The 287,253-nt window shown below is 43.8% G+C and overlaps 5 protein-coding genes, 1 non-coding gene and 1 pseudogene across 12 annotated transcripts in view; 4 read left to right on the plus strand and 3 right to left on the minus strand.

The window, feature by feature from the left end:
- The first annotated feature begins 6,843 nt into the window (after nt 1-6,843).
- SMARCC1 (SWI/SNF related, matrix associated, actin dependent regulator of chromatin subfamily c member 1) lies at nt 6,844-151,602 on the plus strand. Of its 2 annotated transcripts, none has more exons than XM_033131869.1 (28): nt 6,844-7,142; nt 14,182-14,301; nt 22,608-22,693; nt 33,599-33,680; nt 34,773-34,865; nt 38,137-38,206; nt 44,310-44,379; nt 48,052-48,127; nt 59,048-59,173; nt 61,210-61,331; nt 62,917-63,041; nt 65,675-65,734; nt 70,873-70,910; nt 71,871-71,992; nt 75,686-75,757; nt 77,931-78,044; nt 78,649-78,802; nt 79,499-79,612; nt 84,790-84,849; nt 91,049-91,307; nt 92,041-92,202; nt 107,630-107,685; nt 109,143-109,257; nt 109,921-110,075; nt 125,333-125,467; nt 134,969-135,227; nt 146,742-146,918; nt 149,230-151,602. In XM_033131869.1, the coding sequence occupies exons 1-28, from the start codon at nt 6,948-6,950 to the stop codon at nt 149,316-149,318; spliced, it is 3,306 nt and encodes a 1,101-aa protein (XP_032987760.1). In that variant the 5' UTR covers nt 6,844-6,947; the 3' UTR covers nt 149,319-151,602. The 2 variants fall into 2 exon arrangements, with proteins under 2 accessions (XP_032987760.1, XP_032987761.1); XM_033131870.1 differs by lacking the exon at nt 149,230-151,602 and adding an exon at nt 148,646-149,013.
- LOC117037347 (U6 spliceosomal RNA) lies at nt 27,608-27,714 on the minus strand. Its single transcript, XR_004425497.1, has one exon. It is a non-coding gene; the product is annotated as a U6 spliceosomal RNA (small nuclear RNA).
- LOC117037337 (uncharacterized) lies at nt 81,275-81,424 on the minus strand (annotated as a pseudogene).
- A 4,739-nt stretch (nt 151,603-156,341) lies between the features above and the next one.
- Nucleotides 156,342-169,450, plus strand: CSPG5 (chondroitin sulfate proteoglycan 5). Of its 3 annotated transcripts, XM_033131872.1 has the most exons (6): nt 156,342-156,599; nt 157,279-158,392; nt 161,164-161,352; nt 163,155-163,311; nt 168,946-169,077; nt 169,249-169,450. In XM_033131872.1, exons 1-6 carry the CDS (start codon nt 156,509-156,511, stop codon nt 169,267-169,269), a joined length of 1,704 nt encoding a protein of 567 aa, XP_032987763.1. In that variant the 5' UTR covers nt 156,342-156,508; the 3' UTR covers nt 169,270-169,450. The 3 variants fall into 3 exon arrangements, with proteins under 3 accessions (XP_032987763.1, XP_032987762.1, XP_032987765.1); XM_033131871.1 differs by having other exon boundaries at nt 168,946-169,450; XM_033131874.1 differs by having other exon boundaries at nt 163,155-163,230; nt 168,946-169,450.
- Nucleotides 169,451-198,333: 28,883 nt separating this feature from the next.
- On the plus strand, nt 198,334-212,548 carry ELP6 (elongator acetyltransferase complex subunit 6). 2 transcript variants are annotated; one of them, XM_033133138.1, is made up of 8 exons: nt 198,366-198,496; nt 199,711-199,817; nt 200,197-200,275; nt 201,254-201,324; nt 203,123-203,241; nt 204,660-204,861; nt 206,669-206,815; nt 208,444-212,548. In XM_033133138.1, the coding sequence occupies exons 2-8, from the start codon at nt 199,815-199,817 to the stop codon at nt 208,570-208,572; spliced, it is 750 nt and encodes a 249-aa protein (XP_032989029.1). In that variant the 5' UTR covers nt 198,366-198,496; nt 199,711-199,814; the 3' UTR covers nt 208,573-212,548. The 2 variants fall into 2 exon arrangements, with proteins under 2 accessions (XP_032989028.1, XP_032989029.1); XM_033133137.1 differs by lacking the exon at nt 199,711-199,817 and having other exon boundaries at nt 198,334-198,496; nt 208,444-212,547.
- Nucleotides 212,549-213,545: 997 nt separating this feature from the next.
- Nucleotides 213,546-263,459, plus strand: SCAP (SREBF chaperone). 3 transcript variants are annotated; one of them, XM_033132547.1, is made up of 23 exons: nt 213,546-213,668; nt 231,430-231,648; nt 242,842-242,971; nt 252,205-252,362; nt 253,154-253,374; nt 253,482-253,587; nt 254,111-254,283; nt 254,654-254,780; nt 256,109-256,221; nt 257,143-257,237; nt 258,403-258,501; nt 258,663-258,881; nt 259,672-260,048; nt 260,402-260,590; nt 260,663-260,864; nt 260,946-261,061; nt 261,146-261,665; nt 261,740-261,825; nt 262,043-262,125; nt 262,220-262,377; nt 262,555-262,635; nt 262,823-263,029; nt 263,112-263,459. In XM_033132547.1, exons 2-23 carry the CDS (start codon nt 231,527-231,529, stop codon nt 263,355-263,357), a joined length of 3,828 nt encoding a protein of 1,275 aa, XP_032988438.1. In that variant the 5' UTR covers nt 213,546-213,668; nt 231,430-231,526; the 3' UTR covers nt 263,358-263,459. The 3 variants fall into 3 exon arrangements, with proteins under 3 accessions (XP_032988438.1, XP_032988439.1, XP_032988441.1); XM_033132548.1 differs by lacking the exon at nt 213,546-213,668 and adding an exon at nt 231,080-231,099; XM_033132550.1 differs by lacking the exon at nt 213,546-213,668 and having other exon boundaries at nt 231,428-231,648.
- A 318-nt stretch (nt 263,460-263,777) lies between these two features.
- PTPN23 (protein tyrosine phosphatase non-receptor type 23) overlaps nt 263,778-287,253 on the minus strand; it is a 29,611-nt gene continuing 6,135 nt past the window's right edge. Inside the window, exons 2-25 of the mRNA XM_033132694.1 lie at nt 283,593-283,667; nt 272,361-272,488; nt 272,049-272,125; nt 271,428-271,477; nt 271,162-271,293; nt 270,810-270,890; nt 270,593-270,724; nt 270,458-270,505; nt 270,030-270,086; nt 269,843-269,901; nt 269,591-269,670; nt 269,374-269,488; nt 269,215-269,280; nt 268,698-268,843; nt 268,115-268,426; nt 267,881-268,035; nt 267,642-267,793; nt 267,372-267,551; nt 265,532-267,278; nt 265,271-265,455; nt 264,968-265,072; nt 264,755-264,893; nt 264,567-264,680; nt 263,778-264,488 (exon numbers count right to left, since the gene is read on the minus strand). Coding sequence (XP_032988585.1) covers nt 264,009-264,488; nt 264,567-264,680; nt 264,755-264,893; nt 264,968-265,072; nt 265,271-265,455; nt 265,532-267,278; nt 267,372-267,551; nt 267,642-267,793; nt 267,881-268,035; nt 268,115-268,426; nt 268,698-268,843; nt 269,215-269,280; nt 269,374-269,488; nt 269,591-269,670; nt 269,843-269,901; nt 270,030-270,086; nt 270,458-270,505; nt 270,593-270,724; nt 270,810-270,890; nt 271,162-271,293; nt 271,428-271,477; nt 272,049-272,125; nt 272,361-272,488; nt 283,593-283,667 — 4,815 coding nt within the window. The 3' untranslated portion in view covers nt 263,778-264,008. The remainder of the gene's footprint in view (nt 264,489-264,566; nt 264,681-264,754; nt 264,894-264,967; nt 265,073-265,270; nt 265,456-265,531; nt 267,279-267,371; nt 267,552-267,641; nt 267,794-267,880; nt 268,036-268,114; nt 268,427-268,697; nt 268,844-269,214; nt 269,281-269,373; nt 269,489-269,590; nt 269,671-269,842; nt 269,902-270,029; nt 270,087-270,457; nt 270,506-270,592; nt 270,725-270,809; nt 270,891-271,161; nt 271,294-271,427; nt 271,478-272,048; nt 272,126-272,360; nt 272,489-283,592; nt 283,668-287,253) is intronic.

Genomic DNA, 287,253 nt, shown 5'->3' on the forward strand with positions numbered 1-287,253 from the left:
TTTTATACAGTTAATATTGAGAGTTACTACCACTTTCTTTGCTCTTTATTCCTTCTTACAAATCCGGTTATTTTTCCTCTAATAATACATCTTTTAGAATTTCTACAGTTTTACTAAAATGAGTCTAAATGAGAATTTCTTTTTATTTGTCATGCTTAGGGTTTGTTAGGCTTCTTGCATTTATGAATATCTGTCATCATTTTTGGGTAATTCTAAATCATTTCTTCATTTATTGCCTCTACTCTCTCATCCTTTGAGATTCCAATCACATGTATATTAGAACTTTTCACTGTATCTTATTGTTTACCCTGTCTCCCCCTTGGTTTCCCCTCGTTCTTTGGTCTTTTTAAACTTACTTATTTTTTCTGACTTATCTTCCTAGTTCACTGATTCTTTTGCTGTGTCCAATCTACTGCCCAATATGTCCACAGAGCTTTTAATTACAGTTATTATATTTTCTATTTGGCTCTTTTTCAAATCTGCTGTCACTTCTAATAGTTTTCCAATTTCTCAGTGAAACTTTCAAACTTGTATTTAATGTCTAAAAATAAGCATAGTATACCTTAAACTAATAAATATTATGTCAATTACATCTCAACAAAACTGGGGAAAAAATAAGCATAATAGTTTTATGGCTTATAGCTAGTAAGTTCAATAATCGAAGCCCCTTTGGTTATCTCTTTCTTCCCCCATTTTTTTATTGTGATGAAATGCACATAACATAAAATTTACCAACTTAACCATTGTTTTTAATTTTTTTTGAGGTATAATTGAAATATTAATTTCAGGTATACAACATAATGATTCAATATTTGTATATATTGTGAAATGATCACCACAATAAGTCTAGTTAACATTTGTCACCTTACATAGTTACAAAAAATTTTTCTTGTGAGAACTTTTGAGATCTACTTTCTTAGCAACTTTCAAATATGCAATATAGTGTCATTAACTATAGTCACCATGCAGTACATTAATTTCCCATGACTTATTTGTTTTATAACTGGGCATTTATACCTTTTGACCCTCTTCATCCATTTCTCCAACTCCCAAACCCCTTTGGCAACTACCAATCTGTTTTCTGTATCTGTGAGCTTGGCTTTTTTCTGTTTCGTTTTTTTGACTCCACCTATAAATGAGATCATATGGTATTTGTGTTTCTCTGAATTTTTGCACTTAGTCATCTTAACCATTTTTAAATATACAGTTCAATGGTATTAAGTACATTCATAATGTTGTACAACCATCACCACCATCCATCTCCATATCTCTTTTCATCTTATAAAACTGAAACTCTGTATCTATTAAGCAATGACTCCTAATTTGCCCTTGCCCTTGGCCCTGACAACCAACATTCTACTGTCTGTCTTTAGGATTTTGACTACTCAAAGTACCTTGTATAGTGGAATCATATAGTATTCGTCCTTTTGTGACTGGATTATTTCACTTAGCATAATGGCCTCAAGATTTAAATCCATGTTGTAGCGTATGTCAGAATCACCTTCTTTATAAAAGTGGAATAATATTCCATTGTATGTGTCACATTTTGTTTATCTAAACCATGAAGGTTTGCCCTCGTTTTCTTCTGAATTTTGTAGTTTTAGCTCGTACATTCTGGCCTTTGAGCATTGTGGGTTAACTTTTGTATTTAATGTGAGGTAAAGGTTCAACTTCATTGTTTTGCATGTAGCTATCCAGTTTTCTCCTCACCATTTGTTGAAGACTATTCTTTCTTCATTGAATGATTTTGGCAGCCTTGTCAAAAATTAGTTGGCCTTAGATATACGGGTTTATTTCTGGACTCTCAGTTCTAGTCCACTGACCTGTATGTCTACCCGGTGTCAGCAGCACAACTGTCTTTATTACCATTGCTGTGTAGTGACTTTCAAAATCAGGCAATATGAGTTCTCCCATTTTGTGCTTTTCAGGATTTGAAAAGTTAAGTTGGTTATTCTGGGTCTTTTGCAATTCCATATACACTTCAGAATCTGCTTATCAATTTATACAAAGAAGTAAGTTGGGATTTTGATGGCAGTTGCATTGAATCTGTAGATCGGTTTGGGCAGTTTTGTCACTTTAAAGATGTTAAATCTTCTGATCCATAAACAATATTTTTTCCATTTATTTATATCTAGTTTCTTTCAATAATATGGTGTATTTTTCAGAGTATTAGTTACATTTTTTTTGTTAAATTTATTCCTAATATTTTGTTCTTTTTGATGCTATTGAGAATGCAATGTTTTCTTAATTTCATTTTCAGATTGTTTATTCCAAGTATGTAGAAATTCAATTGATACAGGCATACCTGATTTTATTGTACTTCACTTTGTTGTTCCCACAGATGTTGTGTTTTTTTACAAATTGAAGGCAAGACCCTCCACCAGCAAAAAGATTAAGTCTTGCTTTATTGTGATACTCACTTTATTGCAGCGTTCTAGAACTGAACCTGCAATATCTCTGAAGTGTGCCTGTATTTGTATACTGATCTTTTATCTTCCAACCTTGTTGAACTCATTTATTAGTTTTAATGGGATTTTTTAGTGGCTTGCTTAGGATTTTACATATAAAGGTCATGTCATCTGCAAATAGAGGTCATTTTACGTCTTACATTCCACTTTGAATGCCTTTTATTTTTTTATTTATTTTTTCCTACTTGCCCTGCCTAGAACCTCCAGTACACTGCTGGATAGAAGTGGTAAGAGCAGATACCTTTGTTCCTAATGTTAGGGGAAAAGCATTCAGTCTTTCACCATTAAGCATGATATTAGTGATGGAGTTTTCATTGATGCCCAGGAGTTCTCAATGTCAGGTTGAGGAAGTTCCTTTCTATTTCAAATTTGTTGTGTTTTTATCATGAAAAGTATTGGATTTTGTCAAACTTTTTTTTGTGTTTTTTTCCCTGCAGCTATTGAGATGGTCGTGATTTCTGTGTTTTATTCTATTGCTATGAAGTGAAATTCAAATCAAATGGAAATAGTATTAGAGAAGAAACAGCTGACCATAGGAATGTTGACACTGATTATTCTTTGAGAGACTCAAGATACACAGCCAGAGGAACTTAGTGAAGCCAAACATCCACATAAATGAGGAAACTGTGAAAAAAAGTGATGAAGACATCTCAGAGGAGATGATACCTGTAAAAAGATTCACATTACAAGTGCAAAGTACAAAATGTTGGAAGCTGATCCAAATTTAGAAAGGGGTATGAGAATTTGACAAGCCCAAACCAAAAAAGCCTTGCTCGTAAGTTATATAATGAGACATTCAAACTATTGTTAATTTTTTCACCAAAATATACCCACATTAATTCTCAATTTTCTAATGCTTTAAATTATAATGTACTAAATAAATTTAATTTTACTGTGTCCATTTCCTTATATAATGATAACCGATTGGGTTTTTAATGTTTTGATTAAAAAAATTTAAAGGCCATGGAATAATTGTAATTTTCCCCATTGATTATTAAGTTTACTTTGTACAGTTTGTACTTGGACAGTAATTTTGATGGTATTGCACTCCTATGCTAAGAGATAGAATGTATTTTATTGTGGCTAAGAGATAAGGTGTATTTTATCATGGCCAACAAATTATTACATATTTAGACTTCAGTAGGTTTTAGAGGGACGTCTTCTTGCTTTTGCTATTCCCCGACTATCTCTTCTCAAATAACTCAGTCTTAAAGCCACTAGGTAGAGTAGAGCAAGGTAGATGTAAGCATATTAGGATGGGTTAGCATTCCCGTGTAGGAGCCAGTCCCTACCTGGGAGGGTAGCCCAGCATGTAGATCCGTTACAATAGGTGAACTGTTAATAATAAGTAAATATAGTAAGGATAATAGCAGCCAGATTTTTCATTGTTAGAGAAGGAAGTTACATTTAGTTAAGTTTGCATTTAGTCAAATTTGGAGCCATTTGGGTTTGTCTGATAAAAATAAATGGAAATTTAAAGGAGGAATGGGATATTTACATACTTTCAAAATACCTCCCCAGAAAATACCAATTAATTACAGAGGCATAAATGATAACTTCACAGTAGAGAAGCCTGGCAATTACTCTCTTAACCAAGTCATCAGAGTAATGGAAGAAATGAAATCATACAAATATATGGGGATGGAAGGAGAACTGACTCTGATTGGTGAACACACAATGGGATTTATAGATGATGTAATTCAGAATTGTACACCTGAAATCTATGTAACTTTACTAACAATTGTCACCCCAATAAACTTTAATTAAAAAATTAAAAAAAAAAATCATGAGCCACTTGATTGTATGAAATGAAAAGAACACAGTATGAAGAATATCAGCCAAACTCAAACTGAGGAACATTCTACAAAATAACTGGCTTGTAATCTTCAAAGTTGTCAATGCTGTGAAAGTTAAAGCCTAGGGACCAGTCCAGATGGAAAGAGACTTGAAACTTGACCTAATGCAATGCATGATTCTGATCTGGAATCTTTGCTGCAAAGGAGGTTCTAGGAGCAACAAGAAAAACTTGAATGGGGTCTGAGGACAGTTTTAATGTTACTGTGATTATTTTGTAAAAGAATATACTTGTCTGTAGGAAACTTGAGTGATGGGCATGATATTAGCAATATACTGTCATAGTTCAAGAACAGAAAAAGTTCTTTGTACTATACTTGCAACTTTTTGTAAGTTTGAGATTTAAAAATAAAAACTTTTAAAAAATGATGTAACCATTTTATTTAAAATGTCCATTTTTATAATGTGCTCTTCAATGATTTAATTTTTGATGAAAATTTTTAGATATTTTTCTAATATAAAAGGTGTATGGTTTTCCAAATTATTTTAGAAGTTATTTGAGCATGAAGTTGGAAGAACCACTGCCCTGGAAGAACCAACTTCCCTATGACTCCAGCAAATGAAAGAGCTTTCAGAACTACTCCAATGCGTTTTCTCTGCTGTACTCACATGCTATTACTAGAAAACACATTGTGCTTGAAAAGAGAGGGAAGTAGTACTCCAGGGTGTAATTCCTGGGTTCAAAAACCTGACTCTAATATGTACTTGTTAGCCAGGTACTTAACCTCTCTCTGCCTCAATATCCTAATCTGTGGGAATGCAGGTGTACTTAGCACAAAGCACCACACAGAAATGCACCGTAAACCCCAGCTATGATCATTTCTAAAGTCTGAGCCCTTAGAGGGCATGATCCATGTCTTACTCATATGTTAATCTCATTGCTTCTCATTCCTAGACTATTTATCAGGTCATCTTTTCTCCAGTGTTTTTTCCTCTGATCTATCATTCACTGTTGCAATTGTTATCTTCCTAATCTGTAAATCTGATCATGTCATTCTCTGTTCAAGTTGGTTTCCCAATTTTTACAGGATAAAGTCAAAATTCACTGCAACAAGCGAAATCTCTGTTTCCATCCCATGTTTAAGGAGAGTTCCACCAAGCATGCTTTCACACTTTAATGGCTTTGTTCTAGTTGTTTCCATGCATCTGAAATGTTCCCATCACATTCTATTCATTCTTAAAAGTTGGTCTCGGGCAGCCAGATGGCTCAGTTGGTTAGAGCACGACCTCTGAATAATGGTGCCCGGTTCGATTCCCACATGGACCAGTGAGCTGTGCCGTCAACAACTAGATTGAAGACAACAGCTGCTGCTGAGTTTCTGGAGGGGCCGCCAGATGGCTCAGTTGGCTCAGCTGGTTAGAGCGCAGGCTCTCAATGATGAGGTGGCGGGTTCAATTCCCACATGGGACAGTGGGCTGTGCCTTCTGCAACTAAAGATTGAAAATGGCAACTGGACTTAAGAGCTGAGATGTGTCCTCCACAACTAGATTGCCCTCCACAACTAGATTGAAGGACGACGACTTCGAGCTGATGGGACCTGGAGAAACTGTTCTCCAATATTCCCCCCCCCCAAAAAAAAGTTGGTCTCAAAAACTCACCAGGCTTTCTCAGTCACCTTCTGTTGTAGGGTTTGTAGGGTCATATAGTGTTACGTTCATAAATCCATAATGGCCAATCATACTTTGTTAATAATGTAAAACCTTTCCACCTCTCTCTGTAGATCATTAATGCATTCATCAAATATTCATTGAACAATATTTATTAGATAACAGGCTCTGTTCCCAAGTCAAGACTAGATTTTCCTATAATTTATGTAGACGATTATTAAGAAAAATACCAAGTGGCGGTGACTGCTACGCAGAGAATGTCAATTGAGTATGATGAGTTGTTCAAGTGTATGGTCAGGGATCGCTTTTCTGAAGTATCTTTACGCTATGAATTTGAAAGCGCCTAAGTGACAATGAGAGGGGAAATGTCGCAGGTCGCAGGAAGAGCTGCTGGTCGTGGGAACAGCTGGTGCAAGAGGCAGGAATAAACTGGTGTGGCAGGCACCCAAAGAGCCCCTGGTGGTCGTCCCCTGGGCTGGTTGTGTGCAAAGGCTGACGCGGCAACTTAAGTGTGTAGAGGGTCTGAGAGCCACAGCTGGTGCAGGTACGTATTCCTGCGAGTGGGTTCCTCCGCCAGCATGCGATACCCTGAATGGGCTTTCCCTTCGAAACTTCTCACACCAGCCCTTTCCTCTCCGGCGGTGGCAAACGATGACACAGAACCTTCACGCAGTTGCTGACCGAATAAGGATCCGACAAAGGAATCACGAAAGATCTAGTCGCGCAGGGGCCGAGACTGGGGAGCAGACGAGAGCAGCCAGCATAGACTGGCGGAAGAAGTCGGAGGAGGTCCGAACCCGAAGGCCCCTGGCGCGAATGCTGCGCATGCGTATGCGCGTGCAGACGTCAGTTAGGGCGCCGGTCCGAAAAAGGGCGGGGCGAGCCATCCGCACCGGAAGGGGGTTGGCTGGGCGGGGCCGGGAGGCGGCGGTGGCGGCTACGCGCGCGCGCGGGTGCGAACGGGGAACGCCGCGAGGGCCGGGGCGGGCCGGGCTGTGGGCACGACGGACGGCGACGATGGCCGCGGCAGCGGGCGGCGGCGGGCCGGGGGCAGCGGCAGGAGCCGCTGGTGCGGGAGGCGCGGCGGCGGCTGCGGGCCTGGCGGTTTATCGGCGGAAGGACGGGGGCCCGGCCAGCAAGTTTTGGGAAAGCCCGGAGACGGTGTCCCAGCTGGATTCGGTGCGGGTCTGGCTGGGCAAGCACTACAAGAAGGTGGGTTCGCGCGCCCGTGGGAGCCGGGAGGCCACGCGACGGAGGCCGGGGGCGGCTACTGGCCTCGCGGACCTCGGGCTGCCCCTCCCCCCCGCGCGCCACGAGGGACAACAAAGGCAGGCGCCGGGCTCGCCACGCCCCCGCGGTCAGCTCTCGGGGCCCGCGGGCGCGGGGGTCTCCCCCGAACCCTCAGGGCCCTGCTCTTTGGCGCTCAAGCATCCCGGGCGAAGCCCCTGTTCCCCGAACACGAACAGTCGAGCTCAGCAGCCCGGAGGGTGTGAATCTCTTTTGTTAGCTGCCCTATTAGGTGTGTGAACAATGATTGTTAAAAACAGCTTGAACCAGTGTGTAAAAGCAGCTTCGTTTTGTTTAGAGACTAGTCTTCCAAGTCAAGTGAGGTAACTAAGGTCTTACTACCTGTTGTTGATTTGCTAGAGAAGGAACATGGACGATTGTACTCGGAAGGTAATAGGTTAATGTAAGGAATTACAGTATTGATGGGAACTCGCGTTAAAAATTGACTGGTTTTACGATATAGTAGTTTTAGTTATGTATAGTAGGAGTAAAAGAGTTAACGTTCACTTGTACTTGAGGGTTTCTCAGTGAGGCCTTCCCTGAGAGCCCCATGTGTATTAGATCACCCCACTTCATGTCATCTTTATTTTCTTCGTACCACTTTTTATTTTTTTCATTTCATTCTGTTTCTCCTTCCTTTGGGATTTAAGTTCCACCGAGTCGATGGTATTGAAAGTTGTGACTTAACCCCTTGATTATAACAAATGTTTTTTAACTTCCCCTTTATGTAAATACTTAGGACTGACTCCTTTACACGGTGAAATGAAGCACACAGCTAGAAATACTCCTTCTGCCCCCAAGTTTCCGTAACACCCTTTTCAGTTCTGTATTTCCCTATTGAAGACCATAGCACTGGGGCAAGGAGCTTATCAGGCCTGTCCAATATACAATGTGTCCTTGAACATGGTTGGTACTCATTGCCTCGCCCTTAGTAGTTGCTTAGTAAATACTAGTTGAATGAATGAAAAGATAGTACTCTAGGAAGCTGTTCATTTGGGGTCTACAGCAGAGTGAAGCCTGTTGGCTTTGAGAAGTCCTTATGCACGAACAAGGGATCTTGGGTTCGGTTGACATTACACTGTGGTACTTCCAGAAATGACGATTTCTTATCTGAAGTTTTAGGAAATGAGAGAGAATATATATTATTATTCACAGTATATTTTTAGATGTTTTGATTATTATTTCCCCCTGAAGTTTTGGAGTCACATTTGGGATTGTAGATTGATTTTTCTCTTCTGTATGTAAGTATGTAAGTAAGAGTATTGTTCTCTCTTGTACAGTTAAATTGGTCACTTTTTTGTGTAGGCAATAGAGCTTCTGGAAGTGGCTAAGGTAATTGAACATATATGTAGTCGATATCTGTACCTATACATATAAAATGAGAGTATTATATTTTATCCTGTTTCCTTTAGCTAATGCTTTGGATCTTAATTTCAGTGTCCCTTAACGTAGTTATTTTTTCCCACAGTCTGGATTTTTTTCCTCCAGTTTTACTGAGTTACAATTGACATATAATATTGTATTACTTTATCAAAGGAGCTTTAACAAAGAAAGGTACTCAGGAGTAATATTTTTTTGGATTATCCCTTTGTGACTCCCATAGGACTGTTTTACTAAATCAAATATCAAGGAAGGGAGAAGAAAAAGGGAAATAATTTCTGCTTCTCCAAAGTCCGTGTCCATCTGTTGGATCCCAATCTTAAGAGAGCAGCTTGAGGCTTAGATAACCAGCAGGTTAATGTTGGTTCAGTGTCCCTGAGGCCTTAAGACAAAGTCAAAGTTAGGTTTGATTTCTCAGGGTTTCATAAAGCCAGACTGTATTTCTTGGGTCTACTCAGATTCAGAATTCAATCTGACAGCCGGAATCCTATCAGTTTCTGAGAGTGTTGTTGGAGTGGTGAAAGTATTAACAAGACTGTTCTTTGCTGCTTTTGTACACACTGTATCTCTACTTGTACACGTTGATGGGTTTTAACTAAACTTTTCTATTGCATTTAATACTGAAGTTTCAGATTGATCAATCTCAGCAAATAGATGAAATAAGCATGACATCGGTAGTCCCCTTTTATTGATGGGTCTGTCCGTGCAGTCAAGTGAACTGAGCATCTACCATATCCAGGCACTTAAAACGTAACTCACTGAAATCCTCACAACAGTCCTGAATGATAGACATTATTTACTTTATATTACACATGAAAGGAACCTGAGGCTCCCGATTTAAGTAACTTCTCTAAGATTGCTGGTAGAGGTGGCAGATTTGGGATTCAGTGAATCCTGCCTGGCTCCAAACCCGTTTTCTTTTTTGCTACACATCATTTCTCTTTGAGGAACTCACAATGTGGAAAAGATAGACATAGACACCTACCCAGGTGATTGCAAATTAGAAGAGAACTTCGTTGTATTTTCATTTTCTAAGTGCCCTTAGTAGATGTTCAGTAAATATTTGTTTAATGAATGAAAAGGTGAACTAGTTTAGGAACCTCTTCATTTAGGTTTTGTAAATACGTTTGGCTTAGCAACACGGAAGGGAGGTGAGTACTTTTTGGTTGGAATGAATTTCTGGTCTGCCAAAGAAGTCCAGAGGAGGGGACCACTTTAGATAAGAGGAATCCGAAGCACAGGGAGGTTAACTGTTTGCCTGAGGTAGCATTTTAAGTCAAGTAGCAGAGCTTGTTATCTACCTAAGCTGCCTTCTTCGTATTTGTGTACATGTATTTTGTCCTGTCTTTGATAGAGAGCTGTACTTCTGTTCATAGTTTCTGAGTGGTTTTCAGAACCTTCCTGATCTCAAATTGATGCAACTCAGATTCGAGTACCTTGGCGGTGAAGTAGATCTGTAAGTCATTAAGTTCCCAGTCATTAAGTCTCTTCACAAGGTTTGTCTAGTTCCTGAAATAAGATTTAAGATACCAGAATGGTTTAAGGATGATCACTAAAATAGACTACGTTGCTTAAGGAAGGCATTTCAATGTCCTTTACATAAATTAACAGTTAAAGAAAGTTACATTTTTTAATGGGACATTTGCTGCAATAGGATTATTTAGGGACAAGTAAAACTTCTTTTATTAATGTCGTAGGTAATATAAAGCAGATTTATTGATGAAACTTTATCTAAACATATCTTCTTAACTTTTGTAATCAAAATACTTTGAAACTAAAGAATTGTCTTAAGTTAAACGTGGTTTTGAACCTTTTTTGATCAAAACAAAATATTTATGATTGAAATAGTCTATGTAATCCATTTTTTTCATAATCAGGATTCAGTATTTTCAAAGCTGTTAAGCACTTATGTTTTGGGTGATATTTTTGGAAGCACTTGAAATAAACTCTGTTATATCAACATGAGATAGTGGGATGAACATTACATTTGGTTGGAAGATGTGAGTTCAGTACTCTTGGCTGCTAATTGGTGGTGTCCTTGAACAGATCACTTGATTTCTGTGTTTTAATTTTTCATTTGTAAGTAGGGAGTAAGACTGACTCCCATAGGACTGTTTAAATCTAATGAGATAATCCTTAAAGGTGGGGTTATAGAAGTTTGAGGTGGTAGTGATACTTTTGCCATATATCCCATGGTCAGCCTGTTTCATTCTTATTGATTAAATAGAATGTAACTATTAAAAAATGTTTTAAAAGTTGATTTAAAAACCATTTAAAAAGTCATACAGTGGCTGGCTGCCTTTTAAGTGGGTACAAGGTATAATACGTTCACACTAATACATTAATTTCAAATTTCATACATGAGTTAAAAATGTCATCTCTTCCATACATTTTCATGTTTTATAATTTTTGTGGGTGATTGGAAAAGAATAGCCAGAGTCAAATATTTTATAATTTACAAATGAGATTTAAAAATATCTAAGGTAATAATTTTGATCGGGCTTTGAACCTGGCCATACTTTCTCGTGAAACTATAGGGTTGTCCACATAAAACCTTTCTCATTCTAAATGACAGAATACATTGAAGGAAATATGTATAGTAGTGAAGTTTAGAACATATACAAAGCTGTATATATAACAATTATTAAAAATGATGTTTTTGCCCGGAGGGTTGATTTGACTTTAGTTGAACAGCCTTCCTTCAAGATAGTATCTTTTTCAGTTTTAGGATTCGGCATTGTTCAGTTATCTACCAGTATCTGAAAAATAAAAAGTTATGGTTATTAATTTTTATGTTGCTTTACCATATGCAGAAAAACTGCAGTTTTGTTTTTTGTTGGTTTTTTGGGGTTTTTTTTTGACCCCTTTGGGAAGCCTGTACTTATTAAAGGTGATAAAGTTACCTGGTGGATACGGACAGTGGATTTTGCCAGCTCTGTGGGGTAAACTTGAAGAGTTTATTCTTTTTTAAAGGTTATACTATTACTAATTACTTACTAGTTGAATATTACTTAGTGAATATATATTATGTTGAGTAAATTGGAAAAAACTGATGCTGAATTTTCACTTGAAAAGTAGTCCTTAAAAAAGTCAACTTGATAGTTTTGTGGGAATTGGCAATATATTGTAGGAAATATGGGGACTTGTAAGTAGTTTTTAACATTTTGAAATTGCTTAACTGGTTTTTAACTTTTATTATAATAAAATGTATTCTTTAACTGAGCTATATGTAATAATATTTGAAATGAATTTTTTAAAAAAGATCGGTGGTTATTAAAAAGTGTGGTTCCTAGTCCAGTAGTGTCACCTGGGAACTTACTAGAAATGCAAATTCTTGGGCCTGACATTGAATTAAGAATTCTGGGAATGGGACTAAAATTTGAGGACCATTGTTTTAGACTAACAGAATTGACATCTTGTATGCTTAATTGTATGAAACTTGTTTTCAGTTTTTGATTCATGTCTGCAATACTTGTATCACTTTGTGGCCTTTTGGAAATGTGTTTTTACAGAACACCCTTTATACAAAAGGAAACTTTATAAGGATGAAAAGGAATGGTCCAGAGCAGGGATAGGCAAAATTTTTCTACTAAGAGCAAGACAGTAAATACTTTAGGCTTTAAAGGTCATGCAGTCTCAGTTATAACTGCTCAGCTCTGCTGTTTAATGAAAGCAGCCATAGACCATATGTAATGAATGAATGAACTGTGTTTTGATAAAACTTGATGGATACTGAAATTTGATTTAATGAAACATTTGTTGTATGTCATGAAATACTATGCTTTTAAATTTCTTCCCAGCCATTTAAAAGTACAAAAACCATTTTTAGCTGTAAGTCACAGAGAAACAGACAGCAGGCTCAATTTTACTAACCTTTGGTCTAGAAGATTTCATGTGAAATAAAACATTCCAACAAAATACCAGTCTTCAGCAAAGTTAACTGCATGCTGGCTGTTTCATTTGGAGTAGAAAGCTAATGCACCTGAACAAATAAAAATTTGGGAGGGTATTGAGCTTTAAAAAGAATTATCTTTATTTTATATGTTATGCTCTGTCTTTGGCAGTAGCACAGATTGAGAGCCATTCAACTTACTGTACAGTACGGATAGACTGTGCAGCTGGTATTTTTTGCCATGTGTGAATAACTTAGAAATTATTTATTGTAATGGAAACATACCATATTAATCTTGTATGTGGGGTGGTACTGGGAAAGAGGTTTGCTTCAGAAAGAAAAAATTAGTTCTTTGTTATCTTTTGTGAAATTGAAGGAGGTATAAATGCTTTTCCTGCTCAAAATTGATGATTTTTTTTTTAATTATTGCCTGTATGCGTTTCTCAAAGTGATATTGAACATTTAATACCAAATTAAACTTTTGCATTTAATTGAACTCACTGATTTATACTTTCCCTGTCATGTTACCCATTATCTTTCCTTGCTGTGAAGTTGTTATGCTTGCTATCTGCCACTGGTTTGATCTTTTGATACTATCCACCTCAGTGTGGATAACTTTTCACACTTTTTTTTTTTAAAACAACTTCCTATTGTGTTAAAAACCAAAAAATTTACCATCCTAATTAACCATTTTTTAATGCACATGCATGTATTTTTTTGATGCATAAAAACAACCGTTCTATTGTGCTCAAACCTTAATGGCATAAAACAACCATTTTGTTATGCTAAAGTTCCTGTGTTTCGGGAATTAGGGAGGGCGTAATGGGGACAGTTGTGTGTCTGCTCAATGGTGTCTGGGTTCTTGATTGGGGAGATTTGGTGATGGGTGATTTGGTGACTTGGGGGTGAATTGACAGCTGTGGGTCAAAATCATCTGGAACCATCTTTACTCGTGTCTCGTGGTTGTGTTGTCAGTCTTTTGGGACATCAGCTGGGGCTGGTGGCCATAGCATCTTCATGTGGCTTCTCCATGTAGCCTGGACTTCCTTAAAGTATGGTGGTGTCAGGGTGGTTGGACTTTTTCATCATAGTTCAGGGCTGCAAAGGTGAGTGTCCCAAAAGAACTACGTGGAAGCTGTATGATCTTTCTTGACTTATTCTTAGAAGTCACATAGCATCACTTTTGCTGCGTTCTATTGGTTACAAGTGAGTCACTAAGTATCGACCTGATTCAATAGAAGAGAGCATTCAGCCCATCTCTTGATGGGAGGAGTGTCAAAGAATTTGTGGATCTGTCTTAAAAACAAAAGTTTGCTCTCTGGCCACAAATTATGAACATTCATCCCACATACAAAATACACTGGCCAATAGGTCTCATCCCTTTGCAGTATCAGGCTCCACTTTGAGGTCTACAATATCATTGTCTAAGTTAATTCAGGGCAGATGAGATGGCTTGGGTTTGGTTTCTTGGGTGCATGGTATCTCTCATTCTGAAGATCTGTTAACTACAGAGACCTGTCTGTCTCTTCTGCCACCCCCAGTATTTGTTTTTGTAAGCTCCCTTAGAGCAAAGAGCATGTCTCAGACATTTATAACTGCACCGTGCCAGTGCTTAGTAGGTACTAGGAAGTAAGCTAACGTTCTTTTCTGTACAATTGTCCCAATTTTTGAATCCCTGTCTTTATCTTGCAGTATGTTCATGCGGATGCTCCTACCAATAAAACGCTGGCTGGGCTGGTGGTGCAGCTTCTGCAGTTTCAGGAAGATGCCTTTGGGAAGCATGTCACCAACCCCGCCTTCACCAAACTCCCTGTAAGTACATCAGCTTTTAACTATAGAATGTTATCGCTATTTAACTGTAGGAAGCTTCTCTTTCAGGCATCATTTAACATCTGTATTAAACATCACAACAATTATTATGTAGACTTAACTGTTAACATTATACTATGTTTTAGTTTCTTTATAGTTTCTACTGTATCAAGTCGTCTCCTTTTTTTCTCCTGATTCAATTCTTGTGGCTAGAATACTATTTCATGGAATTTTTATATTTAGTAGGTAGGATTTTTCTGAGCCTATGTAAGAATATAATTCTGTTTTTCTTTGCAATTGGTATTTTGACTGATAGTTTGGCTAGGTATAGAAATACTGGGGTACGCTTTATTTCTTTTTGAAATATGTGGGTTTTGTTTTTTCCTTAAAATTTGATTATGTAGAGGAAAAATCTGATAACTGCTTGTTGATTTCTCTCCTTTTTTATACTGATCTTTAAAATCTTTTTTATCTTTGAAATTCAGAAATATGTCTAGTTGTGATAAGTCATGCTCTGAAGACTCAATTATATTTCTTTAGCTCAGGGAACATTCAGTCTTTTAGTCTTCTCTGCTGTCCTGTACACCTTTAATATAATGTTTGAATTCTGATTGTACAAATACTAGATTTCCAGGGACTACCTGTCATATCTTTTCTCATAATTTTTGTCTTCCAGTTCTCCGATTTGTGTTTTCACAGTTTCCGTTGTGTTGTTTGATACCTCCACTGAGTTTTTTATCAGTAGACTTTTTTTTTAAATCTCAGAAACTTCTGATTTGAGTGTTCTTATTTTGTCACTAAATGTTTTGTTGTAACAACTCACTGATCTCTCAGATATAATTGAGAATAAGAAATAGTATTGTTTTACTGATCTTGTAGTAAATGTGTTGACTTTGCTTATGGTATTTTTGCTATCCAGACATTTATTTATTTATTTATTTTATTTTGTTTTATTTTATTTTTAAGGAGGGCACAGCTCAAAGTGGCCCATGCGGGAATCAAACCGACAACCTTGGTATTATTAGCACCACGCTCCAACCAACTGAGCTAACCAGCCACCCCCAGACATTTACTTTTATTTAGTCAAATATAGCAATGTTTTTTTGAATCATGTTAGGAAGCTTTCTCCACTCGTAGGTGATAAAGGAATTCAGCCACGTGTTCTTTAAGTATTTACATGGTTTCATTTTTTACAATTAACTTTCTCATCCATTTAGAATTTATCTTGGTATTCAATATAAGCAGTGAATCTAGTGTTTTTTTTTCTATATGATTATCTAGTTATCCCAACAATATTTATTAAAAAGTGCTTCTTTTATCACTGATTTGAGCTCAGCAGATATTAAGCATTTGATTACTTACTAAGCTCTGAGAATTCAGAGAGTATTATGGTGTATTGTTTATCTTCAGGGAGCTCACACCTTGTGAGCTTTATGAAGAGAGCCTTTCACTTTCCTGACTCAGGATGTGTTTTCCAGGGGAAAGGATGTTTTAACTGAGTCCTGAAAGTTGAGTATCAGTTTTTCAGGGAAGTGCTTGAGGATGGGATTTGCAGGCAGTGATAGTGTAAAATAAAAGCATAAACGCCTGAGAAAATTGGGTACTTAAAGGTAGTTGCAGATAGTTCAACAAGGTTAGAACTGAGGACAATGGTCAGAGAGATGGGCCAAAATCAGTCCTAAAAGGACAAGTTTACTATGCTACAAGTATGCCTTTAATCTTGAAAGTGGTGGGGAACTAAAAGCGAGAGAGTAGAATTTAGAGGAAAAGGAACATGACGCTTTAAATGATTCAGAAAACACACGCATACACGCATGTACACAAACACACAGCAAATGATAAAGTTAATGTGGTAAAATGTTAACAACTGGGGATTCTGAATGAAGAGAAAATGAAAGTTCTTTGTACAAGCGAGAGAGTCAGTTTTGGGTTTTAGAATAATCCTGCAGGCTTCATTGTGAAGAATGGGTTGGAAGCTGTTGATACTGGAGGCTTTGAAAGCTAGTTTTCCATGAAAAGGCTGTTCTCAATCCAAGTGAGCTGTGATCACAGCCCATGGAGGAAGCAGTGCATTCAAAGAAGGCTGAAAGGAATTGAGAGTGTAAAGGGGTAGAACTTTGTGACTTTGGGGGGTGTGAGTGGGGGGGAGATGTGGGGCAGGAGCAAGAGAGAATTGATGAGGATACCTGTGCTGAGCAGATACCTTTGGCACTGAGGGGAAAGCCAGAGCGAAAGCAGCTTTCTGGAGAAAGGCACTCGCTCTGACTGTTGAGATTGGCTCTCATTCCAGGCGCTTCAGGTTTAGAAATCTCACAGGTAGTAGGAACGAGGTCTGGAGTTGTAGAGAAAAGGTGGGATTGGAGAAAGAGATTTACGGTGACTGGGTACTGATTCAGTTCAGAGTTGTAGGGTGAGGTCATTCCTTCTATTTTAATCTATTTTCTAGCTTATCCTTTAAAAATACCTACATTTCAATATGTGATTTATGTTATATATTATGTATATATGTGTAATGTATTAGCATCGTAGTAATACATGTATGTAATTTATAAATGAATTTAGATATTGGAGGTACATACTCATTTTTTACTAAAAATGAACTTCTCAACTGGATAATTAGTATATTTAGTTTTCTGAGCCATGTGACTAATTGAGACTTTTTTTGGGGTGGGGAGAGGTAACTTAAGTTAAAATTAATTCAAAATTAAAATTTGCAAGAATAGTACAAAGAGCTTTCATTTTCTATTCATTCAGAATAGAAAATGTGGTTAACATTTTACCACATTAACTTTATCATTTGCCCTGTGTGTATTTTCTGAATCATTTGAAAGCTTCATATTCCCTTTCCTTTAAATTCTCAAGTGTTTATTTCCTGTTGGAACTAGTTGACGTTTTCATAATAAAACACTAATATAATACAAATAGATTGTACTTTACCAAGTAGAACATGACTTAGAATAAAATTTACACATAACATTATATATGTTATGTAATGTAATTTACATTATATTGGTATTCCTAATTAGGATTATATGAGTATCTTAAAAAATAGTATTTATAGTGGGCTTTATTTGTGGAATAGTTAACTCCTGGGAACTGAACTATTTTTTTTTCTCCAGATTTTAAAGATTAGGGAATATTTTTAGGCATACACCATAATTAAAAATAATTCCTGGTTTAGTGCCAGTGGGACCAGATGTGCTTCTCTTCCTCTCAAAATAGTGTTTAGCATTTTCCCAAATGAAAGGGATTGCTATAATGTGTAATTGTTTAAAACAAAAGTGTATGAGACAAAGCAAACAATGTTTTAGTGAAACATGTAAGCTATTTACCTTAAAAGGTTTCTTTTTCTCTTGAATAAACAGTACTGATATAAGAGTTCACTATTTGGGCTAATTTCTTAATCAAAGTGGAACTTTATAACTAACTTCCTAAATCATACTGGGTATTAAAAAAGCTGGCTCAACATAGGGTATGTTCTATGTAATATAACTGAGAAGTTACAATGATTAAGGAAAAAAGTATTTCATAAGACAAAGTATATTACATAGGCAAACATAATATGAATTGAAACAAGAAATAAGTGTTTTTATCTCTACCACAAGTGAAAATTCTCATTTTTCCCTAATTCCTTCACATCTTAGTAGTTACGCATGCATAGCATAAACATAAATTGTAATGATAGGATAGAGCCAGTTTTGTATTCTAACTTTTAAAAAAGATCCTAAGCATCTATGTTTAAAAACAACAAAGCTCAAAGACCTAGAAGATTATTAGGTCACCTCAGAGTCTGAAGTAGCTGAAATTTTTTTATTTTATTTTATTTTTAATGTTTTTCTTGTAATGAGAACTTTTTCCTTTATTTTTACTGGGGAATATTGGGGAACAGTGTGTTTCTCCGGGGCCCATCAGCTCCAGGCCCCAAGTCATTGTCCTTCAGTCTAGTTGTGGAGGGCGCAGCTCAGCTCCAAGTTCAGTCGCCGTGTTCAATCGTAGTTGCAGGGGGCGCAACCCACCATCCCATGCAGGAATTGAACCAGCAACCTTGTTGAGAGCTTGCGCTCTAACCAACTGAACCATCTGAGCTCTTGTCTTCAATCTAGTTGTGGAGGGCGCAGCTCACTGGCCCATGTGGGAATCGAACCAGCAACCCTGTTGTTCAGAGCTCGTGCTCTAACCAACTGAGCCATCCGACCGCCCCAAGACTGATGTGTTTCTTGAAGCTGAGGATTTATGTCCTTTACAATTTCAAAAAAATTTTAACTTCTATTCTGTGTCTAGTTGTCTAATCCCCTATATAATAACCTGACAGTTATGCTTTTAGTTTTATTGAATGTTACTCATTTTAGGAGTTACGTGTATTTTTTTCAAATTTTTCTTATTTTAACCATTTTATATATTCTTATTTTATAGAAGCCCTATTATATTTTTTCTGTTATCTGAAAATTTTAGGATTCTAATCTTGCTGTTTGTTGATTTAAAAACATTTGTGTTTTGTTTCTTTGGGTGTTTGAATTTTGGCCTACGAACTCTCCTTCAGTGGAACTTTATCAGGCAGTCCTGTTGGTCTGGGCTGAGAGTTTGCTTGTAAGGCCCTTTAGAGGACATGCCAAATTTAGGACCAGTTCTTATTTTAATTTGGCATGAGGTTCCGGGACTAAGTGGTTAGTGTCAGTTCCAAACCCAAACTCGCTAGAGAAGGGAAGCTTATTTTCCTCTTTAGTTTTTGGCTGGCACATTTTTTTTTCTTGCTTATCCTTTTCCTCATGGTACCACCTGTTGACACCTCTGGCTTTATATGTGTGTGGTGGGTGATTGTCTTAGTTCTAACAACTTCCCTTGCTTAGGTCTAAGATCTTATTTTCTGTCCTTGCATAGCCTGGAAAACCTTAGCCTTTAGATGATCAAAGCTGACATCATTGTCTGTTTAATGTCCTCGTTATCCCTACCCCCATATCAGTCTAGAGTCATGTATTTTACTTCACAAGGTTACCATTTTGATTTTTTTCTTTGATTTTCACACCTGGGGATTTGCCTTCTTTCTAGAAATTTCAGCCACACATTTTTCTAGATTTCATTCTACTCAGCAGAATTTTAGGTGGGCTATAAATAGGTAGGATGAGACCGCATATATACATCCAGAATGAGATTAAATGTCCAGTTTAGTTGCCAGAGATGGAACAGCTTATCAAAAGCAGCGTGGTCAACCCGCTGGGAATAGAAGCAGCCTGTTGAAGCTGCCCCTCACCTCCGGAGTCTCGGATGGGGAGTGTAGCTGCTGGGATACGCGCATCAGGCGTGATTTTGCTGGCTCTGGAAAGCTCAAGTTTTGGTACCCTATTGCCCTTTTATTATTTAGGTTTTTCAATACTAATAGAGAGGAATTGACCCTTGGCAGTCTGTGCTTCTGCTTTAGAGAATGTTTAAGAGCATGAGCTTTTATACGTGAACTACATCCAGAGACAGAGAGCAAGGCCTCTTTAGGGTGGGGTGGTTGGGATCAGGGTTGAGTCAGGAAATGTGGTCCAGCCCAGTGGGTGTCCCTGAGAAGTGTCTTGTCTGCCTCCAGCTCTCCATTCCCTGACTCTGGTGTACTGCTTTTTATCTGGGTGATTCTGACACTGAGCTTGTCATGAGGACCAGAATCCCAAATCCATTTCTGTGTAGGCGCTAAGAGTCCTTGCTGTGTGGTGAGTGTTCCGTTTGGTTTTTTATTCTTCCGCATCTTTAAGGATGTTTTTCTTGTTGCACGTTATTACTGAAACTCATGCCCATGACAGGTTCATGATTTCCCTCTTTCCATTTATTCAGATATTACCACTGGAAAATTGAAGGCCGCAGTTTTCTACTTCTTCATTCATCACTTGTCCCTATAGTGGTTGACATGAAGAAGTTATTTTTGTCTTGAGCATATATTTGATAATGATTTAATTTCTCGAATTTAATACCTGTCAAAAAATTGACTGTTGTCACACAACAGCCTAGCCGATTGTGCCCCCTGTGTCTTTCCTTAAGGAAAGAAGAGTCTTTGAGACTGCCTTTTTGGGACTTTGTTTTATCTTGATGTTTTACACCTCATGTCTCTCTATCTAGTCTCCAAAAGAGGGTTTGTAGCCAATGACAACTTAAGCCAGGCGGAACCGCGTGGAGACCCCCGATGAGCTGTCTTAGAAAGATCTGGGAAGGGGCCTTGCCTCCCCTTGCCCCTGCCTGGGAAAAACCACTGCTGACTCTGGCTTTCCCCTCACCTGACTGTGAGAAAAGTCAAGAGAGCGATAAAGATCAAGCCGTCTCTGCTCAGCTCTGTGGAACAGTTTGGACATGTGATATATGTCCCTTAGGGAGTCACATACCTCACCTTAGTCATCATAGGACTTTCTGCTTCGGCTGTTTGGGGACCAGCATAATTGGTTTGGGTTGTCTCTATGACGTGATAAATGAGTCTCACAGACCGTGTCAGCAACAACACTACTCCCTTGTATGCTTATCAATAAAAGCCACCAGTCGTCCGATTAGGGGCTCCAGTCTTTCATGACTGTGAGACCCCCGGCCTTCTGAGATTTAACTGCATTAAGTCTCTGTTTCTTTCCTTCTTAAAAACTTAACCCAAAGCTGCCCCTTCTCGCACCCTTACTGCCCATGTTGCGCTGGACACGACAATTGACCTTAACCATAAACTATGTGTGCAGATGTTTTATTGTTCTGGTCTGCTCAGTATGTATTTCTCAGTAACATGGATCTGAATTTTTAAATGATTTTAGTACAGCTGAACTGTTGAGAACATTTTCACAGATTACGTACCTATTTTGTCAGGTATTCTGCTAAATATTGGTGTTAAAGATTTGAATAAGATGCTCAGGGAGTTCTAAGATGCTAAGGTCCTCAGGGAGTTCATATTACAGATAAATCTATAGAACATCCATTTCAGTATTGTGCTATGAGTGGTGTGTGTGTATGCAGTAGTGACATGCATATGTAGCATGAGGGAACATTTTGCCCAATCTCGGGGGGTTCAGGAAAGGCTTAGGAAGAGAAATAAGTCTCGTTCTACTCTAGTAAGTGCCCACCTAGCACATTATTCTACTTTATGATGTGAATACTATAAAATTGTAGGGACTTCTGCATTTTCTCAGATAAGTAAGTTGTCAGGGATAAGAATTGCATCCAGATATATTTGTCTAAGAATATGTAATGTAGCATTTGGCATGTACTGGGAATAGCGTTGGCAAAAAAATTAGGAACTCGGGACCCATGTCTTTAAAAAGACAGGATAACGAGACTGACGTAGAGGGCTCACTTGTCAGCTTAACTTTAGAAGAGTTCATCTTAATACTTCTTAATTTTTATTTAAAAAACTTTATTAAAATTTTTGTGGGAAAATATATATAACATTAGAAATATACCGTTTTAATAATTTTAAGTGTACAATGGTATTAAATACATTCTCATTGTTGTACAAACATCACCACTTTCCATCTCCAGAACTTTTTAATTTTCCCAAACTGAAACTCTTGTCCCCATTTCTCTCTTTCCAGCCCCAAGCAACCACCATTCTGTTTTCTCTTTCTTCTTAATATTTGATATCATATAGTTCTTTTCATTGTATTATTTTGTCATAATAGTTTTCAAAGAAAAAATGCATGGTGGATTTCCAAAACTTCATCTTACTAGCCTATATGATGATCAGTTCATACTAAGTTTTTACTTCCATGATGTGGAAATGATTCAGCATTTAATTTATTTGAGTTATACTTTTATAATCCATAAAGTGCCAATCTTTTAAATTGTGCAGATTTTAGCTATAAGTTTATATATAGTTAAATATAGAAATACTGTGTTTTAGTAGTCATTAAAATATTATAGAGTCCAGTTACAATTTTTTTGATAATTTAAAGTCAGGAAATTAAATTGGAAAAAAATTTAATGTATACTAAATCTTACTTATTCTACAGGACCATATTATGGGAAATTGTTACTAGAATTTTAACATTTTAAAAATCAAACTTTAAATTTACCAGTGGAGTTTGTAGTATATCAGTATTTTGTCTGTCTCCTGTTGAAACATTTTAATGTGTCTTTTGTAAATCTAGTTTTTCAGACTGTTTACTTATAGAGTAATATGTTAATTGAATACAAAAAGAAATATTTTTTTGCATCCATTTTTGGAAAATTTTGTTTATGCCTCTATTTGCTCCAAAAAGTATTAAAGGAGTTGCTTATATCTTTGAGTTTATTAAACTTAGAATTGAGACATAGGTAATTTTGTCAGAACATTTATTTTTCTCATGTGTAACTTGTATCATTTATAGGCAAAATGTTTCATGGATTTCAAAGCTGGAGGCACCTTGTGTCACATTCTTGGGGCTGCTTACAAGTATAAAAATGAACAGGGATGGTAAGTTTTTGCATTTATTTGCATGTTTTGATGTGCTATTTGTTATTTAATGTTAAATCCTATTCCTTTGTATGGTGTTGGAAAAATCTATAAGTACATTATGCTTAACATGCAAAGTAAATTGTCTTATTTGGAGCCCTTATTTACTTTGTGCCTACATCCAAGAAAAATATCAAACGACGATTGCATTTGTTAGGCAAGCTGTTTTTCATATATGGTTATAGATGGGCATGTATTGTTAGCAAATTGGAAGGTAGCCTCACTGTGAAGTACATGTGTGTATTATGAACTTACAATGTGCTGGAAGGTCGCAGTTTTAAGTGTTCTAGTGAGCCAGGCCTTCACAATGACAGTCATCCAGGTGGCTGTGCTCAGGACACATAAAAAGGAGTCTGGCTCCGAGGAGGCGATGTCATTGTGAGGGTGTGAGCGCTGGAGTCAGGATGAGAATTCCTGCTCTTGTTCCTACAGTTTTGTTTTTCCCTCCACTCCACCTTTTCCTGCCCTGTCTCTCTCTGTCTCTGTCTCTGTCTCTCTGTCTGTTTCTCTCTCTCTGCTCTCTTCCTTTTCTTTCTTGAACTTTGGTTCCCATCTCAGTGTGGGAGATTCAGCTGCCAGGACTAGTGAATGTTTAATGGTGATAGTTCTGAGTTCAAGGGTGTTAGGGGAGTCGCTTCACAGGGAGGGGCTTAAGAGGGGTGCTGGAGTATATTGACTTGAGGTGGTTTGGTGCTTTTAGTTGCATGGTCTGTGGACAGTTTGTAATCTTAGCATTTTTCACTTAGAATACTCGTGTAATTTATGTGTTTTAATATGAAAGTTAAGCTAATTCAATACTTTATGGCTGGGAAATGCAAATGAGTATTCACATCAACAACCAGGACGAGTTTATAAGTAAATGATTATTTATAGTAAATAGAAAGAGTTATAGACTTGAGTGTATTTTCTAGAACTTGTTATATATGGGTGGGTGTTTAATAGACAATGCTTAATTGATTAAGTGAACATGAGAGTTTGTTGTTATCAGAGGCAGCTTTCTATTTTTCAGTTCTGTTCCTGGCTCTGGTGTTAAGCTCCAACCACAGAGTGTTTTCTGATCTGGGATTGACAACGTGCCTGAGTACTGTCAAATACTGTTTGGACTCTAGCTCTAGATTCCCTGTTGGAACTCTTTTCTCTGTTTTCTTGTCCATCTTGTATTCCAAGTTCTGACCTGGACTCTTGAAGACAGAATCTCAAAGTGAAATGACTTTTCCTAAATCACATGTTACAGAACTCGCTTTGTGACCCAGCACAATGAAATATTTTTATCTGAAAGGATTTAGGTAGTTTTGAAGGATATGTAAAATAAAATGTCCTTAAATTAAAAATAGAGCCGAAAAAGAAGTAAAGGATAGAGTGAGAGACTTTAAGAGGAGTGAGGAATAAGAATTTTTCCAAATCCTTTACTCGTATTGTACTAGAACCATCCTCTTCCAGGTGTAATTATACACCCCATTGCAGTGTGTATCTTCCCCCGCCTGCCGTGACTTGCACACTTGTAGAGTAGGTCACTTACACTCTGACCATATTTACAGACATCTGAATAGTGACCTGTCATCTCGACAGCTCCTCTGATAGTGCCCCACGCGCAACATTCCCCTCTGAACCTGTTTGTGTTCTCCACTGACCCTCACAGTCTGGCTCCTAAGTTAGCTGGTTTCAACATTGTGGCCAAACACTCCTGCTCTTGTTCTTTTCGGTTCTTCTTTCTTACGTCCTGCTTTCTTGTAGCTTCCAGTGATGTCAGGCTGGAATCTTAGGAGAGATTAGGTTGCATAGGAACACCTGGTAATTACTGGCATATTTGTGAATAGACTGTACAGATCGAGTGTTTGATTTTGACATTTCTGGATGTCTCTAAATAGTAAAAACGAGTGCCTTATTTGTGGTTTTTCAGTGAAGGATAAAACTTTGGGCTAATTTCAAGTTTAGTTGCATATAACTGAGGGATACCAAGTAGGGTGATTTTTTGACATGCTATGGAAATCCAGAAGCATTTCCTGAAGATCGAGAGATTAAATGGCAACCAGCTTTAACTCAGTAATGGAAAAGCAAATGTTAGTGTCCTCCTGCAGAGGGATTAGGACCTCGTTTATTCTCTCTTATAGCTATAAACAGATTGCTGTATGTTGTATTCGTATTTTATGCCCTCCAAAGAGATTATTGATTGTTATTTTGCTAATTTTTCTTGGCAGTGGTAAACTAGGTTCATTCAGCATAAAGTTTAGAATTTGTCTTAATGTGAGAAGTGACCTTTATTTTTTTCCTATGACATTATTCACTGCTGACATTTATTTCTTGCAGACACGCTCAGACCTTTTTGTTTCTGGTGTTCATATGTAAATTAGAATTACAGTACTTTTATTTCTACCTTAAAACTTGGTTTGTCCAACTTTTATGTTCTTTCAGATTAAAAGTTTGTTTTTTTAGATATTACCACAGTAGGTCTGTGGTACTGGCTTTCAAACTTTAGGAATCACTTGGAGTCCCTGTTAAAAATACAGATTACCGGGCTTCATGGACAGACTGTCAGCTACTGAAAATGTGCATTTTCAGAAAGCTCTCTAGATGGTCCTTATGCCTCACTTCAAGACATGCTGGTCAGTAAGGTTGTCATTTAGCACAAAGGTGGTTTAGATGTTTTAACTTGGGAAGAATTACGCATTTTAAGACCATATTTTAAAACACTGCCTTCTGTTAGTCATCTTGCTTTTCTGTTAAAAAATAATAATATAGCAAGGACCCAAACCAATTTCCTTATCCCCAAAGTCACACACCTAGCGTAATCTAATTTTTGATCTACTTATGTATAGTAGACCTCCCTCCCCCCATAATTGTTTACAAGCACTAATTATCTTTAGGCTTATGTTTTGGTGTGTGGTATACTAGACCAGCTTTCTGGTGATGGTCTCCAGACTTTTTAGCTTGCCATCCCTAAACAAAGCCCCTTGCCCTGGAGGCCAGCTTCTGTCACTTCCCACACAACTGTTCCAGGCATTGCTGTCTGCTGTTTGCCTTGCCCCCAGCTCAGTGCATTTTTGTTTTACCTTTTAGAAGTTTGCCTCAGAAGCCCTTCACACCACTCTCCCAGGAGTTAAACTCATTCTCTAGGATCCATTGTTGATTATTTGTATTCAGACTGTATTTTCTATGTGTAGCTGAGAATGAAAAGAGAACACCCCTAAATATATTTACAAGAAGCTGCAAAACGGCAGCAGTATGGCTAGCTGAAGACAATAGGTATAGCCTGAAATTGAAAGGTTGTTGCAAGACATTGCCTCAGGTCGCAAGAGGAAAACAAAGCAGAAGACTCATAATTAATTAATAAGCCCTCAATGGAGAGCTCATATTTACAGTGTGAATGGCCAAAGGTTTTAAAAGTCAGAAAGAAAGACAATGTGTTCATTTGTTGCCTCTTTCTCTCTAGGGTTGTGGTAGGTAGCATAGGGCACAAATACCTCTTTAATTTTTTTTCCCCCTTTTCTAGAGCCTGCCTATGAGACCTGCCCAGATGGGCATGAGGAATTAAGATACTCTTGTTGAAATAACAAGAAATATAATACAAACAGTTGCCAAATCATCTTCCATCAATGCTATTTTATTGTCCTACCAACAATGTATCAAGAATGTACCTTTCCCCTCTCACTGGCCAACAGTGTATTTATTTGTATTCTGTATTACCTCACCTTTCTTTGCCAATTTGTGATAGATTCAAAAAGGTTTTAGAATTTTAGTTTCAATTTGCATTTCTATTTATGAGCAAGTTTGAGCATCTTTCTATATTACAAATTGCAAAGCTTATTTCCCTACTTTTGCAAGATAAATCAGATAAACTTTCTTAAATAAAGGTTATAACTGAATTCTTCATTTAAATTTTTAAAGATAGCCATATATTTTAAATACTTAGTTACATGGTATAATGCTGACTCAGGAAAGCTTTAATCTGTTATGTTACTAAATCATTGTTTGGCAAACCAATCTAGTTTATTATGGAAGATGCAAACTAGATATAAAAGCAGAGGAAAGGTAATGAACTGTCGTTTAACATCATGCATTTTTAACTTACTTACTGAAGTTAAAATTACTTGCTGAATTACAGATGTAATTTCATCTGTAAATATTTCACTGTTTATTTCTACAATAGGATTTTTAAAATATAATATCACAACTAAGATATATTATCACAGCTAAGAAAGTTATCAATAACTTTTCAGTGTTAAATAACCTCTTACTTAGTGTTCAAGTCTCCCTGATTATCTCATGAATGGTTTTTATGTTTTGTTTGAATCAGTATTCAAACAAGATTCATACATGGCATTTGGTTGAGACGAATCTTAAGTCTCTCTAAATGAATTTATAGTTTTCCTTCTCACTCTCTTTTCCTCCTTTTTTCCTTGCAAGTTATTTTTTTACAAACACAGGTTGCCTTGTAGAATTGTCTACATTCTGAATTTTGCTAATATGTTCCTGGGATATTATTTAACATAGTTGTGTAAATTTCTAGTAAAGTGGTTCACCATGTTTCCCTGAAAGACCTACCCCCAAAATAAGCCCCAGTTGAGATCTCAGCCAGATGAATGCATTTAGTACGTTATGACGATGTTTCAGAAGATGACATGACTGTATTTGAATAAATGTAGATTGTTGTACATGAAAAAAAGAAATTCCCTGAAAATAAGCCCTAATGGAGCAAAAATTAGTATAACACCTGGCTTATTTTCGGGGAAACATGGTAGAGGTTTAGTCTGATTCAGGTTCAACATTTTTATTTATTTCTTTTAGTTTCATGTGTACAAAGCAACATAATAGACATTTACACCCCTCACAAAGTGATAACCCTTCTCCCCCAAGCTACTGCCCCGTGACATCTTATAAAAATAGGAATACTTCACGAATTTGCATGTCATCCTTGTTTAGGGGCCATGCTAGTCTTCTCTGTATCATTCCAGTTTTAGTATATGTGCTACCGAAGTGAGAACTTACGGTGTTTTGGGTTTTTTGTTTTGTTTTTTTTTTTTTTGCCTGCTTGCCAGAGTGTAGAAGGTCCTCAAATAACGTTTTATTCAACGTAGTTTTTGTTTAGTATAGTTTCATATAACACTGAGGCTGTAGGAACCTTAGTCACAGAACGTATCCACGATGTTAAGTGAGGACTTACTGTACTTCATAGATAACGTTCTGTTGTTCCATCCGCAGGCATATAATGTGTGGTTGTTTCTCTGTAATGGATAGTCATCATAGCCTATCTTTACAACTTTATCTAATTTTGAAAAAAATAGAACATAGACATTCTAATGTATGTCGGTCTTTATTGTTATTAGATTATTCCTTATTAAATAATTCCTTATCTGCCATTCCTTCTTCATTTAGTAGCTGGTTATTTATTTATTTTTATTAATTTCAGGTGTACAAAACAATGCAGTAGTTAGACATTTCACCCCTCAAAGTGATAACCCCTCTCCCCCATCTTTTGCCCCTCTGACATCATATATATCTATTACAATTCCATTGACTCTACTTCCTGTGGTATACTCCATATCCCATGACTATATATATATTACATTATAGTTGACATACAATATTATTCAACTTCAGCTTCAGGTGTACAGTGCAGTGGTCAAGCATCTACACCGTCCATTAAGTGGTCTCCCTAATAAGACGTGCCCATCTGACACCCTACAAAATATTGACATTGATTATATTCCCCAAACTGTCTTTCATATCCCTATGGCAATATTGTAGTTACCAATTTATGCAGTCTAATCTCTTCCCTTTCTCCCTCATCCCTGCCCTCCTCCCTTCTAGCAACCATCAGTTTTTCCTGTATATCTCAGACTATTTCTGTTTACTTTGCTCATTTATTCAGATCTTTAGATTCCACATATAATTGAGATCATATGGTATTTGTCTTTCTCTGACTGACTTATTTCACTTAGCATAATGTTCTCTAGGTCCGGTATTTTTTTTTTTAAAGAGAAACTGTGTATCAACGGTTGGAAAGACAGGATAAATTCTTGATTATTTCTCTTTTAATAGATTGATTAAACGTTTACTATTCATTTGCAGATCAATCCAGGCAGCCCTCTTTTCATTGGTTTAATGATTGCTTTCAAACTATTCCTCCGATTTGTAATAGAGATAATTCCCTTCAGCCTTATTATCTGAATCATTAATTAAGGAAGCAGTTTCTCTACGAATAATGAGTAAACTCTTATGTAAGCAATTCTGTAAGTGATGCATTTCTGGGTACAGTTCTTCTATTATCAGAAGCCTGTGAAAGAGTGACCCTGTCTTTAGAAAGAGGAGACACGTCTCTCTTTTTATTGTGCTGAAAGAACCCTGGGAAGGTTGTCAGCTGTAAGAGGATTGTCCCAGTTTGTCTGTTGATAATCAGTTGTCCTGCCAGTTAATGGAAATTGCTTGGAATTTCTAACCTACCCCTTCCTCAAAAGAGGTTAGGGAAGGAGGTTACTCAAATACGAAAAGAATGGAATTTAAGGAAAAGTTCTGTGTACCAAGGTTAAATCAAGATATGGTTACTCGGGACAGCGGTCCCTCTTATCTGTAAATGCCATTTTTAAAACTGTAACTAGTTCTCTTCTAAATTACCTGTTTCTTTGCTTTAATGGACACTTTGCTTAAGCTCTGAATTGAATTTATTTTAGGAAACATTTCAGTCTGTCCTAGTGTAATAATGAAAATTTCATAACAAATACTAGACCTCAGCCATAATAAATTATAATTTATTGAGTGGTTTGCTTTATAAAGACACATTCTATTAGTCTCTAGGGCTACATAGGAAAAAATTTAAAAACTTGGTCCTTTTCGTCAAGGCATCTAAAGAGATGTCTCACCAATGAGATGATTCTGTTGTGGGGCGTAACAACAGTATGCACAGGATGTGTTAGGAACATGAAGAAAGACAGAAATAGCTTCATAGAGGAAATGACTTGTGGACTGATTCTGAAAGTGATAGTATCAAGACATTGAGTGGGTAGTGACATCCTGGAAAGGCTACAGAATTTCGAAAGAAAGATTGGAGGTGTGGGGAGCATCTGCAGGGTAAAATAGTATGACATGAGAGTTAAAAGCATTAGTTCTGGACTCAGACTTCCTAATCCTAGGTAGTACATAGTAGTAATGATTTAAAAAAATTGTCGAAATGCTGTGCTTGCCTCCTTCCATGACCACATTAAAATTATGGCTAATTTATAGAATAGTCAACCTGGAGAATTATCTGCAGACTAGCTGAACAGAAGTCCTGTAACTGAGGTTATAAAGAAGCCATGAGGAGACTGGCAGGAGTGGTGGAGGTGTGGATCGGGTGGCCCCACACGCACGTGTGGTGGTTGAGCATCAGGAGGGATATCTCAGCTGTGGAGGACCCCCTGAGAAGCAAGGGGCCCCAGCCCCACACCGGACTCCCCAGCCCAGGGTTCCATTGCCAGGAAGAGGAGTCCCCACAGCATCTGGCTGTGAAAATCAGCAGGATTCCGTCTGTTGGGGTGAGATGAAAGGCAGTTGGAAACACAGGTGTCCTCTTTAAAGGGCCAGCGTACAGAGTCTCACTTCCAGGCATTCACCCTGAGCTCCAGCGGATGGATGGATGGCCACTCAAGAGGCACCAGAGACATACAGGCAGAGACTCAGTTGGGTGACTAGTGGGTGAGGCTGGAGGGACAGCTGCCATTGCCCCTGTTTTGAGCCCTCCTCCCGTGAAGCTTACACGCGGGTACCATCTTTTCTGTGTTGAGCCCTCTACCCACACATCCAAATCTGAATCTGCATTGGCCTGGTGAAATCTGCCTGTTCCACCCTGGTGACTCCCTGGAACCCTGCCCCACCCAACTCACACATCTCAGGAGGTACTTTAAGTAGCCTGGCAACCAGCCCCACACTGAACACTGCAGGAGGCTTTTTCAACATCCGAAAAACAACCTTGGCTTGTGTGCCACCAGAAGCACTTTTGGTGGCAGACAACCAGCCTCAGACTACTATCTTTTTTGGAAAACTGTGGGCCCAAGGCAAGTGGCAGCTGGCCTCAGTGTGCTCTGACCCTTTTGCAGAGTGGCCACAGGTTTGGCACTAGTGTCCAACTAGAATCTACATTGACCTGACAAACACCACTTGCCCCACTCTGGTGATGCCAAGGTGCTGCCTCAACACTTGTACTGCCTGAGGCTCCTTCAGTTGCTGAGCCATATGGACAGGAGGCATCAAACCTCGGGGTGCCCTGGTCCTTTTGCTGAGCTACCGTCGGCTTGGTACTGGTGGCAGCTGGCTTTGGTTCCAAGCGTGGCTTCTCCCACGTACCTTCCGGTCTAGCACAGGCAGTGACCAACCGTGGATAGCTTTGTAGCTCTTACCAGATAGCTCAAGGCCAGTTACAGGCAGTGGCTGACCTTGGCCTGCTTAGGAACCCCTCCAAAGAGACCCCAGAATCAGCTCACCTGAAGGCATCCTCAGGCCACAGCAGAGCACCACCCAATTAGCCCCACAAGCGGCACCTCCAAAGCATAGTCTCAACAGGCACATAAACCCACTGGGGTGAATCCCTTTCCATGGGGTTAGCCCCTACATAGCAGCTCACATGTTGTAAGCGTGGGCAATCCTCACCTTCAGTTAGCCTGAGGGTCAGTCCCTCCCACTGACGTGCCAACAGCATTCAAGACTCAACTACAGCAGGAAGTCACACCCAACCCACACAAAAGACACTCCTGGAGCACCCGGCTCAGGTGATATTATAGTAAAATAAGACCGAGTCTTATATTAATTTTTGCTCCAAAAGACGCATTAGAGCTGATGGTCTGGCTAGGTCTTATTTACAAGGAAACACGGTACTACGTAAGGCCATCTGGCCAAGACTGGGAGACATAGCAGATCTACCTAATGTATAGAAACAAAGAGAGGCATCCAAAATGAGGAAACAAAGAAACATGTTCCAAATGAAAGAACAGAAAACCCCAGAAAAGGAACTAAATGAAATGGAGGCAAGCAACCTACCAGATGCAGAGTTCAAAATACTGGTTATGAGGATGCTCAAGGAACTTAGTGAGAACTTCAACAAAGAGATAGTAAGCATGGAAAAAGGACATAGAAACCTTAAAAAGGAATCAGTCAGAAATGAAGAATACTCTAGAAGGAATCAATAGCAGAGTAGAGGAAACAGAGGATCGATCGAATCAGCAATTTGGAAGACAGCAGAAAACACCCAATCAGAACAGCAAAAAGAAAAAAGAATAAAAGGGGGTAGTTTGAAGGACCTCTGGGAGGGATAACATCAAGCGTATCAACATTTGCCTCATAGTTGTACCAGAAGGAGAAAAAAGAGAGCAAGTGATTGAGAACCCATTTGAAGAAATAATGACTGAAAATTTCCCTAACCTGGTGAAGGAAATAGTTATACAAGCCCAGGAAGCACAGAGGGTCGCAAACAGGCCCACACCAAGACACATCATAATTAAAATGCCAGAGGTCAAAGACAAAGAAACAATCCTAAAAGCAGCAAGAGAAAGGCAGACAGCTACTTACAAGGGAGCTTCGGTAAGACTGTCATCTGATTTCTCAACAGAAACTTTGCAGGCCAGAAGGGATTGGCAGGAAATATTGAAAGTGATGAAATGCAAGGACCTACATCCAAGATTACTTTCCCTAGCAAAACTATCATTTAGAATCAAAGGACAGATAAAGAGCTTCCCAGACAAGAAAAATCTAAAGGTGTTCATTGCCACCAAATCAGTATTACAAGAAATGTTAAAGGGACTTTAAGAATAAGAAGGGGGGAAAAAGCAAAAATAAAAAAATTATTATATGGGAGGCCGGTTGGCTCAGTTGGTTAGAGCGCAGTGCTCATAACACCGACGTCACCCGTTCAATTCCTACGTGGGCCAGTGAGCTGTGCTGTCCACAACGAGGTTGAAAACAGTGACTTGACTTGGAGCTGATGGGTCCTGGAAAAACACACTGTTCCCCGCTGTTCCCCAGTATTCCCCAATTAAAAAAAAATTATAACCACGATTAACATTCATTTATCAATTACTAGCAGCATAAATACTATACTAAGGTCTTAGTGTATGTATCTTATTTAATCTTCACAAAAACTCATATTGGGCCGTTGAACTCATGACGAAATTGATCCTTGGATTACTAAATCACTCAAGATTACATAAATAAAAATGGGGCCAGGATTCAAACCCAGTGCAGTTTGACTTCACAGCCCAATCACTAAGCTATACTCCTCTCCCAGGAATTAAAAATGGAGCAAAAGCGAAGTTAAGTGTTAGTTTAAAAATATGGAGAGAGTGTTTAAATTTGTAAAGATTTAACCACATGAAAATGGCCGGGAATTGGTGAAAACAACACCAGAATGTTATGCTTAGGTACTGACATAAAGAGACATCGGGGAAAGATTTCAAATAAAAGTGAAATGATTAATTTTACCAAATTTAGGATAATAGTAATCTCAAAAAGAACACAGACACTGTTAAATTTGAACAAATGACTTTTAAGTATATAAAGTAGATAGACTTTACTTATATTTGAAGAATGGGTGTAGTAGTTTACTTTCTTTGGATCTGTGGACTACTTTTCTATATGATGTAAAGTATCTAAGATGTAAGGAAAATGGGGTACTTCATGGAACACGTACTTCATTTTGACTGGAGCAGATCTTAATGTCATAACATTTAATCTTTTAGGTATTGACACTGCTGCTTTATACTACTGAGAACATACCCCTCATACATTTTGTGGAGTGCTATTTTAATTTCCAAATCTTTCCAACTTATTTGCATTGGATGCTAAAACCAAGTTTTCAGTTTTGTTTAAGTTGGGGGAGACAAATTAATGATTTTCTTCTTTTAGGCGGAGGTTTGATCTACAGAATCCTTCCCGAATGGATCGTAATGTTGAGATGTTTATGAACATAGAAAAAACACTGGTGCAGGTAACTCAGAAAGCTAAATTACAGAAAGTTAAATTTTTTCCTTGCATATACTTTTAGTTCTAAGATTAACTTCATTAGATTGACCAAAAAAATCAAAGGAATAAAAATTTTCTGAAATTATTACGGGTTTTGGGGAGGATTAGGGCTATAAAGTATGACTAAAACTTATTTATAGAATGTTGATCTTAAACTTCTGGTGAAATAATCTATGATATTTTTCTTTATTAATTTCACCTAATCCATTATTTGAATTTCTTTCATATTTTATATAAGTACTCTTATTTTACTAGTCACTTGTTTATACAGTCCGTTTCTTTGAATTTGTTTCATGGTTGTACCATAAATATAGATCTTATTTCCCCAACTAGATTTTAACTTGGAGGAGACAATACTTAATTTTATTCTTTTCTTTCCTAGTATTTTTATTGATTGGTAATTTATAGTGATCATTGACTTAACTTCCTGGGAAGAGGCAGCTGGCAAAATTTTAGCTAGGTGTTATTCACTATTGCCTAAAACTTGTCTCATGGACTGTTAGCTAGAGAAATAGCTGAATGTTTTTTGTTTGTTGGTTGATTTTTGGTGATGGTTTGGGGAGTTAATATCCGTGTTTTAATCACTGCCATGTGTAATATTAGTAATGGGAAAAAGGAGCTATATTTCACAGTCTTTATATTTTAAGTAACTTACATGATAAACCAAAATGAGCACATACCCCCCTGCCACAACAGGTGTAGGTGAAAACACCACATTAGACTTAGACTGATAGGTAAGTTCAGTAAAATTGGCCAGGAGGATCAATATGTCATTATGGTACCTTAGTGAAAAAGATGTTGGATTTCTTTAGGTCATGATCCTCAGCAGTTTTTGTCAGGGAGTACCTAGCTACAGAGAAGGGACATGGGATGTTGTTAAGTACTCTGTTGAACACCTAGGTTTTATATTGAAATAAGACATTCTATGCTAAAGTACATCTTCCCATTTTAAGCAGTATGGCTTTGAGTGACACCTTTTGCTATTAGGGTGATACATAAATAATACGACATTATTTCAAAACCAAAAGAATTTCAAAATCTGTTCTTTATTTCTCAGAGCAATTGCCTGACCAGACCCAACATCTACCTCATTCCAGACATTGATCTGAAGTTGGCCAACAAATTGAAAGATATCATCAAGCGACATCAGGTAATAGACACGATCACTTCAAAACATTGTGTAGTAATAAACGTATTACAAGTCGCAACCATAGTATTTAATTTCTGTTTGTATCTGCGTGAAATGAAAGTTTTCTCTCTGGGTTCTTACAGTACCAAATGTTTTCTCTCCACTCACCTTCAATTCTTAGCCCAGAATAGCATTTCCCTGGTATTACTGAAATATAATTGACAGACAACATTGTGTAGATTTAAGGTGTATAACGTGATGATGTGATACATGTGTGTGTCCTAGAGTAGCATTTAATAAAGTCACCGGTGAGGAGTCTTCATAGTCTTACCATGAAAGGTGCTTATGCAGAATGAACGAGACCAACGTATGCCGCAGCACTGCGATCAAAGTCAGGGTTGGTGACAGTTGTGGGTAGGAGAAGATCAAATACGACTTCAAGTAAACCTGGCGCCCCCCTTCGTTATGTGTATTTTATTTATATTCGTGGCTTTTAAAAAATGACTGGGAAATTATTTTCCCTATAAGCTTACTTAATCTTGGTTCACATGTACCAGGGCTAACTTTTAACTTCTTCACTTCCTTCATGTAACTTCTTTTTAGGCCAAGACTTGAGGTATTCTCTGCCTGTAGGTTTGTGACTACATGTGGCTAAACTGTAATATAAGCCAGCCCTTGTTGTGATAAACTAGCTGAGGAGACCTATGTAGAAGATAATTTTCTGAAACAACTTCATTTGAGGACAAAATTTTACCAATCCTTAGGTTTAATTGAGAAGCCTCATTAAATATGTTTTTTCTGCTGCAAGAGAGATTGCCAGTTGAATTATGTTTTAGCATTTAGTTAAATATTTTCCAAGTTCCTAAAGCCAAGGCTTCTAATACTGGTTACAATTAGAGATTTAGTACAGCTTTTAAAAATATATATTAAAAACATCCCGCCAAAGAGAAAGGTAATACAATTGTGTTTTCAAATCAGGCAATCTGAAGTCCAGTTCTTTCATTAGTATTATGACTTTGAACAAATTGCTTAACCTTCTTTTCTCTTTTGGACTCTGTTTATTGGAATGGCTGTCAAGTGTAGCTTAATTACATGTGGAATGACAGAGGGCAGAAATGGAACAAATTAACCTCCTGGTTATTGCTTTCCAAGCTGAAATTTCCTACTCTTATTGCTATGAAACCATCCTGGGAAAAGTTTATATATTTTCCTACAGTTTTACTGAACATTTAGTTGTCATAGTTCTTAAGAAATCTGACTTAGCAATTGTTTTCTAGGGATGACCTCCAGAGCTAATAATCGTACCATTATTGAATACTCATGATCAGACCTTTGCTCAAGCATTTAAAATGTATCAATTAGTCCATTGAATGAGCACTTACAGTGTATCTGTCACTATTCTTATTAGTTCATTGCATCTATTAGGTCTAATAAAATCCTTATGAAACAGATATTGTTACCACTCTATTTCACAGGAGACATTGTAGTCAAACCCAGGCCTGTCTAATGGACTGCAAGAGGCCAGAGTGCTAAATACTCTGCTCTGCTGTCGCCTCCCACTCGTGAGATGTTGACACCCCTTTCAGCTTATGTGGCTGTTGAGAAGTGTACTCAGACACTTCTAATGGTGGAGAACTCCTTGCCTTGTTTGGTAGCTCATTCCCCTTTAAATCGCCCTCAATTTTACAATTTTCCTTCCGTTTAAAATACCATTATTATCGTTTTCTGTTAATTTTGTTTAGGTGCTATGTACACTTGATTTTAAGACTTCTCATCATTTTTAGGGTCTCTAGAATGAGCATTTTTGTGTCTAAATGTCATCCAAGTCATGTATGTAATATTCTACCTGTGGCCTCACTAAAACTTGACGTCAGCATGTATATCATCCACTTTTTTAATGTTGAATTAATAGTAGCATATATACGAGTTGTGATCAAACAATACAGCAAATGTTTAAATTAAAAAAAAATTATTACAGTAAAAGACACACTGCCATTAATTCCCCTCAAATACTCCCCCTCACTTTGAACACACTTATCCCATTGTTCTTGCCACTTTCTGAAGCAGTTCTGGAAGTCCTCTTTCGTGAGTGCCTTTAGTTGCGCTTTCATGGCTGCCTCGATGTCCTGAATCATTTTGACTTTGGGGAAGAGCCAGACGTTGCACAGTGCCAGGTCCAGTGAATAAGGTGGACGAGGATACACCGTAATGTTTTTATTTGACAGAAATTGCTGTACCAGAAGTGATGTGTGACACAGAGCATGTCATGATGGAGGGTGATTTACGGCACACTTTAAAGCACACCTTCTCTCAACTGTAGCTCACACCCCACTGACTCCACCGAACAATTTCTCACACAGTGGTACCAAGGTTTGATGCGCCACTTCCTGTATTGAAGATCCCTGCCTTTCTGTTGGATGTCACTCAGCAGCAGCATTCACTGTATTTTGTGATCACAACGGAAGGCTCTGTGTCACACATCGCTTCTGGTATAGCCGTTTCTGTCAAATAAAAACATTATGGTGTGTCCTCATCCATCTTACTCACCGGATCTGGCACTGTGCAACTTCTGGCTCCTTCCCCAAAGTCAAAATAACCATGAAAGATAAACATTTTGAATCAGTTTAGGACATTGAGACAACCACGACAGCACAACTAAAGATACTCATGAAAAAGGATTTCCAGAGCTGCTTCAGAAAGTGACAAAGAACCGTGGGATAAGTGTGTTCTAAGCAAGGGGGAGTATTTTGAGGGGGATTAATGGCAATGTGTCTTTTGCTGTAATAAACTTTTTACATTGAAACATTCACCGTACTTGATCATCACACCTCCTACATGCTAGAGTCCAGTCAATGTCCATCGTGTGTGTGTGTGTGTGTGTGTATCTTCCTAGGTAACATATCGCTCATGGCCATAAACCTGCATTGATTCACTTCTAATAATAACGATAAGTTATGATGACTTTGGAGTAACCTTTGAAATTAGTTAGAGGTACTCATATTACTGATAAGGTTACCTGAGAGACACATAGAGAATTAGCTAAGAGGTACTTGTATTTTTTTTCTATACAACAGTATAAACCGTGTCTATAGATAATTTATTTTTGTTCTTGTTAATCACTATCCTTTTCCTTGACTAAAAATAATAAGAAAATTGTAGTCTTAAAATTATACATTTAAAACATAGCAAGTAAAATAATACCGTTATAATTCTTAGGCATGTTGCTTCTGGCATCTCATAGTTTGTTGGCCATGTGCTTTATTTTTATGTTATTTGTTCATTTGCTTTTCAGGGTACATTTACTGATGAGAAGTCAAAAGCTTCCCACCACATTTATCCATATCCTTCCTCACAAGAGGATGGTAAGTTAGCTTTTGGTTGTGAACTGATAAACTCACATTTCACTAGATTTTAAGTTATATCAGCAGAGGTTTAAACGATATAACCAGCATTTTTAGAAAGAGACTATCAAGTATTAAATAAAATCCACAGATTGTTTAAGTTTATACTTTTTCCTTTTTTTGCTGAGTGGGGCTAAGCAAATTAATTCTGTGATGTCCAACTTTTTAATCATTAGACTTTTATTTCTTAGTTGGTAATTACTATCTGGGTGTTAAGTCTAGACATGCCTTATGTATTAACTTTTTAAGGTTTGCTATGTCTCTTGTGTTCTGAAAATTAAGAGACATTGCAGGAGAGCACATGTCTGGGGAATATGGCTTACAGGCTGTCAAAAGTAGGCCCCTCCAAAATAATGTTAGTTTGGTGAATTTACAGTGGTTCAGATTCTGATCGTCAACACTGCTATCCTGAGAGTTGACTTTGTCAGTAGCCGTAGTTCCTTAGACACCTATGGAAACTGATTTGTCCTAAGCATTCTTTCAAAAGTTGGAAAGTTGGGAAACAAAAGGTGAATTATTAATTAACCAAATTAATTAATTTAGATTAAGAAATAAATCTCCTGTAGGGATCAAGTATTCTGGTAAGCACAACATATCCTTGTAAGACATCTGTGTAAGAAGCCAAATTATATCAGATTTGAGCTGCTAATTACCCCATGCTGAGTTTTTTTTCCTGACCAGTGTGTTATGCTACAGGTCAGTAACCGGAAGATTACCAGACAGTTCCCATATGTTTGAAAATTAAGACATATATTGCCAAATAATCCATGGATCAAAAAATAAATTGCAATGGAAATGGAAAATCTTTGAGTCTTACTAATTATGCAATGAATAATAAAGTATAAGAACCTTAAATTTTGTAGGATGCAGCTGACACTTTATCCAGAGGGAAATTTGTATCTAAATGTGTATTATTAGGAAAGAAGAAAGACTGAAAAATCAGTGGTCCACACATCTTTCTCAAGAAATTAGAAAAATAACGTCAAATTAAAATTAAAGAAGGAAATAAATAATAGGGCAAAAATTAATGTACAAAATATACAGTATCAAAGTGCTCAGCTGTGTCAGAAACAGTTCTTAGAAAAGACTAATATAAGCCTATTAAAATTTTGCTGCAAATAGGAGAGAAAAAAGAAAGAACACATAATGTCAAGAATGGAAGGGGGCATTACTACAAATTCTACAGCTACTAAAAACAATTATAGATGATTAGGTTGGTTTGATTGATTGCTTGCTTGCGAGTTTGTTATCAAATATAAGTCATGAAGTTTTATACACCTATTTTTTCTTCTAAAAGTTTTATTGTTTTAGCTGTTACATTTAAGTCTTTCCATCATTAGTTTTGATAGCTGAAAGTTTGATTTTATTTGTAACAGTCACAATTTTAGCGCTATGATTATTACGCTTTTAAAAAATAAAAAACCTCACCCTGCCTTTTGTGTTTAGTGTGTTGGTTTTTGATTTTATCCTGTTGGGTAGTTGCAACTAGTTTCCACTAGATGGTGGTGGTGGATAGCTGTGTATGTTAGAATACTGATTCTGTTCCTGGCTAACTAATAAAGATTTCTCTAATAAAGCTGGCATAAATGTTCCTGTTGTGAACTTTTGCGGGGGGGGGGACCCTGCTTTTTACAGATTTGAACTGCAATTTTTATATCTCAGCTACTTAGTAATTAATTCTTTATGTGAGTTTTTTCCTTCGTTTAATACAATTTCGTTTACTACATACTGATACTTGTATTGCTATCGGTAGTTAATTGTTAGGAAATATCATTTAAATTTAATTTTTACTATATTTTAGGTTATCTTTTTAATATAAAACATGATCCTACATACTGTGTGATTGTCCTTAGAATAAATGACTGTCAAGTAAATGTTGGCTCTGAGCGAAGCCTTGAGCTGGGCTCCTTACCTGTACTTGTTTCATGCAAGTGTACAGGTGTTAAAACCGCCACAGCACATTAAAAACCAAGTTGTAAAACCCTTAAAAATGCAATGTATCTTTCGTGAGGATTAGTTCCAAAATTTAAAGTAAAACGTGATATTTAATGATGCTTAGAATTTTAAGTATGGCATGCTAAAAGGGGATACAAAATATGGAAAAGCATAGAGGTAATAAATTGTGACGTTTCAGAAAAAACAAATGGCAAGGTTGGGCTTAATGTCTCAGGATAGTGGGAGATAAGGGTAGGTAAGTGAGAAGATACGTGTTCTGGTTTTAAGAGCTTTGTTTTTATTTGGTGGATGAAGGAAGAGGTAGACAGTATTGATCATTTTGGTGAAGAGAAATGTCCAGCTGAGGCTGTATTAGGAGAATTTGCCTGGGAGCTGATTTCTGGGATATATGCTATAAGTAGACTGGTCAGAAAGCAAGACCCATTGGAAGCTCTGGATTAAATTGCTGAGTGAGAGAACACTTACAACCCATTGGATGGGATAAATCCATACATCTGGAGAGCAAAGGAGATTAGTCAATGGACAAACCAGGATGGTCCATATCTTAAAAGTCCGGGAAAGTAAGGAAATGAAAGCATTTCAAAACGGAGGAGGTGGGCAGTGGAATTGTTCTACAAAGTAAGGCCTGAGACAGGGCATTTGGATTTGTCAGTTAGGAAATAATTGATAACCTTTGAGAATGAAATTTCAGTAACTTGCAAGTGAGAGGAAGTTGGGGAGTTGGTGGAAGAGCACCATTTTCCCAGAAAGTATGGCAGGGGAAAGAAAATGGAGGGCTCCCCCCAGCAGGTGGCCTGGGTTTTGTCTTTTCCGTCATGGCTTTATAATGCATTTCTGGGCAGAGCAGATGTAAATTGAAGCACATAATACGGTTGAGACCTGGAAAGGATGGAAAAATTGGTTTAAGAACCGGTTGATTTACTTGTTTTATCAGAAAGAATATGTACTTCCTCAGAGATGAAAATAAATGAAGAAAATGAAAAAAATCGAGGTATTAATTAGAAGAGGAAAAGATACTAAGTCTTATTCAAAACAAATCTTATTCATTCATCTAAAGTCCCTTAGGCTTTCTTATCTGTTCATCATTCTTTTTTCTTTTTGTTCATCTGACTTGATAATTTCAAATTACTAGTTTTTGAGTTTGTTGATTCTCCTGATTGTTTAAGTCTAATATTGAACCTCTCTATTGAATTTTTCAATTCAGTTATTATATTTTTCAGCTACTCTGGTTGTTTTTTATAGTTTCTATCTCTGTGTTGATGTTCTCGTTCATGCATCATTTCTTTTGTTTGTTTAACTGTTCTCTTGTGCATTGAACCTCTTTAAAATGATTATTTTGAATTTGTCGGGCAATTCATTGTTTTTTTAGGATTGGTTTTGAGATTCATTTCATTTCTTTGGGCCATTTTCCCTTTCTCTTTTTGTGTCTTGTTATTTTCTGCTGTTTTGTGCATTTGCAAAACTAGCCACCTCTCGGAGCATTCTTTACGTTCTGGCTTTGTACAAGGGAAGACTCACTAGTCAGTTCAGCTTGAGATTCTGGGCATCCCTCAAATGTTTTCTGGGCATGCATCTTCTCTGGACTGGTGTGTGCAATTTCCCAGTCAGAGAGGTTTGCTGGTTTTTCTTTCAACAGCTTATAATCTGTTGCTTTCTCTAGTGTGTCTGCTCTACTACAAGTTCTCTGTGGCTGCAGCAAGCCACTGTGCTCTTTCGATCTCTGCAGTATCCAGACTTCCAACGTATGTTGGTTCCCCATCAGCACTCTGAGTCAGTAGAGACATAAACCATCCCTTGGGCTGCCCCCCCCCCCCCAAGAAGCCGGAACGTTGGATACATGTTCCATTCTTTTTCCCTACCAAGGGAGAAGTTGGGATCTGGGTGCTTTATCCCGATTGCACTAGGCTGAGCCAGCCTCTGTCTGTAGCACTGCTGGTTTGCTGGTGCTACAGAAGCTGCTGAGCTCTTGTTCTCCATGGCTACCACGCATCCAAAACATGCCAGTTCCATCAGTGCTTCGAGTCAGGTGAGCCAGACCAGTCCCTTGGCAGCCCCCTGAAAAGTCGAAACATTGGATGCACTTTTCCTCTTTTCAGCCCAAAGAGGAAGCTGTGAGCTGATCTCACTGAGCTCCGCCGGCTTGGGAGAAGTGCTATTGTGGTTGATAAAAAAAAGCTTTTCTTACTGTCTCGGTGCAGCTGATCTTGACTTTGAGCTTGCCAGGGTGTGGGCCTTTCTGTTCTCTCTTGCTGACATCACTTCCTGTGCATTATTCCCTTTTATTGCCAAATAGCATTCCATTATCTGGATATATGTACTACCTTTTGTTTAGCCGTTTGAAAGTTGATGGACATTCATTTATAAATAATGCTGTTATGATCATTTGTTGGACATGCTTTCAATTCTCTTGTATTTTTATCTAAACAGTGGATTGCTGAGTTATATTGGCAACTCTGTGTTAAATATTTTGAGGTACTGCCACCCTGTTTCCCAAAGTGGCTGTACTTTTTTATAAACCCATTGGCTTTGTATGAAGATACCAATTTCTCTACATCCTTATTTGCACTTTATCTGCTGTTTTTTTATGTGAACCATCCCCGTGGGTGTCAGACAGTATATCCTTATGGTTAACGATTCCAAGTGTCTTGTCATGTGCTTTTTGGATATTTGTATATCTTTGTATATCTTTGTATATCTTTTCTGGAGAAATATCTGTACAGATCCTTTTTCTGTTTTTCAGATGGATTATTTGCCGTTCTATTGTTGAGTTGTAAGAGTTACTTCCATATTTTGATTTTGAGCTAATTTTTACTCATAAAATTGTGGGGTTTTTATTGGTTCTATGTAGCTTATGATCGTCTCTGGGAAGAGTATGAATTCACATCCCTAACCATTAGCTGTTTCTGCTATGAAAAATTTCAAGGACAATCAGTGCCACAGTCTCTTTCAAAGTCAGCTGTGGAAAGGATGAATATCCTCTGTTCTTTACCTCCTAAAGCTGCACAACCTTTGAAGGTGGATTCCATACCCTAAAGATAGCCTTTAGTAGTTAGAGAGTCAGTATATCTTATATCCAGAGTGGGTTCTGAAAGGCCCACTGGCCTCCTCTTCACCTTTTCCTTGGACATTTTGGGACATCATGCCAAGGAATAGGGCCTGATTTCTTCCTTTTCACTTTTTTTCAAGAGAGTAAGGTGAGCACGTGGATGCTTAACAAAGCATAGGCATGTGGACCTCATGGCTTCAGTCAGTGAAGGGGCTATTTCATGTTGAAACGGGCAGTGCAAAGCCAATTTTACTTAGCTTGATTTCACTTAGTTTTTCTGTTTTGCTGTTTCTTGGGTTTCAAGGAGTTTCATTAGCTCCCTTTTAGTACCTAGAAACAAGTTTTCTAAGCTAAATTTAAACTACCAAAGAAATATAACAAGTGCTAAAATGTAAATATAATTCAACTATGATGAAAAGTCAGTAAGAATAATATGATTATATAAATTTGCACCTATCTTTGTTAAGGAAACTTGAAATAAAAATACCTAATGTGTTCATACTGCTTACAGTCTTGTTGGGAGGGCTCAATTAACAGGAGGCCGTTAAAGAATACCAGAAATCGTATTACTGCTAAAAGCTGTGATGTAGCACTATAAAGCACTACAGGATACAGAAAAAGTGGATCAAGAGGAAGAAGAGTATTTGGTAAAACTTTCAGGGAGTTGAAGCATGACTTACAACCTTGAAATATGTGTAGTGATTGCAAAGCCTCACAGAAAAGGGCGGAGAGGTTCTACAACAGAAATGTGGCAGTAAAGAATAGAGTGACTGTGATTTGGGGCGACCTGTAGGCAGGGGAGTGGGAGGGGCGGGTTGTACTGCACTGGACAGCTCGTTTGGTCAGGAGGTAGGGATAATAGGCCTAGACCTAGTAAATCTGAAGACACGGCTGAAAAACTTCCCCTTAAAGTGTGGTAGATAACATTCAATTTTGAGAAAACGTTTTTGGAGAGGACTTCTTAGCAAACCAAAAACTTAGCACACCAAACATTAAGTCTAAATGATAGTTTATTCATTTATTTTGTCAGCTTGACTAAAGTTTTTTCTTTTTCCCTTTCAGAAGAATGGTTGAGACCTGTGATGAGAAAAGACAAGCAAGTGTTAGTGCATTGGGGGTTTTACCCAGACAGGTAATGTTGAGAGGTCCTGAGATCTGGCATAAAGGTCTTTGTCAATGCAAGCCAGAGTTATGTATACTGTCACTTTATGAATGGTGACAACTTTGTTATTAATTTTAGTCATCGATCTCACTCTTCTGAGTCTTTTAGTGATTGTTTTCTTCAGGTATTCATGAAGTCACATGGCTTTATTTTTCTTAATAAACTGATATGTTTGCTGAATTTGCCAAAACAGTGCTTCAGTATGGGATTAGGCTTCTAATTTAGATTCGTTTCCTTCAAGAAATGAGTTTTTCTCCCTGGTATTTTATGACTGGGTAGTTTTATTTGTTTTTTCAGAAGGTACTCATGCCATACTATTAAAAACAACATTTTAGGTTTAAAAATGTTTTTCTTCTTGGCAGAAATTTATTCCCTAGTGGTAGTGCTATTTTTATATATCATGGCTCATGCTATATTTCAGTATCTAAGTATGAGTCAAGAATATTATAAAGAAGAGGTTAATGAAAGTGGTGGTCCTCATTTAATATTTTGCCCACTTGGGGCACCTTAGGAATAAGGATACGCTTCCATACCCACAGGAGAGCTGTTTGGGCGTTCATTTCACTATTGCCCTGTCAGGTAGCAATTTTCTCCATTGTGGGTTTTTCATGTCAGACCAGTGTTCTTTGACCTGTACCTATGTCCACTTCTAGCCTTCCCATATTGCTGGAAGTAAATCCCAAATGTATCATTTCAATATGCCAATAATAAATATTTTAATATGTATTTCTAAAAACTAAGGGAAAAAATTAACAAAATTCCTTAATATCAAATATCTAGTCAGTATTGTCGTATAAGTGATATATTTGATTAATTCTTATTTGTTAGAATTCAACCACATCTTGTGACTAGTTGATACATTTCTGAGGTATTTTTCAATTTATAGGTTCTCTCTCTGTCCTCCCACACCTACCCCAGTGTATTATTTAAGAAACCAGGTTGTCTTGCAGTTTACTACAGTGTGAATTTTTTTATGGCATCACTGGTATATGAACATGTTTCTCTGTTTTCTGTATTTCGTTTAAATTGGTCATTGGATCTATAATCAGAATTTATTTCAGTTTATGGAAGGAACAAGACTATTGCATCAGTGTGTGTTCATCTTGAGACATAGAATGTCTGGTGTGTGCGGTTTTTAAGTTAATCTATTTGAGTAACTATTTTATGTGTAAATATATTTTTTAAAGAAGGAGATATGTCTTTAGATATGTTCAAACTCTTAAGAGTATATGCACAGTCTTTATACAGTTTGAGTTAATTAGAACCAAATCAAGTCAGCTTGCTAATCAACCTCTTTTGAACCATAATTGACTGCTTTAAATGAACTAAGAATTTTTTTAGAATAACATTTAAACATAGAATAACATAGAATAACATTTAAACATAGAAATGCTTTCTATGAAACATTTCTAATCTTGAGGCTTCGTGTAGTCCTTGGCACTATTAAAACAAACCTTTCAATATTATGGGAACTAGTAAAGGAATTTAGTTTGCCCTTTGAAACTCTTAGATGGAAACTCAAACTTATGATGATAAGCTATGTAAGTAAAGAGTTGAGATAAATTTTGTAACAACACATTATAAGACGTAGTAGCCTGTTTGCTAGCCTTTTCTTCACGTGTCAAATACAATGTGGCTAGCTCAGGTCCTGTCTTTTCAAGGGTGTCTTGTTAGTTCATTTTCTTTATTAACTATAGTTTGTGCCATCACTTACACCTGTAGAACGTTTTCTGCTCAAGATTTTTAAAGAACAGTGTTACCAGTTTTTTCTTCCCATTGTAATCTTTAGCTGGCGTAGTTAATTGGCAAAGGAACTTTCTTCCTCCAGCTCATGTTTAAGTGTTCCTAGAAAACTTACTGGATGTTACTGATAGATAGGTAGAGCTGTGCTTATTCCAAATGGTTTTGAACTGATTTCTGAGTTGTGGCTACAGGAAGCCAATGCTTGTTACCATACTTGTATTTCATTTAGATATCACTGTTGGCCAGTATAGTAGCACTGACAAAGTTTAAATTTTATGCTCATTCCAGAATCGTGGAGGCGTAGGGGGAATGATTTATTTATATCAGTGAGTTGGACCTCACCAACAAGATAACCTTTGAGCTAAGAGATGTGAAGATATGAGGGAGTGAGCTGTATGGATATCTAGGAAGTGAGGAACGTATATGTAAAGGGCATGAACTGGCCACTGCCTGGCAGGTGTAAAGTTCGCCACTAAAGCCCATGTGGCTTGAATATATTATGAGTGAGGGGAGGGAAGTAGGAGACGGGGTCAGAGCGGCGCTCATAGGACCGAATCACCAGGCCTTGGCAAGCCGCGGTAAGGATTTTGACTTTCACCCTGAGTTGGGTGCGAGTCATTGTAAGGTTGTGAGCAGTGGAGTGATGTGGACTGACTTCGTTTTCAGAAGGATCACTTTGGTTGCTATATGAAAAATGAACTCTTGGGCTTTGGACAGGAGTGGAAGGGTGAGAAGTAGATAGATTCTGGGCATATTTTGAAGGTGGAGCTGGTACAGGTTATTGGTGGTTTGATTATAGAATGTGATTTGAGAGTGAAGTCAAGGATATCTCCATGGATTTTGGCCAGAACAATTGAACAGATGAAGTTGGCATTCACTGAGAATGGGAGTGATTGGCTAGAGTCCATTGCTGGGGTCTGGAGGGCATTGTATGTTAACTTTTGAGTGTGTTAGTTTTGAAAGCGTTATTCGACGTGTAAGTGGAGATGTGTGATTGGCAGTTGGATTCCTGAGTCCAGAAATGAGAGAACAGATAGAAGGTTTTAAGTCGTCAGTATATACAGAGGGTGCTAAAAAAAAATGTATACACCTTTTAAGAAAGGAAAACTGTATTTAAAAAACCCAGAAGTAAATGCTTCGGTTTTCGAACACGCCTCGGAAGTCGAACATGTCACGCGTCTTCCGCTGAGCGCAAGATCCTAAGGCCTAGCTGTCGGCTGTTTTCGAATGTTTCAGAACTCGAATGGTCTTCTGGAACGGATTACGTTCAAAAACTGAGGTACCACTGTACTGCTAACAAAAGATGAATACAAGTCACATTTGACTTGTGCAATTACAAAAGGTGCTCAAAGTGCTTACCATCAGTGTCCAGATACTTCTGATTATGGCGAATACTGCTTGAGCAACGTTGACCAAAGTGTCTACATGTATACATTTTTTTGGCACGCCTGTATTTGCAGCCATGGGACTGCATGAGATCATCAAGACAATGAATAGATAAGATGATTGTTCCAAAAACTGAAACCTGGGACCTCCCGGTGTTGATGAGGTTTGGGAGAAGAGGAGGCAGTGAAGACTGAAGAGAGGCTGATGACCAGAAGGAATACCAATCGATAGCACTGTCTTGGAGGCCAAGTAAGGGAAATGCTTTGGAGAGAGAGTGAGTGAGCGACTCGTGGAAATTCTGTGGACTGAGGCTTGACCTTTGGGGTTGCAATGTGAAGAGTGCTGCAGACCTCTACAGAAGTTTTGTTGTCAGAGTGCCCGAGACAAAAGTGTATGGTAAATTGTTGTTGCTGGATCTAGGTGTTTCTAAAATATATTTTTACCTTTTGAGAAAAGATTTTAGTGAATGAATTTAGTTCTAATTTATGTTTCCTATTTTCATGTCCTTTACAGCTATGACACTTGGATCCATATTAATGATGTTGATGCGGAAATTGAAGACCCACCAATTCCAGAAAAGCCATGGAAGGTGAGAGAGTCTTTTTAAAAAAGATTTATTCTTACGCAACAGTGCTTTTCAGCTATTCTCCACAGTGTTTTTTTAAGAAGATGCAAAATGATGATCTTCCTTTCTTGTCAGCCTATTAGATGTCCAAGGGCCGTGAAGCCCTCATTATCTAGGTCTTAGGTGAAAAATCTGCAGGGATGTTTGAGGAGACCCCAAAGCCAAGTTAGATTGTGGTTTGAGATGGAGAGGTAGATGAGTGTGAACACCACTGATGGTGTCATTTAGGAAGCGAGAAGCAGTGCCTACATGGCTTTTATTACAGTACAGACTTATTTTATGAATCATTGCTGTTACAGTGGTAAGAGGCCATGGAATCAACTTTTATTTTTCAAATTATAATGTGGAAATAATTTTGAAAGTTATAAGAATAATACAGAACAAAGTACTACTTTATACTTTTCTTCCAGATTCCCCTGTTGTTAATTGTTTCAGGAAATTAATTCTTAAAACAATAGTATTAATAGTATTACCTGATGCAGGGTCCATATTCCATTTTCACCAATTGTCTCAATGATATAGTAAGTTTTATACTCTTTTTTTTCCCCCTGCTCCAGGATCCAGTTTGGGATCGCGTACTGCATTTAATTGTCAGATCTCTTCAGTCTACTTTAATCTGGATCTTTCAACCTTTATGTTTCTTCTGTGACACTGGCATTTTTGAAACGTATAGGCCAATTTTGGTGTTTTTTTTAAGAATGTCTCTGAGTTTGAGTTTATGTGATATTTCCTCATTATTATATTCAGGCTGTGCAATTTTGCTGCAATACTATATAAGTAGCATTGGGTCCTCTGCATCATATCAGGAAGCACATGTCCTTTTTTCCATTATGGCTGATAGTTTGATTGTGAAGAAGCTATCTGCCTGGTTTTCTTATTGTATAACATTACTATTTTTCTCATTGAAGTTAAACATATTTTGTAGGAAAATACTTTGAAACTATATAAATATTCTTTTTTTTCATTAAATTTGTATCCCAAAGTTTGGCTCATCCATTAGTAATTCCTGCCTGACTGAATTAGTTATTACTGGTACTTTTCCAACTCTGTCCATCCCATCTGTACCTGTAATTGGCCTTTTGCAGTGGGGGGTGAGCTTTGTCTTTTCCTTTCATGTGTGTCTGTAGTATCAGCTTGCACTTGTGGAACCATCACGTCCCTACCATTCTTCATTTTGATGAATTCTCTGGACTTTGGCCATTGGGAACTCTAAGCTGCCTCCTGTGACCTTTTGGCATTGTTTGATCTGTTTTTGTATACTTCCTACTTTCTGAGACAAAAAGATGTTCCAGACTCTTTTTTTCGTAATTTCTCTATCCCATCCCCATAATCAGCATTTCAACAGGGAGCTCTGGTCTTTCCCATGAGCAGTGGTAACTACACATGATTTTATTGACCGTTGTTTTGTAGTATAGTGAACTCTTCAATTGAATCAAAGTATTAGACTTTAGATCTGGTTCAACCTATTTCTGTTGGTGTGACCTTGAAAAAGACTTAGGTTTGAGTTTAGATTCTATGTGAGGAAAATGGAATTAACAAAAATTAGCCCTTTTAAAAAAAGTTTTTGTTTGGAATAGTTTCAAACTCACAGAAAAGTTGCAGGAATAGGAATAAGAATAGTACTTGGCATACCTGTATATCCTTTATCCAGATTTGCTTATTGTTAACATTTTATTCCCTTTTTGATTTATCATTTATACACTGTGTGTTTATATATGTATATATTTTGTTCTGAACCATTTGAGATAATAATGCGTACATATATCATGGGCTTTTACTCCTAAACATAAGTGTGTGTTTCCTTGGAGTAAGGAATTCTCATACGTAAGCACAGTACAGTTATCAAATTTATTAAATTTGACATTGACAGAATACTGTCTATATTCCAGTTTTGCCACTTGACCCAGTAATATTTTTTATAGCATATTTTTCTCTTCAGTACAGAATCCTGTCTGATAGCAGCTATTGAATTCATACGTCATGTTTCTCTTAATTTCCTTCAACTTCTAACATTACCTTTTTTACCTTTTGTGATGTTTTTGAATTTTAAAAGAATGTTTCTCATTTGGAATTTCTGACCTTTTCTTGTGGTTAGTTCAGGTTATGCATTGTAGTCAGAATGCTGCATAAGTGATGGCGTGTCCTTCCCGGGGATCGTATTGGGAGGCATGCTGTGTCCACCTGCTCCTCACTGGTGTTCATCACCCTCTTAAGGTGTTCTTTGATCGCCCCACTATATCACTACTTTTTTGCCCACTTGCAACTTACAAGAAATCTGTGAGAAATTCTTTTACATCATAGATACCCTACTTCGCATCAGAACCCCTCCATGGCCCAGATTTAGCATCCACTTAGAATTCTTGCCTGCACGATCTCTTCTTTGATGATTGCACAGTGATAATTTTCTACTCCAGCCCTCCCTCCACATTTGCCAGTTGGCTTTCAGAGTTCTGTAAGTAAGAGCCCTCCTTTCCCCTCATTTACATATTATTCATGTATCTGTTATCAGTATAGATTTGTGGAGTTCTTATTTTTCAGTGATCAATCATTCATTACTTAGTTATTTTGGTGCTGAATTTGTTTCATATTTGGTCAGTAGGAGCCTCGTCAGGCTGGCTTGTGCATCCTTGTGACAAGCACTCATCATTTTTGAACACCTCCTTTAGGACATACCAGGATATTCCAGGCTCATCTTGTACCTTCCATTCTTCATACCTCCAATCAGCTTGTTATTCTCAGCTCTCATTCCTTTTAGTAGGAAAAGGTATCAGAGACCAAGATCTGGGTATAGGTAAGCTCACTGCTACTAAAGCTTCTTTGCTTCTATACTCTTTCTGGCCATAGAAATAATGAAATACAGCTATTACCGTGTTTCCCCAAAAATAAGACCTAGCTGGACCATCGGCTCTAATGTGTCTTTTGGAGCAAAATAAATGTAAGACCCGGTATTATTTTACTATAATATAAGACTGGGTCTCATATAATATAATATAATATAGTATAATATAGTATAATATAATACCTGGTCTTATTTTACTATAAGACTGGGTATAATATCATATCATATCATATATAATATAATACCGAGTCTTATATTAATTTCTGTTCCAAAAGATGCATTAGAGCTGATGGTCTGGTTGGTCTTATTTTCGGGGAAACATGGTATGTATATATAAACATAAACGTGCACATATACTCACGTACACAAATATGTGCATATACACATAATATACATTTTAGAAATTCTGATTCATCCCCACAGTGTTACTTTTTGCTCCCCCTATTCCGTATTTATATGTCTCTTTTAGAGTAAGAACCCTGACTCCCAACATCAACACATTTATTCAGCCTGTTAATACATTTGAATTAGTTTCAGAATTGCATTGCCCATGCTACTACAATAAACAAAATACTAAAAGAATGCAAGATGTGTTTGTGGTTTTCCCTGAACGCCTGCCCTGCCCGAGCCTGAGGGCATATTGGCAAATTGTGGGTTCATGAGTTACTTGGATGAACTCTTGTTCTGACAACCCCTCCCAACACCCCCGGCAGTGAGATTGTCACTTACTTGAAGTACAGTTGGATTTATTTCTTTCCGTTTGTTTTCAGTTTTCAGTTTTTCCTCTTTTCAGTTTTTCCTCTTTTCCCATTTCAGGTTGATTTAATTTTATGTTTTGAGTATATAGAGTTTGAACATACTTCCCAATAATGTATATATTTCCTCATGTATTCCTTTTATCTCCAATTCTATTCCTTGTAGAACAAACTTAACTGTTTTCTGGTTTACCCTTCCTGTGTTTCTTTTTGTCAAGATATGTAGGTGTTGGCATGTTTTTTTATTTCCCTCTTGTGTCCTTTGCTATTTCCACTAGTCTTTCCTGGATATCTTCGGTGTGCATACCAGCACTGCTTCGTTATGCATGTATACAATAGTTACCTCAGTTGCTTATGCTTTGAAATTTAAGTAGTTTTCCATTATTTTGGAATGAGAGACAGAGAAAGCTGCAATAAATAACCTTGTGCCATAGGTATTTTCATATTGTTTTGAGGTGTATTGTCATGGTAAATTTTTAGAATTAGGGTTGCTGGGTTGGAAGTAAATGAAAATATGTAGTTAGATCTGTGCCTGTCCCATCGGACTTCGTACCATTTTGCGTTGTAAGCAGTGAGGTTAGAGTGCTTCTTCCTCATAGCCTCACCAACAGTGTATTTTGTCAAGCTTTTAACTTTTTGCCAGTCCTGGTGTGTGAGAAGTGTTATTTGTTTAGTTTTAATTTGTATTTTTCTTTTTGTGAGTGAAGTTGAACATCTTTTTATATTTGAAAAGGTTGTTATGTTTTTTGTGACCTGTCTTTTTTTTTATGCCCTTTCCTCATTTCTCTGTAAGGTTTTTTCTTTTGTTCCTTCAAGATCTAAAAGTTCTTTAAGTGGTGAGAATATTAGCCAATAACATGAGATGTATATTGCATGTATTAGAAGTATTTTTACTTTAGTTATGGTGTTTTTTGCCATGCCAAAGTTTATTTTTATGCAGTCAGATTTCTCCTTTACCTTTTAATGCATCAAGATTTTAGGTAGAGTAATAAAGCCTTTCCCTGCCTTAGGCTTTTGAGGAATTTGCCATTGTTTTTCTTTAGCACTTGTGTAGTTTCACTTTTTACATTTAGATCTCTAATCTATTATGAGTTTATTTTTGTGTATAATAAAAGGAATAGATCTCATTGTGTCTTTTTCAAATGGCGGTCCAATTGTGTATCCATTTATTAAAAAGACCACCTTTTGCGTAGTGATTTAAGATACCTCCTTTTACTTATAATTATACTAGGTTTCTGTATGTGGATGAGTGGTACATATTCTCCTAATATTGTGGATCTGATCTTTTCATTTTTAGTTCCTAAATAGTCTGTCTTTCCCTCTTTATTTTTTTTTGTTAAATTTTCTAGGCTACTGCTATTCAGAACTAATCCCAAATAGAGTAGTTTCTCCTTCAGTAGGAATATTGTTCTGCCACATACACCCACAGAAACACATCTCATAGCTTATAAATTTAAAAATATCTATTTTGTCTTAATTTTTATAACATTCCTGTCATTAAAAGTATTATGTCATTTTAGAGTTAAAACCACAATACCTGTTCCTGCTGTTAACAGAAATCTGTTTAAATCCAGATTCTAAATTATTCATTAGGGAAATGTTAAATTTATTTCTAGCAAAGAAAGGTCAAGTTTTAAAAATTCATAATGTGTAGACTTGAGAATTCTTTTTTTAACCGTTCCCTTGGTTTCTCCATATAAAGTTAGCCTCTGGATTACAAATAAATGCTGTGCCCTCTTAGAGGGTCAGTGTGAGAAATGTCTGCTTGATGGACATTTCTGCGACTTTTACGTCTACTATCCCCATGATTCCTAGGTATAACTTACTGCAATGGCAAGTGCTAATAAGGAATGATGCAACTGGTAACATTTTTTTGGCTTTGTTTTAGAAAAATAGAATGGCTTTTAAAAGAAATACTGTAGCTAATGTCCCATCAGCAATAAAAACAATTGTAAATACATTAGATTGGCAATTTTCAAACTTTGTTGATCATGTATCTCCAAGAAAGCAAAATTTAAAACTACTCCCTTGTACATTCAGTTGACATACAACAATTTTCATTAGAAATTTAAATAGTTGCTGATCATATTTAAATACTGTTTCTTAGTGGAGCCCATGAAATTTAAATACCACTGAGATTTATAGCCACCATTCTCCATTTTAAAAATAAATGTATATGCTCTTGTTTAAAAGTCAAATATGTTACATACTATTTCTTCTTGAACCTGTATTTTTATTTTACTTAAAACAGAATGTTACCCTAATGTAATGCTTTTAAATACTTAGTTGTCTTATCACTGAAACCCAGGGAAGAAGAGCTAACCCTGTAGAAAATTTGAACTGGAATTCTTTCTTTGATTTCCTATATTTTATAAAACAATTACCATTATTTTGTTGTCTAAAGGAAATATGATTGCTGTGACAAAGATAGCCCTTTATTTTAAATTAGATTGTGAATATTAATATTTATAAAATATGGACAATAAAGATGGATCACAATAAAAACAAACACTTGTGTAGTTACCACTCTCAATAAACAAGAACATTACGATTACCTTTGAAGCATTCCAAGTGTTTGTCCCATGCTCTGCCCTGCCTGCTTAGAGATAATCATTATTCTAAGTGTTCTCCTTACCTTTTTTTTTCCACTGTAATTTTACCACTTATATGTGTAACTGCACAAACACACTTTTAGTTTTCATATTTCAAAAGCTTTTAATATTAGTGGAATCAATATTCTATTCTAGTTTGTGACTTTCCTTTTTGTACAGCATTGTATTGTTGAGGTTTTATCCATAGTATATGGTAGTGGAAGTAATCTTTTGTATGAATATGTCATGTGCATTGTCATTTGGGTGGGTGTGTGGTAGTTTCTGCTTCCGGGTATTATGAACTGTGCCACTGTGAACTTTCTTGAACATAACCTCTTGTTATTTTATTTACATTCATAATGGAATACTGAGTCACAGGGAATATAAACACGCACCTTTTCTAAACACTGCCATATTGTTTCAAAATAGTGGAAAAATTTCTTTAGCCAGGAATGTGTAAGTTTTCTGGATACTCCCTATTCTGGCCAATCCTTGGTATTTTCTGACTTTGTATAATAATATTTGCCTGTCTAGTGTACGTACAGTATTTCATTGTGGTTTTAACTTGTATTTATTTTATTACTAACTAATTTTATCATCTTTTCATGACTTCTGTGGCCATTGGTGTTTCCTCTTCTATGACATACTTGTCCCATTTTTTGTTCTTTTTTCCATTGCATTGTCTTTTTCTTTTTTATTCATAGGTACTCTTTAGATATTCTGTATACTAACCATCATCAATTATATGTGTTAAAAATATGGTTTCCTCGTAGGTTGCCTTCTGTTTTTCAGTCCTGAGATCATCCTGATATTCTCCTGCATTGTTTCATAAAGTTCTTTAGTTTTGCTTTTCATATATGCATTGTTAATCCACCTGGAATTCTTTAAATGTTATGGAAGAAAGTTTTTTCCCCATGTGGTGCTAGATCAACTGCCTTGAAGAAGGAAAAATGTTGAAGTGGGATTCTTCTCTCCACTGATCAGTGTCATTTCTGTCAAAAACAATTTTTTTATATATGTGCAGATTTGTTTTCTATATGTAGAGACTGTTAGGTTTTACCAATTTGTCAGTACTTGAATAGTCTCACTTTTTTCTTCAATGTTCTCTTGGGTCTTGGATCTTTGCTTTTTTGTATAAATTTTAGAATCAATTTGTTGAGGTCTATGAGAATCAATTATACTTGTTGGGATTTTGTTTGGAATTAAATTGAATCTGTAGAACAATTTAGAGAAAACTGGCATTTTTACAGTATTAACTCTCTCAATCTGTGGATGCGATTTCTCTCCCAACTTACTTATTTTATATCTTTCAGTAAAGTTACATAATTTTTTTTCATACTTCATCGATCATCTTAAGAATGATCGTATAGTAATTAAGATAAGTTTTTGGAGAAATTTTTCTCCCTTAAATTTCACATGTGGAGTATCAGTTGGATAAAACTAATTTTACTTTTTTGTAAGAGTGGCAAATTATAGCCCATTGTGTCAAATCATAGCCACCTGTTTTTGTATATAAAATTTTATTGGGTTACTGTCCCCCCATTTCATTATGTATGGTCTGTGGCTGCTTTCGCACTATAGCAGCAGAGTTGAGCAGTTGGGACAGAGACCATATGGTGTGTACGCCTAAAATATTTATGTGACCCCTAAGAAAAAGTTTATTAACCCCTGCTGTACATATTGCCCCATTACCTTCAGTGATTTAAAAAACAAATGAACAAAATTTGAAAATCTGCCTTTAAAGAAGTAATCTCAGGACTTACATCCAAACCAGTCTCTTACTGGTTTAATAAGAGGTTCTTCAGTTTATTATTGAACACTTGACAAAATGTGAAATGTGTTCTGTAATGTCAGAAGTACTTAGCTCTCACGATGGCCTAACAGTTTCAAACAGATACATCTTTGTGTATAGTCAGATGGAGTGTGTTCTACATCTGTCTAGTCCAACAGAGTAAGTTGTTCCTTGGGGAAAAGTGTTAATTAAAGGAATGAAGTATCATCTATGACTCATGAGCCATACAACATTGTAAATTACTACCAAAGGATTTTTAGAAACATAGTTTCCTGAAGATCATAGTGTCAGAAATTTAGGACTGGGATTGATAGCAGAATTTACTATGGTAACCTTTTTATTGGTAAGGAAACTGGATTCTAGAAGTTAGTAGGTAAATTTGCCCAGTGCCACGTAACCTATTATGTTATTCTGACCCCATGGTGGTTTAAGAGCTTAGGCAGAATTCAGTGCAAACCAAGCGTTGCCTCTAGTTAGGTATGTAACTGGGCAACTTGCTGACAGTCTGTGCTCGTTTGTTGATTTGGGCAAGTAGAGAGATGAACACTTGCATTGCTTTGTCATGTTTAGGAGAATTCAATGAGATCAGACACATAAGTAGTCAGCAGAGTGCCTGGCACACACTCTTGTTAGCTGTCCTAACATACTTTCTCAAAAGATTTCCGGTAAGTTTTCCTGGATAGTAAAGAATGTACAACGTGAATATGCAGCTCTACTTTTACAATATGTACTCACATTTTTTATTTTTTTATTTTATTGGGGAATATGGGTGAACTGTGTGTTTCTCCAAGGCCCATCAGCTCCAAGTCCAGTTGCCTTTTTCAGTCCTTAGTTGCAGGGGGCGCAGCCCACCATCCCATGTGGAAATTGAACCGGCAACCTTGTTGTTGAGAGCTCGCGCTCTAACCAACTGAGCCATCCTGGCCGCTCCTCCAGAAGCTCAGCGGCAGCTCCTTGTCTTCAATCTAGTTGTGGAGGGCGCAGCTCACAGGCTCATGTGGGAATCGAATCAGCAACCCTGTTGTTCAGAGCTCGTGCTCTAACTGAGCCATCCGGCCGCCGCTGTACACACTTTTAACTCTGGTAAACACGAGTCTGTTTTCAAATACCATGACATATTTTATGCAACGTTACTGATACCCTGGTCTTTAACACAGTCATAATACCTTTCAATAGATTTTCTTTGTCCAATTAGCTTAAGGTTTCTCATGTGCTCTGTTTATACCCTTCCCATAATTTGTACATACAGGAGTCTTTCAGTTTACATTATTTAATGTCTTATTTTCTCATTGGTAAGGTATTAATTTTGTGTTTGTGTGTGTTACTGCGTAACTATAGTTGTAGGGAGAGCTGAGGCAAGTCATCAAATGGATTTCATTCTTAAATCAGTATATGATAGAGGCATTATCCTGAACAACCAACTTTGTAATTTGCTCCCCTTTTTTAATTTAGAAAAATGGCAGTGGGGAGCTTAGATTGAAAAAATGTTTTCTTTAGAAAATCCATGCTGTCTTTTAGTGATTGCCATGTTGTATTTTCTTTTTACTTCTAGGACGCCTTCATAGGTGTAGTTGCTGCTCTCTTTGCTCTCATGATAATATTTTAATGGTCCTTAACCAGGCATGTTAATTGCGATACACACATACACACCCATACACCCATAACTTGAGATGTGCCAGCAGTCCCACACAGGTAGGAATTGTCTAGTCCCAATTCCAGTTGTTCCCCTTGAGAAAAAGTATTGGATAAAAAGGAATATTATACAGGCCAGTCCTGTGGTTTAAATATTTACCTATGTCTATATCTATACAACATCCAGAGGACATTTTATTTTATTAATTCTTACTCAGAAATATTAATAGAAAAGCAAGAGAGGTGGCCGTGTAGAGGATGGGGAAGAACCGTGAATCTGACTCTCACCTCTCTGCCCCCGCCCCAGCCTTGGCTGTCCCTGAAAGGTCTCCGTGGAGCATCTTGTGTACTTGACGGGGCTTAGTGATCGGTCTCCGTAAATGTCCTCTTGTCAACTCTGAGTATCATTGAGTGCGTAAACCTAGAGACAGCCTTTGTGCCTAAAGCAATGACTGTGTTTGGCCCTTTGCTCTTGAATGTTTTTATCAGTGATTTTTATGAAGGTAAAGATGCCATGATTAGTGAAAGAGGCCAGACAAGGACAGATACTGCATGGCATCACTTATACGTGGAACCTAAGAAAAATGAAGAAAAACTGCTGGAAACAATAGAAACGTGGTTGGCAGGGAGCTGGGGGAAAATAGAGGTTGGTAAAAGGTACCAGCTATAAAATGAATAAGGTCTGAGACTCCAATGTAAATCATTAGTGACTGTAGTTACTGTATAATTACACTGTACTTACTGTACTTAATCACTTAATAACAATAACACTGTACTTACTGTATAATTGGAATTTGCTAAGGGTAGAACTTAAATGTTCTCTTACACACGAGAAAATAAATACGTGAGGTGAATGATGTGTTAATTAATTAGATGGGGGAATCCTTTCACAATGTATACTGATACCAAATTACCAGTGTACACCTTTTATATCTTAATGTTTTATTTATCAGTTATACTTCAGTAAAACTGTAATTAAAAAAAAGGTGGCATAATTCTCAAATGAAGGGTCTTAGTTATCAAAACCTCAGTCTACACAAAACCAGTGGTCCTTTCTTAACCTGTTTACTCAGTAAAAGACATGGAATAAAAATTACTCATGTCATTGTTCGTTCTATGTTCTTAATTTGTTTTACGCAGTTGAGGATTTGAGAATAGTAAATCAGCTTCTTTCCTTTTAAATACTTCTGAAGCTTCTTTCCTTTTCAATCCTTTTCAATACTTTCAAGTGATTTTATTATTTATGTAGATATTCTTGCTTTGATGTGGTTGTAGGTTCACGCAAAATGGATTTTGGACACTGATGTTTTCAATGAGTGGATGAATGAAGAGGATTATGAGGTGGATGAGAACAGGAAGCCTGTGAGTGTTCGTCAGCGAATTCCAACAAAGAATGAAGAGGTATTTGTTTTGGCACCATTTCTCTCCATTAGGCGTTTCTTGGCCTGAAACGTCTTAGATATTCATTGACAAACTGTCCCATACGCACCATGGTGCATGAGCCATCAGGTTAAGTGTACGTGAAAGTTACTGAGTGGCTGTAACGGCCATCTCAGGACCTGCCATCCCCAGAAAGAGGGCATGAAAAATCCCAGGGTCACTGACATTTAAAGTGGCCCATACTGTATGACAGTCTTATTTTGTTCAACAAAATCAGGTGTAGCGATTTCGTTCTCTAGATCGTGAGTTTTAATTTTGTATGCCGAATATTTTCATAGGGTAATTTAACTCAGTTGGTTTTACAAGGGAAAACTCCTTTAGTTTTAATATTTTTAACAGCTTTGTTAATACACATATAATAGATAGTACAAAGTATAGGCGTAAGGATCTCAAAGTTATAGTTCAGTCCTTTTTTGAAATGGGAAGACTTTGCTATTTAAAACTCTAATCCTTTAAGAAGGCCAACCACTTAAATATTTATCTATGATTTCTTACAAGTTACAACTTGTGAGGTATGTGTATCCCTAGAGGAAGACGTGAAACTGAGAAGAAGGCTCAGATGTGTTTGTGCTTGTGACAACTTTAGAGACCTATGATTCTAAAGTCGTTTTCAATGGGGAAATTTGAATTTGGGGTTTTGTTTTCCATTTTAGTTTTTTTTTTTTTAAATCTTAGAGACAGATATACTTTAACCATTAACTTAGAAAGTAATTCTTTTCATATCTATTTTCAGCCCTGTGACTTTCTTCCTAAAACTTCTTTGTCACACTATATGTATTCTTTATTTTTAAGAAAAACATTTTGAGACTGGGTCTTTTTCATATCCTTTCATTTTTAGTTTGTCCCTATTAGCTTTGGAATTTCACTTAAAAATTTTTTGTTTTATCCTATCTCATGTGCTTATATATTTGTTTTCCCTTAGTGTATTTCAGATTAAGTCTATTGTGTCATTAGGAATATTCAAATTTCTGTATCACATTATTAAACTGCCCTGTTCCTGTTCACCCCTGTTCAGATTTAGATGGTTTGTTCATTTGTTCACTTATATTTAGGGAGATTATATAAAAATTGATTTAATATCCCTTAAAAAGTTTAACTTCAGGCTTATTATAGTACTCAAAGGTATTCGTAGTTTAGATTTTCTTTAAAACTTCCCTTAGAGCTTGTAAGATGCACCATGTTCCCCCCATTTGATGCCATAGAGATGCTGAAATGAAACAAGTAGTTGTAAGAGGTATGAGCATGACAGAGAAAGTGAATGTTAAGTAGATATTTTAATCTCTGATTATTTTTTTGGCACCTCGAATGCAATACTTTGGATCAGTTTAGGTTTTTCCTGGGTTTGTTTGGTTAAATTGGCATTTACTTCCTGCAGTTGACTTTTTGTACATTGAAACGTATCCTGCAACTCAGCTGAACACATTGGTTAGCTCTGGTAATTGTTTTGTGGATTCCTTAGGACTATTTAATGCCATCTGCTAGTAGGGATAGTTTTACTTCTACAGATTGACTTTCATTTCGTAAATTGCAATCTTAACATTTTTGTGTCATAAAGTTATCTCATTACTTTTACTGATGAATCAGGAGTAGTGTCTGGTACATTTTCACAAACTCATTCAGCCTTTCTTTGTATTTGTTTAATAGTATGTGTTTCATATTTTTCCAGTAGTTACTGAAAATGCTTTTGCCACCTGAAGCACAGAATGTGAACAGGAGCAGTTTTTAGTTGTGTGGGGTTTGGGCATGTCTGTATTGCAGCATAGTTTGAGTACCTGTGGGATGGTATTGCCATTTCCATTGGTGATGCATCACCTAAAAGGTCAGGGGAAGTGTTTTGACTGCTGGTGGCCCAGGATGCTTAATGATGTGCCTTTCGTTTGCTCTGAGCTTGTTGGTTTGTTACTGTCTTTGTGAAAACTCACCTTTGGACGAGTATTTGTAGAAACTGAGGAGTCAGCAAAGCTGGCTGATATTTATTTCCGTTTACTTCTTCCTAGCCAGTCAGAAGTCCAGAGAGAAGAGATAGAAAAGCATCATCCAATGCTCGAAAGAGGAAACATTCACCTTCCCCTCCACCTCCCACAGCCACAGAGTCACGGAAGAAGAGTGGGAAGAAAGGGTAAGAACTGCAGCGTGGATTCAAAGGGCATTAAAACAAACTCCAAAGGACTTCCTAGAGTTTTACTTTTACAGTGGAAGTTTTGCTGAAAGGAAGTCTTACTTTGACTCGATTGCAAGTCTGCTCTGATAGTTTATTTTTGCTATGGGCGGTTGTCTGACTGGCATCTCATGTCCTTATTTCTTGAATTTCTAATCTGAATCATGACGTTCAGAGATTTCAGAGTTACCTGAGATCCTTGTGAAGAAGCTTGAAATCAGATGTGCCACTCTTCCCACTTAAGGGCTAAGATGGGGTACCAGGACACTAGTGGTCATGGAACCAAGATGTAAAGTCCACAAGGTTCAGAATGATGACATTTAGCTTCTACTCTCTAGTGTACAATCCACCAATGAGTGTCCTAGAATAAATGCATGCGTTTCCTTTAATTGACTATATCTGCCGTCTAAAGAGCAGGCCTTTGCTCATTATAGGTTTCCCCTTAGAATTCTGTATTTAACCAAAGCATACTGAAACCTGTTTTCCTAATGTCTTATTCATCTTTCCTGCATCTTTTCTTCCCTTTTTAAATATTTTGTCTCCCCATCACTTTTAGATTGATAGGCCTTTTAAAAGTTGTCATGTAATTTTTATTTTACATTTAATCTGTATACCTCATTCTACCTCTACCTCTACCAGCATGTTGCCCGTCTCAGAAGAGAGCTTTGAGTATTCTCTCGGCAGTGTGAGGACTCAGGCTGCGGCATCCTGGATTTCACCCTTCCCACTCTCACTTGCCATGTGCTTTAATTTATTACCCATTCCTTCCCAATAGAAGTGATTTTTTTATGTCTTTATGCCTTTACTCATCGTCCTGAAACATTGTCTACTGCTTGGTAAATTGTTACTGTTCCCACCATTCAGCTTAACTGTCATCTTCAAGCTGGACTAACTCTGTTCTCTGAGCTTTATGTTTTGCTTGGTACTGTTACCCCTTTCTCGGTATTGGTACGCGTCACATTGAATGGGTTAGGTTATGATTCCGGTCGTGTATGCCTTGTAATTCCTCAAGGTAAGGACTCATTCCATTTTTGTTCCCACCCTAAATGCTTTCTGGCATGTATTAGCTTTAAAAATAAATATTGATTTGACTGAATTGGTGGTGAAAGAGCAATGGCAATTTTTGCAGAAAGAATTATTGTCATTCTAAGTGATTCTGCTTTGCAGTTCCTGGTATTTGGATGATACAAAGAACCAGGAAAATACAGTTGTGTATCTTTGAGAAAATGTCTTATGTAAGTGATTGGTTATGATCTGGGATAAAATATGTGCCATATTTCCTTAGTTTTTATAACACTAATTGAAGCCCCTTTTTAGGATATGGTCTGCAGTTTGTATAGCAGGGTTTCTATTTCCATTTCCTAAGCCCAATACCTTTTTTTTGGCTGTAATTTGGAGACTGTATCTAATCTGTTGATTTCTTTTGTCTTTTAAAGTGATTCTGAGCATAGATCCTAACAACAGTGAAAGTAAAGCCTCTGAAATTGCTTGCTAGAAGGAGCTATAATCAGTCTTATTTATTTTTCATATACCTTGTGTGTTTTAGCCAGGCTAGTCTTTATGGGAAGCGCAGAAGTCAGAAAGAGGAAGATGAGCAAGAAGATCTTACAAAGGACATGGAAGACCCAACGCCTGTACCCAACATCGAGGAAGTGGTCCTTCCAAAAAATGGTTTGTATTCTGCCTAGACTATGAGTGTTAGACATGGCTGAATCATTCCGAGCAGTGCCGTGGGATGGTTGATTTCTTGCTCTGCATCCCCATTTCTCAACTTTAAAATATGAATAGATTTGTTCTTTTAATGTTAATGTTTATGAAATTTCCTCTTTCCCAGTCTTTTGGTGCACTTTTCCCATTTGTTTATTGAGAAAATACACTGTGACCAAAAAGTTCTCTAAATTAGTAACTTACTGCTTTAAAATGAATGTTTTTAAAATCCCAACAGAATCAATATATGTGAGAAGAAATTGAGTACTTATCTATGTACAATTTAATGTGTTTGAATCAGTTTTTGGAAGGAGGAGGATGTCATACCCTTTTAAGTGTGATTGTGGATTTGTCGATTTTTCTCTTTATTCCTGTTAAGTATTTTTCATGTATTTTTTTCATGTGCTTTGAAGCTCTGCTATTTAAGGGCGTATACATGTAGGATCATCATGTCCTCCTGATGCACTGACCCTTGTGTCATGTCTGTATGTGCTTGTGTTGATGTCTCAGTTCTCTGATGATAATTAAGTGTCATTTAACCGCATCCTTTTTAAAATTCTACATTTCAGGTTTTATTAGTCTTCAGTTATATATTACAGTTTTAATTGAGATGTACTTCACACAGCATAAAATTCACCATTTTAAAGTGTAAACCTCAGTGTTGTAGTATATTCATTATGTTGTACAAGCATCACCACTCTTAATAGCAGAGCATTTACATACCCTGCAAAGAACCCCCATACCTATTGGGGTTCGTCTGAATTAACCCTTCCCTCATACCCTGCAGACACGGTTCTATTTTCTTTCTCTGTGGATTTTCTTCTTTATTTGCTTTTTAGCTATTTTTTTTCCTAGTGGTTGCTCTAGGTATTATGATATATATCCTTAATTTAGCAAATCTATTTAGAATTACTATTGTCTAGTTAAGGGGAAAATGTGTAAAATTTACATAATATATGCCCTCTCATGTCTTGTGTGATGTTTTCATATATTTCACTTCCACATGTGTTACAATCCTCACATCCTTTTTTATTGGTGGTTCTTTTTTTAAGGAGTGTATTTTTAAAAATTTAAATAATGAAAAATACAATCTAATATGTTATATGCATTTTAAAAATTCATTGTATTATATAAAACTAGGCACTAAAAACCACACATGTATTTTTAAGGTCATATGGAAGAAAATATTTATAAAAGTAATTAAAAGACTTACTTTAAATAAGAGCTATAAAGGTGGTAGTAGTCCTAACAGATACCTAAACTGTAAAGCTATAATAATTAATAAACTATGATTTGGACAGGAATAGATGAATCCATCAGTGGAATAGAATGGCCAATGTAAATGTAGACCCATATGTTTATAAATTTCATTTATTGTGAATTTGGCAATGCTAGTCAGTTTGGAAAAGACCAAACAAATTATTCCATAAATACTTTTGGTAAAATTTAGTATTCTTTATATCATATACAAGAATGTAAATTCAGGTGGATTAAAGTACTAAATATTAAAAAAAACTGTAAAAGTAACCATCAAGTACTAATGCACTTTAAACAAGTGTGAACCGTGGAGAAAATACTCACTACGCATTTAACAAAGAATTAGAACCCTAAAATATATATAAAGATTCATAAACCTCATAAAGGGCAACGTATTATGTACTGGTAATTTTGTAAAAAATACAAAGCCAATAAGTGTCTGAAAAGATGTTCAACTTCACTTAACCAAGGATATGTAAATTATTAAAGTAAGTGTTTTCAGTCATCAAATTTTGAAAACTTAGGTGATCCCTACAGTACAAATGTTTTGAGAAAGTAGGTACTTCCAAATGCTGTTAATTGCTGGAAGTGTAAATTGATGAAGTCACTTCACACAATCTGGCTATATCTATTAAATTTTAAATGTGTACATCCAGTAGCAGTTTTAATTTCAGAGTCTTAAATGATTACATGCATGCATAATGATAAGTAGAAAACAGTGTTGATTAAAGAATAGTGAAAAATTAAAAATCTTTTCTGTCAATATAAGACTACTTACTTTATGATCCACACATGAACACACTGGGCCTATTAAAAATGAAAGGGATGTAACATAACTAAAAATTCTTCCATGGAAATATTAGTGTCATGTGAGAAAATTAGAGGGCTAAGGACAGTATGAATAACGCTCATATAAGATTTTTTAAATCCTCAAAATATGTTTTAAAATCCACATAGATGTATAAATGGTTATCAGTTCTCCTTCAGTTTATCTTTCTGTATGAATGGTACAAAAATGGGAATCAAATGCACAAAAAACTTAATAGAAATATTTTTAGGAAAGGGGTCAAAAGGTTCTTTTCAGATTTTGCTCTATATTGTTTACTTTTATGATGAAAAAATATTGGTGCTTTGGTAATTAATTACAAATGTAGTGCCTTACATTAAGTGGTAATGCTTCTCAGTGGGCCTGTGGTTTTTACTTGAAGGTGAGTACTGCATGAGGATGCAGTTGCAGTGAGATTCATGTAAAATTTAATTGTACCCTATTTGGTTTTCTTATTAAAAACGAGTAGAAATTGTCCCCTAAAACATGATTCTTTCTTTTTTTTCCTTTCTAGTAAATCCAAAGAAAGATAGTGAAAATACACCTGTTAAAGGAGGAACTGTAGCAGATCTAGGTAAAACCCAAAACATCTGTACACTCCTGTGTTGCTTTCTGTCTTGGATGTATGTATCTTCAGCTCCTCTCATTTTTTTTCTTTGCTGACAGATGTTGCTTTCAATTGCTGTGCTTTCCAGAGCAGATATTAAGTGTGACTACCTTCAGTAACATTGTGGATTAGTGTGCTGTTATATTAGGCAATTTAATTTCCAGCAGTCCATTCCTTCCAGTCGTACTAATCTGCCCCTTTCACAACATAATGTTTTCCTGCAAACTAGCAAAGGTGGTAATATTGTACCTAAATCTGAGTTTTAAGGAATTTATTGCAGTTAAAGCACTTTTTATATATAATCTCTGAAATATTTGCTTCACAATATGTGCACATTGAATTGTCATCTTTAGAAAAAAATCTGTTGATTGTTACTATTTTGTAAGCCAACTTTCCAGTTTTCTAAACAGTATAAAATGAGACTCGCGTTATCCTGTTATAGTATTTTCAAGTTATAGAATACATTTTCACAAGTCAGGCATAATTCTTGAATGTGCTACGAGGGTAAAAAAGTGGAGTGCAGTCCCTTGTTCTAGTTTTAAAAAATAGGGGTGGTTTTAAACATCTTTATTCCTGAGGGTTTTATGTGGAGTAATAATCTTAACTACTTTCTTCATTTGTAAAAAAAAAAAACCAGAAGAACCTAGTGTTTTCAGTACATACTAAATATTTGACTTGATGGAATTTTAGAGCTGAAAGGAATTTTCAAGAGATCCTTATATGGAAAATGAGATTTCAGTTTCTCTATCTCCTATTTAAATGAATTCTGTATTTCATATAAATCACGTGCTTCTTGCTGGGCAGATACGAGTGGGTGTTTGGGAGAGTTGTTTTACTTAATTTCATTAAGTACATCCTGTTTTTGTCTGGCTTAAAGCCTGTCGTTGAACATCAGTGGACAATTTTATTTTTGATTATGTCTAAAATAGCAGAAAATTATCTTCATGACAGTTTATATAAAGGTGGTATTAGGTTAACAAAATAGAGTAGTCCTCCATATCCGTGAGGGGTACATTCCAAGGCCACACGTGGATGCCTGAAACCATGGATAGTACCAGGTCCTATATGTACTGTTTTTTCCCCTAGATGTGGATACCTATCATAAAGTTTAATTTATAAATTAGTAAGAGATTAAGAAAAACAATAGTAAAATAGGACAGTTATAACAATATTCTATAATAAAAGTTATATGAATATAGTCTCTTTTTCTCTCTCTGATAACCATTTTGATAACCGAGACAGCTACTAAATGACGAATGGCAGGTATGTAGAGAATAGAAACACTGGACAAATGGATGATTCTCGTCCCAGGAAGGAGTGAGCAGCGCGGCATTAGATTTTATCATGCTACCCAGAATGGCCCACAGTTTCGAGCTTAATTGTTTATTTCTGAAATTTTCCATTTAGTATTTTAGGACAGTGTTGGATTGGGGGTGGGACTGCTGTAAATGAAAAACAAGATGCCATGAAAACGTTATATCTACCTTAATTGCTTTTAACATTATTAATAGAATATTGATCTTGAATAACTTAATAATTTACATTCTCCATAAATTTATATTGCCCATTCTACAGCTGCACTTACTCACTGAATCAAAGGCCAAGAAAGTAAACTATAAGCAGTTAGTTACTATAACTAACTATAAGCATTCTCAGTAAAGAAGTGACAAGGTAGAAGATTGTAAAGACTTGAAACTCTTCACGGACAATTTATTAAACAGAATGGTAGTTTATATTTTTAAGTACATCTCCTGAAAAAGATTCAGTGTATAGTTTTAAGGGAACAGACAATTGTCCTTTTAAAAGTATCGTAACTATTAGAGTATTTTTATAATAGACTTTATCAGAAGACTCAAATTTCAGCCAATTTTAAGAAAAGAATAGTGGTCCCAACAGGATTAAAAATTTTTAATGCTGTGTATGCAAGATCTTTTGTGTTTGTGAACCTTGAAATTCAAGTCAGGAACGTTGTAGCTGAAGATGCTGCTGGTCACAGATGGTGCGTTAGGGTCTATGGGATTTGAAAAATGTTGTCCTGGCCTTTGATCCGGGGACGACCAGGCTTCCCATGTGCCATTTAATCATCTGGCTTTCTGTATCAGCTCTAACCTAAAACATGCCAAGGGCATCTGATCCTCCCACTGGGACTTGTTTTTCACAGACTTGTTTTTTTCACTGATCCCTCTTCTGCTTTAACGTGCCACCCAGCTAACTGTACCTAGTCCTTTTTTGAGTACTCAGAAAGGGCAAGATCTAGGGGCTGAGGTGAGAGGATATTTGGCCACATCTAGAAGGAGGAAGGGAACATTTATGGAGTATTATCATTTAGGAATTAGTAGGAAGGGTGTCCGTCTTATTCTTATTATCAGATAGTTTACTTCCCCTGGATACCAAGACCACCTCAGGGATGGAAATGTCAGACTCAAATTAAATGGTACATTATGGCCAGAGAGAGATCAAGTTGTGCTACCACCATCAGATGAGAAGTTAGATTATCCTTTGGTTTACCAAGATCCAAAGGACAAAAAATTCATTTTGACAACCTTACCTAGGTTTCTTTCTTAGTCACTTCCTAGAAAGAAAGGGAAAAAATATCCCTATGCAGAGCTGGATGACTCATGTGGGCATTTAGTACCATAATAGACCACACTCTGAATCCCCTGTTCCTGTTGGCAGGTGTTTGTCTCTAACTTAAATCAAGCAACAGAGTCCATCTTTATGTTGCATGAGTACCCGCCAGGTATCATTCTACATATGTTTTCATTTCATCATAAAAACATGTTAGCCCTCTTTTATTGGTGAGAAAATGGAGACTGGAGGGGTTCGGTACCATTTCTAAGCATACAGCTATTATTAATAATTAAGTGGCAGAGCACAGGTTCAGGTTCAGGTCCACACCTGTCTGACTAGTGCTTGTCTGACCCGTGCTTTCTCCTTGCTGCTGTGCTCCTTTCTCAGCCTGTATTCATGCTCACAGTGGCCTTCCAATTTTGTGAAGTTATCAAGTGCATCCCCACCTGAGGCCTTTTGATCTGGCTGCTTTCTGTCTGTGGAAGGCTTGTTATACCCTTCCCATGCTTCAGCATAAATGCCACCTTTTCAGAGAGGCTTCCCTCTTTATGTGCTCTGAAGGGTCCACTCACCCAGTCTGTCTCCTAAATACATCACTTTGCTTTAATTTTCTGTATGGCGATTTCAGCATCTTACTTCTTTTTATTTTCTTTTCCATCCCCTGCCACTGCTAACTGGAATGTAAGTGCCATCAATACGGGGACCTTTCTTTTTCATCATTGTATCCTTGGCATTTGGACAGTGGCTGACACATATACCTGTTAAAATGCTAGTCATCTATTTATATCTTCTAAAGTACAGTTTGGCAGACTTTTGAAAAGAGCCAGACAGTGTATATTTCTGGCATTGGTGGGCCCAGTGTTCCCCGTCACAACTCATCAACTTTGCCATTGTAGTGCGAGTGTAGTCATGGATACTGTGTAAACAAGTGATCATGGCTTATTCCAGGAAAACTTTTATTTATGGACACTGAAATTGAAATGTCAGTTTATTTTCATGTGTCATGATATTCTTTTCAACCATTTAAAAAATGTAAAAACTGTTCGGCTCTTGCAGGTGCAATAGGAATCCCCAAGGCCATCCCCAGGTTTCTCTAGGACTCATGGGACTCAGCATATAATTGTACTCACAGCTGACATCTATATATCAGCTACTTAAGAAGTATAAACAGATCATAAGGGAAAATGACGCAAACAGTGCATGCAGTTATTTTTATGCTCTTTCCCTCACATGAGGGGTCACATAGAGTACACTCTTCCTGCAACAACAAAAATACAGCAACGCGTATGCATGGTTTCTGTCCAGGGAAGCCCATCAGAGGGTCTACAACGAATGTTTTTTCGGGGGTTCCTGGTTATGTCGGGTACTCTCTGCCTAGCACTTACCAGAATTTCAGGCTCCTGGAAGTAAAGCAAGATTTCCTCATGAGGCATGTTGTTCGCACATTCCAAGCAGAGTAAACCACCTTCTTATCAGATGACTTGACTGGGAACACGCTGAGAGTCAAACTCCCAGAGTCCATACAAAAGAGGCCGTGGGCCACATTGGCCTGTGCACTATACATTGCTGGCTGCGGGTCTGAACAGCTTCTTTACTACTTTTCGAATACCAGATTCTTGGCATATTTGTTAAATGAGTAAGGTAAAAAGTGACTTTGCCATCTTCTCTTTGAACTTCACAGTGCCCTAGTCACTGCCAACGTCATAATAATTACTTTAAAAAAATGTTACAGGAGCGTAATGTAAGTATTTGTGCCCGAGTTCTTACCCGTTTTACACTGGTGCTTTTACTTTTCTCAGTGGAAATGGGCGGCTTGGTTTAGAGTATGTGGGTTTGCTCCTGTCTTTGCAAGGCCAGCATTTAGGTCATGGAGTCCCCTATCCTCAGAAGGTATTAACACTTACCAGGACTTTGTAAGCAATGAGTATAACCTCTTCCTTTCCTCCTCATTCTTGACGCACTTCTCTGGGATCTAAGATGTCATTACTTAGTTCTCACCAAACCTCTGGAGGCCAGCGCACTATTCCAGCCTCTTACCTATTATTAAGCAAGATCATGACTAAGATAGTAGCCCAAGCGGTAATGAATTATAAATTCCCTAGTGTTGGAAATTTTTAATTGTTTGTGCCTTGGCAGTCTGTTCCCCTTGGTGCTTCTGTGTACGGCTCTAATGGCCTGAGGTACCGGACGTGAATTTGCTTTAATGCCCTGTTCCTTTGTCCAGTGTCAGTTACTTAAACCTTAAAGCAGCGGTGTCCACACGGCGGCCCGCGGACCGACTGCGGCCCGCGATCCATTGTTAATTGGCCCGCAGCAAATTCCAAAACTATATTTAATTTACTTAAATAAACCAGGTGAGGCAAGACGTACTTCACCTCGAGTGAGTGGCCCGGCTGTGTGTGTATTTTACCGCATACGGCCCTTGGTGAGAAACGTTGAAAAAAGGTTGGACACCCCTGCCTTAGTTTCTGTGTAACCCAGACAGTATTTACCTGTTTTTCAAATCAATGATGTGATGTATTTTGGTTTGACAGATGAGCAGGATGAAGAAACAGTCACAACAGGAATCAAGGTAATGACCGAGTTTGGCCCGGTGCAGGGGACACACTCTGAAGTCAGGTCCTGTGGAGCGAGCACTAGGAATGCGGAAGTAGAAATGTCCTTAAGGAATAGTCTGCTTGGAGGCCCTTTACAATTTTTTGTTTCTTTAACATATCCAAAAATAATTTGTGTTTCTTGACCTCCAAAATTTTATCAAAAGGAAATGTCCATATTCCCAAATAGTGTACCCAGAGCAGTGGGTTTGAAATTACTGTGTTATTAGCAAAACCAGGTTTTTAGGTGGAATCATTTGCAAAACCAGCATAATTGACATTCTGATGCAAATCAGAGGTAATTGTTCGTAGTGGAAGTGATTGAGTGTCGGCCCTCTAGTGGACTACCTGGAGTTACATTTTGGTTGTACTAGTTCTGTGCATGATTTTCTCACCCACAGTGGAGGCAGCAAATCGTACCTGTTGGTGGTACTGGGGAGTCAGTGAGGTAATGCACCAGAGCTGTTAGCATATACTTAATGCTCAGGCTTTGGGACAGGGGAAGCCTTGCCATTATGCCTTATTAGTGACCACCTTACAAGTCACTTGAGAACTAGTAATTTAGATTTGTGATACTACAATTAGGTAAAATTGGATAAGTACGAAGCAAACTATTGTGAAAAAAGTTTTGGGCTGTGAGTCTGAATTCCTCATTGTAGAAACAGCGTTTAAGTTGTTGTTTAATCTTATTATGAGACATTTACCTTCTCTTTGTTGATCCCCTCATCTGTAAAAGGGAAGAATAAAATCTGCTATGTCATGTGGACATCTTGTGAAGGAACCTTAAAAATTGTGAAAGGCTGTTTTTACTTGAAATTTGTTTTCCTTGATACTAGATCAACTAGCCAGTTTCTGTAATGTAATATCAGAAGTTGGAAAGCTGTTACATACCTCTCTGTAGTTCTGTCTTTCTCTGAACTTCAGCTTCTTTTCTATAGGAAGATGAAGATCCCAGCAAAGGTGACCAGAATCGGTCAGTTGACCCTGGAGAAGATAATGTGACAGAGCAGACCAATCACATTATTATTCCTAGCTATGCATCGTGGTTTGATTATAACTGGTGAGTGGGCTACTTACATCTGTCAACATAGTACTCAGGGGCGGAAAAACGGTCCTTGAAATCATATTGTGCCATTGTGCCCAAGTTCCCACATAAAAAATCACTGTCTCACTGGATGAAGGAAGGTAGAAAGTGATTTTAACTTTGGAAGGTGTTCTTTAAAACAATTTCAGAATGTTAAGGATGGGTGAAAGGGGAAGGGATTAAGAAGTACAAATTGGTTGTTACACAGTAGTCATGGGGATGTAGGGTATAGCATAAGAAATATAGTCAGTAATATTGTAATAACTAGGTGTGGTGCCAGATAGGTACTAGGTCTGTCCGGGTGATAGATGAGAATGGGGTTGGGGGCAGGGTGAAAAACTTGAAGGAATTAAGAAATACAAATTGGTAGTTAATACAGTATGGGGAATATAATCAACAGTGTTATAAAGATCATGTAAGGTGTCAGATGGGCACTGGACTTATCGGGGATCACGTCATAGACTAGATGCCTGAACACTGCGCTATGTGCCTGAGGCTGAAGTAAAATGATATTGTATGTCAACTATAACTATATAGGAATATGTTGTCATGGGATGTGGAGTATGACATCGGGAAGATAGTGGTATTGTAACCGCTATTTAAGTTGTCAGAAAGGTAGTAACTTGGGTGGGTTATCACTTTATGAGGGGTTTAAATGTCTATTTTGCTTTGTACACCTGAAACTAATAAAAAAAATTTTTAATTAACATTAAAAAAGTTTGAGAATGGAAACTAGATTTTATTGTAACGGGGTTATAAAATTTTCGTAAGCTTGAACCTAACTCAATAGGAATCAGTCATAACTCAGACAAATGCTTGAGTGTTTAATTATATTAATATAATACGATTTTGAAACATTAAAGAAATATATAAAGAAGAACTCATCTGACTGTCGAGTAATGCCTTCATTTTAATAGGAGATATTTTCACATTGGGAGGCTTTTCACATACAGACTCTGGTATGGAAAAGAGTTCAAGAGGCAGACCTCCTTAGCACCCTCCCTTGTGACTCACCACAACCTCTGTGGCACCATTGGAGCAGTCCTCATGGGGTGTAGTTCAGAGCGGGCTGGGTTTTGTTGTTTGTTTTCTTATTTTTACACATACGTACCAAAGGTTGTATACTTATTTCAGTGATGCTTCCTGCCCTGACTTGGAATCTATTTTTTTTTTTTTTAATTTTTTATTGTGGAATATTGGGGAACAGTGTGTTTCTCCAGGGCCGCTCAGCTCCAAGTCCTGTCATTGTTTTCAATCTTTAGTTGCAGGAGGTGCAGCCCATCATCCCATGTAGGAATTGAACCAGCAAGCTTGTTGTTGAGAGCTCGCGCTCTAACCAACTGAGCCATCTGGCTGCCTCCTTACTCGGAATCTTGTTTGGATATTTTGCTTGCTCTTAATGATTATTACACTATCGTCTTTAAGGATAGATGTGATTTTTAACTACATATACATATGTATGATTTAGAAATCTTGAGAAGCCAATTTAAAGGAATAGGGGAGATGGTTCACTTAAGCTATACCTTATTTTTTCCCCAAAACCACAGGGTATGTCTCTAATACTGAGACTTCATTGCTCCTTTAAAACCAACTCTGAATGCTGTTCCTAAATGTTTTGAATAAGTAGAAGCTGGAACAGAATAAGTATGTATTAATAGCTCTTCCTTGAAGGTCATTCTTCATTACATTGATTATTCTGTTAAATTACTTTTAAATATGGAAGTATCTCGGTGTTGTTATTATTTGTAATTACATTTTAAAATTCAGACTGCCTCGGGACACACTTGAGAAACTAGCATTCTTTTCCTCTAAAATTAAAAAAAAGGGGAAGCCATAACAGCAAATGATTTTGTAGGTCTTAGTAGGTTACAGAAACACTTTGATTTGCATGATAACCTTTACATGTCACAAAGCGTACTGTTGGATGGATAGTGGTGATATCAGCTGTATCCCTGTTGGATGGATGAGATAATTACTGCTTCAGTCCAAGTGTTCCATAGTTGCAGAGTTGATAATTGGAAGAATTCAGGTTTTCTTTTCTGATTCTGAATACCCCGTTTCTTCTACTGCTTGACTCATTCTCAGAACCTAAGGAATCAGCTGCCAGCACTTCAAACATAGATGCTGAAAAGAAAGTACTTGGGATTTAACATTTTTTGTGTGTTTTGTTCTTGATGAATATAGAAATTTTTTTTGGTGGGCTCTTCCAACCCTAGAACAGTTGAAACAGAGAGGTATATTAAAACTATATAATTAATTGCTGACAGCTCTTCTTCTTTTTTTTTTTTTTTTAAAGAGTTTATTGGGGAAGGGGAACAGGATATAATTGGGGAACAGTGTGTACTTCCAGGACTTTTTTCCAAGTCAAGTTGTTGTCCTTGCAGTCTTAGTTGTAGAGGGCGCAGCTCAGCTCCAGGTCCAGTTGCCGTTGCTAGTTGCAGGGGGCGCAGCCCACTGTCCCTTGTGGGAGCCCAACCGGGAACCTTGTGGTTGAGAGGATGCACTCCAACTGAGCCATCCAGGAGCTCAGCTCAAGGTGCCGTGTTCAATTTTAGTTGCAGGGGGCGCTGCCCACCATCCCTTGGGGGACTCGAGGAATTGAACTGGCAACCTTGTGGTTGAGAGCCCACTGGCCCATGAGGGAATCGAATCGGCAGCCTTCGGAGTTAGGAGCATGGAGCTCTAACCGCCTGAGCCAACAGGCCGGCCCGACAGCTCTTCTTTTTATAGTAAAACTTGGAAAGTCATTATACATATATCTATATAGCATTAATTCATCTTAGAAATTATCTTTCTAGAATTTTGTAGGTAATTCATTGCATTTATAGAATTTGGTAGTGCAGGTCCAGTTCAGATGATGTAAATGTTACCAAATAACGAGTGAATGCTTTGCCTTTAATTATATTTGCTCTTTCCCTTGTGACCAGTACATGTTGCATATTTAGAAAGCCGCTGAGGAACTAAAATGTATTACTAGCAAAAACATTGATTAGTATTAGTGTCAAAACCTTTGTGCTAGATACACGGTTCGTTTATATGGATAGTGTGTTAGGCCTGATAATTTTAAATGGTCTCTACACTGCTTATCACCTATAACATTTTATAAAATTCTCAGTGACTTTTTCTAAATGTTAAAAATTAGTGCCATGATCTTTTTAAAAGCAGTAAATCACTGAAATAATTTTAAAATTCAATTCACTACAAAGGTTCTGAGGGCTGGACAGACAGGTGCATTGATGTTAAGAGCCTGAGAAACTGATTATTATAAATTCCATTATTTTTTGGCCATTAATTTTATCAGTTTGTTGCCATGCCAGCTACTGTGATTTTTGTCAGTCAGTTTCTAAAGAATATCTTGTCATGATGTATTATGATAACATAATAAAATCTTTAGCTTTCAATGTGTTTGTGTTGATGGAATTTTTTGAGTTTGGTTAAAGGAATAGAAAAACCACAGTAAGTATTGGGAGTGAGAAAGGGAAAGCTTTCTCTGATTTTATTATATGCTCTTAATACACAGGAGCTTGTGCAAGCCGATTAATTTTTGCATGTAGTGCTCAGTTTTTGGATTTATCAGTTTTACTTTGAAAATTAAACAAACTTAGCTCAAATTTTAAGATTTTTATTTTTCAAAGACTACTCCCAATCCTCTTTTTTTTTTCTTTTCAGTATTCATGTGATTGAACGGCGTGCTCTTCCTGAGTTTTTCAATGGAAAAAACAAATCCAAGACTCCAGAGATGTGAGTGAAATGTGAACATGTAATCCTGATACCGTTTACATATTTTAATACATATTTGGCAGGGGGATCTTAAAGCATACTTCTGAGTTAATCTTTGCTAATGTGTGGAAGTTTATAAAAAATTCTGCTTATAAAATACTCCATTCAGAACAGTGTTCATATCTCAGCTGTACTGAATTCTTTGCTTCAAAGGAAATTGTTTCAATTTTTTTCTTCCTCAACCTTGAACTACAATACATGTCAGCTCTTGCAGCTAAAGATTGACTTCAGTAATAGATATTCACTAAAATGAGTTCATGTTTCTTTCTAACAATTCCCACCTTGTGTATACATATGTTTTTATGGGCTATAGATAATTCATGTGTAATGATCTAGGAGAAAGTGGAAGCTTTATCTTACTTTCCTGATGAATGACTAGTACTTAAAAGATTCCAGGTATGATGATGTAACGACATATGAATTGATCTTAATTGCATAAAGTATTGTTGTGCTTTTACACTGAAAATAGAACAACTTTTATTGGAAAGAAGAAGTTTGTCAAGCTGTATTTTTGCCTTTGCCTGGTGACCCTTAAATATATACTTCTGGAAACCCTTGCCCCTAAAATAAATCCACACCTGTCATACTTTAAATATTTTTCTCTGTATTATCTTCATAGTGTTAATTTGTTGTTTATTACACACATGTGACTACATAAATACATGTCTCTTATTTAAATTGTTAGCGAAAGATAATTTTCCACTTATAACACATGGCATAAATGAAATAATTGAAGGATAAATATATTTTGGTGGTAGATAGTTTGAGATTCTAACTTTAGATGTCAAAGATAAATCCAGCCTTTTCATAACAAAGCTGTATGTAAGGAGTCATTTGGAACCAGAATCCCATTTGGCATAAGAAACCTTGGTAGTTTTTCCATCTATTGAGACACGATATATTCTTCCAGCTAATTTACTTATTGCCAGCATTTGTAAGTAATTATGGCCCGTGGGAGTCTCCTATTTAAAATCACAATTTAGCACTTGAACCCATTTAACATTGTAAATTCACTTTTCAGTCTGTGTTTATCCACCTATGCTTATACAGGACCATTTTTGAGCAGTATACCTTTTCTACTCTGATGTAGCTAACCTCAAGCTGCCAAACTTTTCTTTGACTTTTGTGGCAAGAACTTTTGTTAGGTCTCTTAACTTTTTAACATTTCAAGTTTTTTGTGACAGAAATGCTTGGTTACATTGTGGAATCTGCTCTGTTCCCCAATCTGTTTTTCTCTCCTTTTGATACATTCTTGTCTTACTACCTTTGAGTTTGGCCTCATGGCTTCTCCTCATTACCTAGCGGGGATCTCTGAAAAACTGCCAGCCAGAAGGTACATAACCATGTCAGAGCCAAAGCCACATGTGGCTCTAGGAAGAGTGTAGAAATGAGATGGAGTATCATGCTGTCTGTTCCGAATTCTGCCTTCCCCCTTACCAGCGTTGTGGTCTAGGACAAACTCTTTAATCTCTCTGTGCTTCAGTTTCCTCTTCTATCAATGGGATGATAATAGACTGCACTTCATGGAGAGATCGGGAGGGTTAAATGAGTTACTGCATGGAAAGTGCTCAGAACTATTCCTGGCACACAGTAAAAATGCTAGATAAATAGCACAGCAGTCCCCCTTTATCTGCAGGGAATACCTTCCAAGACCCCCCAGTGGATGCCCCACACCGTGGATATTGCTGAACCCTGTACAGTTGGCCCTTTGTCTCTGTGGGTTTCCACATCCACAGATTCAATGAACTGGTTTGAAAACAATAGTTTCCATCCACGGTTGGGAATACCTGGATGCGTAGGGCTGACTGTAGTTAGGGAGACGGCCTAAGTAACCAGGTGATACTTGCAAATTCTGCAGGCAAGCGTCCATTCATCTCTTTGATCAAGTTTGTATTTACTTCACATTAACTTTGTCAAATCACTCTATTTCCTTATTGTTGGTATATATTAATAAGTAGTTGTTTTGCATGAGTCACACTCATGACTAAATACTGAATACACTATCAGCGTTATTTGTTGGAATGTTGTTTTTTTCTTGTATTTGTTTGTGAGGAATGTGCAGATTTGGGCTCTATGAGGTACTGTTTCTGAAAGGATGTGTGCTCACCTCGTGAATTTTGCTGTTGCTTTTTAGATACTTGGCATATCGAAATTTTATGATCGACACATATCGCCTAAACCCCCAAGAATATTTAACCAGCACTGCTTGTCGGAGGAACTTGACTGGAGATGTGTGTGCTGTGATGAGGTAAAATGTCTGACTTTCTCAGACACTTCATTGCAGGTGGTTACTGATACATTGCTGTCTAATGTTTCCTTGGTTAAACTGGGTGTTTTCTTGGTTAATAAAAATACCTCAATCTTATGTCTCGTTTAGGGGTTGAATATTTGTAATACCTTAACATTTTTTCTCTTTTGAAAATTTTATAATCTTTTTATTTTATAGTCAAATTATAAAATGACCAGGGATGGAGAGTGGATTGGGATGGGGAGTTGATAAGCTCTGTGCTCCAGATTTATCTAAAGAAACAAACCAAAAGATGGATTTCCTTCTGTGAATTTGGTCTGTGTGTGAGCACTTTCATCGGACCTAAACAAGCACTTGTTCTTTCATTTCTGTGATTGAAGAGATTAGGCTTTATATTAGGTCGTGGGGTGCTTATATTGAGTTTGTAGAAATTGTCCCTCTTGCAACAAACCGAAATTGTCTGTTACTTTGCGTTGATTCTTAGCCTACAGAGAAAATGTTTACTTGATTTTTTTCATTTGTTTTGTTTTTGAGATGTGATGATGGTTATGAAGGTGATGAGGTACATTTTTCAGATTTTAACTTTCAGAGCTTTATTCTTCAGGGTTCATGCCTTTTTAGAGCAATGGGGGCTTGTTAATTACCAAGTGGATCCAGAAAGTCGACCCATGGCAATGGGACCTCCTCCTACTCCTCATTTCAATGTACTGGCTGATACCCCCTCTGGGCTCGTGCCTCTACATCTTCGATCACCTCAGGTATATTTATTAATGCTGCCTTTTCTTCAGGTCTAGATGGTAACAGACTACCACTTCTAGCATTCCTATTTAGGAACTGTTATCATCATCATGTAATAGTGCTATTTCTTACCTGGTAGGTTTTGTTTGTTTTTATCTGTTATAAATGTTTGAGTCCATAAGACAATTTAGTGTTTAAAATAATGCTCTCTTGTTAACCCCAACACAGGGCCTTATCGTATCATGTGTTACAGATTTGCTTTCATACTCATGATTTCCTTTATCACTTGTCATCAAAGACACTAATAAACAAGCAGATTGTTTAAATCTCTTAAATCGTTTAAACCTTCTTCTCTTTCCTAACGTTTGGAAAGTGAACATCCATACACATGTTCTTGAAAGGATTATTACGTCAGTCAGATTATGTATAGCATTAAGTTGGAATAATATGAATCTAAACTGTAAATTGCCCTCCATTGTGAAATGGAAGATCATATTTAAGAAAATTTGTTGTCTGTCTTAATCTATGACTTAAAAGAGGCAAAAAAATGTTTCTTGTATGTTGAAATTTTGTTAGAAGTGTAAGTGTGGCGGTGTGGGTATTTATTACTCTACCAGGAGTGCTTTTAAGTGCCAGTGTTCAACAATTGTTTAAAAACCTCTATCCTCTTGACTTTGTAGAGGTTACTAGAGCTGTTTGTCGTTTATCTGACTCAGGTCCCTGCTGCTCAGCAGATGTTAAATTTTCCTGAGAAGAACAAGGAAAAACCAATTGATTTGCAGAACTTTGGTCTCCGTACTGACATTTACTCCAAGAAAACCTTAGCAAAGGTAAGGATTTTTTTCCCTCAACACACATGGACTGCATTCCAGCATGTCCTTTTTGCCCTTCTTGTAAGGATCATCATTTTTCATAAGAAACCTAGTTTATGTTCTGTGGTGTAAGGAGGTGAGCTTTCTACTTAATCTGATGGCATTTTATAAAACAGCAATCACTTATTTTAACCATTTTTTTCTATGTGTTTAGAAGATAGATATTTAAAAATAACTGATTAATATAGTTAAAGAAAATAGAGGGAAAATGGAGAATTTCAACAGGGAATTAGAATATATAAAAAGAATCAAGTGTATAATTGAAAACGATACCTGGAATTAAATCATTGGATGAGTTTAATAGCAGGCTGGATACAGCAGACGATAGGATTAGTGAACCCAGGTTAGTAGACAAACTGAAACTGAAGGAACAAGAGAAAAAGAAGTTGAATGAGGATGGAGGAGACAGAACAAAGAGAAGAGAATGCAAGAGACACATAATATATAGTGAAAAGAACTCATATTTATTATTAGAGCCCTTATAAGAAGAGGAAAAAAATGGATTGGAAGTGATAATTTGTAAATGTAATGGCTAAAAACTTCCCATAACTGATAAAAAATGTACCAACTCACAAAATAAGAGAGACTAAACAGATCTAAATTTGGATACAGAGAAAACCACACCTAGGCTCATTACACTTAAACTTGTTTAAAAAACTAGCATCTTAAAAGCAACAAGGACAGTGGGTAGAAATGGGGTTGGAGATGACCACATTAAATTAAAAGGAACAATAATAAAACTGATACCTGACTTTTTAACAGAAATGATGGAAACCAGAGAACAATGTAATAACATTTTAAAATGCTGAGGGAAAACTGTCACTCTGATAGTCTATGTGCTGTAGAAATACCTTTCTAAATTGAAGTTGCAGTGAAGTCCTTTACAGACATTCAAAAGGTGGAGAAATTATCACTAGCATACGTTCATTCCTCATTTAATTCCACAATGTCAGAAAACTAAAGGAAGTTTTTCATGGTGAAGGGTAATGATCCCCAATGGAAGCACATGACTTTAGGAAAGAATAAGGATCATGGAAAAGGGTAAATGTATAAACATAAAGGAATACCAACTTTTTTAACAGTGATCATTTTGGAGAATATATACCATGTAGAAATGACAAAAATAGCCAAAATACAGTAAGTTTAAGTTGAGGTAAAATGTTGTAAAATTTTGACATTATTTAGAAATGTGACAAAAATGCTAATTCAGGGTAAGCTATGAAAATTGGAACATTTTGGGAGGGGACTGGATCTACATGGAAGAATAAAGAGTTCCAGAAGAGGTCAACATGTGAGTCAGTATTAAGGATGTTTCCCCCTTATTTTAGTTTTTAAAGGGGATAATAGACTGTTTAAACCCAAAATGATAATAATACATTGTTAGGTTTACAGCTTGTAAGCCTCATACTATATGTGAGGTGCTAAAATACTATTTGAAGGTACACTGTGACAAGTTAGAGGTGACTATTATAAATCTTAGAGCAACTATTTAAAGTCATATAACTACTAAGCCAATAATGGAGATAAAAACAGAATAATACTCCTTAACAAAGTCACTCCACAAGGGGGAAGGAAATGGGTAAACAAGGAACATACGGGAAGAGTAGAAATCGCAAAATGGTAGATTTACATCTTACCATAGGTACAGCAGCAATTATAAATGGTTTTAATACTCCAGTTAAGCCTCAGAGATTATCACATTGGATAAAAACATCAAATATAAGCATATGCTGTCTATACTTGATCTTAGCCAAAAGGCCGAGAAGCGATAAGCATATGCTGTCTGTAACAAATCCACTTCAAATACGGAGACACTTTAAATGTAAAAGTAAAAGAATAGGAAAATCCATATCTTCTAGACATTAATCAAACGAAAGCTAATGTCACTATATTAATATTGGTAAAGTAGACATCAGAACAAGTTATTTTACCAGAATTAAACAGATATTTCACAATGATAAAGGAGTGAATTAATCAAGAGGATATGATTATCCTAAATATGTATGCATCTAATTATAGAGCTTCAAAATACATAAAACAAAAACTGACAGAATAGCAAAGAGAAATAGGCAGGCACATTTGTACTTAGAGATTTCAGTAATCTTTTCTCAGTAATTGATAAAACAAGTGGTTAGAAAGTCGGTAAGAAAATAAAAGACTTAGAAAAAACTACTGGTATCAACCAATATGACCTAGTCAGTGCTCATAGAAGACTATACAGAATAGCAGAAAACACATTCTTTTAACGTTCACAGGTAACACTCACCAAAGTACACCCAATTCTGAGGCTTAATATGTCTCAAGAAATTTTAAAGAATTGATAGTATAGAATGTGGTTGTATGGTTTCATATGGGAAATAAATGTGGTTGGCTGACCACAACAAAATTAAACTAGAAACAAAAAAACAAAAAAAAAAATTGATAAAAGTAAGGAGATGGTTATTTGGAAAGATTAGTAAATATGATAAACCTCTAGCCAGAAAGATCAAGGAGAATATAGAAGACAGATTACTGATCAGCAATGAACGAGTGTATCACTACTGACTCTACACATATTTAAAAGCCAATAAATAGTATGTTTATTAACAACTTGATGATGATATATTTGACCAACTTTGATGAAATGGAAAGCAACAAAATATAAAAATTTACTCAGGATGAAATAGATAACTTGATGTAATAGACTGAAAAACATCTTCCAGAAAAATTAGATCCTGATGTCCGAAACTTACAAATATTACCTTAATTAGAAAAAGGTTCTTTGCAGATATGAGTAAGTTAAAGGTCTTGAAGATGAGGAGATAATCCTGTATTAGCCAGGTGAGTGCTGAGTGCCATCACGTGTGTCCTTATAAGAAAGATAGGGATATGACAGACAGAAGAGGAGAAGTGACCTCAGACACAGATTTGAATGAGGCAGCTACAACCAAGGAATTCCGGGGCAGCCACCAGAAGCTGGAAGAGGCAGATAATGAATTTTTTCCTAGAGCATCCAGAGGGAACATAGCCCTGCTGACACCTTGATTTTTTCCCAATGATAATGATTTTGGATTTCTAGCTTCCTAAGCTGTGAGAGAATGTATTTTGTTATTTTAAGCCATCAAGTTTGTGAACATTTGTTACAGCAGTCACAGGAAACTAATACACTTGAATAGTCTTGTCTCTGTTTTATCTATATGTAAACACCTTCCTAAAAACAAAACACTAGGCCTTGTTGATTCCACTGATGAATTTGTACTACCAAACATTTCTGGAAGAAACAATACGAATCTACATAAACTCTTCAGAAAATAAAAGTGGAAGGAATACTGTTATAGCTAAACATATATACCCAGTCACCCAGCTTCTGGCTATATAAACAAGATAAATGAGTTCTAAAAAGAATGAATGTATAGAAGAACGTGCATGAGTGTCCATAGCAGCCTTATCAAAGATAGCCAGACACTATAAACAGCCTAGGTGCCTATCAAAAATATTAATATAATGGATAAATTGTGGTTTTTGCAAGCAATGTAATAGTATACAGAAATGAAATGACTCCATATAAAAATGTGGTTGAATCTCATTAACATAGTAAAGAACAAGAAGCCAGACCCACAAACTACATGTAGAATGGTTCTATTAATATAAAAAATCCAAATCCAAGATAAACCTGTAAATATGGAAATCAGAATAGTGTGTACTTTTGTGCATTGGTATCAACTTGGGGTTAAAAGGAGAAAGAGTCTTTTGGATGTTGATTTGAGTGGTCATTATATGGACATACAAGTAAAATTGTGTCAAACTGTACACGTAAGACTTTGGTATTTTACTGTGTACATGTGATACCCCAATAAATACAAAATAAATTTCTAAAATCATACAAACGTCTCATGGGCCCTGATGAGCTTCCCCACTCTTCTGTGCGCCGTCTTTTATCAAGAGGAGAAACACTGACTTAAGCTGGGGGAATGCAGAAAACCCTTCCTATACGTCGTGGCTGAGAAGTGGGGGAAAGGTTGCTGAGGACCGACTCACTAAATGTCAGCCATGCCTGGGTTGTGCACTTCTTCCCTATATTTGCATTTAACTTCTTCAGAATTTAGATGACATGTGAGTGAGTTTTGTTCCTCTCCGGGTCCAGATCTGATTGATGGTCATTTATGCCGGTTCGTTAAAAGATGAACCTTTGGTTGTCTTAAAGTAACCGTCAAGGAATCTGGGCAGTATATTTTGAGTTACAGCTACATGCGTCTTTGTTACAAAACAATACATTAGGACTTTATTTCTGTAATTCTTAGATTCCTCCTTTTATTCTCTAGTTAAAAGACTAATATTTTTAGTATATTTTTTGCAAATATTTCAGAATGATATGGATTGAATACCATGGAGACCTAGCAAATCATAATTTAGTTTTTACCTCAAGTGTGTAGCAGGTTAAATAAAATAAATTGAGAAACTTTATAGACACAAACTAGAAAATCACACAGGCTATAGAAATGTTTTCATTTTTTAAATTGTAATCTCCCAAAATAGATTTTTCAAAGAAGGGATAATACGTTAGAATGTATATTTTGAATTAGTAACATCTACAAGTAAAAAATGTCACATATAACACACATTCAGTCCTCTAAAAAATCTATGAATGGAGCAGGGCCTGCAGGTCAAGAAGTATGAATTAACTGATAAATTTTAATTTTCACATAACACAAAATTGATTTTCGTATACCCCAAATACTCACATGAATTATAAGTTGTTAAGGGATTCTCATGGCAAAGATGGAAAAGGTGATTTGGGATTTAGAGAATCACTGGAGATTATTTTAATCGAGAGATGTTAAAAATGAGATAGAATGAACTTCTTGCATTTGGAACAAAGAATGTGCCTTTATAGCTTCAAAAGGTATTTTCAAATATCAAAATAATGGAAATACTATGCCCTAAATAGTCTTGAGTTTTTGATAGACAACAAGAAATCTTTGAAATTGGCCAGCCTTCTGTTGGAGGTTTAAGTTCCTTAAGTGTTTTCTTCCTGTTACTTAGGGACTTCTTTTGGTGGTTTGCATAAAACAGCCACCTGAACTCAGAAAGGAATCCAGCTGAGCTCCATTTCACCTTTAGGAATGAGTGAATAATTTCTGGTTTTGTTTCTCTAGAGTAAAGGTGCGAGTGCCGGAAGAGAATGGACTGAACAGGAGACCCTTCTGCTCTTGGAGGTAAGCACATCAATGGCGGAGCCTGTGTCCGCCTACGAGACAGGTGCCAGCTTTCAGTGACTCGCATTTTAAATACACCTGGGGAATTTATCCTGAATTTTTTTGATCCAGGTAATGAATTTTAATAGCATTTTCTTAGGTTCATTATTATTTATCAGACTTATAGGTAATGTACTGGCTGTCAGTAGGAGAGATCAAGCCTGGATATGTGTTATTGTGGAACAGGATGGGCTTTTGTTTGTTTGCTTTAAATCTGTTGCCAGCATAAAACAAATATTGGAGCTTTGCCAAAGTAGTCCAGTTTTCTAACTTTTCTTCCAAAATTGGAAGACCTGGCAATTCTGAGGCCTCATTCCCACATAGCAGTAATTGGCTGGCCTTGACTAGCAGATATTCCTTGAAATAGAGCATTTCTTCAGACTCCAGTTTTTCTTTACTCAGCCCACCTCAGTCATTGAAGATGAGTTCCTTAGTGCTTGTATACAGTTGAGTGTGCAACCTCCGTATCTCCCAGAAGGACTTAAGAGAAGTAGCTGAAGATAACTGCCATTGAAAACACGATTTGATTTATGAAAGCAGAAGACTAGTAAACCAATGATAATGCGAGATATCTCTGTCAGCTAGTTTATTGAATATTTATGTGGATTTTTTCATGTTTTTGGAGATTCTTGCAATTCTAGCAGTCATTTCTGCACTGAAGGGTAGGAAATAGAGAATATTGGATTCCATATTTATTAACTATTTCTGAAGGACCATTTGTCTTTAGTCATAGAACAGTTGTTTGAGTACGATGAAGACTATGTGACACTACTTAGCATTTGTAGGTAGAAGGTGCCTGTGGGAGCTAAATTAGGACCAAATGAGGAAGTTTATTGTTAAATCTGCTAGGAATGCTGTTACCTACAGGGCACAGAAAGTCTGACCAACAGTAGGTTAAACCAAACGGACATTGTTTTTTTGTTGTTCAATTGGATTTCTTCGGTTGGATTGTCAATTCCAGGATTCATTCCATTGCTCAGTTATCAGCACATCCCTAGTTTTCTATTGTGTTGTTCCACCTTCTTTAGTTGTCCACATTCTATGTTCTCTTCTGGTCACAGGAAGGCCAGTTAGTTCCAGGCTTCGCATCTCCATTCAAAACAGGAAGAAAGTTGGAAAACGCACCTCTGGGACCTTCTTCTTGGGCTCTTGGAAGGATAAGCTTTCCCAGAAGCCTCTCATCAGTCTTCCCCTTCAATTTCATTGATCAAAATGTGTCTTCTAGCCACTTAGTACTGTACATGATACTCGGAAAACAAATAACTGTTTTTCTAGTTTCTGTAAGGGGTTCACCCTGAAAGAAGTTGATGATTGCTGCTGGTGACTTACTGACAGCATTATTTATAACTGTAACTACTGACAGCACGATTTATAACTGTAACAATGGAATAGTGAGTTTACGGAGGAAGAGACTGCCTTTCACTGGAGTATTCCATCTCATCCGAACTTGTATATCGTTTGGAAAATATGCAAGCCAGAAATCAAACATCAAATACTAGATTAGGTTAGGTCATCAGTTATCAAACTTTTTAGTCTTAGGATGCACTTAGACTCCCAAAAATTGTACTGAGAATTCCAAAGAGTTTTCAGTTATGTGAGTTTGCCAGTATTTTCTGTGTTAAAAATTAAAACAAAAATATTTAATTGATTTTAAAAAGAACAAACCCATTGCAGGTTGACACGATAAACTTTTTTATGAAAATAGCTTTTGAAAAATAAAAGATATCAGTGAAAGCGTGTTACACATTTTTGCAAATGTCTATAATGTTAGACTTAACAGAATACAACTGGATTGTCGTATTTGCTTTTCGATTAGATGTGTTGCTTTAGTTTAAGTATAAAGAAAATCTGGCATACCTCAATGTGTTATTGGAAACAACAGCAAGAGTATCTTAATGGCCTTTTCAGATAATTAGGGATATTCTTTAGTACCATTATACATTTAAACTTGTTAGTTGCAGCATGGAATCCACTGGTCTCTCTTGTACTTGATCTTTTATCCACATATTACTATGTAACATCTCATGTTGATAAATTAGAAAATATTAGTTTGCTGAATTATGCAGATCTTCCGGGTTTTGTTACAATTCCTTATAATATATTTTTTAAATCTCATTTGATGATATTTTTACCAATCTCATCTCATCAGAAAATGTCTTTTAAGTAGTAGGACAAGCTAGTATGGCAGATAACGTATTTTTCAGAATTACGATTTTCCTTTAATCATTGGCAACAAACACTGTCAGTTGTTTTCCCTGAAGTGACATTTTTGAGAATCCTTGTTTGTTTTTGAGAAAATGTCTGCCAGATAATCTGTGTCTGTGAAACCATGGTGTGTTAGCCATTTGTTCTAGTAAAAAGGGTGTTCAGTGAAGATAGTGGCTTGTTGAACTTGAAACTCAAATGATCACACAAATGCTTTTCCTTTAGACAGCCATCATGCTTTGATAGTTTATATTCAGTTCTCTTGAGTGCCTCCTGTTTCACAGGGACTTAGATATTTAGATTCAATAAAATTAATAATTTTTACTGTTTCATTAAGGAAATGTTTAAGTAAAGTTGGCTTATTTTGTATTTTTCCAGTATGTGGCAGTGAAGAATAAAGTAACTATTAAGACATTCCGGTGCCACTGCCTCAGTTCATGCTAAGGGGCCAGTGGTACGCCCACCATTGCTTTTGCATTATAAATGTCAACATGATGAAAAAGGCAGAAAAGCTCTGGTATTGTGCCTCGTGGGTCTCCAGACCACACTTGGAGATAACACTTGGCCTGGTGGTGTCTCACATTTCTGTATTGCTTTAATTTGTTTTTTGAGTTGTTTCAACAGTTGTGGTTCTTTAAGAAGTTTGAGTGGTGTATTAACCCTTCTTTTTTACACCACTCTGCTACTTTTTCTTGTTCTCTCTTCTCAATCTCTCTCTTTCTCTCTGAATCAAATTCAGAAGATTTCTTCTTTTTGAGTTTTTGCCACTATTTTAATTTATTCTCGTCTGCCCATCCAGTATCAGTGATATACAGAGAACCTCTTTTCTGAGCCACTTTTTATATCAGGACTATTTTGTCTAGTCATCTGCCATGGATGTTAATTTAATAGTTCTCAGTACTTGTGAGGGAATATACTATGCTTTTGTATTGCTATTTTAGAATCTTTAGGATCTAGGAATAAATTTACTTGTGCAACACCAACTGGGTAACAGTCCGAGGTCAGTTCTTTCCTGAGCATCGATGCTTAGAATTTTCTCATTGTCTACCTCTCAGATGAGTGGATAGTAAATACAGCGGGAGGTCAGACTGGCTGGGCAATTGTTTACCCTGAAGATACCTAAGGAAACCACAGTGTATTTACACAATAGTGCATTTTCTCTCCTGCAGGTGGAACCTATGCAGTGGTTGATTTCTCTCTTAAACATGCAGCTGAATCAACAGGTGTTGTCCACACTTAACACAAAGAGAAATAAAAGGCTGCCCAGCAGAATTGTTTACCACTAACACCTTCTATTTATACAGTTTATTTATCGGTAATTAATAGCTTAAGAACATAAAGTCAGATGAAAATTTTTAATGGATTTATAACCAAAAACACATTGTGTTTCTCCCTAATAAATAGATGAATCTGGAACACTCATTAGGGTTTATTGTTTCCAAAAAATACCACACACCGTTTTATTAGACAAGTGTATCACACGGGCAGTATGTCACATATTTTGGGTTATTCTTGAGACCACCCACTTTTATTTTAAAAAGACTGTGCTGGATATGGTCTATTATCAAAGCACAGTTCTTGTATGGAACGCTGCAGGTTATTAGCTTTGGTTATGCTCATTTCATTGTTTTATTACAAGTGCTGGAGGCATGATTTCAATATTGTAAATAACCAAAGTAGAATCTACACATTTGACGAATGCAGTTTGAGAAAGATCTTTGATTGGTAGATATGAAGGATAATATAAGACTCTATATTCACTTTTTAAAAAAATAAATATTTCATAAGATATGATGGAGACTTGTTTACATACTGTTTCATTTGTAAATTGTGTGAGAAATTTCAGGTGTTTCACCTGGAAATGTGTCATCAGTATAGCAGTTCGAAATTGCATTGATAGAATCAGAATGCAGAATGAAAGAAGAAAAGGTGACATTCTATTCCATAGTGATTAAGGAGATTTTTTTTAAAAGGCTTTCATAATTTCTTTTTCAAGCCCGGTCCCTGGGCTTGAAATTGACAAAACTTGAATCTGAGCTTATTGGTTTTCCCTTGTTAGCTTTAGTCTTTCTCGTGCCTGCTTTGCTTTCTTGTGCTTTGTATTTCTTTTCCCTTAGATTATTAATGGACATAAAATCTTGTACCTGCAAATAAAATCCATGAGCGTTATTAATGTTTATTTATCACTAGGAGAATTTCTCACATATTTTATACTGACTAGTTTATGGAAACAATAGAATTAGGAGATACTTAGTAAGCAGCATCAAAGATTTTCTCAAAGTATGCATGCACTTGATACACCTTTCCTTCATAAGCAACTCAAGAAATATTTTTTCTGTGTAAGATTGAATTACACTTTAGATGAGTATGTCTTCCAGTAAAAAACTTATCTTGAAGAAAACCTTTTTTAACAAAGCGTTTTATAACATTTGGAGTCATGTTTTTAAAAAAAGTTTAAATAACAAGTTTGTTTGAAAGGATTATGGTAAAGCATGCCAAAAAAAATCTCTACTCAGGATCAGAAACTTAAGACGGCCCCAGTTATGTTTTTGGCCCCAAGGACCCTGGTGAGATAGGTTGATTTTTCGTTTTTGTTACAATCTGGGTCTTTTTTTCTAAGCATTTTCCTCTAGAACTATCCAAAGCTGCTGACTATCCAGAGGAAACCCAGAATTAGCCTTGTTTTCTCAATGAATTTAATGAATAAGACTATTTACTAGCTTGGATTTTGAGGTCCTCTATCATTCCAGCAAGAAAGAAGGACAGGAGCAGCTTTTGAAGCCCAGGGTTAAAAATTCACAGAGGCAAGCAAACATGGAGAGAACCATAATGAGAGAGCGCTCCTCTCTCGGTATAGGTCAGCGAATGAGGCTCTAGAACAGGGTTTTTCAGCCACGCCACTATTGACATTTGGGCCCGATAATTCTTTTGTTGTTGTGGGCTCTTCTGTGCATTGTTGAATGTTTAACAACATCCATGGCCTTTACTCAGTCGATGCCAATAACACCTCCCCAGTTCTGTCAGTCAGGTGTCTCCACACATTGACGAATGTCCCCAAGGAGTCAAAATTGCCCCTGGTTGAGAATAATGACCAGAGGGAACCATGTGAGTAGCAACTTTGGCAAGCTACTAAATAGCCTTTCTTTTACTCAATTAATTCCTTGACACAGCACCACATACATTTCTGGTTTGATTTATAACATTCTATCCTTTTCTCCCTTGGAGACTGCTTTACTCCAACCATTTGTTGGAGTTTCTCAGCATTTTTCTATGAAACCTTACAAATTTTGAAACTAGAAATTTATGTACTTTATAAATTGTAATATCAGTTTCTTAATTTTTAACAAAAAATGCTTGGAGTTTGAATGGGATAATGTTGACTCTAGTTCACTGTAGAGAGAATTGGCATCTTAAGAATACTGAGACTTCTAACAGGTGAAAACAGTGTATCTCTTATTTAGGTCTTTCCTTTCTCTCAGCATATTTTCTTTTTTCCAGCATGTTGATCTTACATGTTCTTTATTATATCTATTCCTGAGTATTTTCATTTTTGTTCTATTCCACTTTTATTTTCCCCAATTAAAAAAATTATTGCTGATATTTATAGAAATGTAATTGAGTTTTTCTATTCCCTTCTATCCTGTGACCTTGCAGAACTTTTTAGTTTGAGTACCTCTTTTGTAGATTCCTTAGGATTTTCTATATAAACAATCATGTGTGTTAATAAAAGACAGTTGCTCTAACTTTGTAATGTGCATGCCTTTTATTTTTCTTGCCTGATAGATAATATAATAAGGAAAGCAATCAAGTCTGCTTATTTTCTTATGTAGAGTATAACCATTTTCATTATTTTTTTAAGAAACCTATCTCAAGAGCAGTCACAGGCTTCTGATGTCGTTGCATATTATTTCGTTGTTACCTGGCATTAAAGCTCCTGGTCTTTTTTCTGTTGTAGGCCCTGGAAATGTACAAGGATGATTGGAACAAAGTGTCAGAACATGTTGGAAGTCGCACTCAGGATGAATGCATCCTCCACTTTTTGAGGCTTCCCATTGAGGACCCGTACCTTGAGAATTCCGATGCTTCCCTGGGGCCCCTAGCCTATCAGCCCGTCCCCTTTAGTCAGTCAGGAAACCCAGTCATGAGCACTGTTGCTTTTTTGGCATCTGTGGTGGACCCTCGTGTGGCATCTGCTGCAGCAAAGGCAGCTTTGGGTAAGGACTCTCGTAAGCCATCTCGCCAGCATGACAATTTCAGATAATGCCTTGATACTTGCCTTCATATTGTTATCTAAAATTTAAATGTTATCAGCTGTTACATTCATTTCAGTTATTTAAATAGCAAAAAATTAGATATAACCCCTTAAAGATACTATGTTATATTTAAAAGTATTACAACATTTTAAACTGAAGTACTTAAAATGTAATAGTTTTAAAATTAAGAGTACTTATTAAGAATTGGAGGGACAAAACAGTTTTTATGGTATATTTTGTGATTCATTTGAAATTTTATCGAACTGGCGAAAGAAGTCATTCTACATTCTTGGATTATATTACCAATTGTAATTAGAACTTTATCATACCACAGATCTCTTTCTTGGCTTTCTGCTTCTTTAATCCTTACTGTTTTCTTTATTGTCAATCTAGCCAAGCAAAGTTAGATAGAATACGGATATCAGTTTTGGTTGTTACTGATAGAAATCTAAGGATCTCTTTTTATTCATCAAGCAAGATACTATGACATGTTAGGTAAACACATAGTGATAGAATTTCGTTACTTCATGCTACTCTCACTTGACCTTGTTGTTTTGCTGAGATACAGAGGATGAAGTCCTCAAAAAGGTCACTTTTGCACAAGACACTAATGTTGTATTGGATTGACTAGTGGTTTACAGTGAAGCAAATATTTGTGTAAAACCAGGCCACTTCCATTTTTATTCTTGAACAGAGGAGTTTTCTCGGGTCCGGGAGGAGGTACCGCTGGAATTGGTTGAAGCTCATGTCAAGAAAGTACAAGAAGCAGCTCGAGCGTCCGGGAAAGTGGATCCCACCTATGGCCTGGAGAGCAGCTGCATTGCAGGCACGGGACCCGATGAGCCCGAAAAGCTTGGTGAGTTACTGTGTGCCCAAGGACGGCGTTAATCCATGTTGTATTTTCCTATGAGCTTGCTAATTGGGTTGGCTTGCACTTACAAGTGAGTAGAATGATCGGTATAAACTTGTCTCTTAACATTAGTATATGATGTTTTTTCCTCTTCCTTTTATGGTAGCTAGAACTAAAAAAATTGTCTTGTAACTGCCAATAATATCACAGTTGTGAACTATCTGATGCCTGGTTTTAGATCAAGGTTTTAAGCATGTAGACATGAGAATACTGAAAGGACTTCAGCTGTTGTTTTAATTTTTATGTTGCTGGGTAGGTTTGAGTTCATTGTTGTTTTGGTTATTTTTAAATTGAGGTAAAATTCATATAACATAAAATTCTCTTTTTAACCACTTGAAGATATAATCCAGGCTTCTAGTACATTCACAATATTGTGCAGCCATCATTGCTATCTAATTCCAGAACATTTTCATCACCCCAAAGAAAATTCCATACCATTTAAGCAGTCACTCCCCATTGCTTTCTCTCTTCAGCCCTGGTAACCACTTATCTGCTTTCTGTCTCTGGATTTGCCTATTCTGGACATTTGCTATAAATGAAGTCATATAGCACGTGGCCTTTTGCATCTGACTTCTTTCTCTTAGCATAATGTTTTCAAAGTTCATCTATGTTGTATAAATCAGTTCTTCATTCCTTTCTATGCTAACTAATATTCTTTGAGTGGATATACCACATTTTACGTATCCAGTTGGTCAGTTTATGGCTACTTGTATTGTTTCCACTATTTTGGATAATGCTACCATCAATATTCATGCGCAGGTTATTTTGTGAACATAGTTTTTCACGTCTTGAGTACTATGAGTGGAATTGCTGGATCATAACGGTGATTACATATTTATCTTTTTGAGGAAGTACCCAACTATTTTCCATAATGGTTGTACCATTTTATGTTCCCACCAGCAATGTATGAAGGTTCCAATTTCTCCACATCCTCACTAACACTTGTTTTCCTCCTCTTTTTTTAATACCCAACCTAGTGGATGTGAAGTGGTATCTCCTGATATTATTTGCATTGTTTGGGGAGTATTGCCATCTCAAAAATACTCTCTTTTTAAATCAATGAACATAGGATGTCTTTCCGTTATTTAGATTATCTTTTAATTTATTTAGCAGCGTTTTGAAGTTTTTAGTCTAGCATTTCCTGGTTAAATTTATTGCTATGTATTTTATTCTTTTGGATGCTATTATAAATGAAAATGTTTTCCTGATTTTAGGGGGAAAGCTTTTAGTGTTTTATCATTGAGTATGATGTTAGCAGTTGGATTTCCCTAGATTCCTTTTAATCGGATTTAAGAAGGTCCCTTCCATTTCTAGTTTGTTGAGTGCTAATTTTATTATAATAGTGTTGGATTTTATCACCTGTTTTTTCCTGCATCAAATGAGATGCTTGTGTGGTATTTTTACTTTATTCTTAAATGTGTTGTATTATACTAATTGATTCTTGCCTATTGAACCACCTTTGTGTTTCTGAGATAAATCCCACCTATCAGTGTGAATAATCCATTTAATATTTTATTGGATTAGGTTTGCTAGTATTTTGTTGAAGATTTTTATATCTATATTTTTCAGGGATATAAGTACTTTTCACTCCTTGTAATGGCTTTGTCTGGTTTTGGTATTGGGGTGATACTGACCTCATTATTTTTAATTCAAATATTTATTTGTTTACATTCAGGGACTTGTTTTTTGTATTATAAAGGAATGTTAACATTATTTTTTAATTATTATTATTTTAGCATTATTATGGTACAAGAAATTTTATGTAACAAATAATTGCAAAACAGGTACAAGGTACAACAAATTTTATGTACTGGTAACAAATTTATGGTATTTATGCATCATTGAAGGCCAAGAAGTCTTCCTCCTTGCAAGTTTGTCTTAAGTTCAACAACACTGATTATCGTATTCCAGGCTATTATTTTGCATACGGATATCGTTATTGATTTCTAGAATTATACTTTTAACTCATAAGCATAAATAAAAATTAAAAACATTTTATATAGATAACGGAATTAGTACTACCCATGTATAATGCGCACCCTTATTTTCCCCTCACAAATTGGGGTAAAAACGTACACATTATACACGGCAAAATACGGTACCTTCACCAGCTCTTTCTCTCATCTATAACATGAAAGAGGTGGTTAGATACCCTCTATAATGTATTGTTTAGTTATGCTGATTTGTGATATTGGACAGATGACATTTTTGCTTTTAAGGACTTTTAATTATCAATTTTTGTTTAATCAATCTTGAAGAGAAGGAAAATTTTAATACAGTAGCTTCATGAGCACTGTGGGCTTCTCAAGTGGGTAATGTTCCTACCCACTTATTTTCTCACCAGGTAAAAGTATTATTTTATATACAATTATCAGTAGTGTATTGCCAATGTTTCTTACATTGTTTTTTTCTTTTCTTTCGTTGTGAAATAATTTCTGATGAATAATTCGAGCTAACGGTTTATTGCTATCATCTTGCCTATTTATTTATAATAGTTCCATTTTTGTCTCAGTTGTATGCAGTTGATACAACCTGTGCTTCAGCTGCAGTAATTTTCTTTTGTCTTTTTCATTTATTCTTACAGAATAAAGATAGTATGAAGTAAAAATTAAAATTGCCAGGCAGTACTCCATGTTACACAATCTAAACTCCTGGTGCTCTGTTCTAGGTGATTTGAGTAGGTATCATTGAAATCTCTTAAAGCCTAAAATCGGTTTCCATGAGTTTGCATAGGTCTACCCCTGTTCTCTCTGTTTTCCTTCAAGTGTCAATCTAGTAGTCTCACTGTGGAAAAACGAAAACAGATTTTCAGGCTTTCAAGCTACTCACTGTAGCCCTCAGAATAAATTATCGACCTAACCTTAACATTGGTTACTTAATCCAACGTACCAAACTTTTCAATTAAAAATCGATTTAGAGTATTCACAGTATTTCTTTGTTTGAAAACTCACTTATTTTCCTTTCTCTTAGATGGAGACTGAAATTAGCAAGCCAAGCCACATCTCTGTTGCTTTTGATTGATTCTTTCCCGAAGGCAATGCCCAGCTCAGGCGGGGAAAACCTGGGCCTATTGAATGCCTGGGAAAAGTCTTAACTTTCCTCAACTTTTGTGTGTGTTTTTGGTTCATTTGTAGGGTCTTTCGGTTCCCTGTGATCGTGGAATTGAAAAGGGTTGGCAAAGCCTTTTTATTTAATTCAAAGAAGTTTCTGTACTTTGTAGAATCCGGGACATGTTTTTACATATAAATCTGTTTAAAGTTTTTTGGTAGATGATACCACAGAGCACTAGTGGTTAAGAAACAGGTTGGAAATTTAGCCATTTCTGATTTAGTGGGATTTAAAGCAAAGAAGACCCCCCCCAAAATAAATAAATAAATAAATAAATAAATAAATAAATAAATAAATAACAAATCTAGCGACCTTAGTCCTTGTGGGGCTGGATTCTCCTGATCGAAAGTGAACGTGTGGGGTGTGCAAAGCTTGGGTCAGACTGCTGCAGGAAGCGTTGGAGATGCAAGGGATCATTCTTTGAAAGACATGAGTGGTAAAATTGATTCATAGTATCTGGAAGTAGCCTATCAGGTAACCTCCCAGAAATGCAAAGTGTACTCACTAGTTGTAACAGCAAAATTTGTGTCTTTTTCCCGTTTAATAAGGAGAATACTAACATAATGTGAATATTTCCGAATGAGTTATAAGTAGCTTTCTAGAACAAATGATGGCCTATTAAAGTTACTGTGATTCGTATTGAGCTGTGACCAATAGAATAAAATAGGAAACAAATGGTACTGCTCCCTGTGGAACTGGCTCAGCAAAGTTGTTGTGGGATATCAACAATGTACCTCCTCTTTTTGAACCCTATTCTAAGTAGGGAGTTCAAAGAAAGGAAGTATTAACTTTACGTTTCAACTTACACTTTATATAACAAACAATGCCCTATTACACAGAACACTGATCTAAAATAGAATGATGTAGCGTTTTCCTTACAAGAGAATATTGTACTTGGGTGATAAATTCGTCATACTTTTTATTATGGTGCTTAATTTACTATGTTACACCTGTTAAATACTAATAATGTAAAAATAATAATATTGGAAAAAATAGTTTCATTGTCAAATAACTAAGACTTTTTTGTCACGCAGCTCTGTGAAGAGGAACCCAACTAATCACTGCTAGTTTTCGAGGTTAAGAACTTGTTTCTAGTCCCTCAGGCAAGTAAGAGCATCCTGACAATAATAAAATTGAAAAGGGTCACTTTCTAGGAACATAAAGCCCAGAAATGCCTGTTAAAATTCTGGTCTCAGAGACTATTCAGAGCATAAAAGTATAAATTGCTTCATTTTTCTCACCATGAGGATTTTCATAACAATTTTTTAAATAAGGCACTTTTAAAATAGTGTGTGTGCAAACAAACTAGGTTAGTGAATCTAAGGAAACAAGGGAACAGTATTCATTCATCAGACTTACATCCTGTGCAGTGGGCTTCTCTTCTCTGTGACATTTGAAGGGCTCTTTCAGATCTGTTTCAAGAGCCATTGAAATACAGATGCAAACTTCTGAGCAGATCATAATAGACATTTAACCTCTAAAAACTAGCTAATACTGGGTACAACTTAAGTGACTTGCCTGAGGACTCAATATTTATTAGATAGTAATATTTATTTACTCTTGGAAGAAATTGGCTTCCATTACATAATATAATTTTCTACCTTCTGCGAGACTGTTTTATCAAATCAGATGTTTTGATTACTTTATATAGATTACTTGCTATGGCCAGTTATATGAGATACAGGTAATACCCTCTATATGGGGCTATATTTTGTGATGTTACACATACATGGAAAGATAATTCAGTGTCGGAGGATACAATGAAGCATAGTATTACTGTTCAATGACGACTGTACGTAGGAAGTGCCGTAAGAATCAACACAAGGGGACACGTAATTTTAGACAGGAAGACTTTACAAAGAAAGTAGGATTTGAGCTGAACATTGCGAAAGGTTTAGAATGTCACTGAGCCAGATTGGAGCAGGTATTAGATTCTGTAGAACATTGTGAACAAAGTTACAGAGTCAGAAACGGGAGGTTGTTCAGAGGGTGGGAAGTAAACGGGGTTGGCCGCAATACAAAGTTCAAATAAGGACGTGGAAAGCGGGCAGCCCACACAGGTGGGTTGGGGCTGTGTTTTGCAAGGCTCGTCAGCTTGGTTGGACTGTGTATTGCCAGCTTCATGGAATCCTTGAATTTTAACACAGGGAACAACCTAATCAGTCTCCCAGGAGTGTTGACTGAGTTCCCACCATGGGTCTCCTGAGGAGACAAGAATTATTGGATAGCAGGTCTCAAACTTTTTGGTCAGGACTTGACTCTTTAAAAATATCGAGGAACCCCCAAATGTTCCAGTTTATTGGGGTTATATATTTATGTTTACCGTATTAGAAATTAAAACTGAGAAACTTTTCAAGCAAAGTGGCACCCAGGTGCACATTCCTGTAGCTGAATTCTTCAGGCATCATGCAGCCTCGGGAAAGCCACACTTTACACTTGTGTAAGATGAGAGTAAAAAGGCAAATCACATCTTAGTGTTGCTATGAAAATAGTTTTGACCTTGGGGACCCGCCAGTTTACGTATACCACACTTCATGAATCTCTAAACAAACACCCTGGTCTTGGAAAAGACTCAGGTTTGGGGGAGATAGTATTTAAAAAGAAATACAGCTACAGATACAGGCACATGTGGAGGAAACACGGTTACTTATGCTTGGGTCAGTTAGGGAAGGCTTCACAAGGCAAGGTGACCTTTTAAACAATAATGAAAAAGGAAAAAAGAATGAACATAGCTGGCATATTCAGGAAATAATACCAAGGAGTCTGTGGGGAGCAGGTACTGTGCCCAAGTGCAGCTGAATAGATGTGTGTGGGGCTGATTTTGATGGGCTTTTTTATAATGAACATTGAGAAGTCACCAGAGAATAGAAGTAACGTGATTCAGCCTGCTTTCGAAAGTTGGTGTTGACGGTTTACGGACTATGTGCAGGAAATGGAGAGAGCTCCCACCAAATAATCATAGTTCCTTTCAGGGAGCATCGTTGCTTAGTCCTAACATACTTTATTAAAGGCAGGTATTTACAAGCATTTATTTCTGTCCTCAAAGCTAACATTCCCTGTTCCCTCAACTCTTTGGGAAGTGGTTTCTCGACCTCCTCGTTTTGGTTTTGCCCACCATGTTATTAACTAGACTGAAAGACGCTTCATTACAGAAGCTAGGAGAAAGGGGTGGTGATCATGACGGAAAGAGTTCTGGACTGATGGATAGGAGGAAAACAGGAGCTTAGCTCAGCTTTCTAGGAAAGGTGAAAGAGGCACAGAGACGTCTCCAAGGAATGTAGGACTGGTGGCATGAGGCGTAACCAGTTAGGGGTGTCACTGCTTCATCTGTGGGAGATGGAGCAAGGGATAAAGCGGAACCTGAATGACAATGACATTTCCTACTTCTGGGCTCTGAAGGCATTTTTATCATGGGTGCTAGCTCATTTGCTTCTCACTTTTGGATGAGATTCAAGTTTAGTAGGTATAGTAGTTATCTGTTGATACATAACAAATAACTAGAGTTAGTGGTTCTGAACAAGGTACATTTATTATCTCATAGCTTCTGTGAGTGCAGTCTGTGCAGACTTACTGCTTAGGCTTTCCCAAGGCTGCAGTGGATGTGGCGCCTGGGCTGCCTTCTCGTCTGAGGCTTGACTGTTGAAGAATCCACCTCCAAGCTCACTCCTGTTGTCAGAATTAAGCTCACTCCTGTTATCAGAATTCATCGACTTGCACCTGGAGAACGAAAAGCCCCAGCTTCTTGCTGGTTGTCATCTGGAAGCTGCCCTCAGCTCCTAGCAACACCACAGTTCTTGCTGTTTAGGCTTCCCCAGCATGGCAGCCTCTTCATCAAGCTGGCAAGGAGAGTCTCAAGAGTGGTCCTATCATCAACATGGGCTGCGATATGACTAACATCCCACCACCTTTGCTATATTCTGTTAGAAACAAGTCACAGATGCTCCTCACACTCAGGGGACATGCAACTCATGAGGCAGGGATCCCGTGAGGCCCCTCGGCCTAGAGTCTCTTCAGCGTGGTCACATCACCTCTCTGCCAGTGTCCCTCAGTTCCCGACATTAAAGCTGCGACCTTAGCAGTCAGACATCTCCAAAGTATATTTATTCACATGGAGGACTATCACATTAGCATGAATTTTCTGTCACAGGTTAGCTTATTTTTTCTGTAAAGGGCCAGATGGTAAAAGTTTTAAGTCTCTGTCGCAACTGCTTTGCCTTTGTATTACAAAAGCAACCATAGACAGTGGGTGTACCGGTTGACACCTTGTCCCATTAGTAACATTTTAAGGTATAATGGGACATGGGGCAGGTGATTTTATAAAACTCTGACCTTTTTCAGAAAAGTCAAAGGCACATGGAGAGGGGAAGTCACAAATGACACACCAGATTGGGAAGGCTCTTCTGGCAGTCGGGACAGAAGGAAAGTCCTTTGTTGTCACTGAGGCAGTGCCAGAGGCCACTGAAGGGGCTCATGTGACGAGAGAGATAGGATCTGGGTCCAGTCAACTGAATTTTCTAATAATAAATTGTCATTAAACACTTACAATGAGCAAGAGAGTTATTCGCATTTTACACAAAACAGCTTGTTTAATCCTTAGCAGTACACTTCGGAAGGAGGTACTATAATTTACCTTTTGTAGAAAGGCAGACCGAGGCTCCTGTCAGCTAAGTGGCTTGCCTATGGTCATTTGAGTTAGTAAATTGTGGGGGCAGGATTCGAATCCAGTCAGTGGATCCTCTTTCTAGAGCAGGGCTAGCATATTATGCTTCTTAGGCCAAATCCAGGTTGCCACTTGTTTTTATTTAGCCAACAATATAAGAATGGTTTTACAGTTTTAAATGGTTGGGAAAAAATCGAAAGAAGAATAAGAATTCATGATACATAAAAATTATATGACATTCACATTTCAGTGGAACATAGCCACACTCATTCATTTTCAAGCTGCTTTCGTGGCTGATTTTGTGCTCCTGTGACAGAGTTGAGTACAGTTGACCCTTGAACAATGGGGGGGTTAGGGGCACCAACCATCGTGCAGTCAAAAATCCACATACAATTTCCACATTTGTGGATTCCCAGCCTTGGATCGAAAAATACGGTTCCTCCGTGTAACAGATGCCTGCATGTCAGTGGACCTGTGCAGTTCAAACCTGTGTTGTTCAAGCGTCTGCTGAAGTTGCGACTTAAAGCCTAGGGCCTGCAAAGCAGAAAATAGTTACTATCTGACCCTTTACTGAAAACGTTTACCAACCCCTGCTCGACAGTGTAAGGTCTGGTTGTGAACTCTGATGGTGATAGTCTCCCCTGGCTGGCCTGACAGTCCCCTCATGGCTCTATCATCTAGTCAGGCGTTTTCACTTTCTCTTCCTTTTTGTCTTCAGTGCATGGCCCTCAGTTCATTTTATGTGCCTTGTTTAAGTTGGGGGTTTTATTGAATTTATTCTAGAATCCTCTTAACTCTGCAGACATGGGTGAGACCGCATACTTTATAAGGAAGGATTCCCAACAGTCTAGATTATCTGCATCAATAAGATGACGTGGGATGTGTGAGCGACCACAGCCTCCTAAGGGTTTGTAATTCTGACCAGAATTTAGACCAAAGAGAAGCCAGGTTTTGCTTTTTTTTCCTCTTTTTCCAAGAATATGTGTTAAGCTTGAAAATATGTTTTATAGACTAGAAACCACTTTACTTACTCTACCAAAACATACATGTCATAATTAAATTCTTAATAGACATCTTAAAAGTCTGAGCACTTGTTTCCAGGTATTCCCCTTTACAAAGCATGTGTTTAACTACCATCATCATATGAATAGATATTAATATTATGTAACTATAATTGTTCATCTTGAAATCATAGCTAATTAAAAGTTGATACCAAGTTTGGCTTGCCGTACAGAGAAAAATGAGTATATAATCTTTTTAGAATGTGGAGCTATAGATTGTGGGTAACCATTTGAAAAGCAGATTATCTTTACCAAAAAAATACTGCATTTCTCCCACATAATACATAATTCAGTCTGACTAAACTGACTCAGCAAAGCTCGCCTAATACACATTCAATTAAGAGTAATATTTTGATTTTTAAAAACCCCATTTGCGTTTGATTTTTTTGTTCAGATCTCTTCATTGTTACGTTTTAATGTCTTATTTACATGTTTCATCTGAGCCTAAGAATTAGAACATTACAGGGCCGGCCCTGTGGCTCACGCGGTTAGATCTCCGTGCTCCTAACTCTGAAGGCTGCCAGTTTGATTCCCAAGTGGGCCAGTGGGCTCTCAACCACAGGATTGCCGGTTCAACTCCTCGAATCCCGCAAGGGATGGTGGGTTCGGCCCCCTGCAACTAAGATTGAACATGGCACCTTGAGCTGAGCTGCCTCCCAGATGGTTCAGTTGGTTGGAGTGCGGGCTCTCAACCACAAGGTTGCCAGTTCGATTCCTCGAGTCCCGCAAGGGATGGTGGGCAGCACCCCCTGCAACTAAGATTGAACACGGCACCTTGAGCTGAGCTGCCGCTGAGCTCCCAGATGGCTCAGTTGGTTGGAGCACGTCCTCTCAACCACAAGGTTGCCGGTTCGACTCCCGCAAGAGATGGTGGCCTGCGCCCCCTGCAACTAGCAAAGGCAACTGGACCTGGAGCTGAGCTGCGCCCTCCACAACTAAGACTGAAAGGACAACAACTTGAAGTTCAACGGCACCCTCCACAACTAAGATTGAAAGGACAACAACTTGACTTGGAAAAAAAAGTCCTGGAAGTACTCACTGTACCCCAATAAAGTCCTGTTCCCCTTCCCCAATAAAAATAATCTTTAAAAAAAAAAAGAGTTAGAACATTACCAATAATTTCCATCTCTTTGTTCCTGCCTTTATTTTAATCTCACCTTCCCACTCCCAACACTTTTTTACGAATCCTAAATTTTGAATATTTTCCACCTTTTAAAAAATTTTTAGTAAATTTTATTGGGCAGTACTGGGGAACAGTGTGTTTCTCCAGGGCCCATCAACTCCAAGTCGTTGTCCTTCAATCTTAGTTGCAGGGGGCGCAGCCCACCATCCCATGTGGGAATTGAACGGGCAGCCCTGTTGTTCAGAGCTCACACTCTAAACCAACTGAGCCATCAGGCCACCCTGAATATTTTCTACTTTTAAAGTGGTGTTTATCACAAAGGTGTGTTTAAAAACATAATATTACATATAATTTTGTTTCTCAGCTTTATAAAACATGGTATATTTAGACTTCTGAGACTTTTTTTAAATTCATATTAAGTTTTCAATATTTATCCATGTAGCCAGAGTTGGTTTATTTCCACTGCTGTAAAATATTCTGTTGTGTGATTATAATCCAGTTTAATTATCCATTTTCCTATTGGATGAGCATTTTGGGTTGTTGCCTGTTTTTTCTATTTCTAACATGCTTGTACAATCTCGTATGTGCCTCACTGTGCACATATACAGGGTTTTGCTTAGATGCTGGAAGTGTAGTGAGTGGACCACTTGCCACATCAAGATAAAGAGCTTGCTTCACTACACTCTTTGTTTAATTCAGTTGTTACTTTTTCCTAACGTGAATTTTTTGATAAAGGAAGGGAAGCATACTGAATATTTTTGAACATCAAACCTTGACCATTCCTGCTTACCTCCTTATTTTGTTGTGGACTAGTCCTGTGAGTAACACTGTTATAGGAAATTCCAGTTTTGTTCCCAGAGTGGGTATAGCAATTGACACTTTGACCGGTAACACTTCATCCAACACTTGACAGTGTTAGACTCTACTGATATAGCAGGGATAAAATGACTTTCCATTGTAGTTTTAGATTATCTCTCTCTGACAATTAATTTGAATATCTTCTATTTATTAATCAAATGTCATTCTGTAAAGCAGCTATTCAAAAAAAAAGCAGCTATTCCTATCTTTAGTGTTTATCTAAAGTGAGCAACTGCTCACTTGTCTTTAGTGTTTATCTTTATAAATCTGATATACTAACTTTCTGCTAGTTACTTTGCTGCCTGTTTACTCCCATTTTTGTTGCTTGTTTTTTCTTTTTGACATTTTTAACTGAAAAGAAGTCCTTGATTTTAATAGTTAAGTTTGTCTTTTATGGTTAGCACATTTTGTATTGTGTGTAAGGAAGATATTCAGGTTTTGTTTTTCGTGTCTTTATCTAGAATTGATTTTTGTTAACATGTTGGAATACAGTTGATTTTGTATGACAATTTTATAGCTAACCACTTACTAAACCCTGTGATTATCTCTCTAGTAACTTTTCTGCAGATTCTTCTAGCTACACAGTTTTATTCTCTGCAAATTATAACTATTTTCTTCTTTACTTTCTAGTCCTCTTTAATTTCTTTTCTTAATTGCCTGCCATGGTTATGATCTTCATGGCAATATTAAAGTGAAGTAGTAATATTGGCATCTATGTCTCGATCTTGATTTTAAAGGGAGTGCTGTAGGCATCTCCATGAAGAATGACACTTGTAGGATTTTTGATAATACCATTTGGGGACTCAGGAACTTTTCCTTGTAGCCCTGGATTTCCAGGAGCTTATCAGGAAAGATGACTGAGTTTTATCAGACACTTTTCATGCCTGTCATCAAATAAGTTTATAGACTTACTAATGTTGAATCACCCTTTCGTTACTATCATATTATTTTGTAATAATATGTTGCCTTTTTATATACTATGTAGATATTTTTAGATATTTTGCTTAGGAGCTTTTTATTTATGATTATAAGTGAGATTTAGCCTAGTGGCCTCTAAGTTTCCTTACCTGTTTTCTGTATCTGATTTGTGAATCAAGGTTATACTGACCTCATAGAATGAGTTAGGGACATTCCTGTCTATTCTCTAGAAAAGTTTGTGTGAGATTGTAATCATCTTCTCCCCTAAAAGTTTGGTAGGATTTTCTAGTAAAAACATCTGGGCCTGTGGCGGTTCGTTCATTTGTTTTAAATTTTTTAAATTATTTCAGTTTTTCTGTTGTAGGACTACTCAGGATTTCTTTTTCTTCTTGAATCTGGTACAGTAGATTTTCTAATTGTCTATTTAATTTTTCTATTTTATTTGGCATAAAATGTTTTAGAGTACTTTGTCACTTCTTTTTTGACCTTTGCTTTATCAATAGTTATGACCTTTTCTTCCATTTCTAATATATTTGTGTCTTCTCTCTCTTTAGATCTCTCACTAGAGATTTATCAATTTTATTAATCATTTTAAAGAACTAAGGTATTGTGGGGTTTTTTTTTAAGATTTTACTGGGGAAGAGGAACAGGACTTTATTGGGGAACAGTGTGTACTTCCAGGACTTTTTTCAAAGTCAAGTTGTTGTCCTTTCAATCTTAGTTGTGGAGGGTGCCATTCAGCTTCAAGTTGTTGTCCTTTCAGTCTTAGTTGTGGAGGGCGCAGCTCAGCTCCAGGTCCAGTTGCCGTTGCTAGTTGCAGGGGGCGCAGCCCACCATCCCTTGTGGGAGTCGAGGAATTGAACCGGCAACCTTGTGGTTGAGAGGACGTGCTCCAACTGAGCCATGCAGCAGCTCAGCTCAAGGTGCTGTGTTCAATCTTAGTTGCAGGGGGCGGAGCCCACCATCCCTTGCAGGACTCGAGGAATTGAACTGGCAACCTTGTAGTTGAGAACCCACTGGCCCATGTGGGAATCGAACCGGCAGCCTTCAGAGTTAGGAGCACGGAACTCCAACTGCCTGAGCCACTGGGCCGGCCCCTAAAGAACTAAGTTTTGGGTATCTTGACTCTATTGTATATTTTTAAACTCTGTTGTGGTTTCTTTTGTAGTTCTTTGATTTTTACCCTTGTTATTTTTTTCCCCTACCTAATCTGTTATTCTTTCTCTGCTTTCTTAAAAAGGACATATACGGTTCATGAACTTTGAACCTTTTTTCTTTTCTAATGTAAGCCTAAGTAGGCTTTACATTTGCTTCCTTCTAGGTGCTATTTTTACTGATTCCCTTAACTACATTTCTAAGCACCAAGAAATTTATCTGTATGTTTTAAACTTCTAATTTCAGTGTATTGTGGTAAGAGAACTTGGTGAGAAAATGTCATTGACTTTTTGAAATTTGCAAAAACTTGCTTTATGACCTAATTTCTGATCAATTTTTATTAAATGTTCCATGTGAGCTTGACATTAATGTACGTATATATCCTATAATTGGTGGGTGTGGAATTTTACACATATACATTAGAACCATCTTGCTGTGTTCACGTGCTCTGTATATCTTAATTGAGAGAAATACGTTCAAATCCCCCACTGTGATGTACATTTTCGTTTTCTCTGACAGTCTGTGAGTTTTTACTATATATAGTTTAACACATTTAATAGTGTCCTCAAAATATAAAAACTGAACAGTTTTCTGGTGATTTTAACCTTTTCTTCGTTAGGTTGTTACTCTTTCTTTCTAATAACGCTCTGTTCTTAATGCCTATATTGACTTATATTACCTGGAAAGGCAGCTGTCCCTTGGATTCATTTTTGAATCCACATAGTTTTCCATGCTTCCATATTTTCCATCTTCCTGTCCTGTGTATGGATCATTTCTTTAGGTATGTTTTACGGTTTTGTAATTCTTCACTTAACACTGCTTTGATCTTTTAATTATTTTTTGAAATCTTTGACCATCTCTAACATTCTCTTGTTGATGAGAGATCTTTGTGATTCTCTGTGGTATTTATTTACTACATATTGCATCCATGGCTGTTCTCCATTCAGGATCTGACAGATCTCATTGGGTTCTGAACGTGTTGATTAATGTTTCTGGTCAGTCTTAGTGGCTTCCTTTCTTGTTCCTTTCCTGGTGTTTGTTCTTTGTGAGCTCATTACTTGGGCATCATCTTGGCTAAAATGGGTATTGGAAAAAACTGCTTGCAAAGGATTCTGCTTCTCGTAGCCAGGGCTTGCCACTGGCTTGAAGTCACATTGGCCACCCTTGTGGCTAGCTCTGTGTAGGAGCCCAGGCTTCCTTTCCCTGCCCTGGACCTGGCTAATCCATGGCTCAGCTTTCTCAGGGGGAGCTGTTACAGGCAACTGTGTCTCGGTGACCCTGCCCCTACTTCTTCCATACTCTGGTCCAGCTTCTGGTCCTGTAGGCTTATGGCATATTTTGGAAGGTGGTGATCCTTATGTGAGATTCCCAGTGTCCGAAAATATGTCCCTGGGAACTCCTAGTCAGCCTTAACTCGGGAGGCACGGTAATCTGATTCATCCTCAAGAATTAGAGAACGGGATTTTCCTATTCAATAACTTTAACACTGTTAGTTTTAAACATACTTGTTTAACCATGTTTACATATTGGTATTCTCAATGAGTGTAAATACTATTAGTCTTATCATTTATAAGAGGATAATTAAGCTATAGGATATTTGAATGCTTTTATTTAAAATTGTACGAAACCCTCATTATGTTTGAAATATTTGTTTCTGTATAAAGTTCTAAAACCAAAAATACTTATCTGATTGTGTTTTGTTTGTGTTTTAAAAATCTCCATTAACTTCTTACCTGTGGGATATAGTTGACCGCCTTACCACCACATTCACAGTGTTCATTTTGTGGCATTGTCTCCCTCTTTCTGATTTCTCTGTCCTCCTTTTCTGGTCATCACTGGTGACTTACATTTCCCCTGCACCCTTGAGTCTTTTGTCTCTTTTCCTTGAAATGCCCTTCTCTGTTCATGCACACACCCCCAGTCATGTCTGTCTAGAAGATGCTTATGCAGTTATTTGTCCTTCCCTGACTAAGATAGTTGCATCCTCAGCACCTCATGTGCGCATGTGTGCTGGCTGTGTCCTCTCCCTCCGGAACACGATTCTCTTCGGTTTCGGGGAATATCTAGCTCAGCATTACTTCTCCAGTACCTGACTCATGAAGTCTCTGTTAAATAATAACAAAAGTATTTTTGCCTTTTTTACTAAAAACATTTTGACTTTTAATACATACAGAAAAGTGAAACCCATCAGTTAAATAGCCCCAAGATCAAGAAACAGATCGTCACCCTAGGACCCTCCCCCCAAACCTGCTTTCCGATTTTGCACCCCTTCCCTGGTTAACTGCTGTCCGATTTCTAACACCTATTTTTGAACTTTATCAGATTCATAAAGTGTGTATTATTTTTGTATTAGACTTCTTATACCAACCGTATGGTTGTGAGACTCATGGATAATACCGTGTGTAGTTGTATTTCAGACAGTCTCATAACTATATACCTTTTACTTTTTTTTCCGTATTGTATTACTTGTTCTTATTCTTTTATTTGTAGAAGGAACTGAAGAGGAAAAAATGGAGACAGATACTGATGGTCAGCAGCCTGAGAAGGTGAAGCCTGTTTGAATTCCCACACAACAGAAACGCCACAGACAGGATGCCTTTCAGGGCATATGGTTTGGGTTTATTCTGACCTTTAGTCCCTCGCAGGGGCTGTAAATAATTCTGTCAGCCATTTGGACTTTGCTGGGTTTTAAGGGATCATTCTCTCAAAACATAATACAGGATATTTTTCATTTATTCATTTGGTGAACATTTATCCTCTCCCTACCCCTTGTTTAGTACCCTTTTCAGACACATTTGGGAATGTGAATATAAGAGTCGTAGTTCTTAGGAATATTGAATTATAGGGTTTAGGTCCTAACCTTGTGTCAGAAGAGAATTATAGAAGATTAAGGGATTTTTTAAGAAAGTTGACTGCCAGCAGAAAGATATTTAGGAAAGACTTACTGAGAAGATGACACTTGAGGTAGATTTGGAAGAGCAGGTAGAACTAGAGAGATTGAAATGGAGGATACGGAATCAAAGATTCCAACTGGTGGCGGAGGGGAGACACTGAAGCCAGTGTGTGGAGGGCATCGCAGTGCCGTGTGTACGGGACCTGATCCCTGACCCATAGAGGCGTAAGTGCAAGTGCACTAGGCGGGGCAGGACAGTAGTCTTCAAGGTCAGAGCACATGAGAGCAGTCCGTCACTATGTGAGTGGAAAGATACAAGCAGGGATCTGCAGTCTTAAATTACATGAGGTGTTTTAAAGTTATATATAGATAAGGAGAGGATGAGAGTAAAATTAATTACAATTCTTACAATGTTCCAAATACTGTGCTTTGTACTTTACATTTATGAATTCATCTCATTCCTAAAACAATTTCATCAAGTCAGTGATAGTCTTTTCATTTTATAGGTGATACTACAGGTTTTTCCAAGGTTACAGGGATTTCAAAGTCTGCAAATGATCCCAAATGTTGACCAGAGGAGTTGAAGTTTTTGGTCCCCAGAGCGAGCACGCTCACTGCTGCTCTATTGTGGCTCTTGCTACAAACTGTTGGCAAGTGGCTGTGTTACAGGGCTTTGTCACCTTTTTAGTTCAGCAGCATTCCATTTTTCTTCTTGGTTGGTATTGTGCATTATAGATGCTTTTAGTCCTTTTGGACAATAAACTGATCATTTATTTATTAAGTAGTTCTCCATTTAACCAATCAATAATATAAATGAATTCCCCTGGCATTCCTTTGAGTGTTGTAACCGTGGGCTTATAGCAGAGGATGCAGAGAGAGCAGGGCCTGTGTCCCTGGGGGGTGGCTTATCTTGTGAGCAAGCACTCAGGTATTGAGGGAGTGAAAGTTACTTCTGAATTTATTAATTTCTATTCAGCATTTCTCTCCAAGGCCCTTTTGAACCTAGTCCACTTTTTGTCAAAAATAAGAGAACTTTTAGTTATTCTGTGCTATATCACTTGTAATGGGGCCGTTTTTTACTCACTCTCTATCCTCTTCTACTCCTTTCAGGCAGAAAACAAAGGGGAAAATGAAACGGATGAAGGTGATAAAGCACAAGACGGAGAAAATGAAAAAAATAGTGAGAAGGAACAGGATAGTGAAGTTAGTGAGGACGCCAAATCAGGTAATTTGAGGAAAGTCTTTAAACTTTATTATGTGAAACTGTAAAAGCCACTGGAGAAATGTGGGCAGTTTAATTGTTTAGGAATAATTCCTCGTTTATTTTGAGTTTGTTTCTTAATGTAACAATAAATACGCAGTTTGAGTTTTATAAGATAAGTAGGTAGCAGTGCTAACGCTAGAAGCTACATTGTTTTCAGTAGTATACAGACAGATAAATTGGTCATCACACAGACCTGCCATTTCATGTTCAGTGTCAGTTGCTGGCAAATCTCATCGTGCCTGGCAGAAGCTTGCGGAAGTGCTCTCTTTTTGGCTTTTCTGATTTCCTCCAGACCCTGGGATTTCCCAGGGCATTTCACTGATTAAGGGACAAACATGTTGGTCTTAGCTCTTAGTTCCCCTGAATTTTCCTTTATATCCAAGGGGACTACACACAGAGCTTAGAGAAAGGAAGGGAAGACAAAGTGTACTATTTAGCAAATCTGTCTCAGATAGAGGCAGACTTACATGCATGGGATGGTTCAGCAAAAATCTTAAAAAGGTCTCTTTGTAACATCAGTCGTCGTTTGTCACGTGGCAGAAGTGAGAAGTCGGTGGCTTTTCGAGATGGGGCACACTGCTAATAAAGCTTTCTGAGTTATTTTATTTATTCATTTTTTTCCAGAAGAAAAGGAGACTGAAGAGAACAAGGAACTCACTGATACTTGTAAAGAACGAGAAAGTGATATCGGGAAGAAGAAAGTAGAACATGAAATTTCTGAAGGAAACGTCGCCACAGCCGCAGCAGCTGCTCTTGCCTCAGCTGCAACCAAAGCCAAGGTTTGCCCTTAACAGCTCTTTTCCAGTGCGCTCTTAAGCCATGAACGGTTGTGTTGTTTTTAGGTTCTTGGGGAGCATTTAGTATAAAAAGCTTTGTGCCCAAAAGGAGATGACTGTTTGCTTGAGGCATCTCTAGGTTGAGAATTCCACAGGCAGGAGAAGGATGGGGAAAGGCACATCTGCTCCTGAAGGGGACAGCCTTCGAAGCGGCCATCGTGTCACCCAGCCTTGGAAAGACCGCAGAGTGTGGAGGCAGACATTAATGTCTAATTTGATGGACTATTGTTCCAGTTTCTACCAGATTGAAATATTTGATTTTTGAGACAAAAATCTGTTTCCTTGTATAAATACTTTACCCTGCCCTTACAGACTGAAAGGAGAGAGAGGAAACCTAAAATAGTTCTTTTTCTTCTTGAATTTGCCAGCTTTTCTGGGGGTGGCTTTCTCTATTTATAACACAGTATTGGATTCACAGCATATTTAGGAAGAAAAGAGAATGTTATTTTCCCTGCTTGTTAATTTACCATTTTAAAGCATTCCAGGCATGAATATGTGGTTTTAAAAAACTTTTTAACCCCTTTTCCATTTTACCGTCACAAGCAGTTTCCTTCCACTACAGGTTAGCACATTTCGAGCAGTAGTTGCTAGAACATACCTAATGGTTTTATCTTGAACTGTTCTTAATCCTTTGGTAAAGGTGTTCTTTAATTTAATCCCGTAATTTCCCAGACCCGTCAGCTGCTGCGAACTACTTCTGCAGTGTTTCATCTGTGGAGCATGTTTTATAAGGAACCCATAGATGGCCCAGTTCCAGCCACAAAAGCATTGTTTGCAGTGTCTACCCATCAGACATAGGTGTAGACAGCAGGGGAGGTGTGTTTACAGGCCACAGTTCTGCTCTTCTGATTCTGTTCTGTTACAGTAGCTTGATGTCCTCCTGCATGTTTACACTTGTCGGTCTTCAAACATGCCTCCTGACCTTCAGCGCAGTTTTGGGGGCTCTCTTCTCTACCACCCCCGCCTCTAGGAATTTTTGAGGTGTGCCCTTGTATAAGTGAATACTGATGTAGACACCAATTTTGGTGTTTTTTCACAGTTGTTTGGTTTTGCTCCTTCACTGGAAGCATTTTTTTGAGTCTCTTTGTCTTCTGCTAGGTTGTGCTTTTTTGGCGTCTCATTATCTGTGAGTTGTTCAAGTTCTTACTGTTTTTACTATTATCACAACTTAAGGATTGTCTTGGGTATACTTTCTCTTTTTATAAACGAGATGCTGGAGGCCAGGAGGGCTTCCCTCCTTTCTGTCCTTTATCAGGGCATAGCATAGCCATCCACCCAGTCTTCCAGCCTGCAGCTTCCGGTCATCTTGGACTTCTTCATTCTCCCACTTCTTCATTTTCTGTAGCTGTTTAGCCACCAAATCAAATCCTTCATGGCACTTTAGTTCATCTGATAATGACCAACCCCTTCATTACTCCCTTAGGCCCCTCCGATCATGTTGCCTATCTCCTTCATTCCGTTATCTATTCTTCAGCCAAAGTAATCTTTGTTTTTTAAGTTTTTATTGAGTTACAACTTACATTCAAATGAGTGGGTACATCTATATAACTAGTGAATTTTTCACAGACAGAGCCCACAAACAGCACCCACATCAAGAACATAACATTACCAGCTCTCCCAAAGCTTCCTCATACTCCTTTCCAGTTGTTCTACCTCCTGTAAGAGCAGTTGCTGGCCGGTCTCTTAACACCATGGATTAGTTTCCCCTGTTTTGATTTCATATAAATGGAATCATAGTATGCAGAAGAATCTTTAAAAATAGAAATTTGAGCACAGTACTTCAATAGATAGCCTCCCTCTCTCTCTCAGGCTAAAATTTCAGACTCTTTAGTAGGGAATTCAGGAGTTTTTCCTGATCAGGACCCTTGTCAGTTCTCAAGCATCATTTCTTGCCTGTCCGTCCTGGACTGTTTGTTGCAGTGCTGCTTGACAGAACCCAGTCTGTCTCCAGCTGAGCCACTCTTCCCTGTCACAGAGGACGGTTCTCTCACTCCTCCTTTTCATTATTTCTCCTGTCTGTACCACTGTGTGCCTCACTCTAGGTTGCCAGAGAAGGACCTAAATTGTTAGATTTCTATAAAAAGTTGGACAAATTCTTCGTGATGTTTTCATAGCTGATGAAAATGTGATGACCTCATAGCTATTGATACGTGCAACTTTGCAAACAAAAGCCTGTGTTCTGTGCACCACTGACCACCTTGCCACAGCTGTTTGACTCCTTCATTGCAGAGAAGCCATTCTTATGGTCGGTTTTTCTGGCCCTTAGTCCACACAAGAGTATCCAGAGAACATTTTCTTTCTAGGTCACTGACTTTTTACTCCCTCATCATCACTCACTCTTATTTCTAATACCTGGGAACTTAGATTTTTATTCTCAAAACTCCCACGTTTTCTACCACTTTGTGAGAGTGATACGTACGGATGCTCATGTGACATGACTTGGCACACATGATCTGTTCAGTGCCACTTACAGCTGGATCTGGTACATTTCACAGCACACATAATCATTTTTGTGCTACATGGTAATTAAGGGGTAAGGAAGTCACTTAAATTACTGTAATCAGTACAGCTTATCCAGCCAATCCAAGTTTTCTCTTATTCTCTTTTTCTTCTTCTGTATCTATAAACAGCTTTGTTATTATGAGTTTTCTTGATACATTTTAATTGTTTGTCACTGACAGGAGTGGTAATTAGAGGTTCTAGATGGAGCTCCAGCACAGACAGGGTGGCATGCTTCCTGGCTTTTCCCCAGCCTTCCTATGGGGGACTCGGCGGCAGCATGTCCTGTTTTCATTGCACCTACTGACAAACTGTGAATTGACTCACCTGAAGATTGGTATGTGGGTGCAGAAAGGAACCTCATTGGCTTGCTACCCTGGATCCCTTCCATCTGGGTGATTAGGTTTATCTGGAAGGAAGAGTCCAGAACTATTGCTGGAATAAATTAGAACATGTTTTGTTTTTCAGCTGCAGGATTCAGTTCTTCCAGGATAGCAAAGATCACATTTTCTTAGGACCACAGACATTTCCTTCTGATTTATTCTACCACCACCGCATGCCCACATACCCTAAAATGGCTAAAGTGGGTGTCTTCAAGGTAACTGGGTGTTAAGTTCTGGAGCAGCAGAAAGAGTCTTTCTTACGCCTCAAAAATACCTTTTACTTCCTTATGCCTAAAATTTTCTTGAGATAGGAAAATTTTCATTGTACATTTCAGTCACAAGGCTTTACCAGATAAGCATTGATTGAAATTGATTTACACTATATGCATTGATTACTGATATCATATCTTTTACTTGATGAAACTAGGGAGAAAAGACAGATGGAAAAATTGACTATTTGATCAGTTTGCCTACAGTTAGACCTGTTCACTTACCTGACAAAATAGAGACTGCTTTTATACGTTTCCCCGAAAATAAGACCTAGCTGGACAATCAGCTCTAATGTCTTTTGGAACAAAAATTAATATTAAGACGTCTTATATTATATTTATTATATTACATTATATTATATTTCTTATATCATATATCATACCCGGTCTTATTTTACTATAGTTAAATAAGACTGGGTCTTATATTAATTTTTGCTCCAAAAGACGCATTAGAGCTGATTGTCCAGCTAGGTGTTAAAATCAGGGAAACACATTACCAGCTAGAATCATTGCTTTGTTACCTCAACTCTATTCCAATCAAGTTACTACTTTCTTATCATTAATTAGTTTTTGTGGGGTTTTTTGTTTTTTTGTTTTTAATTTTATTAGGGGACAGTATGTTTCTCCAGGGCCTATCAGCTCCAAGTCGTTGTCCTTCAGTGTATTTGTAGAGAGTGCAGATCAGCTCCAAGTCCAGTAGCCATTTTCAATCTTTAGTTGCTGGGGGTGCAGCCTACCATCCCATGCGGGACTTGAACCAACAACCTTGTTGTTGAGAGCTCGCGCTCTAACCAACTGAGCCATCTGGCTGCTCCTCCGGAACCTCAGTGGCAGCTCATTGTCTTCAGTGTAGTTGTGGAGTGCTCACCTCACTGGCCCATGTGGGAATCGAACCTGCAACCGTGTTGTTCCAAGCTCACTCTCTAACCAACTGAGCCATCCAGCCGTCCCTAATTAGTTTTTTAGGCTGATTCTCCTACATTCCATACATGACACACTCTGAGACCTTATCATTCTTCTTAGGTTTTCTAGAGCCGCGGTGTGCAGGGTTAGGGCTCTGTCGGTAGGCCTTCTTTTGGAAGGCTCTGGTTATCACTGTTACCAGACCCTTCAAGAATCCACGGCTGAGCATCAGCAGTGAGTGCTCTTGCTGCAGTGATCCATGGTTGTGTAACTACCACAATACCTAGTGGCTTAAAACTATACTCATTTCGTTGTGTCTCATGATTTTTACAAGTGATTAACTCGGGTAGACTCACTCAGCTGGGAAAACTCTGCTCCCTGTGGCATTGGCTCTGTTCACTCCGTGTTCCCCTCATGGCTGAGTTGCTGCCGAGGCCTGAGCTGACTTCACTCAGGCCTAATGCCTAGACCCTCAGAGCTGGCTGGCATCATTGTCTCCACACAGACCATCTAAGAGTTTTCTTGGACTTCTTCATATGAGGGTGGTTTCAGAGTAGTTAGGCTTTTTACATGGCTGCTTGTAACAGATAAAAGTGTCCCAAGTGACAAGGAGAACTTGCAAGTGCCTTTTGACTTGAGCCCGTACCTGGCACTGCACAACTTCTACCCACCTCTACTGGTCAAAGGTTCTATCCAAATTCAAAGTAAGGGCATCAGAGATCACACCTCTGGATGGAAGGCGTGCCACCTAAAGCCTCCACTCTCTGCCCTCTGGTCCCATCTGGTATTAGTTGAGTCATTTCGTGGTAGTCACCTCACAAGTGGGTTCATCCAGTGGGTCCAAGACAGCTTCCTTCAACTCCTGTCCTTGGCAGGGTAGCTGTGTTCTGTCTCTCCATGTAGTCTCGGCGTCTTTCCCTGTGGTCTCTAGCAGGGTGATCATATTTCTTGCATGGCAGCTCGGGACTCCCAGAAAGAACATTCCAAGAGATAGGACATGACGTTCCCAGGCTGGGAACTGGAAAATGGCACTATTTTCTATTGGGCAAGGCAGTTAAGAGAGCCTGGCCTGATTCAGGAGGGCAGGTTATAGATCCAACTTCTATTTTATTTTTTATTTTTTAAAGATTTTATTGGGGAAGGGGAACAGGACTTTATTGGGGAACAGTGTGTACTTCCAGGCCTTTTTTCCAATCAAGTTGTTCTTTCAATCTTAGTTGTGGAGGGTGCCGTTCAGCTTCAAGTTGTTGTCCTTTCAGTCTTAGTTGTGGAGGACGCAGCTCAGCTCCAGGTCCAGTTGCCGTTTCTAATTGCATGGAACACAGCCCACCATCCCTTGTGGGACTCGAGGAATCGAACTGGCAACCTTGTGGTTGAGAGGATGCGCTTCAACCAACTGAGCCATCCGGGAGCTCAGTGGCAGCTCAGCTCAAGGTGCCGTGTTCAACCTTAGTTGCAGGGGGTGGAGCCCACCATCCCTTGCGGGACTCGAGGAATTGAACTGGCAACCTTGTGGTTGAGAGCCCCCTGGCCCATGTGGGAATCGAACCGGCAGCCTTCGGAGTTAGGAGCATGGAGCTCTAACTGCCTGAGCCACCGGGCCAGCCGACCCAACTTCTTGATGGAAGGAAGACCAATGTGTTTGTGGCCATCTTTAATCTCCCACAAGTCCCTTCTAAGAATTCCCCCGGGAAACTATCCACTAACATATCATTTGTTCTTACTAGGTATTGGGAGTTAACTGAAAGGCCTTTGGATTGGAATTTTAAATTGTAGTTCCAGCTCTGCCATTTACTAGTCTCTTAATCTTAGGCAACTAAAATAACTTTTTTGAGTCTGTATCATTTTGTTTGCCTCAGAACTCTTGCATTTTGGACAAGATTATTATAAGCTTCAATTAAGTTAAAGTATAAAAAAGCAAACTATAAGCTGGAATGTGCCATACTTTGATTATTCCTTAAGCCAGTATTTGAGTTCTCGTTATGTGCCAGACACTACTATAATGCTAGATTTATTTGAGGCCTAAAATAGATATGGATGGTCCCTTCGGAACTTACAGTCAACCCGTTATCCTTGAACCTCATATAATCATTTGAGTTATTAGACTGTACATTTAGTTGGAAAAGAAAAAAATTAAAGACTATGTATAAAATGATGGAAATGTCACCTTGAAGAGTGAGTCTTAAGTGAGCTCTAATCAGGGATTATATACTGTTTCAAAATTTCTTGGAATGAAACTCTTTCCTTTTCACACATGTATCCACACTTACGTAAATTTATTCTACTTTTGCATATTTGATTTTCACACAGGTGTGTTTATAAATGGATTACTGCCTGAATAGATCATTTAAGCCCTACCAACAGACATTTCATTTGTAATATCACAGAATGATTTTAGAGTTTGTTGAAACTCTCCTTCATCTCATAGATACAGAAACAGACCTACAGAAGTTAATGACAAACTAAAAGTTATGTCACTAGTTATTGGCAGAACCAAAACCAAAATCCAGATCTACATACTTAGAATCTGGTAATCCCAATCAATCCAGAAATACAATCTGATAAAATTCTCCTGTCTAATAAAAACATTTTCAGACATTTTACAATTGAAAACCCAATGGCTAGCTCAAAAAAACATACCTTTTTTTTAAAGCACCTGTGGTATACCAATTGTGATTTAAGTTTCTAATTTTTAAAATCCAAAAAATAACAGGAAAAAGAAGAAAACATTTATACAAGACTGTTTTATACAGTACTATTAACTCCTCCCCAAGTCTCAGTGTGTCACCTTTCTTACTGCCCAGTTTTGTTTCTAGGCACTTCAAAACTGAATTCAGTTCCCAGTTCTCTTAACTGTGACCCTGGCAAGATATTTAATTTCTCTGAGCTTTATTTGCATTCTATATATTAGGTTGGTGCAAAAGTAATTCTGGTTTAAAGGTTAAAAATAATTGCAAAAACCGCGATTACTTTTGCACCAACCTAATAAAATGGAGATAATGTATTTCTGAGTAGGTTATTATTAGAAGTAAAAGAAGTAGCATGAAAATACCCAGCATGAAAATACACCGTGGTGTCTAAAATGGCATAAGTGCTTAATAAACCTAGTATTTCCCCCTAGTCCCATAATGTATGCCAACGATTCTCACTTTTACCATCTAAGAATTTTTTTTTCTTAAAGCAGACATGAGTAGTATTTGGATCCATTAATTTCTTTTCTATTTTTTATTTTTTATTTATTTATTTTTTTTCCCCAGTGCTTGGTAACATTTATCTAATCATTTCAGGACCCCATGGATGTTTAAATCAATATAAAGGAGGCTTTTCCTATAAATGTAGAAATACAGTACATAGAGACATGTCACGTTAACAAATTTATTAGGATTCAATCAGCAAAATTCAGAAAGGGAGACAGTGTGCAGGACCAAGTTGCTTCTTTCAGAGAAACCTACTGTTGCATTTGTCCTCTTATAAGTAAGGTTTGCAAGATGGAAAGAGATGGGAAGATGCAGTCATTTGGTTTCAGTAATTGTATAAAGTCACAATATTAAGACTTGAAATATGAAAAAGCCAAACTTAATGTGCAACTTTGGTTCTTTTCTCTTGTTTCCACTCAAAACCCAATGTCATTAACCACACCAGTGAATAGTTCTTATACTTGAGGTGGAGTAATTTTGATAATTGAAAAAACTGTTTAGAGGTCAGAGTGAATAATTCTATAAATATTGAATAATAAACTGTCATAAAATTTAGATGTTCACGTTTTTTTGTTTATTTTTTTCCTTTCCCTAAATTTTATATTCAAATTTACTTTTTTAGTTTGAAGGCCACGATTTGCTGGTCATGATCTCATCCTTCACTTCAAAGTGCCCAGGTTTACTTCTGGAGATTTCCAGTGATTTTTCTAACCTCAGACACAGATGAATTCTAGGCTGCCTCTTCTCCCTGTCCTCTCTGTTCCCCACTTCGTGCCCTTATTTACTCCCTTTCTGAAATTGCCAAAGGTACCTAAATATGGGGCTTTTCTCGGCCTTGGCTCTTAGGAGAGGAAGTCAAGTGAATAGATAAAATGCAGTTCTAAGTACTGTCCTGAGGCTGTGGGAGCCATGATGCAGGAAACTACCCAGAGCAGGTGATGCCTAATGCCGAGTCTTAAAGACATGTTAGAAGTGGTCCAGTACAGATAGAAGAGGGTCTTCCAACATCCCAGGGCATCAGCAGTATTACAGCTCACAAGTGTCAGGCACCTACTGTCATTGTGTGTGTGTGTGTCCTCACAACCATCCTGATGTAGGTACAGTTGTTGTCCAGTTTCACAGATGAGGAAACAATCACAGAGAGGCAAGGTAACTTCTCGGCCATGACTGCACAGGCAGTAAGCAGTCTGGCCTCCCCGCCCCCTTCCTATTAACCTTGCGCCATGCAGCTTAATGAGACAAGTCACGTTCACTGGCTGGAGTGGCAGAAAACTCTTAATGTAGAAGGAGACAAGGCAAGTACATATAAAACTATCGAAGAACATTTTAAAACATACCTAATTAAGGACTTAAGGTGGTCCAATTTCAATTCTAAGCATAATCAAGCCACCTTTCATGCATGAGGCTTAAGTAAAATAACATTTGCCTAGACAATCGCTTATTCAATATCTCTTCTACTTCACACAAAGGAGACATAAAAGACTCTTTAAAAGCGTCTTCAAACTGGTTTTAATCCATTTCCTGCCACATAATAGTTGTGTAGCCTTGGGCAGGCTTTATTTTCTTCCCACTTTTTATTTTGAAATAACTATAGATTCATAGAAATTGAAAAAATACTATACAGCAGTCCCGTGTACTAGTCACCAATTTCCTCCAAAGTAACATCTTATGTTTAATTAATCCAATATATTTTATTCTATTTTCTCCAGTGATCTTGTTAGTTACATATTTTGGTTATTAGTTTTTTTCCTAATGATTACATGTTGCATTCTTGAATTAAATCCAAATTATTTTTACCACTTCTTTAATATAATAGAACATAATGCACCTTTCCCTGTTGATTATGTCTAGTTTCTTTCTCCATTTCAATGTTTTCTTAAATGGAATAGGTTTTTTTCCTCCTGTTCAAAGAACTCCCTTTAGAATTTCTTAGTGCTCAGTCCAGTTATCAGTGACTTTCCTTTTGTATCTCTTGAAAAGTCTTGATTTCACCTTCATTTTTGAAGTGTATTTTTCAGTAGATGTAGAATTCAAAGTTGGCAGGGTTGGGATTTTTTGTTGGGTTTTCTTTTTTCCCCCCATTTACAAAACGCCATGCCATTTTCCATGTAACTGTTAGTAAGCCTACTGTAACCCTTATTGTGTGTCACTGGAGGTTATTGGTGGCAAAGTGTTCTTGTCTTCCCCCCCTTTGGATACTTTTAAGATTATCTAATTTGTTTTCAGTATTCTACCTTGATACGATTGTACCTTGATACGATTTGATATGATACAAGTATTTGATTTGATATGATACAAGTATTGTACCTTGATACGATTTTTTTCTTGAATTTTCTCTTTGAGGTTTAAGTTTCAATCTCTCAGTGATTTGTTTCATCTGTTTTTGGAAATTCTCACCCATTACCTCTTTAAATATTTCTTCTACCTCATTTTCTATCCTCCCTTGTGATTCTATTTACATAAATATTATACTTTTTGCATGTGTCCCGGGTCTCTTATGCTTGGTTCTGGTTTTCTTTTTTATTTTTTTCACTCTCCTGCAGTTTGAATATTTTTTGTTGACCTTTCAGTTCAGTAGTCTGCTTTTAAACCTAATTATTGAGTTATTATTTCATTTATTATATTTTTTAGTCATATACTCAGTCAGGTATATGTTATTCTTACATACATGTATTATACGAGGTCTGACAGTTATATTCGTGACAATGTTGCGACAATGTTGCTAAGCTCTTTTTGATATCAGAGGGATCATTCATTATGAATTTGTACCAACTGGACAAACAGGTAACCAAGTTTACTATTTGGAAGTGCCAAAAAGGCTGCGTGAAAAAGTTAGACGACCTGAACTTTTCACCAACCATTCATGGCTCTTGCATCACAACAATGCACCGGCTCACGGCACTGTCTGTGAGGGAGTTTTTAGCCAGTAAACAAATCACTGTATTGGAACACCCTCCCTACTCACCTGATCTGCCCCCCCAATGACTTCTTTCTTTACCTGAAGATAAAGGAAATATTGAAAGGAAGACATTTTGATGACATTCAGGACATCAAGGGTAATATGACGGCAGCTCTGGTGGCCATTCCAGAAAAGGAGTTCCAAAATTGCTTTGAAGGGTGGACTAGGTTCTGGCATGGGAGCATAGCTTCCCAAAGGGTGTACTTGGAAGGTGACCATAGTGATATTCAGCAGTGAGGTATGTAGTACTTTTTCTAGGGTGAGTTCGTGAACTTAATTGTCCGACCTCATATGTATTCTAAATTGTTGAAATTCTCTTACCGATATTTTTCTACATCTTCTCGAAATAGTGATCTTAAGTTATTTTAAAGTCCTCGCCTGCTAAGTCCAGTGTCTGTACCATCTGTGGAGCTGCTTGTTTGATTGAATGCCAGATGTGTATAAAAGTTGAGCTTTCTGTCGGTGGACGCTGCAAGTAGCGTGGTTAATGTCTCCCTTCCCTCGGTCTTCGTGTCTAAGTCAGAGTCTCCCAAAGAGCCCGAATAGCTGCGGATGCTCTTCATCAGAGATTTGAGCTTTGAAACAGCCGCTGAGAGTCTGAGGAGCGGTTCTGAGCAGTGGGGGGCGCTCCCGGACTGTGTGGTGGTGAGAGATCCAAACACCACGCGCTCCAAGGCTTTGAGTTTGTCACCTGTGCCACCGAGGAGGGAGTGGATGCAGCCGTGAAGGCCACACAAGGTGGATGAAGAGTTGTGGGACCAAAGAGGGCTTTCTGAAGAGAAGAGTCTCAAAGACCTGGGGCCCATTTCACTGCAGAAAAGATTTTTGTCAGTGGTATTAAGACGACACTGAAGCACATCACCTTACAGATGGTTTTGAACAGTGGGGGGTAACTGAAGTGACTGAAATCATGACCAACCGAGGCAGGGGCTATAAGAGAGGCTTTGCTTTTGTAACCTGTGAGGACCATGGCTCAGCAGACAAGACTATCATTCAGAAATACCGTGCTGTGAATGTCCGTAACTGTCAAGTAAGGAAAGCCCTACCTAAGCGACAGATGGCTAGTGCTTCATCCAGCCAAAGAGGTGGAAGTCGTTCTGGAAACTTCGGTGGTGGTCGAGGAGGTGCTTTTGTTGGGAATGACAACTTTGGTCATGGAGGAAACTTCCGTGGCTTTGGTGGCAGTCGTGGTGGCGAGGATATGGTGACAGAGGGGATGGCTATAATGGATTTGGTCATGATGGAAACAGTTTTGGAGGCGGCAGAAACTACATTGATTTTGGCAATTACAACAGTCAGTCTTCAGTATTTGGACCCATGAAAGGAGGAAACTTTGAGGCAGAAGTTCTGGCCCCTGTGGAGGCCATTCCTTTGCCAAACATGAAACCATGGTGGCTGTTGTGGTTCCAATAGCAGCAGTAGTTATGGCAGTGGCAGAAGGTTTTAATTACTGCCGGAAAACAAAGCTTAGCAGGAGAGGAGAGCCAGAGAAGTGACAGGGAAGCTACAGGTTACAACAGATTTGTGATCTCAGCAAAGCACAGTGGTAGCAGGGCCTAGCTACTACAAAGAAGACATTTTTGAGATAATACTCGTGTGTGGACAAAAAATGCAAAGACTGTGTTTATGACTAATAACAGGTAGGTTTAGTTTCTGTCTGTGGAAAGTGTAAGGCATTCCAACAAAGAGTTTTGATGTAGTGTTTCGTTTCATTTTATTTTTTGGCACCTATGCTATTGATTGCTAAATGTAGTAATAGTCTGAATAAATGTGTCTTTTTAAAAATGTGCTGCGTAAAGTTAGTCTAGTCTGAAGCCATCATGGTAAAGTGTGAAGTTAGAATTCCTTGAGGGTGATGCCAGGCTCCATTCGAAATTTATTTACAGCCTGTTTGGGAGCAGAATCAATTGTCTTCAGAAACATTGGTGTAGTTCAGTTGGCAGTTACTGTGTTGTGACCTGGAAATCATCATTAAAAGGTCACCCAAGCAGAGTCATGGAGTTTATTTGGTTATTAATGATTGTTGGTCCTTCCTGTGCAATATATCTGAATTGAATTATGGTACGAGGTAAGATTATAGATGGGAATGAAGCTTGTTTATCATCCATTATCATGTGTAATCAATAAATGACTTAATATCTTCTTGAAAAAACTAAAGTTGAGATGCTCCTGATGGTGATGTATTCGGTATATACGATTCAGCCCGCTGTGGTGGTGACAGAATTGAGAAGGGGGAGGACGGAGTTGAATCTAGATGGCAGTTCGGTCATTATCCTCCTGGATCACGCTGTTCCTCTGGTGTGACTTTCCAGAACTTCTGATTGAGATTTTGAAGCAATCTTTACTGCCTCAAAAGTGAGTTTGTAGGAATTTCTGTTCTTCCTTAAACCTAGCTTCTTAGTTTCCCATCCTCTGCATCTTCAAAATTTGCCAGTGTCTTGAGGTAGGTGGCCAACTTGTGTCTGAAGTCTTTCAAGTTTCTACCAGTATCACCTCATCCCTAGGCATGAATTATAAATAAGAGTTCTTTATATACTCTGGGTACGAGTCTCATCAGACATACGATTTACAAATATTTTCTCATAGTCTGTGGGTTGTGTTTTCACCTTCTTGATGGTGTCCTTTGAAGCACAGATGTTTTTAATTTTTATGAAGTCCAGCTTATCAATCTCTTTTTATCACTTGTGCTTTTGGTGTCATATCTAAGAAATCTTTCACTTAAGATTGTTCAGATTTACTCCTGTTTTTTTCTTCTAAGAATTTTTTAGTGTTAGGTCTATGATCTACTGAATTTTTGTGTATGATGTGAGATAGTGTCCAAATTCATTATTTTGCCTTTGAATATTCAGTTGTCCCAATACCATCTGTTGACCCACCCACCAGCCCCTTTTAAATTTTATTATGGAACTACTGGACTATGTACAAAGCTAGACAAAACAGTATATTGACTCTGTATACCCACCACCCAGGTTGCGTATCAACATCTTGCCAGTCTTGTTTCATTCGTCCCATTTGCTTTTGGCCTGTTAATGACTCCCTGTGAGCTTAGGGCTTCTTTCTTAGGTTCAGTCTATGACTTCTGGATCTCGTGTCCTTGTCTTTTTCTGGTTTTTCACTGAGTTAAAAAACCAGTGCTTCACATGTGCTTCACTGGAGCACATCCTTCAATAGCATGTGTAGGAAGTAAACTTACTGAGTCCTTGATTTCAAATATGTCTTTATTCCGAACTCCCACTTAATTCATGTAAGTTGCTCTACTTGAAATTCTAGATTGAAAATACATCATCCCTCAGAATTTGGATGGCATTTTCCCATGGTCTTCAAAATCCATGGTTTGCTTTTGAAAAATCTGATACAATTTAAATTTTTGTGTGTAAACCTATTTCTTTATGTGTTTGCCTTTCTGGAAACTTAGAATTTTCACTCTGTCTCACGTTCTTAAATTTCCAAAGTTGTTCCTTGCTTTGGGTCTTTTTAATGTTTATTTTCTTTTTACTTTGAAATCTCATGATCTTCAGTTTTGAGAGGAAATATTTTGACATATTTATTTCATACTACTTGGGGAGTTCTTGAATCATTAGCAAGAAAATAAAACATTTTCTGCCAAAGCCAGCAGAGTTCCATTCTTACAAAAATAGATCTAGGAACTGATAACATCAGTCGCCTCCGAAGGAGGGAAACTGGCAGCTAGGCAAATACAAGGAAAAGGAGACTTAACTTTTTATGTGACACCTCCTTGTAAACTTTCAGTTTTATACCATGTGCATAAATTTTGTATTCAGAAATATCAATTGCATGACACTATACATTGATGGCAGGCTTAGAATCATGCAGTCTTAAACTTTTGGTGTAATTGACATAGTGCAGGGATGCAAACGTATCATTAATAGCTGTAGATTCTTACGTAAAACCTTATCATCTCCTTGTACGTACACTTCTGAATCTACATGCAGAGAAATGAGTCCATGGTTTAAGACTCCATTCTCTTTTTCAACTATAAAACAGTGAAAAATAAGACTATCCATTTAGCTTCCAAAAGCCTATATTAAAATCCTCCTGCATGGAACTCCTTCTGGATTCTGTAAGAAATGCAGAGACCGATAAGACTACCTCTCCATGTTCTCAAAACCTTGGATAGAAGCAGGATAAGCACATAAATTTAGCAGATTAATCAAAGTGAATGCCAAGCGGTGTTGGGCATTTGTTTGTAGAAGCGCTTAGATGGTGCCTGGAGAAGATGGGATTGATTCCCTTGCCAGGTATTCAGGGCCTTGGCCAAATAATGGGGTCCTCATCTTCTCTGGGTGACGTGGATCTTCCTCTGTGTGATGCTCAGTGGGTAGGACGCATGAGTGGGACTCACCATGAGTTCTGTGGCAGGCAAGTGGCACATTCTTCCAGAGTAGCGGCCTGTCTTATACTGTATTTGTTTGTCTTGCTCTGGACCCTCTTCTCAAGCTAGGGATGGAATATTGTTCACCGTTCCTCTCCGTACACAGTTCCACTCACCAGGGAGAAGGCAGAGGCCTTCCATCTGAATGGTTGGGTACCGAAGGAAACCACTGCTTTCCTGCTCCTGGACAGTTCCCAAGGAGGGAAGGGAGGGTCAGTGTAGGGTGAAGGTGGGACCAGGGTAGGAGGGGAGGGGTTGGTGAATGGAGAAGTGCCCCCCAGGCCAACTGTGTCCTCCTCTCTGCCCATCAGGGCCTTGGTTCAACCTCTACTCCTTGGTCACTCTTTGAAGGGAGAAGTTCACCGTGCGAAGGGTTTTCTTTTAATCCTTTAAAGGGGCTGATTTATGTCTATAAGGACCAGAAATTCAGGGACAGTTGGCATTTTAAGTTGAAATAAGTGTCTGGTAGTAACATACAAAGGGAATACCTAGGGCACCGCCTTAATTACCTAATCCCCATTTTGAGTAGCAACCTCAGCATTTTGTTACCCTTTTTAAGCAGATGTTTAAATAATTTGAATGATCTTTTGTGCTTAGCACCTGGCTGCCGTGGAAGAGAGAAAGATCAAGTCTCTCGTCGCTCTCCTGGTTGAGACACAGATGAAGAAACTGGAGATCAAACTTCGGCATTTTGAGGAGCTGGAAACAATCATGGACAGAGAGAAAGAGGCTGTAAGTACGGGGACTGTACAGTGGCCTTTGGACAACTGAGCTCTGACCGCCTTTCATAGAATCCAAGTTAGGTGAGACGGGTGGTAGCCTACACTCTTGGTCTCTGTTCACAATTATCTTCTGTCCTTATTTGTGTTTCCTTTGCCCTTTCAGAAGGTTTATCAGGAGTGATGGTAAGTAAGAGGAACTCTGTTCACATTCTGAAACTAATTATCCAAATACCAGCTTCTTAGACCGCTCAGCTTTCCTGATACATGATGGCATCAAATTCTCCCCTTTTAGACTTGTTTTATTACCTAGTTGTTATCAGTAAAGTAGAATCCGTATAGATCTATTACCTGATTCAAGGATTTTCTTGATTTCCTGTCTTCTTCAATACGAATATCAGAAAGGAGTTAGGAGTGTATTTCTGTGATTCCTTTTAACCAAACCTTCCTTGGCCCTGACCCAGGCCCTCAATCTTCCTTTCCTGTCCTCTGTATAAAGGATGGGGGGACAGCCCACGCTGGGCCCCTGATCAGCATTCTCTGAAGTAGACAGTTTTCATATTAGGATGTGACCCAAACAGGACCAAGAGTATTATGAAAAGGCCAAAAATAAGGAAGGAGCAACAAGAAGTAAGAAACATAGAGGCAGGGGAAACATTTGATATCTCAAGGGAATTTTGGGAAAAACAAGTCTTCGGAGAAATTTCTTTTCATGAATTGACCAGAAAAGAAATTGGTGCCTTTCTAAGCAATGGGCTAAATTTGAGGATTTAATGAAGACTATTTCCCTCTGGTTTTTTTGACTTCTTATCTGCATAAGAGTTACTGGTAACTGCTACCTCTAAGTGGTAGAATCTTAAGATCATCCCAGAAAAGTCTGAATGTTAAGGATCTGTTTGTATTTGTTAAGTTGTTTCTTTAGGCTCAGTCCAAGCAAGTCCCCGCAAACCCCTCACAATGAGCAGCCTGGCCCCTGTCACAGTAGCCCATTTTCCGTTTTGTCTTGAGACCAGCTCTGCCACTTAGACAGGTTTTCTGGCCCTGGGAAGATGGAGAGGCTGCTTCAGGAAGTCTTCTGCGAACACGCTACACCATCCCACCTCAGTTCCCTGAGCCTAGAAGTGTTTCTTCCCTCACTGGCGCTCTCCTGCCCTGGGCACTGCCGGCCACCCCATCTTGCCTCCATCACCTTCTGCACCAGCCATGCCACACCACGTACAGGCCGCCCTCCTGGCCTTGTTCTCTGTGCCCCCTGTGAACATCTTGCCCACCCCCGCCAGTGAGGCTCCTTTCCCAACTCTGCCTCCCTTTTCCTTGCCTCCGCCCTGCACTTATGACTGACAGGCCGGCTCCATTGGCAGCCTTGGCAGCCTAACAGAGCACTTCCTGTCCTGTAATCACTAATTCACATGTCTACCTCCCGGACCAGCGTGGGCATTCTGAGAGCAGAACTTATCAGGTGTCTTTATAAACACAAAATTGGCACCTCATAGGGCCCTGTTTTAAGTGTCTGTTGAATGAATGTATGCGAGCACCAGTGGCAGAGCTAGAAAAATGGAAACGTCCTCTTGGAGGACTTCCTTTAGTTTAATGAGGAAGACAGGAAAACAAAAGACAAGACAGTGTGTTTGGCTCCTATGGGAACAGAAAGGAGGAATACCTAGAAGGTGGGGAGAGGGGAGAGAGTATTGGAGAAAACTTCCGAGAGGTGAGCTGGAGCTTTGAGGAATGAGTATTTGTGTTTAGCCCTAATAAGCTGCTTTTCGTCATTTCATGATTTTTTTTTAGGGGGCTGTAATGAAATGGAGTATTGACCTGTACAGAATTGACATGATGATTGCGTAGTTCCTACTGGCAACCAGATGCCTTGCTGTCTGTCATTCATGAAGCAGAACTGACGTGTTAGCCTGGAAGATTGGCATGACCCCAACTGGGCATTTCCAGAACAGTAGATTGCCAGGGGGCTCTTTTCTCAGCTCTCAGTCACTTTCTCTTTAGAGGACAAACCTGCAGATCCCCCATCTTTTAACATCCCAGATGGAACCACCACCTGGAATAATAGAGTCCTCAGCCCCTCCCAAGTTCTCGCCAGTGATTCCCAGACACCCAGGGCACTGTGTGATGGCTCCGCGTCTCTTGGGCCCGTGATTGTCCCTTGTGCTGGGGATTTTTAATAATTACTTTATTTATATAACCCCATTGTGTTTTTCTTACTTGAATCTACTTTTTTATGTTAAATAGTAATCAGAGCACATGAAACATTTTACAGAATACTCTCTGAATAAAACGACAGAACTGAAAAAATTTTGCGGAAACACTCCTGAATCTGTCTACCCACAAGGTTGCTCTGTTCAGATTCTTTGGTGTCAGCCTGCCTTTTCTTAATCAGCATTTGGGGCAGGAACATTCTTTGTTTGTGACAGTCCCTAGCCTGAGCCACTGGATGTCAGTAGCATATCTGTATTAATTATTTATTGCAGTGTAAAAAATTACCACAAGCTTAGTGACAGAAAACAGAATGTCACATGGTTTCTGAGGGTTGGGATTCTGTGAGCAGCTTAGCTGGGTGGTTCAGGCTCAGGGTATGTCATGAGGTTGCAGTCTTCTTAAGATTCAGCTGGGGCTGGAGAATATACCTTTAAGCTTCTTCACGTGGCTGTGGGCAGGAGACTTCAGTTCCTTGCCATGTGAGCCTTTCCCTAGTGCTTCTCTGGAAAAGGCTTCCCTCGGAGTGAGTGAAAAGAGTGGAGCATGAAAAGAGCACCCAAAATGGAAGCCACAGTACAACCCAGACTTGGAAGTCACATCCCCTCACTTCTTCCGTACTCTCTTGGTCACAGAGACCGACCCTGGATCTGGGGTCGGGTCAGGGATGGACAGGCTTCAGTTCGGAAGATGTAAGTATTAGGGAGCAGGATCATTGGGGCCAGTGTGGAGGCTCGCTCTCTCAACAACCAGACAGAGTCCTTCGAACTTCAAAGTGTCCCTCGTTCAACCACAGTTAAGACATAACATGTTCGTCTCCACCCCAGCATTAGCGTTCTGTCCTACCCTGTGGGCAGGCAAAGCCATAGTTGTTTTTCTCCCGATGATTTCCGCACCGGACTGTTGTGAGCATTAAATGGGAGAAGTATGGCCGGTGCCTGGTACAGTGCCTAGAACACATAGGAAGTATTCAGTGAATGTTACACGCCTCTTTATGCAAACCAGTCATCAAGTATGTAACAAATTCTTAATCATGGTAAGCCTTTGCTGGCTTTATGAACATTTACTGGACCAGTCACTTGCTAAAGCACTTTATATGGATTTTCTCATTTAATCTCTCAAAAACTATGAGAAAGCCATTAGCAAGAAAATACTGATTGCTTTGACTCTCCTGAATAAGAACCCCACAGTGATGCTGGATGGGAATATAAGGCCATTTCTTTGTGTACCCTTCTTATAGACGAAGAGACTTCAGCTCGGACAGGGTGCTTTCTGTACCTCAGCTGACACAGCTCTCAAATGACAGGGCCAGGTCTCGGACCTGTATTTGTTCAACTCTATGTTTTTATCTGGCACTTCATAATTTATAAGGAAATGAGCTGTTCTTACCTCACTTTAACCTAGAGACTCTGAGATATGCAAGGTGTTACCATTCCTTATTATGACTCAGGAAAATTGAGTCTAGAAAGTGATGGAGCCCGCTGAGAGGGCAGCCTTGCCATCGCCTTGTGCTCTCCTGCCCCCCACACGGCCTCAGTTCACCTTAGGTGCACTCCTGCGTGGCTTTACCCACTAAGCAGTAGCTTCAGGACATATTTCTTTGAATTAAACAATTGGTTTTGTTTATATAGCATTAGATTTTGAAAATCTTTTTTTGGACTTTAAGAATCAGACAGGATTCTTAAGAATTGTTAATGTTCTGAGGAATCAAATGTGAAATTTCTTTTTTCCTCTAATGACTTGAAATCAGATGTTCTCTTGAGTGTTCAATATTTAATAGTTAAGAATACGGATGTAAACATTTTTAACCTTTTGAAGACATTATGAATACAAGTGTAATTAGAGCTCAGTAGGCTGTTGTTACAGCCCTCTCATAAAGGACTAATATTGGAGGAAGGCCATTACGTACAGAGTCTCAGGGAAGTGACATGATAAACAGTATTGATTCCAGTGCAGGTGACGATGGTGAGCTGGCACTGGATTCACAACTCAGGGTCCTCCCCGCTGAGCAGCCTTCGGTGCCAGGCAGAAGCACACACCAGTCAAGAGAGCAGGTTTCAGCATGAGCTCTATTGGGACTGGCAGCACCTGGAGAGAACTGGGGGCCTGGACCCTGCCTAAAGCATTCCCATTAGGATTAAAAACAACCACCACTTTGAGGCTGATGAGAGTGGATCTGTGAACAGATCTAGTTTATAGCTTCTGGAATAAATATTATCTGAGTCTCTGGAAGTCATTTGGCTGGGTATAGAGATTGTATACCTTTAGACAAGAGAGGCGTTGTAGGGAACTCAAAGCTGTGAGAAACCCGGAGCCTGTCTTTAAGGAGGTTAGAGGGTGGATGAGACTGGACACATAGAGAACAAATACTCTGAGGCCATAGGGCTGTGGAAATGGAGAGGAGAGGATGTTGTAGTTGGCTGAGATTATCAGGGAAGGCTTCCTGGTAGAGGAGGGACTAATCTGAGCTGTAAAAAAGGAAGGACCAAATCCAGAAACGTGTAGAGAACGGCATGATTACTGAGGAGACTGAAAGGTCCGCCTGCCCAGAGCTGAGGGTTTTGCAGCATAGGTGATGGATTAAGTTCATTTGTTCATTTGGCAAGTGTTTATTGAGCACTTACTTTGTCTAGGTATGTAGATACTGGGGAATACAGCGGTGAATAAAACCCAACAAAACTCTCTGCCTTGGTAGAGCTTAAATAATTAATGGAGGATGTTAGAAGGTGTTATGTGCTATGTATGTGTATGCACACATAGATACTGCGTCTGTACTTACCTCTGTTACAGGCAGGGTAGGGGAGATTGAGAGGCAAGGGAGGGATTTCGTTTTACATGATATCATCTGAGTAGGCCTCACTGAGAAACTGACAGTTGGGCAGGCACTTCTAAGCACTAAAAGAGCCAGCGTAGAGTCTCGGAGGCAGCAGCTGGATGGGCTGGAGGGTAAACATGCCGGAGAGGGTAAGGGGATAAAGTCAGAGGTAATGGTGATCGAAGCACAGAAGTCCCTGTGAGCCGTCCAGAGGCCTTTCATTTTCCTCTGATTCAGATGTGGAATAACTAATAACTGTAGGGCCTGTTGTATGCATTCAATAAAAATGTGCATAAATGCAGAAGGCTGGCACAGTTTTGCAGGGATCGGTCTGTCTGCTGTGTTGTAGGGAATAAATTATAAAGTGGTTCAGATAGAAGGGGACACTGATGAGGCTGTTAAGGTAACCATGGGAGATGACGCTGGCGTCGACCAGGATGGTGGTGGCCATGGAAGTGAAGAGAAATGCTCAAGTTCTGGACAGATTAAAGGTATTACTAATGGGATAACCTCATACATAGGATATAGCTTTAGGAAAGTTCATTGCAAATTAAGGAAGAAAGAACAAAAAGCCAAAAAGTGAATGTCATGCTTCCTGACATTTGAACTTTGTTTTCTGCGTATTTGTAGTAATTCATCTCTGTGCTGCCATCATATAAGTGAATCTATTGTTAGACGTACCCTGTTGCCTTATGGGTAGTTTTATTTGAGATTAAGAAAGCTGTGCCCAGTAGCAGGTTTAGTTCTGAATCAAGAAGTGGCATGGCCTCAGAAAGCAAGCACACTGTGGCAGGGACAGAGTGACCAGTCACAACAGCCTTTGTGTTTCTGCCTCCGGAAGCACACATGGAAGCAGCACGATGCGGCTGTGTTTTGTCTTCCCACAGGTGTAAGAAGGAATGAACGTGTCTATTTTCTTGAGTGGAGGTCTGGTCACTGATACCGAACATTTCGAGGAAAGGTGTGATTATTTACTTCAGTTCTGAGGCCAAGTCCTTGAGGCTTCACATCTCAGCTGATACTTTAGTCCTTGGCAGTGTGGATAGATTTTGTGGGGCCCCCCCACACCCCGTTTTACTCTTTCCCACCCCTCCTCCATGCTTTATGCAAATGAAGTGGGGAGAAGAGCCTTTGTGTGAACTTCAGCTGCACTTGCAGCTGTGTCTGCATTTGGGGTCTTGGTGCAGAAGAGTGCCCTGTTGTGCTCGGGTTCCGCTTGGACTTGGCTGCTTCATACGCACAGTGTAGGAGTGAACGGAGAGGAGGGCAGGGTGTGAATGCAGTCGGCGGATGTCCTCAGAGTAGCTCACCAGCTTTGTATGAAACTGGTTCCCTAGAGCCAGACTGGAGCCGTGAAAGAAAGTGAACAGATTCATTGGCAACTGATTTACGGGAGTAATTTATACTGTTCAGTTTAGCCATTGGGTTTTATCCATAGTCCTAGGAAATGGAAAAGGGAGAGAAGAAATTAAGATATCTGTGGGCAGTTTTTAGCATTTTGTTTTTTCATTACAAAAATGTGTGATGAAAATTTCTTTTAAATAATAAAGAAATGAATAAATTGAGTCTCTCCTACCCTCAGTTTCATACCTAGGAATAATCACTGTTAATAATTTAGTGTCTTCCAGAACATTTTTAGTGTTTATATTACGTTTATGCATGGACACAAATTTTTTTACTATAATTGGGATTAAGTTATATTGTTGCAACTTGCCTCTTTTCTCCATGTATTTAGATATAACTGTACATCAAAAAATAATACTTTAATGACCGTCATTATACACACATGCATACAGTTTTCTAGGATAGATTTCCAGATGTAGAATCACTGGGTCATTGGTTAAGGCCATTTAAAATTTGCTCAATACTGTAAAACTCTCCTCAAAAATTCCCAGTTCACATCCTTCTGATTGCCACAAAAGCAAATGCAGTCTTAGTTGGATTCAATAATGATAAGGTGTCCACAATAAGAGAAATGTTTGTTTTGCATGATGAGACCGAGATGTGCCCACAATTCTGCTGTGTGTGCCCCAGAGCAGAGGTGACCCTCCTGGAGCTAGCTGGTAGCCTGCTGTCATCTTAGGACCTGTTCATCCCACAGAGCTTAAGCTTAAACAGGGTTGTCTTTCGGTGTGTGTGTGTGTGTGTGTGTGTGTGTGTGTGTGTATGTGTGTGTGTGTGTGCGTGTTTAATCACTTATCCTTTTTAATTCTAATTATTTTCTTTTAATTACCTTCTGTGCTTTGAAATGACAAGTGAAGCTTATGAAAAAAATCGTGTAATTGAGGTAATTCATTTGTAGGCAAGGAAAATTAGGCAATATTTTTCTCCCAAGATGAATACCTTGATACTAAGGTCTGCTCCCAAAGAAAGGCTTGTTCGGTAAAAAAACAAACAGTGAGATAGGTATTGCAGAGACTAAAATTTCTCTTCAGAGACAAAATCTCCCTCCAGTAACTGTGCAGCTTCTTTATAAAGCAGATTTGACCTAAATTGCATAGTTCTTACATAACCGCAGGACTTGAGCCAAACTATGCAGACCAATAGTGGCTCAAAAAGAACATAGGTGGGAGGTCCCTTTTTGGCAGACCTCTTAAAGTCTAACCTCAGCAAAGGCCTAAATTTCCTAGAAAGAAAGGTTTGAAGAAAGCAAAACCTAGGACCTGTAGTCAGAATCTTTAAATCCCTTTGTTGTCACTCTCCCTCTCACTGGCATTATCTCACTGATTAGTCTTCTTACACAGCTGGACTTCTAGGGGATTCTTTCACTATTTACATCTTACAGCTCCCCCTTCTCATCCTGCAAACAAAACTAGGCCAGGCTTTACCCTGTTGGGGTCACCCTCCCTAGAAAAACGAAGAGTCCATACTGGTGTGTTGGAACCATGGTAGCATCCTGTCTTCCTCCCCCTGGTAACCCTCAGCCGCTCACAGGATCCTTCTTTCAGAAGCTCTCCTCCTTCCTAGGGAGACACTCTGAAAGCCAGCTGACCATCACTCGGGTCATAAGCCTTACAGTCTGCTCTGTTCTCTCCATTTCTCCTCCTCCTCACCGGCTCATGGGTCCTCACGCCGTGCCCATGGCATGTCCGTCCATGGACGTGGCCTTGTTGCTGCTCCTGACAGCCAGCGGTGCTTCTCACTTGGTTTGGCAGAGATTTCTCCCCAAGCAGACCCTCAGGCTAATTCTCATGTATATTCCACCTAATTTTTGCTAATGATAGTATATAGTATTTATCTGTAGAACTGGCTGCTTCTGAAAGCTAAAAGATTACGTTTCCTTAACCTCTTAAATGCCTTGGAATAGTGCTATCCAACAGAAATATAGTGTGAGCCTGTATGTAATTCGAAATTTTCCAGTAGCCACATTAAAAAGTCCAGTGTATACAAAATCTCATATCAACATGTACTCAACATGAAAAATTGTGGGTTTTTTTCCACGCTAACTCATCCAAGTCAGCATGTACTTGACACAGCACATCTCATTGCAGGTGGTCCGGACCTTTTTGTGGTTTGTGGCTGCTGTGTCGGACAGCTCTAGAAAATGCCTCCCAGTGACTCAGCTCTTGTTTAAAAAATGGTGGGAGACAGAACATTATTGAAAGGAAATAGATCTATTAACCTTCTTGATCTTTATACCACTTCCAGAAATCTGGATTTTTCTTTTTCTTTTCAACCCTAAACTAAATTAGTTTGCTAACGTGTGAGGTGGGCTCCATTCTTTGAGCTATCGTCGGGCATATGGTTTCTGAATTTCCTGGCACATGAAATAACTTTTTTCTCTGTATTTTAATTTGGGTTTTAAAAAGATGATCTTGAATATTGAAATGCTGATATTCAAACCAAGATTCATGCAAATTTTTATTTAGACATCTAAAATATACTGTGAATGTGTCACTCAGTGTAATTTTGGGTCCTAAGCTAAAATTTAGTGGCATTGCCAAAGTTCCATATAGAAAAATGTATATCGTTGCAGCTAAGGCCACATCCACTCACCCAGAAGATTTAACTCTGGTGTCACACTCTAAAATAGTAACCCAAAAGGATCCCATCCAGAAAAGAGTGCCTGGGAAGATTGAATAAACTTGAAACACTATCATCTGAGGGACCATTATAAGGACAGGAAAGGCTTGTTTTACCTGGGGAAGATTAAGGCAGTCATGGAAACTTTGTAAGTATCTGAAGGCCTGCCAGACAGAGGATTGCATGTGTCCTGTGCAGGTGCAGAGAACAATAGCCGCACTGGGTAAAGGTCACAAGGAAAGGCAGACATTATGCTTAATATGGAGAAGACCTTGAGCCCGTAACAGGTGTCCAAGTGGAAACACATACTCAAGAAATAATGTCTTTTCTCTCGGGGCAGATGTTGCAGGAGGCAGGGTGTCTTGTAACTGTGATGAGGTTGGGAGTGCAGGTATTGGGCAGAGGTCCTGTGTGTCATCCATTCCTGAGAGCCTCTCCTAGTATCATTTCTCCTCCTCTTCCTCTTAACAGTTAGAACAACAGAGGCAGCAGTTGCTTACTGAGCGCCAGAACTTCCACATGGAACAGCTGAAATACGCGGAATTGCGAGCCCGCCAGCAAATGGAACAGCAGCAACACGGGCAGAACCCTCCGCAGGCACACCAGCACTCAGGACCAGGCCTGGCGCCTCTGGGAGCAGCAGGGCACCCCGGCATGATGCCTCATCAGCAGCCCCCTCCCTACCCTCTGATGCACCACCAGATGCCGCCACCTCACCCACCCCAGCCAGGTAAGAGAAGGCTCTGCTCACGGACAAAGAGGGCTGTCCCCATGGCACCAAGCGTCAGAGGGGCTAACACGCCACTGGTGACTAGGACTGTTCACAGTTTCCATTGTCATCCAGGAAATGGTAGGCAAGTGAGAGCTGGTTTTATAGGCATCACCACGTAATGCCTGCCGTGTGCTCCTTCTGGAATCTTCTTGGCATGATGTCCTTCCTTGGGTAGGTTGGCCTCTGAATGGAAAGTGTATCCCAGAGTTCTTAGAAATTCACCGTTGGATTGTCTGCACATTTTTTTTTTTTTAATTTACAGACATTATCAAAGATAGACTCACACAAAAAGAATAGTACAGTGAACTCTTATATCCCAGTTTCCACAACCATCACCTTTCTGCCATTTTTAACTTTTTGTTACAGAATCATTCAACTATATACAGAAGTAGAGAGACTAGTATAATAATCTCCCAGTAACTTGCATAAAATTATCAATACTTTATCTTTTCCTCCTCGCTTTAGGGTGAGAAGTAACTTCAAAATGTATCGCTAACCAATGGAAATCTTATTCTTTAAGATAACCTCCTATTATTACGCCCGACAGAAGTAACCCTGGTTCCTAATAGCATTAGTTAAATGTCTTTGAATGCTTCAGTTGTTTGAATTAGTATTCAAATAAGGTCCACACATTGCATTTGCTGATAGTTCTGTTAAATCTATTCTAATGTGTTAACAGTGTCCCCTCCTTTTCTTTTTCTTCAGTGTTTAATGCCATTCATGTGTTGAAGAAACCAGGGTTTTCCACTTGTGTCTGTGTCCAGTCGTGCACTCGGTGTGTGTTGTCATTGCACCAATCTGTCTTCCCGCCACACATTTCCCATAAACCGGAGGATTGCTCTGGATATTTTATCAGGCTCAGGCTCACTTTTGTGGGGCAGGCATTTTTCCTGTACAGTCAGTTGTCTCTCTTGTGACAGCCTCAGATTGGACAGTGGTCCTGGTGTTGCTGGTCTTCCCCACCAGACCTCCCCTAAGGTTTTACCTGCCATTGAGAAAGCTCTCTAGGTCAGTTACTGCATCAGGCATTGCAAAATGGCGAGCCTTCTAAATATATTATTCTTTCTGCTCTTATTTACTTAACATTTCTCTTGAGTTTATTAGCAGTGATTCTTTTATTTAAAAATAAATAAAAAGCAAGTTTTGTTCATCAGTCATTTAGTTATCCTGGAAATCAGTCCTTACAGAAAAGCTAGATAAATGCATCATCCTTTCTTTCTTTCTCTATCAGTTATTAAATAGTTACTATCCCCTATCCCACCCTCATCTTCAAAGGTTGATTTGTTTGTTTTCTATGTGTTTGTCCCATCTTTAGCATGTGGGAGCCCTTTCAAATTGACAGTATTCACCACATTTTAACCACCTTGAAAGCTGAACTCACAATTCTTTCAAACTTAACTACCAACATCATTAAAACTAAAATGTACCTTTAATTGCAGCTTTCCTCTTCCCCACGTTCTTTCCCGTTTTATGTGGCAACGTGTATGGGTGTGTGCTGTGTATTTTATTGCTCTAGTAACAGTCGTTCTATAAGATTTTTATAATTTCTCTATAGTAATGTGCCAAGTGCCCAGAAGAGCCGAGGATTGTGCTTCTTGGGGTGGGATACAGATTCTTTGGCCAAAGGCATACAGAGATGAACTAAGATAAATGCAGAGAGATCCTTGGAAGCATGAGAAGGTCCCAACATGACTAATGTCAGTGGGCCTGACCTCCTCAAATGACAGATTTTCTAAGTCTCCTCGTGGAAATAACCAGGCATGATTGGTTATCATGCCACAACTTAAAAATCTGCTATCTGACAACCTATGTTATCAACTTGAATCTTAAATTCACAACCCAAAACGTGTTTTAGGTACTAGTTTTTATTGGCTTTACCCAAAAATGAGGCTAGGTTGACTTTGTTTGGGAGGCATTAATTTTTACACACACACACACAAAACTATTAAACTGCAATTGTAGAATTTAGTACTATCATTAGACTTGCCACTTGATCTAAGTGGTGTTTGTGGATATAGTCTTAGAAACCTGCCATGCTCACAGGATACTCTCTTCCTCAGACCTTCTCTCTGTCTTCTTGAGTGGATCTTAAATTCTCTGTATGAGATCTAATTTTCTCCCATGTTAAGCTCTCAAAAGATACAAATGCCTAACAGAGTGAAGATCACAAAGTGACTTCTCAGTAACGGTAATTATTTTAGAAATTTAGTTCCTAAAACTGTCAGGGTAAATTTAAGAGGTAGTTCACTGTAGGTGCCTGACATTTGGTTCTTGATGGCTTAAAGCGTCATCATCTGCAGTCACTGTTCCCAGAGAACTTAGAAGTAGCTCCAGCATTTGCATGTAGCTTGTAAAAGATGGGAGAGCGGTGCTTCTGCCTTTTCCCTGAGTTACGTCCTGGTGAGAGTAGGTGTCTGCAGGCCAGGCCCGTCACCCACACGTTTCACTTCGTTCTCATTGTCTTTATCACGGTTGAAGAACTGACGCATTGCCAGGCCACAAGGTCTTGCTGCATAGTGGAGCAGGGCCCATCCTGGGCCCATCTCATTCCAAAGTGGTGAGCCAGCGCTGCTCCTGCCCTGTGGCGGAGGGCAGACAGACTCAGGTACAACTGTTCTCTTAGGCGATGCCGGAAAACTAGAATTCATAAAAATAGCCTTTAGAATAGAAATAGGTCATTTCTCTCCTTTTACCTGCACACTAGAAATAGGTGTAACTGAATTTGTAAAGAAAAGGATCATGATATGTGTATGACAGTATTTTTTTTTTAATTTGTGATGATATACTGTCTTCTCTTAGAATTTTTTATTGAACTATAATGTATATATGGAAAACTATAGATCATAACTAATTTAGGTTGGTGAGTTTTAGCAAAGAGAATATACCTGTGCAAGCAATACCTAGAAGCCCCGTCCTACTCCTCCATCTCCTCCTTCCCGAGCTTAACAACTGTCCTGATCTCAACCACCACAGACTAGTTGGGCTGGTTTCGAATGTTAGCTGATGGGTGTACCTGGTGAGTTTTGTTGGTGTCTGACTTCTTCCATGCCACAGTGGGTCCACATTGTTGTGGCTGCTTCTGCCTTCTTTTCACTCCCCATGTTTCACCATGGGGCTCCACCACGATTTCTTAGTCCACACTCCCGTTATCGTTTCAGTTATTATGATTAGTAAGTGCAGCTGTGAACGTGCGTGTGTCTGGTGGGCAAAGGTATACATTTCTGTTTGTGTGCCCCTGGGGAGTGGCCTTTGGTGTGTACCTGGAATGGGTCACGGGACATGCATATGTTCCTATTAGTAGATGCTGCCACAGTTTTTCCCAGAGTGCTCATGCCTCGAGCAGTGGGTGAAAGCTCCAGCAACTCAAGGCAATCATTTTTCATAATTGCCCTTTTTGTGGGGTTGCTTTGCAGTTCGAGTATAAAATGAAATCAGGTGTGTTAGAGAGTAAAATTAATAACAACAATAAATTAAACCCTTAAATTAGTTAAAAGTTGCCTTAATATTACCAGTCCAGGAAAAGGTGGCTGTAACAGGTGAGTCTAGCACACCGTGTTCTAGAGATCAGCTAAAGGGGCCATTCACGTCAGGGCAGGTGAGGAAATAGGAGTATTGTCCTTCCAACAAATGTTTCCTAAGTTCTAGAAAAGTTAGCAGGCCACAGCAGTTGTGTTAGGAGCTGAGGATAATGGTCCGGGTCTGTTGGTTAGCTTTTGGTATTTGGCCAGACTTGATGGTACGGGAAGGAAGGGGAAAAGCGGCCCCTGAAAGCCAGTGAGATGAGACAATTGTTGAGAAGAACGTCAAGACAAATTTATCACTGACTGGTTAATTTTGCAGCTCTCTGACTTCCTAGAGTTTATATGATTATCTAGATAAATAGTCTTTTCTCCACAAAACTGGCTGTCTTTTTGTATAGAGCCCATTAAAATAGCAACTCAGTGTTGTGACTCTACAAGGCTGTCACATGCATATGGGCCCGGGCTCTAGAGTGGCTCGTACAAACTGACACCTCATGTACTCTATCTGGTTTGTACCTCTGCAGTCCACCCCCCACTTGCCCCCACCCCTTCATTCATTTAGATGCAAAGAATTTTGTGTAGAGTACTAGTCTGTATGCTGCTGTCTCTCCTTGGCTCTTTTATTATTTGGTCTTACTCCTGACTCACCTGGGAACTCCAGCTTTTTGTAGATTTTGTCCCCATATCTAATGAAGTATCCCAAGTTGATTTATTCCTACCAAACAAAAAGGCAAAGGGTGTACCTGTAGTAGAATGTTTTTGGTGGACGTTCGGCAACTGGAAACTGGAGGCCACAGCCACCTTTATACCACTCTTAAGTGTTGTTGATCTTCATAAAAGAGCACTGCGCTTCATCTTTTCATTTACATTGTAAAACAGTATGATTTCATGGAGTGATTCCTGAATTAAAGCCTTACTAGTTCTCCCTGTAAGGCTGCCATTCCAGATGGCACAAGATGAATAGTCCCGATAGCAGCCAGTTCTTGAGCACACACATAGTATCCCTTGGCCACACCCTGGCCTCAGTTTCCATGACAGCACGTGAGGAACCAAAAAGCAGAGTGGCCTGGGTGGTGGCAGCTGCTTCCTGCGGTGCTCCTGACTGTGCTGCTTACTCGAGCAAGGGCAGCACCCCGGACTGCTGGGGATCTCCTCAAAGTGAGGTGGTCAGTCCCCCGGGGGCCGGGGCACAAATTTAAAGGACGATTACCTATCAGTGGCTTGAGTCAAAAGGAAATGACAGATCTCGTGCGTGAGTTCCATGGAAGCTCTGCCCTCCTCTGGGCATTGGTGGTAAAAGAGGCACTCGGGAGTAGTCATGAGTGAGCTGCCTGCATTAGGGACGCCTTTGTGAAAAGCAGAGGGAAAAGGACATACTGGTTTAAATATCTCTATGGTTTCCTTATTCATGTATAGGAATTTTTAGAAGTGCCTAGAAACAAAATAGGAATTGATCTGATTTGATGAACACTCAGACATGGTAGAAATGATGTGTTAATGATAAAATTAGGACATTTTGCGTCATTTAGTAAAATATTGGTTGTTCAAGGAAAGTTAACCAAAGCATTGGGCACTTGGCTTTTAAGCCCCCAAGGTAGACCCTCTTACACAACCCTACCCGTGGGAAACAGGACTGAGGCAAGGATTACAACCATCGTCACTTCCCAGCCCACATACTGGACTCACAGCCCCGCGTTGACAGAGAAGTACCAGCATGTCACACACCAGCCAGGTTTTCTGACCTGTGCCGCCTCTGGTCCTGTTTGCCTCGTGTGATAACAAAGTTACTGAGCCACTTTCCGGAGTAGCCGGTTACCCTCACAGAGAGCACAGTGAGGGCTCAGTCCTGAACAAAGAGTGGCTGTGGCGGGCGCCCCCGGAAGCTGCTGTGGGAGGAGCAGCCTCGGAAGCTTGGGCTTCCCCTCACTGGGTCCCCATTGTTATTCCCGTTCTCCGGGGACTCAGCCAGAGCACGTGCTAAGGACGGTTAGAAACGGAGCTACGAAATGTGCTCAAGAGTTCCCTTTCCTAGTTTCCATGTTCTTTTCCCACCTGCCTCTTCCGTCCTAAAAAATAAAAAGTAAATCCTTAAGTAATACTCCATTAGGCATGATGGGGTGTAACTCTTTAGTAAAAGAGCTAGTAAACCTGAGAGTGGGAGGGGTTTTTCCACTAGGCTAAACCTAATTTTAGCAAACCTTTCCATTTTTTAGGCTTCAGGTGCCTGCTGGGTATTTAAAAAAAAAAAAAAAAAAAAAAAAAGCTTGTATGTAGGTCAGACTCCCACCAGTTTACGCTTTGATACTGCTATTTCGAAGCCATAGCTCTCTGTCACCCACCCCTCTCTACTGGGGAAGGAAATACCTGAATTTTTTAAAAACTGGAAAATATGTATGTGCACATTTTTTAGGTTGTTTGGTAAGGCCTGCTCCTGTGCGTTTCAGGTTCGTATGGGCTGGACTTCTTCATGTTTAGTAAGAATTAGTAGAAATGCTTTCAGACATTCTCATCCATTTAAAAATGGTAAGACCTGTATCAGACACCAGAAAAGCCACAATGATGTATATATTTTAAAAGGATGGGGTTGCTTTACAAGAAATTGATTTGTATTCTTTCTACTCCTCTTAAATTCTACACCATTTCAAATTTGATCCTTAAAAATCAGCTTTTGCGAGGATTGAGGTACTCCTTTAAGGCAAGGTAGTGTAAAGAAAAAGCGAATGGGCTTCAGGTCACACAGACCTGTGTTTGTTCCTTGTGACTGTGAGCCACATTACACAGCCTCTCTGAGATGTAGTTTCCTCATCTTAAAACAGGGCCCTTTCTGTCTCACAGTCTTCCTAAGAACCGGAGCATTTCGAGAGACAGCTGTCATTGCCTGGCTAATGGCAAGAGTAAACTATTTTTCCTCTGGTCCGTCCTTTTTGCTGCCACCCTTCCCAAGGAGCCATTGTCCTCTTGTACCCTGAGCACCCGTATCCCACTGGCTTTATTGCCGTGTTTGTGATAGGAGGATAGAAAGAACTTCATTTTTCAGAAGGCTTCGGAATTTACAGAGAGAGAAATAAAGGATTTTTTTTCAGCTTTTGGGCTCCTAGCCTTGGAAAACCCTAAAGCTGCCAATCCCAGCTTGTTGCCATAAAGATATGGGGAAATAGGTAAATGGGCCACTGCCGCTGAGCAGGTCTCTTTGGGAATGGCACTGCTGGGCCTGACACAGGAGCCTGCAGGCTTATCCCCATGCGTGGAGGATGGGCGTCACCTCATGGTTGGTGTCTCAATGCTGGGATGCACTCTGAGCTGCTGGTTCGGAGAACTGTTGTGTTTGGAGCCAGGTGTCAGCCGAATAACGGATGCATCCCTTCAGTGGCGGCCCAGTTTGCATCACATAGTCTGCTGGAGAGGGACGGACCCCATCCTCCACACTTTCATCCACAAGGAGTGCTGTGGTCACGGGCACCATCTCTGGAGCCAGAATACCCTGGTTGGAACTGGGCTCCCGTTTTGCACACTGGGTGACATGGGGCGAGTTACTCAGTCTTTACGTCTTCCCCTTTCACAAACTTGGTGACTTAAAAGAAATTTATTCTCTCACAGTTCTAGGAGCTACAAGTCCAGTCTCTAGCAAGGCCATGCTTCTTCTGGGGCTCTAGGGAAGTCTGTCCCTTGCCTCTTTCAGCTTTTGCTGGGTGGCAGCATTCCTTGGCTTGTGGCTACATCTCTCTTTGCTCCATCTTCGTTTCTCCTCTCAATGTGTCTCTTACAAGGACATTTCTCATTAGATTTAGGGCCCACCAAGATAATTCAGGATCTCCTCAAGATCCTAAACATAAGCACATCTGCAAAGGCCTTTTTCCCAAAGATGGTTCCATTTATAAGTTCCAGGTATTAAGGCATGTATGTATTTCTTTGGGGGCCAACATCCAATCCACTGCAAGGTGCTATGCTTGTTAAATTAAACAAGTATTTATTGCAGGAAGCAGAGCAGTCTCCCAACTGTGACACAGAGAAGAAGAAAACGTGATGCCTGGAATTAAAGAGTCCACCTTCAGAAATGTTGTGCTGGCTGTCCTGTGAAGTCCTGTCACATGACCTGTTTGAGTACAGCGTAGTATGATAGAAAGAGAATTGGATTTAGACTCAGAAGACTTGGGTCTGATTCCCATACAAGTTCTGTGAGCATGAGGAAGTCTCTTAACTTTTCTGAGCTGCTGTTTACTCTCCATAAAATGACAATATTTGCTCTTCCTCTCAGAAGTGTGTTGGAGGAGCTAGTGACATAATAGGACACTATAACAAATAAACAGTTCCCCTGATCATACAAAAGCCGTGTGGTGAAAGTGCGTAGCTGTTTAGCTTCACTCGCTAATCCCAGGCAACAGGCTCAGGGCGCCCTAAGTTACCTGCCCGAGGGCCCTCATCCGCGTGGGGGGAAGTGGAAGTGAGCATCACGCTGTGTAGTTTCCAGTCTCGTTCGTCTGTACTTTTCCGTGTTGAGGATGATATTGGGGTGCCCTGGCCAGCCAGGGGTTTGGTCAGTCCACACCTTGCTCTAGACATCAAAGTGTGAAACTGTCATACTGAAAACAGAAAGTGGTGAGGACTGAATAGTTGTGTATTGTATCCCTTATGTGAGCACACACTTGGTGTGCTCTTCCCCTCCCCTACCCAGTGCTCTTCTGGCCTCTTTGTGAAGGCCACAGGTATGCTTCACTGCTCTACTGTCAGTTTTCGAGAGAGAGCCCTGAGAAGGGCTGACAAAATGTTCTTCCTAACTTGCTCAAGTCCTCTTGTCCAGGTTGAACTTGGTAGAAGGAGGCAGCCTGTATGCATTGATAGACCTGGGCTGTATTATCTGTTCTAGTACACGGCTTCCATTCATCATGAGTCTGTTAATAGTGTTCTTTCATCTCCAGGTTAGGATTCTGTAGGTCTGGGCTTACAAGTAGGCCTCTTGCCTCCAACAAACAACAACAAAAGTATCTCTTCTCTCCCTATCACAACACCTGGAGTGCCATTAGAGAATCTTAGTGAGAACTGCAAGTGGGAAACAAAGTATCGCTCTTAGTAATGGCCTAGGAGGTGACCTGTGGTAAGAAGGGAGCAGCAAAAGGGGCCTCTGAAAGGGACATGGGAGAGTAGCTCCTGAAAAACAAAGGTGTCTCTCTAACTAGCTTACAGAGGACTGGCCCTGATTCTTAGTATAATAATATTCTGTGTACCGCTGCCCGTTTGAAACTTGGAAAGGGCTGTCCCTTCCTTCACCCTCCCGGAGTTCCACTACAGTGGCAGTCAATCCCGCGTCTCCTGTTCTGAAAGGAAGAGTCCTCCCCATCCTCGTCACTCCATCCCACCTGCCCATCACACGCCCAGTCAGATGCCACGCGGGCCTCTCTCCTCAGCTGCACACGTGCCCCTCCTCCTGGCTCGCACATCCCGAGGGTGCCTGCAGGTGAGGTCCCCACCACCTCAGCTCCCACTCTTCCCTCCCTACTCATCCTGCCCTCACGTCGCCCCTGCTCCTCCACAGAAGCTCTTCCTCTGCTCCAGGCGCTGACTCCTGCATCCCTTACAGCTTTCCATCACACGGGAAATCAGGCCCACGTGCCTCCCTTCTCCCCACCTTGGACCTAATGCCCTGTAGCCTTACCATCGGAGGCCCCACCCCGTTCGTGGGGGACTCATCCAGCGCCCTCTGCTTTGAATCATGTCAGACAGACTGAGCGTGCAGAACTTGCCTCTGAAACCCGGGTGCCTCTTTGAGCCGTCTGCCCCTCAGTTGAATTCAGGAGATGGGTGGATGATAAGGTGATGCAGTTACTTAGCGGGTGAAGGTGCTCCATGTAAGCGATGGCTGGCTGAGGGGCATTTGTGTTATTTCCGGGTAGCTTAACTGTGGCCAGGCCTTGTGCTTTAAAAAGTGTGCTGTTACCCTGTCCCTAGTCCCCCTCCTTCACTTGGCACATCCTCCATAATCCCACGTCACTCACCAGTTGTCTTGATTAACTGGAAGGTTTCTTCTGCTTGCTCCTTCCATAGTTTTCCCTTGGTGTGCACTTATCCTGTGTGACTTCTAACATACCTGCCATGTATTCCTTTCTCTGTCATTCTCCAGCGCTGCAGCCCGCATCTGTCCCAGCACCGGGGCCCGGGCAGTGCATCTTTTATTGTCAGTGCTCATTGGTGTCAGCCCAGCACCTGCTCTCGCTTCCTTAGAGGTGCTTTGACCAAGTGGTCCTCCAGCGGGTGGGCTTCTGGGGCTTCTCTGCTGGGCTCTTGCGTGATTGCATTGGAGGCACAGGAAGGGGCAGGTCGGCCCAAAACTCGCCCTCCTGCTGCTTCCGGGGCATAATGTTCATGTCTTATGCTTAAAAAAAAAAAGTCCTCCAAAGACAGTAGACTATCTCTATGCCTGATTCTTGTACCTCAGTGGGGTTCTCTTCATTGACACCACTGTAGTGAGGGGCTCCTCTAGGTCCTTGGTCAGGGTACAGACTGGAAATAGATGGTGTGAAGTCTGAAGCTTTGTGTGTCTTTCTTAAGACAGTCCTTTTTGTAAGCAGTGACAGAGACGTCTTCACTTCTCCAGGACTGCTCTGTATATTTTAATCACCTGTTAGCTATCAGGTAATCCCATCTCCCAAATTTTCCAAGAGCCTCAAGCATTCTTATTTCCAGCTGTCTCGGGACTATGTCTAGAAACCTGTATTCAGTTCCATACAGTTGACCTTACGTAGATACTGAAGTCCCAAGATTTTAAAAAAAGAAAATACTTAGATTCTCTTTCCTCATTCTGTAGAGAGTATAATTTGCCCTTTTATAAAAGAGTTTCAACCTCGGTTTGTGCCCATTAAACTATTTTCCTTTGTTCGTGCCAATTTAAAATCAAGCCCAGCAGCCAAACCACTGAGTTCAGGATCTAATAAAATCTACCATCATATCTAGAGCAGGATTGGCAAACTCCAACCCGCGGCCAGATCTGGCCCATTTCCAGTTTTTGAATGGGCCATAGACGAAGAATGGTTTTTACAGTTTAAATAGTTAGGGGAAACTCAAAAGAAGAATGTTGATGTCAAATGAAAATTTTGTGAAATTCACATTTCATAAATAAATATACAGCCACATTTATTTCATATCACCTATGACTGCCTTCATGCTACAATGGCAAAGTTGAATAGTTGTGACAGACTATGGCCTGCAAAGTCCAAATGTTTACTATCTGACTCTTTACAGAACAAGTTTGCTAAAAATTCTGAGGGCTCAGAACCTGACAAGGAGGTATTTTACTGTTCTTATGTCTAGCATCTCCTGTCATTAATTTCAAAACAATAGAAAGAGGTGAAGGAGGTGTTTGTCTTTCTCACTCTCTCCCCACCATGCTCTCGCGTGATTCTCCAGGGCCAGTGCTTCATGGTGTGGGACAGAGGGAGAGAGTTTTGTGCCCAGGTCTTGGGGATTCCAATCAGAATCCCTTTTTAATGATGATTTCACTATAGTGACCGAAACCCACGAAGCCTGTGTGAGAAGCCCAGTCCTGACTGAGCTGCGGTCTTTGGACTGTGCACTGATTTGGAGTTAAAGTCTTTTTCCATTCCCTGTGGTCTGCGCTTAGCATTTTGTGCCCTCACAAAGATATTTGACAATACACTGTTCCCCAAAACCAGAATAAATGCTTTCTTTTAGGATGCTGTTTTTGTCATTGCTTCTTACAGCTACATGGCTATCCCAGGGTTTAGGGTAGTCATTCATTCCTCAGACCTACCCATTACATCTCCCCGTCCCCCAAAATAATAATAAGAACAATAATAAGTGGACATGGAGATTGTTACAGGTTATCGCTCTGTTGCTATTTCAGGGGTTAGATGTTTGTCCGCGTTCAGCCCCTCGGGGCAGTGCGTCGATCCCTTTCCTGCTGGTACACTTACATTGCGCTTTATATCCCCCGCCACAGGGCAGATGCCAGGCCCAGGTTCCATGATGCCCGGGCAGCCCATGCCAGGCCGCATGATTCCCACCGTCGGAGCCAACCTCCACCCCCCTGGGGGCGGGCCCCCCCCTCCCGGGATGCCTCCAATGCCAGGCAACATGTTAGGACCCCGGGTGACCCTCACGGCGCCGAACGGCATGTGTAAGTACCGCACGGGGGCCGCGTTACCCCAGGGTCCCTCTGGGAGGGCTGCAGACGAGAGAGGGAGGAGGACGCTCTGTTCTCTCCAGCGCTTCGGCAGCCCGTGGATGGGGTGACCTGTGACAGTGGGTTCCAGAGTATCACCCGCGCTGGGCAGGTGCACAGGTGATGAGTGCAACGTGCTTCCCGTCATCAGGCCTCGTGTGCCATAGCCTTCATGGCATGCACTCGTGAGGAGTTCTGAGGAGGCTGGAAAGACATGCCTCGCCTGCGCCCGTGTAAGCCTATGTAGTGTGAATCTTGGTAGGCATAGAGCTCCTGGTGGTTATTTTCCCTACAGGACCCTTTATCGATACAGGGTTCCAAATAGTGGGTGTGAAGAAAAGAACAGGAACCAGTTTAGGGCAGGAATAACAGATAAATGTCTGTGGCCACTGCCATTGGTAGTGGCTGCTTAGACTAAGGAAGGAATATTCGGGGGCAGTGTTGAGAAGGATATGAGGTCCCCACAGGCTCGGTGGAGAAGGCACAGGTGCTGCCAAGAGATCTGTGTGACGGTGTGTGGGCAGCCAGGTCATTTCTCGTGTAGAGCCCTGGCTCTGCTCCAGCCTTGGTCTCCCCAGGGGTGTTTCAGAAGCTCTGGCCTGCCCTTTACTCCGATAGTCCTTCTCAGTTGAGAACAATCCAGAAATGCAGCCTTCGTGGTCACGTACCCCAGCCACATGTGTGATCCCAGGTTCATTTTGAAGCTCACGTATGTGCCAAGGAGTTCGCTCCTGTACACAATAGAGCTGGGATGCATAAGAATGCCTTGTCTCCAGGAGCTGTAGTTGAACAAATGAGAAATGAACGCTTAGATAGTAGTACAGGATTTCCCAGAAGTTACATGAGACCATGTCTGGAGTGCACTGTCGTACCCTGAGGGCGGGGCATCGCCGGCCCGGGAGGCAGCTGCGTGGGTAAAGGCCTGTCTCATGTCTGTTCAGACCCCTACGAGCTGAGACAGAGTAGGTAGGTGCACAGAAGAAAAGCAGGCATTTGTCTCATTGGGTGTATAGGATCACGACAGTAGGGAAAACATGATGTCCCTTGAGTCAATGGTTAGAGGTTATTATGGTATAGCAGGTACCTCTTCTCTTTGGCAAGAAAGTGCAACCTACAAACGTGCCACCTACCAAGGAGTTGACCAGTTTGCCATCCCTGTGCAGAGATGGTATCTTTGGTCTTGACCACTGTCACATCCTGCTGACCACCTATATAATTCGTGACCCTAAAGGGCCCTGCGTGGAGCACGTTGAGAATATGGAGGGTTTGGCCCCTCCACACCCTTCCACTTCCTTCCCACAAATGAGTGTTTCAGGGATTCTGAGCTGCTGGCTTGGCTCTGGGGCCCTGGGCAGGCAGGCCTCATCAGGTGCATTGCTTCCCCTCTTCAGGCCTTAGTTTTCTCCACTGAAAGATGACACAAAGGATTAGATCAGTGGGCTTTCAACGCTTTGAAGAGCCTTGGTGGTTGGGTGGAAACCTGTTGGGGGGAGGGTCGAGTGAGCTGACTAGTAAGCAAGGCTGCACTTCAGTTATTTGTTTCATATGTTTTCATTTCTGACAAAATCTAGAGGTTTAAAAAACCCTGGATTAAATGATCTCTAGGGTTCCTTTGTACGCTAAAGCAGCTAAAGTTCAAATAGGAAAGAGCCCCAGACACTCATACTAATTGTTCCCTTCAGGACCTGACCTAGTTTTGGCCAAAAATCCAAGGACTGCAGTTCAGGCGCTGTGGGGCCTCCCAGGACTGTCCAACTTGTCAGCAGCTGCCTCGAGTGAAGTTCTCTGGCCTTGGCGGAGACAGATAATCAGCAAGAAGTTACTGATAATCTGTTTTGTGCCCAAGTAGGCTAGGCACTGAGAGAGAAAGAAAAGAAGACACTGAACTTGCCCAGGGAAGAGCTTATCATTTAACTGAAGAAATAAAATTAGCACAGAGAACCATTAAAGTACAATAAAATCAAAATGTAATTAAGTTCTGAAAAGGTCTGGAGTGATTCTTCGAAGGGGTGGACCTTGAAGGAGGTGGGACAGATTCAGACACCTCCCCCCACCCCAACCACTTGGGTCGGAGAGCACCGTGAGCAGTGTCCTGGAGGTTCGAGCGGACCTGACCCGTGTGGACCGCAGCGGCAGCGATGCCTCGGGCTGCACTGGGTGCCTGCCTTGGAGGAAATTTCTTCCCGTGTCCTTGTTCTCTGAGCGGGCTCTTCCCAAGCCCCGCATGTTTCCAGCAATGACGAGTCACTCTTGGATGTGTTTGCAGATCCCCCCCCGCCGCAGCAGCCGCCGCCACCCGCAGATGGAGTCCCTCCACCTCCTGCTCCAGGCCCACCAGCCTCTGCCGCGCCCTAGCCTGACAGACACAGGGAACGTCCACGCCCAGCGCCACCAGCTGCAGTGGCGAGGACAAGACTTATATTCCTCCGCTTCCTTGGATTTCTTTCAGGATTTTTCTTCTCATAGCCCCAAGCATGCATCCCATATCCCGTCTCTCCTCACCCCTCTCCATGCTCCGACACCCCTCCTGTTAGGTCCTCAACCAACACTCGGGGACGCCTGTGGTGACAGTGTGCCCTGGTCCTCCTAAAAATAATCTGCGTGTCCCCTGTCCTGGTGTGGGGTATACTGGCAGTTTCTCTGCAGGTCCTGTCTCTATCATTTTTGCTCTCCTTCTGTTTTTTTGCTTTGTCTTATGCTTCTATGGATAATGCTTTTTTTTTTTTTTTTTTTTTGTCATTATTGCTTTAAAGGGAGAGCATCCTAAGGTAATAAGAACCAAAAAAATAGTGATGGGCAGAGGGGATAGCCAGAGGGGACAAACCTTAAGGCATTATAAGTGACCTTATTTCTGCTTATCTGAGCTAAGGATGGTGCTGATTGTGAAGTATCATGAGGCTTTTTTTGCTACACGTAGATGCACCAAAACTAAAAGCGATAGGGAAAGGGACACCGGTAATCTTTATCCCCAGTGAGGACTGTGAGGGCCTCCACCCTACCTGGCAGGACATACCCCGTTAGTACTTGGGTGGGGAGAGCAAGCATTAGAACAGACACCCCCTCCTTCCCCAGGCCCTCTGGTTCTGGCTTTCTATGCAGATGGTTTATTGGATTGGGGGGTGGGTGTTTTTGTTTTTCTGAGGGCAGTTTGAGCTTTGAGGGCTGGGATTTGGGGAGGCATTCCTTAGTTCCCGAGACTAGCAGAAAGTTTTAGGGGTCTAGGGCAATGGCCACCCAGTGAATCTAGGCCACTATTCACTGCTTGTATACATTCTTTTTTTCTCCCTCTTTAAAAAAAAAAAAAAAAAAAAACTTTAAAAAAAAAAAGTAGATAGTGCTGAACATTTTAGCTCATGGGACTTGGTTAGGATGGCGGGGGGGTGCAAGTCCCCACACTACCTCTTGCAGTAGCCAGGGTGAATGGAATTTAGTGAAGCGGTACTTTAGGTTTGGGATGGGAATGGAGAAGTGGGGTGGGATCAGTGGCCTCTCTTACCTTCTCCCTTCCCTTTCTGAGATCTCACATTCCATCTGTCTCGAGGTTGTCAAGGAGATGCTGGGTCTGTCAAGGAGCTCACTTGGCAATCAGAGTCTTGCTTTGAGGGTTGGGGTGCTCCGGCTGAGAGAGTGGAATCCCATTCCAGAGGAAGAGCCACAAAAATGCCTTAATTTGAGCCCATTTCTACCCCTGCTGATGAGTGACTTGAGAGTTCTTGGTTTTCTCTTCTTGTCTTCCTTTCCTCCCCTCTGTCCTTCCATGGGTGGGGGAAGGGTGTTTTGGGTAGAGTTTGATTTCCAAAGCACCTGGCCTCTTTACTTCACATTTTCAAGTGGCAGTTTCATTTAGAATGCCAAGTGGAACATCTTTTCTATGTATTTTATAAAGCTTTACATGTGAGAGGGCATAGATAGGTGTTTGTAAAAACACCTTAGAAATTCTTTTCCTTAATATCAGAAAGCAAAAAAGAAAACCACAATTAAGATTTGCCTTTCAAACCCTCAGGTGTTGCCTCTAGCCAGGTGGCTGTGGTCACCATCAGAGTTCTGGAACCAAGGAGACCTTGTTCTTTTTGTGTGTCTGTGCTAGATTCTTGGAGTAGAAATGAGCTTGTTCCTACTGGAGTTTAGTTCTAATGCATTTGCCTCCAGAAAGACCCCAGTGCCTTTTGACAATGGCCAGGGTTTTCCCTATTTCCTGCCAGTCTTTCCCAAAGGAAACTCATTCCAAATACTTACCTTTTCCACTGAGGTCTTAGAAGGAAAATGGAATTCTGGTTCATACTGTGGTCCCTTGTAACCTCAGGTCTTTAATGTGATCACTTTCAAATTTAAAAGATCCAGGTGGAAATATTTTTACTATGCTGGTAATAATTCTACACAATATCTGAATTCTTAACACTGTTATGTTTCAGTGTAAGTGGTGACTTTTTCATGTCTTTGATCTGGTTTTGTTCCTGTAACACAGCCACTCGATTCTGTGAGGGGGGAATAATATCTGGTTTTTGTACAAACATTTCTCAATGTGGTGTTATTTTGGAAAATGAAGGGAGGGAGTTTTGGGAGATTGGAGGAAATTGATTAAGAAGGCCTAACCTCCCTCTTTTTCGGTGAATAAATGGAACATCATTTCTGGATTCTAGTCCCATTCTCTGCATTCCTGTCCCAGTTTCTTCATATGTCCTATGAAGAGCCGAAGTATTTAGCCTCATCTGGTCCTGGTTAGCAGTTGAAGTTCGGTGACTTGGGGCTTCCTAACTGACCATCTTTGTGACGCTTAAGGAACATACAGTTGAATGTCCTCACCCCCTGTTTATTTCCACGGTCAAAGTGAGGAAAGTGGAAGCTCTCCAGGAAGGGTGGCCAACATGCTGAGAACTCCAGGAGAGGCCAAGTTTTGCTTGGTGAGCTAGAGAATGTTCGTCAGGTTGCAGCTTAGCCCCACGTTGGAGGCAGCTCCTGAGGGCAGGTGATGGACTTTGCACACCCACAGGTGCAAACCCTGTTCAGGAAACTGAAAGAAACCATTGTCTTCAAGATGCTTATGAGCCTAGTGAAGCAAAAGAGGCAGATTCTGTGTCTGCCAGGAGGTGCACACGCGGCTCCTCACAGAAGTGTGCAAGGCCGATTGTGCTTTGCTGCTTGAACTGTTGCAACTCTTCCTCTGGTAAGAGTGCAGGAGCCAGCTGGGTCCCACGGGATTCCTGTACTTCCCTAGGGTGATGGGGGAGGTCAATGCTTGATCCAAACCAGAGACTGGTTTACAAACTTGAGTGTGAATTCTTTTTCGAGCATAACAGGACCTGCACAATCAATGAGTCTTCCACAGGTGCCTCAGATCCTTACTGTGGACTAATTCCCCCAAATGCGATGAAGAGCAGCAGGGTTCCAACTTCAGTGCCGTCAGGATCACCTGCAGGATTATAACATCCAATCAGCTGGCCCCCACCCTCAGAGCTTCCGGTTCAGTAGGTCTGGGGTGAGTTGTAAAATTTTGCATTTTTAACAGGTTCCTAGCGGATCCTAGGGCAGTTGGTCAAGGGACCACCCTTTAAAACCACTGGTTAAGAAGATTGTGTGGTAGATTGAGCAAGTTCACTACAGAATGAACAGTACCTGACTGTTCATTCTGAGTCCATTAATCCAGTAAACACTTGAGGGCCTACTATGTGCCAGGCATTGGCACTTGCATGCAGCGAAGCCATAATTACAAATAAGGTAGGCAAGGTCCCTGCAATCCCAGCTACTTAACAATCTTGTGGGGTGAGGGACACCAGACCCTTTCATAAACAGTTAACTAATATGATGGTTTTAGTGCCCAGTGTTTGTGAAGAAAAACAGTATGATCAAGACTTCTGGGATAATGTATATAGTCCGAATAGGATATTCTCCCGTGATTTCTGTTCTGGTAGGTGTGGGAACCTGAGGGTTGACCTTCATTCCAGGAAAACCTCCTTCTGAATAATCAGAACACCCTTTCATCTGAATGCACAAATACCAGCCAGAGGAGCACTTAGGTCGCCTGCTGGGGTCTGCGGACAAGTCTAGTTGCTCCACATCTGAGGCTCTCTATTGGCCTGCGTTATGTGGCTTTCTCCAAGCTGACTTGACTTGGGGATAATGAAAATCAGGCCTTTCCAATCTTGTAGATCTGCTGCCTGGACAAGATGACAACCTCCAAGTTGTGATGTCCTTTGCTAGAATGAGAGCATTTGTGCAGTTGAGAATCCAGAGTTCCCTGCAGCAGTGAGCTGGTGGTCAGCACAAAGCACTCAGGCTCCTGCCCCTCAGCTCTTCCTTCCCAGTGATGGTACAAGCAGGCCCCTTCCCAACAGGCCCAACACCAGAACGGTCACAGCCGCCTGCCCTGCAGCCCAGACCCAGTGTCTCTACCCAGCACACAGGCCATTCTAGATACCCCTTTCTGACTATGATCTAGGACGTGGGTCTGGACTTGTTACCATGTTGTAACCTGTTAACAGCTCATAGCATTCATTAACTCATTAATTCTTAAACTCCCAGGTGGAAGTAGGGGGTTAGAGGGCGACGCAGGGCTTCCATTCTGCCAGGTGGGGCCCTATCTCTATCTACACCCTGATTTCTTTCCTGAAATGAAGAATGCAAAGCCTCCATGTGAAAAGGTGTGAAGTCAAGCTCTTTGTTCAAGTCAGCCTGACCACATGAGCATGATCTCAGTGTCAGTTTGCAAATGTGTAAAATGACCAGTAAGATGTTTGTAGTATGGTTGTGAAGAAGATGACAAATTAGACCACTAGGAAATGAAAAACAGATGTTAGTGATTACTACTGAGAACTTAAAGCCAGGAACCATGCTGCTTCCTGTGCAGACTGAAGGATGTCCCCAGCCACGGCAACAGGAGCAGCTCCTGCCGTACATGGCAGCCCCTGGTGAATTCAGAGGCGATGCACAGGGAGGCAGGCTGTAGCCTTGGTAGTGGGCCTTGTGCCTAACTTGGTACTGGAGGCAGGTTGCCAAACCCAGAAGGAACCTCAGAGGCACGTAGTAACCACTGCCTCACAAAGCATCCCTGATGCCCAAATGTACAAGACTTGAATGTGGGGGCATGCTAAGCCCTAGAGGTCAATTTCCTTTCGCTTTCTAGTTCCTACATCTTACAGCTCCTCCTCTTTAGCCTACCCTAGCCCGTGTCCCCAGAAAAGATCATTACATTCATTTGACACTCTGACATATATGAGACTCAGGTTACTGACTGTCCCAAGGTCACACAGATCTGATGTCAAATCCTGCTGTTCCTATCACACTGCACTGCCTGGATGAACTTCTTGTGGGGTTGTCGCTCAACCAAGTGTGCTGTGCTCAGTTCTCAAACTGCTGGTGAGATCTGCTAGTGAGGATCAGAATGAAACTAAATGGCAGCTGATTTAAAATCCCAAAATGAAAGTCGTAATAGTTCGTCTCCAGGGAAGGGGAGGTTGTTCAGGAAGGAAACCTTTCATATTTTATACATAAACATATTTTACTTAACTCAAAAGTTAAAAGTATTTAAATTTCAACAAAATTATTAAAATGAAAAAGAAACTGGTGTTGGGTAGAGTTTTAAGAAAGGGATGGGAGAAGGGCCCCCATCCAGACCCATTCTGTGAAAAACATGGGAGTGGTTGTCATGCCCCAGATGTCAAAGGACCCATCCATGCGGCCTCCTTCCCACACAGACTGGCCTCAAGAAGGAGGGGGTAGGTAGGCGTGTCCACCAAGATCCTCCATTCTGACAACCACGAGCTGAGTCAAGGAGATACAGAGAGAAGCTACAGACAAGGGAAGCAGTGACGGGGCTGGAGGGTGCATTGGTGCCTCTGGCCAACAGGCAAGGGCAGAGCCCTGCCTAGCCCTCTGCTCAGAGAAGGCTGTATTTCAAACGGGTATTTACTGCCCCAGAGGCAGCGTAAAGCAACGAAACATCTCAGTCCATCTCAGTCCAACGAAACTCCAGACCCTCGGTGCTGGGTTGAGAGTAGGTAGTTGCCATTCGTTTATGCCTTCTCCCGGCTTTAGGAAGCCTCATTCTCTGCCTGGTCCAGTGGTATCAGGGCGTAAGTGTCTTTAACTGCTTGGGTCAGGCTGAGAAGCTTCCCGGAGGGGAAGGTGCTAGGAACTGAACTTTCTGGGTTCAGGACTTGGCCAGGCAGGTCTGGAGGGGAGGAAACACCAGGCAGAGCAAACAGACTGCAGCGGTAGTTCCAGCGAAACTGAGGCTTGAACCAAGGCAACCCCATCCCGAGACGCCTACTAGAGATATTAGGAGAGGGGATGTCCATCTTGGTCACCTAAGTAAATGGTTCCCTAGGGATAGAAATGGGAGTGTCAAGAGTTGCCACATCTCGGGCTGTGACCCCGAATGGCATCATCTGGCTCAACACATCCGGAGGTTGACGGTCGATTTGGTGGATAAACTAGGTGAGTAGGCCGCAACTCTGCACCAAGCAGGGCTCCGGAGTTGAGTGGTCCTAGGTCGGAGAGTGAGCTTTGGACGGGGTCCCCCGCAGACTAACTCGTGACCTGGCGTCTGCGTGTCCCAAGTTTGCGATCTAGACCGCTTGAGTCTACTCAGGAACTTGAGCTTTGGTGCCTCGGGATACATGCAGAGATGTATCCTGGGAGGGAAGAAGGGATCGGGATTAAAGCCGCTCCCCAGGCTTCCCTGAGGAGGCGAGAAGGAAGGGGAGATAGCCGCAGCGCCAGGAAGGTCTCATCCCCCGCCGCCAGGATGCATTCCGGCGGGCCTGGCTGCGCGAGGTCTGGGCTTCGGCTGCAACGGATTAGGTCTGATCCGATTAGAGCCTGGGCCCTCGGCTTCGCGCCCTTGCCTGGCGCTGCCAGCGCCCGCCCTACTCTTGTCGGGACCGGGAGACCTCCCCAAGACTCTTTCCCTTCTCGAACACAGGGCTGGCGCTGGAACCCTACAGGCTCCACGCATCCTGGGTTCGGCTCATTGCCACAGCGCGGGCTTGGGCTTCCGCCCCTGCGGCCCTTCGGAGCCCCGCCCCGAGCCTGCGGGTGTCTCGGCCCCCGCCTCCGTGCTCGCCGCGTGGCGGGTGGTTTCCTCGCGGGTGGGGGGTCGTGCCAGCCCTCCACAAGGAGGGCGGCACCGCGACCCCGCCCCGCAGGTCTGCCGCCAGTGCACCTGTCGGCTAACGCTGTGCGAGGCGCTGTGCACCTTGCCGCCGCACCACTCCACATCTGTTTGTCTTCGCGTCCCGACCCGGGGGTCTGTCTGTCCCTCCGGCAGGCGGACCGAGCAGGGCCGGCGTCAGAGCTACGTGCGGCGGGGCGGGCGCGGCGGGCGGGGTGGGGGCGGCGCTGAGCGCGGCAGCCGCGGCGCGGGAGGCGGGGAGGCGCGGAGGCGCGGCGCGCCGGGGACAGCGGCGGACGGCGGCGGCGGCATGCGGCTTCTAGTGCTGCCCATCGTGGGCTGAGACGGCCTCAGCACGGGCAGGAGGCGCGGCGGCCGGCGAGCCGAAGGCGCAGCCAGCCGGGCAGACCGTGGACAGCGGTCAGGGCGCCGCGCCATGGGTCGAGCTGGGGGCCGGGGCCGGGGGCCGCCGCCGCTGCTGTTGCTTCTGGGGGCCACGCTTGTCCTCGTCTCCGGTGCCGCGCCGGGTAGGTACCGACTGCGACCGGGACCCCAGCGGCCCCCGCGTCCCGCACTGAGCCAAGGGTCCTGCTAGCTTCGGGTGCAGGCGGAGTCCGAGAGCTGTGGCAAGGGGGCGGGGCAGCGCCTTGCCTGCGGCTGGAGCGGGGGAAGGGGCGCGCGAGGAGGTGGGGGTCTTTGCGGGAGGCCGAATGGTGGGGAGCGGCCCAGGGTGTGCGGACAGATGTGCCCGCTAGGGAGGGGTAGGGGTGGGGGGGCCTTGAGGGTGAGATTAAGGCGTGGTACTTGGAGGTGATGGGGTGCATGAGGATGTGAGTCCAGGGCGGGGCCCTAAGGGTGCGAGTTCAGGGCGGGGCCTGGAGGTGGAATGGAGCACTGAGGTTAATTAAGACTTATTCCGAGGTCCGCGTTGGGGGCCGCCTGGTTAGACTAAGGGTCATGTCGAGGGCGGGGCCTCACGCTTGAGGGGCGTGGCCTGAGGGGGAAACGTTGTGGCGGGTGTATTTCCTGGCTTGGGGGCGGAGTCGGGGCGGGGCTTGGCGGTGGGCGTGGCCTCGGGAAACCTTGAAGCTGCAGCTTAGAGATGGCTGGGATCTAGGAGAGTCAGCCATGGTCGAGGAGGGGCGAGGCCAGAGGCCATCCACAAGTGCAGCCCTGACGCCCCGCCCCTCTCCCTCCCGCCCGCAGCGCGTGAGGCGGGCAGCGCCGTCGAGGCCAACGAGCGCGTGAAGAGCACCCAGGCGTGGGAGCCGCATGCCAACATCACGCGGGAGAATGCCAGCCCACCAGCAGCTGGGGAAGATGCAACCTCGTGGACCGTGCCTGAAGGCGAGCAGGCCGTGGTGGGCGCTGGGGTCGGGCCAGAGGATGTGTTGGAGGCGTCAGCAGCGGTGACTGGCTCCGTCTGGCTGGATGCCGACAGCCCAGGCCTGGGCGGAGTGACTGCAGAGGCGGGCAGTGGAGACACCCAGGCCCTTCCAGCCACGCTCCCGGCTTCAGACGAAGCCCTGGGACAGTCATCCATGCCTCCCACCATCCCTGAGGCTACAGAGGCCATCGGACCACCCTCCCCAACTCCTGCCCACAAGCTGAGCTCAGGCCCAGAACTCCCCAGGGAGAACCCCTTGGAGGTTTGGCTGAACCTGGGAGGCAGCACACCTGACCCTCATGGGCCAGAGCCCACGTACCCCATTCAGGGCACACTGGAGCCCCAACCGGCATCAGATATAATTGACATCGAGTACTTCGAAGGATTGGATGGTGAGGGCCGTGGCGGGGACCTGGAGAGCTTCCCGGAGTCTCCAGGAACCTCAGAGCACCACCCAGATAATGGGGGGGAGACCCCTTCTTGGAGCTTGCTTGACTTATATGATGACTTCACCCCCTTTGACGAATCTGATTTCTACCCCACCACGTCCTTCTATGACGACTTGGAGGAAGAGGAGGAAGAAGAGGAGGATGGCAAGGCCACAGTGGGAGGTGGGGACCTAGAAGATGACAATGACTTTCTAGAGCCCAGTGAGAAGCCTGGGCTGGGGGCTGGGACAGGCCAGCCCACCAGTCGGTGGCATGCTGTCCCTCCACAGCATACTCTGGGCATGGTCCCCGGCAGCAGCATTGCCCTCCGGCCGGGCCCTGGAGAGCCAGGCAGGGACCTGGCCCCAAGCGTGAATGGCACTGAGTGCCGCAGCGGGTTTGTGCGGCATAATGGCTCCTGCCGGTCAGTGTGCGACCTCTTCCCAAGTTACTGTCACAATGGCGGCCAGTGCTACCTGGTGGAGAACATAGGGGCGTTCTGCAGGTAAGGGTGTGGCACGCAGGTGCACAATGATTTGTAAAAGAACTCCTGACACGTGTATATGAGGCAGACTCAGCAAAGGGGAACGTGACAGGCACAACTTCCAAGAGGTTGTGGGTTCCCAGGATTCCCAGGTCAAGAGATGTTCACTTGGGCCTCTTCTACAGAATTACTTCTTAAATGTTCTGCCCGTGATCTCATCACTAGGAGAGGTTCTTCGGAAATAAGGTTTTGTATTCATCTAAGTGTTGTGCCCTTTACCCACTAAACTATAAAGGCAAAATGAAGGGGCTTCTCTAAGGGTTTTGGAAAGAGGTCTGTGCTGGCTTGAGGGGTTTTGTTGGGGAGTTCTGTCTACTAGCAAAAGGAGTAGACCCATAAACCTACTCTGGAGAAAAGACTGCTGCTGAGCGCCCCCCCTCTGAGCCGTGTGTGTGGCAGGAGGAGGGCCCGTCTCCCTGTGGGGCATGAGTGGGGGTGTCAGACTGAGCACCTCCTCGTTGGGAGATGACACAGAGGGCAGCCGCTCAAATAGGTCAAGTGGAGTGGGGAGTCTTTCTTGGCATAGCAGATGTGGTGAGGTGTCTTAACTTTGAGTATTGGCTTCTTCACTTCTACCTTCACTTTTGTCTTCCTTGGAATACCCAGTCCAGGATGTTTCAAAGACACAAAGTTCAGTGTCCCTAAGAGACATTGTCTGCAGCCACCATCCCATGCCTCATCAGTAACTACCCGACAGACCTGTTCTCACGGCGAGGTAGTTAACTTGCTAGAGAGCCCACTGGCTTATTTTGGAAGAATCACAAGTCAGGGGTGACCTGGGTGTTTTGCCTGTCTCCATCCTTTACCGGCCCTAGAAGTGGAGTAGTACCCTCGGATTCCTCTAGGACTTGTTTCTATTGGTCCTACGAGGAGCATTTCTGTAATCTGGGTGTCTTTCAAGTGTCATTCCTGATGTTTCTTTTTCTTGGTCATTTTGGAGGTATGTTAAGAATGCAAATTCTGTAGGTCTTGATGTTCTGAGAGAAGAATAACATAGAAAGCATTGTGCCTCTGGCATTAAAGCTTGAGTTCCAGTTTCTTCCTATGAAGCCATTTCCTATAAATGATCATGATGTTACGGTCACTCATACAGGATGTGTCCACACCGTTCTGATTGGAGTTGTCCAACCATTGCCAAAAGCAGCAACTGTGGCCAAGAAATTATGGCAGCAAGACCTTGCTGGTTGGTTAAGGGTTACCAGAAATATGGGGGAAGCCTGTGATTTTGCTTGTCAAACTTTAGTTAGGGGGAACTGTAGTGATGGATTTAGCCTGGGAGCTATGGAATCTCTGTGCCAAATCATCATCTTTCATCCTATTGGAGGCCTGATTGTTCACCTTCAAAGTAAGCTCCCCATCAGAGTATGAAATTTGGAGCCTTTGCTGCCGCTGGGGAGCTGGAGAAGTTCCCCGAACCTACTGGAGCTCTCAGGGGATTCCCAAATGGAAGAGTAAGCGTGTCCTTCTCACTGAGCTGTGTGACTATGCCACCATGCGTCCACCATGCCTCAGAAGGGCTTTTCCACAAGCCCATCCCAGTTCCCCTTTCTCAGCGTCCATCCCAGGATGGCACTTGGGCCTCCCTCCCAAAGAGTCCTCCTCCGGCTGAGTACACCCAGGCCGCCTGTGGCTCGGAAACTGTTTTTGCATTCCACTCACAGGAGACTGCTGAGCCCTTAGTTGCAGACTGCAGCGTGCCTTTGTCTCTGTCACCCTGACCCACTGCAGAGGAACGATCAGAGCTATGACAGAACTTCCCTGGAACAGTGGGTTAGAGAGATCGGCTCTCCCCACCATCCTCATACAGCTTCCCCATGACTGCAGAGGGTCAGTTGAAAAAGAAAGAATTCCCTGTTAGCCATGTCTCCCCACCCTATTCTGGGTGTGGAATAGCCAATTCTTCTTTCTCTTGTCTATTATTCACCCTGAGGTTCATGTCCTCCCTCCTTTGCCTGCCTCTGTATCCTTCCACATCTTTCCTTTTTGAAGCAGCCTGGTTCCCATGGAAACAGCAATGTCATTGGAAGAGCTGGAGCCTGGGAATGTCCCCAAGGGCAGGAGAAAGTCACTCAACAAAAGGACTGAAACCCACCCAGAGGGTTGGTTCTCACTGTGCTTTCATGACAGTTCTCATGGTAATAGGACAGGAAGCTTCACGGGCAGAACTTTGGGGGCTGCAGAGATAGGCGGAGAGTATCCATCCATCTTTGTGTTTGTACTTGTCTGTCACCCCTATTTTTCAGTGTCTGGTTAGCCACACGCACTAGACGGGACTGCCAAGCAACAAGATAGGTTTTCATGGTAGGGCGGATCCCACTACTTTGTACCACAGCTCCTATTCATCTTGGTTTTCATCTTTCTTTCATCCAGAGCCTGTGGGGGGAGGAGTGCGGTGGCTGAGAGAACCCTGTGATTTCATTGAAGCTGTGAGGTGGGAAACCAGGGTTCCCTTCCCTCCCTGGTCATGTCAGTCATGTAAATGAGCGGTTCGCCCAGTTTCTCAGCGCCCCGGTTGTCTTTATGGCACGGACCTCAAAGCTGCCGGGCCCACTGCATAGGGTGGTTATACAGCATATCAGCTGTAGGTCTGCACAGCGTGGTGGCATCATAGTTCCTCTAGCCAGTCATAGGAACAGCCAGTGAAATGAGTCCTGGGGTCGGGGACAGGCCTGTGCTATGGCCAGGGCTGCCTGCCTTCCTGTCGCCAAGGTCTCACCCTGTCCCCACTGCAGGTGCAACACGCAGGACTACATCTGGCACAAGGGGACACGCTGTGAGTCCATCATCACCGACTTCCAGGTGATGTGCGTGGCCGTGGGCTCGGCCGCCCTCGTCCTGCTCCTGCTCTTCATGATGACGGTGTTCTTCGCCAAGAAGCTCTATCTGCTCAAGACGGAGAACACCAAGCTGCGTAGGACCAAGTGAGTGCGCCTGCCAGCCGACCCCAGCCCCTGCGGCTGCACCCCGCCATCCCATCCAGGGAGGGGTGACCCGAGCGTATCCATTCCCACACAGAATGTGCTGGAATTCCCGCAGAGGCCAAGCCCCTGGCGCACACTGCGGCCCTCCAGCACCATTCCCCACACCCCCACCCAGGGACGGAGGGTGCGGCGTGTAGCCACTCCCAGCTCTGGTCCCCATGTAGGTTCCTGTGCTCAGCCCCAACACTCCCACCCCTGCCTGACTCCACCTGCCTCTCAGATCAGGTCATTGACAGCTGGTGGCCAGTGTGAGGATTTCACTCCCAAGTCAGCGTGAAGTAAGTCCAGGTCCCTGGAATCAAGTGTCACTCAGTAGCAGCCCCTTGTCAGTGAGTAAGGTGTGGCACTGCAGTGCCTTGCTTTTTGAAGCTTGTCAACCCTGGGTCCAGACAGAAGTGCAAGGAACTTAAGGAAATCCTCTTTCCTTCTCCTAAATAGAATTTGGGGGTGAAGGGTCCGAGGCCTAACTTCCTCTGTTGTGGATTGTAAGGGCCACGTGGGGATAGATTCTCATCTCGGCTCTTCTCTTAGCAGAGGGGTGACTGCTGTGTGAAAATCAACGTGTTTTACCCTTTCAGCCACGCCTTGAACACTCGAATATGACCTCACACACTGTGAGAGAATCACTCTAATCACTAAGCAAAGTAAAGAGCCTTCAGAAGTGTCACAAGTCACAAAAGGAGGAGAGTGGAGTCACCTTCCTCGGGGCCCAAGACACAGTTTATGCGAAACTGTGCCCACCTCCCTTTCAACCTACTGCCCCATTGATCCCCTCCCCCTGACCTGAGACTCCCTCCAGAGAATGAGACGGAAGGCCTGTCCCTGGGTCCTGGGAAAAGGAGGAAACGCCATCTGTTGCTCCTTCGCTGGGTAAACTCATGTAGTGCACAGATGCCTGCAGCTCTGCAGCCTTTCAGCTAACGTCGTGGGGCTGGAGGGGCCCCTCCATTGTGCCTGTGCATTGAGGCGGGGCTGTATCTGTGCATGTGATCACAAGCCAGGACCGTGCCTCCACCGAGGGGGTGTGTGGCGGGGGAGGAGAAGAGGAGGTAGGACCCCCCCATCCGGACAGCCACTGATGAGGATGGGGGAGAACAGGGAGCAACTGACTGCCAGGGGAATGGAGAAGCAGGAGCTGGGGCCAGGGACAGGCCTCGTGCTAGCCCTTCCTCCGTGAGCTGGCTGTGTGCTTTGCACAGAGCGTGGCTCCCATAGCCCTCGAGCTCAGACGCTGCCTCCCTGTCTCCCTCTGCGTGCCTCGTTCTTTCCCAGGCCTGGTTACTGCTCTGATAATGCTGTCTGCGCCCAGTGCACTCCAGATCCTGCAGCAGTTGATTCATTCAAAGGCAAACCATTTTTTTCACATATTAACGTCTCTGGAATTGGATTGTGTCTTACAGTCTCTGGCATCTTGCCATCCCCGTTGGCCAGATGGCATTCATGATGTAGTTGTGACTGCCTGGCATGCACGAACGTGGTCATGGCTGTTCATATCGTTGTCAGTTCTTCATCTAACGTCTAAGTGGGCTAATTCAAGCATATATTTAAAACTCCAGGTGATAAGAAAGTATGGGGTCATGGTTTAAATGGTAGAAGCTTTTTCTTAGTGGCACAGCAAATCATGGCGCGCCTTATTACAGTCCGTGGCATTTAATGAAATACAGTATTTGACCCTTAAAACTTTGTCAGTTTGCCATGGTCATTTCACTGACATTTTCCCTTCTCTCTTCTGTCCTACCCAGCAAATTCCGGACCCCATCTGAGCTCCACAACGATAACTTCTCCCTCTCCACCATTGCTGAGGGCTCTCACCCAAATGTAAGGAAACTTTGCGACACTCCCCGTACCTTCTCCCCCCATGCCCGTGCCTTGGCTCACTATGATAACGTTGTCTGTCAGGTAACTCGTCTTCTTCACGTCTCCCCCTCTGCATGCTGAAGCCCCTGCCCATGCGTGTGGTCTGTTTCAGAGTATGGAACCACTCCAGAGCTCTGGAGAGCTGCTTAGGGCAACCAGGCAGGGCGGGGAACGTGGGACGGAGGGTCTGATGGTGTGTCACGTCCTTGACAAGCAGGCTTGGAGGTAGTACAGAGATCTCTTTTAGGACGACTTGTGATTTTTAGCTTCGTCTAGACTTTTTTAAGTCTGATTTTTGTCTTTCTATTTTCTGTATCAAGGAGAAAGGCTCTGCTTTCATTGCTATGGAATTTCCTGATGGTCATTGAAGCAAAAGGTGGTTGCTCTTTAGGATGAGTGGAAAAACCTCTGGGGGGGCCAGAAAAAAGTGTGTTTGACACTGTCTGAGGACCCCAAAAACCAGCAGGCTTATATACACTGGTTATGGCGGAGGTGAGCAACAAACACTGGAGGAACCTAAGAAATTCTGTTCTTAGGAGATGGGCTCTTAAATATCACTTGAAACCCAATAAAAGGTCCCAACAGATCATTTTCTTAAGACCCCAGCCTAGTGTGTTGTCTGGACCAAACTAACCAGTAAAATACTGGGTACTGCACAGAGGAATTTCAGAAATAAAGCAGAAACCACCCATGCCCCAAATCATGCCACATCCAAGCCACACCATTCTGTACCATGCAGGCTCCATACCTCAAGGTAGATGCATCGTTGTCCACATGAGGGAGCTACACCAAGACTTCAGATGGAAACAGTGGAGCGTAAGAGGGAATTTTGATGAAGTTTTTTGAAATAGTGGACCACAGAGTATCAGAGCTCCTAGGCCAGTGCTGTCCAGCAGAACTTTCTGGGACAGAAAGTGTCCTGGAGACACCTGCCCTGCCCCCTACAGCAGCCACTAGCTATGCGCAGGTGTAGAGCCCTCAGCATGTGGCCAGTGCGCTGTATTGTACATCAGTCTCCTTATTGGCGGGAAGGAGTAGCCCCAGGCGGGAGGAAGAGAAGACTAGTAAGTGAGACTTTGGTCACCAAGCCCTGGAAAAGAAAAAAACGGCTTAGTCGAGGGAGGAGCAAAAGGGGTTAATTGAAATAAGAAATGAAAGAGGTTAATTTAGGATACTTTTTAAAAGTCTTTGATAGAAATGGTAGAGAAAGAACAGATATTTTACTTCGTGTGCACCAAGATATTAACAAGTTCAAGATGGACAGAATAACCAAGGAAACGAGCTGTCCTGTGAACTTGAAGGTTGACAGCCACGTTAATCCACCCACAAGGATGCAGACACCTGGAGGGCAGGAAGCATCTTGCTCCTGTGGGCACACTCCATCCTTGCCCACCCAGGCCCTGTAGGAATATGCGTTTGGTCGCCATTTATGGAGTACTGGTGGATGATGGCTGACAGCAGGGTGTCGGTTCCTCAGTCTGATCTGCCATCTCGTATGCATGGGGCAGCTGGTGTGCCCTGAATGGCGGCTCCTGCAGTCGGGGTCTTCACTGTCCACAGAGTACAGGTGCCCTCAGGAAAGTTTCTGACTCGTGCATGTCTGGCACCCCAGGACGGACGCCTTTCTTCCTCACAAGGGAAGGGGAAGGAAACAGGTCCTCTTGGAGGCCTTGGTTGCACAGGCCAATACAAAGGCTTCCAGTTCTTCTTGGCTGACCCAACTTTGTGGAAAGCAGGGCGTTCGTCCGTGAAAGCTACCACTGACCTTGAGTCAGAATATGGCATGCAGAGGACAGAGCGGGGGTGTTCGGCCACGGTGGGCTGTGCCTGAGAAGGGCCGGTGTCTGGGCAGCACTCGGCACCCCACTGGCAGGAGGAGGCTCTGGCAGTCTCTGGCTCCTCTTGGGTCTTGAAGGTCATTTCCATCTGGCATCCTTCCCTCAGCTTGTGCCCCAGGGGCCATCCTGTCCTCTCTGCCAAAGCTCTGAGCTGGTGAGGGGATGAGTTTGCTGCCCGACAGGGATGCACTAGTGGATTTTCTACCTTCATCTCTAATTCTCTCCACTTAGCCCAAAAGTCAGACGTGGGCATATTCAAGATCAGCGGGCACTCACAGTTCAGACAGTTGCCACTTTATCATGAAGTGAAACCCTGTTCATTGCATCTGGCTTACCAGTGAGGCGACAGCAGGCTGAAAGTGAGGTGACCTCCAGGTGAGCTGTGAAACAAGCAGCATCCAAGTCAAGCCTGCTCATCTAGTCTCTCCCCAGCCCTTTCTCTTCACCCCTGAAATGTCCTTTTTGATATTGGCGTCTCCTAAAATTTTGGAGAGTTGTGTTTATCTTAGCAGAGGCGTTATTTCTTTTACACATGTAAGGTAGATGGAGTGGGCCATTTTCCCACTCACTTCCAATCATCTCTGAAAGCTACACTCTAAAAAGATTTCAGATTGGGTCTGTGGTGGGGGAAGAAGGGTCAGTTGCTGGTGTCTGCCCTTCCCCCTGCTGCTCACCAGGCCCCACCGGACTGCTGTGCCACCCTGTAGCTGGTGAGCCAGGGGCCGAGTGTGTGGGGGTCCTTTGTGTAGCTGAGCAGCCAGCCTCCGAAAGACCATCAGAAGGAAAGGGAAACGCCTGCTGTGGGGGTTTGCGGGTGTCCCAGGAGGAATGGCCAGTGTGTAGGAGCTGGACACTGTCCAGGCGCACAGCATGAATGAAGTCACCTGAAGTCCTTGGGCAGACTGCCCAAGCACAGAGCCGCCCTGTGGGTTCTCACAGCTGTGCTGTCCGTGCGATGTCGTGGCTGGACGTGTTCTAAGATTTGACAGACCTTCCAGGATTTCACTATTACTAGAGCTACTCCATGGCGTCCCTTAGTACTCCCCTCCCCCGCCCCATCTACCCCATTTAAGTCTTTCTAACTTCCAGATTGTGTTTCCCATGTCTTGGGTGAAGCACTCACCGTGTGTCCCCTCCTGATACAGGCTGGTGTCTGGACGAGTAGGGGTCCAGGCCTGAACCCACACTACTCCTGCGCTGAAGGACGCCCACGTGGCTGGGGTGGGATGCTGAGAGTGGGGGCGCACAGTGTGCCAGGTGGAGGTCTAGCTCTCTGGTGATGAGGGCCTTCCGCCAAACCAGAGACAGATGGACCTTCTGCGGAAGGATTCACAACCCTACGCTTAACAGGCTCATGTTCCCCAGGAAACACTTACATTAGGAGAACTCCGTCTTGGTTTAGACAGTACCTCACCTATTCTCTTTGTTGGCAGTACTTAGTTTGTCTCACAGCATTTTTTGGATACTTGTGTCCCTTATTTTTAGAACATATGTCACCCACCCAATGGCCCAGAGGCAGTTTTCTCATCTGCCCAAATCCCCTGAGCCCTCAAGGGGCCAGGTTTAATCTGGACCCCAACGTTCATGGTGCCGCGGCTCTGATGCCCAGGCCTGTAAGGACTCACTAAATCTACTTTCCTTCACATCATGAGGATGTCCCTGTGCCCTGTGTGCCCCCAAAGAGTGTGTGAGAGAGGAATAGGGGAAGGTTATCTTGAAGAACATGAAGTAACTTTCATCCTTGGAAGAGGAAAGGTGATTATAGGCCGTCCGGTCTTGTTCCAGGTTTTGCTGTGATCCAGGATCGTTCATGGCCCAACTCTCCAGCCTCTGCGCCCATCATCTTCCCCCAAACAACACAGGGGTACACGAAATAAAAAGTGCAGTGCAGTCCCATGTCATCCCACTTCCCTTTCCATAAAACCTGTTAGTGTGTGTGTGTGTGTATATGTGTGTGTACATACATATACTTAATATGTCATGGAGATCTTTCCATCTCAGCACATATAGATTTATGTCATTTTAAAGTTTTTCTTAATCTCTCCAAGCAGTGATAGAAAATATAAGGTGCCTTTGGGTACCGTGCACAGCTGCCTTGCCTGAAATCTGCCTCGATTCTGTCTGATGTTCATTTTCTCTTGTACTTGTCTCAGTAGAAATGGGGACTATGCGTTGCCTTCTTGTGGGTAAATCACTCCTGAGGTCTTTGAAACTACCGAGTTTCCCCGAAAATAAGATTGGGTCTCATACCGTGTTTCCCCCAAAATAAGACCAGGTCTTATATTAATTTTTGCTCCAAAAGATGCATTGGAGCGTATTTGCAGGGGATGTCTTATTTTTTCATGTACAACAACCTACATTTATTCAAACACAGTCATGTCATCTTCTTCTGGAACATCATCATAACGTACGAAATGCGTCCGTCTGGCTGACGAGCTTAACTTTGCGGGGTAGGTCGTATTTTCGGGGAAACATGGTATTAAATCTCTCTGTTCTAGCTGGTCTTCTGGAAGAGGGCTAAGTGAGGCTGGGAGCAGGGGCAGGTGACAGTGATTTCTATGTACACAGCACTTTTGCCACTGTAGTGTCCTGTATAAGCCTGGCGCCTTTCCTCACTTTTCCAACCAGTCAGTCACCTGACCTTGTGCTGTTATGGATCAAATTCAGTAGCAGGCAGCGTGGACAAGAGCTCAGCAGTTTTATGGACAATGCCTGGTCCTTCAGCATGACGATTACCTTGAACTTTGGAAGGGGTTAAAGCAAGAAGGGTCTGGTCCCCTAGCTGGTCACATGGGGACATTCTCTGGTCTTCTTGCCACCCATGAACCTGCCTGGGTGGTTACACAACCTCTCTTATCAGCAGAGTTCCAAGCACTGACAGTAGCCATTTGGGGCACCTGAGAAAGAATGGAGGCCCCTGAATCTCACTGGGTATGATCCCCTCAGGTGGTCCTAATGGAAAATTGTGGGAAGGCAGGAATTTCTTGAAGACTTCTCAGAATGCGGGATTGGAGAACTGTGTACTGGTGCAGGTTTCCTGAAAACCTTAACAGGCAAATGCATCTCGGGTTCAGGAGCTTGTCAGAGGGCTGCAGGCAACATACGTGTAGGCAGGAGGGCACGGTACACGTCAGACACGGGTGGTGAACCAGCAGCACGAATCACATCTTTTGCATAGAATGGCAGCCCTTGGAGGCACCAGACTCACCCCATCTGGGCTCAGATTGAGGGGACACCTTGCAAGTTAGCATCTATGGTAGATAAGCTTCTGAAGGTAAGAGGCTCACATGTCTCTGAGCTCCATTCAGAGGACGTATATCTGCCATGGGGAGAGGGGCCCTAGCTCTGGCAGGGGTAGCTCTGCGGCTGACCACAGTCCTAGGCGCTCCCCACTGTCTGCACTGACACGCCAGCTTCCCTGACCAAGACCTTTTAGTGAGAGCAGAACTCAACAGGGTGGAGGGTCCTGGGAAGAGGGACCAGGCTGGCCAATCCAAGTCCCGACAGGTGAGACTTTAGAGGGACCAGGCCAAGTATTAAAAGGGACTGTTTCTCCCCAATCTCTGTCAAAGGGAAAACTTTGGACTGGCTTCCATTAAAGATAGTTGTGGTCCGGTCACCTGTCAAGTTTTCATCTATATCTGGCCAGTGTCTCTGAGGATGACTTTTCAGAAAAATAGCTGCTAATGAGGCACTTCGGTTCATTCAAGTCCTGGAGCTTTCTTCCTTTTTTCAGTTCTGTGTCTTTCAGCCAGAGGGAAAAGCCTGAGATTGTGTTTTGATCCCTCTCCAGCAACGTCTCCTTCCTGTCCCTCCCTCACCTTTCTTCCTCTTCCAGGATGATCCTAGTGCTCCCCACAAAATCCAAGAAGTTCTCAAGTCCTGCCTGAAAGAGGAGGAGTCATTTAACATCCAGAACTCCATGTCGCCCAAACTCGAGGGTGGCAAAGGTGACCAGGCTGATTTGGAGGTGAACTGTCTTCAAAATAACTTAACCTAAAGCAGAGCAAGAAGAGAGGAAGAGGGGGGCGGGGGTGGGGGGTGGAAGAACCATTACTCCTCTTGTACAGTCTGTTTCTTGTAACCATTTGTTAAACTCTTTCCCTTTCCTGATCTCATGGCTTTGATGTATTTTGTACAGGAGGGAAAAAACACAAAATAAGCAAAGAACCTAAACAGAATTGCATTCACTGGATCGTTGGTCTGTGCTGTCTGTGCATCGCTTCTGCTGCTGTGATTTCTAAACCTGTGCTGTTACTCAACTGCCTTTGTTTTTGTACTTTGATCCACCTTTTTTTGAAATTCCAGTACAAAACAAAGTTCTTGAAATAAAACTTTTTAAAAAGCCATTTTCCTAATGTCATTGTGTCTACTCCCTACCTATTCTTGTCAGTTGGAGTTGAATTCTTTCCTTCATTGAAGATATGTATTTATATATGTTTGAAATCCCAGAAACGGTGTATGTATTAGGTTGGGAACCCATAACAAAATGACATAGACTAAGTGGCTTAAACAACAGAAATCTTTTTCTCACAGTTGTGGGGGCTGGAAGTCCAAGATCAGGGTGCCAGCAGAGTTGGTTTCTGACGGGGCCTCTCTTTCCATCTTGTAAACAGACACCTTATCGCTATAGCCTTTTCTCTGTGTGTATGTGAAAAGAAAGAGAGATCTCTGGTGTCTCTTCCTCTTCTGATAAGGACATCAGTCCTATTTGATTAGGGCCCTACCTGATGACCTCATTTAATCTTATAGGCACTATCTCCAACACAGTCACGTTAAGAGTTAGGCCTCACCATACAACTTTTGGGGGGGATACAGTTGAGTTTATAACATTCTGTAGCAGCTACTATTAAGGATACTCTTTCCTTCTTTCATAAATATTTATTAAGCACTTATTCAACCAGATGCTATGCTAGATGCCAAGAACTCTAGTTGCATAAGATAGACCCTAACCTCAACAAATTAAGTTTACTTGAGAAACAGAATTATAAAAAAATATAATGCAGGGCTGGCCCAGTGGCTCAGGCGGTTAGAGCTCCGTGCTCCTAACTCCGAAGGCTGCCGGTTCAATTCCTACATGGGCCAGTGGGCTCTCAACCACAAGGTTGCCAGTTCAATTCCTCGAGTCCCGCAAGGGATGGGTGCCCCCTGCAACTAAGATTGAACATGGCACCTTTGGCTGAGCTGCCTCCCGGATGGCTCAGTTGGTTGGAGCGCAGGCTCTCAACCACAAGGTTGTCAGTTCGATTCCTCGAGTCCCACAAGGGATGGTGGGCTGCGCCCCCTGCAACTAGCAACGGCAACTGGACCTGGAGCTGAGCTGCGCCCTCCACAACTAAGACTGAAAGGACAACAACTTGAAGCTGAACGGTAACCTCCACAACTAAGATTGAAAGGACAACAACTTGACTTGGAAAAAAAGTCCTGGAAGTACACTCTGTTCCCAATAAACTCCTGTTCCCCTTCCCCAATAAAATCTTTAAAAAAAATAATAATAATAATAATAAATTATAAAAAGAAAATATAATGCAGGTGTCAGTATTATAGTAGAGGTATATGCAAAGCTGTGAGAGTTGGACTTATGAGTTCAGGAAGGTTCAAAGAGAGGTGTAAATTGGACTTTGAAAGATGAAGAGACATTTTTCAGGATGATGCAGGAGAGGGGACATTCAAGGCAGAATGGAGAATATTCAGGAAGGTCAGGCTATATGACTAGAAATTGTGAGACAGAGGGGTCCTAGGTAATAAGAATGGAAAGGGCAATTTAAGACAAATTGTGAAGGGCCCTGAATGCCATTAAACACAGGGCTGAAGCAAGGTCAGATTTGTTTCCTAAGAAAATACCTCTGGAGACAGCAGTGATGGCAGACAGAACAGGGATTGTAGCAATCCAGGCAATGAAGGAGGATGGATTAGAGAGAGAGTTAAGAGTTCAAATAGCCAGATTACTAACTACCGGGGGAGTTTTCTAGAACTTTGCTTGTGTGTAATCTGTGATAATTCCTATAACTGGAGTCCCTGTGAGTGTGTTTCTGTTGCATGCTTTCTACTGGTTCTCCATGATTTGTCTTCTCAGGTGCCCTGTTATTTTTTATGTTGTGCTGGACATTTTATTTGAAAAATTGTTTATTGAAATATTTTGAGGCTTAGACTAACTTCTTCTTTCAGAGGAAGTGTTTTTGTTTGTTTCTGTTAGGTGCCCAGGGGCACTAGAATTCTGGGATCACATTATTCCAGATGCAAGGTTGGATATTTCCCAGACTACAAGCCTATCAGACTATGCAAGAGCTGGTTTGCTTTTGGTTCACCCTTATGCTTGGGGCATAATCCCCTGGGGTCACAGCCCAAAACAGTAGTTTATCAGTGTCCCAACTTTGGTGGGTCCTGTACTCCAACTTTGCACCCCCAAACCTGCAAGACTTTCAGAAACACAATTCATTCTCTTAGGCACCTTTTCCAAGTGGGCAGATGGCTCCAAGGAAGAAGTGTCCTGAATGCCATAAGTGGGCTCACCTGTCTGGATTCGTGTCCTCTGGGATGTCAGCCTAGTAATTCTTTAGTATCTTGTTAGCTCTGTGATGCTTTTCAGATGTTTGTATAGCTTTTTGGTTGTCCTTAGTGGAGGGATTGGTCCAATTTACCTCGTCTCCCATTTACAGACAACAGAAGTCCTCTGTTTTCATCTTGGGACTCTTGCCCAGATGGCATTCAGCTGGTGCCGTGAGCTCAGTCTGCTCTTTGCTGTTGGATAGAGCTGCATCTTGGGATGTTGGGTTATGGCCTGTGTGCATTACGGATTCCCAACCTGACCCCTGTCCACTTGAGGGGGTTGGCGTGGTTCTGCTTAGGACTTCCTGTACTCTCTGAATTAGGGGACAGACCTGCCTTTCATGGATAGACACCTCCTGCTCCTTCCACAAGGAGGCCCAATCAAGAGGGATTGCATGCAAAAGCACTTTGTAAGTGCTAAATCCCATCCAGACGTAAGAGTTTGTTAGTATTGTGTGTTGTTTTATTTTTCCCACAAGAGTATTATGAAATGCAGATCAAAGCCCTTGGCTCTATTCCACCTCACAGCACATGCAGGAGGGGTAGGAAAACCCAGATCGGAAGGGGAACAGGACACAGTGCAGGCCTAATGAATAGAGTTACCAGATGTTGCCAAGAGTCTTTGACCCAAAGAAGGAGCTGACGTGTTGGAATAGGATATATTGATGTCTATCTGTGCCAGCTCTCTTTCCTGCCAGAGTGTGTGTGCGTTTTGATGATTGTGCTCCATGGGACTGGCCAGCCTCCTCTCTGGGGACCTGCAGCTCTGCTGTTAGCTCCCTCACCCACCCCCAACAGTGACTGCCTGGCGTTTGAAATAACCCCCTTGAGCACCCTGGTGCTTTCAGATGATGGTTCCCAGATTCCTTCTTTCTGCTTTTCCCACCCCACTCCATAGTCTGTCATGTGTCCTCCTCTCTAAGAAAAGGACAGTGAAAATGTGGGAAACGGGCATCATGGAAGAAAAATCATTTTTCTTTCAGCACTGATGGGTCATTTCACTTCGGAGAAGGATACATGCGATGTTGGACCATCTGTCTATGCAAAGCATATTCTTTACACATAGGCTATACCTGTATTACTTTCCTGGGGCTGCCATATCAAATTACCATAAACCGAACGACTTAAAACAACAGAAAACTGTTCTCTCACAGTTCTGGAGGCGGGATGTCTGAGATCAGGGAGTCAGCAGGGCCCTGCTCCCTCTGATGGCTCTAGGGAAGGATCCTTCCTGGCCTCTCTCTAACTTCTGGGGGTAGCCGGTAATCCTTGGCATTCTGTGGCTTGTAGTTACAACACTCCAGTTCCTGCCTCTGCCCTTACACGGCCATTTTCCCTCCATGTGTGTCTGTGTCTTCTTAGAAGGACACCAGTGATTGAATGAAGGGCCCACCCCAATTCAGTATGACCTCTTCTTGATTACAACCACGAACACTTTTCCAAATGAGGTCACACTCAGGTACTGGGAGTTAGGACCTTGATATATCTTTTATGGGAAAGCAGTTCAACTCCCAACCTTACTACGGACAACACTTTCATATCCATGGGTCTATCACATCGTCACCAGAACCTGCAGACTCGGTCTCAGGACTGGAAAGCATCGGTGACAGTATCAGAACCCAGACCCTGGACTTCTATTTCAGTGCCCTTTCCTCTGTGTGACGTCCCACTGTAAGCACTGTATTTATAGTTCCTTGTCACTTCTCCTATAACTTCTAGAAACGACAGAGTTAGCCTGTGCTCCGACAAGCGGCACTGAACACTGGACTCAGAGCTCGAAGGCCTCTCCGCGTAGGAGTCAAGGACCTCTCTGAACCTAAGGTTCATCATCTATCTGTCCAATCTTTACCTTTTCACAGGACTCCCTAGGCATTGGGAATACAACAATGAGCAAAACGGACCCAAAGCCCTGCCTTGGTGGAGCTTACGTCCCAGTGTCATGAGGTCATACAAGATAAGGTATGTGAAAGCAATCTGAGAGGTGGAAGGGGCTGTACAAACCCAGCCTCCAGGCCCAAAGGCAAAGGTGACAACCAGGAAGGGGATAAAGGTGGCTGTATCGTTCAAGTGAGCAGTGAGGCGTGGGACACCCAAAGTTGTAGTAGAGGCTCTTCCCTCAGCCCAGGAGCTCATCGCAGGTATAGGAGAGGCTTGAGGGAAGAGTGAGGGACTCCACTAAAGTCAGCTTGGAAGTAATGTGGTCTCCTGAGTGTGTGACTGTGAGATTACCCAAAGTTCATGGGAGCAAAGAGATGCAAAGTTACCCTAAGGGATCACATACCAGCCACACCGAGCAGTATTCTGGCCAAAGGCTTGTCAAAGCCAAAAGAAGAACGTGTCAATCAGAGGGGTGAGCCTCCTGGTACGGAGTGCGTGCCATTCTGAGGTATCTTCCTAGCTGCAGAGTTGCTGGAGTGGAATGTAGCCTTCCTTTTCTGAAGTCGAAAGTGGTTATATCCATGAGTAACTCCCACCAGCAGTGGATGAGAGTTGCTTTTGTTCCACATCTTTGCCAACAATTGATATTCTCACATGTTTTCAGGTTTAGCCACTTGGCACGGAGTGGTGTGTAATTGTGATTTTAATTTGCGTTTCCTAATTATTAGTGAGATTGGGCCCCTTTTCATGTATTTATTAGTCATCCAGATTTCTGCTTTTGTGAAGCACCTGCTTAACTCTTTAGCCCATGTTTCTCTTAGATTATCTTTTTTCTTATTGATTCATGGGTATTCTTTATAAATTTCTTTTATGAGCTCTTTATTGGTCATATATGTTACAAATATCTTTTCCCACTCTGGCCTGCAATTTCATACCCTTAAGTTAATATTGAAGTTAATTTGTATATGGTCAAATTGATCAATCTTCCTTTCTGGTTACATAATCATTGCTGAAGAGTTGCTTCCACCTAGGATGCTGAAAGGCACATGAGAACATCACTTGCACCCTAACAGCAGGAAAAAGTCAGATAACCTACACAGTCACAGCTTCTTCGGACCATCAGAGAGCTGAGGTCACAAGGTGACTTGATCAATTGAATTTCAAAGGTGATAAGCCCCTTCAGAGATAGAATACATGAATTTCGACCATGGCAGAGCCCAGGAGCAAGAGGCAATGCCATCAAAGCAGGAAAGAAGATGGGCAAAATGTTAATGAATTCATCAAGGCGGAGTGGGAGTGAGCCTGACAGTTCAGAATCCCTGGGGGCTCCCGACACAAGGGTGTCTACAGCTATTCACAAGTTCTTTTCCACAAGCATCAGTTGGATGCTCACAAGAAAAAAAGCTAGGGGAGGGGGACGTGAGATTTGAGAGCCCCTTCTCCCCCCAGTTAGTGGTGCACAGGAGCAAAACACCACCCATTTCCCAAACTCTTCTATCAAAGCAACAGCCTTAAGCTACTGGAAACCCTCCTGTTCCCACAACCAGGAAAAATGAACTTACCTTCTGGGAGAGGGTAAAAGCAAAGCCATCTGCCTCTGCAGGAAGGGCAGGAAGCCTCTCTCTCCACTATAAGCCTTGCTTCAAAAAACTTTTGGGAGAGGAGCAGGAGTCCTTCTGCCCTCAGTTCCAAGCAAAGATGTGAGGGAGGGGTAAAAGCAAACCCATTCACCCCTGGGGGAAGGTGGGCCCAGTCCCTGCACTGTTACAAAGGTCTGCTACCACTGAGGGAGGGTTTAAGGACTTGCTCCCACCCAAGGCTCCCTTCAAATACAAATCGGAGTTTGGCTGGCAAGGAAGGGAAGGGCAAGAAAGGTAAGAAAGCCCCACCCTGAGACTCAACTGCACAAGGTCTGCCTAAGACTGAAGCTGGACCAGCAAAACAGAAAAGCTGCCCCTTCACAGGCCTCACCCTGATTAATAAGTCACAGCAGATTACTTCTGGGGGACTGGAAAAAGCATGAAGAGACACTCCTTCTCAGGTTCAGGAATACAGGGCCTGCTGAAAGTGGAGTGTAGAAACACTGCAAAAAACACTCCAGCATCTCAGGCCTCGCATTAATCAGAAGGTAGCAGGAGCCCGTTGTGGGAAGAATTATAGCAACAACAAAACTCAAATTCAGTTCTTACTACCAAGTTGGTTGACTCAATCCCTATACTGAGAACATAACGTAAAAAGAGACATCTTGTGCCCATCTCCAGGAATAAATACTATTTCCCTAAGTCTCTACTGTTCTTTTACACACACTACCTGGCTTTCACTAAAAACTCAAAGACAAAAAAGAAGAGAAAAACAAACCACTGTCAAATGATAAAGGGATCAAAACAAGGAGACCCAGAGATGACCCAGATAATGGAACTATCTGACAAAGACTATTTAACATATTAAAACTCTAGTGGGAAAGCAGTATATGCATAACGCAGATGGGGAATTTGAGCAGAAACATGGAAACTACAAAAAAGGAGTCATGAAAAGTCTAGAAATAAACAGTAACAAAAAGACCACAACAAAATCAGAAATGAAGAATCCTTTTGACTGTATTACTGTGTTTCCCCGAAAGTAAGTCCTAGCCGGACAGTCAGCTCTAACATGTCTTTTGGAGCAAAAATTAATATAAGACCCGGTCTTATTTTGCTGTAATATAAGACTGGGTCTTATATAACATAATATAATTTAAAACCAGGTGTTATATTAATTTTTGCTCCAAAAGATACATTAGAGCTGATTGTCCGGCTGGGTCTTACTTTTGGGGAAACATGGAGTAATATACAAAACAGACTTAAGAATAAGGGATATTACAGGGCTAAAGAGGGACATTACATAATGATAAAGAAATCAGTTTATCAAGAACATGTGACAATTCTATAAGTGTGTACATCTAATGACAGCATCAAAATACATAAAGCAAAAACTGATTGAAATGAAAAGAGAAATAGCTAAACTATATTTCTATATTTGGAGTTTTCAACACCCCGCCTTCAGTATATGGGAACCAAAAATCATTAAAGATATAGAAAACCTGAATAATACTATCAACCAATTTGACTAATCGACCTTACTAGAACATTCTTCTCTACAACAGCAAAATACACACTATTTTCATGTGCACATAAAAATTCATCAAGATAGTGATATTCTGGGCCATAAAATAAATCTCAAAAATGTCAATGTTTTGAAATTATACAAAGTATGTTCTCAGTTTAGAATAGAATTAAACTAGAAATCAATAGCCAAGATATCTGGAAACCACCACCAGCAAGCATTTGAAAATTAAACAACACATTTTGACCCATAATTTAAAGACAAAAAAATCACAAGACAAATAAGACCATATTTTGGACTACATGAAAATGAAAACACAACAGATCAAAAATTAGGAAACACAGCTAAAGCAGTGTTTGGAGGGCGATTTATAGCATTAAATATTATAATCTTATTAGAAGATTTCAAATCAATGATTTAAGCTTCCTTTTTAATAAACCAGAAAAAATAAACCCACGGCAAGCAGAATGATGGAAATAATTAAGATCACTACTGAGATCAATGATACAGAAAAACAAAAAACAATAGAGAACATAAATGAAACTAAACTGATTCTTTGAAAAGATTAATAAAATTTTTAACCTCTAGCCAGACTGATCAAGAAAAACAGAGAAGACACAAATGACATAATGATCAAGAATGAAAGAATGGGTCATGCAGCATTACAAATAAATCCCACAGACATTAAAATAATAATGAAGGAATTTTATGAATCATTTGATGCCAATTACTTCGTTCATGTTGATGAAAGAGACAAATTTCTTCAAAGGTAAATAGTACTAACATTCAATCAGGAAGAAATAGATGACTGTAATAGCTTTCTGTTTATTAAAGTAATTGAATTTGTAGTTAAATTGAACTTGATAAAATTTGGATAAAACTTTTAATTTTGAAAAAAAATTGAGAGTTTCTGCTCTTTGAAAACCACTATTAAGAAAATGCAAAGATGAGCCAGAGAGGGGAGCAAATATTTACAAAACACATCTACTAAAGGACTTGTATTCAGGATACATAAAAAAAAAATCTTATAATTAATATAAGACAACCCAATATTTTAAATGAGCAAAATATTTGAACAGACATGTCAACATGAAAGATATTTTGATATCAAATGAGCACAGGAAAAGATATTCAACATCACTAGTCTTTAGGGGAATGGAGATCAGAACTACAGTTAGAAACCATTACATAACTAGTGGAACTGCTAAAATTAAAAAGACTGACAATACCAAGTGTTGGTGAGGATGTGGAGCCACTGGAACTCTCAACATTGCTTCTGGGAAAGCAAGTTGGTATAGCCACTCTGGAAAACACTTTGGCAGTTTCTTGTATAGGTGAACATACAAATACATACAACCCAGAATCATACTCCTGGATGTTTACTCAACAGATATAAAAACATATGTCCATACAAAAACTTGTATATGTGTGTACCATGTTTCCCCAAAAATAAGACCGGGTTTTATATTAATTTTTGCTCCAAAGGACACATTAGGGCTTATTTTCAGGGGATGTCTTGTTTTTTCATGTACAACAATCTACATTTATTCAAATACAGTCATATCATCTTCTTCTGGAACATCGTCATAACATACCAAACGTGTCTGTCTGGCTGACGATCTTAACTGGGGCTTATTTTCGGGGAAACACCGTATATAACAACTTTATTCACAACCACCCAAAACAGAAAATAATGCAAATGTTCATCAACTGTGAATGGATAAACCGTAGTATAGCCATACAATGGAATACTATTCAGCAATAAAAAGGAATGAACTACTCTTACACATATCAACATGGATGAATCTAGAAACATTAAGCTGAGCGAAAGAAGCCAGAATCAAAAGGCTACATACTGTATGATTCAGTTTATATTACCTTCTGGAAATGTTCTACAGCTTGCTTGTCATGGTGGCTTCACAACTGTATGCATTGGCCCAAACTCATCAAACTGTACACTTTTCAAAGGTGAATTTTATACCTAGTGTCAGTAGTCCCCAAGGTGATTCCCAGGTGTAATGTTTCGCTAGCAGGACTCACAGCAAAGATTTATTGCAGTGGAAGGATATGAAGCAAAATCAGCAAAGAGAGGAAGCACATGGGGAGAAATCCAAAGAAAACCAGGAGAAAGCTGCAGAGAGTCCTATTCAAGCAGAGTCAACAAAAGACACGCTGAATTCCTCCAGCAGGGAATTGTGACAACACCTGTGAAATGTAGTCTATCAGGGAAGCTCATAAGAGACGCAGTACCGAGAATTTATTGGGGGCTGGTTATACAGGCACCCACTGCTCAGAATGTACCAGAATTCTAGTCTCCTAGAAGGAAAGCAAGTGTTCAGCATAAACCACATTGTTTGCAAAGAAAGTTTACACATCGTGAACCACTCTTATCACTTAGGGAAGGGTGAGAACCCTTCCAGAACCTGAATTCCCAGACCCCAGCCAGGGGCCAATCTTGCAAGCAGGCCTTTCTACAGACAGTGTTCTCAGGCTGTGTTAACTCTTTTCTGTACATACCTCAACAAACCTAATAAAAAGCAAAAGAAGGAAAAGAAATTGCTCCCTATCTTGACATCATAAAAATATTTTCCCAAATCATCTTTTTTTCACTATAAACGTTTTACCATTGAAGAATAATTTCATATATTTTTGCTTTTCACATTCAGGTCTATAATCAAGGGTGCTAGATGGAGCTGGCTCATACTGTCTCATGAGAAAGTTGTTAAATTTTCATGTATTTTGTGAGCCTTTTGTTAAACAGCATTTTAAAATATTAATCTGTACAAATTTCCAATTAAGTAAATTATAATACCAAGCTAACAAATATGCAAAATTCATCACTCCCTGTTTATTTTACTATTATCTATGCTCTTGAGGTTATTTATATCAATTGAGTCTGTATGTTGGAAATACTATCGAATGTAGAGCTACTGCGCTTTATGTAAAGTTGGTGGTTTGGAAGGAGTACTTACACCATAGAACTCAGTAAACACTGAAAGTCAGGGATTGTTCCTCTTGGGGACTCGGTTGTTAAACATTCATCAGCACACTGCTGTCTATAACCCACTTGGAACTGACTTTTGTAAATAACGTGAGGTAGGGATCCAATTTCATTTGGATCTATTTCCCATATAGATATCCAGTTGGTGAAGCAACATTTATTGAAAAGGCTATAATTTCTCCCTTTCCCACTGCTGTGAAATGTCACTTTTGCATTATTCAAATATATATGTATATGTATGATATATATATAAAATCTCTGAGGTCTTTATTTTGTTCCCCTGCTCTGTTTGTCTACCTCTGCACCAGTCACACTGTGTCTCTAGGTTCACGGTGAGCTTTGATATCCAGTAGACCAAGTCTTCCCTCTTTGTTTCTCAAAAGTGTCTTGGCAAATGTGAGTTCTTTGCATTTCTATGTACATTTTAGTACCAGCTTGTCAGATTCCAACAAAACAAACAAAAACAAAAATCCTGGAGATTTTGGTTGGAACCAGATGGAATCTATAGCTCAATCTGAAGAGAATTGGTCATTACAATACTGAGTTGTCCAATCAATGAACATGGTCTATCTCTTCACTTATTTGGATCTTCTAGATTTTCTCTAAATATTGTTCTATAGTTGTGAAACACATTTGTATGAAATACATATTGTCTTTCCAGGTGCTTGATGTTTTTACAGGATTGTTTTATAATAGAATTTTCCATTTAAAATTTTCTAGTTTCAAAAAAATAAAAATAAAAATAAAATTTTCTAGTTTCTATTGCATTTTGTACAGAAATATTTCTTAATACTGATTTGATATTCAGCAAACTTGATAAATACTCTTATAACTGCAATCATGTATATGTAGATTCTTTTGTATCTCCTATGTGTATAATCAAGCAGTCTGCAAATAATGACAGCTTTGTTTCTTCCTTTACAAACCTTATACATTATAATCTGCTTTCTTGGTTTATTGCACGAGCCAGGACCTTTCAGGACCTTATGAGTAAATAATGGTAGAACAGATATCCTTGTGTCATTGCCAGTCTCAAAGGGAAAGCCTCAACCTTTCATCCTTAAAAACAATGTTGGCTAGATAGGCTTTTTGCAGATACCAGATCAAATTAAAGAAGTTTCCTTCTACTCATAGTTTGCTAAGCGTTTTTACTTTGAACGGATGTTAAATTTTATCAAAAGCTTTTCTACATCTATGGCAATATTCATAAAATTTCCCTCCTTTATTCCTTAAGATACAAAATTACATTGATTTGTCAAATGTTAAACCAATCTTGCAATTTTGGAATAAATATAACTTGGTTGGCTGCATTCATTAACTTTTCAATTTATTTCTACGCTAAATTTGCTAACCTATTTTTAGAGTTTTGGACATATACGTATGTTCATGAGTAGATTGGCCTGTAGCTTTCCTTTCTTATACTGTCTTTGTTAGGTATTTGGTATCAAGGTTATGTCAGCCTTCTAAAATATATTGGGTAGGATATCCTCTTTTTATATTCTCTGGAAGAGTGTGTAATGTTGGCACCATTCCTTCCTTGAATGTTTGGTAGAACACACCGGTGAGGCCATCTGGGCCTGGAGTTTTCTTTGTGAAATGTTTTCCTAGTTACGGATTTAACTTCCTTAACAGTTACAAGATTACGGAAGTTTTCTATTTTTGTGTCACTTTTGGTTAAGTGTATTTGTCTAGAAATCTGTCCATTTCATCTAAAATGTCAATTTTTTGGCATAGTATTATTTTCAGTATCCTCTTGTAATTTTAGTATCTGAAGAATCTATAGTCATGTCTTCATTTATATTCCAGATATTGGTTATTTGTGTCTTCTTTCTTTTTCTTGATTAGCCACACAAGAGGCTTATTAGTTTTATTTGTCCTTTCAAAAAACCAACTTCTTAGCTTTTTGTTGACCATCTCATTTGTATATTTGTTTCCTATTTTATTATTTCTGCTTTTGTTTTTATTATTTCCATTCTTTAACTTTCTTTGGGTTTATTTTGCTGTTCTCTTTCTGACCTCTTTGTGGATGCTTATTCATTACTTTTCAGTCCTTCTTCTTCTGATATACCCATATTAAGACTATAAATTTTACTCTAAGTTTTGCTTTACTCAGTAATTTATTTTTTATTTATTTTTTTAACTTTTTATTTATTTTAAGTGCGTTTTTTCTGGACCCATCAGCTCCAAATCAAGTAGTTGTTTCAATCTAGTGAAGGGCGCAGCTCACAGTGGCCTATGTGGGGATCGAACCAGCAACCTTGTTATTAAGAGCATGCCGTCTAACCAACTGAACTAACTGGCCGCCCCCAGTAATTTGTTTTTTAAGACTGTTTTTTAAGAGCAGTTTTAGGTTTACAACAAAATTTAGAGGAAGGTACAGAGATTTTCCATATGCCCCCTGCCCGCTCTACATGCATAGCCTCCCCCGTTGTCATCGCTCACCAGATGGTACATTTGTTACCAAGACACATCGGTAACCTACACTAACACATCATAATCACGCAAAGTCTATTGTTTACCTTAGGGTTCACTCTTGGTGTTGTACATTCTATGGGTTTGGACAAATGTATAATGACACGCATCCACCATTATGGTATCATACAGAGCAGTTCCACTGCCCTAAAAATCCTTTGTGCTCCACCTATTCATCTCCCCAAAATGAAAACCTATTCATCCGAAAACCACGGATCTTTTCACTGTCTCCTTTTCCAGCATGTCATATGGTTGAAATCATACAGTACGCAGCCTTTCTAGATTGGCATCTCTCACTTAGTAATACGCATTTAAGTTTTCTCCATGTCTTTTCATGGCTCAATAGCTCTTTTTTTTCACTGTTAGATAATATTCCATTGTCTGAATGTACCATAACTCATTTACCCATTCACCACCTACTAAAGGACAAGTTTTAGCAATTATGAAGAAAGCTGCTAAAAACATCTATATACAGGTTTTTTTGTGGACATGTTTTTCACTCCTTTGGGTAAATCTCAAGAAGCACAGTTGCTGGATCATATGGTAAGAGTATGTTTAGCTTTGTAAGAAACCACCAAACTGTTTTCAAAGTGGCTGTAGCGTTTTGCATTCTGACCAGCAATGTATGAGAGTTCCTGTTGTTCTGCATCCTCACCCGCATTTGGTGTTGTCAGTGCTCTGGCTTTTGGCCGTTCTAATTTGTGTGTAGTAGCATCTCATTGTTGTTTTAATTTGCATTTCCCTGATGACACATGATGTGGAGCATCTATTTATGTGCTTATTTGCCATCTGTACATCTTTGCTGAGGTGTTTGTTAAGGTTTTCAAAGTTTTTTTATTGTTGAGTTTTAAGAGTTCTTTGTATATTTTGGGACACCATCCTTTATTACGTGTGTCTCTTGCTAATTGTTTCTTCCAGTCTGTGGCTTGTCTTCTGATTCTCTTGATGTTATCTGTTGCAGAGCAGAAGTTTTTCATGTTAGTGAAATCTAGCTTATCAATTATTTCTTTCATAGATTGTCTTTAGTGTTGTATCTAAAAGGGCATCATCATAGTCAAGGTCATCTAGGTTTTCTAGGAATTTCATAGTTTTGCATTTTATATGTAGGTTTGTGATAATGCATTTTGAACTAAAATTTGAGAGCATGTAAGATATGTGTCTAGATTCACTTTTTTTTACATGTGGATGTCCAGTTGTTCTAGCACCATTTGTTGAAGAGATTATCTTTGCTCTCAGGTATTGCCTTTTCTCCTGTGTCAAAGATCAGTTGACTATATTTATGTGGGTTTTTTCTCTATTCCGTTCCATTGATCTACTTATCTGTTCTTTTGCCAATACCACACTATAGCTTTATAATAAGCCTTGAAGTTAGGTAGTGTCAGTCATCCAACTTCATACTTCTCCAGCAATATAGCATTGGCTATTCTGGGTCTTATGCCTCTCCATGTGAACTTTAGAATCAACTTGTCAATATCTATAAAATAACTTCCTGGGATTGCACTGAATCTATAAATCAAATTGGGAAGAACTGACATCTGAACAATATTGAGTCTTCCTATCCATGAATGATCCATTTATTTAGTTCTTCTTTGATTTCTTTCATCAGAGTTTTATAGTTTTCCTCATATGGATCTTGTACCTATTTTGCTAGATTTATACCTGAGTATTCCTCTTTTTTGGGTGTTAATGTAAATTACATTGTGTTTTTAACGCCAAATTCTACATGTTCATTGTTAGTAAATTGGAAAGCAATTGAGTTTTGTATATTAATCTTATATCCTGCAACATTGTTAAAATCACTTATTAGGTCCAAGAGGTTTTTTTTGTGTTTTTTTATTCTTTCAGATTTTCTACATAGATGGTCACGTCATCTACAAACAAAGATAGTTTTATGTCTTCCTTCCTTTTCTATAGACCTTTATTATATTTTCTTGCTTTATTGCATTAGCAGGGACTTCCAGTAGTACACTGTTAAAAAGAAATTGTGAGAGGGACATCCTTGCCATGTTCCTGATCTTAGTAGGAAAGCTTAAAATTTCTCAGCATCAATAAGATGTTAGCTATAGGCTTTTTTGTAGATAATCTTTAATCAAGTTGAGAAAGTTCTCCTCTATTTGTAGTTAACTGAGAAGTACAAAGAAAAGAAAAAAGAGTTTTATTATGAATAGGTATTGGATTTTGTCAAATGCTTTTTCTTCATCTATTGATATGATCATGTGATTTTTCTGTGTTAGTCTATTGATATGATGGATTACATTAATTGATTTTCAAATGTTGAAACAGCTTTGCATACCTTAATAAATCCCACTTGGTTGTTGTATATAATTCTTTTTATACATCGTTGGATTCAATTTGCGAATGTTTTGTTGAGGATTTTTGCATCTATGTTCTTGAAAGATATTGGTCTGTAGTTTTCTTTCTTTTGTACTTCTCCAACAATACAGTAATGTCTATGTCTCAATAAATCTTTTATTATCTCCACTTTCCAAAGAAGGAAACCAAGTCACAGAGGTTAAATGTGTTCCCCCTGGTCAGAAGGTAGATTTAGAGCTAGGATTCGAACCCAGGCCTTTTAACTCCAGAGTCAGTGCTCATACCACTCTGTTGCCTCTCTGCTTTTTTCATTATTGGGTTACTTGTTTTCTGTCTGACTTCCTTGGAATATAGTTTTTTGATAGCAGAGATCCCGTCATGTTCACAGCTTGCCCCAAGGCACACGAGGTAGACAGCAGTCTTGGATGGATGGATGGATGGATGGATGATAGACTCTAGTTCTTTGAGAACAAGGCAGTTTCCTATTTGCATCCATGTACCTGGGCCTGGAATAGGGCTGAGCTGCCTTTGGGGTGTATTTGGGGGCCTGTGGAGTGAACTCATATCTGGATCCCCAGTGACACCCCATGTTTGGGGCCCCCAGGAGAGGCCTGTGCAGAAATTCCAGGAGGCCTCAAAAGCATGGCCCTTTGTTTGGTTTTGCCATCTCGTTGCTGGGTGCTCTGATGCTGGCTCCCTTTCATTCCTACCCTGCAGAAGAAAGGGAGCTGGCCTGCTGCCCCCTTGGCACTACGTATGCTCATTTGAAGTTCCTGCGGCCAGGCCCAGTGGGCGGCCTGAGCAGCCATCGTTAATCACACAGCCTGCTGCTGCCTGCCCACTGGGCCGGCTTTGAGGGTTGGCCAGGGTCTCCGGTGGGAACCGCTCACTACCTTAATTGGGCCTCTCTCAGGAGGCGGCAGGCCCGGCTTCGCACTTGTCTTTACTCTGGCTGCTGCTTCACCCTCAAGGAGGATGGCATGCTTCCTGGTCTGGCTGGCTCTGCAGGCCAGAAGTTCACCCTTGTTCTACAGATGGAGAAATGGAAACCCTTGGGTAGACTGGGTCCCTGCCCAAGGTCACAACAACGCCAAGCAAGGTTGCCAGGAGAAACCACCAGAAAGCCAAGTGACACAGCTCTGTTCCTCACTGTACTGGCAATTGAAATGAGTTCCCACAGGAAAAGGGATCCCCCCCTTCTGCTCCTGTGGCTGCTCAGGCCCTGCCAAGCACCAGGCACAGGACCCTGGCTCTGACATTCATGAAGATGTGTCCATGGGAGAATTGTCACAGGCACCCCCAGAGACCATGCCAAACCCACAAAAAGCAGACGAGAGCATGACCAACAGAAGTAGATGGAAGGTCCTTTGTAGGGGAAAACTGGGTTGCCAGGTACTGCTGTAATTTCTCTGCTCTGTGCCTCAACCCTTCCTGGAAAATGGATAGTGTTTTCAGATGCATGACGGCAGGAGCAGGAGAGGCCGTGTCTGCAAGAGGCTTGCAGCATGCCTGTTGTCAGACTCAGATATTCTCAGATCAGGGAAGAGTTTAATTAGTGGCTGGTCCTGGTTCTCTAGCTGTGGCTTAAATCACCTCTAGAAAACCCCCAAAGGTCATGAGCCTAGTACAGGAGACTTCTTTCAGCAAATCCATTCCCCTCCCCCTTTTTCTCCTTCTGCCCCCTTCCCCATCTTGTTAAATGGGTCATTTTTCAACTGAGCCTCCCCTCCTCCCTGAGTCACTCCTGGTCCTGGTTCTGTTCTGTGAGCACTGAGAATGAATTGGTCTGTCTCTTTTTCAGGACCAAACTACAACCGCAATTCTGTCCCTGAGCTTCTCTTCTCCAGTCCCTCACATGGCAGCTCTCCTGGCCCCTCAGTGTCGCAGGTGCTCTTCTCAGGACATCCCGGGTTGATCCAGAAAGGGTCTCTGTACTCTAGGTGTGAGCCCAGAGGAGCCACTTACCCCAGGCCCACCCCAGCATTCACAGGGCGGAAATACAAATGCAGCTCCATGTCTGAAAGTTTATGAGTTATGAGGTGAGCTAACCATTTGATAATCAAACCTCTACTTGGGCCTTCACACCTTCCCAAAGACTTGGAAGGCTAAGCTTACATGTAGAGTTCTTGGACTCAGAGCTCTGCCCGAGGGTGGTGGGGCTGGGAGAGCAGCCCTGCTGCCTGGTCCCCGTCCCTCTTGCTGGGCTCCATGTTCTTCAGGAACACACATGAGGACAACTCAGTCCACATGTCCCCACTTTATTCACACCCCTTGGCCTCTGAGGCCCCATCCCTTGGGACGAGGGCCAGAGAAGCAGGCTTGGGGGTTATCTGGGTAGCAGATTCTGGGGTTCTGGTGCCAAGTGTGGGCTGAAGGGGGAGGATGGGTTCTGAGCAGGCGTATCACTTGGTCCTGAGGGTCTGGCCTGGGCCTGAGGCCGCACTGACCTGCCTGTTCCCATGCCCAGCCTCACACGTCCTTGTGTCACAACATCCTGAGCTGATGACCGTACGTACTGTCCCTGGTGCCATTTTCCTGAGGGAGGTAACTGCTGAGTCTGTTCAGTTGGGTTTGGGGGCCCATGTGCTGGATTCAGCCTTTGTGAAAACTGTTTCATATTTCTAACCTGTTAAGATCATTTTGAGCCCCAGCTCTGTTCTCCCGAGTCCATAGGAGCTAACTAGTCGTGTCTCTGCCATCTGTACATTTGCTGAGTATGCCATTCACGCCCTGAGCCGCCCTTCATAAGTCATCTCTCAGCTGCAGCGCCTGGCTCTCTCACCTGGCGTCAGTTCCTCTCCGGCTACGTTGGTCCCAGGGTGCAGGGTTAGCAGTGCTGCAAGCCAGCTAATGATGGAGGGGGAACAGGGAGTGCAGAGTGCAAATAGCGCTTTGTAAACTGTGAAGCTCCTGCTTCAGCGGCTGCTTCCTGGAGTGCTGGTTGACTGTCTGAGCCCATTAGCAGCACTTCAGGCTGTGACAGGGCTCACGTGGGCCCAGCTCCCCAACACTGTTCCAGCTTCAGCTGGCCCTGGTCCAACCACCAGCCGAGCTTCCGTGTCAGTCTTCCCCTCTGCCTGTCATCTCCGCCCTCGCTTCCACATGGCCTGGTCCTGCCTGCCGGTCCTTCTAGCCCACCTCCGGCCCCGTGCCCACCTGTGTGGTGTGCTGAGAGGCACACCACCCAGATTTCCCCAAGGAAGGCACGTGGTCAGTAAGCAGTCTACAGCAATCAGCCCCTTGGGCACTGCCCCAGCCTCACAGAGCCACCTTGCCTGAGGTCACCCTTTCCCAGGGTGGCCCATATCTAATGACTGATCCAAGTGGGGGTAAAAAACCTAGCCACCACGGCTCAATGCCAGGCAACGCTGATGGCCCATTTTAGCTTCAGACCTCCCTGTGGCGTCAGCTGAGGCTGCCGCTGGCCTTACAGCACGTCTTGACTTCTTTAGCAGTGTGTCAACAGAAGTGTGTAGGTGACACAGGCTTGATGGGGAACCTTGGAAGGTGTCTGCTTAACCCTCAGGTGAGCTGCATATTGCTTCACAGTAACTCTCAATTCTGCAAGCTTTATTGAATGGTGACTAATGAACTGAATAATAGCTGCCATCAGGCCAGGCACTCTGCAAAGTATTCACAACATTATCTCACTTAATTCTCATGACAACCTCAGGTGTGTGGTTATTACTGTTCCTGTTTTTCAAAAGGAGGAGCTGCGATTCAGGTAAGTTAACCGAGGGTGTTTCTGTTTAGAAGTGACTGTTACAGAGCCACTCCTTCAAAACATCACACTTTTCAGACTGATATTTCTTTTTTATTTTCCACTGCTTTTTATGTTTATTGGGTTTATAAAAACTACATTTTTTTCCTTAAGAAAAAATCCTAAGTCACATTATTCTCAAGTACACAATTAAAATAATGTCACACATCTCTGTATTATTTCTTTTTGCATATTTTACTTTTTGACAAAGTGCATAGCAAGTAGGACGTACAGTATTTAATAGGATATTTCTACAGGGGTTTTTTTCCCCGGACTATTTCTTATATCTTTGTTCCATATCTTCACCCAGGCAGAATCTTTATGCTTTTATTACCCTTTTAGGGGAAAATATTTTGGAATTTCTATTTTAAAAATCTCTCCTTTGGGTACAGTGCTTATTTTCTGGTTTCTCAGTGAAACGTTCGCCTTCCTCCTTGTGTTTCCCGAAGGACCCAGGAGAAGTGAATCCATGTGGGTTGAATGAGTGATGAAGGAATTAATGAATGATCAACACGGCTGGGAAGCGTGTGACATGTCAGGTACAGTGTAAATCTTTGGAGAGCTATCTTAACCTTTCGGCTCTAAGCCACGTTTTGGGTACTGTGTCAAGACCCTGGCATAGGGAGGGGCAGGGGTATTTGGAGGGCAGGATGGGGGGTGAGTAGAGCAGGGTCCCAGCAGGGGGCCAAGGAGGTGCAGGAGGAAGGATGGGGCTGACCTTTTCCTGATACCCAGCAGAGAGCCCTCACGCTGGCAGCAATTATTACGTTGGTGCAAAAGTAATTGCGGTTTAAAGGGTTAAAAATAATTGCAAAAACCGCAATTACTTTTGCATAGGGTTTCCAGGGGGGAATTCCCACCCATTCTCAGGAATTTTTTTTCCGCTTTCCCGTTCCCGAATCCCAAGAAAAGTTGGTCGGGAAATCAGGAAAATCGGCTCCTTGAACCCAGGTGGTTGGTAGTACCAGCTGTCGCTTTGGAAATGATTCATCGTGGAGAACAGAAAACAGTTTATATCTCGGGACTTGAGAATGGGAAAGCAGAAACATCCTGAGAATGGGTGGGAATTCCCACCTGGAAACCCTATTTTCACACCAACCTAATTTTTTTTTTTTTAAGGAGGGCGCAACTCACAGTGGCCCATGCGGGGATCGAACCAGCAACCTTGGTGCCACCAGCGCCACACTCTAACCAACGGAGCTAAATGGTCACCCCCATAAGCAGTATTCTGTGGGCTCCAGGCCCTGCGGGCCATCCTGGTGAGGAGGTCTGGGGAGAGAGGAGAAGCCCGCAAAGGGGAACGAGAAGGAGAGGTCAGGAAAGGACAGACAGGTGACAGCGCCAAGGAACTTGTGTCAAGGAGCAATCAGCTAAGTGAAGTGCTGTTGACGCTCAGCTAAGATGGTGAGCCATGTGCCTAACTGTGGGCTACCAACGTGGAGGTCCTTGGTGACACTGACAGGAGCAGGTCCTGGGAGTGGTGGGGAGGGAGGCAGTGGGAGGAGAGGCAGCCCCACCTGTGCTCAGGGCCCGGTTGCCTGGGATTTTTCCCTTTGAAGGCTGTGGGGCACCCGGTTGGGCCCATGTCTGTCTCCCAGTACCACCGTGGCCCCACTTCTGATGTGTGAACTGCTTTGGTCAGGACGGGCTCTGGACCCAGGCAAGGCTGAACCTCCCACCCCTCGTCAGAACGGCCCCACCTGCACTCCTCTCTCAGCTGCCCCACCACAGTCTGCAGCAAAGGAATACCCCACGGCTCAATGTCAGGGCGTGTGGCCTCCCCTGCCCTCACCTCCACTCTGGCTTCTGTCCCAAAACGTCATAATTTGCATCTCAGTTCTTCGGGCTTGCTGCACAGTGTCCCCCTGCCTTGGACTTGGTTTCCAGCTTGTCCTGCCCACAAAGGGCCTTCCTCTTGACTGGGTTCCCAGGACACACACAACACCCTGCTTTTAACTTCTCCCCCTACTAACTATTCAAGTAAAACTGATACTCAGTTTGTCCCCTGGCTCCCTGAAGTCCTGACTCCCTAGGGCACGTGTGCCCCATTCAGATGCCCGGAGCCCTGTCAGGCTCCACTGAGAGCTGGGGCTCCATCTACGCTTCCTGAAGGGATGCGTAAACGCAGAGACACCCCGTAACTACCTAATCAAGGCCCCTTATAGCTCAAGGAACAATCTGGGTGCCCAGGGGAGGGAGGCAGACCCCTGGTCCAGGCCACACTGGGCAAAGTTGGGGCTCTGAACCGGCTTATAGATGGCAGGGTGGGCGGTGCTCAGACTTTTCTGGGCTGTCCAGCTCCATCCAGTGCTCACAGTCTGAGGACTGTCATCAGAGGCCTGAGTGGCGATTACATTCAGCTGTGCAGTTAGCAAGCCCGGGTGCCAGCCTTTTGTGATGGGACTGGGCTGGCACCAGAGTGTGGGACAAGGGACGGCTGGCAGAGAAATCAGAGCGGCCCCCCTGCCACCGGCTCTGGCTTTCCGCTGGTGACACGTAAGAGGATTAGGGTACAAAACTGTAGACAAGGGGCTTTTATTCTCAGGGCTGCAAAGCCCCAGAGACAGGAACAAAAGGTGAGGAGGGACGGCCAGATCCCTCGCCCGCTAAGCCCTGTGCTTTGGGGGAGCACAAGGAGCCCCAGCCCCACTTATGGTTGGTGCCCGGCACCCAGCCCCATGCAGGTCTGTCTGAGGGGGGCTCCATCGCCTGAGGGGCCATCCTCACCCAGCCATAGAGGCCTGAGCCACCTGCGGGCTGGCATAGGGGACTTCCCAAGGGAACTGTGGCTTCCAAGGGGCTCACAGAACGCTGGAATGTTAGGATGGAAGAAAGCATTCAGCTAGTCCACCTCCGTGGGAATTGACATGGGGGAAGCTGCAGCCCAGGTAGAGGCCGTGACTAGCCCAGGGTCACTCGGTGAGGGGAGCCCTCAGCTCCGGCTGGAAGGAGGAGCTGAGGCACAGGGGCTGTCTGCCCGGCCTGGGAGTCGGCGTGTCCTCCAGGAAGGCCCTGCAGCTGATTGAACCCCACCGTTGGTTGGTTTTGCCTGCTCTAGAAGTTCTTATAAACCGCGCCACAATGTACTCTTTAGGATCAGGCTTCTTTCCCTCACATAACAGTTTGGGGTGTTGAATGTATCAGTATTTTGTATCTTTCTCCCGCTTTACCAAACTAACCACAGCTCCTTGTCTTATTCCCTCACTCATTCATTTATCCATCACATCTGTTTAGCATCTACTGTATCATAGGCACTCTTCTATGTGCTGGGGATACATTTATAAAGAGACAAAGTCCCCGTTCTCACCCAGCTTACAGTCCAGTGAGGAGAGACACTGGGAAAGCAAACTGAATTGTGAGTTAGATGGTGATAACTCTACAGAGAAAAGTGAAATAGGGAGGGAGCTGGGTAGCACTGGGGTGTCACAGGTTAGGTCCCCTGGAAGCACATGCTGAGATGGCGTTGGCCATCAATGCCTGTGAAAGGAAAGGGGCACAAGCAGGATGGAGCAGAGGGAGAACTTGAATGGTGGTACAGGTGATGCAAGTCTAACAAAGCCTCGGTGGGGAGTTCTGGAGCAAGTATGGCTGTCAGAGTGTCCTGCCCCCCAGCTCCCACTTCACAGAGCCACCAGATGAGGCTGCCCTGGGAAGTGTGGCCTCAGGGGACGCTGTGTGCTGCTGAGGGGCACCCTGGGGGAACTGAGAGCTAGAAGTTGTCTGGTGATCACTCTCCCTGTAGATCCTTCTGGAAAGGGGGTCTGGGTGGTGCAACTCCACGTCTACCGTCTACCGTGTGGGCTGTGCTCAGGGAAGTCCTCACAGAGCAAAGACTTGGAGGAGTTCAAGGAAGCAAGCCTGGCAGACACGTGGAGGAAGTCTTACAGAGGGAACAGACGCACAAGCCCCTGAGTGTGTTTGCGATTGAGGCATTGAGAAGGAGCACAGAGCCCAAAGGGGCTGCAGCGATTGTGAGCAGCAGGAGAGCGGTAGTGGGCAGATCCGTGAGGCCACGTGATGGCCAGGACCAGAAGACTCCAGCTTTTACTTTGAGTGGGAGGGGAGGCAGAAAGGGGTGAGGGCCTGGGGACATTCCTGAGGGAGGGAGACTGGAGCAGGAGAGCCCTTGAGGAGTTCACTGCTGGGCTGCCCGAGAGGGGAGCTAAGCCTGTAGGACTCTGGACAAATACTCCAAAGCCAATTAATTGTTGGATGAACACTCAGGGCTTGCTAACTCGTCAGCTGTAGCTGGTGTCTGCTGCCCTCCTGTGGGTACACAGGAGATTACCCAAACGTGCTTCCAGCTTCTCTTTTGCCAGGAATCGGTGGATTCAGTGGATTCCCCTTCAACTTGCGACTATAAACATTCTTTTGTCACAGATGATGGAGGTGTCAGGCAGCAGTTAGAGGAAACAATTACTCGACTTAGAGACAGGAAGGCAAAGGGAAACTATGCTGTAGATGCACCACTGTTTGGAGCAGGGCCATGCAGGGTTTGCTAACAGCGATGGACACCAGCGCCCAGGAGCAGAGAGGTGGGGCCGAAGGATGCCTGAGGGCTGGGGGCTGTGAGTGAGTGCTATTCCCAGGTGAAGTTGCTTGCCAGAGGGTTCTGAGTCCCAGGGCACAGTCATGGGTTCCTCCTGGGGAGGGGAGGAAGGAATGGAGCTGGGAAGGCCTAACTAATGGAAAGAAAACGGACATGCTGAAGGCCTGTAAATCAAAACAGAGCTAGAGATCTGGTAGGGTGAGAGTGTGAGAGGACTGTGGACAGAGAGGGTGTGCTGGGAACCGAGCAGCCACTGGAAGCACTGCTGCTACCTTCGCTGCTGTTGGGAGCTAACACCCACCACTGATGCTGACGCTACTAGAAGAGTCACCAGCAGCAGAAAAAAAAAATGACTTCTTACTTCTTCCTGCCATCCAGTTTATGGCCAGGGTCTCCCTAGCAGGGCGTAGCTGGACGCCAGCTGGAAGACGTAGTTTGCAAACTTGCAGCCCCCTGCCATATAGAGGAGGGCACTTCAGCCCAGGGGCAGTACCAGTTTCCTAACTGCTATGTAAAATCTCCTCCTTTCTGTCCTCCAGTCCTTCCAACAGTCTTTGACCTAATTTCCTGCATTGAACCCTTCTGTTTGACTTTTCTGTATTTGCATTAGTCTGTTCTGTGACTAGGAGCAAATCCATATATTTGGAGACCTGAGGAGTATTCAAAGCAGGGGAGGCATTCTCTTTAAGAAAAGAAATACAACATTATTTTTTTAAATTAGCTTTATTAGCTTCATGGCAAGTTCACCTTTGCCTATGACCCAATAATTCCACTCCAGATACATACCCTAGAGAAACCCTTGTGCATCTGTATCAAAAGGCATGATGGAGTATGTTCACAGAGATATTCTTTATAATGGGAAAAAACTAAAACTAACCCACCAGTATTGATAGGAAAATAGATAAATATAGAAAGAGTCAATGTTTTATATTAAAATGATACCTATTCTTGGGGTGGCCGGTTAGCTCTGTCGGTTAGAGCGCGGTGCTGTTAACAAGAAGGTTGCCAGTCGATCCCTGCATGGGTCACTGTGAGCTGCACCCTCCACAACTAGATTGAAACAACTACTTGACTTGGAGCTGATGGGCCCTGGAAAAATACACTTAAAAAAAAAACATACCTATTCTCCTCAATCTAAAGATTCAATACAATGCCAACCAAATTATAGCCAGGTTAAATGGAACATGCTACTTCCAAAATTGATCTGTATCTCTTAGTTCACACCAAACACAAAAATCAATTACAGATGAAATAAAGGCTTAAATCTGAAAAGAAAAACCCTACAACTTTTGGAGAAAATCTGAAATATCTTCATGACCTTTGGGGTAAGGAAGACTTTCTTAATGAAGACTCAATGCACTCAAGCAATAAAGGAAAATTTTTGCTAAATTTTGGTTCAACAAAAAAATAGTTCAAAGACTTCCATTTCCATTCAAGATGGAGCAATACGGACTAGATTTATCTTCTTGTTTAAAACAACTCAAAAAAAGGCAAAATATTTTAAAGACATTGGACACCAAGCAACAAAGGACAGTGACCCATGAGAAACGGGAAAAGGACAAGGTGAGCCCTTTGATTGTCCAAGCTCACTGCCTTGAGTTTCCAAAGGGAGGAGGAACTAAAGTGGAATACTCCCTGAATTGAAAAGATGGAGCTAACAGTCTGGAGAGACCAATGCTGCCAGAATTCACAGACATAGGACAGAGAGGACCAGAGAGGAGAGAATTGCACAAAGAGAGAGAACCTGGAGATCTGCAGAAGGTCCCCCTCAAGTATTCAGCATATGAGGAAACTATCCAGGGCTGAGGAAAGAAGCATCAGAAAGAATATGAGAACTAAACAAACAAGGAATAGAAGAGAACTTCATCAACCTGAAAGGGCATCTATGAAAAACTCACAGTTATAAAAAATAAAAAAACCACAAAAAACAACAACTCACAGTTAACATCACAGTCAATAGTGAAAGACTGGATGCTTTCCCACTAAGAGCAGAAACAAAACACGATGTCTGCCCTTGCCACTCCTAGTCAACATTTTACTGGAGGTTCTAGCTAGAGCAATAAGAAAAGAAAATTAAATAAGAGGCATCCAGATTGGAAAAGAAGAATTAAAACTATCTCTATTTATAAATGACAAGGTCTTATATACAGAAATCCTAAGGAATCCACTAAAAAATCTATTAGAATAAATAATTCAGCCAGGTTGCAGGATACAAGATGAATATACACAACTGTATTTTTATATACTTGCAATGAGTAATCTGAAAAATGAAATCAAGAAAAAATTCCATTCACAATAGAATAAAAAAGGATAAAGCACAATACAAAGGAAGAAACTTAACAAAAGTGCAATATACTCTGAAAGCTACAAAACATTGTTGAAATTAAAGAAGACCTAAATAAATGTAAAAATATCCAATGTTCATGGATTGGAAAGCTTAACATTGTTAAGATGGCAATACTCTTAAAATGAATTTACAGATTCAACATAACCCCTATCAGAATCACAGCTGACCGGGATTTTTACCTTACACCGCATACAAAAATTAACTCAAAATAGATCAACGACCTAACTGTAAGAGCTAGAACTAACTGTAAGAACGAGAACTATAGAGCTCTTAGAAGACAATACAAGGGTAAATCTTCATGACTTTGGCTTTGGCAATGGATCCTTAGGTAGGACATCGAAGCATAAGCAAACGAGAAACAAAGTAGATACATTGGACTTATCAAAATTAAAAACTTTTTTTTTCTTCAAAGGACACCATTAAAAAAGTGTAAAAGGGGGCCAGCCCGGTGGCTCAGGCGGTTAGAGCTCCATGCTCCTAACTCCGAAGGCTGCCGGTTCGATTCCCACATGGGCCAGTGGGCTCTCAACCACAAGGTTGCCAGTTCAATTCCTTGAGTCCCGAAAGGGACGGTGGGCTGCGCCCCCTGCAACTAGCAATGGCAACTGGACCTGGAGCTGAGCTGTGCCCTCCACAGCTAAGACTGAAAGGACAACAACTTGAAGTTGAATGGCACCCTCCACAACTAAGATTGAAAAGACAACAGCTTGACTTGGAAAAAAGGTCTGGAAGCACACACTGTTCCCCAATTAAAAAAAGTCCTGTTCCCTTTCCCCAATAATAATAAAAAAAAAATCTTTAAAAAAAAAAAGTGAAAAGGAAAAACTCACAGATGCAGAAAAATACATTCATTCCTTCAAAATGAGTACGTGCTATGTGCCTGGCACTGTTTTAGGCACTGAGAAAATAAGAGTGAATAACACAGACAAAAATCTCAGGCCTCCTGCCTTCTAGTGCAAAGATTCAGATAAAGAAGGAAACTAAGAATGGAAAAATCAGCTCAGATTGTAAAAACCTGCCCTGCTAGTCATCATGAACATAATAGAGCCAGCTTTAACAGGAAACAGTATTTCTTTCAAGGACATACTACTGTAGTCCCATAGTAACCCCCTTGAGTGATTACTGCTTTTTCACTAAGAAACTCTGTTCTGTAAAATCAAAACTTTCCTGTTTGAAATCAAATGTCAATTCCCTCTAGGCAACCACCACCAGGAACATATCTGTTGTTGAAAAAGTTGGGTTTATTATTCATTGATGTGAAAGAGAATGTGCACCATGGGAAACCATGGGGTGTATCATTAAAATAGCGTTAGAACATAATTATAGGATTATTTGGGGGAAGGTTTAAGGAAGCACAGCTTTGCTGGGGATTGGATGCTGTCAGAAAGTGGGGTCAATTCTATAATCGGGCATCTTAATAAATCTTACCTATAGGGAGGACAGAATAGAATGAGGCCAAAGCTGTGATTGGTAAAAAAGCAGCACTCTTATTAGCTGGAAAGGGGATGTTCGGTAGTTTGTGGCTTGGATAATGTTCATGTTTTGTCTTCAATATGGTTATGGAGTGGTCTGGTTTTGTCTTAGTCCATCACAGTTAGTCTGATGTTGATATTTTGTGAAACTCTTCGTGCTCAACATGGGAACACCAAGACCTAACCTAGCTGAGTGCCAGGCCAGCTTGTAGATAAGGGGGGCTGCTTTTCTCTTTCTCACATATCAGTAAGTGTGAAACATCCCCTTCTGGGCTAGAGAATCCAAGTCACTTCTACACAGAGAAGCAGCCTCGATTACCATCCCAGGTGTGGAGCTTCAGATAAGTGACTACATTCCACATCTTCGTCTTACAAAGTTTCTCCAGAAAATTCGGGTCCACTTTGCAGAGCAGGCCAGATAGTGACCGCTTTAAACATAGCTATACTCACCTTTGAGCCTATCAAAACACTGCTTTATTTAAATTTTACCTGAACTCCACCCCTCCACCAATCCTAAAACAACTTGTTCCTTTGCTTGGTGACAGGCCCCAGGGCTCCACTGTTGTGCTATCTCCCTTATTACCATGAGTCAATATAAACTTGACTTTGTTGAATTACAAATTTGTCCTTGGTGATCTGAGGCCGACTAGGTTGGAACAGAACTATGTATGATATACTAGAGATAAATGCTGTGGGAAAAAATATTAATAAAAGCAGGGGGAAAGGGTAAAAAGGGTTGGGGAAGGGGAAATTTGCAATTTAAATATGGTGCTTAGGGAAGACTTCCCTGATAAAGTGACATCTGAGCAAAGACCCAAAGGAATTGGAATATTTTTTTCATCTGCTGAGTTTCTGAGGAAAAGAGCATTCCAGAAAGGGGAAACAGTGCAAAGATTAGAGGACCAAGTCATACAGGGTGTGTTCCAATCACATTTTTTTAGTGGGCTAACCCTGACAACTTCTTTAATTCTGAAACTTACCCCTACCCCATTGTTACTCCATTATCCTGCGTTTGCTTCTTTCCATTTTACTTTTCAATATGTAGTCCCGTGTTTATTATGTTTGTTTTTTGCTTTGCATGAGAGCAGGCATCTTGGCATCTCGTTCATCCGTGCAGCCCAAGCTCCTACTAGCAGTGTGGGACATCAAAGCATAAGCAAACAAGGAACAAAATAGATAAATTGGACTTATCAAAATTAAAAACTTTTTTTTTTTGCATCAAAGGACACCATTAAAAAAGTGGAAAGAAAAAACCCACAGATACAGAAAAATACATACATTCATTCCTTCAAAATGAGTACCTGCTATGTGCTTGGCACTGTTTAAGGCAGTAAGAAAATAAGTGAATAAGACAAAAATCTCAGCCCTCCTGCCTCCTAGTGCAAAGATTCAAATAAAGAAGGAAACTACGAAAGGAAAAATTAGCTCAAACTGTAAAAACCTGTCCTGCTAGTCATCAACATGATAGAGCCAGCTTTAACAGGAAACAGCGTGAGCTCGACAGGCACCTATGGAGGGACAGACTGTACTGTCCCAAGGCCTGGGGCTGGGAACAGCGAGGTCATAGGAAGGAAAGAGAGACCCGGTCGCGTGGGTCCTTGGGGGTCACTACGAAGAATCACACGCCTCAGACCAACAGAGAAGAGGCCAAACTTGTAAACAGGAAGTCGCCACGTGCAGTGTTCCCCAGCATCGCAGCCGGATGTGCGTCATCACGCGTGCGCCGGCAGAGGCCCCGGTCGAGGCGCCCGCCTGATTGGCTGCAGCAGGCGTTCCGCAGCGACGTTGCGCGTGCGCGTTCCTTTCGCGTGATTGTCAGTGCTGTATGTTACTCTCCCTCCTCCGTGGCAGTTTTAGCTGCCTGTCACGGGCGCTCCACCCTAAAGCTAAGAATGTTCCCAGAACTCAATAACCTTCTCAACACCACCCCTGACAGGGTGGAGCAGGTAATTAGTCGCGCGGTCGGGACGGGGGCGGGTCTCAGGAGCGTGGCGGAAGAACAGGTCCTCGGATGAAGCGCACATGGACCCTTGCGAAAGACGTGACGTCCGTTGGCATGAGGTTGCCTGGGAGTTGTAGTCCAGGGAGGGCCGACCCGGTGCTTGGGCTGGACACCAGGACCTGCCGAAGGTGGTCTTCTGGACCTCGTTTTCTCAAAGGCCGTGTGTGTCTTTGAAAGTTCCCAGGAAGCATGTCCGACGTATGGATGGGCTTATGTTCACAGACGTGTACCGGAGAGCCCAGTGCTGGCTCACTGGGGTGGGGGGCCCGGCGCCCAAAGGAGGTTGTCTGAGAGGAGAGGAGTTTGATTTTTTCCACCCTTCTATGGGACCGGACCGGCTTCTTAATCGCCGAGTCTCCCTCTGTCCCGGGAGCACTCGGCAGATCGCCGTGAACGCTGCTGCTCCTCTTCCTCTTCCTCCTCATGGGTAGTGCTCTTCTAAGCTGCTTCCAGCCAACTTTGGGTTGCACCAAGTCCGCCTTCGACTCCACAGCCTTGCGGCTGTTTTCTCCATCCTTCTGCCCTCCCTCTGGGGCACCTTGAAATTTTTCAAATTTTAGCTCAGGGATTACCTCTCCCAGGAAACATATCTGGTTTATTTCATAACTTTTGTTTTCTTAGTGAAATGAGAAGGTCCTCCAGGCAGCCAGGACACCATTTGTGTAAAGCCTTTTTATGACCCCACAATGCCAGGCCAATTGCAGCTTTCAATAATGTATTCTTGTGGATTTTAGTTGCCCAGTAGTTCTTGTCTGCCCAAGCCTGCAGATGGCACTTGCTACCTTGCCAATTGGTACCACCAGAGTCTTCCGCCCAGGGCCAGAGTATGAGAATGGAGGACCAAAGTGGACACCAGGGAATGACAGCACTAGGGGTAACCCTCACAGTCTGGTAGTGTAATCTTTCATGTTTTATAAGTGACAAAAAGTCAGAACAGCACAGAGCTGGTGCGTCTGATACCACTTGATCCTGACCTTTAAGGAACTAGAGGTGGCTAAAGCAGGGCAGCCAGGCACTGCAGAGACCATCTGTAGAGGTCTTTCCAGGTCTCTCCATGATCAGAGATCTGCCTAAAGCAGTGTCCAGCGCTATTGGGAGGAGAATTTTGTTACCCAAGGTCTCTTGTCAACAACCACTTCTGTTTTTTCTACCCCGTAGGACAGAATTAACATCAGAATTAGAAATAGGGAGGAAGCTGAATCAGATGACTTTTTTGAAGATCCCTTCCAATCTTGGCAGGCTGTGATTTTTGTTGGATTCTGATGGTAAAAGCTTCCTTTGTTCAATATCTAATTCTCCCTAAGACGGGTCCCTGAGTTACTGGGTGAGGAATGAGGAAGAGAAGAGATTTCATTCTGTTTTGCTTTGGGAAAGTGGAAGCTGAGATATGCTTGCCCATAATGACTGACTTAATACTGATCACTTTAATTGTTGGTTTTTCCATAATTTTGACTTATTTTTTTATAATCTTAGTTTGTATGTGTGTATTTGTGTACGTGCTACATATATAATACATATATATACACATACCTACTCCTCAGGTGTAGAAACATAGGGTTGGACACAATTAACTATATTTATACAGTCAGACTCCTCTTTCCAGGGAGTCTTAATTCACTTTTTTGTGTTTTTCTTAACTTTTAGGGAAAACTGACTCTACTCTGTGACGCCAAGACAGATGGCAGTTTCCTCGTGCACCACTTTCTCTCCTTCTACCTCAAAGGTATGGGACTCATTGATGCTATAGAAAAAGAAACCTAAGGGGAAAAAAAACCCTATTTCAGGAAGCGATGACAACAGTATTAACAAGCCAGGGCTTTGGTGTTTGGGTAGCCAGATGGCTGTTTACTAGGTAACAGGTTACTGTACCATGTTGTTCCCTACCCAACCCTGCCAGCGTGGCATGTGCTCACTGTATCCATGTCTTCTCTTCCCCTTTTCCCCCCACTGCGCATGTACTGTCTCACTGTGGTCCTTTTGTGGTCCCCCGTGTACTTGATCCTCAGTCCTTGTATATCTTGAGGTCTCTGGGCACTCAACCCATTGACACTTGGCGCTGGCAGTAGGTGCTTCCCAAAGAACGCAGGGAGGAAAACTTCATGGCCACTGCAATTTACATATGGAAATAGATTAGAAGAAGAAAATAGCCAAATGAAAAAAAGACTCAATCATCAATTGATTCTCCTTGATCCCCTACCGTGCTCGGCCAGAATAGAGGGTAGACTTTTGGCACTCTTAGTCATAATTTGCAGTTTTGAAAGTTTTCTTTTCCAGATCATTATTGTCAGCACAGAAACAACAAGAGAATCTGCAGATAATTTATTAGAATTAATTATGTTCAGTAAGGTAGCTAGAGCTTCTTTGTGTTTCCCTTATATCCTTGGATATAGGACCAGTTTAAAAAACTAATTGTACTCCTGTACATCAACAACAAACAGAAAAATAAACACAATTTATTTACAATAGAGAAAAATAAGGTACCTAGTAATACATCTAACAGAAGAAGTAGATCTCAGAATCAGTGGAATAGGTATAATTATTAAATAGGAAAAAATTTGCATTTTAGAATCAAATTGGGTATGTCAGGTGGTCTCTGGGTCTCTAGACCTGCCTCAATGCTTTTGTTTCCAGAGGTATGAAGTATATGAGACTGATTTAAATAGAGACATTATTAAAATTAATTTATTATTTTTTTTTCCAGCGAATTGTAAAGTCTGTTTTGTGGCACTCATCCAGTCCTTCACTCACTACAATATCGTGGGACAGAAGCTGGTAAATATTTTAGACCTCTGGTGAGGTCCCTGAGTGAGGGTGTGTACCACACACGTGTGAGTGTGTTCTAAGGCTGGGCTTCCGTATTTGCATTGTAGAGAACTTAGCAAGGGAGGGATTAAGGAAATTGTGGGATCCTGAACCCCTTATCTAAAGGGCTAAGGCACTGTCTCTGCGTGTTTTATTAATTTAGAGTTTGTAGAACCAGATCTGTTTGAATTAATCAAACCCATCTCTACTGATTCTGAACCATTTAACATTTTCTCCTCAATGTGGGCTTTAATCTTGGTCCTTCTGAGTTGGAGATCCCAGCTTGGTCTGCTGCCAAGTTCAGTAGCTCCCACTGCCTCTCCCCAAGTCTAGGGCTTGGGACCCAAATGTGGGGAGAGGCGCCTTTGTCTCCTGCCCCTCATCTTATCAGAGAAAGGCAGGCAGGAATGAGATGGCCAAAAAGGTGGTGAACCTCCTGGCATCGCTGGGGCCATTACCTGTGACCTGTGACCAGGTGGACTTACTGAGGTTTTTCTTTTTGTTATGCTAGGCCAGCCTCAGAGAGGGAGAGAACCTGGCCACCCATCAGCAGTGATCTTTGAAATGCCAGTCTTACTGCTGGGCCAAGTCACTGATTCTTTGATGGGGAGAAACAAATGAGAGGGTGAGAGAAGGGTAGACTCTTTCCCATCTTTGCAGACAAGGAAGAAGTTCCCTTGTTAGAGGTCTTCATGAGCTCAGAGAGAGAAGGGAAAGTCATGTCAAGAACACAGGTTGCATTTCCGTGTCTCTCTATGGCCTTAGCATCAGTGTTTCTGGATGAGAAAGCCATGTCCTCTCATGTCCAGAGTGGCTACTTTTCCTGTTACCTTGGAATCATTATGAACATGGCAGGAGTGGCATACACATTTCTGGGCATGCCATGTACTAGAGGGTGAGCTCCCATACTCCTGGTGTGTGATCCCACTTACATGGGGGGAGGGGTGGTGGTGGTCACGAATAAGGGCAGACCGGGAGTCTCTGTCCGCCAGGTCTGCTGTTGTTGCTAATGGTCTTGCATAGTGGAGAACACTGGTGGTTGAATGCGCAATGGAGACCTGGTCTAGAGGCCTGTCACCTGTTTCTGCACTTTTACATTGCGTCATCATCCCTGGGTGTTTGTTAACATGCAGCTTCTTGGGCCACGCCCCCAAAGTTTCTGATTCTAGAGTGGGCACATGGGCTGCATTTTAATCATATGTCTCCATAGATTCTTAATTGGGTGGTTCATGAAGAACCACATTTAAGAAGTTCTGCTTAGAGCAGGGGTCTACAAATTTCAGCCTGTGCCCCCTGTGTTTTGTAAATAAAGTTTTATGGGAACGCAGCCACACCCGTTTGTTTATGAATTGTCTATGGCCGAGTTTAATAGTTGCAATAGAGACTGTCATTCTCCCACTGCTTTATTATTATTTACTGGTTTTTAAATGTGCTTTAATAAATACATGCATTTAGAAAGGAAACTTTTTATATTACTATTGTACATTAAAAACCTGTACAGGGTAATCATAAAAATAAATATGTAAGCAAAAGAATGTAAATTGTTTTAAAAAGTGACAATTAAATGTAAAGGCTCATCTGAAAACAGGATGGGGGTTGGGTCGGGAACACCCCGGGGAAAGAAGACGTGGGCCCCGTAGGGAGGGGGACAGGTGCACATTCGGACGGTTTGGACTATGTTGTGTACCGTCTGGTGGGCTGTAGTCTAGCCTTTCTGAGGGGCTCCCCTGCAAAGTACAGTAGCTCACGCTCCTCTTTGGCATTTTAGGGTGTTAGCCTAACCACGGCACGGGAACGCGGGCAGCTCATGTTCCTCGAGGGTCTCAAGTCCTCGGTGGACGTCTTCTTCCGGGCGGAGGAGAAACCACACCCCCTGCAGTTCCTCAGGTTAGTCAGCCGGCAGCCCAGCCCAAAGTGCCCACCTGGGAGGTGGGCCCAGGCCAGGGTTGCTCTGCGATTCCTTCTCCTCGGAGTGTGGGAGGGCCGAGCTGGCTGCAGCAGTCAGACACACCCTTGGTCTTGCAGCATTATCGGAAAGCCCTTGGCTCCTAGCATGGGCCAGAGAAAGAGTGTACGGCTGTCCCAAAAGCTGTAGAAATGTGGAAGAACATTATGCTTTGCTGGTTTTTCAACTCTGGCTCAGAGCCCTAGCACACACCTTTGTTCTGTTTTTGGCTTGATACACAGGGGTCAGCAACTATAGGCCAAGGGCCAGCTACCTGTTTTTGTAAATAAAGTTTTATTGGAATAGCCACATTCATTTGTTTGCATATCCGTCCCTGGCTGTTTTGCACTACAACAGCAGAGCTGAGCAGGTGAGACAGAGAACATGACCCACAAGCCTAAGATATTTACCATTGGCCCTTTAACAAAGCGTGTTGACCGCTGGTTTGGTTTTCTGAGATTGGGTTTCCTGCTTCTTGTCCCTTACGAGCATCAGCCACAAACAGCTCTGTGCAGACTCCCCACCTGGCTGCTGCTCTCCCTCCACCCCAGAGGAGTCCATACGGGAACACTTCCCCGCCACACCCTCTCTGAGACTCAGTCTTACGCGGTGGCCGGGAGGCAGTGTGGAGTCAGAAGGCCATGTGCCCTGACCCTATTTGTGACCTCACATACCGCCCTTACTGTCTGTGAACCTGGTGTCTGAACGATGGGCCTGGTCACACCTGACCCCAGGTGGTGCGGGGTGGTCACCCTTGCTGTTAGTGGGGGCTCAGGCCTGGAGCGTGGGGTAGTGGGGCCGATGCCTGGGTTCCGGGCCCCAGAGCCTTTTGAGTCTATTGCTGGGAAATGACTGCTGAGGGTGGTCACTGGGGAGACGGAGGTAGCTGGGCCACTTGTTCAGAAAGGGGTTGAATCCGTTACGGATGCAGGCAGCCCTTCGTCCAGGGCACCTCACCACCAGGACACCTGCATTATTCTTTAGCTTTTTACACCCAGTTGTGACCTGGGAAGCCTTTTCCTGCGCGCCCAATCCAAATGAATCTTCCAGGTGTTGGAAGCTCTTGGATTGAGAGGCTGTACAGTGTCTCTTAATGGGCCTGAGAGGCAGTTTATTTTTCTGTCCCATTTGTACCACGGTGCTTTGTGCCTCTTAGGCCTCAAGGGATGTTTGAACTGATACACACCTTACTCGTGTGTGTGGGCATGCCTTTTCTGGCCAACTCACCATGAACCAATTGGTGCCAAGGACTGTGATCCCGTTCTTTGCCTCCCCCAGCCCTTTCCTGTGGTGTTGCTCGGTCACAGATAAACATTTGCGAGAGAGCAAGCTCACTGGCGACTTTTGCCCTGTGTCCCAGAGAGGCCAACGCTGGGAACCTGCAGCCACTGTATGAGTTTGTGCGGGAGGCCCTACAGCCCGTGGACCAGGGGGAGACCGCCTGGAGGTGTCCGGTGCTACTTGTGGACAACCTCAGTGTGCTGCTGAGCCTGGGCGTGGGGGCGGTGGCCGTGCTGGACTTCATCCACTACTGCAGAGCCGCTGTGTGCTGCGAACTACAGGTACCGATGGGCCTCCTCTCCGGGCCCCCGCCTATGACCGCTAAGGGCCCAGACAGGTCCAGACCTTGCTTGCTTGCTTGCAGTCATCTTTTTGTTTAATTGCATCCATTTGGGCTTTACTGTGACAGGCCCAGAAACCTTTTGGTCTACCCACCCTGCTCGCCCCTACTCACCATTGCTGAAAACTAAAGCCCTCAGAATTAAAGGGATGGCCAGCACGGTCTTGAGTGGGCTGGCCATGTGTGGTACCGTGGCAGTCCCAGCTCTGCCACATTGCCTGTGTGTCCTGGGACAAGTCATTGTCGCTCGGAGTGTGTTTAGAAGATCAGTTGAGATACCGGGTATAAATTGTTTTAAAAATTGTGAGGTGCAGTACAAGTATAGGATGTAACCTTTATTGTCAAAGTATGAGTCAAAATGGAGATGTTTCCATAATAGACAATTTAACAATAATAGACCAGCCTATAAAATAGAAACGCCTACCTTACAGGAACCTGGCTGCAAGAGGTAAAGGAGATGAAGTTGGTAACATGCCAGTACAGCGACTGGCCCACCGTGGCCACTAGTGGTGTGTGCTGGGGTAGGAACTGCGATGCTGGCACAGTGTGGTCAGGCCGAGGTGCAGAACAAGGGCAGAGGGGTGCCAGCGGAGTTGGCCAGGGTGTGCATGTCCCACGTGGCATGCAGAGCCCCTGCTGTGTACGAGGTCCCGCCTGGAAGCTGTGTCTGGGGAATGTCAGAGGCTGTCCTGGTGCAGTCACGGGGCCAGAAACCAGGGTGCTGTGGAAGAATGGGAGGAGGAGGGCGTGGAAGGGCTTGGAAGACACAGGTCAGCGGGGTGAGGGTGACAGGGAAAGCTTCTGCAGCTCAGCTGCTCTCTGGCCCACTACCACGCTCTTTCTGTAAAAATACTTCTTTTAGTTGAAAGGGTAAAACTTGGGAATAGTTTAAAAAAAAAGAAAGAAGGAAGTAGTATAAAGGATACTTTGGCAAAAAGTAATGGTGTCCCTCCCTCCCATGTATATCCTTCCAGAGAGTCTGCAGGAACGAACCTACTTGTGTGTATATTTGTTTCCCCGCATTTTTCTGCACAGTACTGGTAACCGACCGTCCACACTGTTTGGCGGCACTTTTTCCGTTGAATAACACACAGTAAGTGTTGGTGTCCATTGCTCAGTAACAGAACACACACTTCATTCTTGTTAACAACTGGGCAGTGTTCCTGTGACAGGACTGCTTATTCACGGCGTCCCCTTTGGACGGGGCGGACCTTCCCCTCTGTTTCCGCTTGGCCAGGTCCTACTTGTCTTCTGACCCGGCCCAGGTGTGCCCAGATCCCGGCCTGTCCTCCTAGCTACGTGGCCTCTTCTCTGTGCTCCGCCAGCACCGTAGGCTGCCCTCTTGTGGCTTTGCGTCCTGTACTGTCAGTACCTGTCTGTCTCCGGGGCCCACATCTCTTACCCCACTGCGGGTCTGGCCCACGGTCAGCGCTCAGGAGCTGTGGACTGGATGAACTGTGCCTGGCAGGATGGTGGCATTTCAGTCACATTAAGGAGGCCCTCAGGCCGAGCTTGATTTTAGGTGACTTGAGCTGGAAGTACAGGTTGCATGTGCTGGTGACATTGTCCAGCAGATGATTGGAGTTAGGGTGCTGGAGCCCAGGCGAGGGTCCTTCCCATGGACATGGTCGCAGCAGTGGCAGCGAGGCTGACCTGGGAGAGGGTGTGCAGTGGTGCAGAGGCCACAGTGCCCTGTCTGCTGTCCCCTCCAGCTGGGAGCAGGTTCCCACCTTGTACCTCTGTTGCAGGGAAACATGGTAGTCCTTGCGCACGACAGTGGAGATGCTGAGGACGAGGAGAATGACATCCTGTTGAATGGCCTTAGTCACCAGAGCCACCTGATCCTGCGGGCCGAGGGCCTGGCAACTGGGTTCTGCAGGGACGTGCATGGGCAGGTAGGTCGGGGCGGACTCGGGTCCCAGGCAGCAGGCTGCTTGCCTCTGTGCCGGAGTCCAGGTGGCACGTGGGACGGTGTCAGGCTGTGGGGCTCGGCCGCCTGGGATGTGGTGTGGATGCAGGTCACAGCCTGCTCCAGAGGGCGCCCAGCACCGTGCACCATGGGAGTTTTCCATGGTTGGTGAGCAGAGTGGAGCTCCTGAAGAGGAGACAGCTGTCTGGAGTGGCGTGCAGGTTGGTGAGCAGAGGGGAGCTCCTGAAGAGGAGACAGCTGTCTGGAGTGGCGTGCAGGTGCCCCGCTAGTGAACAGCGCGATCCCTCTGCAAGGATGATGGCAGGCTTCATATATTCAGGTCAACAGAGTTCCTTTTAACATAGAGACTTGGGGCGGCCTGACCCAGCGGGGTGGCTGCCTCTACACAGTGTTTGGAGTACTCAGGCAGAAGCTGAGGCCCTGCCGTGGGAGGGAGGCCAGGTTCCACCTCCCCCAAACCCTCCCCCGTTTCTCTGCCTTCTGGAATCACCCCAAAGCCTCCACCACAGCTTCTGGGTGAGCTCCATGTTGATAGCTCTTACCCCGTTAAGGGTGGGAGTTTGGGCCCAGAGTCATCCAGAGGCAAGTGTGGACAATAAAGCAACACAGGAGTGCTATGTTGGTGATGCCTGTGGCACAGCATGAGGAGAGAGTTCTGCTGGCAGTTGTGGCCTGGCTCTGCAGCGGGCCTGTCCACCTGAGCATTCTGTTCAGCCGCGACATCACCAAAATCAATGTCCAGCCTTCCCGAGCCTCAGAATTGAATGTACAAATGCTAATTTTCAAAATTCATCTAGGCAACAAGTACATAACCCTGCATAAAAAAAGCAAAGGGGAATACATAAAAATACTTCCAAGGTTTTTCTCTAGTAACTTTTTCTTCCTTTTCTTTCTCTTTCATATTTTCTGTAATGAGCAAATATCACTATTGTAATGGAGGGGAAACATTTATTATTTTTTTATTTATTTATTTTTTTAAAGATTTCATTGGGGAAGGGGAACAGGACTTTATTGGGGGAACAGTGTGTACTTCCAGGACTTTTTTTCCAAGTCACGTTGTTGTCCTTTCAGTCTTAGTTGTGGAGGGTGCAGCTCAGCTCCAGGTCCAGTTGCCGTTGCTAGTTGCACGGGGCACAGCCCACCATTCCTTGCGAGAGTCAAACCGGCAACCTTTTGGTTGAGAGGCCGCGCTCCAACCAATTGAGCCATCCGGGAGGCAGCTCAGCTCAAGGTGCCGTGTTCAATCTTAGTTGCAGGGGGAGGGGCCCACCATCCCTTGTGGGACTCGAGGAATTGAACCGGCAGCCTTGTGGTTGAGAGCCCACTGGCCCATGTGGGAATCGAACCGGCAGCCTTCGGAGTTAGGAGCATGGAGCTCTAACCGCCTGAGCCACCGGGCCGGCCCGGAAACATTTATTTTTAGTTAACTGGTAATGGCTTTGTTTTGGAAGTCCATCCCCCTGCTGCATGGCTCAGGTGACGGTGATCTCAGAGAGGCCTCAGGTGAAGGTCAGCGAGGAGCAGGTGGGGTTCACAGAGGAGCAGGTGCTGGCGGGGGGCACTCATCTTTCGTTCTTCTCCCTGTCGCTGCAGCTAAGGGTCCTGTGGAGGAGACCACCGCAGCCCACAGCACAGCGGGATCGGAGCCTCACTTACCAGTACAAGATACAGGACAAGAGCGTATCTTTTTTCGCCAAGGGACTGTCTCCTGCTGTGCTGTGACCTGGCTCAAGTGCCGCCGGAGCTCCCTTGGATTGTTTCCGGACGTGGAAGAGAAAACAACCAAGCAGGAATGGATCTTGACACCTTTGTAGTGGTCTTTCAGGCTGGACTGGCGGCTCCACTTGGGCCCAGGGGTGGTCAAGTGCTGTGACAGTGTGCCTTTGTCCCCCTGGGCTTTGCTCAGAAGACAGGAGGAATCTGCAACCCTGCCTCTGCCGAGAGGGACGCCGTGTATTGAACCCTCCTGAAGGGTCCTTTGGAGGCTTCCATGTAAACATGCTTCAGCCCAACTGCCCATTTTTGGTGGTTGTGCCATTCATAGCCAGAGTGGGTGTGTTTGTGCCAGGAGACAGTCCTGGATGGCGGGCGTCCAAGGGGACAACTCGGATAATCATGGCTGGCATAAAGTGAGTTCCCACAGCGTGGCTTCCCAGGGATTGTCTCGTTTTATTTTCACCTTTGTCTTGCAAAGGTATTTTCCTCTAAGTCCAGTGGAGAAACAGGCTGAGAGAGGTCTGGAAGGACACTCAAGGCTGTAGGCAACGGAGGCCTGACTCTAAAGTCCACCCTGGCTGATGGACCCTCATGGAAACCTGAGGCGGCTCCCCACCCAGTTCACAGCTTTGGCTGCTCCTGGTTCGGTGTTGCTGATGAGGCCGAGCCGTCCCGGGTCCGGCACCCTGGCAGTGGTCACATGAGTCCCCATGTTGGCCCCATGCATGGCCTTGGTGAGAGGGCTAAAGAATGTTCTTGCTGCCAGACAGGATGGGCCTTGGTGAGGAGCTGGTGCCTTGCTCACCTGTGAGGACCACAGGAGGTGAGGTCTCGCCCCAGCAGCCTGCAGGTGCCAACTTGCCACAGCACTTAAAGACTCAGCGATAGTTCAAGGCCTCTGGGGGTGGGCACATCACTTTTGATGCTACCTGTGTGTGACCTCAGGCAAGTCGTTAAAGCTCTGGGTGCTTCTGTTTTCGCAGCCTTAGAATCGGGTTTATCTGACCTGCCTGTGAAGGCCATCACGAGGATTGTATGAGGTAATATATGTAAAGTCCATCTCTGGTAAGGGGCCAACAGTCAGTAGTGCCTCAGTGTGAATAAGTGCTGCTCTGAGCTCTGTACTAACCTTTGTCACATTGCCTGTCGGGTTTTGTTTAACGGCGTGCACTGAGACGACCTCTCTAGTTTAAGGAATGAACTTCGTCTATCTCTGGTCTCTGCCGCGGGGTAGAAACTCAGAAGGTAATAAAGGGATTGAGTGAATATCAACACAACTTGGAGATTTTAAATATTTTTAGTGACTGTAGCATGGTTATTAGAATGGCTGCTGTTTATTGGAATCCAGGCTTTGTACATATGTTCACACGGATTTCATTTTTTTTCAAAAACCACAGAGGTCGGTGTCCTTGGTGCATCTTGGAACCTGACTCCTAAGTCGAGGTTCCCTGAAGTTAAATTCAGTTCATTTTCCTGGCCACAGAGCAGGAGCTGCTGCAGCATGTCAGAACCAGGACTCAAATCCGAGGAGTCCGGCCTGGTAGCAGCCCTTTCAATTTTATCACGTTGCCAACTTTATCACTAATGCTTAATTCACGGTGAGCGTGATCATTAGTGCAGGCAATTGCAAAGACGGGCCCTTGTCGTTATGAAACACCCTTCTGTGCATCCACGACGGGCTGAGGCAGCTGGGTAGTGGGCTGGAACCCAGAGTCCTGCATCCCAGACTATGGCTACTCAGTTATTAGAGTGACCTTGGGCAAGTCTCTTCCCCTCTCGAGAAAGGTTTCCTCATTTGCGAAATAGACCCAGCCCCTATTTTCAAGATTTTCATGAGGATTGACCAGTGTGGAATCTTGACCATAGGAATTATCACTGCTTGATGACTTCTAAGCGCCATTTAGTTTTCTAAAATTTTGAATTTATTATTCCCACAGGAAGCAACCTAAAGTAAGGTTGAGCTTTGCTAATGACAAGGAGAAAATTCTGAGATGCTATAAATTAAATTACAGCAGGCTATAAATTAAATTACAGCAGGCTAAATTAAATTACAGCTTCTACCCAGAAGGAAGGGACGAGAGGTTTATCAGTTAACAACTGGAGGGCAAAACCAACAAAAGTTTGCTTACATTCCTGAACATATGTTGAAACTGAATTAACTTGCAGGTGGCTATATCCGCATTTATATAAAGAGAATTGCCGGGGGCCTCTGCTTCTTGCTTACCTGTGAACTTTCCAGTCTGTTTCCAGGTTGCCCACAACCAATCCTAAACACACTTCTTCCTTATGACTCTGTACCCATCCCAGAACGAGCCCGCCTCAGTTCTCTCGCTTTACCTGTAGCCAATGTAAATTCTTTCAAAACAACTTACATCCTTCTTTCCCAAGCTGTTTGCATAAAAGAGCCCACCAATCCCAGGACGGCAGACATGCTGCCTTCCTCATGAGCTGCTGCTGCTGGTGGTAGTTCAGACGACATGCCCCAGGACTTGGTCGTTTTCTGGTGAGCATTTGGCTCAATAAACCCTTTCAGAAAAACTTCCAGCCGTGAATGCTTTTGGTTTAACACTGGTTAGGGCTAAATAGAGCTTTTCCACCTGAATTATATTTAAAAACTAAGATCAGGTATCTGCAACTTACCTGGGAATGCATAACAAATAAGTATTGATAAGTGGTTAAAGGGATAGATTTTTTTTAAAGATAGATAATGATATACTAAGTAAAACATTAACAGTTGTAGCATCTAGGGCTTATAGTTGTCAACTGTATGGTTCTTTCACCTTTTCCCTGTGTTTTGATAATATAATGTTGGGTGAGAAACCCTAAAATCATGGCCACTTCATTCTACTCGTGGGGGGCATTCTGGAGCAGATTCACCAGGAGCCCATGAATCTCAGCTCCCCCCGCCCCCAGCCTTGGTAGATTCTCCTCTTACTCATGGCCATGCTGGAAGGTACAGAGGCACTTAGCTAAGTGTCAGTTTTGGAGGCTCTTGGTTTTGGAGGAAAGTGTCCAGACCTTGCTGAGGATCAGTCCCCTGCAAACAGGTTTGGTGGAGTGGTTGGCTGGGCAGGGGTTGGTGAGTAAGGGGGAGTGACAACAGTTCCCAAAAGACAGTCTGGCTAAGTCCCTGCCGTGGAGGCTGAGAAAGACAGGTTCCCAGCCCTCTGGAGAGAAGACCCGTTCACCAGGCCTAGGGTAGGGCTCGGGAAGGCTGATTGAACTAAATATTCCCCAGGTGATTGTGTTGTGAGGCACATTTGCAAACACATTTTTGTAGGAACTTGACAGTGAAAGGAAGGTCTTGGGGCTTGGTCATGCAGGTTCACTCAGAAAACTGAAAAAAACTGGGTAGGCTTTATATTTGCCAAAAGGAACGAGGCAGTGGTGAGAGGGAGGAACTGGTGGCAGAAAAGTGAATGCCTTTTGCTCAAAGTTTCTGAGGGGCTAGATGCCGGCATTTCAAGCCTCTTCAGGCTGGGAGAGAGTGGTGTGAGACGGGTAAGGGGTGTAGGTAAGGCCCCCCACCCCCGCTCTCTACTGTTGCCGCTCCCTAATTTAAAAGTAACACACAAAAAGAATTCTTCCTTTATAGGAAAAAAATCATAAAGCCAACCCTGAATACAGGACATAATCTTAAAGGTCACTTTGGGCCAAGGCCAGTTGTCCCCATTGTTTAATTTAACCGTGACAACAATGTGTGGGCAGAGAGGGAGGCAAGACTTTGGTGGCCTTGGAGAGGTGGTCCAGAGTCCAGTGGGAACAGGGTCGAGGGAGGCTGTGTGACTAAACGCCTAAGAGGGACAAGGCAGCTGGAGCTGCCAGAGGGCTCCTGGTCTCCTCCTGCGTTGTGGTTGTATTTGACTTAATGCAACCCCAGCACTGCCACCCTTGAGAGCAGGAAGAGTCGTACACGGTCAGCTATCCAGGTAGCCCCTGGGGTGGGTGCCCAGGGCAGCAGGGTGGCCGTGGGGCTGGCCTCTGGCACACCAGACCCGGTCTGCGAGGGTGTGAGTGGTATGATCAAGGTTCTCCACGCAGAGGCCCAGTCGCTTAGGGTGGCATCCTGGGATGGGCTCAGATCTTCCATGGGCAGCTGGGCGGCCGGGACCTGTGCCCCCCTATCTCCCCCAAACCCCTGTGCGGGCCGAGCCTCCCCTTCCCTTTTTGTGAGACCCAGAAGCAGGACCTACTTGAGTGTTTGGAGGAAGGTCAAAACTGAGCATATATGCAAAGCGCTGGGCTCAGGACTGCTGTGCTTCCCCGAAAATAAGACCTAGTCGGACAATCAGCTCTAATGCGTCTTTTGGAGCAAAAATTTGTATAAGAGCCGGTCTTATATAAGACCGGGTCTTAAGGGTCTTATATTAATGTTTGCTCCAAAAGACGCATTAGAGCTGATTGTCGGCTAGGTCTCACTTTCGGGGAAGCAGGGGCTGTTGCTATTACAACTAGTACACTGTCCATGTAGAAAATGGTTAAATGTCCATCAGCAAATGCAAAAAACCCAACGTCTGTAATCTTCACCCCAGACCCTTGTTAAAAAACAAAAATGCGAGTATATTCTACAACTCACTGAACCATCTTTCAACATCAGTATTCATAAAACATCCTTTCAAAAGGCTGTAGGGAGACTCGTTTTATGGACATAATTTATTCGACCCATCTGCATTTGTTGTGTATCGGCTGCTTTTAATTTTTTGCTGTTATAAAACAGGGAACGTGGGCATCTTGTGCATGTTGTTGATAACTCTGGAGCGGGTTGTCAAAAGCCCCGGTGCGGTCCTCAGGTCCACGCCGGGCCCGCTACCTCTCTCTTCCTCTCGGTTGGGTGGCTGGCGTCCGCCAGGGGGCGAGCGGGAGCTGGGGCCCGGGCTCGACTGCGCATGCGCGCGCCACTGGGAACACGTGCGGAGGGCGGTGGGGAGGGAGGGGAAAGGTAGGAGGTGAGAGGTGAAGGGGCGGAGAGCTGCGCCGGCGCCCGGCGGCCGGGAGGGAGAGGGCGGGCACCACGCACCGGACTGCGGGCTGGGAGCGCGCACGCCGCGCCCCGCCCTCGCCGCTGCCGCCGCCGCCGCCGCTGGAAGCAGCTGCCGCCACAGGTACCGCCGCGCGTGTCCTCACGGCGCCTGCTCGCGGGCCCCGGCTCGGGCCTCCCGCCGCGCGGCCCCGGGAGTTCCGGGATGGGGGCGTCCAGGGGCACGGGCGCGCGGGCGTGGGCGCTGTCCAGCAGCCGTGCTGCTTGGGCAAGGAGACCGCAGCCGGGAGAGGGGGCCGGGCCGCCGCGTCCCCACCCCCACCCCCCTCGCCCCGGCCCGGGCGAGCTGCGCGCCCCCACCCCACCCTCTGGCCTCAGGTGACCATTGCCTGATCGCCGCCGGGAGAGGGGGTCGTGCTGTTGCGCCCCTGGCCCGCTGTGCCCCGGGAAGCCGTGGGTTCTAGAACCTGCTTTTGGGCTGTCTGAGTTGCCCAGAGTGCGGGGGAGAGCACGCTGTCCACTCCTGCCTCTTTTGGAAGATCTGATTGAAAGGCACCACGTAGCTTCTTTGCTGGGTTTTGCTTGGTTTCTCGTTTTCTGTTTTGCCCAAACTCAAACTTTGCTCGCTAACGTTGCCTCTGTTTACTTCTGGGTGGGTTTATTACCTCTGTGTATCAAACAGGATTGTAACGTTACGACAGCATTAGTTTGAATGGCAGAAAGTTGTACAGGTGGAAATGCTGTTGGCTGAAGGGGGTGGTGAGTCTCTGGGGGGACTCTGGCTGGAGTTTCCCCTAGTTTGGGCCACTTACTGCCCCACCTTCTATGGTGACAATCAGGGTTGCGTGATTTCCGGAGATTTTTGTGATAATTCTTGTAAAGAGGATGTAGATAAGTTTTTTTTTAACGATGTTTACTTTAGGTGTGTTTCTTTCATCTGACCAGACGTTTCGTGGAGTTGAGTTATGCAGTGTCCTTATTGGTGTGCCATCATCCCAGGCTGTTGTGCTAAAGACTGAAGCTTTTATAAGGAAGGAGTCAGGGTCTGCTCTGGGGTGTACAGTCAGCGCTGAATAGGTTTTAGGTGTTTCTGAGTGATGCCTAATTGACGACCTGTATCTTTTCAAGTGTAAATATAGTTTAGGTTTTAAGTGTTTTACACATTTGCAGCATCCCCGCTGCACACACGATGTAAAAAACACAAACTATGTATAAATATAACTCCATGTTTATTCTTTGAATGAATAGATTGACATTGAAAGAATTACATCTCATGTATTATAAACTAATACGGTGTTTGAGCACTCTCTCTTTTGCTCTTGTGGCAAAAAGAGCTCCTCTCCAGAGGTCTCCATGTATTTATCATCACTGCCATCCCCCACCCCCATCACCTAGCTTACTGTTGGGAGGTGGGTAAAATGTCTACTCCGGTTTATGACTAGAAAATGGAGGCATAGAGATTGTGAATTGCCCGAGGTCATGGATGAGCAAATGAACTGTCCAGCTGGGAAACAAACCCTACCTGTGGGTTCAGTACACATGCATTTCCTAACGTTTAGTGGTAGACTTCAGGGAGGCACGCATGTGAGTGTGGCCCAAAGACCTCGAATGACACTTAGGTTTATGTGCTGTTTGCCTACCCGGACCATTGGTGGCCATTTGCTTGCCACCAGTGTCCGTTTTACTGGCTCTGACAGGTACTTCATGTGTGGTCTGTGTCATCACTCCCATTGAACAGATGAGAAGACTGCCCCTCAGGGAGTAACTGGGTTCCCAGAGTCACCCAGCCTGTAAACGGTGGGTCAGGCCTTCAAAGCACATCTGCGGGACTCCTCCACTTGAGCTACTCCCACTCTAACTTGCTTCCTTCCTGAGTTGGCCGATGAAACAAAATCCAAGTGACTCCTTTTGCCACCTGAAATAATAATACTAGGTAAAATATTTATTGAACACTTGTGCTGTCTAGGTACTGTGCCAGGTGCTCTAATAATAGCTTATCTCACTTAATGACCATATCATCATCATAACCAGGTGAGATGATATTGTTATCACCCCTTTTACTGGTAGTTTTAGAGATGTTATCTGACTGGCCCAGGGTCACCTAGTGAATTAGAGGCAGAGCCCAGGTGCAAACCTACGTTGGTCAGACAAGAGTCCATGCTCTTATGCTGGTCTTGCACTTGCTGGCTTCCTCGTCTTTGCCATTGCCCACTGGCAGGTGGGCGGTAGCAGAAGAAGGTGATAGGGTGAAGGAAGGAAGCCCACCTCACAGACGTAAGTCAGATGGTGAAACTGAGCCGGAAGCAGACAGCAGTTTGGCCACTGCATTTGCCAGCTTCCACTTGGGTGGTTAAGGGCGCTCCTGAGAATGTTACCAGCGTCTCTGGGCCACACAAGCTTCACAGTGGAGTCCAAAGCATGTGTGGGTGTGTTTTCAAGAGTGTGCATGGGTCTCAGGAAAATAAAATTAAAACCGATCTTGTTTATATCAGCCCTACTTAATTTTTATTATATATTTTACAGTGTGCACTATACAGTGTTACAGGAGTACATGTGTAATTTATATATAAATATACACATATTGGAGTTGCATACTCAAATTTTTTTGTTTGGGGTTTATAATCGAAAACCTTTGGTTAATTTGATATTTAACATTTTCTGAATGCATAAAATATGTAAGGCACTATGCTAACCGTTTGTTCCTGCCTTGGAAGTCTAGTGCAGTTCAATGTAATTCCACATAATTCAGAGAGAATGGTATTTCATATTAATAACTAATTATAAATTATTCTGAAATTGCAGTCATGAGTGTGAAAGAGGATCTGGTGTCTCACTGGCCTTTATGTCTCCAATATAGCACCAATCTTAAGTGTTAAGCTCAGTGACTGACACAGCTCTTTGGAAGTTAAAATTTTGTTGGACCTCTTCTGTTGTAAGCATGTTCATTTTAGTTAGATGACAGAGAGACTGAAATAATCAGTTCATGCAAATATGACAGTTGTAATAGTTGTATCTGTGCTGTTCCCCAACATTAGAGTATTTTAAAATCATCTGTTGAAATTCCAAATACATTGATTCCTTATCACTTTTTACAAACTAGAGTTGTCTTCATTTCATTCCACTGCAGCAGTTGGTACCTTATCTCAAAATGAACAGTTTCAGAATTCTACCTAATTTAAAAACTATCTCTTATCATCTTCCAGCTTGTCATTTCAGAATTGAATAGATTAGTATTTGTTCAGAGTTTAGATTAAAATAACAGCATGGGTTTTGAGCAAGAAATACATTTTCCTAACTAGACAAGCTATTTTTATCTAAGTGAGGTATCATTATACCAGTGATTCTCAAACCCTGACGTGAATCAAAATGCATCTGGCGGGCTTGTTTTAACCCCACCTGTGGAGTCGCTGATTCTGTGTGAGAGGTAGGCCCAGGAATTTGAATTTCAGACAAATGACCAGATGCTGCTGCTGGCCTGGAGAGCCACGGCTCCATACAGCTGCACCCCAGATCAGAGCACCGTGCTTCACACTGAACCCCCGTCAGCATCAGTCAGTCTTACAGTAGCATTTCACCAAGTCCATAACTGGCTCTTGTTTTTAGCCAGTTTTCTTATTTTTAGGTGATGTCATAATTAAGATTGCATTTTCAATTATAGTGTTATTTCTACTTTTTTTCTTGCAGTCCTACATTTCTACATTTCTTGAGGGATCAGAGTTTCTTTTAATACAAGTCATTCACGTTGAAGAAAAATGAATAGGCAAGCGCGTGCACACACACAGTTAAAATTGTCTAATCCCAGTGTGGCCATTAGCAGGCTTCTTCTCAGGCTTCTTTCTTGCTCATTCTCTTGCTCTCTTTCTCTCTCTATATAATGGGAGCATACTGTTTCGTATCTTTTCTATGTCATTGTGTGAACATCTTTTCATGTATAAAATGGTTCTACAACATTTTTGGTTTTTTTCAAACATAAAATCTCATTTGTTTTTATGTTTTTTTGTGTTTGTGTTTCTTCTTTGAGCAGCCTTGCCCAGCCCAGCTAGCTGTACTTGGCTGTGGGCTTGGGTTGCACCCCTAGAAGACCACTGGGACACAGAAAGGCCCTAGGCAGCGTCCCTCTCCTCTTGAGATCTTCAGTTGCCCCCATCTCGTGGTCTGCCCGAAGCTGACCTACCCAACCCTTCTTCCCTCTGCCAGGTCATGTTTTTGCTCCTCTCCAGGGGGTGACTAGGTTCCTTCTACCTTCTGTTGGGCCCAAGTCTGGTTTGACACTCACTCATATTTGTCTGTCACAGTGGCAGTGACGGATGGAAACATGAAGACCAATGTTCAGCAGGCACCAGAGAGTGTTGCATATCGTATTCTTGTCAGGAAGGGTAATCTTTTTTTTCTTCTTTTTTTTTTTTTTTAAATTGAAGGGGAACAGGACTTCATTGGGGAACAGTGTGTACTTCCAGGACTTTTTTTTCCAAGTCAAGTTGTTGTCCTTTCAGTCTTAGTTGTGGAGGGCGCAGCTCAGCTCCAGGTCCAGTTGCCGTTTCTAGTTGCAGGGGGTGCAGCCCACCATCCCTTGCGGGAGTCGAACCAGCAACCTTGTGGTTGAGAGGGCGTGCTTCAACCAACTGAGCCATCCGGGAGCTCAGCTCAAGGTGCCGCGTTCAATCTTAGTTGCAGAGGGCGCTGCCCACCATCCCTTGCGGGACTCGAGGAATTGAACTGGCAACCTTGTGGTTGAGAGCCCACTGGTCCACGTGGAAATTGAACCAGCAGCCTTCGGAGTTAGGAGCATGGAGCTCCAACCTCCTGAGCCATCGGGCCAGCCCAGGAAGTGTAATCTTGAATTCTTTACCTCCCAAGAGCCATCCCAAGCTCAACTGTGAGAAAGAATATCCATGGGCCTGTGCTGGAAGGTGCTTCAATGCACCCATTCCAGGCGATGTTTTGTCTTTGGATAAAGCGGGATCCTAAGGAAGCAGCATTATTCTGGTCCCTCTTCCGGTTGCTTTTTACTAAACTCACTTTGCATGGCCCCATCAGCTTGCATTGAGATCTGTATAAAACGTCCCCAAGAGGGGCCGGGCTGGTGGCTCAGGCGGTTGGAGCTCCATGCTCCTAACTCCGAAGGCTGCCGGTTCGATTCCCACATGGGCCAGTGGGCTCTCAACCACAAGGTTGCCGGTTCAATTCCTGGAGTCCTGCAAGGGGTGGTGGGCAGCGCCCCCTGCAACTAAGATTGAACACGGCACCTTGAGCTGAGCTGCCTCCCGATGGCTCAGTTGGTTGGAGCGCGGCCTCTCAACTACAAGGTTGCCGGTTCAACTCCCGCAAGGGATGGTGGGCTGCGCCCCCTGCAACTAGCAACGGCAACTGGACCTGGAGCTGAGCTGCGCCCTCCATAACTGAGACTGAAAGGACAACAACTTGAAGCTGAATGGCACCCTTCACAACTAAGATTGAAAGGACAACAACTTGACTTGGAAAAAAGTTCTGGAAGTACATACTGTTCCCCAATAAAGTCCTATTCCCCTTCCCCAATTAAAAAAAAAAAATCCCCAAGAAAATCTGAGAAGCCAATTAGAAATTTCCTTCAGGGTCAATGCTTGGAATGACTGTACCTCTTCTGAGCCACTGTTTTGATTTTGTCTAAGGTACACTGTGAACTGTATGGATAATGTTTCCCTCTTTGCCTTGGCCACTGGGGAGTTCAGAGTCTGATTTGTATTCAGTCTTCTGACTTGTGCTTTCTCTATTAACCTCACCTCTGGCTTATAACATTGTTTTTAATGGGTAGTTTTACCCTTTAATGGGTAATTTTACCCTTTGTCTTACATTTTACCATAAAACATAACACATTTCATCCCTGTTTTAAACATTACTGTGATTATATTCTTATAGTCAAATCTTTGTCCCTATCCTTATTTCCTTTTATTTTTTTTATACAGTTGCATCCCTCTGAGCCCCACCCTCTCGTGTACTTATTCTTTTTTGTTGTTTAATATTTTTTAACTTTTATTTATTTAAGTGTGTTTTTCCAGGATCCATCAGCTCCAAGATGTTTCAATCTAGTGGAGGGTGCAGCTTGCAGTGGCCCATGTGGGGATCGAACCGGCAACCTTGTTAAGAGCACTGCGCTCTAACCAACTGAGCTAACCGGCCACCCCTAATTTTTTTTATTGTGGTAAATACACATAACAAAATTTACCATCTTAACCATTTTTAAGTGTATGGTTCAGTGGCGTTCAGTACATTTCCTAACGTCCAACCATCACCACCAGCCATCTTCATATCTCTTTTCATCTTGCAAAAGTGAAACTCTGTACCCATTAAACAATTCTCCATTCTTTCTTCCCCCAGCCCCTGGCAACCACCATTCTAAGTCGTATCTCTATGAGTTTGACGACTCTGAGTATATCATATGAGGGGAATCATACAGTATTTGTCTTGTTGTGACCGGCTTGTTTCATGTATCATGACTTCCCCGTGGTTCATCCATGTTGTTGCGTGTGTCAGAATTTCCTTCCTTTTTAAGGTTGAATAATATTCCATGGTGTGTATATACCACATTTGTTTATCCATTCATCTGTTGATGGGCATTTGGGTTGTTTCCACCTTTTGGCCATTATGAATAATGCTGCTGTGAACATGGGTGTACAAGTATTTGTTCAAGTCCCTCTTTTCAATTCTTTTGGGTATATTCTGACGTAGAATTGCTGTATCTTATGTTAATTCTATATTTCATTTTTTGAGGAACTGCCATACTCTTTTCCACAGCGGCTGTACCATTTTACATTTCACCAGCAATGCACAAGGGTTCTAATTTCTCCACATCCTTACCAACACTTGTTATTTTCCATTTTGCCTTTTTTTAAAATTTTTTTAATAAAGCCATCCTAAGTGGGTGTGAAGTGGTATTTTACTATATTTTGATTTGTATTTCCCTGACGATTAGTGATGTGGAGCATCTTTTCATGTGCTTAGTGGCCATTTGTGTATCTTCTTTAGAGAAATGCCTTTTCAAGTCCTTTGTCCATTTTTGGATCAGGTTGTGTTTTTGTTGCCAAGTTCTAGGAGTTTTTAATATATTCTGGCTATTAATACCTTATTAAATATATGGCTTGCAAATATTTTCTCCCATTCTGTGGGTTGTCTTTTCAGTCTGTTGGTAGTTCCCTTTGATGTACAAAAATTTCTAATTTTTATGAAGTCCAATTTGTGTATTTTTTGTTGTTGTTGCTTGTGCTTTTGATGTCATATCCAGGAAATCCTTGCTAAATCCAATATCATGAAGCTTTTCCCCTATGTTTTCTTTTTAAGAGTTTTACAGTTTTAGCTCTTCATTCAGGTCTTTGATCCATTTTGAGTTAATTTCTGTATATGAACGGTCCAGTCTAACTCTTTGCATGTGGCTGTGTAGTTTTCCCAGCACCATTTGTTGAGAAGACTGTCCCAAGGAGAAGGGCCCCAGATGAACTCCATCTCTTGGCTCTCTTCTTTGCCACTCTTTCCCTCACAAACAGCCCTTTTGCACATTTTGTGTTTGGAATGGAACCATCTTTCCACGGCATTTCTATTAAAAGCTTTTGAGATGGTAATGAAATAGACTCATCACACCTCTACTTTTGGGTAAAGCATCAGGAACCCTGGTGCTCCCCAGCAGATCACACTTCTGGCAGGAAACCAGGCAAGGGGCCTTCATCCTGTGTGAACATACCTGGATGTGCCCAGGTGTGCCTGGGAGCAGGAGGCTGGTGTCTGCACCTGCTGGGACTGAGGCTAAGGGCACCCTTCCCCGGGGCCAAAGGTCTCATCTTGTGAAATGACAGGGATTGCCCTATTGGGCTCCTGGGTTGTTTCTAGCCGTAAAACAGATTCTTTGCACACATCATAGCAGTGGTCAGTTCAATCCCTTTGTTAGTCATTCCTGACCAGGTCAGGAGGGAATAAGAGTGTAGGTAACTGACATTGTGGAAGGAACCTTTGACATACTTGACGTTCATTGAGAAAGAAGGCCACCTCGCAACGTGGTTATTTGTGATGGCCACCACCAGTGAACGTAAATTGCTCTTCCTTCTGTCTGGGCATTGCTGTGCCATCCCAATGATTATTCTGACCATTCTCTTGTGTGTCCTCAGGCTTCAGATTCTATGAAGTCAGCTTTCATTCATTAACTGAAATTCCTTTCTTTTTTCAGTACTGTTAACTTGGTCTGCTGAAAATTCTTCCAGCTTATTTGGCTAATTTTGATGCTTAGAGAAGCAGAATTTCCTGTCCTTATCATTGGTCCATTCTGTAAAACAACATTCAGAAAGATCTTCTTTCCTCCCAAGATGAATTGTTTGTCCCAGTGGACTAGTTTAGCACAGTGAACGGACCTGCAGTGACTTTCCACTCGGCCCCAGGCAAGGTGCGAGATGCTCTAAGGAACACAAAGGTGATTCAGCTGTGACCTTCTCCCGAGAGGGACCAGTTGGTCAGGGGAGGCCGAGGGAGTCAGAGTAAACACAGGGCAGGCTGGAAATACACAGTTACAGAGCTGGAAGGGAGGGCTGCTGCTTCCACAGGCAAGCTTTGTTCATTATTTTTTCCTTTTAGCTTTTCAGTGCAGTAATACATTCACATGGCACAAAATGCGAAAGGGACAACAGAGTGGACAGGGAAAGTTTCCCTTCCGTCTTAGCCCTGGCCCCAGATCCCCTCCCCAGAGGCAGCCAGTGTTACAGTGATTGAGTGTCCGTTCAGGGGTGTTCTGTGCATACTACAGACAAAAACACAGAGAGCTCTTTTACATGAAGGTAGCACACTATATCCTTTGCTTTTTGTCTCTGTTTATAATAGTTCATTATCAATATGCAAGAGCTTTCTCACTGTCTTTTACAGTATTCCATTGTCAGGATGTACCTTAATGCATTGAGCCAGAGTTCTACTGATGGACACGTCAGATGTTTTTAAACTCTTCTAGTGCAGACAACACTGAGTAACGTTCTGTATGTACCAGTCCCTCCTGGCCAAGTGCATCTATCTGGTGGTCACTTACTAGACCCAGGAGTGCGAGGTTGGTGAGTACATGCTTCTGCCGTGTGGATCGCTCTCACCAGATACACCTGCCTAGAGGGTGTGCCCACATCTGCTCCTGTCCTGTATGCAGCGCCTGTTCATCCACACCCTTACCTGTACCACTGTACTACACAGCTTCATCTTTGCTGACTCGATAGGTAAAAAAATAGTTTCTCTCTGTTTTTGTCCAAAACTTCTTAGTTCAACCTACAGAAAAGTTAAAAGAGTAATAGAATGAGCACTCATATTATAGCAGGGGTTTTAATTTGTGACTCTCCTGTTGCTATAGGTTGAAGGACCATTTCCATTTTCTTTTCTGTGAAAAAGCTGTTTGTACCCTTTGCCCATTTTTCTGTTGGGTTTTGTTTTTTTAAAATTGATTTTGTAGAAATTGTTTATATACGAAGGAACTCGGCACTTTGTCAGTGATATGAATTGCAGTTATATTTTTTTCAGATCATTATCTTTTTATTTAGCATGGTTTTATCACAAAAAAAATCTGGTTTTTAATTAGGTCATATCGATTGGCCTTTTAAGGCTTCTGGGTTTCCTGTTATGCCTAGAAGATCTTCCCTAGTAGAAGAGTATGACAGATTATCCTCTGGTTTCTTAAAGTACTTTTTATCTGTTGTTTTTCACCTTCAAATCTTTTACCCATTTGATTCATTGTGGTGTGTGGTTGAGGTGTGGATCTAACTAAATATTTTCCCAAATGGCACCCATTTGTTGTAACACTTTTTACTGAACAATTCATCTTTCTCCCACTTGTTTAAATATCCTTTGTCATTTGCCACATATCATGTACATTTGGGTCTATTCCTGGACTTCGTAGTCTATATAGTAATCTGTGTATTTATGTGTTAGTACTGCATTGTTTTAACTGCTCTAGCTTTATAGCAGGTTTTGATTTTTGGTAAAGTAAATTCTTATTCATCATCTTTCATCTTCAGAATTTTCCTGGCTATTTTTGTTTTTCTATATGTTAAAAAAAAAATCCTGGTCCCGTTTGTCTTTATTGGGACTATGTTACATTTTTAGGTCATCGTAGGAAGAGTGACATTTTGTAATGAGCCTTCCCACTAAGGAGGTTGCATGCCTTTCTCTCTGTTGAGTCTTCTTTTATGTCCCTCAGTTTGCGAGATTTCTTGGCATTTCTTGTTAAGTTTATTCTCAGGTCTTTTTTTGTTTGTTTTTAGTGTTGTTGAAGCATTATCTGTTCTTGTTGATGATGTATGTGAAGGCATTGATTTCTATATATTAATTTTCACTACCATGTCTGATATTCCCCCCCCTCCACCTCCCACCCTTTCTTCCACCCCCACCCCCCCACCGCCACTCCAGTTCAAGCCATTGTTTCTCAGTCTAGTTGTGTAGGACACAGCTCCCTGGCCCAGGCTGGTATTATGAGCCTTGCGCTCCCCCTGATTGAGGCAGTCAGTCGCCAGTCGTCGGCTGGCCGCTTACAGCAGCTCATGGCAGCTCTGGTGCTGGCCACCCGCCGCTCCTAGCGGCACACTGTAGCCCACGGCAACTCATGCCAACCTCTGGCTGCTCCTTGCAGCCCAGCTCTAGGGAGAGCCGTTGTTCACAATCTTAGCTGTAGAGGGTGCAGCTCACTGGCCCATGTGGGAATCGAACTGGTGACCTCGGCATTAGAAGCACGGTGCTCCAACCACCTGAGCCACCAGGCAGGCCCCATACCTGATTCTTGTATCAACTGTGAAAGGTTTTCAGTTGATTCTCTTGGATTTTCTAGGTATATAATATTTGCCAATAATGATAATTTTACGTGTTCTTTTCTATTTGTATACCTATGTTTTCTTTCTATTACCAAATGGTAATAGCTAGTACCTCCACAAGAGTAGTAAATGGTCGTGGTTAAGTGCATAGCCTTGTTTGGCCTTTGACTTTAGTGGGAATTCTTCTAATATGTTCCCATTGGGCTTGATTTTAGCTTTGGAGTTGAGAAGGATGTAAATTCGTGCTTGACGTCTGTATCTTATATACATACATTCATACATATACATACATAGTCATGCGTTGCTTAACAATGGGAATACATGCTGAGAAATGTGTTATTAGGCGATTACGTCACTGTGCAAACATCATCGTGTGCTTGCACAACCCTAGATGGTACAGCCTACTACACACCTGGGCTATATGGTGTAGCCTGTTGTCCCAGAGCTACAAACCTGTACAGCAGGTTACTGTACTGAATACTATAGTTAATTAACAGTGTCAAGTATTTATGTATCTAAACATATATAAACATAGAGAAGGCACAGTAAAAATATGCTATGAAAGATAGGAAATAGCACACCTGTATATGAGTGGAGCTTGCAGGACTGGAAGCTGCCCTGGGTGAGCAAATGTGAAGGCCTGGACATGACTGGACACTACTGTGGACTGTAAACACTGTGCCACCAGTCCTCCCCTGCTTCCTTCCCACAGGGTCAGAAATAGGACAGCAGAGCTGCCAGGGCTGCTCCATGAACAGGGATGTGGGTTGGATGGAGTGGAAATACTGAGGAGAAACTGGCTGGCTAAGGCCTAGATCCCCGGAATAGCGACTGGCAGGAGGAAGTGAAAGGTGGCCTGAGCCTCAGTAGGAATGAGAAGTCAAGGTGGAGAGATGGAGGAACAGCGGGGATTGCCATGGCGACGTGGTTTTGGCTGTTGCTTGTTGCATTAGTGGTCAGATTAAGGAACCTTGTGGTATTCAGAAAAAAGAGGCTGGTGAGCACAGAGAGGGTGAGGAAGTAAGGGTGAGGAAGTGACCTTGGAAATTTGTTTTTGGTTCCATCGACCCTGTCTGGCACAAAGGGCTCTCTCTGGCGTTGAATCGGAAGAAATAAAACTTCTCTGTGCTTTACATCCCTACAACCTGAAAATATTTCCAAGGTACAGAGACAGGCTGGCTCCACCCTACCGCAGAAAGCTTTTACTAAAGTGGCCGTGACACTTAATGTTGTTAAGGTGGCTCCTGTGGACCTGTGCCCTTGTACAGGGTCTTAGGTCCTCAACACAAGTTACAGCAGTATGCTCTGCAAAGTAGATCTGGGGGGAGAGGCTCCTCGGTGCTGAAACAGGTCAGTGGCTGACTGATATGTAATCTGTGCCCTCAAAACTGAGCTGCTGGGAGTGAGAGGGCTTCTGCGGCCAAGCCTGGCTATTCTCCTGTCAGAGAAAGGAAAATTCCTCCCGAACCACATATCCTTCCATGTCTTACGGGAAACTCAGCTCCAGTGTACTATGGGGTCACCATTGTGTATGCGGCACATGGCTGTCACATAAGCCAGTGTATATACATTTGCCAAGCATCTGTCTATTAGTTTATTAAAACTATTTAACTTTTTAGCTTTATTGAAGTATAATTGACAAATAAAATTGTGTATATTTAAAATGATTTGACATATATATACTTTGTAAAATGATTACCACAGTCAGGTTAACTGTGTTTTATCTGGGAGAATCTTTATCTCTTCTTGGTTTCTAAAGGATAACTTTGCTGGGGAAAGTATTCTTGCTTGGCAACTTTTCTTGCAGCACTTTGAATATATCATCCCACTTTAGGCTGAAGTGTAAGGTTTATGCTGAGAAATACGCTGATAGCCTTGTATGTTGTGGGGGGTGCGGTTTCTGTTGCTGCTTTTGAGATTCTCTGTCTTTGATTTTAGATGGTTTTATTATAGTATGTCTTGGAGAAAATATTTTGGGGGACCTATGAGCTTTATGAATTTAGATGTCCAAATCTCTCCCCAGATTTGGGAAGGTCTCAGGCATTATTTCTTTACATAAGGTTTATGCCCTCTTTTCCCTCTTTTCTTCTGGGACTCCAGCAATGCTCAAATTGTTTCTCTTAAGGGTATTCCATCATTCATAGGCTTTCTTCCATCATAGGCTTTCTTCATTCTTTTTCATTATTTTCTCTTTGTTTTCCTCTTACTGGATCATTTCAAATGACCTGTTTTTTACTTTACATAGTCTTGTGCTGCTTGATCAAATCTGCCATCGATGGCTCTCATTTTTCATTTCATTCATTGTATTCTTCAGCTCTAGAAATTGTTTAGTTCTTGTTTATGATCTCTTTCAAACTTCTAGTTTTGTTTGTGTATTATTTTCCCGATTTCACTGAATTGTCTTTCTGTAAGCCTCTTTAAAAAGAACTGTTTTTAATTCTTTATTGGGCAGGTTGCAGATCTCTGTTTATTTGGGGCTGGTAACTGGAAAATTATTGTGTTCCTTTGGTGGTGTCATGTTTCATTGACTTTCTCATTTCCTTGAAGTCTTATGTTACTGTCTTTGCATTTGAAGAAGCCGTTATCTCCTCCAGTCGTAACTGACTGGCTTCAGGAGAAAAATAGATTCTGTCAGCCCTGCTAGGGATTCTGAGGCTTTCTCAGCGAATGGCAGATGTATTATCAGATTCTCCAAATGCTTTTTAAATGATTATCAAATTTTAGAATCAACCTATAGAAAATGCATGGTAGATTTCTATAACTGTTGAAAAATAAATAGAAACCTTGACAACATATGAAGAGATAAGTATCACAATAACTAAAATTTAAAATGCAAAATAAACCCATGGCAAACAGAAGGGAGAAAATAATAAAGACTAAATTAGAAACAAATGAATAGAGACTAATAGAACAATAAAGCAAATAAAACCAAAAGTTGGGTTTTTTTTAAAGATTAATAAATTTGGCAAATCTTTAGCTAGAATGACTGAGAAAAAAGGAGAAGACTCAAATTACTAGAATCATTAATGAAAGTGGAGACATTACCACCAACCTTTCAGAAGTCACAGTGATTATAAGGAAATACTATGAACGTAAATACTATGCCAATAAGTTAGACAGCCTAGATGAAATGGGCAAATTTCTAGAAACACACAAACTAACAAAACTTAAGAAGAAATAGAAAATCTGAATAGACTATAACAAGTAGAGAGATTAATCATTTTAATACTTTCCACAAATAAAAGCCCAAGATCACATGGCTTCACTAGTGAATTCTACCAAATGTCTAAAGATTTATCAAGAAATCAAGAGCTCTTCCCAAAAAAGTAGGAGGGAACACTTCCTTTGCCATTCTGCGAGGCCAGCATTACCCTAATAACAAAGCCAGACCAAGACATCATTAAAAAAGAAAACTGCACACCAGTACCCCTAGGAATATAGACACAGAAGTCAACAAAACATTAGCAAACCGAGTCTAGCAACATTTAAAGGGATCATACCCAGGAATGCAAAGTTGGTTTAACATGTCAGAAATCAATCAGTGTAAAACACCTTATTAGATAAATTTTAAAAAACAACAACCACATGATCATCTCAGAAGACACACAAAAAAGCGTAATCCCCTTTCATGATGGAAAAGAATGCTCAACAAACTAGTAAGAATAGAAGAGGGACTTCCTCAACCTGATAAAGGTCATCTATAGAAAACTCCCAGGTGATATGGTACTTAATGGTGAAAGACTGAATGCACTATTCTTAAGATCAGGAATAAGATGATTCCATTGTCATCACTACAGTTCGACATTGTACTAGAAAGTCTAGTCAGGACCGTTTACGAGAAAAACAAATGGCATCCAGATTGGAAAGGGAGAAATTGAACTATCTCTGTTTGCAAATGACGTGATCTTTCTTATATATATATATATCACCCTGAGGAGCCACACACATACATGCGTACCTATTCACTGCCACTAGCCACTAGGAAATGCAATTTAAGACTCGATTAGTATCAGTATCAGTATCAGTATCCAGCAGAGCTGGAATAAAAATGGTGTTCATACCAAATGCTGGCAAGGATGTGAAGAAGCAAAAGCTCTCATATGCTGCTGGTGGGAACGTAAAACGTAGGGGCACACTGGAAAGTACTTTGACAGTTAATAAGAAAACTGAAACATAACATACTAACCAGCCGTTTCACTTGCAGGCATTTACTGCAGAGAAATGGGACAGTCAGTAAACACTTGTGGAAAGAACAAGCATGATAGGTCCAGTGTGGCTGAAGCTTGGGGGAGATGGTCAGGATTTTCATCACATGATCCTGGAAAGCCGTGTGACAGGGGCCTGCAGTCTCTACGGTTTTTTGCATCTCTTTTCCTAGTCTGTCCGTCTCCCGTGGCCCTTTGGCGCATTTATTTTCCTTGGTTAATTCTTAATGTGTGTGAGTTGGTTAAACAGAATTTTAAATGTTAAGAGTTTGGTGAGTATATGCACAAAATACATAGACTATTTTTTTAAATCATGTCTTATGTTAATATATTGTGTATGTGGGTTTTTCTACAATTATCACAAGTATTATGTCATTTGGGGTGGATTCAAAACCATGGGCACCTTCAGCCAGCTTATGACAGAGTGGGATGAGCCTGCCCCCCGAGACTCATTCTGTTCCTTAGTGCCCTTTATTTCCTGAGCCAGTGGGTCTGACTCAATCTGGGCTGGTCTTCTCTGTAGGCTCCTCTGGACTGTTCTTCTGTCCTGGTTTCATGTGCAGCTCTGTAATTTGGGTGGTTAATAACAAACTCCTTCATTTTTGCTTGTAGTGGGGTCTTCCACAAAGGCAGGTGGCAGGATTGTTTACGTTTTTATGTAATGTCACCCACTCAGGCCTTCTGTATGTTGTGTCTCTTTAAATTTAGGGCTCAGGACTGTAGATTTTGATCTGAAGAAACCTTAAGTGTGGGGCAATGTAAGAAAAGCAGGCTTTTGGTTCAGGTTGAATACATTTTGCTTTGCAGTAGTTTTGCATGAAAATGTATACAGTGGACTAGAGATGAATAATGTCTCCTCTTGCTAGGTTCAGGTAGGTGGACTAGAATTTGGATTTCTTTATTTTTAAATTTTTTCCTTTGTTTTCCAGGTGCTGTGAAAGTTAACAATTAGTATAACTAATAAAGATTAGTGAATCTGAAATTGACTAATTAAAGTCATGTCCGAAAGAGTTGTATTTGCTGCAAAATGGAAGTGAATTAGACAGTTTTTTCTCATGTCAGTGTAAGTCCATGTGTAAGAGCTGGACTGCAGAGGTGGGACCCTCTCCCTCCTGGTTGCCGATATGGGTGCAGAAGGGGCCTGGGATTAGTAGGATCAGAATTTCCTGGAGGGCTTGGTTTTGGGAGACTCTTAGGGGAAGAAATCTGGGGCTTGTCAGAGGACCGAGGTTGGAAAAGCTACCACTAGTTTGTGGTCATCAGTCTCCAGAGATCCTCTTGATAGGGTCTCTCTGCAGGTGTGTATCTCGTTTGTCCTCCTGTCGGGGCAGGAGCAGAAGCGTTTCCTCCTCGGAGCCTTTGTTCATGCTGCAGGTCCATACCTGAGCCTGTGACCTGCCATGATCCAGGTGAGCCCTGTGAGGGCTCAGCTTTTGTGAGCGCCTCTGCCCCTGGGGCAAGCAGCTGTCGCCTCCTGGCTCCTCTCTCCCTTGCTTATTGAATTGACTCACAGAGGGAGGGTTCTTCAGATTTCTTGAGAAGGTTGCCGGTGCGTATGCCCTTAATGCTGTGCTTCCAGGAAGGTGGAAGGAGTGACAGCCGTTCCTTGTGAGTGGGCTGTGGTATTACTCACTTTGCTTCTCGTTTCTGGTGGTGACACTTCTGAGGAGTCATCTCTTTGGCCTGCGTTTTCATCAGGGAGCCTAATCAAGCCAAGCCACGTGCCTGGGCAGGTTCCCTGTAACACAAACAGCAACATGGGACAGGAGAGGTGGCTTTAAATGTGGATTCCATGGGAGAACGCAGGAAGGAAGGGAGTTCTGGATCCCCGGGCCTTCAGCTAGAGTCTTCTTTTCTGATTTTATTGGTTTAAGGTCCTCTGCTTGGAAGCAAGAGAAATTAACGTTGGCTCACGCAAGCGAAAAGAAGGTTTGTTGGAAGGCTATGGGATGGCTCACAGACTGCAAGGACAAGCTGATGAGCTCCTCTTCAGAAAGGACTGGAGCCCAAGCAGCCTGCGATCTTGGGGGCAGGGAATCTCTTGGGGACGAGGAAGGACCACCACATCCACTTCCTGTTTCTTCTCCTGCTCAGCAAAGTCCAGGGAGAGAGGCCCAACCGGCCTGGCGGGGGGTCAGGGCGGGGCACCTTGACTGACAACCTTTCCCGGCCAATCCCATGGAGGGAGGTGGTTCCCGTGAGCCGTACCAGGCTGCTGTTGCTCAGAGGAGGAGACAGACAGGGACAGGAGGGGCCCTTTGCTGCACGCTCCCGGGAACAACAGGGGACCAGGCGCAGCAACTTCCCTCTAATGCTGCTGCCAAGTGACATTGGTTTCATGTCAGGGGCCCAGGCTTTTTGGTGTTTCTTTGTTGAAGGCTACCCCACTGAACATTCTTTATCAATGAATCACTGTACAAGAATGTGTTTCCTGAACGGTCAGCCCTGTGTAAAGGTTTATCCCAAGGATTTCTCTCAACCTGGCCTGTGCACAGAGAAGGGTGGGGAAGGCGTCCAGAATGCCGGTGGCAGAGAGAAGGGGTTGTCTGCTGAGAAGGTGATGTCTGTTACACGTGCGTGCTTTCCCCTGCCACTCGTGAGAAAAGTGCCCTCTCTGGGGAGTGGCCTGTTAGTGCCAGTACCGAGAGGGCTGAGAGTTTACCAGAGCGAGAGCAGCAGTGTTTTGGCATCTTTGGTTAGACTGACAGTAGCTCAGTCACTAAGAGCTGACCGAGGTCGTGTGTGTGTGTGTGTGTGTGTATCGACGTCTCCACGCCTTGCGTGTAGGTATACTGGAACCCTTCTCTGCCCACGTCACTGCCAACCCCCCAGAACCCTCGTGTGCAGAGCCCGGCATTCTGGTAACTGCTTTTCTCCCTTCTGGCAGGTACCACAGATGGTGTCCACTGTCAGTGCTGTGCAACGTGTGCCAGGCTGATCCATGGTCACTTTCCGGGATGGCAGCAAGGTGACTTCCGCTGAGGATGACCCTGACTGACAGGCTGCGTGAGAAGATATCCCAGGCCTTCTACAACCATGGGCTGCTCTGTGCGTCCTACCCCATCCCCATCATCCTCTTCACGGGGCTCTGCATCTTAGCCTGCTGGTATGTTTCCCAGTTGCCCTGGATACAGTGGGCCGGTGTCTCGGGACAGTAGCTTCCCCAGCCCCGACTGCTCTGTAGCCCTTAGACTGTGTGTGCTTTTTGCACAAGGAACTTGGGGCTCCTTGTAGCTGCCCAATGCAGAGCTTGGGCCCTGGGGTGTTTAGCCACTGAGCTGAAACAGTCCAGGCTGGCCCTGACTTTTAGTGAGTCACCAGATTGGTTCACGTCACTGGTAATCTGTCTCAAAGTAATGTTTAGACAATTCTAAGAAACCGCAAGATAACTGAAAGGCATGACTTTTAAAATTTTCCTTCTCAGCTGTGGCAGTTTCTTTTTGGTTAAGAGCAGCCTTCGAGTGTTGCAAAGCAAAGTCTGTTTGAACAATTCCCTGGCTAACTCCAGAGACTTGGTTCTCTGCTCTCTAGTCACTTTCTGTTACCCTGGGGCCTCCTTCGGACCTCTTGTTGATTCTCACAGCCTGCTGTGCTCAGCAAGGACTGTTGTGAGAGCTCTTTCTGTCTCAGAGCCGCACAGAATGATGACATTGTAAACAGAGACGCTTGATGTGAGATGGCTGATGGTGCTCTTGGCTCTAAAACTGACAGCCGTGAAAAGCGCCCACCCTGTTATCCTTGCCTCTGGAAAGGCTTCTGGTTTCCAGACTTGTTGTACAGCTAAGTTTGTAGATGTTTTCAGTGCTGTGCGGGAAGGACGATGCTCAGCGCTGAACCCTCTGTTCAGTGCAGTTAATGATCCCAAGTCCTTCCTTAATTAGGACTAAAAAGGTGAACATCATTCATTGAGAAATTCTGCTGGTGCTTCAGGTGTGTAATTAAATGTCTCACCGGTCCTCATAATAACCTTGGGAAGTGGTCCAGTTAAGTTTCCATTTAACCAAAGGGGGCTGGAGGCTTAGAGATTTGCCTGGTCTTCATAGTTAATGAGTAGGGGAACCGGTTCAAATCCAGGCCCAGGGGTACTGGCCTGCACCCACAGTCCTGTCACCCTGACTCGCCTCGCTCTGGCTCAATATTTGTATTGATGTTTAACCTTTGCGTTGTATGGGACAAGATCCTGTGGCGACGTCCTGTAATTGGTAAGTTAGGAGTGCTCTGAGGACCCAGCTCTTGGGTTTGTTTCCTTTAAGTTAATTGGCCCATCGCGCTCTTTCAGAGTCATACTTCTCTAAGCCTGTGTGCTGAGGCACTGGTCCTCAAACCTGAGCTCGCCTCAGAGTCACCTGGGGGGCTGGTTCCCACCCGAGATTCTCATTCATCCAGTCTAGGGTGGGCCTGAGCATTTACGTCTCAACAAGTTCCCAGGCCTGGGGACCACATCCTGGGAGGCTGTGTCTTTCCTGAAAATTTCTCTGAAGTTCTACTGCATCTCACTTAAAAGTGTTTTCTCTTTTATGCTAACTTCTGGAGCAGCCGTTGGTGGTGGCGCTCAAGGTTATCATCACTCTTACTGCCTCTTGCTGAGGGGTTGGGGTCCAGCGCCCCCTCCACTCCTCTCAGTTCTAATAGCCCTTGCGCATGGGAAGGAGGGGAGGTAAGAGTAAGCTGGACAAGTACCTGGAGTTAAACTCATGTTCTGTGTGGGCAGCAGTTCTGCAAAGACAGCTCTCTACAGGAAGGGAAGGATGTTTCCTCGTGGCCGTTGGTCTTCTGGGGACTGGGCTTGCCAGCTGGCCCCAGGCGGCGTCCTGGGCAGGAGATGCAGCTGTGTGTAGCAGCGGCTTGGGCGCAGTAGGCCTTATCTTTAAATGAATATATCACACATGTTTCAAAACAGACTGTCCTTGGATTTATGACGTGGGGGCCTCTGGTGTGGAAACTCTGTGAGATGGCCAAGGTCTCAAGTATGAAGGACGCCTCCTCGACTCCGGGCGAATTGGAATGGCGTGGAGGGTTGGGGAAGAGGCAGATGTGATGGTGACAATATTTAACAACCAGTTCAGCCCGGCTGCAGCTGAGCCTGCCTGATCCCCCACAGGTGCTCTTGGCTGAAAACTGGTCCTGACAAGGGTGGGTGGGGATCAGGGTAGGTGGGCTGATGGGAAGCAGAGGGAGACTCATTTCACTGACCCCAGGTTGTCGCTCCCCGGGGGCTTCCACACATGGTATTCCATTGCCTAACGTCCTTGGAGGTGCTTGTTAGGCCCTAGATCTTTGAAAGACGATGAAAGTGGCGTGGAGAGCTGGTCGGTGGTAAGTGCCGCAGTTGGCAGGCCCACGTGGCACTTCCGTCTGTACCTTCTCCACTTAGTGCGCTGATGGGACCTGAGTGAGGGACGCTCGCTGTGCAGTGCCGATACCGGTGATGGAGGAGTTTGCTCCTTGAACAAAAAGCCGGAGAAGCAGTGGGCCGGGAGCAGGCCTGGCAGGATCTGCCGAGGCAGAGAACAAAGAGGCTTTTTGAAGCAGTGGCCCCACATAACAGGAGTGAGGAGCTAGCACCAGGCCACCTCAGTAAAGATGGCAGTAATATGTGCCGAGCTCTGTGCCAGACCAGTGAGCGGAACACAGACCCTCCCCTCAAAGCCCAGTCTTGGCCGGAGACCATCAAGTTGCTCTGTAATCGGATGTCGTGCACAGCAGATGGGACGTAGCCTTGGTGCAAAGGGACACAATGTCAGGGAGGCTTCCTGGGGGAGAACAGCTGGGCCAAGCTCCACGGGAAGGTAGGGGTGCCTTCCTCACCTTTCCTGTGTATGGTCTTGGTCGCTCAGCTCACGGCTCCCACAGCAAAAGGGCAGGGAGGGTCAGATGCTGGTTTGCCCCTCTGAGAACCTGCTGCCTGCCTCCTGTGGTCCCACCGCTGAGGGCACTGGTTTCCTTTTCGTTTTTGAAGTCACCCTGTTTTTCTTCAGAGAGAAAAACCAGCCTGTACTATCACAGGCTGGTTCTTAGTGCTATGTACTTATTTTCCCAAACCGACATTTTTGTCATGTAATCTTAAAGGAGTTTTACAAAAACTTTTCTCGAAATCTGATTGGCTTAGGAAGTTTTCCAAGGCTCGATGAAATCTCTCGGCCTCTAAAGACAATAAAAGTTGTGTCAGAAAATTCTCAGATTCTGGGCCGGCTTGGCCAGGAGGCCACGGTCGTGCACCCAGGGCACAGGCCTCGCCATCTGCTGCCACCCAGCACCCTCTTCTGTCCAGAGCAGCTCCCCTTCTGCAGGGCCTCAGGCGGCCTGCAAAGCGTGGGTAATAGACAGCTTTTAGTCGTTTAAGATACTTGGGTTCCGTTCAGTTACCTTTTATTGTTCCTGGAAGGAGAGACTTGTTCATCCTGAACCCAGGGCTGCTGCCCTTGAGCCACCTGGGCTGTCAATCCCGTTCATCACCCCAGGGTCACTCTGGGTGAAACTTGTAGCAAGTGGGCACAGTGGCAGGAGCTGTCTGTTTACATTTCCTAGAGGCTAAGCCACCCGGACCCGAGGTCTGACCAGCAGCCGCCCTGCACGGCTGATAGTGTGGTTGCTCCGACCCGCCTGGGGTGTGGTGGGGGCACCATGGGGTGCAGGAGGAGTGCCTGGGCGCCCACTCGCCGGGCCCCCTCCATGCAGGTCAGAGGTTAATGTGAGGGCATTGGGTCACCTGTAATTCCACAACCTGCTGCTCATGGTTACAGAAGGTGGGTTATGACTTGGAGAGCAAATTGGAACCCAATGAGGCCTGAATTCTAAACCTGAAGCCTGTGGGGCTCGAGAATAGACGTGGCCCCTTTCCTCCTCCTTTTCCTCTGGAGGAAAACAGTACTCAGGGCAAGGCTGGACATCTCAGCTGTTGTGGCCTCTGCTTCTCCGCCTCTCTGCCTGTCTGCCCACATCTCAGGGTTGCCCATCATCACCTTGGCCCCTTTGGGGGTGGGGGTTGCCTACCGGGACTGTGTCACAAGTTCCCTCTTTTTGTGCCCATGTGGCCACTCTCTAGTCACATTTATATTCTCTTTTTGTGAACAAGAAAGGAATCTTAAGTAACGGAAGCCCTGTCTGTGCTTGTACTTTGGAAAGTCACGCTGATAACGGAGAACAAAGTCCTGTAGCGCCATGGACCTCTGCCCGAAAGCCTCCACGGGAGCCCAGAGGACCAGCTCCAGGGCACTGCCCTGCTCAGCATTGCAAAGCTGGAGGTTCCCCCAGCACACGTGACCCCTGCCCTCACAAACAAGCTGGGAGAAAGCTTGGAAAGGCCTGTGGGAGATGAGAGACTCCTTTACCGCCCCAGATTTCCTCAATATAAGAGAGAGCAGGAGATCTCAAAACTGTCCCCTTCCAGTCTTTCATATTGGTCTCCCCTGACAAGGGAAGAGTGAACATCTCCCACCCCTGACGTCTCCAGAGAGGTGTCTCGTGCATCGTCTTCTCTGAGTGTCATTTCTGTGGTCGCTCTTTCTGTGCGTCCTCAGTGTCTCAGCTCCCCATCACAGATGACAGAATGGGAGGAGATATGGAGCCAAGACCGTCTACGTAATTTATGGGACCCAATGCAACATGAAAACCCAGGGCTGCTTATTCAAAAAGCAAGGGGAAAGTACCATTAAAGGCACTAAAACATACTTAGATAGGTGAAAGGCTTGCCCCTGCCAAAACATCCACCAGATGTGCTATGGTGCTGCCAGCCTGGGATAGGGGATGGCTGTCACCTCACCCTGTCCCAGGACACGGCTGGGGTATGTACATCTGACCCCAACTCTCTGGGTTTGTGCATTCAGGCCCCTGCCAGGTGCGACAGCCAATGGGATACTTGGACAGGGAGGGGAAGTGCAGGTCCTGGGGTGCCGGGGGGCAGGGAGCTGGTCGTCAAGGACCTGTCTCAGGGCCCATGTGTGAAGCTACACTCCAGACCCTCAGCACATGCTCCGTTGTGATGGACTTCAGTTACAAAACACAGGTGTAAAGGGAAATGTAGTAAGAATTTCCTTAGAGCCTGCAGAACTTTGGACTCAAGCGCCGTGGGGTCCTGTGCAGCCAGCCACACAGGTTGCACACCCAGGAGGCCAGCCCTGCATAGGGCATCTGGTAGTAAATGGTCAGCACACATGTTTTAAACGTCTTCCATGTGGCTGGTATTGGGGATACAGAAATTGAAATGGCATGTCCGGTCCCCACGTTGCTTACGTTAACCAAGCAGATGACTAGGAGGCTGGGATCGGTGTCTGCAGGCCACCCCACTGGGAGTGCAGGGCAGAGAGGTGCCCTGCTGCCTAGACTGGAGCCGCAGAGAGGCTGTGTTGCCTTGAAGATTGAGCAGGGGTTTGGCCAGCATTTGAGGGTGGGGAGCATTGTAGTTTGAGACAAGGACTTGAGTGCATGTAGCTTATGTGTGAGAGGAAGTGAACACCGGTAGGGAGGTGGGAAGGTGAGATGGAGGAGAAGGCGCACGATCCAGCAAGTCACCAGCACGGGCAGCCGAGAGTCATCTCCCTGGGGAACGCTGAGAGCAGTGCAGGACACCCAGCTCAGAGACCCCCGCCTGAGGGTGGGGGCTGGACTGTCTGTGCTGGGGTCAGCAGACTCCTTCCCTAAAGACAGGTGTGTGGGCTGGGGCGTGGGGGGAGACTTGGATTGCAGATCCAGTCCTGAATGGGAGACGAAGCGGCAGGGCATCCAGCTAGGCTAGAGCAGGGCTCCAGGTGAGAGGTGGTGGTCGCTCCGTCTAAGAGAAAGCCCTGGAAGTGGTGAGATGTGGCTGAATTTGGATGTGCCGTTCACCCTTGAACCATGCAGGGGATGAGGGCACCATGTATAACTGCGGTTAGCCCTCCACATACGCCGATTCCCTGCCATGGAGTTGACCCTTGAACAACACAGGTTTGAACTGGACGGGTCAGTTGAAAAAAAGTCTACGTATAAGTGGACCTGTGCAGTTCAAACCCATGTTCAAGGGTCAACTGTATTTTGACAGTGGAGCCCTCAGGATTTTCTGAGGACCAGATGTGGACTGTGGGAGAAAGAAGAGTCAAGATCAAAGTGCGTGGCCTGGGCAGCTGGATGGGTGCAGCTGAGACAGGAAAGGCAGGGGAGATTTAGGAGACATGGTTCATTTCCTTTGCCCTGTCACATCAGGGTAAGCCACGATCTAATCTGGTCATAGGAGTGAGTTTTGCGGAAGCGATGTGGGGGTGGTGGTAGAAATCCACCACTTCTTTCTTCAAATGTCTTTAGTCTCTTTTCTGACCTTGGAAAAGTGAGTGTTTTTACTTCTGAACATTCCTTGACACTTTTCTTTCAGGCTTTCCTTTTGGTCTAGAATTTGGTAGCCATGGACGGTGATGATTGCCCTGCATTTTGCATTTTTGTAGAGTCTTTTTCTTGGTGCTTTTCTTTTGCCTGTATTAAAAGGAATGTATGGTTTAAGTTTTTAAACACATCAGAAACATAATACGAGTTAGTAAGTATAGTGTGATGGTTAAGACACAAGAACAGACCTGTGTTCACATGCTAATTCTGTCACTTTCTAGTGAGGATGTAGCGTCTGCATGCCCTCATTGGTTTGTGGTGAGGCTGAAATGAGCAGATAGATGGAAGGCACCTGCATTGTACCTGGAACGGAGTAGGTGCTCAGTGAGAGTTCGGAACCGTCATCATTGCTACAGAAATAGGCAGGCCCACTGTTAGTGGTAAGAATCACGTTGGGGTGACTGGGGACTTTGGCAGCTCATTGGAGGAGGGGCCCCAACCCAGACTTTAGGAAAAGGGGAAAGACTTCCTGTGGCCAGTGATACTACATCTGAGGCCTTGGAGATGAGTTGCTTAGGAAGAGAATGGGCAAGAGTGTTCCAGCGCGTGCAGAGCCTCAGAAGCAAGTTCTGCACCTCACCGGGAGACAGGCAGTTGTCTGTGGCGGCCAGGGCAAGATTGGAGGATGACTGTGAGCCATTTTAAGCCTTTCCAGGCCTGTGGACTTTTTCCTAAGAGGCTTTATCCTAAGAAAATGGATGCTGTGGGGTGTGCTGCCCTTCTTTTCTCTTCCTGCTGGAATATTTAGACTCCTAGAATTCACAGGTATTTTTAGTATTTCAATCTGAGAAACAGGCTGCTTTTAGTTTAGTCAGTGTGTTTTGAGCAGCTATTGTGTGGAAAGTGAATATAAATAAAATGTACTGCCTGCCTTCTTCCTGTGAGCAGTGTTAGCTCCGTGCCCCGTGACGCCTCTCTAGAGTCAGAGCCTAGGGGTCAGCCCGTGCGTTGTGTGGAGCTGTCCGCAGCAGGACCTTAGCCAGGTCCAGAGACAGCCCTGATACTTACCTCCAAACAGCTAAACTTTGGCTTTGTTTTCCCCCCTTTTTCCGCCTCCCCCCCACTCCTGTTCAAGCTGTTGTTTCTCAGTCTAGCTCCCTGGCCCAGGCTGGTGTTATGAGCCTTGCGCTCCCCCCAGCTGAGGCGATTGGTCGCCAGTCGGCTGCTTACAGCAGCTCACAGCAGCTCTCGCTGGCTGCCCCACTCATGATGGCTGCCGGCCGCTTAAGCTGGCTGCCGGCCACTCACTCTGGCCACCGGCCACTCATGGCAGCACACGGCAGCACACAACAGCCCACCCTGGCTGCCGGCCACTCACGCTGGCTACCTGCCACTCCTGGGAGCACATGGTAGCACACAGCAGCCCCATGGCAGCACATGACAGCTCACGCCGACCTCCGGCTGCTCATGACAGCCCAGCTCCAGGGAGAGCCGTTGTTCACAATCTTAGCTGTAGAGGGTGCAGCTCACCGGCCCATGTGGGAATTGAACCAGTGACCTCAGTGTTAGGAGCACGGCACTCCAACCACCTGAGCCACTGGGCTGGCACTGAGCTTTAGCTTTTGAAAGCAGCAAGAGAGAAGCAACTCTTCACATACAAGGGATTCTCAATAAGATTAATAACTGATTTTTTTCATAGAAACCATGGAGGAAAGAAGGCAGTGGGATAGTATATTTAAAGTCCTGAATGGGGGAAAAAAAACAAAACAAAACCCAGTTCAACCAAGATTTCTGTATTCTGCAATACTATTCTTCAGTAATAAAGAAGAAAAGATATTTCTAGATAAACAAAAGCTGCAGAAATTTGTTACCATTGGACCAGCCCTACGAGACACACTAAAGGAAGCCTTTCAGGCTGAAATGAAAGGACACTAGACAGTTATTTATATAAGAAAAACATAAAAATAAATACTTGTAAAGTTAACCAGTATTATTGTGCTTTTGGTTTGCTTTGTAACTTCTTTCTTTCCTTTTTTGTGATTTAAAAGGCAAATTATTAAACAATTTTAAATCTATGATAATGGGCATACAATAGTTAAAGTGTAATCTGTGACAATAATAATATGAAAGGGGAGAGACATATATATAGAAACAGAATGTTTGCATACTAAGCTCCTAGTATTGAAACTAAGCTCCTCAGATTGGATAATTTCAGTTGTCTTATTTTCAAGGTCACTGATCTTTTCTTCTGCCTTCTCAAATCTGTTGTTGGACCCCTCTATCACACAGTTCAATCCAGGTTGTTACAAGTTAATAATTATAATCCGCAAGGTAACCACTAAGAAAATACCTTTTAAAATATACAGAAAAGGGAAGAAGAAGGGAATCAAAGTGGCACACTACCAAACACAATCAAATCAACAAAATACAAAAAAAAAGCAGCAATGGAGGAATTGAGGAACAAAAATCATATAAGACATATAGAAAACAACTAAATAGCATATGTAAATCCTTCCTTATTAGTAATCACATTAAATGTAAGTGGGTTAAACTCTCCTATTAAAAGACACAGATTGACAGTTAGATTAAAATGACAGAGTCCATCGATATGCTGTCTACAAGAAACTTTAGATATAGTCTACACTTTGTATATAAGAACACAAAGAGGTTGGAAAATTAAAGGATGGAAAAAAGATATTCCGTGCCTAACAGTAACGAAAAGAGCTGGAGTGGTTATATCATCATTAGACAACATTTAAAAGGTCATAAGAGACCGAAAGGACATTATATACTGATTACTTCAACACAGCAAGAGGATATAACAATTGCAAGCATACACATACCAAGCAACAGAGCCCCAAAATACCAGGAGTGCCAAAAAAATATATACACTGTTCGCCACAATCAGAAGTGTCTGGACACTGATGGTAACCACTGAGCGCCTCTTGTAATTGCAGAAGTCAAACGTCACTTGTATTCATCTTTTGTTATCGGTATATATTGAGTATTACAATTTTAATACAGTTTTCTTAAAGTGTATATATGAAGCACCCTCTGTATATGAAGCAAAAATGAACAGATCGAAATGAGAAATGGAGAATTCTATAATAATAGATGGAGAATTCAATTCAGTACTCTGCTTTTGATAATGGGTGGAAGAACCAGACAAGATCAGTAAGGAAATGGAGGACTTGAGCAATACTGTAAATCAGTTGGACCTGACAAACATGTATAGACACTCCACCCAACAACAGCAGAATACACATTTTTCTCAAGTGAACATGGAACATTATCCAGGATAGACCATGTTAGGCCACAAATAAGTCTTAATAGATTTAAAAAGATTGGAATCACAGAGTATATTTTGTAGTCACAGTGGAATGAAACTAAAAATAATAATAGAAGGAAAACTGGAAAATTCACAAATATGTGGAAATTAAACAGTACATCCTAAAACAACCAGTGGGTCAAAGAAGAAATCAGAAGGGAAATTAGAAAATACCTTGAGATGATAAAAACAAAAATGCAATATACCAAAACTTATGGGATGCAGTGAAAGTAGTACTAAGGGAAATTTACAGCTGTGGAAAGGACTCATGACTCATATCTAGGATATGTAAGAACTATAAATAAATAAGAAAAAGACAGTTGGACCCAATTAAAAAAACAGTCAAAAGAGTTGAAGAGGTGCTTAATAGAAGAGGATCTTTCCAAATGGCCATTAAGCATATGAAAGAATTTTCAACATTGTTACCCAGGACGACCTGAGATCTATCACTACCTCCTCTAAACGGTGACAATTAGTTGGACTGACAGTATCAGGAGGTGGCGAGGAGTTGGAGCAGTTGGAACTCCCATCACACTCCTGGTGGGAACATAAAATTGTACAATTACTTTGGAAAACTGGTATTACCTACAAAAGCTAAGCATATGTTTATTCTATAACCCAGAAATTTCATTCTAGGAACATACGTAACAGAAATGAGTGCTTACGGTCAGCAAAAGCCATATATAAAAATAATCATAGTAGCTTTATTCTCAATAGCTCATACTGGAAAACAGCCGCGTGTACCTCGAGTAGTAAATGTACTTTATGTAATAGACTCATTCAATGGAAAAGTGCAGATGTATGGGAAAGAATGAGATACACATATCAATGTAGATGAATCAAGCAGATATTGTCGGAGTAAAAGCAGCCAGTCACAAGAGTGCACAAGTGGAATCGATGATTTCATTTGTAAGCCATTTATAAACAGGTAAAATTCATTTATGGTTAGAAGTTCTAATAGAGGTTTGGGGCGGGGATTGCTCTTCACTGGGTGGGGGGTCACAAAGCTGCCTTCTGAAGTTCTGGAAATGTTCTATTGCTTAATCTAGGTAGTGGTTACACAGGTTTATGCATGTGTCAAAATTCACCGCACTGTTACACTTAAGATTTGTGCATTGTGCACGAAAAAGTTAATTCTCAAAAAAAAAGTTTTTTTAAAAAGTGAGACCAGAAACAAAATGCACATCCATTTTCCAACTTTTGTGTGTAAAGCCAGGGTTTTTCCTTTGTGGATGGTGAGTCCATTGACTTCTGTTCAGCACAGTTGAGTGTGAACCACAGCTTCCGTGCGTTACACAGTTTTCATGGTCTGTCCCTTCAAATTGGAACAGTTGCCCAGCAATCTGAATTAGGATCCTTCTGGATTTTTATAGTTTTCTCCCCCCAGTTTTTTGTTGTCTTACTTATGTTTAATTTGACAAGTTTGTCTGTTTGTTTAGCATCTTGCCTTTGTTATGTCTCTAAAAATATTTAACCAGTCTATTTTATCAATTGAGCTTCCTTGTCAGCTCTCTGTGATTAAAAGTGAGTTTGAAAAATGCTGATCGAGGTGGCTTCTAAGTTTCCTTCCAGCACTGAAGTTTTATGATTCTAATGTTTTGTACATTTGTACAGTCCTAACAGGGACTGCATCACCCATCTTTTCCTAACTCTTCTCTCCTTTTTTGTTCATCCCAGCTATCCACTGCTGAAACTCCCCTTGCCAGGAACAGGCCCCGTTGAGTTCACCACCCCCGTGAAGGACTACGCACCCCCACGTGTGACCTCTGACCACAAACCAGGAGAGCCTAGTGAGCAGCCGGAGTGGGTAGGTGCTCAGTGTGTCACTGAGGAGAGCCCCAGGGATTGGCTGAGGCAGGGGCTCTGCGAGTGAGCATGCGTAAGGGGGTCAGCCTTTCATTGGTGAATACGTGCCCTGGAACAGCTTTATAAAGACACCAGAAATATTTAGTTACACATTTAATGAACAACCTGTTTTGAAAGGGAGCACCAAGTGACCCCCACGTGTGACTGTGCTACAAAAACGGGGGTCTGTGGTTGTAGCTGTGGGCAGCTGGGACAGGTGGGCTGCTCACACACGGTGCACAGGCCCGGGCAGCGCCCTGGCAAACAGGCCAGCTCCTCCTTGCTGCAGGGGCTCATGACAACCCTGTGAACGTCCCTAGACAAGGTCCTCTCATCACAGTCTTGACACACTGTTTGCAGTGCGCACCTGATTTTTTCAGACCTGTTGGGTCTATTTTATCCTCATAATCCATTCAGGTAAAAAGGGTTGGTTTTTTGTTTTTTTTTTTAAAGCTCTTTTACAGTTTAGGAAGCTGGGGCCCAGAGTGATGAAGTGCCTGTTACTCAGTTTACATGGGGTCGACACTGGGTTTGGACTCCAGGTCTCCTGACTTCTGAGCCCACTGTTCTCAGACCACACTGTTCTCAGTTGACCGTCCCTGAGCTGAGCACTGATGCAAACGAGGGAGAAACAGTGTCTCTGTTGAAGGCCTCAGGTGCCGGGCCCGACTCACCGTAACTCCGGTCTCATTATTTGGAAATCTTACAAGCATGATTAGTTCGTCTCTAAACCTTTTACCTGCCAGGTGACGGAAGGAGTGTCTTCCTGCACGTGTTATGCTTTGGTCCCATGGATTGGGGCCGGACTCCCCCAGTTTGTTGTTGAGGAGGAAAACCAAAGCGCAGGAGACAGCTCTTCTTCTCCCACCCCTCCCTGATACTGCTTGCACATCCCTTCGTGTTTCTTTTTCGGGTACTATAGCAGCCAGGTCACTCGTTATAAACTTGGCTCTACTGTTGCTGAAATACACACATAACTGGTGAGATAGGCACATGCGAAAGTATAGGTGGTGTCACTGGCAAGTACACAGGCTTAATGGGACTGCCTGTGGAGGTGAGAAGGAGCAGGGTCTGATACCAGCAGGAACCAGTTCTGTAACTTAGGCTCCAGCTGGGCCAGGGCTGACACAGGACCTTGCTGGTTCACACCTTTCACCCTCATTAACCTCTTGGTGCAGTTTTCCCCCTAAAGGAAGTCATGGTTCCGTCACAAGAAGGTGCTCTCTGTGCATGTTCCGTGACTAGTAGAGTTCACGGCCTGATGTCTAATGATATGGCTGTTGGGGGAATATTTGTTTGTGAGCTCTTTAAACTTCCTTAGTGCCCTTTGGTCTGAGATGGTCATAGTAAGTGGGAGTACAAAATAACTTGAGGTCTCAGGAATAAGAGGAGTGTCCGTTTTCTGTCTTTCTGATTGGAGCCTCCATCCCCTGAATGACCGAGAAGGAGACCAGGCCTCGGTGCTGTCACCTGGTGTCATGCAGCTCAGTGATCAGGTGTCTCACCGTTGACTGTCAATGGTAAAAATACAGCTCAGTGATGCAGGAATGGTAAGGACGGCTTTAGTTATAAGGAGCAGAAAACTCAACCTGTACCAGAGTAAGCAAGAAGGGAATTTGGGGGTGGGAGGGGTTATATAACTCAGGGTGACTCAAGGACAGCCTGGTTTGGGCCTGAGAAGGAGTCCCATCTCTCAGCTCTGGGTCAGCTCCACTCGTGGTCTCCCTGAAACAGGCTCCAGCAGCTTCAGCTCCATGTTCTTGCCATATCCAGGCCAGTAGAGAACGGGCAGGTGCCTGGCTGGCTCTGAATGAGGTTACCTGCCTGTCCCCCTCGCAGATCATGTGGCCAAGAGGGGTGCTTTGCGGACTGGCATCACCAGCAGGCTGGGCATGAGAGAGGGTGGTTTCCAGAGGGCAGTTAGGAGGCTCGGGTGTGGAGCAGCACAGTGCAGGCGTCTGTGCCCAGGACCCAGTGGCCTCTGTTCTTCCTGCCTTTATTCAACACGTTCATCGCATGTCTGCAGCAGTGTGCCCAGTAGTGTGATCTAGGGGACACACACAGCCTCCCTGCCCCCGAGGAGATCCCAATCTGGTTGGGAAGAAAAAACAAAGATGTCTGTTTAAAATAAATGCTGTACATGCCAGAGGGACACAGAAACCTCCTGGAAGAGCTTCCAGTAGCCGATGCTGGAAAAGAAAGTATCGTTAGTAACAAAATGAAGTAGTATCGATTATAACCCAAAGTGTAAAACAAATATCCAAATCCATATGATTGAATAAATAAGTAAATGAGAATAGACAAACCTGGGCAAAAAATTGTAGAGTTTATGCAGATACTCGGCCCTCATGGAGGTAGGGTATAACTGCCCTTCCGTATGTGTGGGCGGTGCGTGGTGACTTCCGGAAAGGACAGCATGGAGGGAAGGAAAGTCACTGTACAGTGGGAGCCTGGCAGTCACCTGTCCAGCAAGCTGAGAAGTGTCACCCTCAACAGGGAGACGTCAGGTAGACGGTCGAAGCCCTTGCCGTGTGACGAGGAGGGCGCTGCACCTCCGGGATCTTCCTCCCAAACCCACATCCCAGTCTAATCATGAGGAAAACATCAGACGAATCCTGACTGAGGGACTTCCTGACCAGCCCTTTGAAAATTGCCAAGGTCGTCAGAAACAAGGGAAGTCAGAGAAACTAAGGAAAACAGATTTCCTTAGTTTTTACCTAGTGTTCATTTTCTCTCCCGAGGTCCTGACCTGGGGACCACATTACAGTTAGCTTACGTCTCCGGAGGCCTCTCTTGGCTGGGGGTTTCTCAGCCACTCCGTTTTTGATGACCTTGACAGTTTGGAGGCATGCTGATCAGGTATTTTGTAGAGTGTCCTCAAGTGGGAGTTGTCTGTCTTTCTCTAGATTAGACGGGGTTATGGGTTTTTCGGAGGAATGCTATAGAGGTGAACTGTCATTCTTTTCACGTCTATCAGTCTCCTAAATTAGTTTTTAAATTTCCATAAAGTTCAGTTTTTGGTCTGTAAAGTTCTTGGTACTGTGGGGTTTTTAAAAAGCCTTTCTAAAAGCTGTGTAGAGAAATCTCATTGTGGTTTTAATCTGTGTTTCCTAGATGACTAATGTCAAGTGCTTAACTGTATTTGAATATCTTCCTTTGTGGAGTGTGTGTTTAAATGTTTGCCCACTTTGAATTGAGTTGTTTTGATTTCTTAATTGAATTGTAATTCTTTCTGTATGCTGGAGATGACTCTTTCTGTGTAGCTCTCTGTCTTCCCTTTCACTGAAGGGTTCCCCCTGTGGGATGCTGGCTGCACCCTCAGTGGCACCTTTATACGGCCTGCAGGGAGGACTCAGTCAGCTCTGCAGGCCCTTGGCTCTGAGTTAGGCCCGCCCTGTGTTGGACTCACTGTGATCAGTGATCAGCGGGCTTGGGGGAGGGCAGTTCCCTCTGGGAAGGGGATGATTTTACAAGAGGAAGAGAAGAGCAAAGCAGAAATGATAGATTTCCATTTCCCAGGTGTGTGACATTGGGCATGTCATTTACCACCTTTGCCTTAGTTTCCACATTGTGATAGGGTTAAGCGAGAGAGTGCGGAGGTTTTTATTTAGTGGAGTGCGTGGCCCGTCACTCACATTCCACGAATGTTTGTGGTTATCACCATTGTCATTGATCAGATCTGGCCACAGCAGGGAGGAAGAGAACAAAGATTGTGCTTGCACTGCCCTTGGGTGTGCACCCAGGCTTGCACTCCTTGCCCTTTGCCCCTTAGCTCAGATGTCACTCTCCAGGAAGCCTTCCCCAGCTCGCTTGCAGATGTGAACCCTGCTTCGCCTTTGTGCTCTGTGTTGCAGCCCAGTCGAAATCATGTTTCATTCAAATTTGTATAGTCCAATGTTTTGCACATAGTAAGTGCTCAAGAAAGGTTTCTTGTTGAATAAAGAAACAGCCTGGCTTACTCAGGAGACAGGGAGTGTGAAGCGAGGCATTTTTCTTAGAGCATGGTAGGTGGGCCCACGTTGAACCCTGGAATATGGAGTTTAAACTTGAATTCTGGAGGCGGTGGGAAGCCATTCCCTCAGCGGCAGTGACATGATGGAAGTGGTGGTAAAATCAATTGGATTGAACTTGGAGAAACTTGGAGACGGAGGTGATGACGCCTAGGAGAAGGGTAGGGAAGGTATGAAACGGAAGGAGGGATTGATCTGAAGGAGATACCAAATCCAATTTTAATAGCTTCAAGACAGTGACGTAACTGGATGTAACTAACATGGTTTTGGCCGGATACTTTACTGGGTGGGTACGTGTGGATGGTCCTCGCAGTGATCTCTCGTGAGGCTGGAGATTCTCGTCCCGCTTCCCTCAGTGAGGAGGGGAGGCCTAGAGGGTGTCGGGACAGCCAGGGCTGGAGCTAGAAGTTGAAGCCAGGTGGGTCCCCTGAGCATGTCCTTCCCTCCACTGCGCACCCCCAGCCTGCCCAGGACTAGAGGACAACCATCAGGAGCCCTGTCTCTCAGAAGAGCTGAGTAACAGGAGTCTTCTGTATCCTTCTGCAGGGAGCCCAGCATGTGTCAGTAGACAGGTAAAATGCCTGCGGCTCTAGGTTGCTCTTTCGAAATGTGAAGGAAGGATTGTGTTATAAAACAACAGAAACCAAGCCTGAGGTCTCCTGCCCTGACCTGGTTCCCTAGACCAGGTCATCATGAAACCCGAAGCTCACGCCAGGCCTGGCCTGGCACGTCCACCGAGCAGGCTGGGCTTCCGGGGCCAGCACTGGTGTTTGTGTTGGCTGGGCCTGGACATGGTTTCCATGGAGCCCTGGTCAGGGGCCTCGTGTGAACACTGGTGGCCATGGGTCCCCAGGACTCAGCGTCCCTCCTGCGCTGCTTGTGCTGGGCCTTTCCATCGTGTCCTGTTCTCCGTGGGGACTCACATGGTTTAGAACTACCCAGGCAGGTTGGCTGTAGACAAAAAGACAGGCTTGGGCATTGGCTAGCCCTGGGCTTTCACCCTGGCTCTGCTTCCCATCAGCTGTGTGTCCTTGGACACATCCTCTTATTTCTCTGAGACTTGGTCTTATCTGGTCCTCTAGTTCAGGGTCTAACAGGCTGCAGTTATCTCACAGCCGACGAGAGGCTCTGCTCCCAAGCTGACTTGGGCTCTTTGCAGGCTGCTGCTCTGGGACTTCGTTCCTCACCGGGTGTTGGCTGAAGGTCCTCTCAGTTCCTTGCCACGTAGAACTTTCCAGAGCAGCTCACAATATGGCTGACTTCATCAGAGTGGTAGCTCCAAAAGAGGGGGGCGGAGGAGGAGTCATAGTCTTCCTTTTTCTTCCAATTATTTTTTATTGTGGCAAAATGCCCACAACATGAAATATACCATCGTAAGCATTTTTACGTGTACAGTTCAGTGGTATTAAATACATTCATGTTGTGCGTCTGTCCCCATGACTCCTTTCGTCTCGTAAAACAGAAAGTCTGTGTCTGTTAAACAATAATTTCCTGTTACCTGCTCGCCTCAGCCTCTGGCAATCACCATTCTACTTTCAGTCTCTGAATTTGACTACTTACGTACCTCATATACGTGGAATCACTTACATTTGTTTTCTTGTGACGGGCTTATTTCACATAGCATAATGTCCTCAAGGGTTATAGTCCTTTGTAACCTAATTTCCAACATGACAGCTCATCACTTGTTGTATTGTTTGTCAGAAGCAAGTCCCCAGGTCCAGCCCCCTCTCGAGGGGGTCACACTGGGGCAGCAGGAGGTGGGGCTCCTGGGGGCCATGTTAGAAGACTGTCTGCCACGGCCCCATCTGGTGAGGGGACATCCCTCTGTGCAGGCGCATCTGGCCCCACTGGCCCCATGCGTCCTCTGTCACCCACCTCAGATACCGCGTGTCATCTGTTTCCATGTCTGTTTCTCACTTGACTGTCAAGGCGGGATTATGATAGGGCCCAGAATAGTGAGTGGGCCCTGCCCACGGCCCTGGCTGCCGTTTCCTGCCTGCCTTCCCGCCTGCCTTCCAGCTGCCAACATCCGCACCTCATTTGTCGGAGGATTTCTGGCCCAGAAGGCCTGAGAACTGGTGCCCCTAGGAGCAGCCCTCAGCCAGTGACTACAGGAGTTGGTATATAACACCTCATTCTCCTCAGGTGGGGTAACTCAGCCAAACCCCCTTATCCACAGAGGCCACTTGTGCAGTAACACCCTTTGTTGGCTGCCTTCCTTTCCCTGCTCGTAGTCCTCCTTCCCTCTCTGTGTTTCCTGCACCTCCCAAGTAGACCACTTGGCTTAGGGTTTGCTGCTGGAAATGATAAGAATTAGGCTAGTGCCTGTTGAATAAACCACCATAAGGGAATTCTGATGCCAGAAGAGGCAGGTTGAGGGCTCGGATGTTGCATATGAGTTTGACACAATCGTATCAAATGACAGGACCAAGATCTTGAAAGAGTTGGAAAGATGTGGGATAGCTGCTTGGAAAGTTCCATCGGAAGTCGATGAGGATGAATGGCGCCGGCCCGCAGAGGGAGGTCCCGTCACGGCTGAGAGCGAGGCTGGGCAGGAGGCTCGTGTCTGTGTGCTTTTTGTCCTGGGAGGCGTACCAGCTGGGAAGTGACAGCAAATGAGCTGTGGATTTTACCCAGGACTGGTGGCAGGTCACAGGACAAAGAGAAGTCTAAGGCAAAGGGGTTACATACTCCTGAGAAAATCTGATGAAAGCCATGATCCTTCTACAAATGATGGTGATAACAAATGCACTGCCAAGCAGAAATCGGAGTAAATTTGGGGAGCGGGGTGCTCTTAGAACTCTTGATACCATCCCTGGAACCCAGAAAGAGAGCTCTGATTCTCGAGGATGTTCACTGGTACTTTTTTGAAGTGGTGGCCGAATGGTCCTGGCTGGGAGAGGCAGCCTGCGTGGGAAGGGGCTGGAGATGGCCTGGGGGGCCAGGCAGCTGTCCCGCCTGGAAACTGAGGGTTCGCTGCACAGTCTCAGTGGGCTAAGGGGGGATGTGGAGAGTCCGAGAAGAGCAGCGGGCAGAGGAGATGGTATGTTCAGAATCACAGTCTTGTGTGAAGGGGAACAAACCTAGGGCTGGCGGCTCCATAGTGCCATGGTGACCCTGGGTGACATGCTGCGTCCTTCCGAGGGTTTGTGGGTGATCGTTTGGGAATGGCTCTCATTGCAGAGCTGTTGGTTTCTTTGGGTGGCTCCTCCCCCATCAGGCCCGTGTGATGTGTTGAGTTGATGAGCTGCTGTTCTGGTCAGAGCTTGTGGCAGCCAGATCCGCCCAGGTACCTCTGTACCTCCTGGCAGCTTCTAGAGGGCTGAGTCTGGTACACAGGACAAAGGTCCCCAGAGCCTTCTCTGGGACACAGCTTCATAAACCTGAGCTTCACAAAGGCTCAGGTGATTGCTTCGGGTTGTTTGCACCCAGGGGCCCTTAACTTGCTGTTTGTTGAGCATCTTGACTCCTGCTTGTGTAATAACCTGGAGTAGGGCATCATCATGTGATAACCTGACGAGTGGCTAAATGACCTTCCTTTCATCTGCATACCTGCCCTTAGAGTCCTGATTGCAGGCCCGGCTGCCTCCAGGCTGCGCCTCGCAGCGCGTCATGGCTGTGGGCAGTCTGTCTGTCTGCACTTGCATGACACTACGACTCCAGGGTCGTCTGCCAGAGCGCCGCTTTTGTCAGCGATACTCAGGGCTTCTCCTGGTCGGCTCAGTCAGGCCGCCTAGCCGGCTGTCACTCCAGCCGCCATGCTTACTGCCCGACGGGCCTCCTGTGTGCCGTGCGGCTGACTGTGCTTCTCGGAGGCCGGCCCTTACCTCATGGCTCCACTCAGCGCCTCCCCTGGCTGCAGCCCCACCTCGGCTAACCCGTACGGCGTTTGGGGGTGGTGCTCCATGACACGTCCATCACTGGCAGTTACTCCTCGCCTGTTACACGTGTGAACACTTTGGTCACTTAAGTTGTTAGCCCTTCAAGGGCCCACGATAGGTTCTAGTGGGAAAAGCATGTGACATTCAGTGAGGAGACGTGGGTTTACATCCTCGCACCACCCTGCTTGAGTCATGAAACTCTAGGCAGTCATCTTGCTTCTCATAGGAGAGTCGTGGGGTCAGTGAAACAATTGCTGCGACATCCGTTAACGTTAACCTCCACATGCGCTGTTTACATACCTGTGTAGGAATATGTGTCCGTGTGTGCGCGCGCGCATGCGTCTTCTGGATGCTGTGGGGGGAATGTCATTATCCCCCTTTCGTGATGAGGACATTGAGACTCAGAAATTGCAAACATTTCTAAGACCATGCAGTTCGAAAGTGGGGATTTAAAATGGGGTCATTTGATCTTCAAAACCCGCTGACCTGCAAGTGGCAAAACCAGGATCAATAAGACAGACTACGTACACACCTTTTTAGGAGCGATGGCCTGTTGTAAGGTCAGCAGGTGTTTTCCATAAAGGGCTAGATGGTGGAGGTTTTAGGCTTTGTGGGTCATGCACTTTGTCCTCAGTGTGTGAAAGCAGCCGTGGACAGTACGGAGTGGAGTGGGCATGGCTGTGCCCAGTAAAACTTTATTCAGAAAAGCAAGCACCAGGCTTGGTTTAGCCTGTGGGCCAGTTTGCTGACCCTGGTCTATTGGGAAATGTGTAGGAAAATGGTTCATAAATGGGAAACAAACACCCCTTATGGATGCCTTCATTTTTTTTTTTTTAAAGATTTTATTGGGGAAGGGGAACAGGACTTTATTGGGGAACAGTGTGTACTTGCAGGATTTTTTTCCAAGTCAAGTTGTCCTTTCAATCTTAGTTGTGGAAGGTGCCGTTCAGCTTCAAGTTGTTGTCCTTTCAGTCTTAGTTGTGGAGGGCGCAGCTCAGCTCCAGGTCCAGTTGACATTTCTAGTTGCAGGGGGCGCAGCCCACCATCCGTTGCGGGACTCGAGGAATTGAACTGGCAACCTTGTGGTTGAGAGCCCACTGGCCCCTGTGGGAATCGAACGGGCAGCCTTCGGAGTTAGGAGCCTGGAGCTCTAACCGCCTGAACCACCGGGCTGGCCCAGACGCCTTCATTTTTGGAGGCCTGTCCCTTGGGCCCCATAGTGGATGCTCAGTATGAATATGGACCCATGTTTCTCCCTCCTGCGCTGAGCTGACCTTGTGCTCCCTCCCCCATTTCTTCTGCAGTATGTGGGTGCTCCGGTGGCTTATGTCCAGCAGATCTTTGTGAAATCTTCAGTGTCTCCCTGGCACAAGAACCTCCTGGCAGTAGATGTGTTCCGCTCCCCTCTGTCTCGAGCCTTCCAGCTGGTGGAGGAGATCCGGAACCACGTGCTGAGAGACAGGTATCGCTCACAGGGACCCCAGGCCCTGGAATCCCATTCTGTACGGCAGGAAGGTGCAGTCCTCAGTATAGCTCTGCAGAAATCAAACGAGAAGGCTGGTGGGTGAGCCAGCTTTGCATCCCTCAGCGTCCTGCAGGTCCACGGCGGCTGCATTCCCCCTGGGCCTAGGCAGGTGGCACAGACAGAGCCCTGAGCTTTGTTCTCAGGTGTCAGACAGAGGTGTACACTGGGCTGACTCTGTGATGAGCTGAGAGCCAGTTGACTTGTGTCGCCAGTAGCTTCCTGCAGAGGGGTTGTGACATGTGAATGTAATTGTGGTAGCCGTGCTGATGAGAACAAGCTTTCCGTGGGAATGCACTTCTGGAGCCCCAGGCCGGGCGCTGCTCCCCAGCCCACCTGTGGGTCTCCGGAGGATGCTGGCTTCACAGGCTGCTTTACCGCTGGTGTCAGTTAGCAGAGGGTGTTGATAGGCATTTCGGTGAAAGAAATGAACCCCCTAATTTTCACCCTATTGGCTCTGCCCCGTGAATTAGCCCAGGTGTTTTAGTGGGAGGGGCTATGCCTGCTCCCGGAACCAGCATCTCTTCGGAGGTGACCGGCCCTGGGGCCCCTTCGAAGGTCAGACAGCCACACCATGGTGTTGACCACCTGTCAGAACTTTTCCTGGCTGCCCTCATCCTCAGGCTCTTTGCCAGGCGTCTGGGAACTTGATGGCAGGGTTCCCCACCCGTGCAGTGGGTCTGCCCTGTGCTGGCAAACACAGCAGATGCCTCATCCTGTCTCCTGCATAGCTCCGGGACCAGGAGCCTGGAGGAGGTGTGCCTGCAGGTGACCGACTTGCTGCCGGGCCTCCGGAAGCTGCGGAACCTGCTGCCCGAGCATGGATGCCTGCTGCTGTCCCCTGCGAACTTCTGGCAGAATGACAGGGAACACTTCCATGCCGACCCTGACATTATCCGGACCATCCACCAGCACGAGCCCAAAACGCTGCAGACCTCAGCCACACTCAAAGGTACCCTTGGGGCCGCGTCCTCCTAGTGGGGTGCTCTGGCAGATCGGGGGTGGCAGTGGGGCTGGGTCCGTGGGGGATCTCCAGGACCTGCGGGTTTCTGTCTGCAGACCTGCTGTTTGGGGTTCCCGGCAAGTACAGCGGGGTGAGCCTGTACACCAGGAAGAGGATGGTCTCATACACCATTACCCTGGTCTTCCAGCGCTACCATGCCAGGTAAGGCTGTGGGCACGCAGCTCCTGCCTGGGCTGCGAATGAGATGAGGCGTAGAGTAACCCCCATTCTGGTGCAGTGTCCAGAGGGCCCCTGGGCACTGGCAGTGTTCAGGCTTCCTGGTGACATGTTTATAACCCTCAGCCCGAAGGTCGCTGTCTGTACACATCTGAGTGGGGTTAGCAGTAAGGGGCTAAGGTGGGCTGACCAGTAGCGTTCTGATGCCCCACGGGTCTCTCTGGAGCCTGGGTTGGGTCCCACAGGCAGCCCCCCAACAGGGCGGGGCTCTCCTGGGCCCTTGGCAGTCGAATGGTGTGTTGGGTGAGGAAGGGCCCTGAGGAAGGAGCGGGGACACCCGCGGCAGCTCTCCTTCTCCCAGCGCCCTGGACTCTGAGGGGGGGAAGCCTCCCCACCACAGAGAAGCTCCCTCCGACGCAGGGAGGGAGGCCCTGATGGACCCCCTTCCCGGGATTGTCTTTGTCCCTGGACCAAGAGGGACAGCCCGTGTGCCCCCGCCCATGACCAGGTTCCTGGGCAGCCTGCGCGCCCGCCTGATGCTCCTGCACCCCAGCCCCAACTGCAGCCTCCGGGCGGAGAGCCTGGTCCACGTGCACTTCAAGGAGGAGATTGGCATCGCCGAGCTCATCCCCCTCGTGACCACCTACATCATCCTGTTTGCCTACATCTACTTCTCCACGCGTAGGTCACGGCAGGAGGCGGGGCTTTCTCCACACGGAGCAGGCGTTTCCCGCTCGCTGGCTCCCCTGCCTTTGGAGGCGGCCTGGGTGGAGGTGTGGGCACACGCCCTGTGGTCACAGAAGCCGGGGCTTCGTCCCCCAGCAGCCCCCGGGGCTTGGCTGGGTCCAGGGCTCCTCTGGCTTCTCAGGAAAAGACCGAGAGGTGCTGTGTCCCTGAGACGGGGAAGTGGCCGTGGCCGTCCTCTTTGGTTAACCCAGGGGCTTTCCCTTCCCCGATGGTCAGGGCACACTCCACTCCTGGCAGCTCCGTCAAAGGCCTGTGTGCCCAAGTCTGGGGACCTGCTGCCTGATGTGCCCCCTCTGCCCTCCAGGCAAGATTGACATGGTGAAGTCCAAGTGGGGGCTGGCCCTCGCCGCCGTGGTCACGGTGCTCAGCTCTCTGCTCATGTCGGTGGGGCTCTGCACGCTCTTCGGCCTGACGCCCACCCTCAACGGCGGGTAGGTCCCCAACACGCGCCACCGGACCACAGCGCGGGCTAAGGTCACGGAGCCTTGTACTTCTGGGCCTGCCCTGGGCTGGACACTTGCTTTACCCATATCTTCATATTGTTGTTTTGATGTTTAAGAGGTATGTTTTTTCCACTTCAAGTTACCTGGCTTGTATTCATCCATATGTATATATAGCATATTGGTATATAAAATACATGTATGTGTATATGTCCATATGTGCATATGTTTGTGTATATGGGGAAGTATTTCTACGTGGGTACAAGTGTGTGTGTGTGCTTGGATATATATGGCTCTGTCTTGCATATGTGTGTACAGATACGTGTGCACATGGATGTGTGTGTTTACATATTGTATGTACACAGACATACTGCTCCTTGATGGCATAAGCCACAGATGATGTGAGAGAGGGTACATGTCTTCCTTTTTTACTAGTAAAACATTTAAATGCCTAACAAAATAGTTAGGATTTTAGAGTAAGCTTTTTATAAGATTCAGCATCCTCTGTAAACCGGCACCTTTCCATTGATGTGTTTCTCCTGCCATTTCTCTCTGAATCCTGGGCTGGAAGCCCTTCCTGGGGTTTGTCCTCAGGCTTCCGTCTCCTTGGCTGTGACGAGGCCCTGCCCGCCTGTCCGTACTAACCCACTGGCCTGTCCCCTACCTTGGCTTGTCAGGCTGGCTGCAGAGACAGCGATGTGTTTTCTGTTCCTTCCCTTGCTCACAGAACACCTGCTTCCTTGTTTGAAGCTGACAGCCCCCTTCCCCCCAGCGAGCCCACACCTCCATTGCTGCACAGCAGACATTGCCCTGGTGAGCTTCACCTCGGCCTGTGTCCTCGTGCGGGCGTCCCACAGTCCGTCTAGTAGTGAGCCTGCGGCCTCAGGTAGCTCGTAGTTTTCTTAAGAATAGTTCTCCACAGGGGCGAGCCGGGCTTTAGGCTGCTCTCATGGCCCTTCCGTCAGTCAGTGGCTTGGCCTGGAGTGCTTCGGAGGGGCCTTGGCCAGCAGTCTGTGTGGGATGGGCAGGGAGAGGTGCCTGGCAGCTGGGCAGCAGGGGGCCTCCTCCGGCGCTCCTCACTGTGCTGGATAGATGGAGATGGGGATAGTTGCTCTCCACTTGGCCTGAAAGCTGAGTGCTGTGTAGACAGAGGCCCTGTTGGGGAGGGCGGGGCTTCTGCCCCACGCTGGTGGGAGTCACTCGGCAGCCTCCACCACAGGCGGCAAAGCCCATGGCCTCCCTGAGCCCAGGCCTGTTGAGAATGAGCCGTGTTGGGGAGCGTCCTCGCACTGTCCTCACCCCACCCTCTCTGTCCCCAGCGAGATTTTCCCCTACCTCGTGGTGGTTATTGGGCTGGAGAACGTGTTGGTGCTCACCAAGTCCGTGGTCTCGACCCCCGTGGATCTCGAGGTGAAGCTGCGCATTGCCCAAGGTAATGGGGGCGTGGGGGTGGCCTGGGAGGGCCGGGAGCTGTGCTGCGCTTCCCCTGTTCAGGAGCCTCCTTGCTCTGGCCCCCTGTGTACTAGTTGGTGGCCACAGGTCCTGGCAGCTTGTTAGCACATGCCCTGGCGGACTGGTCGTCAGACTGGACTGTCCAGGTTCATGTGTCAGTAAGAAAGCAAACCAGACAGACCCAGCTGCGGGGCTCCGGTGTCTGGTGGCCCCTGTCCAGGCTGGCACCTGGTGACTTCTCTTCCTGCCTCAGTCCTCCACAGTCGGCCTGGAGCTGCCCACTGCAGAGCTGCTGTCTCCACAGCTGCCAGAAAAGCCCCCTGTGGCCTCAGTGGCAGGAGCTGCAGTTCTGAGGCACCAAGGAGAGCCCCGAGGTCTGGACTCATGCACCTCCCCTCCCACACCTGTGGGAACGGCTGGAGCAGACCTCGGAGCTTCTGTGGGAGCATGGGCCCCACCAGAAGTGCAGTTCCCAGGGCATGCATGGCAGTGGCCCTACCCACTGGGTGCTCAGAGCCCCACACTGCGACCGTGATGCTGGGGCCCCAGGGGCTAGCCAGGGGGAGGGGCTTGAGGAAGAAGGCGGCTGGCTGTTCCATCTCTCGAGCCATTCTGCCATGTGGCCGGTGGGCCTGCTCGTCTCAACACCCTGCCTCTCCCTCTGATGGTTCTAGCTCTCCCCGTACCTTTCAAGCCCCCCTTCCTGCAGCAGCTGTGCAGTGATGGCAGCACCTGGGAGCCCGGGAACCAGCAGTCCTGAGGATTGGGGCATTTTGGGGGAGCGGCTGCCTCAGAAGGCTGAGCGCCCTCCCCGTGTGTCTGCCCTCTGAGGACCACGAGGCTGTGTGCACATATGGTGGACAGAGGTCATGTGCTGGCCCCGTGGCCCTGTCTTCTGCAGGTCTCAGCAGCGAGAGCTGGTCCATCATGAAGAACGTGGCCACAGAGCTGGGCATCATCCTCATTGGCTATTTCACTCTCGTGCCCGCCATCCAGGTAAGGCCCCAAGGCCCCCTGCTTAGCTGAATGTGGGACCAGCTGCTGGGTTCCCCAGCTATGCAGCCATGCACAGGGGCCCCCCTCCCTATGAGATGGGACGGACGTCTGTGCTGCCAGGATGGTTGTTAGTGTGCAGGGCTCACAGGATGGAGCCCCCGGCCAGGCAGGCACGGCCTTTAACCCTGTTCTCGTACGCTCTCATTGGCCACATGGCAGGAGGGGGCTCGGCGGAGGCATTTCCAGTGAGACCTAGTTACCCATTTCTCAGGCAGAACCCCGGGGCCCCTAAACTGGTCCACCCCCTACCATAGGAGGGCCACCACCCATTGCCCAGAGAGGCTCCTGCTCTTGGCAGTGCCCTCGCTCAGCTGTGGGGCTGTGAGCAGAGGTAGAGGTGGACCTGCCCGGAGTCAGAAGCCCAGACAGCTGCCGAGCATTCTGGGAGGAGTTGCACGAAGGGTGTGACACATCATGTCTGCCCCCCTGCCCCCCCAAGGCTGGCCGGCCTGCTGAGGTGTGGGGAGAACAGAGAGCACAAGGCTCCAGGCTCTGCCCCCAGATGGCCTCTGCAGAGACACTGTGCAGACTTGGCACGTTAGAGCTGGCTGACATGATTTGGGACATGGCCACTGGGCCACCATGTGCTAGATCCCTCATCTTACCCGATTTGAGTGGATGCTGGCTGGGGAGGAAAACAACTTAAATCTGAGAAAATTCCATCTACCAACAGCTTGGGAAGCAGAGACGACCCTTTTCAGTTTTAGGACAGATTTAAGTCTCTTAGGACCCTCCCTTCATGGGTCCCGTGCAGTCGCTGGCCAGGAGCTTTTCTGAGATCCCTGTATGGGGTCAGGCCTGGACTCTGGGTAGGTATTGGTCCACGGCAGGGGAGCAGGGCCAGGGGCTCAGCTTTCCAGCTGGGGGAGAGCACCCACCCTTCAGCCTGTGAGAGGGGTCTCTGCTGCCCTCTGGTGGGCAGGCAGGGAGCGACGGGAACTGCCCCTCCTTGGCCACTCCCAGGTTCAGTAATAGGCTTCTCTTTATCTCTGCTGTGCCCTGCCTGCCACTGCCCTGCAGATGCTGAGGTGCCTGCAGGAGGGGACGGCTTCTCTAGGGTGCTGGGCCTTAAGGTCATAGTTCCCCTTGTCTGCTCTGGTTCCAGGAGTTCTGTCTCTTTGCTGTCGTGGGGCTGGTGTCTGACTTCTTCCTTCAGATGCTGTTTTTCACCACTGTCCTGTCCATTGACATTCGTCGGATGGAGGTAGGAGTGGGCTGAGCCCTGCCCCACCCTCCTCCTCAGCCCTGGCAGTGCTCAGGGATCTCTGGGTGAGAGGTACAGACCTCGGGCAGGGGCCGTGCCCGGCCCCGTGTGGGTAGCCACTGGACTGCAGCCTTGGGCCCTGACTGCTGCACCTCCAACAGCTGGCGGACCTGAACAAGCGGCTGCCCCCTGAAGCCTGCCTGCCCCCAGCTAAGCCAGTGGGGCGGCCGGTGCGCTTGGAGCGGCAGCTTGCTGTGCGGCCGTCCACACCCCACACCATCACACTGCAACCGTCCTCCTTCCGAAACCTGCGGCTCCCCAAGAGGCTGCGCGTCGTCTACTTCCTGGCCCGTACACGCCTGGCGCAGCGCCTCATCATGGTACCTCCAGCCCCTGCCCTGCCCTGCCCTTCGAGGGCCAGCTCTCAGCTCCCTCTCGAATTCTGCGCTTTCCCTTGGAGGTGGGGGGTGTTCCTCAGGCCCTCATGGCCCCATGGAGCCTGCCTTTGGGAAGCTGCCCACCGCACCCTCCTGCCCAGACCCCCGTGGCTTCTGAGGTGACAAGCCTGCCTCTGGGGGAAGCAGCCCTGGGTCATCAGGTAGAAGAGGAGTCATCTCCCCAGTGACCCAGGGCAGGAACCTGCTGGACATGGGGATTGGGGAGGGAGCCACCAGCATGGTTCCCCCCAGTCAGGGTTCATCTGCCGTTGTGCAGGCATCACAAAATGCTGCGCAACACAACTCGCGCTGGGCTGGCTGCTGGGAGTGGAGGGAGCGAGGCGGAGGCCCCAAAGGACTAGGACCCGTGGGTGTGTCTGGAACAGGTCAGGCAGCCGGCCCTCTGGCCGTGCCGGCCGTGGGAGTGCTCGCGCTTTCTGGTCCCGGCTGAGATGGGGAGCTGCTTCATCAAACCTGAGTTTGCTTCTCTGTCTCGGCCAAGAAACCTAAACCCTGACCATGGAAAATGAACTAGGTTCCTCCAGTGGCAGGTGGCCCCAGGTGATCGTGGGAGGACTTGGAGAGGCAGAGGGAGGACGGATTGGGGCCCGTGCCCTGTCCCGCACCCCCAGGCCTGAGGTCAGCCACGTTCTGGCAGGAGGGCCAAGGCTGCTGGGGGTTGGGGCTGCCCCTTCTTCCCAGAGGCCCTGCTGAGTACCGATACCCCATGCAGGCTGGCACCGTTGTCTGGATTGGCATCCTGGTGTACACAGACCCAGCAGGGCTGCGCACCTACCTCGCTGCCCAGGTGACAGAACAGAGCCCACTGGGCGAGGGCACTCTTACTCCCATGCCTGTGCCTAGTGGCGTGCTGCCCGCCAGCCACCCGGACCCTGCCTTCTCCATCTTCCCACCTGATGGCCCTAAGTTTCCCGAGAACCATACGTTGCCAGGAGAGACGCCCGAGTCTGGGGGTCCGGTAGAGGGTGTCCACGACAGCCCAGCCCCAGAGGTAACCTGGGGGCCTGAGGATGAGGAGCTTTGGAGGAAGTTGTCGTTCCGCCACTGGCCGACACTCTTCAGCTACTACAACATCACACTGGCCAAGAGGTGGGTTGGGCTGTGCCAGCTGCGTCCTCTCCGCCTGCTGGTGTCGCTCACTGTCCTCAGAGCGTTCCCACCCCCTCAAATGGGACACCCACTGTTTTGAATTGTGTTTCCCAGCTTGCACTGTAGTGACGGGTTTGGGTGCTGTGTCTATCACCGAGCAAGTTTGGGGTGCCAGAGCCGGGGCGGGGAGGGGCCTCCTGTGCTCCCACCACCCATTTGGGGAAGACTTCCGGAGGGGGTGGTCGTGGAGGCGAGCAGGCGGGTCCTGTGTAGAAAGGCTCCTGGGTGGGGCAGCAGCAGCAGGGACCCTTCCTAGGGCATCCTGGCTGAGGCTGCCCACCGCCTGCTCACAGGTACATCAGCCTGCTGCCTGTCATCCCGGTCACACTTCGCCTGAACCCCAGGGAGGCCCTGGAAGGGCGGCACCCTCAGGATGGCCGCAGTGCCTGGCCCCCACCGCAGCCCAGGCCTGGTGCACTCTGGGAGGCTGGCCCCAAGGGGCCAGGTGTGGCACAGGCCCACAGAGATGTCACCCTGTACAAGTAAGGCCCTCGAGGGAGGGGCGGCCAGCGGGAGGGGCCCGGGCGCGCCTGACCACATCCCTCTTGGCGCAGGGTGGCAGCGCTCGGCCTGGCTGCCGGCATCGTCCTTGTGCTGGTACTACTGTGCCTCTACCGTGTGCTCTGCCCGCGCAACTACGGACAGCCTGGCGGCGGGTCCAGCCGGCGGCGCCGCGGGGACCTGCCCTGCGACGACTACGGCTATGCGCCGCCTGAGACGGAGATCGTGCCCCTGGTGCTGCGCGGGCACCTCATGGTGAGTGCGGCGGGGGCGGTGGGGATGCCAGGGCCGGACTGTGCCGGTGCATGTGCCCATGGCCTGCTGTGCCCCCCACAGGACATCGAGTGTCTGGCCAGCGATGGCATGCTGCTGGTGAGCTGCTGCCTGGCAGGCCACATGTGCGTGTGGGACGCACAGACCGGGGACTGCCTCACACGCATCCCACGCCCGGGGTAGGTGCTCGTCCCTGCCTGTGCCCCACCGCCCTTCACCCTGCTGTCCTCGCCACCCTCACCCTGCCCTCCCGGTCCTTGTAGGCAGCGCCGGGACAGTGGCGGTGGCAGCATGTTTGAGGCTCAGGAGAGCTGGGAACGGCTGTCAGATGGCGGGAAGTGCAGCCCAGAGGAGCCTGGGGACAGCTCTCCGCTGCGGCACCGTCCCCAGGGACCTCCGCCACCGTCCCTCTTCGGAGACCAGCCGGACCTCACCTGCTTGATCGACACCAATTTCTCGGGACGGCCACGGCCCTCAGAGCCCACTCAGCCCGAGCCCCGGCACCGGGTGGGCTGTGGCCGCACTCGGGACAACCAGGGCTATGACTTCAGCCGCCTGGTGCAGCGAGTGTACCAGCAGGAGGGGCTGACTCCCGTCCACACGCCGGCCCTGCGCCCACCTTCCCCTGGGCCCACGCTGCCTCAGGCCTCCGAGGACGAGGGTGGCTCTCCCGAGAAGGGCTCCCTGGCCCTCTCCTGGGCCCCCAGTGTGGATGGCTCCATCTGGAGCCTGGAGCTGCAGGGCAACCTCATCGTGGTGGGCCGCAGCAGCGGCCGGCTGCAGGTGGGCAGGGGCCAGGAGGCGGCCGGGCCGTGGCTTCTCCAGCCGGCCAGTGCTCACGGCCTCTGCGCTTGCAGGTGTGGGACGCCATCGAGGGCACGCTACGCTGCAGCAGTGAGGAGGTCTCGTCGGGCATCACGGCCCTCGTCTTCCTGGACAAAAGGTGAGTGCCAGGCTGCCTTCCTCAGCCCGACACCCAACCTTCCTGGCCAGGCCACACGGAGGTTTGAGTCCTGGCTCCCTTTCACTGATGTGTGACTCGACTTCCCTTCTTGGCGCCCAGCCCCCCACCTCTGAGCAGCAGATGGTCTGCCTCGCTGGGCGGGGTGGTTAAAGGTGTGCAGTACTTAGAACCAGGCCTAGCACGCTCTTCTCTCCAGGATTGTGGCTGCCCGGCTCAACGGTTCCCTGGATTTCTTCTCCTTGGAGACCCACACTGCCCTCAGCCCCGTGCAGTTCCGAGGTCAGAGGAGCTGGGCAGGTGCCTGCAGTCGGGGGCGAGGGGGATGGAGCGCAGGGGTTGACTTCTCAGGGATCGCTTGGCCTGTTGTCCCCAGGGCAAGGCAGTTCTCCCACCTCCCCCATGTACAGCAGCAGTGACACAGTAGCCTGTCGCCTGACCCACACAGTGCCCTGTGCACATCAGAAACCCATCACAGCCCTGAAGGCTGCTGCCGGGCGCCTTGTGACTGGGAGCCAAGACCACACACTGAGAGTGAGTGCTGGCCCCGTCCCTTGGGCGCTGGGGTGACCCAGCAGAGGGGATGGGGAGCGTTTGGGGTCAGTCAGGGCGCGGCTGGCGGTGTCCTAATGAACTGTGGAAGGGATTTTTTGATCCAAGTGTCATTTGGAAAAGCGTGAGACCAGAACCTGATGCCTATTCCCGCCCCAGGTGTTCCGTCTGGAGGACTCGTGCTGCCTCTTCACCCTGCAGGGCCACTCAGGGGCCATCACGACTGTGTACATTGACCAGGTGAGGGCTCATTGACCAGGTGAGGGCTCCGCGGTGGGCTGTGGGCGGGGCACAAAGCCAGGCCGTGACCGTGTTTGACTCCCGGGACCTGGCCCCCAAGGGCCTCTGGGAAGCAGAGTGAGGACCCCAGCCCTGCAGGACAAGGGTTTCCACCGGTGACCCGGCTCCCCTGGGCCTGTTCCCCTAGACCATGGTGCTGGCCAGTGGAGGACAAGATGGGGCCATCTGCCTGTGGGACGTGCTGACTGGCAGCCGGGTCAGCCACATGTTCGCTCACCGTGGGGATGTCACCTCCCTCACCTGTACCACATCCTGTGTCATCAGCAGTGGCTTGGATGACCTTATCAGCATCTGGGACCGCAGCACAAGCATCAAGCTCTACTCCATTCAGCAGGTAGGCAGGTGGGGGGCCATCGGGTTTTCGGAGTTTCAGGCAGGGACTCGAGACACTGAGCTTGTCATGTCCTTGCCTCTAGGACCTGGGCTGTGGTGCAAGCTTGGGTGTCATCTCAGACAACCTGCTAGTGACTGGTGGCCAGGGCTGTGTGTCCTTTTGGGACCTCAGCTACGGGGACCTGCTGCAGACAGTCCACCTGGGGAAGAACAGTGAGGCCCAGCCTGCCCGTCAGATCTTGGTGCTGGACAACGCCGCCATCGTCTGTAACTTCGGCAGCGAGCTCAGCCTGGTGTACGTGCCCTCTGTGCTGGAGAAGCTGGACTGAGGGGCGCTGTGGAGCCCGTGCACTGGGCCTGGACTGGGGGAGCAGCTAAGGCTTCTGGAAGCCGCCTCAGGACTGTAATAATAAACTTTTTAAAAAATCCCATCTACCATGGAGCTCGTGAGCCACTTGTCTTCCCCTAGAGAGCTCCTGTGTCACTCGCGTACCCGTGTCACTCGCGTACCCCTCCCCGTGACTAAACCTCCAGCACTTTGTTAGACCCTTCCCAGCTCAGAGCTGCTCCAGGCAAGAGCCACACAAGACACATGAGGACAGGAGCAGGGTGGGGGAGGCCCGCCTAACCATTTCAGAGGCGTGGAAGCCAAAGGTGACCCGAGTCCTACCGCCCAGCCACGTCCAAGCTTACTGAAGGCACCAGGCCCAGGCTCCTTCCCTGAGGCAGCAATGGGCACAAACACTGGCCACAGAACAGGTTGGTTTATTCAACAGCAAAGAGCTGAAAAATGTCAGGTCCCACAAAGGAGCAGAACGTGACCCGAGGCCCGCGCTACATCTCCACCCCACAGGGGTGTGGGCCAGACCGGGTAGGGCTGAAGGCAGCAGGAATGGGAGGAAGAGACTAGGCCCACCTCGAGGCCCTGCTGGGCACGGCAGGAGGTGATGTAGTGTAAGGACCAGGTGGGCAGAGCCTTGTCAGGTCTTGTTGAGTGTCCACAGTGGATCCAGAAGGCTGAGGGGGTCGTCGGTGGGCTGGGCAGCCCGCAGCCCCTGCCCATTGTGGGTCTGCAGGAAGTTCTGCTTGCTCATCCGCTGCTTTCCTCGCAAGGAGCTGTCCAGCGAGAAGGCCTCAGGGGTGAGGGAGGCCAGCAGCTCCAGGGAGGAGGAGGGGGGCCCCAGGCTGGGGACCTCAGGGTCTGGCTGCTGCTCCTCAGGCTGGGGAGCCTCTGGCATGGGTGAAGAGAGTGGGGGTGGGGAGGAGGGTGGGAGCTGGGTGGACTCAGGGAGGCTGGCGGGCGGCAGGCCTGGGGGCTCCTCAGGGCCTGGCAGGCCGGCAGCTGGTGATTCCAAGCCCCCAGGAGGCCGGATGCTGAGCTTGGCAATAGTGGCCTGGATGGAGCTGATGGGCACATCCCCCCCGAGGACCAGGTCCTGGGAGTCCTGAGGGAGGGGGTTCTGAACAGGCACAAGTGCGTGAAGACCGGGCTCCACGAGGCTGTGGCTGTCCCCGCAGCCCCGGGTTTCCCTCCTCACCTTCTGGTTGAGGCTTGTGCCAGCCACCGGCTTACACGGCAGGGGCACGCCGTGGCGCTGCAGGACCTGCTCCACGTGTGTCACCACTGCCTCATGGCAGAACCTGAGGTGCAGCTGCAGGGCACATGTGCCTGTCAGAGGGGCTGCCATCCCTCGGGGGGCACCCATCCCTGTGCCAGCGCCCTCACCTTCTCCTGCAGCATGTGTTTCCTCTGCTGCCGCATGTGCCGCACCAGCCGCGGCAGGTCCGGGAGCCTGTTCCCGGCCTCCACCTCCTGCACAGCTGCGTACAGCAGCGCGAAGGCTCCCGTGCGGCCCACCCCGGAGCTGCGACAGAAAAGGGCATAAGGCCAAGGCCTGCAGAGGAGGCAGCCTGTGTGGCCACCCCTCCCCCACCCTACCTGCAGTGCACAATGATGGGCGTGTGCAAGGGCCGCTGGTGCAGGTAGTGCGAGTGGACCTCCTGGATGAAGCGCAGCAGGTTGCCGGGGCTGTCGGGCAGGCCTCTGCAGGGGCGGGGCAGTCACACCTGAGCTGGGCCCTCACCCCCCCCCCCCCCCCCCCCCCCGTACCCTCAACCACCCAGGGCAGCTGTTGGGCAGGCCTCTGCGGGGGTGGGCAGAGTCACACCTGAGCTGGGCCCTCACGCCCCCCCTCAGCCTCTTCACCCCCGTACCCCCAACCACCCAAGGCAGCAAACTCACAGCTCGGGCCACGTGGGGAAGTGGAGGTGCACTAGAGAGCGCTTGAGGCTCTGGTCCCGGAACTGCAGGCTCAGCACCCGCTCCACGTGGGTCTCTGTGGTGCGGACACTGCTCAGTGCCAGGCTCAGGGCACCGTGCACCATGGGCTGCCCTCGCTCGGTGGGGAAGTAGCGGGCCACCTTTTGCTGAGGGACAAACAGGGCGGTTAGGGCTGCTTTCCCAGGATCCCTGCTGGGTACCCACCCAACTGCTCCCTCTCACCTTCTCCATCTCAGCCTCAGACACCAGCATGACAATGACTGACACCTTCTGCTCGTGCACCATGAGCCAGAAGTCAGCAGCCGTCCCGGGCAGAGGCGCCTGGGTGGCCACCAAGGGTGGGCAGTAGGGCGAGAGGCCCTCCACGCGGCTGGCATTGATATAATCGTCCTTGCCTGAGCGCAGCACCACGCGGTTGCTGTCGTAGGGCATGACGTCCTGGTGCCGGTTCTTCAGCGAGTAGCAGCGGGCAATGGCGATGGAGCGGCCGCGGGCGTCGTGCTCCTGGGCTTCTTGCAGCTCCCGCCAAACAGCGTCCAGAGTGCCCGCATCGCCCAGCTGGCCCCGAAAGGCCTCCAGCTCCTGCTGCAACTGCTGCAACCTCTCCGGGTGCTCGTAGGGGTCCCGCTCAATCAGCCGCAGGGCCTGTGGCCGCCGGCCCTCAGCCGCGTCCACCTTAGTTGGCTGCAGCAGCGGCTGCCCGCCGCCAGGGGGCTGAGTGCCGCCATGCTGGCTCTCGGGGCTGGAGGACAGCAGGTCTGCAGCCGCAGGGCCCCGACGCAGGCATGGCGGTGGCTGTGCTGCAGGGGGCCGGGAGGGCACCGGGCCAGGCCCTGGTGATGGGGCAGGTGAAGGCACCAAGTGGGGACTGGGGGTGGCCTGGCCACCAGGTGAGGGGCCTCGAATGGAGAGAGGAGCGACCTGGGGTCCCAGGGGCCTGGGGGTGGGGGCAGGACCATACGCCAGGGTGGGATGTGGAGGTTGAGGGGGGCTGGCGAAAGACAGAGCCCCCGAGTGGGGTGGTAGGGAGTCCTGAGAGGGGCCTGGGTAGAGCTGGGTGTGTAGGGGGGGTGGTGGCTGCCCTAGAACAGCAGGCTGAGGGGCAAAGGAGTAGCGAGGTGGAGGAGGTTGTGGAGGTTGTGGAGGTACGAGTCCTGGGGCCTGGGGTGGGAAGAGGTGTGGATGCTGGAGTGGAAGGGGCTGCTGGGGGGGCTGGGGCCCAAACGCCGCCTGTGTGGGATGAAGCTGGGGCTGGGGCCCAATCCTTGGGGCTGGGTAACCTGTGGGGATCCCCGGAGAAAAGTGGTGCTGGGCTGGGGGTGCTGGGAGGGGTTGCTTGGGCCCTAGAGGATAGGTGTAGGGCAAAGGCAGTGCTTGTGGTGGGGGCACCAGGAAGCAGGGCTGGGGTGGAGCAGGCGTGGGGTTCGGCCGTGGTGCTGTGTGGCTCGAGATGGGGGCATGGACACTATCTACTGTGGTAGTGGCTGGCCGAACCCCCATTGCCAACTCGGGGCCCGAGAACTGGGGTGGTGGGGCCGAGGGCAGACCTGCAACTGGTGGGGGTGGCCCTACCCCGCCATAGGGACTGCTCACCACGCCATGCTGGGGGGAAGACCGGGGCACAAGGCCCAGCTCCGGTGTGTAGGTAGAGGCTGGGTAAATGGCAGGTCCAGGGGCCATGGCCATCGCAGGGTGCCCTGGGGGCTGGGGAACCCTGGGCTGCATCATCTGGGTGGGGCCTGAGTAGGTACGGGGTAAGTGGCCTGAAAGATAGTGGGGTCCTGGGCCGGTGGAGTGGGGAAAGGCGCCAGCAGGAAAGGGGAGGGTGGCAGCCGCTCCCAGGAAGGCGTCAGGGGGCAGGCTGCGCAGCTCCTCGGGCGGGTCTCCGGGCTCCGCCTCACACTCCTCCCTGCGGGCCAGCAGCGGCTTGGGGGCTGTGGGCCGTGGCGGGGGCTTCTTCTTCAGCTCCCTGTGGGACCAGCGAGGGAGGAGTAGAGCCAGGCCCCTCAGCCCGGCCTGGGTCGGGGCTGTGGCCGCCCCGAGGCCCCGGAGCCACACCCACCTGTCCAGAAGCTGCTGGCGGGCAGCCTCGCGAGTCTGGCAGATGGACTGCGTCCGTTCCAGGAGCGCGGCCACCTTGCTCTCCAGGTCCGCGTAGAAGTCCTTGCCCTCTTGGGACTTCTTCATCAGGTCCTCATAAGCTTCAAATGAGGCCACCAGGGTCTGCAGCGTGGAGTTCCACCTGGCGGGCAGAAGGGGCGGCAGGAGGTGAGTGGCTGGAGCCGGGCCTGGGGGCTTGCTCGCGGGGCACGAGCCGAGGACACGCACTCACTTCTGGTCCAGGTCGCTGAGCGCCCGCCGCACAGCCGCATACTGCACGTTGGCCTCTGTCAGGGCCCGGAGGACGTTGTCCTGGGCCGCCAGGTTCTGCTCTAGGTACACCCTCAGCTGGTCGTATTTCTTTAATTGCTCCTCGAACAGCTTCTGAGGAGCGTTGGAGCGGAGGACAGACACTCAGGGCCGCGCCTCGTCAGGCCGCAGCCGTCGGCCCCTCCCCGCAGCCCAGCCCACCTTCATCTCCGAGTGGTCCGCCGTGACCAGCGACGCAGTGATGTCATCCTTCTGGATGAGCTCCCGCAGCTGCTGCTCCAGAGACACGCGCTGGTCCCGCATCTCCTGCACCTTGGCCAGGATGCGCTTCAGGTTCTGCAGCACAGCCTTGTCCTCTGGGGGCAGCGGCGGGCAGTGAGGCCACAGCCCCCCCAGCTCTGCGCCTCAGCGAGGACACGGGCCGGGCGTGCTCACCTGGGCTGAGGGCGGGCGTGGGCAGGGCGGCCCGCACCTGGTCCAGCGGCCCGCTGAGCAGGCGCAGGTTGCTGACGTGCAGGTTCATGGCGCGGTGCAGCTCGCTGTTGGTGAAGGAGGCCTTTTCGTGGACCTCCATGTACTTGGCCCATTCTCGCCGCACCTCCGCCAGCTCAGCCTTGGACACCGCCGTGCTCGCCCCCACCTGGCCCACGGCCTCCTGAAACTTCTGCTCTAGCAGCTCATCCTCGCCCAGCAGGTCCTTGATGTCCTTCAGGGACGCCTCCACATCCGTGAACACCCCGGACAGCACTGAGTACGTATGGGGGAGGGAGAACCCTTCTGAGGCAGGCAGGCCAGGCACCCACTCTGGCCCGTCCCCAGGAGGCACCGCTGCCCCCTCGGTCCAGGGCTGTGTGCAGCCAACACTTGCCGAGCAATGCAGACGGTGCAGCGACCCATAGGGGCGTGGGGATGGGTGCTAGTGCCAGGTGCTTGGAGAGGTGCAGCCTCCAGCCTTGGTTAACAGGGCACGTGAACTGTTGGTTCCCGCCGCCCCCTGCCTGCTCCCCCACTCACTCACCCTGCATGGACTGGACGAGGTTCCTGACAGTGTCAGGTCGGACGCTAAGCGCCGCACACTTCTCCATGAGCTGGGGCGGGATGTGGCTATATGCGTCCAGGTTGTCCACTGTCTCAGGATCCAGCTGCATTGAATCCATGAACTGGCTGTGGGGGCAACAGGACTAGGTGGGTGCTAACCAAGTCCTCACGTGTAAAAGGAACCTACTAGGGCGAGCCCCCCACAACTGAAGCTAGGTCTGAGGTCCTAACAGAGAGCAGCATCCTGACCTCCACAACGAGGCCCGGCCCTCAGAACATGCCCAGGGCACTGCTGAGAATACTGGGGCACAAGAGACACCCTCCTCCCAAGACATGAGACTCTTACCTTACAAACCTAGCACACAAGACCTTGGGTGGAGGGCAGAGCTAGGAAAGCTGGTGCGAGCAGACATTTCTCTCCTCTCACTACTGCAGATGCACTGGGGACCCCACAAAGGTCTGCTGTGGAACCCCACCCCCACCCAGCCCACACTCACTCCAGGACCTCGTTCTTGTCCTCAATCTTGGCCATCACCTCCCGAAGCAGCTTGGCCTTCTCCTCACTGCAGAAGAGACAGAGCAGGTGCTGGAAGCCCATGTCTCTCGAGACCCCCAACCCCACCTGTGCCAAGGACCAAGCCAATCCTCCCACCCACCTGTACAGCGACGAGGCTTCGTGGGCAGCCATAGGTACCAGTTTGGCAAAGATGTCAGGGCCTGTGACAGCTGGGTCTGTGGGGTTCACTGGCAAGGGCTTCACCAAGGGGGCGCCTGGGATGGGAGGACCGTTGTGGAGACCAGGACCATGCAGACCTGTTCTATCCCCGCTCTGCACCCCATGCCCCAAGCCTCAGCCTCCCTTCAGCTTCCGACCTTTTACAGGCTGAAGGGTGTCCAGTGCCGGGACAGCCTCATGGTAGATGAAGTCATTGTCCTTCTTGGCAGAATTGTACCTGGGGGTCCAGAGAAGGGGAAGTAAAAGGGGCATCTTGGGTGATCAGCGCGGATTCAGGACCAGGCCTCCCATGTGGCACTGGTGGCTTCCTCCCAAGGATGCAGGCAGAGGGGGGCCAACTCTGCCTGACAAGAAGGAACCAGGCCCCCACCCCAGCCCCACAGACTCACTTTCCCCCAATGACGTCCATAGCGAAGCGAAGTGCGTCCTGCACGGTGTCAGGCTGGCCCTGTGGGGCAGGGACGCGGGGCATTCAGCACCAACCAAGGCCAGTGCAGGACGCCCCTCGGCCCCACCAGGCCTGTTCCCTGCACCCTCAGGGCTCTGAGGGGCAGCCAGGCCCTCCCTCAGCTTTACCTTGGCCAACTTGATGGCTTCATTGAGCTTGTCCAGGGCACTCTGGAAGTATGCGACCTGTGGGGAACAGAGGGCAGAGCCCAGTCCCTCTTTTCCTCCTCCTGCCACCCCACTGAAGGTGGGCCATCAGGTGACCCACTAGAAGGCAAGAAGCCGAGGAGGCAGGCGGGTGCCAGCCAAGCCAACAGGTTAGCGTCACACGGCACCCCACCCCAGCGTACACCTCCAACCATCCAGCCACTGCGGGGAGCCCGCTCTGCGTCCTCGTCCCCAGGGATGAGGGCTGCAGAAGGGACACACCAGGCCTGCAGCAGGGCTCACCCAGGGATGTGGAGGTGAGAAGCAGAGAGATGACCACCTCCCCTATTCTGTCAGGGAAAGGACCCGCTGGCAGGACCCAGTCCTGACGCCCCTCACAACTCACTCACCTGCTCCCCGAATTTCTGCTGCTCCTCAGCCTGCTTCCCCATGTGTAGCTGGGAAGGAAGAAGAGATGTCACTACTTATTCCCTGAGCTGTGGCGACTCCGCCCAGCCCAGAGCCAGTGGCCACGATGCCCTCACATGAGCCACAGCTGCGAAGTAGCAGGTCTTCATCTGCACCAGCTTCTTCCAGTCCTTCTGGATCCGGCCCAGCAGCGAGGCGGTGTCGGGGTTCTCCAAGGCCCGACAGGCCTCCTTGTAGTAATCCACCACCTGGGAGCCGGACGGGGCGTCAGCAGCAAACCAAACGTTTGCCCTCGGTCCTTTGAGGGCCCCCCTCGCCCACCCCCGTCCCTACCTGTGCACTGATGCGGGCCACCAGAAAGCTCTTCCTGTTGTCCAACATCGACTTCTCCAGAAGGCACTCCTGCGCCTGGCCCTGGAGCAGCAAGCACAGCTCATGTCCGTGTCCACCCACAGACCTTGCCCCTCCAATGGGCTGACCACAGGGACCCCTCCTCACTGTCCTCGCTCCTCAGCCTCCCCTACTCCAAGAAGCACAGCCCTGCCCCACCTCGGGCTCTAAGATCAAAGCCAAGGCCCCGGATGTCCTGCCCTGACCGCCATGTGCACAGGGCCTGGTCCAGGCTCCAGCCTTAACTGTCCCCTCTCCTGGATTCAACTCGGCTCCATCAAGGGCAGCGCCTCACCAACATGAGGTTGACATTGAGCGTGAGGATCTGCCGACTCATGTCCACGCTGTAGGCGTGAGGGAAGTGCTCGCGCAGGTAGGCAAAGGCACCCGCTGCACACTGGAAGTGGGTACAGGAGACCTTCATGCCCTGCCAGGGAAGACATGGAGGATGGCCAGAGGCAGAGCCAGAGGCCGCCTGTGTCCACTCCCCCGGGCAGGACCCAGCCCCACCCTGAAGGCTGGACAGTCAGCAGCCTCCCTGGTCATGTGCCCCATCCTCACCTCCTCAGACACCCGCTTGTCCATGGCGCCCAGCATGGAGTGCAGCGCCCCTGGGGAGACAGAGGACGGGTGTCAGGGCTCGTCTGGGCTGCTCCCACAACTGTGTCAGCAGTGAGGCAGAGAGGGCAGTGCTGTCACCCACGATTAGGAAAACGGAGGTGTGAGTGCAAGGAGGGGCTCCCATCCACAGCCCCCAGCCTAGAAGTCCAGTCTTGAAGTTTTAGGGATGCCCCAAGCTTCTCCCCTGAGCCAGGCTGAGGCTGAGTCAAGGTTGGCAGGGTCGGTTGAGGCCAGCCATGTGCTCCTTCTGTCTGCAGCAGCCCGAAGTCAAAAGGTGGGTCAGCTGTGCAGTTAATGAGGCCATCGGCCCTCTCTCCCAGCCGAAGCCCCCAGCACAACCCCGTGGCGCAGCCAGCCCAGTACAGCCTCTCCCCAGCAGGGTGGCTCCACGGCCCAGAAAAGAGGTGCTGGCAGAGCAGTGAGGAAGGCAGTGGAGGGGTCCGGATGCAGGCACCGCCATCCATCAGCCCCCTGGCTTCGTGGCCTGCTGCTGAGCTGAGCTCCTGGGCTGGCAGGGCTGAGGGGACAGAGCCATGGGGAAGGGGTCAGGAACTCACTCACCAAGGTTGTAGAGAATGCAGGCCTGCTCGTACTTGATGTCCTCGTGGGCCACAGACTTGCCTGAGAAGATCTCGGTCCTGCAGACATGCCATCAGTCATCTGGAGGGAAGGAGCTGGCCAGGGCCCTGAGGCCAGGTGAGGGGACCAACCACCCCAGTACAGGGTTGGAGGGGGGGAGGGAGGCCTGGGGAGACCACACCAAGCTGCTCCCCATCCTGTGCAGCAAGGAGAAGAAAGGGGAGGGGAGGGAAGGGCATCCCCAGCACCCAGACACCCTCCAGGCTCCCCGTGGCCCTGCCCGCCAGCTCTCACCAGGTGACAGGAACAGCGGCCTCCTGGCCGGAGCCCATGGGGACCCGACTCTGCAGGTAATGGAGCTGGCCTAGGTACTTGCGGAGGACGCTGCAGCCCTCAAAGTCCCGTGGGACACGGACAGCATTCTGGGGGGCAGATAGGAGAAGCAGGCCTGCTATCACTGGGGGTACAGGACGGGCAGGTCTGTCCGCCAACAAAATATGCATCAGAGCTGGACACTTAACGTTCCAAGGGACCCCAAGAAGGCCCGCTACTGTATCTGTGGTCATTCAACAAATGGTCCTCCGGCTACGGCTGCTGGACAAAACCAGCACCGCCTTTCTGGAAGGCACTTTACAACATGCATTAAAAATTTCAATGTACTTAAGTTTTGACCCACAGGTCTGTATCTAAAAATATACATACAGTAAGAAATATCCAGAAGAGCAAATGCTTGGGTGAGCATGAAAGGATATTTCTCACAGCAATGTTAACAGTCAAATACTGCACTGGACACCACCAGAATGTCCATGCAAGAGGATTGTTTAAATAAATTATGGTAAGGCTACCCACACAGAATGCTGTGCAGTGACGAAAACTGAAGACAGGATCTGTTTGCTGGTATGTTACGATGTCCGTGACATTTTTATTTTTGGGCAAAAAAAAAGTATACACAGATGAATGGGTATGATTTCATTTATGTAAAATCAAATAGACACTGATATCCAACTAGGTATACAGACAAAGATATAAAAAATCTCGGTTATGGGCCGGCCCGGTGGCTCAAGTGGTTGGAGCTCCGTGCTCCTAACTCCGAAGGCTGCCGGTTCGATTCCCACATGGGCCAGTAGGCTCTCAACCACAAGGTTGCCAGTTCGAATCCCGCAAGGGATGATGGGCTGCGCCCCCTGCAACTAACAACGGCAACTGGACCTGGAGCTGAGCTGCGCCCTCCACAACTAAGACTGAAAGGACAACAACTTGAAGCTGAATGGCACCCTCCACAACTAAGATTGAAAGGACAACAACTTGACTTGGAAAAAAGGCCTGGAAGTACACACTGTTCCCCAATAAAGTCCTGTTCCCCTTCCCCAATAAAATCTTTTAAAAAAGAAAAATCTAGGTTATATACCAAAATGTTATAATTATCCCTGGCCAATACGGTTTAAGTAATTTATCCTATTCTACACACACACAGAGACGCATATTTAATTATTTATATTGTTTATATATTTATGTTGAGCATTTTCAATTTTTATTATAAGCCATAAAACTATTCCCATTTGGGGAAGAAAACAAAACCAAGCAAATGCCCCTCTGCTCAAACCAACAGAAGAGCAGACAATACACCCTCCAGGAGCAGGCACACGCTGAGGGGACGGGCCAGAAGCGCTGTGATTCCCTCACCCTCACCCTCACCCCACCTGCGGGGAGGACCAAAGCCCCACCCGGATCCCAGCACATGGCCGGCTGCCCCGGGCTAGAACCCCTCCAGGACGCTACGCCCCAGCGCCGGCTTCGGCCTGCAGTCCGGGATGCTCTCAGACTGGCCACCCGTGCCCTGCAGGACAGCCGAGCAGGACGGACGGAAGGTCCAGCTCCAGTCTGCTTCCCAGCAGTGCCTTGGGAGACGTCTCCCCTCTGGGCCTCGGGCTCCTCTCTGAACAAGAACGATAAGCTCCCTGTGGTAAGACTCTAGAAAGCCCCGTACCAGGATAAGGTGTGTCACAGCCATACGGCTGAGGTGCCACCTAAAGGGGCCTGTCCCACAGGCTAGGGCTTCTAGTCATTCTTACCACCCCCGCCCCATAACAGACCTCTGCCATAAACAAATACCACTTGTCCTTAACGTTTTCCTTTAAGCCAACTCATTTTCCTTTAAGCCAACTCGAGCCACGTCCTAGGTGCTAACATCTCTGAAATAAAAAGTTTGATGTGCCAGCTACATATTTTCAAATACTCACTAAAACATATGCAAAAGAAAAAGAATATGCAGAAGAATTAAAATAAACAATATTTGTCTTTGTACCTCCTAAAACCATCTTCCGGAACAATGGAAGCAACCTTCCCTCCAGGTGATACAGATTCGCCTTCACCCTTTAATCCAACTAAGAATGCAGCCCCTCTTGTCCTACCCTGGCCGGTCACACCGAGGGGCTGCAGGGGGCAGGAGCAGAACAGAACAGAAAAGGGGTCTTCAAGAAAGCTGACACCAGCCATACCCACTCCCTCACCCTCCAACCGCCTCCAGCACACCTGTCAATTTTATTCCCTGTGATCACAGAGCCAACAATTTTTTTCAGAGCTACAACTGGAAAGACTTTTTAGAAATAACTACTCCAGCCCCAGTTGTACAGATAAGGGAAGAGGCCCAGATCAGAGAAAGCGGATCTGCCTATAGCTTCCCAAATACCCACCTTTCCTTTTTCGATTGCAAATATGAGAAATGGTCAAAGGTTAATTTGATTTATGCTGCCTCTGTGCTTTGATACACTTTCTGTAATTCACTAAAAACTTGATCAGTGCTGTAATACTTTTTGCTACTCTTTATTTTCACTTTATATTGCCGAATCTAGGAGGGGTTTTTGGTCTGGTAACTTTTTTCACTGAATTCTCATCACATGTATTATTATAATTTCTATGTAAAAAAGCTTGTTCTGTGGTTTCCCTGCAGAAACACTGATCTAGTCCCACTTTCACACTGTTTGGATGAATGACAAGCCCCAGGAAAGGGAAGGAGCCAGCCTGCTCTTCTGAGCTATGTCTGTGCTGGAATAGCCTCAGGTCTGGGGCTGGCTTGGGGGCGGCTCCCCTCAGCCCACTGCTCTGCGCAGGCTACCTACTCCTTAAAGGATCTGCTTCAGGAGAGGCTTTGGCGATTGGTGGCCGTGCTCCTCTGCTCCTCCTAGCGGACGTTGTGTGCATGTGCACCGGGGCGTGCAAAAGGGTGCTGAGTTAATATTATCTGAGTTTCAAATTGTTCAAATAAAATCTGTTGTAAAAATTCAGTTTATGAAGAGTATGCTGGGAAGATGGCAGAGCAGGAGGCCCTAGGAATCTATCTCCCCACCAAGGTAACAACTGCACTGGCAGGATCTGTCTGATGTAACTACGAGGGTGCCAAAAAAATGCATACACATTTTTAAAAAGGCAAACTGTATTAATACCGATAACAAAAGATGAATGAATACAAGTCACGTTTAACTTCTGCATTTACAAGAGGTGCTCAAATGGTAACATCAGCGTCCAGACACTTCTGATTACGGCGAACTACTGCTTGAGCAATGCTGACCAAAGTGTTAACATCTCTTAAAATGTGTATATATTTTTTTGGTACCCCCAGTGTTTTGGAACTCTGGAGTCTACTGAAGGCCTGCAATTTGCAGAGGAAGGCATGGATGGGAAACATTGGTCAATTTCAGCCCTTAGCCAGTGCCAACTACCCAGCCCACAGCCCTGTGGCAGGCAGCCTTACACGTGTTCCTGGAGCAGCTTGCAGTTTTTTGGGGAGCCAGACAGGCAATAAGAACCTTGTCCTCCAAATAGGAGGGATCTGTGCTCTGATCACTGAGTGCTACTTCTGATCTCAGAGGTGCAAATAACAAAGCAGATGTTGCTGCACTTCCCCCTCTGGCTGAAGTGACTTCCAGGGGACTTAAAGGGCCAGTGCTTCCCCCTGACCGCCTTGGTTTTCCTCTTTTTACCCTTTTTAAGAGCCAAACATTGAAGACTCTGACGTGACATTGAAAAGCAACCACATATACAGGGGAAATGAGAGTCCCCATAACCAGGAAGAGGCTGAGGCTCAGCAAAGACCTGAGAAGACCTCAAGCTCATACCTCCAGCTGATTCCTGGCATCAAGGCAGTCTACAACAATAAAAACAAGCACCGCCGACTCCACCAAACCCTAGCGAAGGGGGAGATTCTGATTGCCAGGGTTACCACGATTAGATTCAAGTGTCCAGTTTTCAACAAAAAAGTCATAAGGCATGCAAAGAAACAGGAAAGTATGGCCCATTCAAAGAAAAAACATAAACCAGTAGAAACTGTCCTTGAAAAAAAAAGAGGCAGATCTACTAGACAAAGACTTTAAAACAATTGTCTTAAAGATGCTCAAAGAACTAAAGGAAGATGTAGAGAAAGTCAAGAAAATGATATAGGGAACAAAAAGGAAATATCAATAAAGAGAAAATGTAAAAAGAAGCCAAAAAGAAATTCTGGAGATGGAAAGTACAGTAACTGAATTGAAAAACTCACTAGAGGGATTCAAAGGCAGATTTGAGCAGGTAGAAGAACGTGCAGCGAACACTTAAGATAGAACAATTGAAATTATCAAGTCTGAGGAACAGAAAGAAAAAATATTGAAGAAAAGTGGACAGAGCCTCTGGAACTTGTGGGGCAGCATCAAGCAGACCAACATATGCATTGCTGAAGCCCCAAAAGGAGAAGAGAGAGGGAATATTTTAGAAAATGGCCCCAAACTTCCCAAATTTAATTAATATGAACATCCAATTCATTTGCCCAGCCTGAGCCTCTTCCAGCAGCTCCTCCACACAAGTGGCCTGCCTTGTCTTGAGCTGTGAACTTTCCCAAAAATCCACAAACCTCACGAGTGGTGGCTGCCCTAGGCTTGACACTGCAGACTTCCCCAAAGGTCTGAAAATCCCACATAAGCAGCGCCACCCTCGGCTCACACACAGATATTCTCAAACCCCAAACAAGCAGCAGCTGCCTCAGCAAACATTGTAGTTCTTGCCAAGTGGCCCCAAGCCCAGCACAAGCAGTGACCAGTCTCAATTTGGATTGTAACTCCCATCAAGTGGTTCCAAGCCTGGCATTAGGTGGCCGCCAGTCTTGGCCTGTAACATAGCTCCAACTAAGCAGCCCCAAGCCCAGCACAAGTGGCAGCTGGTCTCAGCTCGCATCACAGTGCCCACCAAAGGATCCTAAGCTGGAACAAATGGCAGTTGGCCTTGTTTTGCAGCACAGCTTCTCCGAAGCACCTCTAAACCCAACACAAGCAGCAACCAACTACAGATCACCTGGTAGCTCCTACCAAGAGGCTCCACACTCAGCACAAGAGGCAGCTGACCTTGGCCTGCACCAGAGTCCCTCTCAAGAAGCTCCAGACTCAACACATCCCGTGCCTGGCTTTAGCTGCATCACAACCCCCCCCCCCCCATCAGCTCTACAACGGCTATACCTGAAGGGCAACCTCGGCTGGCACCACAGCCCCACTAAAGCAACTCCCACTCTATGGGCTCAGCCCTCGCACAACAGCGTGTCCACTGTATTCACAACCAGACCTCACAGCCAGTCAGCCTGAGGTTCAAACCCCACCCACTGACGTGTCAGCAGCAATTGAGGCCCAATCACAACAGCACAGCACACACAACCCATAAAGGGGACACCCGTGGAGCACCTGACTCAGGTGACCAGGGAGACTGCCACAGGACACCTTCTACATAAGGCCACTGTCACGACTGGGAGATGTAGGAGATCTACCTATACGTAGAAACAAACACCAGGAGTCAACCAAAATAAGGAGACAAAGAAACATGTCCCAAATGAAAGAACAGGACAAAATTCCAGAAAAACAACTAAATGAAATGGAGACAAGCAATCTACCAGAAACCAAGTTCAAAATACTGGTTATAAGGATATTCAATGAGTTTGGGAGAATAGATGAACTCAGTGAGAACTTCAACAAAGAGATAGAAAACACAAAAAAGATTTTTTAAAAACTCCAATCATAACTGAAGAATACTATAAATGAAATGAAGAATACACTAGAAGGAATCAACACCAGATTAGATTAAACAGAGGATCGAATCAGCAATCTGGAAGACAAGATGAACCCAAAGAGGCCCACACCAAGACATGTCATAGGTTAAAGACAATGAGAATCTTAAAAGCAGTAAGAGGAAAGTAGTTAGTTACATACAAGGGAGCTCCCATAAGACTATCAGGTGATTTCTCAACAGAAACTTTGTAGGCCAGAGAGAATGGCAGGAAATATTCAAAGTGATGAAAAGCAAAGACCTACAACCAAGACGGCTCTACCCCGCAAGGCTATCATTTAGAATCAAAGGAGAGATAAAGAGTTTCCCAGACAAGAAAAAGCTCAAGTTTATCACCACTGAACCAGTATTACAAGAAATGTTAAAGGGACTCCTTTAAGTAGAAAAGATAAAAAATATAAATAAGAAAATATAGGAAAGAAAAAAATTCTCAATGACAAAGGCAAACACTTAGTAAAAGCAGTGGATCAACCAACTATAAAGCTCATACACAGGTTTAAAGACAAAAGTAGGACGATCATGTGTAATTACAACAATAAATTAAGGGATACATACAAATATATATACACAAAAGAAATAAAAAATAAGGACAAAAAAAGTAGAGAGAGTGAATAAAAATTTTAGTGATTTCAGAATGTGTTCAAACTTAAAAGCAACCACCAACTTCATAGTTTGGTATATACCAACATAGTTTGGTATATATGAAGCACATGGTAACCACAAACCAAAAATCTGTAAGAAATAAGAAATAAAGAGAAAGGAATCCAAACCTAACACTATAGAAATTCATCAACCTACAGGAGAAGCAGGAAGAGAATAAGGAAGAGAGAACTATAAAAACAATAAAATGGCAATAACTATATACCTATCAATAATTACTTTAAACGTAAATGGACTAAATGCTCCAATCAAAAGACACAGGTGGCTGAAAGCATTAAAAAAAAAACAAGACCCATAAATATACTGCCTATAATAGACCCACTTCAGCTCAAAAGACACACACAGACTGAAAGGGATGAAAAAAGTTATTTCATGCAAGTGGAAATGAAAAAGAAAAAAAAGCTAGGGTAGCAGTATACTTATATCAGACAAAATAGACTTTAAAACAAAGACTGTAACAAGGACAAAGGACATTTCATGATGATAAAAAGATCAATCCAACAAGAGGATATGACTCTTGTAAACATTTATTCATCCAATGTAGACGCACCTAAATATATAAAGCAAATACCGATGGACATAGAGGATGAGATCAACAGTAGTTCTGTAACAGTAGGGGACTTTAACATTCCATTGACATCAATGGATAGATCAAGACTTAGAAAAATCAAAAAGGAAACAGTGGTTTTAAATGACACCTTAGACCAGATGGACTTATTGGTATTTTTAGGGCATTTCACATAAAAGCCGCAAAATATACATCCTTTTCAAGTGCACATGGAACATTTTCCAGGAGAGACCACATGGTAAGCCACAAAACAAGCGTCAATAAATTGAAGAAGACTGAAATTATATCAAGCATCTTCTCCAATCTCAATGATATGAAACTATAAATCAATTACAAAAAGAAAACTGAAAAACACAAACACATGGAGGTTACATAACATGCTACTGAACAATGAATGGGTTAACAATGACAGCGAGGAGGAAATCAAAAGATACCATTAAAACAATAAAACTGAAAATGAAAAAACAACCCAAAATCTATAGGACACAGTAAAAGCAGTTATAAGAGGGAAATTCATAGCAATACAGGCCTACCTCAAGAAACGAGAAAAATCGCAACAATCTAAACTTACATCCAAAAGAACTAGAAAAAGAACAATCAAAGCCCAAAGTGAGTAGGAGGGAGGAAATAATAAAGATCAGAGAGGAAATAAAGAAAATAGAGACTTAAAAAAACAACAAACCACTAGAAAAGATCGATGAAACCATTGATAAATCCTTGAATAAAACCTCTGAAAAGGTAAACAAAATTGATAAACTTTTAGCCAGACTCATCAAGAAAAAAAAAAGGGACCAAAAATCAGAAATGAAAAAGAAGTGACAACCAACACCACAAAAATATGAAGGATTATAAGAAAATGCTACAAACAATTATATATCAACAAATTGGTCAGCCTGGAAGAAATGGATAAATTCCTAGAAACACAGAATCTTCCAAGACGGAATCAGGAAGAAACAGAAAATCTGAACAGACTGATAGCAACTAATGAAATCAAATCAGTAATCAAAAAACACTCAACAAACAAAAGTCCTGGACCAGATGGCTTCACAGGTGAGTTTTATCAAACATTCAATTAAGAATAAATACCTATCCTCCTCAAACTATTCCAAAAAAGTAAAGAGGAGGAGGTTCCCAAACTAATTTTATGAGGCCAGCATCACTCATACCAAAACCAAAGACAATACAAAAAAATTATAGGTGAATATCCTTGATGAACATACTCCTACGCTGCTCCCTTAGTTGGGGCCTTCCACTGTTCAAACTCTTAGGCAAAATTTTCAAGAGTGAAATAAACAAATTGTCACTTGGCCTTGATAACAATGTTTCCAACTCTTTCACAATGAAGTGAACAGCAAAATAGTTTCTTGCTTGAGAAAGGAGCCTACATCAAATCTTCTAGGTCTGGTTTGCATACCCGTTTAGTCCAGGAACTGTGTCTCTATGATAAACCACACCATGGATGATTGGGGCTGGACCATGCAACCTCAGGAGGCAGAGGGAGGCATTCAAGAAGCAACATGGAAATGGAAGAATAAAGCTTCACTCAAAGGACTGCCAAATGAAACCAGTACTCCAGCGTCACACTCTCTGGATCCCTCATGAAGCCACCCATTCACTGGGCGTCTTTTTTTCAGGATTTCACCCCCCGGCCCTCTTCCCTGCCACTGGAGATTTGGCCTAATGCTGACCATGCCACACCAGTGCCTCTGTGCTCAAGGAATCTTATTTAAAATTCCACCTAACTCTACAGCAACTTTGTTTTGTTCACTGCTGAACCCACGGTGCCTAGAAGAGTATCTGAGATTAAGAAAGGGTTAACAAATGCTTGTTAACAGCAAGAATAATACATGAGTAGAACTCCAATACATAAAGAGGATGGATGAAGAGATCCTCTTAGTTCTCTTTATTTGGGGATCAAGCTTGCCCTCAGCTTGGGGCAAAGGGAAGAGTTGAGGCTGAAATTATTCAATACTATGTAATTCTTTAGAAAAAAAAATTTTTTCATAATATTAATTACAGAAACAACCTTTGGTTATTGGTCATTGTTTATTGCTAAGAAAGGTTGAAAACACTTGTAATACATGTTAAGCAAATTTTTCAACAATTAAAATTATGCCATCTACTCGTGCTTTAGCAATGTTATTTTAACTTCTGGCATTTTAAATAAAAATGAAATGTATCCAATCACAACGGCTGTCTCCGGGCACGGCACGGTTGTTTTGTTCTTTGTATTTCTCATATTTTCCAAGTTTTCTACAGCTTTTATGATCTGTTAATTCTTAGAAATGCAAAGTGACTAACTGTGCAGACACTCCTGCTCCCTATGAGCTGCTAAGAGGACTGTGGTACCCACCCACTACCACTGCACGCCCCCAAATGCAGAAACAGGTCATCTCAAACCAGCACAGCAGCCAGCATGGCCTCAATGCTGACATCTCAGACACCAGAATCAGGTCGGACAGTCTCACAATTGTGGAAATGCCTGCCAATTGCAAAAAAATAAGGAGTACAAACTGTTGGAGAGAAGGCAAAATTATTACGTGTGTATGATATAACTTGTGTATTTGGAAAAGCCAAGAAAATGAGCTGAAATACTATCAGAAAGAAGAGAATTAACAAAACAAATTGTTCAGGACAAAAAACAAAAGAAAAATTCCTCAACTGTTTTTCTCTACACTAAGCATAACAGGTAGAAAATAGGATGGGGGAGGGAGGAGGAGGAAGAACTCTCATTAACAACAACAAATCCCGAAATGAATGTAACAAGATATATGTAAAACCTACACCGTGAACAAAACTGTAGCTTTACTGAGAAGACTGAAAAAAAAAAATCTAAAGAAATGTGGAGGAAAGCAACCTCGTAAAGATGTTAGTTCTATGTAATCAATCCCTCAACGTTACGCGCTCACAAAATTCCCAACACTATTTTGCGGAGCTTGACAAAAAGATTCTAAGTTCATTTGAGAAGTATTCATATGAGAGTAAGTATGGAAAAGACGAAAAAGTTAGTATCACGAATTAGTCTTATCAGATACAATACTTAATTTAAAATCCCATGGGCCTGGCAGAGGAAGGCGGATGATGGAAGGAAACAGGAAATTCTGAAAAGACCTAAAGTACATAGACGAATTCAGCATAAGAGTGTTTCAAGACAACAGAAAAAGTATGGAGAGAAAGTTACAGTTCAAGCTGTCCCTCACATACCATATACTTAAATAAATGCCATATAAAGATTCACGTCAAAGCCAAAACCACAAAGTACTAGCGGAACACCATCAGTGACTGTTTACATCTCATTTGGGTGGCGGTCTTCTAAATGTGTATCAAAGGCCGATAATGTAAAGGGAAAGATGAGATGGACCTCGTTTATAAATATTTATATGTAAAATTTGAAAAGTTTGCATCAAAAACACAATAAACAAAACCAATGAACTGAGAAAAATATTTGCATCATATAACACAAAGAAGCGATACCATTAATGTATGAATTTCTTACAAATTAATAAGAAAAGGTATAACACTAATAAAAAAATGGACAAATGACATTAACAGACAATTCCTAAAAGAAGATATATAACAAACACATTAACAATTGTGAAACCTTACTATTAACCAAATAACTGAAAATTAAAATTAAATACCCTTTTCACCTATCAGAATGCCAGCACTGAAAAGGACAGCAGGAGCAGGCCCACGCCCTGCTGGTGGCATAAATGAAAACATACATCCTGTTCACCCACTAATTCCTACCAAAACAATCCTACTATAAGGGCCCAAGTACGCACAGACATGGGGCATATTTACCATGGCGTGAAACAGAAATAACCTAACGCTCTCTGAGAGGAGACTGATTAAACTACAGTGCAATGCAATGATCAAGGGCCATTAACAATACTACTGTTGTATGTTCACTGATACAGAAACAGAGCCACAATATGTTAAGTGAAAAAAGCAGTACGGGTGGTATATGATCCTACTATGGTTTTATATAGTATATATTATATATAAACACAATTTTAAAATATATTTTAAAAAACTGTGAAAAGGATTTTTAGGACTGTTTTCTTTGTTTTTTTAACATATTCAAATTTTTCTATCATTAATTTTGCTTTTACAGAGGAAAAAATACTACATTAAAATAAGAACACAGTCCAGATGGTTTCTTTATCTCCCTACCGAACCAATCCTGTTCACACCTACGTAAAATACTATCCTCCTACCTGTCTGAGCAACTCCAGCTTCTTCAGTTCCTCATTGTAGGCGTCTGGGTTTTCTCCATAATTCTTCAGGACAAACTAGAGAGAGAGAAAAGAAGGTAAAGTACGGCTAGAGGAGACTCCGCTGCGCCCACACTCTCTTCAGGGCTCAGGATCGAGTCCAGGCCCCCGACCTCAAGCTCACCTCCTAGGCCACAGGGACTCAATAACCGGCAGCACCAAGACGCTGACCATGGGGCCTCCTCTGTGCAAAGTCCAGGGCTCGGCCAGTGCAGGCAGCCAGGGAACAGAGCCAGCTGAGCATCCCCGAACAGGCCACAAATTCAAGCCTCCCTCAAGGACAGAAGCTTGCTGTGTTCTAGGGTCACAACCACAGTCCTAACCTGACAGCAAATGTAGGCAGGAGGCAGCAAACCAGAGTGGGAGCAAAGCCTTCTTCACCAGCACCCCCTCCTGGCTGGGAAAAGGCACCACAGATGTGCGACAGGAATGACCCACACAGAAGGGGCACAGGGAAGGCCGCTGCCCACACCAGAGAGGGGGGCTGGCATGCCTGCCCACTCACCACCTCAAGACTGACTGCCCTGGACAGTGAGCACACTCACCAAGCTGGAGGCACGGCCAGGGCCAAAGGGCCCCCACAGGAGGCAGCTGGAACCGGGCCCGCCACAGTGCGTGGTGTCCGGCTTAGCAATCTGCAGGGCCAGAGCCACTCATTCCACAGACACTGGGGCACTGGCGCCCACGGTTCCTTACAGCCCTACGCACGGTGAGTGAGGGAGGAGGCCGCTATAGACTGAGAAGAGGTGGCTGTTCTGTCCAGCAGCACACTCACGCCTTTCCTGGGGTCCCTTCTCAGGACCAATGGCACATGCCCAAGGAATTCGCCATGTGGGAACCGGAAGGCTGAGTGACAGTTCCTACCTGCCCTGGTAGGGAAAGGACAAGGACGGACAGGGCGAAGGCAGGCCACTGCTGAGCTTATTACAGGACCATCGGCCAGGTTCCCGAACCTAACCCTGACCCCTTTCCTGCTGGTTGTACCTCCTGAAAGTCCTGTGTGGCCGTGAGCTTTCTTTTCTATCCCCTTGCCACGTCCGGCCACCCCTTCAAATCCATGCCCTATTTAGTGGCCAGAACTGTCTTTCTAACACAACTCCAATGTCACACTTAACTTTAAATCCTCCTGAAACACACACACCCCTGGGGAAAAAATGAACCAAAACATGCTTTTCTCAGGAGAGTGAGATTATGGGAAATGAGGTGTTACCTAAAGAGAAAAACTGTAACCTGAAGAGAATGTGCAACAGCGGCTCTCCAGAGCCTCCAGGACCGAAATGAATCTCCTCAGCACAGGTTCGAGCCCCTTCACAACTTGCTCCCAACAGCCTTCAAGGATTGTCGTCTGACACCTCCCAGGGACACCCAGCCAACAGTCCTTCGGAATTACCGCTCTCAGGTCTCAATACTTGTCCACAGCTGTCCCTTCCCTCCCTACTAAGACACAACTGCAATGTCACCCCCTTGAATGTGAGCGGCTGCTCCCCACATTCTGAACAGGTCTCCATCAGACTGCGTGCCTCTAGCAGGGCCACGCCAATGCCGCCCCCCAATCATGAGCGCATCAGGAATGCGGGGGGCCGTATTAGATGTGCTGGATTCTCAGCAGGTGGTCGCCTTTACAGGAAATGCAGAGGATGAATGAACAAACTGAACAACACTAAAAGGAGACACTCAGAAATTCAGCAGACAGGACATTTTACCCAACGGCTAACCCAGTCTCTGAAAAAATCAACGTCATAAGGAAGGGGAAGGGCAGGAGACTATCCGAGATTAAAAGAGATGAAAGAAACAGAACTAAATACAATACAGGAACCCTGACTGAATCTGCATTTGGAAAAAGAAGTCATTAAAAAGTGTTTTGGGGACAATAAGTGAAATTTAAATATAAACTACAGCAGAAACTTCTTGTGGGTTTTTCGGTGAAACGATAATGTGTGGTTAAGTTATAATATACAGGATGTCCTTACTCTTAGCTTGTGCCAACATACGTACAACCGACACACACGTATGTATTTGGGGACACTCCTCAACTTACGATGGGGTTACATGCTGATAAACCCACTGTAAGTTGAAAATATCATAAGTCAAAGTGCATCTACTACTCCACTGCAGAGTGGCACCTGTTGTGTACCCTCAGGAGCACGTGGCTGACGGGGCGCCGGCTCGGGGGCACCGCCCAGCATCACGAGAATCATCTGGCACAGCGCTGGCCCGGGAAGACATCGATATTCAGAATCTGAAATATGGTTTCTACTGAACGTTATGTTACTTTCACATCATCATAAAGTCAAAAAATTATAAGTCGATATGCTGAAGTCATATATATGTATATACAGATGTGTATGTAAGTGTGTGTGTGTGTGTGTGTACACATATATACGGAGGGGGGAGAGGGAGGGACGGAAGGAGGGAGGGGGAGGAAGGGAGGGGGAGGAGAGAGGGAGGGAGGGAGGCAGGCAGGGGGAGGGAGAGAACACAAATATGGTGAATGTAACTATCAAAAGTAGGAAGCGAGACCTTGGCTGAGTACTATGCATATATTCTTTCAACTTTTCTGCATGTTTGAAATCTGGAGAACAAACGTTGAAGAGTAACTAAAGAGCTAAACAGTACCTGAAAAACACTTCCCGCCTATGTCAATGGTTCTTAGCCTTTTGTGGGTCCTCTGAGAATATGATAAAAGCCATGAAAGAAATCTTCAATGAGAAATTTTCAGCTACACATAAACACAAAAAAATGCCAACAATCCCGGGGGATTCACACCCCGAAGTGCACCTATGGGCTCCTGGTGAACAGTCCTCACTCTGATCTCCCCCACCCCCCCACCCCCTCCTCCAAAAAGCATAAATATAAAATGTGACCCAAGCTATTGGTAAAACGTAACTATCTAAATGGGAATTCCTTTTTGGTGAGAGATTTTAGCTGCCCACCCTGAGACTAGAGAAAAGAAGGGCAAGGGGAGCCTAGAGGCCTCGGGGGATCGAGGCCAAAGGGATGGGGACACCTGACATGGCGGGAAGCTCTGTCCCTGTCCACACAAAGGGGAGGGGAGGGAGCTGCCCCCCACTCCCAGCAAATGGTCCCTAGAGTGTCGGTGGTTCCTCCTCCCAGGTCAACAGCAGCAAACATTTACAGAGCGCCTCCCACAGCCAGGCTCTGTGCTGAGCTCCTAACACTGCTCAATCCTTATAAAACCCCAAGAGATGGACACTATTACCATCACCATTTTACAGATGAGAAAATTAGGAGACTGGGCATTGGCCACGGTCAAAGCACTAGCAACGGATGGGCGATGACTGAAACCCAGGTCTCTGGGCTCCAGAGTCCAGGTTCTTATCCACCCATTAGACCAATCCAGTTGTTTTTTTAAATGTGGTTCTCATAAATAGCTCTAAAAAGTGGGACAAGAAAACAAATGCCTGGCTACACAGTGAGTCCATGGACTAGCCACGTTACTTTTTAAACTCCGACAAAATCCTCTGTGACGGCTGATCACTGCCCCCACTAATGGAGTAAAGAAACTGAAGGTTCTTAAAGGATAGAGACCCTCTCACAGTCTCTCTCTGGTCCGGACTCTGCAGAGCTCACAATGAAGTCTGCG

Source organism: Rhinolophus ferrumequinum, chromosome 17 (genome assembly GCF_004115265.2).
Source record: "Rhinolophus ferrumequinum isolate MPI-CBG mRhiFer1 chromosome 17, mRhiFer1_v1.p, whole genome shotgun sequence".
In the NCBI taxonomy this organism is placed as follows: Eukaryota; Metazoa; Chordata; class Mammalia; order Chiroptera; family Rhinolophidae; genus Rhinolophus; species Rhinolophus ferrumequinum.

Bases quoted from the DNA above. Each gene is read 5' to 3' on its own strand.
- SCAP (XM_033132547.1), top strand. From the start codon at position 231,527: ATGACCCTGACTGACAGGCTGCGTGAGAAGATATCCCAGGCCTTCTAC. The intron at 261,062-261,145 runs GTAGGTGCTCGT...CGGTCCTTGTAG, and splicing joins ACACGCATCCCACGCCCGGG to GCAGCGCCGGGACAGTGGCG. The intron at 261,826-262,042 runs GTGAGTGCCAGG...TCTTCTCTCCAG, and splicing joins CTCGTCTTCCTGGACAAAAG to GATTGTGGCTGCCCGGCTCA.
- ELP6 (XM_033133137.1), top strand. From the start codon at position 198,443: ATGTTCCCAGAACTCAATAACCTTCTCAACACCACCCCTGACAGGGTG. The intron at 200,276-201,253 runs GTATGGGACTCA...TTTTTTTTCCAG, and splicing joins TCTCTCCTTCTACCTCAAAG to CGAATTGTAAAGTCTGTTTT. The intron at 203,242-204,659 runs GTTAGTCAGCCG...CCTGTGTCCCAG, and splicing joins CACCCCCTGCAGTTCCTCAG to AGAGGCCAACGCTGGGAACC.
- CSPG5 (XM_033131871.1), top strand. From the start codon at position 156,509: ATGGGTCGAGCTGGGGGCCGGGGCCGGGGGCCGCCGCCGCTGCTGTTG. The intron at 161,353-163,154 runs GTGAGTGCGCCT...TGTCCTACCCAG, and splicing joins ACCAAGCTGCGTAGGACCAA to CAAATTCCGGACCCCATCTG. The intron at 163,312-168,945 runs GTAACTCGTCTT...TTCCTCTTCCAG, and splicing joins ATGATAACGTTGTCTGTCAG to GATGATCCTAGTGCTCCCCA.
- SMARCC1 (XM_033131869.1), top strand. From the start codon at position 6,948: ATGGCCGCGGCAGCGGGCGGCGGCGGGCCGGGGGCAGCGGCAGGAGCC. The intron at 48,128-59,047 runs GTGAGAGAGTCT...ATGTGGTTGTAG, and splicing joins TTCCAGAAAAGCCATGGAAG to GTTCACGCAAAATGGATTTT. The intron at 125,468-134,968 runs GTAAGTACGGGG...TCCTCTTAACAG, and splicing joins TGGACAGAGAGAAAGAGGCT to TTAGAACAACAGAGGCAGCA.